At 42.6% G+C, this 288358-nt stretch overlaps 1 protein-coding gene, 1 non-coding gene and 1 pseudogene across 4 annotated transcripts; 2 read left to right on the forward strand and 1 right to left on the reverse strand.

Moving 5' to 3' along the window:
* Positions 1 to 14644: 14644 nt before the first annotated feature.
* Positions 14645 to 186284, reverse strand: USP6NL (USP6 N-terminal like). 3 transcript variants are annotated; one of them, XM_047740866.1, is made up of 15 exons: positions 186240 to 186284; positions 167117 to 167203; positions 86243 to 86310; positions 84092 to 84174; positions 74797 to 74836; positions 63546 to 63626; positions 56261 to 56368; positions 49841 to 49950; positions 47172 to 47220; positions 45525 to 45645; positions 42735 to 42829; positions 42002 to 42067; positions 41810 to 41909; positions 38956 to 39108; positions 14645 to 17844 (listed from the first exon to the last, which is right to left on the reverse strand). In XM_047740866.1, the coding sequence occupies exons 2-15, from the start codon at positions 167118 to 167120 to the stop codon at positions 16436 to 16438; spliced, it is 2487 nt and encodes an 828-aa protein (XP_047596822.1). In that variant the 5' UTR covers positions 167121 to 167203; positions 186240 to 186284; the 3' UTR covers positions 14645 to 16435. The 3 variants fall into 3 exon arrangements, with proteins under 3 accessions (XP_047596822.1, XP_047596821.1, XP_047596820.1); XM_047740865.1 differs by lacking the exons at positions 167117 to 167203; positions 186240 to 186284 and adding an exon at positions 93290 to 93311; XM_047740864.1 differs by lacking the exons at positions 167117 to 167203; positions 186240 to 186284 and adding an exon at positions 90053 to 90195.
* LOC125108105 (U6 spliceosomal RNA) lies at positions 97673 to 97778 on the forward strand. Its single transcript, XR_007129790.1, has one exon. It is a non-coding gene; the product is annotated as a U6 spliceosomal RNA (small nuclear RNA).
* On the forward strand, positions 186026 to 187110 carry LOC125106600 (uncharacterized; annotated as a pseudogene).
* Positions 187111 to 288358: the final 101248 nt, after the last annotated feature.

The following is a 288358-nucleotide window of genomic DNA, read 5'->3' on the forward strand; positions in this document are numbered from 1 at the left end:
TTTGTGGTTGTAGAGGCGCGAGTTCCTGTAAGGCTGCACATGGCCACCACGGCCAGTTTTGTCATCTCTAGAACACAGCTGGGAACAGCGCTGCCATAAGGAGGATGATATACATGGGGTGCTTCACCCCGTGCCTGGCATGTAGCAAGAGCTCAAGGAACGTAGGCTTTTCTTACCCTCAGGACAGCCTATCTCAAGTTTAACGTGCCCTGCGCTGAGCTCTTGGCACTTCCCTCATCTTCCCCATCCTGGCTAAGGCCACATCATCCTTCAGCTTACTCAGCTGAAAAACTCCAACACTGCTAGGGGGATGCCATCTCCTTTCCTTCTCTCCCATTCCATATGCGACCAAATGGCAGTGCATTTTGATTCTACCTTCAAAATGGATTCAGAACTGACCACTTCTCCCAGTGGCTGCTCTTACCCTGTCCAAGCTCTCATCACCTCCCCTCGGTTCCCGGCTGAGATGTGAGGACTCCCCTGCCTGCTGGGATCCCATCTCTCTACACCGCCCCGACCGGCTTTTCAGCCCACTGCCAGGAGGACTGTGGTTAAGCAGATGTCATATCAACCTTTTTTTCTCAAAATCCAGTGGTTTCTGACCATTCTCAGATGAAAGCCCATTCCTAATGACCTCAGGATCTAATGATCTGGTCCCTGTTCTGGACTTCTCTCTCCCATCGCTCTCTCACCACCACTCCCCCTCCCTTGACCCCCAACATGTTGCTGGATTCAGCTTCTCTGGCCTTCCTTCAGTTTCTCAAGCCCACCAGGCCCGCTCCTGCTTCAGGACATTTGCACTTGCTATCCCTTCTCTCTCAAAGACTCTCAACAAATATCTGAAGGGCTTGCTTCCTCGGCTTCTCCCAGTCACCTTCTTTGGGAGGTCTTTGCCAATCATCCTAATTACAAATGCAACCCCTCCCCACCCTCTCTATGCTTCCCCTATGCTTTCCTTTCTGCCATAGCCCTTCCCACGGTCTACCATACTATGTAGTGACTTTGCCTTGTTGCCCGTCCAGCCTGGAACGTGAGCTCAGGAGGGTGCAGGGCCTGTGGCACACTGCTCGATTGCCAGCACCTCGAAACTGTGCCCGGTATGTGGCAAAGGATCAATAAGCGTTCATGGGGGGTGGGGGAGGGAATACAGCATATTGTTTCTCTGCCTCAAATGATGTAGGAAAAATCCAAGCTGATCCTTGTGGATCCTTGCCTGGTCTCTAAACTGAGATGGCAAAAATGTCTGTGCGTCTTCAGTAGGTGAGGGAAAGACAGAGGCCCCTTGGGTACGTTTCCCTTCATCGTTCACGTGGTTGCAGGAGCAGCAGAATCACCACTGGCCTGCGGCTCCCCCTCCTGCTGGCCGTAGGCATCATCCCCAGCTGCATGTGGGGGCAGAGGTGGCCTCTTTGATAAAGACGCTCGCTCAAGGTGAAGAGCAGAGCAGAGTCAGAGGTCAAGTCTCCCTCTGGGATGCTAGTTCTTAGGGGAGCCTCTGACACAGTCCGTGGCCGGTCTCTGAGTCACTCAGGGCGGAGTGAGCATTTCCTGGATGTATTGACAGCTCGATCCATCAGAAAGCACGGGAGCTGCGGTCACGGTCCCATCAGCTCCGACGCGGATCCAGATCCACAGGCTCCCCGACCTGCAGGAGGCCCCTCTACATCCGAGGAACGTGCCATGACCCGTGAGCTGAGCTGCTCTCCACCTTCTCGGGAGGGTGACATCGCAGATGTCTCAGAGAGCCCAGCAGTTTCAGACAAGAGCCATATACGTGACTAGTGGGAAAACAGGAGGACAACTGAGACCTTTGGCGGGGACAACCATGCTTTGATACAAAAGCTTTTTCTTCTTGCTTTTCTTATTCTCACTCATTCATTCTTTCCACAAATGCTTATTTAACATCCACCTAGGTAACAGAAGTTTGCAACGGAGCTCACCTTCAGAGAAGCCTCGTTTCCCGTGTCCTGGATCCCGTTTTCTCTTTCGGAGCGGTCTACACCGCACCTCTTCCCTGCGGTGAAGCTCGGGACCTCCACCCGAGAAAGGCGACTGGCTCCTTGCCGGACGGTCAACAGAGAGGCTGCGGAAGTTACAGCCCTCGGAAGGCCCAGCTGAAATCCGCTGGCAGAGGCCGACATTCTGTAACCCCGTGTGCATGACAAATGGGGCTGGGCGGCCCATCTGCATGCGAACTTCAAAAAGTACTTTAGGAAAGAGCAGTTGGGGGCGGCAAGGAGAGGGATGACTAAAGAGTTACTGCAGGCAAACGTGTCAGAAGCTCCGGGTTCACAGGGATGGGTTTCTCAGAGTTGGCACCTACCACGTGGCACAAGGCCCAGGCATAGCAGGTGGCATGGACGTAGCTTTAATTGATAGCTTAATTAAGGAATTAGGTAGGTTATAACTTCCCAACTACAGCCTGCTGCAGCTAAATTTCATCATCTCCCCTTTCTGTAGAAACAACATATAGAAGTAAGCGGGAGGTGCTGGCTGCCACACACCCAGAAACTGTTGCTCGGATGATCTGGCCCATCTGTGTGGATGAAGGGAAGAAAAATTTATTTTAGGGAGGAAATGGCAACAGGTACTTCCTTCGCTTGCGGGAAACTACCGCGGGAACCCCTCAAGGGCAATGGTTTACCCTTTCTCCTCAAGAGCTTGCTGGGTCGCCTTCCAGAGAAGAGAAGCACCGTCTCCAACAGCCAGAGCAGAGCCTCCAAAGGGTGCAGGCCTGTAAGTGTGCAGAGACCTGGACGGAGAAGACACGCAGCCATCTCGCCGGTGTCTGTGAGCAGAGGCCAGCGGCCGTGTGCTTTACGAGCCACAGCAGTCATTGGCCTCAGGTCCCCGGCAAATGCGTGGGCCTCTGGCGTGAGCGGGATGGGGCTCGGGAACTTGAACTTCCTGTTTCTCAATGTGGTGTCCTGTCCAGCTGCATCAACGGCAGGTGGGAGCTCCTAAGGGATAGGGAGCCTCAGAGCAAAGTGCATTTCAGCAAGATCCCCAGGGCTTTTCTGTGCACATTAAAAGAAAAAACTTAAGAATCAATGACTTGGGGGCCCCTGGGTGGCTTGGTCGGTTGAATGTCTGACTTTGGCTCAGGTTATGATCCCGGGGTTCTGGGGCCCAACCCCACATCAGGTTTGCTGTTCAGCTGGGAGTCTGCTTGTCCTTCTCCCCCTTCCCCGACGTGTGCTCACTCATGCACGCTCTCTCTCTCAAATAAATAAATAAAATCTTTAAAAAAAAAAGTCAGTGAGTTGGACAATAGAGGGGCGGTCCAGCTTCCAACTTAAAGCTGACTCTTTCCTATAAACTTTCTACCCTGAAACTGTAAGATCAAGGTCTACGAAACACCTAAGCTGCTGGATTGAATATTAATGTCAAAGTCTGCAAGAGAAGTGACTCCAGAAGTGGTGAGAGTCTCGGATGCGGGAGGAGGTACGAAGCTTCACAGACTAGACAGGAGGGTGTGGGGAGCCCTGAAGGCAGACCAGGCTCTGTGATATTGCCGGTGGCCTGGGTGCCACGGACGGTGGCCTTCCCACTGTTGGGTGCTGTGGAGTTTGGGGCATTGGCCGAGTTTGGAAACCAGCAGTCCACGAAGCTAGGAGTCCCGGTCTTGCTGAACTCTTATGCCGCCGAAGCCCCTTACTTCTCACCCAAACCTCCAGCTTTGCCACGCCCACGTGCATCACTGTCTGAGTCATTTCCGGGGAGGCTGGGGCTCTGGATGGCTCGGACAGGAAGCTGACACCGTGTCAGGGGCTCCTCAAAAGCCAGGCTGAGCGAGGACGTTCAATCCGCCGGTCGTGGGGAGCCTCTGAAGGTGGGTAAAGCAGGAGACAGACATAATCCGAATGGGCTTGAAGAGTATGATTTGAAATTGTGCAGTTGAGTAGCAGGTTGTGCAATAATACGTCAGGGGTACCGAAGACTCCAAATTGGGTTGTTTGTCTTTTTTTTTTAATTGAGAGTGTACTGAGCAAAATGCCACTTTATTCTGATGGATACTCATTTATTCCAAGGGGCACATGGCAGGCATCCAGTAACACTGGGTTGAATGAATGAGTGTAGAGCGACTTAGCGACACCATTACACAGGCCAATCTACACGGAGCTGCACTTAAACCTTGAATGTTGTTAAGCGATTTTCACCCATATTAACTGGGCCAAAATACCGTTTCTTGAACATTGGCACCTGGGCTTGCTGGTTGGTTGGTTCTCCAAATGACTGGGTTTCCGTCAGGCAAGGGCTCTCTGGCCGCAGGGAGGGCACACCCAGTCCACCTTCCATATGCTGTGGGAAGGAGCCACGGTGGGGAAAGGTAAGTTCTGGTCCTTTGCTCAAGGTCAAGTCACTGGGCAATTATGGGCTTGTTTCTTCACCTGTGAACTGCCTACTGCAAAAATGGGAAGCGCGTGAGGGGTTGAGCCCACCACAGACAGACAGGCTTCCTGGGCTTGGCTGTGGTCGGGCACTGAGAGGTGCTCTGACAGGCAAACATGGGGGACATGTGCTTGTTCACGCAAGGTTTCTTTTGGCCTCATGTGTTCTGGTGAAGCTGCCTGGTGATGAGATTCTGGAGAGGTCCATTGTCTCTGCTTCTCACCAACATACTTCATGGTCAAAGTAACACCTGCTTTTCTTTGCATGAGTTAGGATTTCCTGTATCAGCTTCCATCAGGTTCTACTTCTCCACGCTCTCTCAGCATATCTCCGATTTAACTCACACAGCACAGATCCCTTCTCAGGATTCTGATTAAACTTGCACACTCCATCTGGTGTTCCAAAAGCTGTTTCAAGCCCGGATTCCTTCTCTGAGCTTATTTGCCAACAACCTATCCATAAATTAATAGTTATGGTGTGTTTATTAGTTTCCGAGACTTCTAATAGCATATTGATTCTGGGCAGAAGCTTAGCATCTGGTTTGGCTAAAGAATTTAATTTTCTACAAACCACACAATCTAATCGTATCATCTGGAATTGAAACAAACACTGATTCAGTGGCCTTTAAACGCTGATGTGTGCATCAGAGCTGAGCCATACAGTTTTCACCCTCTTGGAATGAGGTATTAAAAAGAAATCAATATATTACAAGGGTAAGTATATTCAATGTAAAGAACTTTTTTTTGAGTTTATGCTTTCTTCTTTCATGTGTGTTATAATATTAATGTATTTTTAACAAACCTATTGGAAAAATTAAAATGGACAGCCCTGTGACGGTGCCTCAGATCTTGGGGAATATTTTCTACTGATCCATAAAATCCAAAGGAATAGCATACCCTGGACTAATAGAGCATCCAGTCATATTTAAAGTATGGGACAAGTCCGGGCTCAAAACCTCCTCCATCCCTTTCTGGAACCAACAAACAGTGGCCATTGTTTCCCGTCAGGGCTGGCCAGGGAGGAAGAGATTGGCTTCCCAGATGGGCTTTTAAATAGAAGCCCTTAAATCCGACATGGACTCGTGCAGCAGGAAGACGGTATGAGGCACCTGACCTCTCCCATGTTTCCAGGTCTTCATATTTCTAAGATTTCTGCCTTTTGAAAAATTTATCACTGCTTTTCTAACATTCACTCATGGGCATCACTGACCTTCAGCCTCAAAGGCAGAAACAAGAGTGCCCTTTCACCCCTAGGCTACCCCAAGCTCCTGGCCAGTGACCACCTGCTGCCTGTCGGAGCTGTGGGCAGGAACTTCTGTGATTTTCTTGCCCGTCCCTTCCAAAGACCAGGAGCAAACGACACTGCTGAAGGGAAAGGAAAGAAGTCTGAGAGCCTCTCTGTTGAGGACCGGCATTTGCTGAGTTCCCCAGGAAGCCTTGTCATGTTCACTTTTGGTAAAAGCCTAAATGGTGGTCCCAGTTCTGCCCCACTTCCTAGTCCTGTCCACCTGGGACAAGCCCTGCCCCTTCTTAGGGGTGATGGCCCCTCCTCACCTCCTGTCTTGCTTCAAGTGATTCTTACATCTCACATTCTAAACCTTTCTTCCCTGCCTGTCCTCAAAGGCCCTAGAGCCTTCATGCAGACTGAACTTCCACGGCCCTCCTAGAGAGCCCACGGTTCCTAAACCAACGGTGAGCAGCAGCCATAGCCAGGGCACCCGTGACCTTCACCACCACAAGGCTGAGCTGAGCTGTAGCCAGAAGCTGGAAAGGCAGCCAAGGGCCAAGTGAATGCTGTTTGTAGCTGTTTTCACCGAGTGGTAAATCATGGACATCTCTCCATATCAATACATGTAAATCCACCTGCATATCCTTAAAGGGCGAACAGTATATCACGTGGTTATACCAAATTTAATGCATCCTTTATTGATGGGTATGCAAGTTATTTCCAATTTTTCTCAATTACAAATGCCAGTGCAAGAAATATCCTTTCACATGTATTTCCTCCACTTGTATTTTTGTTCATGGTAGTACAGCTGGACAGAAGATACAACATGTAAACGGAGACACTGGAAAGCGGGACGTTTGGGGGATACAATTTTCCTCACACCAGCGGGGCGTGGACATCCTTTCCGCTGTCTTTGCCAATCATTGTTTCAATTTCAATTTCCTTAATTAATGGGGGTGTAGAACACATTTAGTAGCTTTGGACTTCTTCATCTAACCTTGTTGTTTAATATTCTTTGCCCACATTCCTTTTGGGGGTACAGGTCTCAAAGAAAAAAAAAAAGCTCTTAAAATATGAATATCAGCCCTTTCCCCATACAGACACATTCATCACTGAAGACTTTGAAAACATCTCTGTTCTAGGCACTGTGACATGTGCATCATCTGAATTAATCTTCAGGACAACCTGGTAGGGAATGCCTCATTTTTCCCATTTTGTTCACGAGACAGGTCCAGCAAGGCTGGTGGGGACATGCTGAGACGTCTCCAAGTTTGTTTTCAGGTCCAAGTTTTTTCATCGCACCTCTCAAAATCTCTAAATAAAAATGCCTTAATATGATCCTCAGATGTTTTCCTGGTAGTAGTAGAATATGGGAGCTAGAAAACTACGTGGGGCCTGGAGGGAGTGGTATCTCCTTTCTTGCTCTGCGGCCCACTTTCCGCATGTTTTGTTCCAGTGTATTCTACACAATTGCCTTGTTGAGCTCTAGGTATGCAACCCTAAGGCCTGGGCCCACCCCGGGGGGATTGCAATGTAACTGGTCTGGGGTGGGCCCAGGCATGAACACTTTCGGCAGCTTCCAGGCGATGCTTACTTGCAGCCGTGGCCGGGATCCGCGGTCTTAGACCACCTCCATCGACTGTTCAAGCTCTAATGCCCACGCGTTATGATGGAAGAAAGCGAGGCCTGGAAAGGGAACAGGACTTGCCCAAGATCACACTGCTCGTCAGTGGCAAACTCAAACCACAGTGCAGATTTGATGAACCCCAAACTGCGAATGCACAGGGCCACCGATGTCCCCCTTTCTCCAAGGTGACTCCACTAAGGGCATGACTCGCAGGTGCAGATTGGCGGACAGTGTAGAACTGTCTGCAGGGTAGGAGCTGTTCGGGTCAGTACTGGTTACACAGCTCTCCTCACTCCTGGGCGGCACTGGGAGAACTGGGTCATCTTCCACGGTAACATGCTGGCATCCTCTGCCCATCACTGTGGCTGCTTCCCCCAAGTGTCCAACTCAGGCCACGCTGCATCCCGCGAGCCTCCTCTTCCTGCTTGCCACCATCATAGGCCCTCCGTGTGCTGGGCGTGCCTCCTCCCAGGTCCCTGCCACCCATGTAGGTCGCCTGTTGTGCTGGTAACCACGTAATTCACGTGAGCCTCCCCCACGACACTGTCTGCTCCCCGAGAGTGGGGACCTCTGGCCCTTGCTTACCACTGCTCTCCTAGCACTCGGCAGGACACCTGGCACAAAGCAGAGAAGCCTCAGGCATTCTCCTTTTAGTGTTTGGGGCAGAACCCTTGACACCTCCCCTTCCCCACCTCCAGAGATTACGGAGCAAAAATGGAGTCCCAGAGGGTCTCGCGATCTGCTCCAAGTCACGCCGTGGATTTGTGGCAGAGCTTAGGGACTCATTCAAGAGTGACTGGGCTTTTTGGTGAGCCGCAGCTCATCGCCGACTCCTAGCCAGCTGAGAGCAGCTCACCTCTCCATCGTCCACACGCCCGTTCCTTCTGAGCCATCCTCATCGGGAGACAGCAAGATACAAGCAAGTGCCCCACAACATCAAGGATGTCCACAGGCAGCACTCAAGGGCTTTCTTGATACACCGGGCTTTACACTGATTGTGCCAACTGGCCTCCAAGTTAGAGTGAAAACTCAGAATTACAGAAAGTTTCGTGATTGGTATTTTAATACGCATGAGTACATCAAGTAGCAAACTGGAATAAAACCGAGGGCTGCCTTGTACAAGAACTGGGGTGTTTGAACGGTCAAAACTCATTTCCAACTAGCATGACTTTTTTTCTGTGTCAATATCTCCTGATCCCCTGTCCCCACCTTTACCCATCAGGCCCTCTAGCTCCCATTCAGCCCGTCCTCCCATTCTCATGGAAGCCTCCGGAGAGAGCCGCATTGCCTCCCACTTGTGTCTACCAACCCTGCCATCTGAGGCAGGAGGACTGACAGCAGGTGTCAGATCCAAATTCTCTTCAGTCCCAGTCACGGGGCCATCCTGCTGCTGAATGTTTCCTTCTGGAAGTCTTGCTCCTCCAGCCATGGCCCTCTTCTGTGTCACGTTCACGTTCCTGCTGGTCTATGTCTGCACTCCTCACCAGACTCAGCTCCAGGACATCAAAGCCCATGCTCTCGTCACTAAACCTCGCATGGTCGTGGCACGTAATTATAGATCACGTTTGAAATTATTACTGTGTGACGAGGCTGCGCTGAACACTTCACACGAAGTAACTCATCCAACTCACAGCTCCATGAAATGAAGACCAGTCGTCATCTATAGATGAGGAGGTGGACCAGAGCACCAGCCCCCCGAGGACGGGGACGGTGTTGCTGTGTTACATCCCAAACACACCACCAATGCCAAGAGCAGGCTCGAGCCTGTCTGGCTCCAGAGCCCACGGGTCAGTCACTGGGCGCTGAGCTCTCGCAGAGCCTGTCCGTGAGTGCTCCCTCAGAGTCCTGCACACATTCCTTTCTCTCTGGCACCTCTTAAATGTCAGCGCCCTCCCCATCTCCCCATCCTTAGCTTGCTCATCCCCCCAGAGGAGCACTCTCACAGCTTTACCTCCTACGTGCTGGCAAGCAAGTACCATATCTCCCTGAACGGTCAGCTGTCTGTCAGACACCACCATCTGTCAATCTCCTATTCCTCACATTCTACATGTCAAAACATGTCATTTTCTCACTAAGTCTGAGCCTGCTCCTTCTTCTGAGCTCTATCAGACGGCAGGCCCCCGATCAGGCCCACCACCCAACCTGGGCACTGCAGAACTCGACCTTATCACTTGCTCTCCCCCCGCCAGTACAGAATGATGGGGAAGCACGTGGGTTCCACAGGAAACAATCCATGCACGAGAGCAAGAAAAATAAAATACTCAGGGACAAAGAAGTGCGAGACGTACTAAAGCCACAAAATGTTGCCAAGAGCAATTAAAGAAGATGAAAATAGATGTAGAGACTACGTCTATGGCTTGGAAGACTCAGAGTTGTTAAGACGGCATTTCTTCCCAGGCGGATCCATGGAGTCAAACTAACACCTACCAAAAAAATCCCAGTTTTTCCTTTTCTTCTTCTTTTTTTTTTTTTTTCAGACAATGGCAAGCTGATCTCAAAACATATATAGAAATGCAAAGGACCCATGGTAGCAAAAAACATTTGAAAAAGAACAAATTTGAAGTAGGTACACTTTTTGATTTCAAACCTTAAACTAAACACTTATAAATATGGTCAAATGAGTCTGACAGAAGTACCAAGGTACCCTGTTCAAATGGAGAAAGCACGGTCTTTCTGTAACACATGACATTCCCATGAATTTAGGTCCTTACCTCACACCATACACAAAAATTCATTCAAAATGGCTCATAAACCCACATGGAACAACTAAAATTATGAAACTTCTTAGGAGAATAAACAGGAGAAAATCCTTTGTGACCTTGGGTTAGGCAGAAAGATACAATACTAAAAGCATGATTCATATAGAAAAAAAATGAAAAAATTGGACTTCATTAAAATTAAAAACATTTGCGCCACAGAAGAGACCATAAGACAGACTTGGAGAAAATATTTACAAATCACGGCTTATAAAGGACATGTATCCAGAATATATTAAGAATCTTACTACTCAATAATAAGAAAATAACCCAATTCAAAAGTGAGCAAAGGATCTGAACAGACATTTCCCCAATGAAGATACAAGAATGGCCCATAAGTACATGAAAAGGTGTTCACCATCACTGGCTCTTAGAGAAATTCAAATCAAGGCCACAAGGAGACATCACTAGAATGGCTAGAATAAAAAAAAGAAAATAACACATGTGGGTCGATGTGGAGAAATTCGAACCCGCATACAATGCTGATGGTGATCTAAAATGGTGCAGACACTTTGGAAAAGAGTCTGGCACTTCCTTAAGAAGTCAAACATAAGCTGACCATAAAAGCCAGCAACAGGCCACGGGAAAGGAAACCAGGCCCCCACAAAGACTTGGACACAAACGGTCACAGCAGCATGCAAAGACAACCCACATGTCTACAACTGGCAGAGTGAACGAACAAAACGTGCTGTAGTCCCACGATGCCACACTACGCAGCAATAAAAAGGAATTCCTCACACCCCCTACGACATGCATAACCCTCAGAAGTGTCATGCTAAGTGTGAAGTCAGATGCAGAAAGGCACAGACTGCCTGATTCCATGTGTACGAAATGTCCAGAAAAGGCAAACCAGGGAGAGGGAGGAAGCGGCTTTGTGGTTGCCCGAGGCTGGAGGCAGGAATGGAGCCTGATCGCAGATGGGTGTAAGAGATCTTTTGCAGGTGACGGAGATGTTCTAAAATCGGTTTGCTGTAATGGCTGCACAGCTGTGTACATTTACTAAAAAGTCCTTGACGTGTACGCTAACATGGGTGAGTTGCATGGCAGGTAAACCAGAGCCTCTGAAAACTGCTGGGCTGGGGAAGAAGCAGAGGCTCTCGACGTGGACCATGTGGACTGAAGTCCCGGCTGACGCGGGCTGGCTGCGTCACAGGGCGCGAGTTGCCTCAACCACCTGTTGTCCCGGATGAACAGTGGCTTGGAGGGCCCAACCCTCACGGAGTTAGGCTGAGAATTCAATGAGTTAATGCGGGTTCAATGTTTCGGCACAGGGCCAGACACACAACGAGCACTCAGTAAGGTTCACTGTTTTTCTTATTATGATTATCATGATGACATTCAAACAATTATCAAGTCGGGCCAACTTTTCTTAGTAATTCTCAAGTTAATCCCCTTTTCTCTGAAACTGCTTCCCTCACACTCCGTACCACCTTGGGCACGAACGCTTGCTGCGGTCTTCCTAACTTCCCCCAGGCTCGTTCCCTCGTGCATAGCCTCCACAGATCCCCCAGCAAATGGGAACATACCACAGAACACCGGCTTCCGGTGTCTAGTTCAATGGCACGGAAGGCCCCTGCCAGACAGTCTCTCTGTGAAACACTCCACTCCATCGGCGCACACACATCACCGCGGCAAACATCCCCCTACGTACCATGCAAGTACTCACGCCATATGCCCTAGGCAGCCGTGTCCCGGCCCTCCCTTCCCTTCATCTGTCTGTTCTCCTAATCCTCAGGCTCAGCAATGGAAGCAACTCCCCAGCCAGCCTCCACTGCTCCTTCTGAGGTGCGGCCTTCCCACGCCTGTGATAATCACCTGCGCATGTCTCCAAAATCGAACCGAGGAGCACAGCTTAAAGAACGTGTCTCCCATCTTGAAGCGTGAGCCTAGCACAGTCCCTGAAACAGCTAGGCTACTGTAGGTGCTCAATAAAACGTCACCTGGCTGGCTGAATAAACAGACCACGCGCATTTTCTCAGCTGCTCAAATAGGGAAATGCACTTAGGTTTGCAAATAGCTCAGGCGTATTTTTAGCATGTCACTTAAGGAAAATGACAGAGGTTGTCCAAGAAAATGGAAACCTTAGTAAGGCTCTACCTCGTTTGAGGCACTGCTGTAAGCAGTAATGAGAGAAGATATAGAGTCATAACTCCCTCTATGTGAAGCCATTTATGCTTTCTAAAACTGTCGGTAGTTCATCAAAATTTACAGAAATGGCAGGTAACATGAATCTTTCCAGTGGAATTTTTTTCCTAACTTACTTGAAATCAGAGTTTCTAAATCTGAAATTGATCTGTTAAGAATTTTTGAGACAGTTCATAGTGGGAATGTAAGACAATCAAAATCAAATTTAGGGGGATTTTTTTTTTTAAGAGTTTTGCTGAATGAATGGGAAAAAATAATTACCTGATGTCTGGCTTTCATCCCAGAGATTCTGATATAAGTGGCCTAAAGAAGAAACCAAGAAGAACCCTTTTTAAGTTCCCCAGATAATACTAAAGAGTAGCAAGGGTTGAGATGCACTCCTATGAAATCTAAAACGTGTTCCTTTATGCCTCATTGTTCTTATGTATAAAACAGTGGCAGTTATGCTTGGATTTATGGATAACTGAAAAATCTTTTGGAAGTACAATTCCATAACTAAATGTTAATTGGAGTCCTTTCTTTTTATTCTCACTACCATGGGTCACTGAAAAAATAAAGTCTGATTTATTAAAACCATCTGATCGATAAGCATTAATATCCATATTACAGAGGGACATTTAAAATCCATTATAATCCATTACAGGATTAAAAAAAAAAAGAAGATCCCCAAACTGTAATCTTAATTAACCCACAAACAAATGCATACTAAAAATAAAAGTGTGAGTCGGAAAGATAACTGAGAGTAATAATATTTCCAGAAGACTGAGCTGTAGGTCCTCTGTGAATAAATCCCTATTTGTGGGCATGGCATGTGTTTCTCTAGTCATGGATATGAAAGGAGAGCTCAGCAAAGTATTGAAGAGGTACTATTTCCATGCTTGCATTTCAATGGGCCCTGGGGGAGAGATCTGAAATGACAAATACAAAACTTCACTTTAAGATTACACTGAGTATGACATAAAATTTAGTATTAGAATCTCCTTAAAATGAAAAAAGTTAAAGCAATCACACCACATCCTGTAAACATCTATTTTTCTTCTCCTGAAATGTCCTATTCAATCTTTTTTTCAATTCTTCCAGGAAACATTCTATCATTGCCACTGAGGGGATCAGGGCACATCACCCCAAAACACACCACTTTGGCATAAGAACGATTTTGAGCTGAAAGCATCTGAGTTCCTGAAATTGCTTATCTGCCCCAAAGCAGAGCCTCCCCACAAAATTCAACTGTCATAAATCCCCTCCACAGGCAACTGTGCTCTCTCCAGGCACCGTACCCAGACCCTGCCACACAGCAGCACACCGCCCATCACTTCTCCTAAGGGTCCACTGATCTTTCCAAATAGTCCTGGGCTCTCCCCTAAGTGCCCTTCTCCTCCTCCCTCTCCCTGCTAAGTTAGGTGCGCCGACCCCACGTCCGACCCTCCCTTGAGTTGCTGAGGCCTGGGCGCCATGTGAATGCAGGAGGCCCCCATTAATAAGCTGCTGTTTTTCTCTTGTTGATCTGCTTTCGTCAGACCGTTTCCAGGGCCTGGCTGGAGAACCCAGCAGGTGGAGGAAAAAATAATTTATTTTCTTCCTCTACCATACCTCGATATCTGACTTTACATTTATGTATATACATCTCTCTCAGCTTTAAACACCTTTTTTTTTTTAATTAAAAAAAAAAAATTAGTACCCAGAAGAGTCAAAGTTTTAAAACCCTTGGAGACTCTGGGTGTAGCCTCTCTAACGTTTCAAACTAAATATTAAAACAAAAACCATACCGGGGCGCTTGGGTGGCTCAGTGGGTTAAAGCCTCTGCTTCAGCTCAGGTCATGATCCCAGGGTCCTGGGACTGAGCCCCGCATCGGGCTCTCTGCTCCGTGGGGAGCCTGCTTCCTCCTCTCTCTCTGCCTGCCTCTCTGCCTGCTTGTGATCTGTCTGTCAAATAAATAAATAAAATCTTTAAACAAAAACCATACCAAAGTGCTTATTGCGCAAGCCAAGACCGCTGTGAAGAAGGGAGTGAATAAGGACAAAGTACTCACAGTGCCCACAGCTGTCAGTGACCAGCCTCCTCCACGGAGTCCTCACCAAATATAGGATGGTGATCCCAGTTAACCCACCTCGCCAATATGAGTTCATCTTTAATAACCATTCCGTTATTTATCTTTCACTAAAAGATAAGTGTGAAAGACTAAAATTGTACAGTGGCAGAATAAGGTCCATTTAAATTTTCCTACTTGGAAAACAAACAGCTACATTTTATAGTGGGGAAGACTGGAAATGCCCTATTGCTATTAATAATGGCAGGTAAAATAAAGGAAAGGTAATGTAGTTCTAAATACAGAGCTCCTAGAAATTAATAAAGCTTTTAACATACAACTGTGATGGATAAAGTCACGTAGGCAAACACTGAGCACATCGCCTCAATTAGAAGAAAATTAGAAGCGTCAGAGATGGAGAGCATTTCTACATATGAAAAAAAAGCACATGAAAGACACAAAACAAAATATACTTATTACTTTTGGCATGTTAAAAACAATCACATCCAAAAAAGTATACAGATAAAAATGTCATAGATGACATAAGAAAATAGTGTGTGTATATATATATTTTGCATATATATATATATATATATATGTATATATATAAATCTACAGTATTTACCACTGTTGACATATGTATTTTGGAGCAACTCAGATGCTGCTATCATATCCTAAATTATACAGCTTGGTTTATTACGAGTCACAGAATCATGGTTTAAAAACTGGAATTAACATCCTCAGCGATGCGTCTGATGTACAATTCTTTCTAAGCCTCCGCATGTTCTGAACGGAGGCCCAGGGAGAGCAGGCTTTGTGCCTGCTTCAGCAGAGAGCTAAGCTGCTAACAAATGGCCATTCGTTTTGCTGTTTAATAACATCATTACCAAGTTGATTAAAATTACATTAGACTCATTATATACATAAAAAATATTGTCACATTCACTAGCTAAACAAATGTTACTCTCATTGGAAAAGACATACTTCGGTACCTTGAAAGTTTAAAGCCCCAACTTACAACCAGAAGAGCCCGAGGTGTTGGGTTTTCTACTCTTGTCCTTGTTCAAACACGAGGAAAGCATGCTGAAAATAAGCTCTCCAATTAAACACAAGGTCAGACTTTCTGGGGATGCCTAAAACTGTCCCTGTGTTTTGGTAATTGTAGTGTAATAGACGTTTTGAAAGATGTTGCTAATTTTTTAACCATGAACCTGAATTTGTTCTCACTGCAAAAGGAAAAAAAAAAAAAGGAGATTTTTAGAAGTATGAAAGTCACACTATTTTTTTAAAGATTAAAACCTTAGACTCCTTACTAATAATTAGGATCATTTTTTGCAAGTTTACACAATGATAATTTAATGGCCTGAGTGTGGCAATGTCCCTTCATTACCACTTTTAAGGAAAGAGTGCCAGGAAAAGCTCATGTAAGTCAACAACCCGGGCCCTGCAGGAATTTACAGGGGAGAAGTAGGAAGCGACCACAGCATTAAGCCTGCTATCAAACGATGTCAAAGGAGCCTGTTCTGTGCCCCAGTGTTTAAGCACCATTCAGTGGTGAGCTTTTCTCTCCAGCCTCTTTAACTTTCAGAAGGAAGGAAAATGGCCACAACTGCAGAGAAGCTGAATGAAGTCGGGGCAAACCCTGACGGCACTCTAGGATCTGGGTGAAAAATATAAGGGATAAAAAGAGAAAAACAAAAAATAAAAAACTTGGCTCAAAGACACGTTAAGGAAAGGAAGAATAGTAAATTATTCCATGGACGTAGATTAAAATTAATTTTTTTTAACGTTACTTTAGTTCTGTGTTCAAATGTGTGTGCATGGAGGCTTTTTGGTATCTATTGAAAGACACGCACACTATATCTAGCCTTCAAAGTATCTATTCTACAGTTTCTCAGTGCTCTGTGACGTTACTCAGAACAGGATGGGCTAATGGCACAAAAACGCTCAGGTTCTGGAGGAAGATGTAATTGAAACTGGGTCCCAAATTATCATTATGTGTGCGTCCCTAAATGCTATTGCTATGTTTCTGTGCTGAATTCACTTCAGCAGGTTCAGTGATGCTGCAGTCTAAAAATGCTCGTCACAAACCACATCTACGTGGGGTTGAAAGGCTCCTATGTATTCCTAGTATCAGCAGCCACCGGAACCCTGCACGATGTTCACAATAGTATAAAATACTGCTTTGGCAATTACAAACATAGCAATGTAGGTCTCAAATGGTTTCTATTCTCCTGTCTTTACCAAGTATAGATAAATTCTCACAGCAATACTGATTCTTGAATAGAAAGTCCATCCCGATTTCTGTAGTGGTACACTGGAGGCGAGGGCCCTGAATACTGACAGCCAGAGGAGCCAGCGTCTTCTAAGCCTGGGGAAGTTCTGTATCGCACTGGACTATCCACTGAAACTGCCGGTAGGCTGTGGTCCTGGAAGGGAACGTGCTGGAAGGTGGAATATTTTGGTAAGTTGCTCAAGTGGCCCCGGTTAGTGTCTTGAGTCCACAATGGTCCATGAGTCTCGGGTCTGTAGGTGTAACTGACTTCTGACCACTTTCTGTTATCCGGCAGATAATCCACTGGAGGAATGATGAACTGTCCATTCTTTGGCGACTCTGGATTGCCTGCATATCCCCCGCAGCCAGGATCAATGGGAAGGACTTCTATGCGGCTGGAGGGCAGCACGACAGGGAGCGGGCGGCCGTGCGACTTCTCTGGAGAAATATTGACTGAAAGAGTCGAACCATAAGGTCTCCGGGAAGGATGCACTTGAGTCCCGTGGGTAGACGGCGGAGAGGCAAAGCTGCTGTTAGCAGCAGGGATGTGTCTGGGAGAATTGCCGTGGTAAACGGGGGGGTTACTGTAGGACGGCGGGAGCACTGTCCTGCGATCCTCTCCGTCCAACGGAGGTGGGTATTTTGCATAACCTGCAGGCTGCACTTTAAAAGTAAACTTGTTTGATACTCTCGATGGACTAGAACTTGGCTCCACATACTTCCTTGGGCTGTGAGAGTAGACCACGTTCCGTGGACTTTGGGAGTAGGCTCTTTCTAGTGCCTCTTCGATAGAAGTGCTGTTGTCATTTTCAGGTACGTTGTCGTACTGGGACGCGTTAGAGCCCCGCTTCCCTTCATCGGCATCCAAAACCTTCATCTTCTGCCTCACGTTTGACACCCGAGGGTCAGCAGAACTTGGGATGGAAACTGCGAGTGCCGGGTGTCCTGACCTACTTTTGCCTTCGATGGCGTACTTGGCAGTTTTTTCAATGGCTGAAGTCTCTGACGGTTTGTTCCACTTGGGCACAAATTCCTTCCTGGCATTGGACGTGGCATTGCTATTCTGGTTAGCAGCTGCATGATTGTACTGCCTGGAACTGTCCTGTGGACCTGATGGAAGTTTTCGTTGAAGATCTGCTTCATCTTGAAGCTTTTTACTGTCTTCATCTTCTGATTTCCGCCTCAGTGCCCGTACTCGTTCTGGTGTACCAATCCTACTCGCATGGAGAGGGGAAGGCTCGTGCTTTTTGTGAGGTGATGAGCCGCTTCCTCTTCTGCTGCTCATATGGGGACTCGGCCTGCCCACACTTCTCTGTCCATTGCTCAGGTAACTGATGCAAGCAGACTCAGGTGGCAGCTGACCCAAAGGTTTCTTCGGATACTCATCCTCTTTCCCTAAAGAGAAAGATAGATTTATAAGTAAAATAGATACAGGAATAAATGATATCAAATGTAAGAACCACAACAGAACAACTGCATGCTTTTCGTATGTGCACTCGCACACGTATCTACACGCCACAGGATTGTACGGGTTTAGAAGAAGCGCTATTTATTATTTTTTAAGATTTTATTTATTTATTTGACAGGGAGAGAGAGATCACAAGCAGGCAGAGAGGCAGGCAGAGCAGGAGGGGAAAGCAGGCTCCCTGCTGAGCAGAGAGCCCGATGCAGGGCTCGATCCCAAGACCCTGGACCATGACCTGAGCCGAAGGCAGAGGCTTTAACCCACTGAGCCACCCAGGCACCACTAGAAGCAGCATTATTTAGAGAAACTGATACTAAAACACAGCAAAACTCAAAATCTTTTTACATAGCAGGCAGGTGGAAATATTTTATGAACTAATGAGTAAGATTTATACAATGATGAAACACATGATTCTTAGGTTTTTTTAAGATCTACTGTTGCTGGGGCGCCTGGGTGGCTCAGTGGGTTAAAGCCTCTGCCTTCGGCTTGGGTCATGATCCCAGGGTGCTGGGATCAAGCCCAGGGTGCTGGGATCAAGCCCCGTGTCGGGCTCTCTGCTTGGCAGGGAGCCTGCTTCCCGCCCCACCCCACCCCCCGCCTGCCTCTCTGCCTACTTGTGATCTCTGTCAAATAAATGAATAAAATCTTAAAAAAAAAAATCTATTGTTACTTGCTTTTTCAAGAATGCAAAGCTGATATTCATTCTCTTTTTATTACCAAAACAATCGTGCAGGTCAGTAGTTCAATGTCTTACCATGGTATTACTTTTGCTTTAATCTATCTCCACTAAAATGGTTTTGAAATCAGTAAAACCTCTCCTATCAACTTTAGGCAGGTCTGAAAAATTGAAAAGGCAGGGGATAACCAACTGTAGTCTCAACGTTGTCCCAAAACAGCTTATTATTTACTATTATTATTATTATTATTCTCTCAAGTACCCACAAGAAGGAAAAAAAATTTAAAAAGAAAAAGAAAGAAAATCATACTGACTACTTTTAGTTTTACATTTTACATAACGAACATCAGAAAATTAATGAAGGGGGCGCCTGGGTGGCTCAGTGGGTTAAAGCCTCTGCCTTCAGCTTAGGTTATGATCCCAGGGTTCTGGGATCGAGCCCCGCATCGGGCTCTCTGCTCAGCAGGGAGCCTGCTTCCTCCTCTCTCTCAGCCTACTTGTGATGTCTGCCAAATAAATAAATAAAATCTTGAAAAAAATTAGCGAAAAACTAAAGGAAGGTACAATAAACTGGTCTTTCGGTAAACAGTTTTAGGATGTTCAGGCTCACGACTTTGATTCAACACAATACTTGAAGTCCTAGCCACAGTCACACAAGAAAAAGGAATAAATGGCATTCAAATTGGCAAGGAAGAAGTAAAACGGTGACTATTAGCAGAGGACAAACCAAGGCAGATTCTTCGCCGCACAGGACAAACTGCTAGCTCCCACCGGGGAGGCGGGTGGGGCACGAGTGCCAGGATTACGGTGTGCACGGAGTCATACACGGCCCTGCTGGAAACTGCACACCTCAAGCTAATATAGCACCGTACGGGAACTCTACTGGAAGTAAAATACAAAACTTCAAAGAGTCTAAAAAAATTTTTAAATGGAAAATAATTACAATGTAGATATTCAGTACATATCATCCTGAAGAAAGGACAGACTTCGTTTGTAAACATTCCATGGTTTAAAATACGTTTTTCACATATCACAGAACACGAGTCTCTATTAACAGTATGTTGCTGCTCTCTTCGTGCACGCGCCGCCCCCCGCCACTGGTAACACTGACCGGGTGAGCTCAGTTTAGGTCCTGTGCTACGTGATGCATCCACGAGACGTGAGCAAATAGAAACGGTCTTTATTTTCATGTAGCTCACGGTCTGGATGATGATAATTTTGTCATTTACCCGTATATCGTACTTCTAAGATATATTTTTAAAAATATTCAGTGAACTTTTCTTTGGGGGGATGGAGAACAGAGAGTGATGAAGAAATAATATCCTTTAAGGAATTTAGCTACGGGAATCAGAATTATTAAGCTAAAAATGACCTTTGTGCTCTTTGCCTTTTCCTTTTCCTTTTTTTCTAAGCAGGCTCCACGCTGGGCTGGCCATGGAGCCCAGTGCAGGGTTTGAGCCCACGACCCTGAGATCAAGACCTGAGGTGAGGACCAACAGTTGGGAGTCCCCCCTGGCGCCCCTACCTTTGTGCTCTTCTAATCCAGTAGTCTTTACGCTTTTAAAAAGCAGACCCTTTTCTTTTCACACTGAATTCCATACGAAGCCCCAATATATAGAGAAAATATAAACACAGCTACTCTGATCAAAGTGGAAAGTCACCCCTTTTTCCTCTTCCCTCAGCTGGGCAGCTGAGCAGAGTCCGAGGGCTGGAGAGCTAGTTCTGCCTGTAGTTTAGAGGTGGGAAGCAGAGTCTCAGAGCAGCCAGGAGATCTCTTTTTTTTTTTTTTTTTAACATTTTATTCACTTATTTGACAGAGAGAGCATAAGCAGAGAGAGAAGCAGGCAGAGGGAAAGGGAGAAGCAGGCTCCCCGTTGAGCAAGGGAGCCCGATGTGGGGCTTGATCCCAGGATCCCGGTACCATAACCTGAGCCGAAGGCAGATGCGCAATGACTGAGCCACCCAGGTGCCCCCTGTGTGATCTTTTGTGGCAGATACTGAATGAGAACCAGGACCCAGTAGTTTCATTCCAGCTCTGCCATTTATGTCACATTAATTAAACTCCAGAGATCCTTTTGATGATTTTAACTGAACCTAACTTTACTTTGGCAATATTTGTACAAGCCCTTTATTTTGCACATTTGAAAGCACGCCCAGAGAACTGGCAATTACAGGTTGTGTCGCTCATGTCTCTATTAATATGTATGTATCGAGCAAATACTACATGCCAGGCACTGCTTGGGGAGCTGGCCATCCAGAGGGGACACAAAGGATGAAGTCCCTGTCCTCCTGGAGCATATATGCTGCTCGTGCCGAGCTAGGAAGACAGTCAGCACCAGGAGAAGACAATTAAAGTGATCTGGGGTGGGTTGGGGCCGAGCAGGGCAGAGCTCTGGCAAGAGCAAGGGCGCCCTGTGCCTTGAGTGGGAGAGAACACTGGGGCGAGGCCGGAGGAACGAAGAGTCACATCACACAGGGCCTTGAAGACCACGGTCCGGACTCTGAATTTCTTCCTAAGTTAACCGCAATCTATGAAGGGCTTTTCGGCAGGAGAGTAACCTCATCTGATACCTATCTTACCAAGTTCACCTTGGTGGGACTTGGATTATGTAATAATTAGTGTTGATAACAGTAACAATAATGGCTAATATTCATCACACACTTACCATGTGTTAGCCACTGCTCAAAAAGCTGTCCATACAGCATTCAGCAATAGGCACGTAACTGCGGTCACCACTGTGACTCTCATTCTAGAGAGGAGGAGATGGAGGCAGAAGTGAACCCGCTCAGGGGCTCCCAGCTGGTAAGTGGCAGACGCACAGTTCAAACCCAGAGCTGACTGCAGAGTCCTCTGGATGGAAGGCAAGAGAAGGCGCTGCTTCTTGCGTTATACCGTAAGGTCAGGGCCACACCCTTGCTCCTGTGCTAGGTGTGGGCTAAGAGATGAATGGACCACAGGGGCCCTGGGGACTGAAGATACTGCTCAGTGACAGAGGGTGCGACCAATACTATTCTCCTATCTTTTTTTTTTTTTTAAGGTTTTGTCTATTTATTTGCCAGAGAGAGAGAGAGCACAAGCATAGGAGTGGTAGGCAGAGGGGAGAAGCAGGCTCCCCCGTCCCACCCCACCCTGAGCAGGGAGCCTAATGTAGGACTCAATCCCAGGACCCTGGGATCATGACCTGAGCTGAAGGCAGATGCTTAACCAACTGAGTCACCCAGGCATCCTTGTTCTTGTATCTTTTTATAAAAAAGACATTTTATGGTATGTGGACACAATATTTTAAGTGATAACCCAAACTTTAAAGATTGTCCATGTTGGAATGACTGGGGGGGGCTCAGTTGGTTAAGCATCTTCCTTGGGCTCAGGTCAGGATCCCAGAGTCCCTGCTCGGCAGGAAGCCTGCTTCTCCCTCTGCCTGCTGCTCTCCCTGCTCATGCTCTCTCTCTCTCTCTCTCTGACAAATGAAATGAAATGAAATGAAATGAAATGAAATGAAATAAGTTGTCCATGTCTGTCTGTGAAATAGTCTGAGGCCATTCCAGTTCAGTGTTTAACCAGCCTCAAAGGAAACAGCTAGAATCAAGGTAAAGAAGGGGACTCAAAAGCCAAAAGCACCCCGAGTCCAGAATATTGACAAGGAGTTATTTAGCCTACTGGGTTAAAAAACCAGCAACAAAAATAAAATCAGAATCCGTGTCCCCCAAAAAGCTTTCACCAGCTCTACAAATAGTTATCCACTGTGTCCCAGATAAACACAGGAATTCCTTCTTCCCTGTAGGCGGGTGATACCAACAAACAAATTATCAAGAAGATATAAAGACCTATATAAAAGAAAAACCGCACTTGGGAACCTCCTCGTGGTCCCCACTCAGACAATTTTCTCCGAGCACAACGCAGTAACCTGGGTGGCTAAGGCAATGGCCGGCCGGCGGTCCGTCAGACAGAAACATCAGCCAGTCACCACGACGCCCCTTCCAGGTGGGTGAGTGGAAGCCCGATGACAACCATAACCATTAAAAGGAAAAGGAAAGCAGCGGCGCCCAGAGAGTGGTTAATTCCTGCCTGCGAGATGTGCTGTTACAGGGACAAGACTGGATTAGCTGGAGAGACTCTCCCGCTGAGCCCTTTAAGCTGCTCCTCTCTGCGCCACTCCAGCCGCTCTGGGCAGCGTGGGCCGCCCGCCGCGCGGTTCACCCGCTCTCCGAGCGCTCGCACACCACCAGCACGCAGCCCCCCGGTGCTGCAACGCGCACGGGGCCTCCCCAGGACATCGTCAGTCCACGGGTCCGAGCCGCGAACGTTTCTCAGTCCGCACAGGACGTCTTCAGTGTTTCCATTTGCATCAGTTCACAACCCACGAAAGCCGGATTCACTTGTAATTAGGGTTTTCAAAGGTTCGCTCTCTGCTATGGACTGAAAGTTTATGACCTCCCCACCCCCCGCCAAAATTAATATACTAGAACCCCCCCCCCCATGGAATATGATATTTGGAGATGGGGTTTGGAAGACAATTAGGTCATTGGGGAGAGACCTCATGATGGGATCAGTGCCCTCACCTCTCTTCAGAGTGGGGCAGGGGACAAGGCCACAAAGAGGTCTGCTCTGCTCTGCTTTTACTGCCCCTCTGTGAAGGCTTCTAAGAGTTGCCAGACTTTACCACAAGGACTGCAGCTGATGGGGTCCTCCCAGTTGGGGTCAACAGTGGACTGAGGAGTGGCCCCTGGTAGAGCAGGGGGGACACCCTGTTGGAGGAACAGCAGTCAGACAGGGAGCTCTGGGCCAGAAGGGGGACAACCCTTCTCCTTCTGTCATCATAGCTTCCCAAATACCCCAGACAGGTGACACTCAGAGGGAGGGAGAGTCTGAGCCTGAGTCACGTGTGTGAGGCAGTGGGCAGTGGCTGGCACGTGTTTGCCCCAGAAAAGAGCTGTACGGTCTGCGTCCTCTGAGGCGGACTGGGCTCTGGAGCAGGTTTCATTCACCAGAGGACCGATTTGAGTTTTCCCTTCTTCAGCAAAGACTGTGCCTAGAAATTACCTCATTGTTCTGGGCTGAATTACGTCCCCTCAGAACTCATGTGTTGAAACCCTAATCCCTCAGTATACAACAGAATACAAGGCCTTGGAGATAAGGCCTTTACAGAGGTGATTAAGGTAAATGAGGTCATTGGGGCAGGCCTCTTATCCAATATGGCTGACGTCCTTCTCAGGAGAGGTGTACGGTCACAGACAGGTATGGAAGGAAGACCATGTAGGAAAACGCCCAGCTAACGCCAAGGATGGAAGAAACCAATCTTGCCAACACTTTGATTCTTGACTTCCCAAACTCCAGAATTATGAGAAAACATTCCTCTGTTGTTAAAGGCACTCAATCTGTGCTATTTCTATTAGAGCAATCGGAACAAAGATATTACCCTAGAGTCTATATCCTCAATCTCAAAACTGATTTGCTGTACCAAACAGATTTTATGGATTGCCTTTTCCTGCTAGTTAAAAATCACATTTCATCATTTATCATCATCGCTTTTATGGTCCCAGCATATTTTCTTTTCTTTTTTTTTTAAAGATTTTATTTATTTATTTGACAGAGAAAGAGAGAGAACACAAGCAGGGTTAGTGGGAGAGGGAGAAGCAGGCTCCCCACTGCGCAGAGAGCCCAAAGCAGGACTTGATCCCAGGACCCTGAGATCATGACCTGTGCCAAAGGCAGATGCTTTAACCGACTGAGTCACCCCGGTCCTAGCATATTTTCAATGTCAACAATGTAATGAAACCAACTATAGTAATGACAATTTATTTTACATGACCACGTCGAAAAGACAACTGAACTGAACAAATGGGGAAGGCAGACACAGGCAGAAACAGATCCACAGTGATGCGAGATCCATTACTTTGCAGGTTCCCATATGCCATTTTCTGTGTTGTGGCTACCATGGTATCGCTAGGGATGGGAACCTAGGATTGGCCTCCATAGCATTTTCCACAGACACAGAGCTAGACTGGCTTAGTGACAACGATGGCCAAGAGGGTATCTTTGTAAGTGTGTAACCCAGAATTTAAGCAAGATTCCAGGTTTGGACTAACTGAACCAGAGTAGAAAGGGGCTACTGAGGGACCAATCCATGGAAAGATTCAACAAAAAAGAAACAAAACACTTGGGGTAGGTGGAAGGAAGAAAGTGGGGAGAAGAAAGGGCCGTGAGAGAAAACAGAACATCTTCCGGGAAAATAGGGCCATGTCGCACACTGTTCCTCTACGCTAGTACCTATAGACTTGCGTCCTGAAATCCTGTAATTATATAAAAAGCACATATTGGTAAAGACTCACAGGACACAGAGTAAAAATGTAGGATTACAGATATAAGGCATATATTTCTCAAGAGAAGGAATGAGAAGATTGAGAAAAAGGTAATAGGGAGAATGAGGCGGTAATTCATGCACAAAACAAAACAGAAAGGTATGCATCATACGTACATGCATGCGAGAGTTAATTTTTCAATATAAAGGTAGGAAAAGTATTCACCTCACATTTATTTTTTTTTTTAAGATTTTATTTATTTATTTGACAGAGAGAGAGAGAGAGAGAGAGAGAGAGAGTGCGCACACACAGGGGAAGCAACAGGCAGAGGGAGAAGCAGGCTCCAGGGAGCCTGACATAGGGCCTGATCCCAAGATCCAGGGATCGTGACCTGAGCCAAAGGCAGGTGCTTAAGCGACTGAGCCTCCCAGGCGCCCCTTCCCCCTGCATTCAACACCACTTGATATTCAAGTCAATCGAGCAAGTTTTCTGAGGAAGGGACATTAATGTTCTGTGCAACTACATATTGCAGAATTAAAAGAAAACTTTAACATGTTCCATTTACCAAAAGGGCAAGAGGCCCAAATCCACACAGGGGAAAAAACTCTGTGACTGTTCGAAAATATCCAAAAAGTGGCATCTCTAAGCTCCTTCATGGGAGCCGGAAACACATGTCCCTTTCCCCTGGTAGACAAAACCTACTTCAAGTGACTTCCTCCGTATCCCAACCTCTGGTATCTAAGATAGTCATGGAATTACAAGTGAGGTGGTGACAAAATGTCCATTCATTCTCATGGTAGCCTAATGGCACACTGTCCCTATGCATGGCACAGAAACATAATGGTTATAAATACCCAAGATCTACCAGCCAAGAAACTAGATGTAGCAGGGTTTAAAGGAAAAAAAAAAATCCAATGCAGACAAAATGACACTGCATTTAGTTAATTTCTAAACGGTAATCCCTCATTAGGCACTAGGGCCTGTAGCAGGCACAGGGTAAGTACCGCAAATGTACAAAGACATTTAGAGGATATGGCCTCTCTGTCCTCAAAGAGATTTTCAACAAGCATGGAGGGAGGTAAAACAATTTGAAAGAGCCGTAGACAGAGATTTAAGAAAGAACCTTCCAAAATGCAGGGACTTGAAAAACCCAGTTCATCCCAATTTTAAAGATAGTAACACAAGTGAGACTATGGAGGGCCAGGATATTCACAGGCGCCAGGGCCAGACTGCAGACTGGGATTTGCTTAATTTACAGCAGTGTCTGGTCAGCCTCCTTCCCACAGTCATCTGTGACCCAGGGGCATGCTGAAGACCAACAGGAGGCACTAACATGTGGCTCGGGGTCCTGGCATCAGCACCTACTTTCCACAGATGCCTGCTGGCTGAGGACACTGTGGGATTAGGCTGCGTTCGAGTTATTCCCGTAACTGACCGCACATCTCTAACTGGCGTAGAATTCTCAGTAACCCGACAATGATGGAAGATACACATGCACGTTAGAAGGTGGCTGGGGTGATGGACACTGGGGAGGGCATGTGCTATGGTGAGTGCTGTGAAGTGAGTAAGCCTGACGATTCACAGACCTGTACCCCTGGGGCTAATGGTACATTACATGTCAATAAAAAATAAAAATTAAAACAAAAACATACACACGTTGTCTGTACCTCAGCGCAGGACCTTGGCCATCTGGGGCAACACAACTGGGGAGAAGGGCTGTGTCCCTCAAGGGGAGGGAACGAGAAGGGGTGGAAAGAAGTTCCCAGAGAGGAAAAGGGGGAAAGAGGAGGTGAGGAGAGAAATCAGGTGCAAGAGGAGAGGTGAATGACAGAGAGGACCAGAAAGAGAAGGAAGGGGAGCCGAAGGGCAGAAAGTGGAGGCGGCCACAAGGAAGAGAGGAGCAGAACAGCGTCTCCCTTCCCGAAGATGCTCAGGTCTGAGCGGGGACTTGCTGGGGTTTCACAGAAACCGGGCGGGGCAGAGGCGGCTCCATTCCAACGGCAGTCAGTACCCAAACTCGAGGACCCAGTGCCAGCGTAATCCGACCTCAGTAATTATGCAATCTGGAAGAAAACTCTACCTGACTTTGTGATAAAGGCAATGCTTTCCTGAAGATGAATTATTCAACCTTCATTGAGCTGAAGACAGACTGTGTAGACTGCTCAAGGAGGACAAATGCCATCGCCTGTAATACTTTCCTATGCTAGTAAATATTCCTCACCATTTTCCCATAAATGTGACCCAAATAAGCATTAAACATTCTTGTACTATCCTTAGACCCACCTTAACCTATCTGAACCCCTGCGTACCCATACACACGAACGCTGGTGAACTTGGCTTTGTCTGGTTTACCTTCTCCTTTCACCCCAAGCGGTCAAGGGTAATTGTAAGATTCGAGCCTGAGCCTAACTGATGTCAAAAGAGATGGCTCTACACAGGCCCTATGTATCAACCTTTATTCTCCGTACTTAAATTCTGAAGTCTTCAACAGCCACAATACTGTCTGCGCTCGTCCCACTATAAACTCTGTGCCTGTAATTTAATTTTCTTCTTCCCCTTGAAAACAGAGGTGTCTGAAAGAATTACTGCCCTACACTTAAAGGGTGGGAAAGCATCACAATTCTTATCATATACGACAGGGACACCTTTGTGAAAATACCACATTACTGATTCCGACAAAAGTATTTTATGCCACTGTCAACTTGACATATTTTAATAAAGGCAAAAGAGCTTGTCAGTTGGTTTTTTGGAACTTTTTTCTTTAAAAAAAAGGGGGGGGGGGGGCAAGAGAAAGAATAGTCTAACCATCCCTTAAACAAAACAAATAAAACAAAAAAAACCGAGAGAATCCTCAAACGCCCTCAGGTTTGGTCATCTTTGCTCTTACTCAGGTCTCTGCTGCCACCCTGTGGGCACTACACCAAATTACAAGCCTTGCAGGTCAGTGGTCTCAGGAGGCATTACCAGTTTCATTCTCCCAACAAGAGACACAGAATTACAGCAAAGTGCTCAAAGCGCTCTCTCTTCTAACACCCTACTCTTCAATTTCAACAATAGAATATATGTACTCTCACTCTTCTAACAGTTTTCAGTAAGAAATGGCAGGGGCTGTTATCAGGAAAATTATTCTGGGAGTCATCTTATTCCTTCCCAGATCAAATATTAAGTCTGAGTTTGAAAATATTATGACAAAATCAGTGGTTTCATGTTTACATCTGAAAAATCAAATGGCTTTATTTCTGTTTAATGTACCATTAGCCAGAAAAATATACAATTCAAGAATTATTATAGCCATCAACAATCATCCCTTCTTTCTTTTTTTTTTTTTTTTAAGATTTTATTTATTTATTTGACAGAGATCACAAGTAGGCAGAGAAGCAGGCAGAGAGAGAGGGGGAAGCAGGCTCCCCGCTGAGCAGAGAGCCCGATGTGGGGCTCGATCCCAGGACCCTGGGATCATGACCCGAGCCGAAGGCAGAGGCTTTAACCCCCTGAGCCACCCAGGCGCCCCATCCCTCCTTTCTATAGGGAAATAGTGTGCTGTATTTACAGCTATAATAGGGAAAAAAATATGTTCTTTAATCATTGTAGTTAGTTCATAGGCTTGACTTTTTTTCTCATCAGACAAAAGTTGAAAGACGGGAAACAGAAAGGAGAGAATTATTTAAACACATTTATAAATCTATTATAAAACCATTTAATGCCACAAAAATCAAGAGATGTTTGTGAAATAACTATTTTTCAGATTGACTTATTTAGAGAGAGCAAAAGCACAGGAGTGTGGGGGAGCAGAGGAGAGGGAGAGGAAGTCTCAAGCAGACTCCCCACTAAGGACAGAGCCCATGCAGGGCTCCATCTCGCGACCCTGACATTCGGTCCATAGTAGAGAGCCAAGCTGAGCCAAAACTAAGAGTCAGATACTCAAGTGACTGTGCCACTCGGGCGCCCCTTGCACTTTGTGATCCTAGTGTTTGAATTCACACGTATACATATGTAAAACAAAGCAAAACAAACAAACAAAAAAAACAAAAAAAAACCCCTGCTGAGCACATTTAATATCAATTTCTATTATATAAACAAAAGTGAAAACCCACCTAAACCCTTAAAAAGTGGGACAGTTTTGTTTTTTTTTTAACTAACAAACAACACATTGACTCCTTTGTATGTGTGTATGTGATCAGGATACGAACCAGTTCCATTACCTCAAAAAACTGCGTCATGCTAGCTAACCGTTTGTAGATGACAGCCTTTATTATTTAAAGAATAGATTAAAACCTCTCATTAGTTCATTAAAAAATACTGACTGAATGCCCATTTTACAGGCACTGAAGTCGGTGCTGGTGACACAGAGCACTGGGAGCAGGCACAGGGTGCGCATCAGGTACAAAACCCCAGGGCTTGGGGCGCCTGGGTGGCTCAGTGGGTTAAGCCGCTGCCTTCGGCTCAGGTCATGATCCCAGGTCCTGGGTTCGAGCCCCACATCAGGCTTTCTGCTCAGCGGGGAGCCTGCTTCCTCCTCTCTCTCTGCCTGCCTCTCTGCCTACTTGTGATTTCTCTCTGTCAAATAAATAAATAAAATCTTTAAAAAAAAAAAAAAAAAAAAAACAAACAAACCCCAGGGCTTGAGTTCTGTGGCTCGGGAGGCTGCAGCTGGCTGACAAGGCAGAAGGAGGAGATGATGCTTAAGCCAAGTCGTGAAAACTAAAACAGAATGGAGGGGGACAGAGGCACCTGGAGAATTGTTCAGGGTATCCTTGGGGGAGAAGCATATCCCAAGGCAAAGTAGTAGGAGCGCATGACACGGCAACGGGGCCCTGAGAGGGCAGGGGGTCTGCTGTTAGGTAGGGTGCTGGCTTGGCAATCAGGCCTGGTCACCGGGGTGGGACCGGTGTTCCAAGCCCCAGGTTCCTAATCTCTAAGCTGCTACTACTACTACTGATGGCAGAACAAGCATGAAAGCTATTCAAAATTAAATTAAAATGTCTCTTAATACAAGATTTAGGGTCCTTCATGGGTGCCTGGGTGGCTCAGTCAGTCTGCCTCCAGCTCAGGTCATGATCCCTGGGTCCTGGTTCCCAGGCATGCCTGCTTCTCCCTCTGCCCCTCCCCCACCCACTCGTGTGAGTGCGCAAACTCGCTTCCCCTCCCCCCCCCCACCTCCCCAACAGACCCATGCTAATATTTAAAAAAAAAAGAAAAAGATTTATGGTCCTTCCAGATAAAAAAAACAAAGGAACACAGGATTCCATCATGTTCAAAGATGTTGAAAGGTAAAAGGTGAAAGTAAAAGTCCAAAAAAAAAAAAAAAAAAAAAAAAAGCAAAGTCCAATCCTCCTGGGTGGAAAGCTGTGGAATTCCTCAAGGAGAAGAAAGAACTGGGTGGTATGCAAGCAGGATCCATGGTGTCTGACTATGTGGCTGAGCCATCTGAGGGGCATGGACCCAGTGATAATAAAAAGTGGTTCTGCCTATAAGTTCGTGACTGATGAGAATTCAGTTGGAGTCCTGGCTCGGATTTCAACTGACAAAGTACCTTCCAAATGTATTTGAAATTCATTTTTTTCATTCATAAAGATCTAGAATTAAGTATAGAAAAACTGAAGAGAATTAAATACAGGATTAATTCTGTATTTTTTGCATTAAGGAATCTGTCCATATTTAGTATTTTATACATTTACATTAAGAGAATTTGGCCAAGTTGTTTTTTCATGCCAAACGGATTTGAACTTAGGATATGAAATTTATAAATAGTAGTGTAACTAATTTTTAAGGGACTGGAGGTTCAGCAAATTCTTAAATTTATTACAGAAGTTCTTTAAGAACTAGGGAAGGTTTTGTTTTGAAATTTAAAAGTTATGTTTAAGGAACTGCATATATTAAATTTATAAATGCAATTTAAAATGTTTGTAGGACTTCATCTGTAAATGGAACCAAATGTTAACTACCATTAACATTAACCAAACATTAATGTGCCCTTTAAAAGAGAATGGTAAATTTTCCCAAATTTAAAAAAAGTCTACTGACTTTTATAAACTGGATTACCAGACTAAAAGAAGAACTAGGTTTCGGGATTTGTAACTTTAAGAAATCAAATACTAATTTTTAGAAACCTCAATAATTCTGTGCACCAAAAACTGTCCTCAAGGATATTAACAAACCTGAGTCAACAAAAAACCTTATTCCAAAGGGCTGTTGAAAAAAATTAAGTGACATGAATATGTAAAGAATGCATTTTGCGAGAAGACTATCATGTAAGACTCAAAAGTCTGCCATTATTGTTACTATGTTAAAAGTGTTTGAGGAGGTGGGAAGGACGGAAATAGGAAAATACGCAGACGGCAGACTGGGAGAGTATCTGAGGTCAAACGAGGGAGCCTTGTCTTCTCTGTTCGACACAGCAGAGCTCCCTGAAGACTCTGGCAAGAAAAGGGGCAGCACTGGAGTCAGTGATCTGGGTGTGGACGACTGATGCTGGAGAGGAGGCATCAAAAGAAACACAAGACCTGGTGTCTGAATGTCTGAATGGACTGTCACCGGGTGAAGTACTAGTAAGCGGAGGTGATGGGGAGATTCTGGAGACTACAAAGATGGGGTAAAGTTGAACATTTTACCATGATAGGAAATAAACAGGAAAAAAATGGGAAAATGAACATTTTCTTCCTCCATTCCTGTCAAAAATGTCTGGTGACCATTACAAAAAACCATACAAAAGGGAAAAGGCAATCTGAAGCTGGCAAAGTTTTGCTGTAGAGACAAAATTTAAAAAATCCAATTTCCCTAGGATGAAAAAGGACATTTCCCACAGCTAAAAGCAACAAAATGCTTTCCTTTCTGAACAAAGTTCCTTAAGTTTCATGTTTTCTGATACCTAAAATAAAAGATAAAAATTAAAATGGCTCTCTCAATTATTGTAAGAAAAAGCTGCTCTTGATTCTTCAAGGTCATATGGTCATAAGCTAGAGCTGGGCCAAACGGGCAGGCAGTCGCCATGGATCAACATGGGCTTTCTAACCAGAGTGACTTCCCTAACTGACAAGTCTTTGCCAGACAGTCTCTTGTGAATAGAAGATAGATAGCTGATGAGAACCAAGGGATAGTTCGACTTCAAGATCGTGAGCCAATGGGTATGTGGGAAACGAAGTGAGTCATCTTGATGCTTTACTTGTACACTTATTTAAACTGGGGTCTTCAGGATGAGTTACATTAAGAGATGGAAAGATGAAACTTTCTAACTACTTTATACATGGTTACTGCAGCACGGGTCAAAAAGAATGGCGTGATAGAATTAAAACGTAAAACAGAAACAACATAAGACAGAACACAAATGGCTGGAAATCAGATAAGCGACACACAGGAAAGGCTTGATACATTCCTAATAAACAAAGACTGACAACACAAACAAGAATATAAAGATAAACAGCAAATTAGGAAAAGAAGGAAACATTTGTTGACAAAAGACAGTTACGAAAAAGCTGTATACATTTATGTAAATATAAGTGCTTTCAATACAAGTTTATAGGTAAAAGCAAAGGAAAAGGACTCAAAGCATATTCACCAACCTGAACTAATGGAAAACCTTCATACTTAACATACTGCAAAGGTTATCTCCAGTTCTTATGAGGATATATTCATAAATTATTTCTGTAATAAAACTGAGGAATAGGGGATTTTTAGGGTAAGCCAGAACTATCCTGTTGCACATAAAAGCAAGGAAGTATTCAAGGACGAATAGTGTTGAGTTAGAAGAACACAGAAATCAGTTTAAGGGAGCTCCCACTGGCCAAACAGAGAATAATGTGGGCATTAAAACAGTAACAGCTGTATCTGATTGAAACATTAAGAATATAGCAAATTCCATGGATTCACAGTGAGAAAGCCAAAACAAAAGCTCACTTTCTGCCGCTGGAGATAATCAAGAACATCAACTTCTAACTTTGAAAATTGGTAAAAGAATACAATTAAGCATTTATTCTGCCCCTTCAGTAGGAAATACATCTTAGGGTAACTAAAGAGCCCCTGTTGGTAAAGAAGAGAAAACTCTTTTACAAAAGAAAATCTGTTGCTAAATGTAAAAGAAATAATAGAATTTGAAAAATTACTACTTTACAACCTATAATAAAATATTTGTTTTTGGCAAAGATTATTAATGGAATCTAAAACCATCGAGGGAAAAGATTAAAAACAAAGTCACTATCTATCAGAGAGGTGTGGACAAAGAGGTGGAGGCCACTTTTGTTCCACCTCCCCCATTGCTGCAAGCCCCTCTAGGAGACTTTCAGGGACTTTAAAGGGTCAGTGCCCTTTTTCTTCTTCTCTTTACTTTTCTCCCCTTCTGGGAGGCAGATATTAAAGACTAGGACATTTGAAAACTACTACATATGTGGGGAAATTTTCAAAGTGATGACTACACATGTTCAGGAAAAGTTTTAGAAAAGGTTCTGAGAAGAACTTAAGTTTACATTTGTGGCTCATCCTTGCCACAGACACAGCCTACAACAATAAAACAAACAAACAAAACAACAAAAAACAGCAAACTTGGGGAAAACGGAGAAAGCTCCAGACTTATAGCACTGGATACAAATGTCCAGTTTTCAACAACAAAAAAAATCACCAGTGACACAAAGAAACAGGAAAGCATGGCTCATTCAAAGGGGGGGAAAAAATCAAACTGAATTTTTTCCCTGAAAACTGTCCTGAAAAAGACTAGTAGCAGATAAACTAGACAAAAACTTTAAAATAAGTGTCTTAAGATCAAAGAACTAAAGGAAGATGTGGATAAGGCTAAGAAAATCATGTATGAATGAAATGATAATATGAATAAAGAGAACACATAAAAAATTATGGAACTGAAAAATACAATAAATGAAATTAAATAATCACTGGAGCATTCAAAGGCAGATTTAAGCAGCAGAAGAAAGAATCAGCCAACTTGAAGATAGGACAATGGAAATTATGAAGTCTGAGGAACAGAAAGAAGAAACATTGAAGAAAAGTAAACAGAACCTAAGGGACTGTGGAAAGCATCATGCAGATAGACAAATGCATTATGGGAGTCCCAGAAGGAGAGGGAGACTAGAAAGAGAAAATATTTGACAAAATAATGGCTGAAAACTTCCCAAATTTAATTAAGGACATGGATATAAATATCCAAGAAGCTTAAAGATTTCCAAGTAAAATGAACTCAAAGAAACCCACACTGAGACATATCACAGTTAAACTTTGAAAAGACAGAATCTTGAAAGCAGTAAGAGAGAAGCAACTTATCATATACAAGGTATCCTCATAAGGTTATAAGCAGATTTCCCATCAGAAACTTTGGGGGCCAGAAGGCAGTCAGCCAACATATTCAAAGCATTAAAAAGAAAAAACTATCAACTAAGAATTCTATATCTATTACAACTGTCTTTTTTTTTTTAAAGATTTTTATTTATTTGACAGGCAGATCACAAGTAGACAGAGAGGCAGGCAGAGAGAGAGAGGAGGAGGCTCCCCACTGAGCAGAGAGCCTGATGTGAGGCTCGATCCCAGGACCCTGGGATCATGACCTGAGCCGAAGGCTGACACTTAACTGACCACCCAGGTGCCCCTTACAACTGTCTTTTAATAGTGAGGGAAAAATTTAGACAATCCCAGATAAACAAAGGTGGAAGGAATCTGTTACCACTACACCTGCCTTGAAAGAAATGTTTAAGGGTGCAGTGTTAAATGAAAGAACATTACTCAGAAATTCAAAGGCATAAAAAGAAATAAAGATGTGATGAGCACTAGTTGTTATATGCAATTCATGAATTATTATTTTTTAAGATTTATTTATTTGACAGAGAAAGAGAGTTCACAAGTAGGCAGAGAGTCAGGCAGAGAGAGAGGAGGAAGCAGGCTCCCTGCAGAGCAGAGAGCCCCATGCGGGGCTCAATCTCAGGACCCTGAGATCATGACCTGAGCCAAAGGCAGCGGCTTAATCCACTGAGCCACCCAGGCGCCCCTAACTCATGAATTATTGAACATTACATCAAAAACTAATGATGTATTACATGTTGAATTTAAATTAAAAAAAGAAAGACAGCAATACAGGTAAAAACACGGGGAATTATAAAAGCTATTATTACTATACAATGATTTGTAACTCCACTTTGTTTGTCTACATGATTTAAGAGAATAATAGTTTTAAAAAAACAATTATTTGTAAAAGCTAGTATTGTTGTAACTTCAGTTTGTAACTCCACATTTTGTTTTCTCCATAATTTAAGAGACTAATGCATTTAAAAGAATTATTGCTGGAGTGGATGGGGCTGCGAGGGATGGGGTGGCTGGGTAATGGACACTGGGGAGGGTATGTGTTGTGGTGAGTGCTGTGTAAGACTGATAATCACAGACCTGTACCCCTGAAACAAATAATACATTATATGTTAATAATAAAAAAATAAAACTTAAAATTATAAAATTATTATTATTTTAAGGTTTTGGGCATAGAAGGTATAAAAATGTCATGTGGAAACATCAACAACTGAAAGGGTTGGGGAATGGAGCTGTAAAGGAGCAGAGTTCTTGTATGTTACTGAAGTTAATCCAAATTGAAATTAGAGAGTTATAACTTTAGGATGTTAACCATAACTCCTTTAACCTCCCCCCGCCACAAATAGCTATAGAATATACACAGAAGAAAATAAGTAATTTCAACATTTCACAATAAAGCAATCAACCAAAATGGAAAGTAAGATAGTAATCCAGGAAATAAGAGACAAAATTCTATAAAGTATATAGAAAATAAATACCAAAATGACAGAAGTCCTTCCCTGTAATTACTTTAAAAGTAAATGGTTTAAACTCTTAAATCAAAAGACAGAGATTGGCAGAATGGATAAAGACACATGATCCAACTCTATGTTACCTTCGGGAGACTCTCTTTAGATCAAAAGTCACCCACACACTGAAAGTGAAAGGATGGGAGAAAACATTCCAAGCAAAAAGTAACAAAAGGGAGTAGGGGTAGCTATACTACAGCAGACAAAAATAGGCAAAATACACTTAAAAAAGGTTACAAGAGACAAAAAAGGGACATTATATCTTAATAAAATGTTCAATACAGCAGGCAGATATAATAATGGCAAACATGTATGCACCTAATAATAGACTATCAAAATATATGCCACACAAACTGACAGAAGCGAAGGGAGAAATAGTTCTACAATAAGAGCTGATAACTTCAGTAACTGGCCCACAGCAAGGGACAGAACAACCAGGTGGAACATGAGGACACAGAGGATGTAAACAACACAATAAACCAACCAGATCTAACAGACAATTACAGAACTCCCTACCCAACAACTACAGCATACATACTCTCTCTCTCTCTCTCTCTTTTTTTTTAAGATTTTATTTATTTATTTATCAGAGAGAGAGAGAGGAGAGAGTACAAGCAGGGGGAGCAGTAGGCAGAGAGAGAAGCAGGCTGCCTGTTGAACAGGGAGCCCAGACCTGAGCCAAAGGCAGATGCTTAACCGACTGAGCCACCCAGGCGCCCCAGCATACACATTCTGCTCAAGTGCACGTGAAACATTTTCTGTTACATGTTACATCACAAACAGAGTTTCAACAGATTTTAAGAGACAGATTTTCTACAAAGTATCTTCTCTGGGCATGACAGGATAAAGTTAGAGGTCAGTCAACAGAAGTAAAACTGGAAAATTCATAAATTCCTGGAAATTAAAAACACACCCTTAAAACTCTTCCCTTAAACCAAAAGTAATTCGAGATGGGCTAAGGACTTAAGCATAAAAAAACAAAAACATAGAAGTTGCAAAAGAAAATGTGGGTAATCAAAAATCTTTCATTCAGCATGTGGAAAATTCTTTACCTAGGACACAGAAGTGAGATGTCATAAAGGGAAAGACTGATTAAATTTTTTAAAATTCTACATGAAAAGTATCTCTAACACATATAATAAACGAGCCAATTAATTTCCTTTACTTAGGAAGAATGTGCATGGATACAGCAGGAGAAAAATGGGCAGAAGATGAACAGTTTAGAGAGAAAGAAATAAAATGCCCAATAGAAATAAAAGAAAGACACTCAATCAAAATTGAAGAAATGCAAATCAAAACAATGGAAAACTTGATCCAACGGGAAAAAAAAATGAACAATTCAAAATACCATGTGCTGTGCAGGGCTGGGAAAACCAAGTGCAAACTGAGGCAGCCCATCAGGAGCCACAAAGACGTAAGATGCTTATGTGTGCTTTTAAGATGACGGGAGGTTAAAATGTCTTACTGCAATGACCATTTAATGACCTTTCTGTTCCACGGACAGCTTGCAATAATTTAAAGAGGATACCACTGGCCAGGCTGCAGAGCGCAAAGCCCAGACAGTCAACGTCGTAGAAGTAGAGATACAGAGGAGAGACAGATTATTGTCCCAGAAAAAGTGCAGAGCTGCCTCACCGCTTTGCCCTTTATCAGTAAGATCATGACAAGCTTTAGCCGATGGGCCTGGTGTTATTTATCTTTCCCTCTCCCTTTATCCGCACCTCCCCCTCAGTCTATCACCTCCTAGTAAAAAGATCTTACAAACTACGACTACTAAATTTGTGTAAAAGGTGGGTGAGTACTTTTTCAGAGCTATTTTTAGGGATTAAATGAGATAGTGCATGTAGCCTGTGGCCCAGGCTAAGCATTCAATAAGTAATATCTGCTACTTGGATGCTGAACTATCCTATTCTGCAATATTTTATTCTCATGCTTGAATAGTGCTACTATATATATTTTTTCTCTCTGTATGCCTTTTACTAAAACGTGTCTTGACTTTTTTAGAAAAAAAGGCAAAATATTTTGGACCAAATGTTAACACACTTAGTCCACTGCTATCCCACGGGTGTTCCCTGCTACAATAAAGAATCAGCGGGGAACGGACGTTATCGCACTGAGCACGAGAGCGGTGTCCTCACTTAGCAAACGTGATGCTTGCCAAGGCTCTGACCACCAGCAACCACTGCTGTGACGGTTTGTTTTCTAGTGGTTCTTGATGACCCAGAACGAACTTGGGAGAAACAATGATTAGAGAAGCAGAGCATCTTGGTTTTTACAAAAGGGAAAAAAATATGTGCTTTCCATGAACGTACGTCTGCTCGTTCTGCACAGATATCTCTAAGAAGACATCAAAATATGGGCCAGACTGACTGGAAAATGCTACCTCCAACTCTACCTGAGAACATAACAGCTGGATTGCCTTGGAACAAAGACAAGAAAAGAAATGGGCGAAAAAGGACTCTTTCTCACAAAACCATTTCTTGTCAAATAACATCTTGCCAAAACTTTTGAGTTATTCCTGCTGTGATCTTTCCACATTTTCTTTCTCTCCCCTTTCCTCTGACCCCTCCTTTGATCCCTCCCCATTTGTCCTGTTTACTTAGACTTCATTTGCTATCAGTCACAGAAATCGTCTCCCCTGTGTACACCTTGAGACAAGAAGCATGTCTTTCTCTTCAGTTGCTGAATTTCCTGCCCAGCACCTCACAGAAAATCTACTAGGAGGTGCTGGAAGAGGTTTTGAAATAAGCAAATAAAATATTATCTACATGGCAACATCCTGCCAAGAGCCCTGGGTCGCAGTCAGAAGGCTTGGATGCCAGTGTCAGCAACGCCATCTGCTGGGTCTGTAGCTTCAGACAGAAGCATGTCAGTATCCGGGTCCTCTTCTATAAAATGTTATCTTTTATTTTATTTATTTTATTTTCTCTGCTATTCCTTATGGTTTTACAGATTGAGAGGCTGAAAGTAAAGGTTGCTGTTTATGCTCATTTAGAGCACCACGATTACTTCTCTTGATCAGTATTATTTATCATCCAAACCTTCGAAATTTAAGCAGGGATAGTACAGTTATGCTATTAAGAGAGGCAGATTTCATTAATGCATTTATTTGCTTTTTCTTAAAATAAGCACAAAGCCATAAACAGCTTGCCATTACAAATACACATAATGCTTCTGTTCTGAAACAGAAATGACCTGGGTTCACTGCACTGTTTCCCAACTTTAATTACGACTTAGATAGAAAGTGTTTGAGCATTTCTTACCAGGTTCTGGAAGGTCTAATTTTGCACGCTTTAGTTCCACCATAGAAATCTGAAGTTGCTCTATTACAAAGTCATCTTCGAAGAAAAAATCCTTTGCCAGGGTCTCCTGAAGAAATTCTACAAGTTCTTCCATAGACAATTTCATTAGGTGTTCTAAGAACAAATCAGAGAAATACAAATGCTGGGTTAACAGTTACTCAGATTGAGAAGGTAACATATTCTATTCTGGTGCAGTATTTTTTTAAAAGGGGCACAGCATACAACTTACACATAGCACTGTGACCATCACTGACACTCAGTAAGATAAAGTATTTTATGATACTCAAGCAGTCACATCTATTCTTCGGGAAGACAGGGAGAAGTGATTACTGCTAAGTACCTTCTTATGGGTTTATTTAAGAACGTCACACCTTAGACATTAATATTAACTTAGAGCAAGTACTTCTTAGAGACACGGGCCACCCAGGTTGACATGAGGGCTTTCTGTTTTATTGTTATGGAGCTCTACCTCCCATAGGCACACCTATTTCAAGTCTTTCTAATTACAGTTTCAGAATTTCTAAAAAATCTGGATTACTAACCTTATTTGTATTTCTACTTATGAAATTAGTTTTATTTTTAAAAATTTAGATTATGGTGCCTTGCCTGAGTGGCTCAGTCAGTTAAGTGTCAGCCTTTGGCTCAGATCATGATCCCAGGGTCCTGGGATCCAGCCCCGCATCGGGCTCTCTGCTCAGGTGAGAGCCTGCTTCTCTCTCTCCCTCTGCCTGTCACTCTGCCTACTTGTGCTCTCTATCTCTCTGTCAAATAAATAAATAAAATCTTTAAAAAGTAAAAAAGAAAATTTAAAAAAATAAAAGAATAAAAAACCTCAGATTACAGATACAAAGTAGAAAGCAAAAATCAGCTATGACCCCACTAGCCACTGTCCTATAAGCAGATGTGTGTGGACACACATTAATTTAAAAAACTGACTATACTTTGAGTCCATCGGATATACTATAATGTACTATAATTCGCTTAATCAGTTTTCTAATACTGGACATTTAGGTTATTACTAATTTTTTTTTTACTATTTAAAACTAGTAGTGTGTGATAAACCTGCTATAACAATAGTTCTGTTTATCAACAATTGTTGATAAAACAATCAGGAAAAATAAAGAACAAAATCTTAGGAGCTTTAGCTAAACTCTTGGTTAAGGTGCCCAGAAAGTTTATGAAGCTTCATATAGTGGTGAAGAAAGTTCATGTAAGTAAGTCCTTGAGCTTTTATCTTCCTGAGAAAAAAAATAACATTATTTAGTCTGATGATATGATGGGATATAAAGTAGCTATTAGGCTTTAAGTTTATTTGCAAAGGGTGAAGAAACTTTCCAGTTGCCAAAATTAATCAAGACTCATAAATGAAACAGAATTTCAGATGGAGAACAGACCTATGGAGAAATACATCATGTTTCCACTTTCTCGCTGTTCAGTGAACATTAAACAAATATGCATATACCTTAATAAAAAAGTATACTTTTGTTCCACATCTTGGTCAGTTCGTAATCCAGAAGGAGAGGAAAGACAGGGAGAGAAGGAAAGGTAGGAGAGGGAAGAGAAGAGGAGGAGGTGCTGAGGTCAGGTGGGGGAGAGAGACAGAGGTTGACTGCAGTTTTCCGACAGACCATGAGCCTTGGGAGACAGCTGTCCCAGTGCTGTGGTTTGTGTGCTGGAGGAGTGAGGAGTGGGTGTAAGAGAAATGAACCACAGCACTTCTGAATCCTTATCTTTCCAAATAAGCAATACAAACTTGATTTTAAAGGGAGTTTTCATTTCTCTCTAAAGTTTGGATAATCCAAAGGGCTGCTTTTCAAGTAAGCAATCAAACAGTTATATATTAAGATACCAAACATGTACTTAGAACAACGTCAAGCACAGCAGGGAAAGAAAATACACACAAAAACGTGATCCCAAGTACTCAATTAGCTTATAATTTCAGTTGGGCAGCTGAACAGAAGAATCATTCAAGAATAACCTAAGGGAGGAGAATAATCAGTGAATGTGAAACCACATTGTAAGACCTGGACTCCAAGTGCTCCTTGAAGTTCTAAAGCTTTCGATGATTCTCTTCTCTGCAGAGTTATAAGAGGAGGTACTAGGAGGAGTTGTAATTTTAAAGACTGAACTGAGACTTTAAGATGAGTGAGGTTCTTCACATTCAAGAAGAAAACTCTCATTTCTTGATTTTTAAAGTAAGGCACTGCAGGCCCAATGTACAGGGCCCTTAAATGTTGCAATTGACCATTGCATTTAGGCAACAAGTGACTGTACTTGCCCCAGAGGCCACCGTGCAGTCATGCAGAGAGACAAGCAGGAGGTGTAGACCCGCTTTGGTCTATAGCTTGGAGCTGGGTGCTTTTTGCCTGGATGGAGGAAACAATGATGGGAAAATGTCTCCACTAGACTTTTTAACTAAGGGCCTGGTTCCTCTGGTCTCTCAGTTCTCTGATTACAAACCAGAGATTGAGACTGATGAAAAGCAGTATTAAGAGTATGGAAACAAATACTTAGTAGGAATAATATTATTAGTGAAACCAACACATTGCATTCTACTGCTGAAGTGGGAAAATTAAACTGAAATAGGAAAAAAAAAAACAAAACAAAGACCTCTGCAATATAATGAAAGAGCTTCTAGCCAGGAGAAAGGACCGATGGAAGCCGATTACCAACTGGACATGATTTCTTCACTTTCAAGAATTTTTTAAATTCACCACTAAAAGAAAATGAATCTGAAGTTGGGTGAGGAATGAGAAATCAGAGTTAAATCAAGCCTTGACCTTTGTGAAATCTTTATACTTAAACATTTTCTTACTTTTGTGTAATTTTAAGATTGTGTAAGACATAGCGGTAAGAACTCGTTCTCCTTCAAAGATGTAGATATCCCATATTCTGAGGTTTAGTGTAAAGGGAGTCTATAATTAAAAACAAAACAAGATAAGATTAACAGCTCACTCTTGTCTGGTATTTATAATTTTATGATTGGGTTTTGTAAAGAAATACTCACACGATCAAGGAAACATTGAAAAAACCATTTCATTGTGTAAAAACTTGTGTAGATTTCTTGAGAATCCTGAAAAAAACAAAGGCTTCAAATTTCTCGATTGCAGTAAACAAGATATGACAATCTAATACTAAAAGTTAGGAAAGCTGTTGGAGGCAGCTGTCAAAGCTAAGCACAAAACCGTTTCATCTCAAATCTTTTACATGCTGGAGTATTTCTAGTTTTTTCTCCTCCCTCCCTCTCTTTCTCCCTCAATCTCACTTTTGGAAATCACCTTAATAATAAATCCTTCTCCTGTACGATGGTAATACAGCATTTTGATTCTCTATAATATATTTTACAGTGAAGCATCTGTGCTTCACTAAATTATCATGTTTTATAGTAGAGCACATGTATGGTTCACTAAGGACGAGTCTGTATGACCCTTAAAGTATTTTTGGTGCAATAAAAAGGCCTCCAAAATTACTGAGAAATCATATGTCTTTAAAAGCTGCACCATTTGTATAAATCATCTGCAAAGAAATAGTTTGATTTTATGAGTGAGGGCTGTGATGGTTCATCAATACTAAATTCCACAAATCTCAAGCTCTTCAAACACCTGGGAATTACAACTGCATAGTAAATGAAATGGATAACACTGCAAATCAATAAAGTAATTGGGACCAAAGGCTGCACTCAATTCTTCTAGCTTTGTTCTTGATGTAAGTGGGTATAAGTCGATGTCCCATCTACCTACCAAGTGTTGCTTAAGCTTGGATAGAAATTTATTCAGTATTTTTTCATGATGTTCTTGAAACCTCAAGAGTTTAGGAAAACCTTGAACAAAAAAGCCTAGAATACAAACATAAAAACAGTATTTCATAAACAATAGTAACAAAAACCCCTCTTTCAAAACGCAACACATTTCTTTCATTTTTAACTGTTAGTAACAGCAAAAATCCAGTAGTTACTAAGATACTTGTCCTCCCCACCAAGGAAATGATTGTGTGTGAGCTCTGGGTAATAAAATTTGCAATCTAGTACTTATTTGCTAAAGATCTCCTTCAACCTTATAAAAATATAAAAGAGAACAGAGTATTTCTGAATCAAAAGGGAAACTTAGAAACCAAGAACAAAAATGAAAACTGAAGCCATTTATCAGGACTGTCTGTTCTCTTCAAGTATCTTAAAGCATATCTTAAATGTGCAAAATTTTTTATAGGTTATTCTAACCTTGAGGACTTATTTTGTTTTGTTGTCAATACGCTATGTAACAAATATTTTACTGCTTTTTTTCAGGTTTACTCTAAAAGCTTCATTAGTATCATGTCTCCAAAGTTTTTATCACTTTTTAATACCTTCTGTGATGTTCAGCTAAGACATAATGACACTAATGATCGATGTTATATCAGAAACTGGAGTTTATCCCATCTCCTTATACAACAGAATCTCTAAGATCGCTAGGAAGTAACTAATTGTAAATGGTTAAGTTAGTACCGATTTTGTGTTTCTAATTCACGGACCTTTACGCCTATTCTTTCTTATGAGTTTCCTTTCAGAGAGTCTACGCGATCCATTAAAAAGGTCATACACTCAACAGACTGATCATTTCTCCACATTAGTTATCTTCACCCTGGGCTTTATGTAGCTTTGACAGATGTTAAGAGCTGTCCTGTGTTTTTTAAAAAGCATCTAGGGAAGTGCTGTGTGTTCCACAGACCCTTCCGGTATGTTCATGACACGTGAGGGCTTCTCAATCTTTCTAACGTGCTTTCTAAAGAAACTGGGTTGGTTTGCTTGATTCATTCCTTCTGCCAGATTGATTTGATCTGGGAATCCCATTTTTTCTCCCCACAGAACATCTGCTTCCTAAACAGTGAAACTGTGTTCCTCCAAGAACCCAAGAAACATCCTTTATGTGTAAAAATTTCCAGAGAGAGATTCTATTTCTCCCATAGTAACATTTTCTGATGTCATAAAAAAATATGCACGTACGTATCTATCTGTGCCACGTTCATGGTCAGTTTGATAGGAAAGGGAATTAGAAGGATTTCAAGAAAAAGTCTCATTGTGAAACAGGCAATGCCCTCAGTAATAAATACTAGCTCAAGGAGAGCTAACATTACTTCACTTGTTAGCAATAGCCCAGGCTTGATATTTTAAAATCTCAGTTTCTTCAGCCCTCACTTTATTCTGTACATTTATAAGTGACATCACTCTCATGTAAAGGATGCAAAGAACTGAGGAGAGCCTCGGTGAGAAAACTCCACGGGCAGACCTACAAACAAATATCTCTAAACACAAACATCACCAAAATCGCGACCCAAGCTGCACCGTGAATGCAAATATTAGGATAGTAAAATCACTATCAATTTCTAGATTAGACTGGTGGCCAATGCCGAACATAAGCTATCAGGTGTGTTCAAAAGAAATGACGTTCCTAGACTTGGGCAGTTTCCCCGTCATTACACACTACTGAAACTACAACATCCCTCTGCACTTCGCACACAGACCACAGCACCATTCATTCCATGGTAAAGCAAAATAAAGGTGGATGAGGGGGAGTTATTCTTCTTCAAGATGCCTTTTCAAATGATACCGTCGGATGGCAGTTCGATACCATGCGTCTTACCTTTGGAGTCTCTTGATGGGATGCAAAGTGTCCAGAAACAGTTATCAGTAGTGGTATTCATTTAAAAAATATTCACAAGGAAAAGTGAGGGAGATGGCGAAATGCGTGTGTGAGCACGCGCACACACACACAAGCACACACACACAATACCACCACAAAAACCACATGGTAAGAATGTGGAAATTAATAAACTACAGTCATAATTTTGAAAATGTTAAAATATCACTATAAACACGTGGCAGGCTCCTCGCGACCTAAGGCTCACTTACAAATGGAACTTAGATGATCCATTCTTCAAGTGATTCGTGTTAAAAGTTTGTTTTTAACTTGGTATTATCACATGGATGGCACCGGGAAAATAACTTTGCACTAAATGGACAAATGCCACTTTTATTTCCCGAGGAAGATGCAATCCAAACTTTAAAGCTTCTGGTATAAGCTTGGCAGATGGAAGGGAAAGGTTCTTAAAAACCATCTAACTTGAAAACCAAAAACTCATGCAAAATAGTGAAGAACCCACGACATGTTAGCAGCAGCATTTTATCGTAAAATGGAATCAATTTTATGGCTAGAAGAACCCAAACATGCATTTCACTGAAATGATCACTGCATGACAGTCTAAAAGTCTTAGTCAACAGCATCTTTTATTTCTCCAGGTAACAGAGCTTTCCTAAATTCCTCCAAACCTACATTAGTTTCTTTTGACTGGGGGCAAGGAAGGAAGGATTTCAAAATGCCAACAGTGTGCCCTGAGGTAAGCACAAAGGAATATAAACACTGACTGACTGAACGGCCCCAGACATCACGTTTCTGTGCTTTACCCGACCACGCATCTTCCAAAGTTTGATTCTGCTTTAATAACCTTTTTCTCCCTTCCTTGTTTACTGCTTTTGGTAAACTCCAGGGCTTTCTTACCATGCATGGCATGTTTGGGGCCCGAGAATAGTTTGACCAGGGCCCAGAAGGCATCTTCTTCGTTCATATACATAAGGAGCAAAGCTGTGATCTGGCTCATCCCCTGACAGTATCCAACTTCCTGAAGATAAATGAGAACAAAGAAACTGGGGATTTTAAGATCCAATCACATGCATACACACATGAAAAACCTGCCCACCCAAACAGCCAGAAAATGCCTGAACAATTAAATAACGGACCAGTCTATGGATAAAGACTACAGTTTCTACAACATTGAGCTACATCTCGTTGAGCTATACATCAAAAATAAATGTAGAACTGTGGACCAAGTGTCAAGCTACATGTATTTTTGTTGTCCCCTATTCAATACCATTATACCTTCTGTAAAGAGGACGAATAGCTTATTTTTCCTTTGTATATATTATTCTCAGTTCAGTATTCCCCCTCTTTGTTCAAATGCTGCCAAGTTTCTCTCCTGCTGCAGCTCCCAAGTTGCTGTTTTGTCACCTCTGATTTCCTAGCCCTTAGAGAGACACATTTTGGGATACCCAGCCAGTCCATGTCCCTTCTCTGAGAACTGCCTACTCTCCCCAAAGTCCCTGCTTGTAATGTGGCCTCAGAGTTTCTTGTTTGTGCCCTATGAACCGAAGCTGATGGAGCAGAAGAGGTCACTTGACCCCAGGAGAACAGTTAATTGGGCACTGCTAACCACATACTCTCTCCAGGACAGCTGTAATCAGATGGTGAGATGGCATTTAAACAGAATGGTCATGTTGAGTCTGTGGGTGCAATTTCAGCCATGGGAAAACCGAAAAGTAGGCAAAGAAAGCAATCTGGTGAGAGAAACAGTGGAACAAGCAGTTTACGGAGATAATCAGTTACCACGTGGCCCCAGAATAGAAGAGCTACAGAGTGTGTAGTATTACTTTCTCAGCGAAGGCTTCTCACTTTCCAGCTCCATGTCCCATGAGGCCCAACTATTGCTTCTTTTCTATGAAAAGGCCTTTAATAACTCTTTTTTAACTTGCCCTAATTTGAAATTTCTTGTAACTTAGAGGTTTTAATAGAAATTACACACTCAAGGTTCAAGGTTGTCCTGCATAGAACCTACTCAATAAGCATTTAACATCTGCATTAGGTTCAACACTAACTGGTCTCTCCCCAAATTATCATCTCCCCCTGAATGATAGGTATGTTAAGGATAATATGTTCTATTATCAGAACGTTTACTTTTAGCCTACTCTGAGGGTTAGCAAGTAGCTACACAAGGTCTCCTCTTTAGCCCTCGCTGAGTAAACAAAACGTGACCTTGAAACGTAAACTCCCAGCGGGTGATGAAGAGTGAGCAAGGGTCAAGCAAAAATTTATCTGCCCACTGACTTCTTAAAACTTCTAGCCCTCCTCACTCTCCTCACAACTGTGTAAAATAAAAACAAGGTAACAAATAACACCACAACAGAATAATTCAGACAAAGGAGGAAAATGAGAGCTTCACTGGTATACAGTGGTTTTTCCCGCTTCTAAATCAGCTCTGTTCTGAGATCCCAAGATCACCAGAGAAGCCTTGAAAAGATCCACAGGGGCAGGGGTGCCCAGAGAGTTCCCCCAGCTCCTCAAAAAGACCTGAGTGGCTGTGCTCTGACTTACCGTGTTATAAATAGAGTATGCAGCGAGAACATGGAACAGTGACTGTTGCCTAGAGAAAACAAAGTTCATGTTGAATACATTTTAGTTATTTCACATAGTTTTAAAATTACAAACTTAAAAAAATGAAGTCTGCCGGAAAACAGATAATCCAGACAAAAGTACTACTGTAATAAAGAAATGATCCCAAGCTCAAATGTACACAACACTCTGTACAGTCTAAATTTAAGATTTATTTAGATTTATATGAGATTTAGATGACATTCTTTTTTTTTTTTTTAAAGGGGGTGGAGGAGCAGAGGGAGAAAAAGAATCTCAAGCAGGTTCCATGCCCAGCACGGAGCCCTGTGAGGGGCTCGACCTCATGACCCTGAGATCATGATCTGAGCCAAAATCAAGAGTCAGAGTGAAGCCTAACCAACTGAGCCACCCAGGTACCCCCGACATTCATTCTGATACAATTTATACCAAAAAACCATAAACGGCTTCACAGTCTCTTCAATTTGTTATCCTCCTTCCAGTGAAGGAGGGCAACCACCCTCACTGAAATCCTCCCCATGGGAGCAGGCAGCCCGACAAAACTGCGGAGGCCCTGGGAAGCCTCAGTGACAGTGGCGGCTAGGCACGAGGGCTGCGGCATCCTCTGGGAGGCAATGTATGCTCTCCATCAGCCACAGTATCTAGTGCTCTCTTCCACAGCCAGGATGCTGGGGTCCAGGATTCAAGGGGCAGAAACGGGGATGACTCTATCCACTATTATCCCTAGTGGTCCACTAGCAAAATGTTCACTTCCCATCCCATCAGCCTTAAGCTCTGCTGGTCCAGGACTCCTAGTTCCAAAGGGAGAAATACTTCCATCAGGAGACACAATGATTCCACTGAACTGGAAGCCAAGACTGCCACCCGGCCACTTGGAGTTCCTTGTGCCTCCAAATCAACAAGCAAAGAAGGAGGTGACCGTACCAGCTGGAGCAAATGAGCCTGATAACGAAGGAGAAACTGAGTTGCTACTACACACGGAATTTAAGGAAGAGTAGGCCTAGAACGCAGGAGAATACTTGGGGTGTCTCTTAGCACAGTGTGATTAAAGTCCATGGAAAACCATAGCAATCTAATTCAGGCAGGACTGCGATGGTCCAGAATGAAAATGTAGGTCACCCCACCAGGTACAGTATCATGACCAGGTGCCTGTGGAGGACAAAGGGAATATGAAATGGGTGGTGGAAATCAGTCATAACTACATACCCAGCCACAGAAATGATTATAGGGGCACCCGGGTGGCTCAGCTCATTAAGCGTCCCAACTTTGGCTCAGGTCATGATCCCAGGGTCTTGGGATCAAGCCCCACACCAGGCTCCCTGCTCAGCAGGAAGCCTGCTTCTCCTTCTCCCTCTACTCCTCCCCCCTGCTCGCTCTCTCTCCTGCCCTCTTTCTCTCTCTCTCAAATAAGTAAAATCTTGTTAAAAAAATTTAAAAAAGAGAGATGATGATTATAATTTTTGTGAGCATTTCTTCCTTATTTTGGTGTAAGTTTATACATATGTATTTTAAAATATTTGTTTTCCTCCTTCCTTTTCCCTTTTCATCTAACATATTAGCTATATTAGACAGACGTATTATTAACAGTTAATTTTATATTGCAGTGTTTAAGTTTTAGAGCGTCAAAGCAAAAGAGTAAATATCACCAAGGACTTTGTATCCTCTTGTGGGGATAGGGTTAGACTAGTTTCAGTCCAAGGCTAAAGAGTTATTTCATGTTAGGTGAAGTATGACCTTGTATTAACCTGTATTTGGAAACTGAGTTGATAAGGATGTACTATAATGGTCAGTACACCATTGGTGTCACCCTGGCTAGGCTACAGCCCCCAATTATTCAAAAGCTAACCTACATGTGGCTGTAAAAAAGGCATTTTGTAGATGTGATTAAAATCCATAAGCAGGATTTGACTTTAAGTAGCAGAGATGATCCTAGTTCCTAGATCGTCTTGGTGGGTCTGATCCAATCAGGTGAAAGGTTGTAAGAGCAGATGTGAAGCAGCTCTTCCTGTGGACAACAGCTTGGCTTATGCTCAGGAGTTGCAGGCTGTCCCTGCTGGTGGCGTGTTCTCCAGATACGGGACTTGCCTAGTCAACTCCTGCTACCAAGCCAGTTCCTCTCAATAAATCTCTGAATACACATCTCTTACTGGTTTCTGTTTCTCATGTTGAACTCGACCAATAAAGAGGTCAGCAAAACTACACTGCTCATGCATAAACTGTAATACTCATTGCAGACATTCACTCCTCATCTGTTTTAGTTTCAGCTGTGCATTGGGGTCAAGTTCATAGGGATCTATTTGTCTCTGACCTGGTCCTCAAACACAACTTCCCATTTCTTCACTAAGATTTTAATAAAAGTAGCTACTACATTTTTAAGAATTCCCAGATCATAAAATGACTCTTTGCCAACCAAATACCATCTACTATGTCAAAGGCTAAAAAAATTAAGTGAACCTAGACACTAGGTTTCACACAACACGGACCAAACAATCTGCAAAAGCTTAAACCTTTAGGACCTACATCAAAATTATAGTTCACACAAGACATTCTACTCATTCATGTTTTAAGTGAACAAAGACTTTGATACTCTTTATAAATGCCATTTACATTTCATCACATGAAAGTTTACTTACTTAACACCGTATCTGTCTCTAAACATAATATGGTCCCTAAACGTGCGGTTGACATCAAGGTCTATCTGTCTGATATCAGGTGAACAACCCCGGGCTCTGTGTTTTAATTTCTGAAGAGAAAAAAGAGGGGAAGAAAGCACATTTTTAAGGAAGTCAGTTATTGAAAATAATTTTCATTAAAATATGAAATCATAAAATAATTCTTATTAAAAAGCAGTCTTGGTTTAGGAAAGCCACGCCTGTGGTTCACCAACGAACGTGGAAAGGCACACAATGAAGATCTTCCCTCCCAGCCATGTCCCCATCTCTCCCACATCCATCCCTTTCCCTCTTCCCACTACCTTTCCCTTCCCATCTTAACAATACAATTCAATTTTAATTAGGAATGAAGTACTTTTCGGAGTCTGCCTTGATAAGACTACGTAAAAGCTCTTCACAGCTAAGCCACAGACTCTACTAGGATTTCTTTTTTCTTTCCAGCACAGTATTTTTGTTTTCCTTTGAGCTAATCATTGCCTTGTTTCTTTTTTTTTTTAGGTTTTTTTTTTTTTTTTTAGATTTTATTTATTAGAGAGAGAGCAAGCACAGGCAGACAGAATGGCAGGCAGAGGCAGAGGGAGAAGCAGGCTCCCTGCCGAGCAAGGAGCCCGATGTGGGACTCGATCCCAGGACGCTAGGATCATGACCTGAGCCGAAGGCAGCTGCTTAACCAACTGAGCCACCCAGGCATCCCCATTGCCTTGTTTCTTGATCTGCTTCATTGTCTACAGGCTTGTTGCTAATCCGATCCCAAACTCACTCCTCGGGCGCTGGAAAATTGCAATGGAAAAGGTACTCTCTGATTTCAACTTCGTGCAGATGTCTCTCCAGAGCGTTCAGACCCGCTCCAGCCTTGGGCTCCTGGACCTCTGGGCCTGCTGCACAGCTGGGGTCTTGGGGTCCCCCTTCACCCTCTGCTAGGCCTTCCTTTGCTTGGGTCCCCTGTCCCCTGGGTCTCACGTCATCTTCTTTCTTGGTTTATTCCCTTGTCCCGGAGAAGCACATCCTCTAGTAGCCCCTGTGGAAGGGTGTATGGAAGATAAATTGTTTTGAAACTTCAAATGTCTGATACTACTACCTCCTTCTTACTCAACTGTTGGGCTGTTTTAGAATTCTAAATTGGAAGATATTTTTGCTCAAAAGGCACTGCCTTTACTGTCTTCTAGTTTCTAGTGTCACCACTCTAATTCTGGTTTCCTTGTACGAAATCTGCTTTTTCTCTAGACGCTCGTAGGCATTTTTCTCTCCATGTCCTGAAACTTCACACTTTTGTGCTTGATTTGTATCTATTTTTATCCACAGGGCTGGCACCTGATGGATCTTTTCAATCTTATAAACGGAGACTCACGTCTCTCAGTTCTGAGATTTCCTCAGTAATTCCTTTGTCGATTTCTTCATCCCTCCTGCCTGCACTACCACTTCCTCTTTCTGGAACTCTTATTATTACAGTGTGGAATCTCTAGCTGTCATTTAACTTTCTTGTATTTTCTCTATTATTTTCCATTTCTTTGAATTTATCATCTGCTTTCTAGGAAATTCCTTCAATTGTTACTCTCAAACATCCTCTCAAATCTTTCAGTTCTATTATAATTTTTTATAACTAAAAAGCTCTTTGTTTTTCTCAAAGGTTCCTTTTTATAGCTTCTATACTTGCTTTATGGATGTAATACCTAGTTTGATCCCTCTGAAGATGCTTGTGATCATTCTTCTAAGTTTTCTTCTTGCTCTATAGTCTGTTTCTTACACGTTTCTTTTTTCCATTTGTTCTCGTGTGTCTTTCTGTTAGCTCCTTTCCTCAAGTGAACAGCGGTATTTCGCTGTCTGCTTCTATTTAAAAGTAGAATGCCAGAAAGCTGATGGTGAGCTCTGTGTGCGGAGGTGGGGCTTCACGACTGTGTCTCCACTGCAGAGTGATCCGACGGGGCGGTGTCGCTGGGGTTCCCCTGGAGTCAATGTCTCTGGGTTTATGTCCCGCGGCTGGGCAGATTCCTCAGAGACGTTTCTTCTGGTCTCTGGTCAGGAAGACAAGCACCTGGCCACCAATGTGCTGGGAAGGAGGCCAGCACGCCCGCAGCTCAGGATACGCAGTTCCTCTGCGCCCTCCCCCCGGGGAACATCTGGGTCCTCTCCAGCCCAGAGGCCCTCTCATTCATTCTCTCCAAATGGTAAACCTTGGACTTGCGCCGGTGCGGGGGTGACGTCAAGGCTCTAATTCCTCCTGCGACAGACTCTGGGCCACTTCCACGGTTCTGAGCTTCACCTCAGCTCCCTGAGGCACTTGCAGTTGACAATTACCAAGGCTCCTGGAGATTCTGAAATCAAAATCAGGCAGCCAGGGTTTCCATTTTCTTGGGTTTGCTGAGTACAGTAAGTGTCTGTCTGGTTTCCAGATACTGGCAGCCATCCTCTCTTCTGTTTCTTACTCCTCATGGGCTTTGCCTTTACAGAAACTCCCTGCTGTCAGTTTCATGGCATTTCAGGGGACGGGAGCTGAATGAGGATATTTAATCTCCCAAGCTGAACTAGTTATAAGAGATTAAAATGTATACTAATCTATATTTAACCACGCTAATGTATAATTACGCATCCATATACATATATTATACTGACTTGTGTTACCATGTGCTGGTGATACAGATCTCTGCCTGAATCAACTCCAATAAATACATATGAAAACATAACTGGCTAATTCCTGACTTTAGCTGAAAGCAGGAAGCAGCAGGCTATCTGGAATATGGGTGTCTGTGTCAAGGGTTTTGTAACTATGTGTACTTTCTGTGTCTTGAGGTGGGAGCTCAGACAAGGGCAACTTCTGTAGCTTTTAAAACCATGAAGAGTAATCACAGTATAATTCAGAGTGCTAAATACACAGGAAAATATTTATAATATTATACAAGAATCACACGACCACTAAAATATTACTGTATACTATCGCTGATAAAAGTCGGTCCAGAAGATATTACCAAAATTTAGTTTAAAAATGGTAATCTGTTCATATTTGTTCTTTTTTATTTTTTTTTAAAAGGTAACGGGCAAGTAAAGAGGTTTCAGTTATTGTTCTACAAGCCTCCTGTTAATAAATGAGATGTCAAAACATAGAAAGAAAATATCTGACAGGACATGATAAAATGTTCTTTACAATAAAATTTAGTTCAAAGGCAGAAAATCACCCAAACACACCTACAGTATCAGTTTCTCTAGAGGACAAGATAATCCAACATTAAAAGGCCTCAAGACAGAAGCAAATTTCAGTTAGCAGATAAAAAATAGTAGGTCAGAAAGATTATGTCCTAGAATATTTACCAATGAATGTACAGAATACAGGAAATCGAGCCTATTTCTTATCTTAGTGCAAGGAGGTAAAGTAGCTTCTAGTTATCTCTGAGATTGGGTGGGCTGAGACCCATGAGCATCATAATAATACAAGAATATACATTTTATTTAAAAAGAAATAGGATCTAGGGAATCTATAAACCTGAAGTGGAAGGAGAGTGGAAACCATTCACATGAAAGCTCCACGGTATTGTGGTTCCTTTGGCCAAAAAGATTATGAAGCCCCAGGAAGGCCATAGGTGAGACTGTTAACCACAATGGACAGAACTGCCACCTGTGGGCTCTACCACGACACACACAAGTGACACTGAGGGACACCTGAAAGAACAGGAGGAAGTGGCGGATGAGAGTGCCAGCTCAGGACCAGCGACAGTCTCACCCACCCGAGAAAAATCTTAGTAGTTCTCTTCCTCCTCAAGCTCCCACCTGAAGAGAGCAACTCTGACCATCTTTGGAGAGACAGAGTAAGAAAGGAAGACCACCAAATAAGGGTGCCAGGAAAACTCAAAGAATACAAATTTAAAAATTTTTTTATCAAAGTGTTAGAAAAAATAACCCTTAAAAAAGTATTGGAAGGCAAGTCCTTTCTTTTGCTATTGTTACTGTATGTCCGGCATTCACTAAATAGATCCCTCATGTCAACCAGTGCTGGCATCATTTTATTCCACGTAGAAAAGGTCTAAAAGATTGCTGAAAGCGGAGTTCTGCTATAGAATGTGTGCTGGACCTGATTTGAAAACAGGGTCTCCGCAGATGTCTGAGTGAAGATGACATATGCTGGATGAGGGTGGCCCCACGTCCGAGAACTGGCGTCCGTATCAGGTCAGACACCACAGACATACAGACACACACACGGAGAAGGCCATGTGGGGAGGGAGGCAGAGAGCAGACTGAGGCAGCTGAGAGCCCAGGAGTGGTGCCAGCAATGCCAGAATTTAGGAAGAGGTGAGGAAGGATTCTCCCCCAGCCTTGAGACCATCTAGGGACCTGCTGACACCCTGGTGTCTGACCTCCAGCCTCCAGACGTGTGAGAGAAGACGGTGCTGCTGTTGGGAGCCACTCAGTTTGTGGCACTTTACAGAGCCCAAGGAAACAAAAACAGCATGCGAAAGAAGAGTAACTGTCTTCTCTCATTAATTAAACAAGAATTTAATGAGCACCTACCATTTACGACACTCTGTGCTAGGTGCTAGGGTTAGATTTTTTTTTTTAAGAGACTTTATTTATTTATTTGACAGAGAGATACTCAGCAAGAGAGGGAACACAAGCAGGGGGAGAGGGAGAGGGAGAAGCAGGCTTCTGCTGAGCAGGGAGCTGGATGCAGGGCTCGATCCCAGAACTCTGGGATCATGACCTGAGCCGAAGGCAGACGTTTAACAACTGAGCCACCCAGGCACCCTGGGGTTAGATTTTATATGTTCTCTCAGACACCATTTTCAATACTGGCTTTAAGACTATGATACTAAAAATGGGCGCCCGGGTGGCTCAGTGGGTTAAGCCGCTGCCTTCGGCTCAGGTCATGATCTCAGGGTCCTGGGATTGAGTCCCGCATCGGGCTCTCTGCTCGGCAGGGAGCCTGCTTCCCTCCCTCTCTCTGCCTGCCTCTCTGTCTACTTGTGATCTCTGTCAAATAAGTAAATAAAATCTTAAAAAAAAAAAAAGACTATGATACTAAAAGCAAGTACCTAATCAATAGACTAAAATAACTTGAAACTCTAAAACTCTAAGACATAAACTCATAGTCTGTGTAGGGCCCAAACAGCTAATTTAAAAAACCTTTTAGACACACAAAATAAGTGACTCTTTAAATTAGCCAGTATTTATTATCTTTCATCTTGATTAAATATTACACGCACAAACACATTACATGAAAAAGGAAAGAAAATATCCAAAGTTCCTTTTATAATTAGTTTTGAGTTTAAATTATAAGCAATTTTTCTTTCATCCATTTTATTCTATTTATATTCACTTTCTGAGGGACACATATCAAAAAGATTTTCAGATAATCATTCCTTTCAAAGGTTACTATAAATTTCAGATTTAGAAAGGAGAATACCTGAGATGACAAGGAGGTAAAGATAATGTATTACCTAATTTAAGGAAAGCATTACTGATCATTGAGTTAAAAGTTTGACCTTTGATTAACAAACAACAATACCTAGAGATACCTACTGGTCTTGGAGAAAAATTCTTTTCTCACACCCAGAAGCAAACAGTCAACCACATATAGGCAGCTGTTGGATAAACTGAATCCCACGCTGTTTTCCCACAAAGTCTAGAAGCAACACTGTAGATCGTAGATCTCTTTTTTTTTTTTTTTTAAGATTTTTATTTATTTATTTGACAGAGAGAGATCACAAGCAGGCAGAGAGGCAGGCAGAGAGAGAGGAGGAAGCAGGCTCCCTGCTGAGCAGAGAGCCCGATGCGGGGCTTGATCCCAGGACCCTGAGATCATGACCTGAGCCGAAGGCAGCGGCTTAACCCACTGAGCCACCCAGGCGCCCCATGTAGATCTCTTTATTAACACTACATGGGGGGCACCTGGGTGGCTCAGTAGGTTACGCATCTGCCTTTAGCTCAGGTCATGATCCCAGCGTCCTGGGATTGAGCCCCACATTGGGCTCTCTGCTTGGCAGGGAGCTTGCTTCCCCCTTAACCCCCTGCCTACTTGTGATCTCTCTGTCAAATAAATAAATAAAATCTTAAAACAGAACACTACATGGTACACATGCAGCTACGGTCAGGAGTTAGTTAGTCCATTTTCCTCATGAATATGTCCCAACACTGGTCATTTCAAGTATTTGAAAAGCACTGGACACTTACTGACTGATACAGAAAGTATCATTTTTCCCTGAAGTATTTGTTCACAAGTCAGGAAGTACAGGGCACTAAACCAAACAAACAAGAAAATAATAGGCTTCTACAAATCAATGTAATATCATTTTACTGTAACTTCAAATGACATGATATCTTACATCACCTTGAAAGTGAAGAGAGATGGGTTTTACTTTTCAATTTCAAAATAACAAGTTAGCTTTAAATACTCACACTATAGAGGTCTCTTGTTTCTTCTTTCATTTTAGGGATCTCCAGAAGCAGAGCCCAGACCTCACCTCTGAGCTGGAGTGGGATTCCTTTGTAAATTCTCCTATGAAACTTATTGAAATAAATAAATTGATGGTTATAAATGACAAAAATCTTAGACTGAGCCCTCAAATCAACTAATTAATACCTGTTAGTCCTTTCTTTTCAAAGCATCCATGATAACTGATACATTTTGACATGGGACACTTGGATCCCATCATCTCGATGGGGGGGAGGCACACACACAGGCCGGCAGAGTACACAACAAGGAAAACATTAAGTACGCCGAGTACATGAGTATTTTCATATGGTTACAAAGGTGCTCCTCACCCAGCATGACAGCATGATCAGTGCTCTTTTTTAAGGTGTGAACATCTGACTTACACACTCCCTGTTGATATAATTAACTAGTTACATACTTTCTTCCTTTTCCCCCACACATCTAAAAGGCTTCAAATAGCAAAAAGATTTCCTTGTCCCCGAAGTGTTTTCATGAGAGTGTAGAGAATAGTGTAGCCCTAATATCCTTTCCAGCGGCATCTTCTCTCTGGGGCTTTCCAGAGCCTATCAACGTAACATAACCTGTCTAGCTCACGACTCGGCTAAGGTCCCCCCACAATCTTTAGTTCTCTCCCCACTCCCGAACTCCCTGTCCCTCCTCTTCCCTCCACACCTCTACCCCATACTCCCATCTTCCTCTCCTCTTTTTGATTTTGGCAGTTCTCCAGGAATAACCTGCCATCGCTTTTGAATGAGATAAGGAATAAATCATCAGTTTTGTCAACTCTTTGGATCCTTGTACACTGTCACTCTATGAATCCTAAGACTCCATCTGCTTCTCCATCTTCCTATAATTGTATCCTTTCTCCTCAAAGCTATATATTCAAATAACATACAAATCTATTATGGTTATTACAAAGTTGTGCACAATAAAACTTTGAAATTTAAAAGAACATGTCTAAACAAAGAAATGACTAAACAAATTATGGCAGAAACCTTGGGGACTGAGGTAAGAATAGGTACATAATTACCTTCATGATCAAAATAATATATTTGAATAGAATGGCTAAGAAAACAGGATGTAAGTTCTAGTAATTGAAATGCTGAAAAGTTATGAGTTAAGAAGCAGAGTTTCAACTACTACTACTCTATACTACCTCACTTTTAAAATTTTTTTAATTTAAAGCTTCAGAACCTAAGTCATGGTGTAGTTTTATAAACTGATGCTGTGATTTAGAATGAGTAACAATGTAGAACAACTCTTGAATTAGGTAATTCCATATGAATGACCTTGAATTAGGTAATTCCATATGGAGTTCTGGCTTTGTTCTTTTGGTATAAACGCACTATGCCTCAAATTTGAAATTTCAGTAGATACTGATTAGAATCCTGGAAGTTTTTTAAACCCATGCAGTAGCTCTGACTGGAAGAATACATACAGAAAAGTTCTGTGTAAACCAGACTCTGCTATGTGCAACATTTCCCACATAGAAAAACAGCTACCACCTTTAATTGCAAACTGAGTGTCATTTAAAAAAAAAATGAATTTAAGATTTATGTTCCTAAAGAAAGTCTGTCATCTACATTCATTCCAAAGTCGTAACATTTACCATTATACTAGAAGTATTTTCAACTTATTTCCTGAACTTCTAAAGAAGATACTCTACTTCAAGCATCCAATATGAGTATCAGAAGGTGTGGAAACTACTACAAAAGTGAAAAGTGAAAGTTTAATAACCAAGTAGAATACGATGATGGTGAACAGATTAACTTCGATGGACTTGAATCTCCATCAGGCTGATGTTTTCAATGAGTAAAACAAGAGTTCTGACATGTCTTTCTCATACTATATTACTTGAAAAGACTTCAGACATTATTTTATTGCTTTTAAACCAATTCTGTATTCACCAACTATATATGTCTATTTTTCATCTTAAAGTATGTACATTTTTTTAAAAAAATAAATTATGATTATATCAATAAGAAATAGTAGGGGCACTTGGGTGGCTCAGGCTGCCTTCAGCTCAGGTCATGATCCAAGGGATCAAGTCCTACACTGGGCTCCCTGCTCAGCAAGGCACCTATCCCTCTGCTTGCCACCCTCCCTACTTTTTGTGTTCTCTGTTGAATAAATACACAAAATCTTAAAAAAAAAAAAAAAAGAGAGAGAGAGAAATTTCAGGTAGAAAGAAAAAATTAATGGTCCCAGTGCTACTCCAGGGCTAGAAAAATGAGGCACAACTTTTACTGGGCATTTACTATATGTAGGAAACTATTTTAAACTATATATAGATGTTTCTCTTATTTAATCACATCAACAATTCCATATTTTATTATCCCAATTTTACGGATGGTGAAAGTGAATCACAAAAAAGTTATGTAATGCACCCCCAAGGCACACACACGATATCACCATCTTTTAGCAAAAGGTATTTATTTTACATTTTATAAAAAACAAAGACCATCTTTCCAAGACCATTTTGCATGTAGCTAGTACCCACTGTTCCGCTCAAGTGAACTTACTAAAATACACAGATCAGAAAAGCATTAAAATAATGATAATGAAACTGTATTTAAAAGGTAAGCATAACACAGAGTTGTCAAATCATTATGCTGCACACCTGAAATTCATGTGAGTGAATCATGTGAGTGAGTCAACTCTACTTCAATTTTAAAAAAAGGAATATAAAAAGGGATGTATCTGGAATCCAGCTTTAGGAGGCAGTGAAATAAAAAACATGCATACAAAGTCACATATACCAGAACAAGGATTAAATTATGAGACCTTAAAATAAGAATTTTAAATTATGAAAAAAATATAAATTATGCCTACTGTTTTTCTAATGCAACTCTTACAGGACAGGAAGACATTATAGAAACATAATTTTCAACCATCATAGAAATTTTGGAAATTTTGTAAAACAAAGCAGGAATTATAACAAGTGTGACATACACAAATAAAATTGCTTCTTCTCCAGAACAGTGTCCAGTTTACATTTGCCGAGAATCCTTCAACTGACTGAGTAATACCTCATATTTTCTATGATAGCCTGTAATGTAGGCAAAGTGAGTTCTTTCAATGCTGGGAGACCATGGCACTGAGAAGTGGCTCGCCTCGGTCAAAGAATTTCTCCTCTTAGTCCTATTTCAGGGCACTTCTGCCAAATCCCACAGCCTCTTAAGAGATCACAGCTTTAAGTAGACTTCAGCAGCAGCAGGTGATAGGTGTTTATCCCAACTCATAAATGAACATCGCTCATTCATTCTAAAAAGGAACTTGGTAATGACTGCCTGATTTGTGGCCAACACTTACTAGGTAGGTGCTCTGGCTAGAACATGAAGAAATTCTGTGGAGCTCACAGTAGTGGGGGGAAAATTGGTATGTAGGCAGATAAACTGATATCATAAACTGATAGCCCTTTATTATAAAATACTCCCTGCTACAGAGCTGGGCGTCACACCCTGATGGGAAAAGTCGGGACAGAGACAGACTCCCCAGAGGGGGCCAGAGTGGGAAGAGGAGAACAGTAGGCACTGCACTGCCTAAATGTGCACGAGCCGTTAGCCCTTCTGTCACAGGACACAAGAGACTGGAGGAGAAAACCGGAAAAAGTTGAGGAATTAAGCTGTTGGGGTGAGGGCAGTGAACGCGGTGGTTACCTTGAGGCTGTACGAGAAATACTGTATCCAAGGAAGGGAGGGATGAATCTACATGACAGAGTTGGGGAGGATCAATACCGAAGGACCCACAGGGATTTGGCAGGAAGGGGCAATGCGAAGATGAGGGTGAGGAAAATAATGAATCCAGTAAAAATGACTTTAATAATAAATGTTACGCTAACACTTTGTGATTATTTATTAGAAGCCTGCATATATGTTTCTATATCAATTTATTCCTTGCCATACTATCGCATTTTCCTTTTTTAATATTTTCTTTGTTTATTTGCCAGAGAGAGCGAGGGCGCACAAGCAGTGGGAGCAGCATGGGGAGCAGGGAGCCTGTACCATCGCACCCCTGGAGAGGAACAAGCTATTGTTAACATCCCCATGTTATGGATGAGAAAATGAAGATGTGGAACAGTAACGCCAAATCATACAACAAACAAACTATAGAAGAACTGAAATTCAGTTAGTCTGATTTCAAGGACCACAGTTTCTGGTTTTGTTGTTTTGTTTGTTTGTTGTTTTTTTTTTTTTTAATTAACATAGAATGTATTATTTGCCCCAGGGGTACAGGTCTGTGAATCATCAGGCTTACACAATTCACAGCACTCACCATAGCACATACCCTCCCCAATGTCCATAACCCAGCCACCCTATCCCTACACCTCCAACCCCCAGCAACCCTAGGTTTGTTTCCTGAGATTAAGAGTCTCTTATGGTCTGGTTTTGTTTTTAAGATTTGTTTATTTATATGTGAAAGAGAGAGAGAGCATGAGGGGGAGAGGGAGAGAGAGAATCTCCAGGAGACCCCCATGCTGCTCATGAAGGCTGACACACAGGACTCGGTTTCACAACCTGACCTGAAACCAAGAGTTGGGCTCTTTACTGACTTTGCCACCCAGCACCCCCAGACAGCAGTTTTAACAACCATGATACAGAATTTCTGTATGTTGGATTTAAACAGCATTTTAATATTCTAAGTTTAAAAGTAGTACCTTTAAAATCCTGTTATAAATTTTTTTAGGGGTATGATACATAAAATCTTGAAGAAAAAATAAAGTAAGGTTCCCTGAAATCTACCTTTTGCTTTTAGTATCTCTGTTCCCTCGCCAACAGAAACAAGTAATTTATTTCAGTCACCCAGATATATTTAAGCATCCATCAACTAAAAAAAATTCCACTGACTGACCTAACGTTTCCAATAACTCTTTCTAACGTTAGTGATTTCACAGTAGTGACGAATGTGCCAGTCCACATCACATGCCGGCCCGCGAGCCAACTTTGCAGCCAACCCAGAAGGGTTCCATCTGGGGGACTTTCAACACCCCAAGTGTATTACCAGGAAACAAGAGCTCGTGCTGAGCTGCTGATCTCTTTACCGCCTCTCCGTTTTCTTTGCACACCCCTGTTCCATTAGCGTCTCCACCTCGGCCTCCAGACAGGCACGAGCCCCTCAAGGCCAGATGTGAAAAAAGTTTTAAACCATACACAAGGCCCTATTGGCTCTTATAACCATATTCTATTTCCTTCTGACTTTTTATTGACAAACACCAAAGGGAAAGCAAACATGAAAGATGGTACAGTTAACGAGCCTTCGAGTGTGGACGTGGGACCTCCTGCTGCGACCAACAATCTGTGTGACCTTAAGAAATTTATTTATAAATTTGGTGCCTCCATTCTCCCATCAGTAAAATAAAATGCAAACTAATATAAGGTCCCTTCAATTACTTGACTTAAAAAAAGGGAACAAACTTTATCTGTCATAGGTACTCTGCTGTGACATAGCTTAGACACAATTATACCACGACTAATTAAATCATAATGTCTCCACTTAACAGAGATGACTTCATTTAATAGACTGTATTTTTTAAACCCAGTACTATTAAACCAGGGGCCATGAGAACTGTGAGACACAGGCAACACAAACAACCTTAATGGAAACTGTCTTTCATTAAAGTTTAGATTCTAAAGATTCAAATATTCTTTATCACAGCTATATTTTAATTTCAAGACACTTTTAGAAATTCCTTTGTATTACCATTATATAAGTAAGGAATCTGTGGACAGAAAACTTTCACCTCCTCTTGGAAGAGAAGAAAAACACACGCTCCTTTTTTGTTTTCCTCAGTGCAATTTAAAACGAGGTATGAATTGAAAGCAGCAATTCTTTTAGAAGGTACATTCTGTTGCTCACCAAATTGGACCATATATTATCAAATAATTCCAGCATTATAGTTGTGAGAAAGTGCTTTAAAATTATACATCAAGGAAACTGTTCTGTTAAAAATCTCTCTTACTGGGAACTACATTAGCCAGAGTCATTGTCAGAATAATGGCAGAATTGCTCATTTTTATACCGGCTTATATACTTTCACAGATATATGTATACTCGAGGAGAACATAAAGCCATATAAATCTACAGATCTCTTCTTAGAAGAAATATTGAGATGAAAGTGGAGGTGCCGCACATCAACATTTACCCTGTAATTACCAGTGGAGCAATCTTCCCACAGACATGGAGTAAAGTAGGCGCCAACTTTAGGCCACTCTGGGAGACAGCATGATAATGAACAAGGGCACAGATGTTGTAACTAACATTCTACTTTGAACGGATTCCTCTCAAAAAAACATCTTGAGTTCCAACCTAATGCTCAAACACACTTAATAAAACCAACAACCTCAAAACGAGCTTACTCCTGATGAAAATAAAATAATAAAAGAGTCTAACAGACGTTAAGTAAGGATATTTTGGAATGCTCAAAAAGAAAAGGGGCACTAGTCCTGTGAGATGCCCTCTGACAAAAAGATTTCCATGGTTGAGTAAGTTCCACTCAGCTTAAGGTCTGTCTTGAAGGTGTGATCTCCCTGCCACATGTTACAATAGTAAAGACTCTGAGGAGTCCTGTTGTAAAGGACTTGACTTTGCTTCACTTGGGTTAGCTCTGGCATTCCCAACTTTATTGAACTAGAGACCTTTCCTCTTTTAAGAAAAACTTCCACCACCATGAACTCCACAGCTTCCCAATATTTAAAGACTTTTGTGATGAGTGGCAGTGACGGTAATAGATGTGTGTGTTACGTTTTCACTGGTTTAAAACTCAGCACCAACTCTGCAGGGCAAAAAGATTTTGGAAAGACTACTCCTGCTTCAGGGAAAGCTTTCGAGGCCAGCCTTCTTCCTGAGCAGTGTGACCTGTGGGTATAAAGCCCGGAACTGCTGCAAGGATTCTGATCCCAGGGGGAAGCCAACCTCAAGGTAAAGCTGGCACTGGAGAAGGCAGAGAAGAGAGAGGGAGCGACACTACGTCACAGGCAACATGATGGAACGTCTGAAGCGAATCACTCCTGAAACCATCCACCTCCGGACTAGCCGGACATCCTCTAAAGTGCTGAAACCGATCTGACCTGGATATTCTGTTATAACGTAATGACTCCTAATTTGAGTCATCCCACTAAATTAAATTCTACTGAAAGTTTTAGAAGGAATATGAACACGAATACTTCTATAATTTAAAAGAAACTTTTATTGGGACAATCCACATTGAATTTGTGCAGTTTCAGAGAGAAGTAACATTATTTTAATTACCTTTTCGGTGTTCTTGTATTTTTCCCATCCTTTTAGCATTTTCAACCACTTAGTAGTTCTTTCAATTTCCAGTTGCTTTTGCTAAAATAAAATTGAGATTCATTGTTACTGTTTGAGGCTTCATACTTACAAAGTACAAAAAAAGGTCAAAGAAAATGCTGCTTAAAAAAACCTTCTAAAACAGTTAAGCACTTGGATTGCAAATACACTATCTAACTTTAAAAAGACAGATAAGTGATTATAGTTGTAGCAATAGTATTCCACAGCTGAAGTTAAGATATATGGGAGATGCTCCAATGGGACAGGTAAAGAGAAAGGAATTGTTTAAATTTTCTAATGCTTTTAAACTAATCACTGAAAACCCCATGTATTCTACAAAATCAAACCAAAAGGAAGTTCTAAAATATTGTGCAATATTTTTTATGCAGCAACAACAAAAAAAAACAGCTTAAAATTCCATTCTCTGACATTTTCCTGAATTCTACCATCTTAATGTTTTCAGTGATGGAGATGATTCTTTAAAGGAGAGCTGGGTGTTTGTTTTGTGGAGCAAGTGATATCTACCTAGCAAAATGTTGTGAAAAATTTATCCAAAGTAAGTAAGAGTTGCTGTCCCAAATAAAGTTCAGGGCAACTGTCTTTGACATTGATGGTACTGTGACAGGTATGACAACACACAGTCAGAAAAGGTGACCACAAGGTCACAATGCAAGAAGTAGTCAAATCCAGCGAGGGATGTTAAAGAAGATAAGCCCTAAATGAAGAACTGTGGTTTGCTGAAAGAGTATTAGAATTAGTATTAGAATTTTTATCACGTGCAACGCGGGACCGAATATTCCATGAAGCATGGATAAATGTTCTGAGACAGTACGGCACCATGGGTGGCCTACAGTAGTTCTAAAGGGCTAAAAAAGGAAGCATCAGAAGATGGAGCTGGAAATGTAGGCAGGGGTCTTGGATGTCACACCAGACTGGAACTGGAGCAAAGCTGGGGAATAGGGATGGTGGTACAGAAAATGCTTCTTCCTTCCTTCTTTGCCTTCCAGGAGAAGGAATTTTTTTTCCTAATTATTTGGACCTGCTATCCAATCTCTTATTCACTCTTAAGGTGGTAAAGTGACTTGTTTAATTAGTAAGTTTAGAAAAAGGTCTGGGCATATACAGCTCCTCTGTCCCTATGAAAGCCTGAATGCTCAGAAGGCACATTTGTACTCCATCCTTTCAGACCAGGGAAAACACCCTCCTCAGCCAAGAAGTTGGCGGTGACCTGTCTGTGACCAGGTGGAAGGACTGTCTCCTACCAGGCTTCCGAGTTAGGGTGCCCACATCTGCCACACACAAACCTGCATTCTCCCGTAAGGCCTGGGTGCCCCATGAAGACAGACACGTGAGCGTTTTCCCCAGTCCCTGGAACACTGCCAGGCACAGAGCAGCGTCAAACTATTTCATTTTCACGAAATGAGACCAATGTGATCGTTTCTTATGAGTGAGCTGAGATTTCGCTATTTTGTTAATTCCTAATGCCCACATTTTCTTTTCTGGAGGACTCTGTAAGTCTAAATAGGTCTATGAATCAAAAACAAAGGAAATGAAAGACTAGACAGCACAGAAAACAGTTCTGAAGATCTACTTTATGCTCAAAACGGTGTGCTCGTTACAACCCTATGAAGTACGTACAATCATCTCTATTTTACAAATAAGGAAACAGAAGCACAAGGTGGCTTATTGGCTTTCAGAGTCCCCTATGTAGTAAATTCAAGTGCGAAGAGTGGGTCACAGCCAGGCAGTTTGGCTTCAGGACCTGCCCTCTGAGCCACCACAGCGAGGTCTCCTGTTTCCACGTGGCCGCTGAGCAGGTCACGTGACTGAGGTTTCCAATGAAAGCAATGGCTCCTTATCAATGGTCTTCAACACAGCCCCACACAGGCAGATGACATTTGCCCACCAACAGTGTTTTTAGATTTAGAAGAAGCATAAAATCCCAAAGAAAATCCTGATTTTAGGAAAAGATCCTCATTTTCCAAAAATGAAAATATTTTTAGAGAATTTTACTTCTAGGCATATTTTTTAAACTCTTTAATTACTTAACTCTTTCTAAAAATTGTGATGGGTTTTTCATAATAAAAGATGATCACTCGTGAGCAAAACATATTGCTATAATTCCCATATTTCAAAAGACTAAGCATATTCTTCATTATATTATTAGTGATAAAATGTTGCAGATGGTTCCAGAAATATGTTTAATTGTAAAGCTCGGTGAGGCACTGAAATCTAATTAATGTTTCTGCTAAATGTGACTTTAGAGAAGGCCAAGCTGTGAAAAATTAAGATTGATCTAAGTTAAGTATTTTTTTTTTCGCTCTTCTGTACTTCCTCCCCTGACTTCTTCAAAGCACAATCCCTTTCTCCTCCAACAGGAAAACACCAAATAATTCAAGCCAACCCAAGAGTATAATAACACACACTTGCCAGGAACAGCCCTGCTGAGACCTCGCAGGTCTCCTGTTGTCTTTCATTTTTGTGACTATGAGTTATCAATGAATCACTTTAAGAAATAGTTATTCTTTTTTTTAAAGACATATTCTGTATTCCAACTCTTACCATATACATAATGTTAAATGCTACACACTAACATGCAAGGGCAAAACACACACACAAACACACACAATTTTAAAAGCCATTAATAAAGTATGCTTTTCTTTCCCCTACAGGTAAGGGGAAAAAAAAAAAAAAAGACACATCTTGGAAAAGCTCCGAGCTGCAGGACTTAAAAATTATGTATCAGCAGTTCCATCAGGTTTAAATGTTAATTCCTTAATGCCATCAACTCAACCACACCTGACTTGAATGCAAGTGTCTGTCCCCCCACCCCCGTCATGAATCTCTAACTGGAGGATAAAATATACTTTATCACCAAACATGCTAAAACTAACTGTTCCAGAACTTATTCTGAAGTAAGAAGTAACTAAAATCACAAGTAACAAATGGGAACTTGAATGCTCTAGAAATTCTAAACAGGCTAAGGAACCCCATCTTGCCGTGGACTCAGTAACATCAAGACAAACTAGAATATAAGAGAGCAAGTGAGAATCTTGACGTACAAGCTCAGCAGACACTCCATCTCAACATATCCAAAACTATTTCCCTGACCATGCTGCTGTCACCCTGCTCTTCCCAACATGAAGTAACAGCATCACTACCTACTAAGGCCATCAAACGTTCTAGTTTTTCTTGGTTTTCATCATCCCTTCCCTTCCATCCCATTCCCCAAACCACACTCTGCTGGTCCCATCCCCGTCTCTTGCTTTCAACACGCCCCCTACCCTAGTTCAGCATCCTAACTCCTAGATGAAGGCACTAACTCCTTACTCACAGCCCTGATAGTCTTCAATCCTGTCTACCAAAACTTTTAGAATGTGTCACAATTAAAAACCCTTCAATGGCTACTCACTATCTACAAATGAAGTTCAAACTTCTACATGGACAGCCCTTCACAATATGGTCCCATTCGCCTTCCAGTTTTACTTCTTGCTACTTGTATGACCTGGCCACTCTGAAATACCTGTCACTCCCAGCACATGATCTCATGTCATGCCTCTTTAACCAAAGTTGGCTATTTGTCTGCCAGTGATGCTCTTCCCCACCATCATTTAGGTAAAATGTATCCTCTCAAGACCCAGTCAGATGTCAAAAGTCTGGAACCTTTCTCAAATGCTTCCATCCTCCAACCAGAATTAACTGTTCCTCAGCATTTCATGACATGGACTAAGGTCCCAGCTGGCCTGGATTCAAATCTTAATTCTGCCCCTTCCTATCTTTCATTTGGGGCAAGTTACTTAATCTCTATATATCCTAGTTGTCTTGTCTACAAAATAAAAATTATTATGATTATTGTTCTAACACCTAACAGCTGTGCTTTAGTTGCCCTAAATGCCCAAATCTTATTGTTATTATTATTCAAGTATAAACTCCTTGAGAACAGGAATCATATCATATACTCCTATTTTAATTTCATCACCTAAAATAATGGCACTTTTACTTTAAAAGTCAAATAAATATAAACATAATTTATCAACCACCGTGATAGAGAAATAACCAGAAATGAACTATAATAGTCTCTCTTATGTAGCATTTATGTAGCATAACGGTAAAAATCGTATCGGTCCTTCATACTGGCAACACTTTCCAAAGTACTGCCAAAAGGCAGAACTACTAATGTTAGAAGTCCGTACAAAATTGATAGTAGATAACTCTGTTGACTTCAACTACAGACATCTTACTTCTCCTAACTTTTACTTTGAAATACTTTAAACCCACAGAAGGTCAGAAGAACAGCACACCACAGACTTCTATAGTTCCCCCTTGAACAACACGGGTCTGAACTGCATGGGTCCGCTTATATGCTGACAACAGCATGGGACTGTAAATGTACTTTTTTCTTCCTTACGATTTTCTTAAAACATTTTCTTGTCTCTAGCTTACTTTGTTGTAAGAATACAGTATTTAACACATAGAGCATATAAAATACATTAATATATATTAATATATTAAATACATTAATTAAGTTAATTGACTGTTCATGTTACCCATGATCAGATCTGGGGGAGTCTAAAGTTGTATGTGGACTTCCAACTTCATGAGGGGTCACTCCGCTGTATGGTCAACAGTCAACTGTAATCTGTGTAGCACACTTTGAGGGACTGTGAACATCCTGGTCCTTAACAAGTCTGTGGTCTTATCATCCACTGATAATCTCTGCCTAAATAGATTCTGATTCTGATGGTGCTAAAATGATGTGGGTTTTTTTTTTTTTTCCGATGATTCCTTCTATATTATTAACTGATACTTTTCTATTTCAAAGTTTTTCCCTTCTAGCTTCTCCTCCCTTTCAAATAGCACTATGGTATAAAAGAACTATTTCATTCAGTGTGTTAAAACTCACTATCGTCATTATTCTTTTAGAAGCTCAAATTGTCCCAAATTTGGCAGGACTTCCTCTTTCCTGGTTGGAGATTTCCTCCTTTAATTCAAGTGGATCCTTTAGACAAGCCCTACGTGGCACAAAATAATCAGGTTCACTTTACTTTTTACTTTTTCTACGCTAAACCTAGATCAGCCACTTCTTTGAGAAATAGTGGTTCAGTGTGCCTGGGTGGTTCAGTGAGTTAAGTGTCTGCCTTCAGCTCAGGTCATGATTCCGGGGTCCTGGGACAGAGCCCCACATTGGGCTCCTTGCTCAGCAAGGAGTCTACTTCTCCCTCTCCCTTCGCCCCTCGCCCTGCTGGTACGCTCTCTCACGCTCAAATAAATAAAAGTCTTATTTAAAAAAAAGAAGAAGAAAGAAAAGAAACAGTCGTTCTTTTTAATGGGGAATGGTTTTTAAAAACTAAGATCTGGGTACTAGGTGAGTTCATCATTACAACTGTTAAAAGCAGATAGAAGACACATAGTATAGGAAAATTCTATTCTCCCAAGAATGTAAAAACAACATATATCAAGAGGAAAATAATGCCGAGGTCTTTGTGTCTATCCTATATTCCCTTTGCTACCTCTCTGTCACCTCCACTGACTATGGAAACGGTATATTGTTGTGCACTTTTCCTCCCATGAGCTGTTTTCAGAAAAGGACGAAACTTCCATTTGAAGTTTGCAATCTGATACCCGATTGTCCTAAGTGATTCCCCTCTGAATTGGACTGGCCCCTCCTGCTCAGGCAAGAAAGGTATAAGGACTAAATCTGACTGCGACCAATGTCTCCTTTGCTGCTTCTCAATCTCCAGTTTTTTCCCACCCTAGGCAGGACCAATTGAACAGTAAGTGCGTAGAAACTGCTGAATCCACGTGGTACTAACATATCCCCTGCGTAGCCACAGGCTTTCCTACCACTGACAACATTAATAACCCTGAGAGTAATGGCTACACACATACACATGTACACATACGCACCACAAATGGATGGATAGTAAATGGCCTTCTCTTCTAGAATAAGAAATCTTGGAACGTTACCAAAGTTCAAGTCTTCAGATCGTTTCCTGTCTCTCTGTTTGAGTATTAGGACGAGTGACTGAGGACAGCGGACTGGAGTCACATACAACTAGACCTCACCAGCAGAGGTCAGGAGAGGACAAGAAGTACTAGAAGGAGAGTCCCATTTTGATAGAATAACGACACTGAAACGTCTACTGGTCCTGTATTTTGAGTAAGATTTCACACCACATAAAATTAAGATACAGTTTTTAAAGATATCCAATATTCCATAAGCTATGCAAAATACTGCATTAGAGGAATAGCTGAATTCATGAAAATTCATAGCCTTACATACCCTTTCCTCTTTATTAAAAACATCAATAAGCTCAAAGAAACAATATAATCCATTATTAATATTGTTCTCTGCTGAGTAAATATAATAAGTGTAATTGTTTATTTGTTTAAATGCCTGTTTGGGGGACTCCAAAGCACTGTGCAAACATCAACACGAATCCTCTTATGAGGGGCTGCCCACTACCACCCCTATTTTAAACGGAGAACAGCCTTAGGCAAAATAATGCATGATGAAGCTGGAACTAAAACCATGATGACTTGACCAGGCGTTAGTGTACAAATCTTCCCAAGTGGCAGTAAGCGCATGCTTCAAGGCTATGCTTTGTAAAGGTTAATAAACACGTGTAGGATTCAGCAAGGTACTATTTCCACTGATGTTATTCAATGAAGTAATACATGCAGAATTTTTTATTAGCCTCCTGGAAACTGTAGACTTGGCTATTAGGGCTAGGCAGTCACTGAAAAACAATGAACTAAACTTAACCCAGAAAAACTGGGGGAAATTCTGATAAACTCAAAAGTTTACAGTCTTAGACTGCTTTGCATATGTCTAAAGTTCTCATTCCACTCTAAAGAGACCAAAAGTATATAAGGCAGGTCATGTAACAGGAGCAGTTTTAGACAAAACTTATACCAAAGGCATAAATGGAATCTCAATGAGCAGCCTCAGCATCCTGCATCTTTCTCAGTAAAAGAATGGCAAATGCATATAAAATTACATCTTAATGTTAAATTATTAGGGCATGCACAGGTTTTTTAGTGACTTCCTATTACACTCTTTAAACAAACCACCAATTAATTATAAGCATAATTGCGCCGGGTGGGTCTTTTATTCTACAGGCAAGTCTCTTAAAAAACAAAAATGTAGGGCGCCTGGGTGGCTCAGTGGGTTAAAGCCTCTGCCTTCGGCTCAGGTCATGATCTCAGGGTCCTGGGATGGAGTCCCGCATCGGGCTCTCTGCTAGGCAGGGAGCCTGCTTCCTCCTCTCTCTCTCTCTCTCTGCCTGCCTCTCTGCCTACTTGTGATCTCTCTCTGTCAAATGAATAAATAAATTAAAAAAAAAAATGTAGGGGGCGCCTGGGTGGCTCAGTGGGTTAAAGCCTCTGCCTTCAGCTCAGGTCATGATCCCAGGGTCCTGGGATCGAGCCCCACATCCAGCTCTCTGCTCAGCAGGGAGCCTGCTTCCCACTCTCTCTCTGCCTGCCTCTCTGCCTACTTGTGATCTCTATCTGATAAAAAATAAAATCTTTAAAAAAAAACAAAAAAAAAAAGTAAAGACAACCTCCCTCAGGCATGGATCCTCCACTAGTTTTTGTCTTCTATTTCTTCTTTCCCTCACTGTCACCCTTCTTGAATCATCTGTATCACCAGTTCCCAGACTTCTGAACTTTCTGCACCAGAAAACTATGCAAAAGAAAAAGAGAAGCAGAGGCACCGAAGGGAGAAGTCTACACTGAGTTGCCAGATTTCGTTTTGTCAAACATGAATATTATTTTGTTAAAAGATACCTTCTAATTCTACTCTCCCTAATTTCTCAAATAAATGCCATTGTGATATTCAAAAGTGTTTAGGTCACCATATTTAGTGTTAAAAAGCAGCCAATATGTTCACTGAATTATGCATTCGGCCATCACTTACTGAGCATATATACTATATGCAGGGCTCTGTGTTCTGGGGGTACAGCAGTGAACAGAGTAGATAACCCCCACAAAGAGATGACCTCTTATTGAGCAAACAGACAAATTAAAGATGTAAGGAACATATTTAAAATGTGAAATAGTGTTAAGTGCTAAAAAGAAAAACAGGGGAAAAATAAGCATGTGTGGGGGGAGGGAGTTCCCAATTTTAGATATGATGGTCACAGAAGAGAGTCTTATTCTGAAGGTGACATGTGAGAAAATAGCAAAGGAAATGGAATGTATCTCATAGCTACTGGGCAGTGAGGCAGGGAAGCGCCCCAGAAGAGGAAGCAGCCAAAGAAACAATATGGCAGGCATGCTCTGGAACCACTACGGAGGCCAGTGAATAAGGAAGAGAAGGCAGTGAGGAGGAAATGAGAGCTTTAACAAAGACCACGTCATAAAGAACTTTGAAGGCCACTCTAAGGCCTTCCTGTTTTACTGTGGATATGACTGAGAGGCAACACAATGTTCCAATCAGAGTGTCATGATCTTACGTATTTTAACAGGCTCATACTGTCTCTGTTGGTGAAGAGGAAGATCACGGTGGACAAAGGGGGACAACAGCAGAAGCAGGAAGACAGAAAACTCCAGAAGAGAGGTTATAGTGAACAGGGTGGCAGAAGTGGTGATTGTAAGTCATCACATTCTGAATGCATCTTGAAGGAAGAGCTCACAGCGTTGATGAAATGCAGACTATGAGAGAGAGAAAGTCAAAGGTAACTTAGAAGTTTTAGACTGAACAAGCAAAAAAGTGGAGCTCCCATTTATTGACACAGGGAAGTGTGTTAACAGAATGGATTTAAAGAAAATACCAGACTTCTGTTTGGACATTTGTTAGACATCTAAGTGCACAGATTAAGTCAGACATTTAAGTGTAGACATTTAAATGTATACGCAAGGATATACAAGTATGGGATTCAGGGAGCCACAGATATGGTCAGCATTTTAAAACCAAAAGACGAGATGAGACCAAAAGGAAAAAATACAGACAGAAAAGAGAAGTTCCAAGGCCTGGGCCCTGGGGTACCTTAAAGTACAGAGATCTAGGAGATGAGAAGGAACAAGCAGAGGAAACTGAGAACAAGCGGAGAGCCTGAGGGTCTGAGGGCTGGGAAGAAAGAATGTGTAAGAATGAGACCGTAGCCAACCACATCAAACGCTGCTGGCAGGTCAAGAGGAAGACTGAAAACTGCCTACTTGGTGACACAGTATGTTGGTAATTCGAGACCCTAATACCAGGCTAGGAGGGGGCTGGGGAAAGGGTGGGAGTTAAAAATCTGATAGGAATGGATGCAAGAAGGAAAAGCAGGAATGAAATGGAATAGAAAGGGTATAGACACCTCTTTCAAGGAGTTTTGCTGTAAGACCAACAGAGAATCTGGGTAGTTCTGAGGAGGAAATGGGACAAAAGAAGACTGGTACTGGGGTGTCCTTTACAGGAGAAATAAGAAATTTTACTCTGCCAGGAACATCAAGCAGAAAGAGAAAGACCTCGGGAGAGGGGAGAAGAACAGCGCAAGTGACATCAGCGAACAAGTCTAATCACTCCCAGTGACAAGAGCCTCTATGCAGAGGAAGACAGGTGGGTAGGTGTGGCTGTGGAACTCTGTGGAAGCTCTCTGATTGCTTCTATTTTCTTATAAGATACAAGAAGAAGATGAGCAGGGGGTACAAAGGAAGTACTGGAAGTTTGGGGAGGAAAGAGAATGGTCCAGTAGCTGAAATGGAGCAAAACCTGACTAGGAATAGCATGCTTTCCTAATGTGCAAGTTGGCTGGAATCAGGCCTGGACTTTAGTCCAGGGGAAGCAATAGAGACGAGGGAGTAAAGGTTTGGGGAGTGATTACACGGACCTACAGCAGAAGTTCAGCTGGGGAGAGAGGGAATGAAGACATGAGCTGGGTGAGGGATAACCTAACAGTGGTCGTATCAGTGAGGTTCAAGGATAAGTGAAGTCAGGACACGGACAAGAGAGAAAACGGTCACAGAGTGGGGAGAGATCCTCAGATTCCCATTTCAAACAGGACTGATACTGGCCACCAAGAATCTCCCGCCCAGTGTCTCACTTGACCTTCCTCTAGTCATCGGATGACAGTGAGTGGCTCCACGGCAGAAACTACCTCTTCTTTGGCCCCAGTATTCTAGGCGGCACCTAGTCCACTGCTTGATGCGCAGCTGCTACTCGATGTACCTACTGTAAGAAACTCATCTGCCAGAACATCAAGGTTATGATACAGGGAGAAGACGAGGCAGACACAAGAGAATTCATCCGCAGGAAGTACCTGTAAGGATCTTTATATATTTCAAAGGACAATTCTATCTGCATCTTAAAGGTACGCTTCATTTTCTTATTTTCAGAAATTTTTGACTTCAGAAAGATTTTTCTAAAGTGTTTTCTGAATTCTCATTCTAATTCTTTACCTCCATTATCTGAAACTCAGCCTGTTTCCCCGATCAAATATAAGCAAACCAAAGATAATCTCAATCAGTAGCCTGCCTTTCATTCTGCAATTCATTTTTAGTACAGAAAAAAAAAAAAAAAAAGAAGAAAAGAAAGAAAGAGAGAGAGAGAGAGAGAGAGGGAAGGAGATTCTGACCAACCTTAAAATATTCAATCCCTAGTTCTCATGCACACACAGCTATGGGACAAGCTCCCTCGCCAAGTAAAATGAACACAGGGGACACTGAGTTTAAAAAAAAAAAAGAGTGACAAGTTTACTATACATAAGATTTTTTAAAGTCCTTAAAAGCTAATGGACTTATCTGACTAAAGCAAACTTCTGTTGTTTATAGGAAATTTGGTTACAAGCTCATGGAATAGCTCTATTACAAACAGCTGCAGGTCTAGAATCCTGCTTTACTAGCTACAGAGCACATGAGAATCACTTGCAAAGCTTTCCGCAAATGACCTACCTGGGCTCCTGCCCAGAGAGTCTGACCTAACAGACGGAGGAGGGTCCCCAAGCACCTGCGCTCTACATTCAAAGCACTCCTAGACTGAGACTGTCTAGCAAACAAGTCTCTGAGAACTGCTACTTTTCTTTCTTTCAAGTATCTACCAGAAATTCCAAAAAATCTCCTAAAATTGATTCACTGTTAATTACTTTCTTAGAGATACACTCTGGGTCAAATTTAAATGGCCACACCATTTACATAACATGGCACTCAAAGTCACAAAGGTGGAGATTTAAATCCTCTGATAACATAATTCACCAGTGATGATAAAAACATGCAGAGCTGGACTCACGCGTTCCACAGCTGCGTTGTGATTCGGGAGCTCCTCCTCACTGCAAAGGAAGAACAGTAGATGTGAAACAGTTAAAATCATAGTGAACTTTTTAAATATTATATACGTATAGATACAGATGATATACATGACCGTCATCACAAGAACGGATCACACTACATAAGCTTCCATGCTACCAAATTCAATATAAAACAATTAGTGACCCTGAACCCACAAGGTCCCCTATCCCCCAATCTCTAGATATACACTGTCCAAGATAGTCTTCTCCAGCCACATGTGGCTATTTAATCTTAAATGTTAAGTTCAAATTAAATAAAAATAACAATTCAGTTTTTTAGTCTCACCCCAGCCACAGTTCAAGTGCAAGACAGTTATGCAGATAGAAGCTATCATTTTGAACACTGTGTATATAGAAAGAATATTCCCACCACTGCAGGAAAAGTCCTACTGGACAACACTCCTACAGACCAGGAATCAGCAACCTTCTTCTGGGAAGGTAAATATTTAAACAGTAAATACAATGGGCTTTGCACACCGTGTAGTCTTTGTCATTAACTATTCAACAGTTACGTTGTATTGCACATACAGGTAACAGTATACTAAGTGCGGTTTTATTCTCACAAAACATTTTCAAAAACAGGTGGTGAGCTGACTGTGATGTGGTCATAGTTTGCCAACCTCTACTTGACAACATCACCTCCACTCCGTGGCTCAAACTATGGCCTATAACAAATGATTGCTTTTCACAAAATGATAAAAGGATCGGGGCACCTGCGTGGCTCAGTCAGTTTAAGTGTCTGCCTCCAGCTCAGGTCATGATCCCAGGGTCCTAGGATCAAGCCCTGCATTGGGCTCTCTGCTCAAGGGGGAGAGTCTGTTTCTCCCTCTCTTCCCCACTCCTGCTCTCTCTGTGTCTCAAATAAATAAATTAAAAATCTTAAATAAATAAATAAATAAATAAATATTTTTGAATGGTGTAAGAAAATAAAACAGCCTCCAACAGATTAATGAATGAAAAAGGAAAATCTAATTCTATACATCAGGAAAGCTACATTTGTCAAAACTCCAATGGGGATGAGATTTTTAAATATGCAACAAAAGATCAAATTCATTTCCTCATACAGTAATACTGTGATATCAGCTCTAACCTGAAACATCTTGAGCCTCTTGTATTAACAGAAAAACAATGCACTATCTGTAACAAAGTTCTGAGCGTTGAACTGTGACCACAGTCATACTGATGGTTGGGCAATGATACAGATTATCCTCGTAGTTTCTCTTAAACCACATAATACCACGCACATTAGTATTCAAGAATCCAGTATGTTCGAAGGCTCTCTTCTGCTACGTTGAAGAGTCCGCAGGTGAACCACAAACCAACCTACAGCAATGGAACCGACAGAAATCCAACAGCCGAAGGAGATCTTAGAGAGATAGTCCAAACCCTTCACTTCAGAGATAAGAAGCTAACATTTCACTTAGTTACAGTCATTTAGCCTAATACAGAGATGCGCAATCCTATCTCTCTAGTCCTGTGGGTTCAAACAAAGATGAACAAGATCTTCGGTTTGTGGAGCGGCATATGGAGAAAAGGCTAAGAAACCAATTCTCAAAAAGAAAAAAAAATTTGAGGATTTAATATAAAAGTTTTTTTTTAAATGTAAAATGTCCACTCTCACCTTACTGAAGGTGACACCTGGGTTTTTTGTTGTTGTTGTTTTTTTTTAATTTTCATTATACTCATAGTCTACATTTCCCTGCTAATAAATCTGTACTCCTGATTACTAGAGCCAACGATGTATGAATGGTAAAGTACATCTATCCCTTCTTCACTTATTGGCAGAAAAAGGGCTTATTGGCACCACTGGAATTTGTTTCTTAGGTGAACAGGGTCAGCAGGGACATCTTGAACAACTAGGAACATCTGACACCCTTTGCGCACACTGAGACCAGTATTTCTGGGGTGAGCAGGCCGCCCTGGGCAAGAGCAGCTTTTTGTGCGGCTGATTTGAGCAGCTCCTGATAACTGTTTGAACTTTCCCAACTGCAAATGAAGCGCCGACCCCGGCGGCTGACTGCAAGACTAGCTCTTTGAAGGCGCTGGGTACAGCTCTTTGGCCATCCTCCTACTGACCTGACGAGACTAACAGACCTCACTGTGCCTGTTCTCAGCACTGAATCAGAACCAACTTCTGCACTTGTCTGTGGAGTGGGGCTGATCATCTATCTGCTCGGGCCACATGGCCTGTGGTGCTCACGTCCTACAGACGTGAATTTCACCCGTGAAATTCAACATGAGACAGCACTGCTCTCAGCATCCCGCCCCACCTTAACATCAAGCCATACTCCTGAAAGCCCTGGGAGAGAGAGATGCAGGACCAAACGCACAACTGAAGTCAGCCGGAGGCGACATCCAGAAGTAGACAGACCAGGTGTTGGATTTCTCTCCATCTTGATATATTACGTGATTTCCTTCTGCCCTGTCACAACCCCCACCCCAGGACCTGCTTGCCTGCGCAGGAACATCATCATATCCCCAGACAGTTACTGAACTCCTACTAACCAAACCTTTTTTCATATGCATTTTTTAAATTTATTTTTTAAATTTTTGATTGAGATATAACTGACATATAACATTGTATGAGTTTTAGATGTACTACACAATGATTTATATATATATATGTATATATATATCACAAAATGATTATTATTTTAAGTTTAGTTAGCATCTATTTCCACACACAGCTACACGTTTTGGGTTTTCCCTTGAGATAAAAACTTTTAAGATCTACTCCCTTAGCAACTGTGAAATATACAACACAGTATTATTAACTATAGCCGCCATGCTGTACACTCCATTTCCAGGACTTATTTACCTTATTACTAGAAACTTGTACCTTTTGACCACTTTATCCCATTTTGCCTACCTCCCAGCACCACCGCCACTCCCCATCCCATCTCTGGCAACCAGCAACCTGTTCTCTGTATCTATGAGTTCATTTTTTTTGTTTGGTTGCTTTAGATTCCACATATAAATGATAACATACAATATTTGTTTTTCTCTGATTTATTTCACTTAGCATAATGTCCTCAAGGTCCATCCATGTTGTGAAAACGGTAAAATTTCAGAGGCTGAATAATATGCCTCTGTGCGTGTGAGTGTGTGTGTGTGTGTGTGTGTGTGTACACATTTTCCTTATCCACTTATCCATCAACAGACAACTTAGGTTATTTCCATGTTTTGGCTACTGTAAACAATGAAGCAATTAACAGCAGGGGGCGGGGTACAAAAATCTTTCTGAGATAGTAATTTCCCTTTGGATAAATACCCAGAAGTAGAATAGCTGGATCATAAGTAGTTCTATTTTGGGGGAGGGGGTGAAGGTTTTATTTATTTGTGAGAGAGCACAAGAAGGGGGATCAGCAGGCAGAGGGAAAGCAGGCTCCCCACTGAGCAGAGAGCCCAATGCCAGACTCAATCCCAGGACCCTGGGATCATGACCTGAGCCAAAGGCAGATGCTTAACTGACTGAGCCACCCAGGCTTCCCTAAATAGTTCTAGTTTTAATTTTTTAAGAAGCTTCCAAACTGTCTTCTTTCATAATAACTGCACCATTTTCACTCCTACCGGCAGTGCACGGGGGCTCCCTTTTCTCCACATCCTTGCCAAAAGCTGTTATTTCTTGTCTTTTTGATTATAGCTATTCTAACAGGTATGAGGTGATATCTCACTGTGATTTTCATTTGGATTTCCCGATAATAGGGGATGGTAAGTGTATCTTCATGTGTCTGGCAGTCATTTGTATGTCTTCTTTGGGAAAATGTCTATTCAGGTTCTTTACCCATTATTTAATCGGATTTTTTTTTACTTATTTGCATGAATTCTTTATATATTTCGGATATTAATCTCTTATCAGATACCTAATTTGAAAATACTTTCTCTCATTTGGTAGGTTGCCCTTTTTATATGCTGTGCAGAAGCTTTTTGGTTTGATGTAGTTCCACTTGTTTATTTTTGCTTTTGTTGTCTCTGTTCTTGGTATCAGATCCAAAAAATCAGAGCCAAGACCAAAGTCAAGGAGCTTACAGCCTATGTTTTCTTCTAGGAGTTTTATGGTTTCTGGTCTTATGTTTAAGCCTTTAATCCACTTGCTCTTCTGCATGTAGCTGTCCAGTTTTCCTACCACCACTTAATGAAGAGTGATCTTTGTGATCCCCATTGTATACTCTTGGCTGCTTTGTTGTAAATTAACTGACCATAAATGCATAGGTTTATTTCTGGACTCTCAATAATGTTCCATCAATCTATGTCTCTATTTTTACACCAATACCATAATGCTTTGACTACTCAAAATCTGTAACAGAGTTTGAAATCATGAAGCATGATGTTCTTTTTTCTCAAGACTGCTTTAGCTATTTTGGTCTTGTGTGGTTCCATACAATTTTAAGACTGTACACACTGTATTTCTGTGAAACAGGTCATTGGCATTTTGCAGGTATTATACTGAATCTGTATATAGCATTGGGTAGTATGGACATTTTAACAAAACAATTCTTCCAATCCATGAGTATGGGACTTCTTTCCATTTATTTGTATCATCTTACATTTCTTTCATCAATGTCTTAGAGTTTGCATAGTATGTCTTTTTCTCCTTGGTTAAATTGATTCCTAGCTATTTTATTCTCTTTGATGTAATTATAAACAGAATTATTTTCTTCATTTCTTTTTGATAGTTTTTACGATGTATACAAATGCAACTGATTTTTATATATTGATTTTGTATGCCACAACCTTACTGAATTCATTTATCAGTTCTAACAATTTTCTGGTGGAGTCTTTACAGTTTTCTATATATAAAATCATTTCATTTGCAAATAGAGACAGTTTTACTTCTTCTGTTTCAATCTGGATTTTTATTTCTTTTTCTTGCCTAACTGTTCTGGCTAGAACTTCCAGCACTATGTGAATAAAAGTGGGAAGAGTGGGCATCTTTGTCCTGTTCCTGATCTTGGAGGAAAAGCTTCAGCTTCTTACCACTGGGTATGATGTTAGCTGTGGGTGTGTCTTATGTGGCCTTATTCCTTACGAGGTCCATTCCCTCCACAATCGAAGGATGCTGAATTGTGAAAACAGTCTTGAGACTGCTTAGACGGATGAAAGAGCAACAAGGTGGTCAAGTTTTCCCATATGGATTTTCTTGCATTATTGCTTCATATCTAAAACCTTTTATACAAAATCTGCTGTGTGCACAACACTGAATGCCACAGAATTTTCCCTCCTCAAACTTCTGTGATGGCGTGCATTAATCTTCACAGCCTTAAGGGGAAAGCAGAGGACTGCTGCCTTCCCAGAAGCTACACACGATGTCTAAAATATGCATGTAAAGCGCGGCACCAACCTCAAACACAGCGGCCGGCAGACTGCAGGAGGCACTAAATGCCGCTGAGTGAACATATGAAAAAAAGAGGGTGAACACTTGCCGGCATGCATATATGCACCTTCCCCTTGCCACTTAAGTATTCTCCAAGCAGACGAAGGAAAGACCGAAGTCTGGATGAGTGCAGAGTATTCCTTTAGGTCAGCAAACTACAGCGCCATGGGTCAAATCTGGCCCACGGACTGCATTTGGCAATAAAGTTTCGATGAACACTGCCACGCTCATGGATGGTCTGTGGTTGTCTACATGCGACACCAGTAGAGCTGAGTCATTAAGTTTGAATCACAAAGATCACAAGGTCCACAAAGCCAAAAATATTTCACATCCAACTCTTTAAAGAAAATGTTTGCCTAACTCCACTTTAAAAAACGAAGGTTTGTCCTCTGAAGGAAAGAGGTCCATATAAGTTGCTAAAAGAAAATGCCAAGCGGAGAGCAAGACGCCATGCCTCGTGGAAACACATGAAGTAAAAACAACAACATGGTCATCCCTGGAAAGAGAGGGGCCTTAACTCAATCTGTTTGCATCTGCTTTAAACTTAAAAGAATTATTAACTAGAGTACATGTGCCTGTTATTTTTCAATACCTCAGGTGGCATATTTCTGTAAGACAAACTTTCAGTGGGAAACTAAAACTTAATTTGTTAAAATCAGTAAACTGAATATGTTGACTAAATTTTGTTTCTGCAGTTAAGTATGTCTAAGTTAAGATTTACTCTAATCACAAGGATTAGACAAATAGAAAGAGTTCTCAAGCTCTTGTCATCAAAACAGAGGTTCTTCAAAAACAAAAACACCTTTATTTTGGCTTTCAAATATTTACGTAGTCATAGTAAATTACAAACAATCTGCTAATTTTTGTAAATATACATGTTTTGATTAGTTGAAAATCTGAAGCTTGATATTAATTTTATCTTTATTTTTGATACAATTTCCTTCTAATCTATTAATAACTTCTGACCTAAAAAGCTCTATCATTATCCAAATTCCAAGCATTCCAAGCTGAACAGACTAGCAGTGACTATTTTTTATAACAATGCTGAAAGTTCAAATTTCGAAATTTCTCTAACTCTTAAATGTGCTTGGTTTCTCCATTCTCCAGATGTAACTCTGTCACAGGCATCCAGACCAGGGATAACTCCCCATTTCTGAATCCTAAACAAAGACCTTCCTGTTGCAGCATCAAGCCAAGCTGGTTTGGCAACAATTTTTATATTTATTGTGAAATATCCTAAAAAGCCAAGTTAGGCACTAACAACTGCAGTTGTCAGTACTGTCACGTATCATAACAAGCAATTTAAGTTACTAAAACTATAATCAGATAGGAAGTCAGAAGCCTTCGGAGAAGATCACAAAGTTACTTTTGGCCACTGTATTGTATTGACAGTGACACTTAAAACCCAATTTCACTGCAGAACCAATGAAAAATTGCACACAACTGAAAGAGCAGAAAGAAATGCTCTTTGATCAAGGTGTGATAGAAAGCAGTATCTAAATGGCTAGGCCAAGTTTATTTACTTATTCAACAATGCAAAAAAACTTTAGGCTACAGTGGCAAGCAATGGAAGGCACCAGCACCAACCTCCCGAGGAAAGTGTTTTACTTACATTAGGCATTGTAACAAAAATCAATTAGTTTGGTGAAACTTAACAAAGCCTAACATTATATTAAAATCCATTTCTCTGCTTCCTTATTTTCATTTGTGCTGGATACCGCAGGACTGCACCATGGTATAAATTTAAAAATTAGTGTGATCGTATGAGAACTGGTACCAACTGGTTTCATTTTCAAAGAAGTGGTGAGCTTAGCTATCTGACTTTACCTTCATACAAGTGACTGCCTTCAAATTTCTTTCTAGGTGTGTCAAAGCACTTCTGTGTTTTTCTTATTTAAAATACAGGACAGCAGTAACAGGCAGTATACTGCAGAAGTTCAAAACACCGGCCCTGCTGTAAGACTGCCAAGGTCTACATCCCACATCTAACACGGTCAACACAACTTGGGCCAGGTGGTTGACCTCTTTCTGCTTCAGTTTCATCTGAAAAAAAGATAAAAAGAGTACCTATCCCATAGAGGTTTTGAGAGAAATAAATGAGCTACCTGTGTAAAGGGTTTAGAACGGTGCCTGGTACAGTAAGTGCTCAATAAATACTACCTAATATCATTAAGATAAATAATGGACTGACTAAACATGTTTCAAGCAATGAGCAAAAGAGATTTTTAGGTAATTACTAGATCCTTATGGAATACACAGGTTTTTCACATGTAGTTTGTATTATATTAGACCATTTTATGGTATAAACATCTCTTTTGGTGGCTCGCTCCCAATACACAGTCACTTGAGAAGGTCAAAATCAGGTAAGTTATAGTGCACCCTCTGAATCGAAATCTGGGACAGAGCCCAGAAATTTATTTTTAAGAAAAATTTCTCAGATGACTCTAGTGTGCAGAAAAGTTTGGGACCCAATGATCCTGACAGGGCTAAAAGCTCAAACTGTCCTTTAAAACTCCATCACATACCTCAGATCTGCACACTAACCCACACAAATATGTAACCATTTCCTGCCACATTTGTGGTCAAGCTTGATTTATTTTAAAAAAAAAGTGGAAGTGGGGGTTTAATTTAAGAATAGTCTTTCATCATAGTTAAATACTGCTCTGCTAATCTGTTATGTTCAAAGTCTTCTAATTTTAACTACTCAAGGGAGCACTGTGGTTATGTCAGTAAGTATAATAATAATACCTTATATTTGTCCAGACCTTTATATGGCATTACTTATATGGCATTCTATCACTTTATTTCTTCAAAGATCCCACCATATTCTAAAGTATGCAGAGCAGTGTTGATTCCATTTTACAAACGAGGCGTGAAAGGGTTAATGCAACAAGTGAAGGCACTAGAAGGGCACACATTCTCTCACTCCCAGAACTGTTTCTCTTCACTTTGTTCACTTGCTCTATCCAAAGAAAAACAAGATACCGAAAAATACTTTCCAAATGCAAGAAAACTCAACAGAAGGAGAAAACAAAGTCTGAGTACTACAAGTTACTGCTATGAACTATCCAAAAAAATTGTACTTTTTCCTTCAAAATATAATCATATATCCTAACATTAAAAAAAAAAAAAAAACTCTAGCTTTTTCCTATTTATAATTAATGAGACTGGAAAAGAATAAATTTGAATGAGAAATTACTCACTACATTGGATGGAAGCAAGCAAACTATAGAATTGAAGTCAAGATCTAGCCTGTAGGGATCTGCCCAAACACCACCGGAACCAGAACAGGCAGAATTCACATCATTAGCGGGATGTTCTCAAGAGTCAAAATCATGTTAGCCCCTTTACAGTAGTCCAGACCTCTCTCAACTCTTTATATAACATACTCAGGATAAATGGAATTAATTATGAGAAGCAATAACACAAAGACATTTATAACTATGGGAAAGATCAACAGCATTTCCTATCATAGCTAATTTTTAGGCTGCGTAACACTGAAGTTCTAACTGCTAATTATTTTTAAAATGCATTTACATAAAATGAAATATCTTGCAATTATTTTTGAAATGCAAATTATTATTCATTTCCATTTAATTCTGCTAAATTATTAATACAACTCACTTATTACACTTTATGTTCTTACTAAAACACAATAATATTAAAGACTGTATTCTTAACAATATAATTCAATGTTAATCATAGAGGTTAACAATGCCAGGAATGTAGTAACAAAAGCACATGCAGGACTACTCCTGGAACCTTATTCATAGCCGTGCGATTAAAAATGAAGAAAATCAATATAACAGGTCACCATAGAAACATTATAATAAAAAAATTAGCTTTCAATCGATGCAACTTACTGTAAAAAGCCAAATCTATCCGTGACTTTGTAAACAAGGTAATCGGCATCCTCCCAAGGTTCAATCTCTGCACCTTCTCGTCCCTGTAATTGGGGACAAAGAAGGGTATTATTGGGAATTTATAAAACTGAACAATACTTAAAAGAAAAAGTCCCCCAAACAGGAGCTTTGTTTATGAATTAATAATAAGAGCTAGAAATAAGGCACTATCAGCCTAAATTAACTTAAAAAAAAAAAAAACAACCATTTTTGGCAATTAAATCACTATTCCCCCGTGACAAGCTTCAGAAGATCCTGTGTGCCAGCAACAGCTGACATGCAGCTAAGCCCTGATCGGACTTGGGTTTATGTGAGAAGTCAACTGGGAAAGATAGAGCAATGAAGGGTAAGAAAGCCACTCTGACTAAAACATGTGTTGTAGAAAAAAACTACTTCTTACTTCTCATCCAAACTTCCCAGAAGAGTAAGCTATCCACCTTGTCTCTCTACTTCTTTACTTCACAGCTACATCAGCCTTGACATTACTCTTGCCAACATCAAAAATTATCTGCCATTGTTCAATCCAGTGGATGCTGCTCAGTTCCTATCTAGTAGATTCCGTTCAGTGCATTTGTCCATGTTGCTTGCCCCCATTCCTCAAATTTCATCACACCAGCCTCTCTTGGCTCTCCTCATACCATCTAACTCTTCTTTTCATGGGTCTTCATGGGTCCCCCTTAACCGTCAGTGTGCCCACAGCTCTGCCCTCAGCCCATTTCTCTTCTCGTTCTACTTTTGAAGCCATTAATTAGCATGGATTAGAGAAGGAACATCAAATGTCTACACTGGTCCATCAAATTTCAGACTCAATACCCAATTGTCTTATGGACCCCTCCATGTGCACATATTTTATCAATGACTGCACAATGGCTAGTCTAGTTCCTAATTGTGATTTAACTGCATGGGGGGGGGAAAGTGCATGCAAACATGAATGAATGATAGTCCTATTGGTTTTAAATTAGTTAAGCAGTTAAATAAATTAATTAGACTTAATTAATTAAATTAATTAATTAGTTAAATAAATTAACAGACTCCACTAAAACCTATTCACAATAATGGGAAATTGTGTCTGATGCTCCAAACAACCAATTCAAAAACAAAGTCTAGGAATGTAACTATTAAGTAGAGCAGTGCCTGCCTGTATGCCTCTCCAGGAGAAGGGCACAGTCCAGATGGCTTTCTGTAATTTCATGTTCCTGTTACTCTCCCAAATAATCAAAAATAACAGATATGTAATTACATGCAACTGAGATAAATATAAAACATGACATTTATAAATCATTGCCTCCAACCCATTATAGACCTCAAGGGGTAAAGTAATAATAAGAAGACATGTAAATTGTCAACAACTGTGATATTCTAGGGCACCAAAAACCAGATTCCATAACTAACTTAGAGATAAAATGCTAATGGAGAGTATACATAATGTATAAGATCAAATTTTCAGATGTGTGTTAAAATTTTAAGAGCATATATAAATTATAAATAAAATGGGTATTTAATTCTATATGGTGCTATGGTCAAAAATTTACTGAATACCTAGCATGTGCTAGAACTATTCCAGATATTTAGGATATAAGAGTAAGTCAAACAAAAGAAATCCTTACCCTCAGAGTGTACATTCTAGGAGTGAGAGCAGACAACAAACAAAATAAGTGTAATATGAAGTATGCTGATATAGTGTAAGTGCTATAGTGAGAAATAAAGAAGAGAACAGAGATCCAGAGAGCTGACGAGTTATTAAACAGTGTGGTCAGAGAAGATCTCACTAAGATAGCAGCATCTGGGTAAAGATCTGAAAAAGGTGAGGCAATGAGCCATGAGAATATCCAGGATAAAGTGTTCTAGGCAGAAGAAACAGCCAGTGCAAAGGTCCAGAGGCAGGAGCAAGCCTGTTGTGTTGGAAGAACTGCAGAGACCAGAGTGGCCACAGCACAGGGAAAGTGGGAGAGAAAATCTGGAGATGAAGTGAGAGAAAGAAAGATGACTTCAACTGCCACATGAAGTAAACAAACTGCTTCTGAATTTAAGCTCTCCAAACACGAAATCCATTTCTATTTATATGTCTTTTCCTAATAAATGCTTACTCAAAGAGTAAATATGAATACTTACTCTGTCATATTTAGCAACTATTTCAGCTCGCTCCTGGGCAAGTTTGAGTGCTACATCCTGGTCCGAATCTGTGGAGATCAAATTTAGATGATCCGTTATTTAAAGAACCAAAAGTTAATTATTATAAAAACTAAGACAAAAGAGAAATAAAACAATAAATTGGTATTGCCTAAAAGGACAAACTAGCAAAAATCAAATAAACTTAAAAGGCTGAGTTAAGTATCTGTAACTACAACTATGAAATATCGACGCATCTGCCATTTCAATAGTACAGATATTTTAAAAAAGCAAATTTGTTAACATAGCTTTAACTTAGGGGAGATGATAAATTTTATCACTTAAGAATCAATGTTGGATCTAATTTCAGAGAAATAAGTATTACAGTAGAAACAAATGGAAAGCTCTAAGTTTTCAGATGAAATCCATCTGGGTATATGATGAGAACATTCAAGAAGGCTTTTACAAACTGAGGTAATTTGTTCACAGAACAAACCAGCATACTATATACTTCAGGAGTTAAAAAAAAATTATTTCTCCTACATGATGAAAATAATCACTTCTTCATTTGGCCTCTGAGGTCCCCCTCATCAGCTGTCCCAAGTACTATGATAATCTCCAATCTTTCCACACAAACATACCCTTCTGTCTTACTACCACCCTGTATCTTTGTGAGAATCACAAACCTGACAACAGCAGTGGAGATCATAACATGAAATAGTATGCATATGGTTACATCCCAAGTACCATAAGGAAAAACAAAAGACCAATAATAACAGGCTATATCAAAGGCACCTCTTATCAAGGAGAAAAAAAACAAGCATTTCACTGGAAATTTGGGCAAAGGCCATGAGCAAGAAATTCCCAAGAGTTAACGATAGCAGCCGCAAGCATGTCTGTGTTCTCGGGAACTCTCTGGCAGATAGTGAGAGGTCTCCAGGCTTCAGATACAGTGAAAAGCACTTTACATGTCTTGTCGCATTTATTTCTCACGACGACACTCTAAGATAGGTATCACATGAATTCTATCACTCAGACAGAAAAACATGAAGCCTAGCGATTTTAGCGAACTTGTCCAAGGTCACAGAACTAATGAAGAGCAAAACTGGGATTCACATCCAGCTACAATTGACTTCATAGCCAGTATTTTTAAGGGTTACTTTCTAAAAATGATTACTAAAGACACAAGAAAGGACTTCCAGGGAGAGATGGCCGATGGAACATACATTTTATATCCATCCTTCTTGAAACTCACTAAAATGACAACAGAGGGATTCTTTAAATCCCCTCCCTCAAAGGCCCAGCAAATGGTGGCTCCTAAGGAGGGGAAGGATGGGGTTGAACACAGAACGCGGACGAAAGGGGTCAAGTCCCTGAGACTGAAGGGATGTGTGAAAGAGGTTGGGTGCAGGGAAGAGAACCCCATGTTGGCCCTCCAGATCAGGAGACCAGCGGACCCGGCTTGACTGCGGAAGCAGGAAGGGCAACACAGGCATGCCATCTAGCACCATGGAAGAAAACAGAAAACGAAGCAGTCCGGGGAGTGGAAGGTGGTTACTTCTGTGCGGCGGACTGTGAGGAGGGAGGAGTATGGCAGTCAGCTATTTTTCAAAATAAGCCATACAGACTGCTGAATCTTTAAACCAAATATAGCTCTGGTAAAAATAAAATCTAAATATAAAAGCCAAGGCATGGGGAAAAGAAATCAAACTTATTAGAAACTAAAGAAATACAAGCTTTAAAATATCTTTGTACTTATCTCTGACTGACCAAACACCGCACTGATGTTACTCACTGTTGACAAGAGCATGGGGAAATCAGCGGCAGCTTACTCTGAGGGGACATTTATCAGTGTATAAAAATCTTTGTGGAAAGCAATTTGATAACATGTCTGCAGAATCTTAAAAACAGGTACGCCCCAACAATTCCAAGTCTAGGGAGTTAGGCCAATGAGATCATCGATATAACAATAAAAATTGGAAAAGGGGGAAATGTGTAAATTTTTAAACGTTTATTGGGGGGGGGGGAAATGCTTATTCACTGCTTTTCTCAGACTACAAAGTGTCAATACGCTATCCTTTGGGAGAAACGTGAATAAGTAATAGAATGGTTCAATAAAATAACAAAAATTCAGACTAGTTTAGATTTTCACAGTGAACTAATGTAGTCAGAAGTCTGGGATAATCAACTCAATTATATATTCATAATCCTAGTCCAGACTTACAGACCCCTGTCAATACCTTTTCTCTCTTCTATTGCCCAGCTTGACAACATTACACCCCTGCTTCCACAAAGGCGTAGGGATAGCAAATTAATAGAAATTAAACTCAAACTAGGAAAGTTGACTACTTATTAAATTCCACTTCCATTATAAGAACAACTAAGCGTGAAGATCTATGGGGGTCAGGCCGAAGTCAGCGGATGAGTGTGTTCTTTGAATATAGTCAATACCACCTTCATTCCTGCTACCAGTCCTAGAATCTGAACCCTATTTCCTACTTAACAATGACAGGTTTAAAAGTATAAAGACAAGAACTGGAAACAGTATGGAGCTGACAAGATGCAAAGTATCCAGAGAAAGCATCATTGTGGTGAACTGAAAGACAGCAAGCTTTCCACAGATGATCTCTAGTCTAGAGATTTCAGGAAAGGAAAACCTAAGCATGTAACAGAGGCCATACTGGAACTGAATGAAATTCTATCTTAATTTTATGAGAGAAAAATCACATACTTTCATATGATTAGAGTAGTTGACATGGCTCTAAACCAAAGAAAGTAAGCTCTAAATGTTTAAATTCCTTTAGAAATTTCTTATCATTGCATTTCCCTGTGGAGAGAAAATTCTATAATGTTGACAAATGTGTTCTAAAAAAAAAAAGCATGAATCTGAAGTCAAACTCATTTTATAAAATACAGCCAAACCTGATTCTTTGAAGAGACTATGTCTAAATGCCAATTCTTTCCAAGAGGGAGTAGTAGAGACATAATTTAATAATCCACATTGTGAGGCAATAATCTTTAGAGTAAGCAGTAATATCCGTACACAGACTTCACTGTGGTTATATTGTTTCATAATGTCTGATCTGTAGTTGAGAAGTTTATTAAGAATTATACCAGAATCCTCCCTTTGGTTTCATTTTGAGTGCTTATTTAGAAATTCCACTGCAAAAACAAAGAGTGCCCTAGAACATTGATTACAAAGGGTTATCAGCAGCTGTCTTGTGTCTGGGCGCAAGTGTGCACAAAGTTCCAGGAACCTATTTAACAAAGACAGTTGTGTTACTCAGTACTTAAATCACATGCCATTATTAAATTTAAGAAATCTCTATTACATTACTCAAGCCAAATTAAATCAAATTATTTTTATTGACTTCCCATCTAACGTAACAATGTTCCAAAGTAAAAGAGGCATATCTGAAGCAGTAAAAATCAAAAGACATTGGACTAAATACTCAAGTATACGGGAAAACATACCTGGGTACAAATTTATGGAAGATAATGACAGCTACTGAGTCTTATGACACATTTAAAAAACTGACAACTACAACATTTTACGAAGACGTCTAATTCCCTTTAAACACAAGAACTTTTAAGAAGCAAGCATCCTCCTGAATGGCATTTTTTAAAAAGCAGGCATTGTAACTTAGTATCACTCAATTAATCCCAAATTGTAATGAACAAGTCAGTCAAAGTTATTAAATTTCAAATTCAATCCACTAAAACAAAATTGACAACAGACATTTTTCCTCCCGTCCAGTCTGACAGATAATTATTATGTATAAATCAACTATTCCAATGTAAGAAGTACTTTACCCTTTTTTAGACAATTGGTCTGGCCTTGGGAATGACCGGCAGCTTCAGTCCTCATAGAGTAGACTTATCTACTCCAAGATCTCATTATTATTTTACAGTTCTCAAGCACACCAGGAGTGTTAGGTGGTGCCTCACACATTCTTGCAACAAACTGAAACCGAAAAGTGGAAGGCAGCTCTGCTTTAAACACTTTGTGAAACAAGTACAAGAAAGAAAACGTTTCTAGGGGAGAAGAAAAGACCTTTCTGTGGTTACACGGACTACAGATATCCAAACAAAGATGATGTTTGTTGCGGGTAAAAACATGTCTTTCAGGCTAGATCCCGAGCATGAACCATACCAGCCCACACCCAGCATTCCATCCGACGACAAACGGGAGCTTGAAACAAACAACTTTACAACATGTCACCTCGTACTGCAGAATCAGCCCCATGCTGACCACTTTGCATAAAACTCGTCATGAAGCAACAAAGACAATTTTAATTGAAAACATTAAACTAAAGCTAAGTAGGAATGTTCCCCTCAAACAGATGTTACATCTTAACATAATTTTTAACATGAAGACTGCAACCTCTGTTTCAGACACTAAGTAGAATACATGCTAAATTTTGGAAGGTTTTGGAAAGTTTGGGGAAGTTTTAAGACACCACACATATACAAGTGAAACACATGTTTTGTGAAACAATGTGTATAATTACTGTAGGATGGCACTGTGAAATGTTCTCTTCCATTCTATTTATTCTGTCTTCCCTTCAATGCTTCCTTCTTTCAGATGGTCAAGGGCCTACACTTTGGAAACCACTGCTCAAACGCAACAGCCTTGTTAGAGGCATGCTTGTGAATGTTAATTACACGTAACTGGACACTTAATGCATTAAGTTTACACTCAGCTGAACTCATCTGTAACATTTAATATAAGCAAAAGATCTCAGAAGCTTAGAGAGAGGGAAAAATTTCAAGTCATATACCAAGGAATGAGAATCAAACTGGTATCAAAACTTCTTCCCAGCTAAAAGATAATGAAACTCCGCTTCCAAAGTTTTAAGAAAAAATTATCATTTACTTAGAATTCTATACCAAGCCCAACTATCAATGAAGCATGAAGAAAAAATAAAAACATTTCTAGATATTATGAGTTGTGCTGAGCTCAAGAATGACACCTCCTCCCCAGAAGATGTCCACATCCCAACCCCTGGAACCTATGAGTGTACCTTATAAGGCAAAAGGGATTTGCAGAGATTGGCAGACGTCATTACGTAAGGCTCCTCCGATGGGGAGAATATTCTGGATCATGCAGCCAGGTCCGACGTAGTCATAAGGCACCATATACAAGGGAGACAAGAAAATGTGACAATGGAAGAGGCCAGAGTGCTGTGAGAAAGGAAGGAGTCACTAGCCAAAGAAAGCAGGTGGTCTCTAGAAGTTAGAACAGATTAGGAAACAGACTCTCCCCTGGTGGCTCCAGAAGGAACCAGCCAGCCAGACACCTTGTCTATGGCGCAGTAAAACTGATTTCAGCCTCTGGCCTCCAGAACTGTAACAGAGTCAATCTGTGTTGTTTTAAGCCACCACATTTGCGGTCATTTGTTATTGCAGTGATAGGAGACCAATATAATGGTTCAAAGTTCACTGCCTATGCAATGTTTCTTTTAAAAAGAATTTCAGGATACACGACAGAAAAACAAGACAACAGAAAGAGCTGACAGAGACTCTCTCCTTTTTCAAACTTCAGTCAGGCCCCTCCTAACCCTCTTCCTGACCAGGCCTCAGCCTGTGTCCAGCCCGCCTAGCCCAGCTGTAGCACAAGTCTGTAGCTGGTCATCCTGGCATTGCCTCCACCCAGGATCCTGTTCAGTCAATGTAGCAAGGACCCCCGTACCCTCGATTTCACCTCTACCTGCAGACTCCTTTGCTTTGCCTGTTGACTATAATCCCCCCGCTGTCCTTACTGTGTCTGGAGGGGAGCCTGATCTCTCTACAATACTGACAACAGTCTGGACACTAACTGTAATCGTCCTGAACAAAGTCTTCTTTGTTGTTTTAACAAGTGCCAGAATTTTTTCTTTAACAGAATCAAAAAGAGGGGCAGACACAGGAGGCTAAAATTAGACATTTCCAGATGCCAACTGTGTAGTTGCCTAGAGAGCAGCCAGCCTACATTTGAACAGGGAATACAAGGTGTCTTCAGGAAGAAAGTGGGTATTATTAGTGATACAGTAAAAGCTTATACATAAAAGACTCCAAAAAGAGGGTAAAAGGACTTGGAAATCTCAGAACAAGCAAAGCATAAAGTGATAAAAGTCACAGTCAAATGTAAAGAAATATATACAAGGCATTTTTACATTTGAATTGGATGCACATAAGAGAAATGAATTCAAGTGACCTTGACACTTTCAACAGTAGGATTTTACTTCCTTCCTAGGTACATCCTAACATTTGAGACTGAGGTAAATGATACTGACATTATTGTGATCATATGATACTGACATTATTCTGATCACGTAAGAATTTTATCAACTTTTCAGGCTCACAATCAACTTCAGACCAAGTGTCCAAAACCAAACTCTGATCTGCAAACACAGACCCCACTCCAAACCTAAGTCCCCTTCCCAAAAGCAGCTGCTGTGACCTATGAAAAACATTCTCCGCACTATACAGGACCCTGCCCGTATCCATGCGTACACACAGACCTCAATTTCCCTTTTCTAGTCAAAAAGTAGAATCATTCTACAAATAATTCTACACCTTACTCTTTTTCATTTTTAACAGTTCATCTCGGAGATTGTGCATATCAACGTCTACAGATCTACCCAGCGGTGTGCCAATACCACTAAGAAGCAACCGATTCTTAGGGGGAAGAAGTAAGGGCTCAGGGACCTAGTTTGCAGCATCTCCCAACTTCCAGACGGCCACTCGCAGCACCGTGGTGGCTGATCAGCAAGCGACAGAGCTCCAGCACAGAAGACAGAGTTCAGCCGGCTCAAACGCTTCCACAGTATCTACCGCAACCTTTCCACAGGTGCAAAGCCTCCTGATGCCTTAATTTCTTCCACCAGTCTTCTCTAAGGGATGTGAACGAGGATAAAATGGGAGTCCATTTTTAGTGGGAGTTAAAGACAAAACATCAGGAGGTGAAGGGCTTACTAGGCAGTGGTGACCAAAGGCTAGGGGGAAAACAGGAAGCAAAAACGGCCAGGAAACTGAGAAAAGCAGCTGCTGCAGAGAAGAAAACAGTACCTGGCATGCAGAGCAAAGCGAGTCACCACGACTAAAAAAAGAGACAGAAGGACGTCTCCCCAAGCTGCTTCATGCTTCAGCTCCCAGTGGCTTTCACTTCCGGCTCAATACAAATAATGCTCTTTTATCTTGAAATAATTTGAGTAAGTTATTCTTGTCTGTGATCTGAGTTCCTTCATTCCACCCCATCTTTCAGCCCAAAGAGGCCCTCGGCACCGACGGGGCCTACGCAGGCTTCGGGTGTTTGTGATCACTTGCTTAGCATGCCCCGACTAAGACGGACCAAAAGTGAGGCTCTTTCGATGGTAAAATCTTAACAGGCACCACTCCTAAAGACGTCAGCATTGATTTTTGTCATGTGCGAGATCCAAGGCTGGAAGGAATACTGGAAGGAGGAATAGGCAGAGTTAAGAAATTAACACGAAAACATAACTAAAAACAAATTAAACAAAAGCAGGTGCACTAGTCACAAGAGAACCTGAAATGCCACTTACTGTGACTGGTCACTGTGTGAGATGACATGAAGTGCGGGCACCTACAAGTTCCATATACCCGAGCGCCAGCCCCCCACCCCTGAAAGCGTATTCTGAAACGGCATGGCAGGATACCAGGGGATACCGACCCCCTGCCAGTCCTGTGCCAACTAACCCAGTGTCTCTGCCCATTCCCTCCACTGGGAGGTCATCTGTAATCCAACATGCCTTGGCACTCCAGTCCAGCCCCACTTTCATCTCTCATAACTCAATTCCATATTAAATAACGTCTTATCAAAAACTGTACAACCCCCAAAACCTACTTCTCTCCTTCTTCCTCCCTCCACTGGAGTTAATAATCTTGGAAAAGTCATTGGCTTCCTTCTCTCTTTCTCATGTTCACTGGGAATAAGACAACAAAAGATTCGGATCATAGCTAAAATTATAAGACTACTATAAATAATCGTGATCAAGGAAGGGACAGCCAAAGGCAGGAAGCTAAATATATGAAAGAACCAATGCCATAACCCAGTGTTCAGAAATGCCCAGATTTGCTCTCAAAACAGCCACACAAGTGTCTGTACAATAGCTTCATATTTCTCTGGTTTAATATGCATTGTCTGATACCATAAAAAAATTCAAAATATATAAGCTTAAATACTCTTCAATTTTAGCTTTTATTTTAATTATCAGTGTGAAGAGGATTTATATCTTTCCACTCAAAATATTTCTATTACAGCACTATCAGCATGGTATCAATATTTTCTACTATATCATGCTTTAAACGAATAGTTTTTAAATTTTTCATTAAATTTGCAGAACACATTACTTCAAACAAATTCTTACACAGAAGCCCAATTGCCCAGCAAAGCGGGTAGGTAAGGTTAAGGAGAAAGGGAGCAAAGTTCCCCTGACTTGATCTCCCTCTTTCTTCCACAGTGATCCAGGGGACCTACACAGACCTACAGTGCTATACAGGCCAGAGCAAGCTGTACCCACCGGCCTTCTTTTTTGCATACCTTGGTAAATAAAACTACTGCTCATATGACTTCTCTTCCAATCAGCTTCGCAACTACATCTCAAGCTCCCTTTCACAGAGTCTCCCCCATAATTCTCAAGGTCTGAGTTTTCCTTATACAAATAAAAAGATCAACATTTTATAATTGATAGGTTGGCTGTTTGTTTTATTTTGTTTGCAAGCATATACTTTTAACACCCTTCAGAACACAGATATTTTAAACAGAGTACCTAGTATCAGCAAAGGTATTTAATATTTCCATAACTAAGAAGATACTTAAACTTAGAGGCTTAACAATAATTCCTGGGTAGGCTTCTATTACTTGCTTCCTAATTTTTAGAAAGATGAGAAACAAAATAATTTTTTAAATAAAAAAAATTACTGACAAAGATTTATTATAATTGAGAAGATCATTTTTTCTCAAATTCAATCTTGAATTATAGTGGACCTACCTTACTAGTTCCCACTGGTATAAGGGAAAACTGGCCACTGCTTCATTTGTTCTAGCGTACTTCCAAACGGATACCCATAATATCTCATTGAATACATTTGTTGACATGTCTATTTAACTGTAAGCGTCATGAACAAAAGATAGTTATCTCATTCACCTTGGTATCACTATCACAGTGCCTAACACAGGGTAGCTGCTCACCAAATATATCTTAAAAAGATAAAAATATCTCCTCAAAATGTATCACTATTGTGAACTATTCAACCAACTAAACACTAAGATATCTATTCATTTTTAACAATTAGATTTTTATTTTATTTTATTTTATTTAGTTGAGAGAGAGCATGAGCCTGGGGAGGACCTGAACGGGAGGGAGAGGGAGAGAGAGAACCTCTTAAGCAGACTTCATGCTAAGCACCGAGCCTAAAGGCAGCAGAGCTCCATCCCATGACTTTGATCACAACCTGAGCCAAAACCAAGAGTTGGACGCTCAACTGATTGACCAGTTGCCTGAACAATTAGATTTTAAACTATTTTCCAGACACACTTTCACTGCAGAAAGCATACCTTTACTAAAGATTATCAGCTTTGTTTTTATTCTATTTCAAGGTAACATTAAAAATTTTTTATTAAAGCTCATGGGTGGCTCAGTTGGTTAAGTGTCTGCCTTCAGCTCTGGTCATGATCTCAGGGGCCTGGGATCAAGTTCCGCATCGGGGTCCTTGCTCAGTGGGGAGCCTACTTTTCTCTCTGCCTGCCTCTCTGCCTACTTGTGTGCTGTCTGTCTCTCTTTCTCTGTGTGTCAAATAAATAAATAAAATCTTTAAAAAAATTTTTTATTAAGACTGTAAAATTCAGATACAAGAAATCACAACCTATTTCTGATTAGCACTTCTAATTAATTATAAGTCCTTCATATCCATTAAGGAAGAAGGAAGGAAGGAAGAAAAGAAGGGAGGTAGGGAGGGAATGAGAGAGAAAGAGAGAAAGAGAAAGATAGGGGAGCCTCTTGAAAGATGAAGAAAACCACAGACTTGTGTGTGATGTTTGTCCCTTCCTCACGTCGTCCTTGAGCCAGCTCCCCAATCTACTCATAGAATCTTGCAGTCTCACTTTCTTGACAGGGAGTCCTGTTCACTTGGCTGAGTGTGCTACCATCGTGCTTCAAGTCTATGTGGAGACACTTCAGCTAAAGGAACACTCCAGAACTCTCCCGCCACTTCTCCCTCACTCCTCTCATGGGGTCAGAAGGACTTTGGAGGTTGGCGTGGTTGAACTCCTCCCTCTCTCTCTCAGTCCCCCTGGGGGCATGCCCGGGGGCATGGTCTACTGGTCTACTCTTCACGCATGAAGGCACCCATCTTGAGGGGAGGCCTGCAGTTGCCCGGCCATGCTAGTCACAGCGTAAGTCTAAGTCACGATGGGCTACTAAGCCCTTTTCACTTCCGCTCTAATGTCATGTCCTCAGATCAGCCAACAAGAGTAGACATTTTGACCTCTGTCAGTCTCTTGTGTTGTATTTCTTAAAGAAAAGAAACAGTATCACTCTCGGTTCCCTAGAACTCCCCAAATCAGACTAGAACCTCCTACGCCTATGCGTAAGGTGATTCATAGAGGAAAAGGATATGGAGTGATGTAACAATATTTAAATACCATTACTACTGATGAGAAGCATAATTACTAGCTGTTGAATATGAGTCTAACTCCCACATTTGGGGGCAGGGTTGAATGACAAAATTGTCAACAACAGATACTTAGCACCAAGACAAGCTTATGAGTCATTTTACTCACTTCGATCCGCCTACAGGTTGCCGGCAAACTCAGGATCATCCCTTAGCTGCTCTTCCAGCAGCATGATTGCTTTAGAAGACGACACAAGACTCATTGGTGACAACTCCCTGTTCGTGGGTACTTTACAGTCTATCTAGTGAGAGTTCACGAGGTGCCGGACACTGTGCTGAGCATTTACCACGCATAACCTCACATACACAAGCTACTCTCGTAGTTGTATGTCTATCCCCAGTTTACACATGGGAAGCCTGAGGTGTGGAGAGGTTAAATCACTCTGATCCTAGTGGAAGTAAGTAGCAGAACAGGACTTAAAAGTCAAAGCTGTCTGACATCAAAGCCCTGTTTTTAACCACCAAGCTATTTTGATGAAGTACAAATGGTTGATCTTTTTATATTTCTTCTCACCTCCGCTGGTTCTTACAACTTTTTTCTTAGAAACAAATCTAATTGTGATTCTAACGGTTGTTTTCTTTCCAGCAGCCTTCTAAACTGACCACGCTGAACTGTCTACTATTTGTGCAAAATAGACTTCAATGATGCAGAGTCCAAGAACACCTTTTTGAAATATTCTTTGTGATCCTAAGCAATTGTACCTCCTATATTGTAAGCTGTATGTTTTAGGATAATAGGAAATGTTCAAGAAACATGTGGTGCTCGCTTCAGCAGCACACGTTCTAAAAACTGGAACAATACATAGGATTAGCGTGGCCCCTACACAAGGATGACATGCACATACATGAAGCATTCCAAAAAACACACAAATACAACAAAAATACCTGCAAAAATAGTTGAGTGACCAGTCACCACATGGATACTAAATTTAACTCTGCTAAAATACTTTGCGCATTTAGTAGATACAAACTCAAATGCCCTCACAATTAATTTCTATGACTATGGAAAGAATTCTGTTGAATCTACTTCATTTACTTGACTTCCACAACTTTCAGCTCATTCAGAACTGAAAGCATGTACAGTTATATTCACTATAAGTTCATGTTGAATTCAGCCCTTTGGATACCAACAAGAAACAAAGCAATTATAGTGGATTCCTGTAGACCACACATAAGGCAAAGGGAATGGAAGAGGATTCATAGAATGCCCACCTCAGTAGTACAGAATTAACTCCACAGATAATTTGGCAAACCCTATTTTCTTTTTTTTTTTTTTTTCAGCATAACAGTATTCATTATTTTTGCACCACACCCAGTGCTCCATGCAATCCGTGCCCTCTACAATACCCACCACCTGGTGCCCCCAACCTCCCACCCCCCACCCCTTCAAAATTCTCAGATCGTTTTTCAGAGTCCATAGTCTCTCATGGTTCACCTCCCCTTCCAATTTCCCTCAACTCCCTTCTCCTCTCCAGCTCCCCATGTCCTCTGTGTTATTCCTTATGCTCCACAAGTAAGTGAAACCATATGATAATTGACTCTCTCTGCTTGACTTATTTCACTCAGCATAATCTCTTCCAGTCCCGTCCATGGGCAAACTCTATTTTCAACCTGATGGTAACTTTTCGACTCTTTAAATAAAAAAATGATAAGCAAATAGTAAACTGTGCCTAAAATGGCATACAAAAACAAGAACTCAGTATCACCTAGTACAACAAAGTAGCACACAAAAAAAATTGGATTAACACATTTTTTTAAAGTATGACTATTCAAGTATTATTTGGTTCCTGAATGGCTCTTAGGTTCAAATCAGAATATAAGGCCATTGAAGAGTGCCTAGGTGGCTCAGTCAGTTAAGCATCCAACTCTTAATCTCAGTTTAGGTCCTGATCTCAAGGTTGTGAGTTCAAGCCCTGCACTGGGCTCGTGCTGGGCATGGACACTACTTTAAAAAAAAGAAAAAAGCTATCAAAAGCCAGCAACTTGGGAAATAATAAATCTAAGTGTTCATATCACACTGAAGCTGTCATCCATTCAAATAATTTTTTTACAAAAGTGCCCTAAGCTCCAAGCACAGCACCACATAACTCTCATAACATAGAATTACAGTCATCACCTCCTGTAATAAACCCTAAGAACATCATATATGCACATCTCACATTTGTATGTATGTTTAATATAACATGTATTCTCTCCATTGTTACTGTTACTGTTACTGTACCAATAATTTTGTGTTGGCCTGCCTCGTATAAGTGAGATTTATTTTACAGAACAAACATCAAATGTGTTATACACATATGAAAGTCACTGATCAGGAGACTAGATATAATAAATACCAAGTAAGAGTCTGGCTCATAATAACAGCTAGCATTTCTTTTGCACAATCTAAACATCTTATGCATGTTATTTCACGTAATGACCTCACGTCCAAACTGAGGTAGGTATCATTATTGTTCATTTCACAGCCAAGAAAATTGTTGGGTTAATTAACTTGCAAGATCACACCGCTCTGCAGTGGCACTGGGCCTATGCAATAAGGCCCCAGAGTGCTCTTAATCACTCCACGTAATCTTTGAATAAATGAAATGGCAAGCAAATATACCAAGGTTTGTCAAGAGAATCTGTCAAAAGGGATCCTCAAAGTAGCATTAAATCAGGGCAAGAGGCCAAGGAAATGCCCTCCAATCAACAGGAAGCCAAGGAGGTGTTTTTGAAGGGAAAACTGGCCAGAAGCTGCAGCTACACTGAAGGCTGCTGGGGAAGGAAGAAGAATGTGCTTATTAACAGCTCATGTTATTGAGCTGCTGTTACTCAGCAGGCACTGTGCTAGGTACATACAATAGCTCACTGAATGCTCAAACAGTCTATTAGCATTTATATTTTACAGATGAGAAAATGAAACTTGAGAGGTTAAGCAACTCGTCTAAAGCTACATTATGGGTCAAAGTCTCAATACAAACCCATTATCTGGAGGGCTACAAAGCCCATCCTCTGGCCAATAACGCCATAAAAGTGAAGCGAGAAAGAGAATGTCTGCATATCTGTAAATTGATAAGGTATAAGCTACCAAGAAACTAATGAACCGTAACCAGGAAGTGGTCTGGCTGAGTCAGTGTGCTCAAACCTACCAGTGCTGACTGTGTTTCCGCAAATGAATATCCTCCTCCAATAAAAAGAAAAATCTTCCTAGATCTGAAAATGACTTCCCCAAATTCCTTATTCCTGTGCACTTTCAGATAACCAAGTTCTCAAAGTTTCCTTCCACTGATATCAGAAAGCTGCCATAGAGTTTTACACACACAAAAAATGCATTTTCCTAGTTTGTGATTATTATAAACAAGCAAGCAAAATTTTCCAAATGTTACACTGGAGCAGCTCAATACTGATACAATCAAACCTTTTTTTTTTTTTTTTTTTTTTTTTAATGCTTTACCGGCTGCTAATCACCAGACCCTGGGAAGGGAGCAGGGAAACATAGGTTTCCTGTCCATGGTTTTTAGTTGTATTTGATTTATACCCTCTATTTAATATTCAGTCTTGTATTATTTTTTTTAAACCCTTTTAACTGCATCTTTTTTCCCCCTAAGCACAACACATAGGTTCTTCAGCATAAAGATTCATTAATTTTAAATTCTACCAAACTTTAAAATACAACATTTCCAACACACTACTACTGGCAATTTGTAGTATATAAATATTGCACAAAACACTCCAGCTTTCATCATTGGCATGTGAAGATTTTAATGTTTCACCAGTTTCAACACTCCTAAAGGTCATCATATGTAACAACTGGTAATTTTCCTTAGGCATGAATCTGAATCATGGACTGTGTGTACAAAAGCGGGTCACCTAGCTGACGAGGGAGCCTAGATGCCTAGTTTAGTGCCTATCAAAGTAGCTTTGTTTTTCTCCACTCATTTCACAAACACCAAATCCCATGGTGAGAGTGAAATAAAACCAAAGCAAAACACAAAATTTAGGGGCCTCAAAAAGAAAGCAGGTAGTATTTTGGAAGTACCTCTGATTTGCTATGGTAACACAGAATAAACCCCCCGAGATGTGACCTACAGAGATCATGCAATGTAAACGATAAATTTCTCCAGCCCTGTGCCATATGAAGACTAAAGTTACTTCAATACCAAACAATAAAACAAAAATCAACTAGCATGGAAACAAAACAAAAAAAGGACATGAACAGAAAAGAGACAAGTCACGTGCAACTCTTGTTCTCAGGGCTGTGAGTCTGAGCCCCTGGTAGGGTAAAGAGATTACTTAAAAATAAATTCTTTTAAAAAAAAAAAAAACACCAAAAAAAGAATGACATGCATCATAATGCTAACAATCATTTTAACTCTCTAAATTCCTCTGAGAGGATGAATTACAGACAATTTTATTTTCTTCTTACCCTTGTGTATTTTTTTTCTGCATGGTCATTAGTAAGTATATGTTACTTTTATTATAAAGTGTATTTTTAATATAAAGACAGATCACATTAATACCATAAGTCAAAAAATTAAAAACCATTTTTCCCAAATACATTTTAAGTTTTTTAATAAAACGGTATGCTGCCTGGGAAACAAACTTGCTCCCCAGTTCTCTAATGAGGTTTTAGATGGAAATCTATAAAACATTTTTTGAAGAAAGTTATCTATAGTCATCAAAATAATTCTCCCCTATCTCTATGGACACCTAAAATTCTACTTGGAATACCAAGTAATAAGCCATGTAAGTGAGTGAAGATCAGATTAAGAATATAAAGACCAGCTTTCCCCTAGAAAAGTGGTAGATGAGATTTTCTGATACTCATTAAATCAATGAATATGCCACTGTACTAAGTTACTATGAAAATAAATACGGATAAAGCGTAGTTTTTCATAAAGATCACAATCTCCTGAGGGGCTCAAACACATAAAGAATCACTGTAAATAATGTGATAAATCCCCCTTCATCGAGGTCTTTTTAAAAATGCTACAGACAAATTAACAGGGAAAAAAACGAAGACAGAAAAAGATTTTCACTACAAGGCAACATCTGAGCCACGCCTTCTAAGAAAGGTAGCTACTTAACCATGTGGACAAGGACGGAAAGTCACAATGTGTTAGTAAAGAGGTAGGGTCCATAGAAGGAAACAGAATAGCGCATGTAACACCTGCTGGGGGTTAGGGATATGCATAAATACAGAGGTTCATCTATTCATCTATTTCCACAGCAATGTCCACTGCTGGGGTAAAAAAGGGAGGTCTCCTAACTTTTATCATTTCTCCTTTAATGATATTCTACCCAGTACAACTGGACAGAAGGCAATACCTTGGGGCAAAAGTTAAGTGTATGCAGGAAAAGAACAAAAGACAACAATTCAGGATCAGAAATTAGTTTGAGGCCGTGAAGAAAGCAAAATAAACATAGTAAAAATTTCATAACTCTGGTTCTGATACTACCAACATATCATCACTACTTGGGTATTCATTCATTACGACCTGAGTCATTAAAAATTAAACGACTGAGATAATGGCAAATGGAAACCTATTTTAATGATGCAAATTCTGTTCCAAAAGCCAATTCAAATACCAATCTAAGCACATTCAAATAAATATTCCTTCAATATTATGCCAACATAATCCACCATATACATTATTTTCCTTGAGAAAAATAGCAGTGGTAGAATGTAGATTTCCACAGAAAGCAGCACCACTGTACTCAGGAATTTTTAAAGGACAATAATCTTAGATGCAACTTACCCATGAAAGAAGAGCAAAGGGCTACCACTGGGCTCCAGATGACATCTTGTCTGGATATCCTGAAATTCCAACTTAGGTTTCTTTACTGTTCAGCTATATATCTCATCCCCATACCAATGTCTCACTCTCAATTACCTGGCCAAAACTATATACAGGTTACATGAAACTCTAAGTGAATTTTTTATTATATCAGTTAAAGAGTAAACTCAAAGACACAATTAAAGTAGGGGGAAAAAGTCTCTTTGAGAATGCTACACCTGATGAGTTATACCAAATCCCACATGAAATATCACCACACGCCAGGGAGACTGATTGTAAAAACACATTTTACATAAAAGACCTGCCATCCTTCTCATTGAGGAAAACATTTCTTAGAAAGCACTGTATCCTTCCTACTCACTGAGTATACCATCTAAAGTTACAGAATACATTTATAACAACCTCCCCAATTCCTCTTTTACAAGAAAATAAGCATGACCAACCTCACAAGCCATCAAAAAAGACTGGAAACAACATAAGTGTCCCTCAATTCAGCTATTAAAAAATCATGATGTAAAATTACATACTGATTTGGATTCATTTCCAAAATATACTGGAAATAGGGAGAAAAAAAGGGCAGGGTTCAGAATAGTGCATATTAACACCCTGCTGGGGATTAGGAATGCACAAAAATACACAAAACTAACAGTGGTTGTCCTGGGGAGATTAAAACCAGGAGAGTGAATGGAAAGAACACTTAGTTTCCAATGGCTAACCTTGCGTACACCTTGAGTTGTTTATCAGGTACATGTACCAACTTATCAAAATATAAAAAAAATATATATTAACAATTATAAACATAATTAATGTTAGGAGAAAAATCCCTCCTCAGGAAAAGGTTAAGGTTTCATACTACTCCAGCGTAGCTCCCTCTACACAAGCAAATGTTCCCTTCTCTACCAACCCTTCTTCTAGCCTGCAGGGACCTGAAACAGGAGGAGGGTCAAGCACGGGGCCACGTCAGCTTTTATGATAGAAAGCCTTCATCTTCCAGTTTTCCTTACTGTTCTAAAGGAAGGGAAGGAAGAATGTAAATTCAGAGAGAAAAACTATGTCAAGTGCGTAACTATTTCCTTCCCATAACCATGAGAAAACCCATTAGTACTTTATCCTCTAGCAGGCCATCCACACACAGGGGCTGTAATGGTGCAGAAAGAGGAAAATTAAGACTCTAAATCCCACCTTCCCGATATATGAATAGAAAACCAGGCCCAGGGAAACAGGTCTTTATCCAACACGATGATTTGTGAAACAGTAAATATTTTACTGAGAACGGCAAAAACTACAAAAAGGATAATACAAATGCTGAAGTCATTAAATTTTAGGCTATCACGGGCTAGATCAAACACCTTAAAAATAAATATACAAGCCTGGGGGCCTCTGGCTGCCTCGGTAAGTACAACATACAAGTTTTGATCTTGGGTCGTGAGTTCGAACCCCATGTTAAGGCACAGAGCTTACTTAAAAAAAAAAAAGTACAACCAAATAACAAGATTTATAGGAAAACCTGCTTTAGCAGATCACACTACAACTTTCCTAACCAATTCACTTACTTATTCAATGGGATTTTTATTGCTGACACATCTAGGTTATTTTTGAAATCCATGTCTCCTAGAACTTTCATTTATAGTGTTCTTGAAATGCCTTTAAAGCATTTTAGAGGGTTTTTTTTTCCCCTTAAACTTTTTTTCATACAACACTGATCTTGTCAAATGCAGTTTTGCCAACAGCCATTCTTTTCAAGAGCATAACTTTAATAAACTCGCTGACAAATAGACTACATCACTATCATTGTGAATGGTAAGTTACTCTAAATGACCATTTTTAATACAGCCAATCTAATGAGTCCCTTGGCTTCCAATAAAACCACCAATGCTTTGACAATTTCACAAACTCAGTGTGGACAAAGGCTCTTTGCAAGTACTGAGAAACATAGACTATTAAGACCCCCTATCTGCCCTCAAGATGTTCACAACCTTGTAAATGAATAAAAGAATCTTTACCTTAAGGGATGTGTTCCCCACAGGACCTTACCAGCAAGGAGAAAAAGACAAAAGTAACAATCTTTCTTAAAGCACATCACACAATCTGCTGGGGACAAGTATGTTACTATACCATGCAAACTATTTCTAACACGACTAGAAAACCAGAGAGCATCTAATGAATGAATTATTAAAGGGGATTATCTAAAGATAGAACAGAATTTTAGTGAGATCGTTTTTGTTCATTTCAACACTACAAATGAGAGCCAATTTGGACTTCTAGGAGATGCCTTCAGATTGACTTATATCCCTCTAGAGACCTAATGACAAATCTAGCAATCAGAAGCTCAAATTGCTTGGCAAGTATATTGAAATGCCAACACAAACCAAAGTTAATTGCCTACTTCCTTTTTCATGCTATCAAGCACCATAAATCTTTTGGAAAGTATGGTTATCTTTATTTACAACATGCTTTAGAACGTATTTTCCTACAGAATTATGCCTGGAATGTGTGTGTATATATATAACCCTATGCAAAACAAAGCTTTCCCCAAAATCTGTAATAATAGTTTCACAAGAGTCTGATGGATACCTAGAAGAAATCAAAATGAAATTAATACTCTTATACAAATTAATACAAAAGTAGTCCATATACCAGCAATATCACTCCCATTTCTGATTTTGGTTTTGTTCAATTCAATAGAATTCGTAATAACTGATCTACCACTCATTACTGATAGAAACTTGGGCAAGTTACACACTGCATGAGCATCAGTGTTTTCACCTGTAGACGAGAAATTATGACAATAAGAGCACTAGCTAACATTAACTAAACATCTGCTATGTGTCAGATACTACTCTAAGCATATCATGTTCTAAGCATATATTCTCAAGCATGTGATCATTAACACAAACAAACCTAATGTATAGACACCATACTGAGAGAATAATACATCGCCACACTCCAGATGAGGAAAGAGAGGCACATGTTTCCAAAGGTCTCACGGTAGGTGGCAGAGCCCAAATGGTCTGGGATCCAGAAGCCACACTCTCAATCATTAAGGTACAGCTGCTTAAAAACCATTAAAACATCTCCTGCCCAACTTGTAGAATTCTTGTGAACATCACATTTAACTGGGCTCATAAAATATTTTATAACTTTTGGTGTCATGTAAGCTAGGGTATTTATTATTAATAAAGTTTTAAGGACAAGACTGGTGAAAATTGACTGTGGAGGTATCAAAGCAAAAATTTAAGTTAAAAAAAAAAAAGTTAAAGGAATTGTAAAGGACCTTCAAGTGTATCTAGTTCAACTTTCCACAAATGTTAATATCTGCTAGATGACACTCTTAATAAGCTGTCACAGAATTTCTCCATTAATGCCTCCAGAGATGAAAATTTCCCCAACTCACAAGTCAGCCCATTCCATCTTGAAATGTTCTAATTATTATTAGAAATGTCATCCTTTCAGCTCTAAACAAAATTGGGCTTTTCCACATGATAAGCCTATAAATACAAATCACTAAGATAGTCACACTCTTCAACACATGACATTTTATTAAAGTCCCCTTTAAAATGTGACACCCAAATTCAACATAAAATCCCTGAACAGGTCTAATGTTGGGAAAACAACAGCTCTATCACCTTTCTTGATCTGCACCTAAATTCACTTTTCTTTCCGGGCTGGTAGTCTATTTACTGAGCTCGTATTTGGCATATGCTTAATTGAAATATCTCAGTCCTCTCTTGGGGGCTATCTCAATCACAGTGTAGAACATGACATTTTATCATCTTTAATCTTGTTTTCACTCTGGTCTATTATTCTAGCCTGAAAAGATCTTGGCAAATCTCAGTTTTATAATCTTACTTTAGCTATCTCTATCAACACTGTACTCTATCTCTTCCTTCACAAACCCACTGATTGCAGTGAAATTTTCTCCCTGGCCACTGAAAAACTGCTAAATAAGATCCTAGGACATATTACAAAGATCTTGACTCTGACAGAATAAATTAATTTAAATATGATTCATCAATCAAATGTAAAATCCTTACAAGACCTATTACTTCTTGTAGTCTGTGGCGGCATTGCAGAAGCCTTTATCAAATATGTTTCTAACACCCACATAAAACTTATCTCTTGGTGGGTTGGGATCAAGACAGCAGCATAATAAGATCCTGAACTCACTTCCTCCTATGGATACAACAAATACACAACTACAGATAGAATAATTTGCTCTGAAAAAGACCAGAAAAACAAATGAACAGAGTCTCCACAACAGAGGACAGCATCAAGGAGAGGAAAGGCAAAGACAGCAAGAGAGAGAAAAGGGAGGAAAGTGGGAAGGGAGAGAAGGAGAAAAGGGAGGAGGGAAGAGAGAAAAGGGAAGAAAGGGAAAGGAAAGGAGAAAAGAGAAAGAAGAGAAGGAAGAGAAGGAAGGATGGGGAAAAGGAAGAAAGAAAGAAAGAAAGAGGCAAAAGCACACCCCAGGCACAATCAGGAAGGATCTTGAGAACAAAGAACTTTTCGCTCACAAGTGAGGGGTTTGTGCTCTTTATCAGGCACCCAACACTAAGACCCTGAATCCCAGAAGACCCTCCTAAACACTGGGCTTTGAAAACCAATAGGGATTACATCCAGGAAAGCCATTAAACTGTAGGGAATGGAGAACCCACTCATAAGGAACTGTCACATAGACTTCACTCACCCCAGGACCCAGAGCAAACACCACCAGTCTGAAAAGTACTTAGATTTTATGCGGAGACCCACTTATTAAAAACACCTGCCATACAGGCAGGAAACCATTGAGGATTTCTCTGCGGATGGAGACTCTTTTTCTCCGGGGTGGTGCCATTTGTACCACCTCATCCTACCTTGCTAAACTCAGCACCAGTAGGCTCCTTTTGGAACTATCTCCCTAACCTGTTAGACCCAGGGTGCCCAACTGAAAGCCCACTCATTTGCACAGCACAGCCAGCAAGTCACAGCTGGGCCAGGTGCCAGCTTTCCTCCCTCCCAAACCTATGCCACATGAGATGAGTGCATGCAGCCCACGCAGGGAACACCCCTTGGGTGTCAAGATCTGCTGGTGAGACGGGATTGCACCACTGGGCTCCACAAATCTCCTACACAATGCCACTCCTTCAAGATTAGGAAAGGGATGGGGAGCCTGGGTGGCTCAGTGGGTTAGGCCTCTGTCTTCGGCTCAGGTCATGATCTTGGGGTCCTGGGATCAAGCCCCGCATTGACTCTCTGCTCAGAGGAGAGTCTGCTTCTCTCTTTCTCTCTCTGTCTGCCTCTCTGCCTACTGGTGATCTCTGTCAAATAAATAAATAAAATCTTTTTAAAAAAAGACTGGGAAAGGGAGTTGATTTATCTAATACACAAAAACAAACACAAAGAGGCAAAATGAACAGATAAAGGAATGTGCTCCAAAGAAAGGACAAGAAAAAAAAAAAATCAGGCAAAGACTTTAATGAAACGGAGAAAAAAAGCAAACTACCTAATAAAGAGTTCAGAGTAATGGTCATAAAGATGCTTACTGTACTCAGAGAAGAATGAAGACAGTGAGATCCTCAACAAAGAGACAGAAAATATGTCAGTTTGAAACAAAAGTTATAGAGCTAAAGAATAACTGAACTGAAAAATACAAAAGGAGTTCAACAGCAAAGTAGGTGGGTCAATGACTGAGTCAGTGAACTATAAAACAAAGCAACAGAACTCACCCAGACAGAGCAGCAAGAAGAAAACAGAATTTTTAAAAAACAAAGAAAACTTAAAGGATCTTTGGGATAGCATCAAGGAGAATAACCATCACAATATAAGGGTCCCAGAAGGAAAGGAGCAAGAGAAGGGGCCAGAAAACTTATTTGAAGAAATAACAGCTGAAAACTTCCTAATCTGAAAAATGAAACAAATGTACAGGACCAGGAAGCCCAGACAGTTCCCAAAAACGATGAACCCAAAGTGATCCATATTAAGATACATTATAATTAAAGTGATAAAAGTTAAAAAGATAAAATCTTAATTACACACAAGGGAAATCCCATAACGCTATGTAGCAGATTTTTCAGGAAAAACTCTGGAGGCCAAAAGACAGTGTCAGGACATATTCAAGATGCTAAAATGGAAAAACTTCCAAACAAGAATTCTCTACCTGGCAAGATTATCATTCAGAAATGAAGTAAGCATTTTCCAGATAAACAAAAGCTTAAAAAGTTCATCACCATCAAACTGGCCTTATAAGAAATGTTAAAGGGAAGTAAGTCCCTAAACCAAAAAGAAATGGCACTACTTAAGAAAACATCCAAAAGTAAAATCTTACTAGAATATAGGTAAAATATAGTAAAGGTATATAAAGTATATAAAGCAAGCATGAAGGTTAAAAGACAATAGGAGTAAAAATAAATAAAATTATAGAAATTAGGTGAGGCACATAAAAAGATCTAAAATATGACCAAAAATACAAAATGTGGGAGGCACTGAGAAAAAAGTGTAGTTTTGGAATGTACTAAAATTTAAGTTGTTATCAACTAACCAGACTATATATATTTGATAAGATATATACAAACCTTACAGTAACCACAACCCAAAAACTTAGAGCAAACACACAAAAAAAATATAAGAAAGAAATCTAACATAAAACTAAAGAAAGCCATCAAACCACCGAGGAAAGAGAAAGAGAAAAGAACAGAGAGGAGCTATGAAATCAGCCAGAAAACAACAAATAAAATGGCAATAAGTACACCTCTATCAATAATTATTTTAAATGTAAATGGACTAAACTATTCAATCAAAAGACACGGAGTAGTTGAATGGATTAGAAAACAAGACGCACCTATATGCTGCCTGCAAGAGACTCACATCAGAAGGACACACACAGACTGAAAGTGAAGGGATAGAGAAAGATACTCCATGAAAATGGAAATGAAAAGAAAACTATAGGGATTACAGGAGTAGCTATACCCAGAGCAGACAGAACAAATTTTAAACAAAGACTGTAATAGTAGATAAAGAAGGCCATTACATAATGATAAAGTAATCAATCCAATAAGAAGACATAACATTTATAAGTACATATGCATGCAACATACCAGCACACAACCAAGATACATTAACCAAATATCAACAGACCTAAAAGGAGAAATTGACATCTGACAATGTAGCATACTTTAACACCTCATTTATATTAATGGATAGATCCAAACAAAAAATTAAAAAGAAACATCAGCCTTAAGTGACACATTAGACCAGATGGACTTAGTAGACATATATAGAACACCATATCCCAAAGCAAGAAAATACACAGCTTTTTCAAGTGCCCATGTAATATTCTCCAAAACAGACCACATGCTAGGCTACAAAACAAGTCTCAGTAAATTCAAGAAGACTGAAATCATATCAAGCATCTTCTCCAACCACAATAGACTAAAACTAGAAATCAACTACAAAAAGGAAACTGGAAAAAAGACACCAAAAAAATGTGGAAATTAAACACGCTGTGAACAAATGGGTCATCAAAGACATAAAAAATATACCTAGAGACAAATTAAAACAGAAATACAATATATCAAGATCTTTGGAATGCAGCAAAAATGGTTCTAAGAGGGTATATTGTAACAATACAGGCCTACCTCAAGTGACAAGAAAGATCTCATATAACCCATCTAACTTAACACCTAAAGGAGCTAGGGAGAAAAAAAGGGGGAGGGGGGCAAAGTCAGTTAAAGGAATAAAGTAAGGATTGAAGCAGAAATAAACAAAATAGAAATTAAGAAAAGAAGGAAGAAATTAATGAAACTAAAAGTTGGTTCTTGGAAAAAACAAACAAGGGCTCCTGGGTGGCTCAGTGGGTTAAAGCCTCTGCCTTTGGCTCAGGTCATGATCCAAGAGTCCTGGGATCAAGGCCCGAATCGGGGCTCTCTGCTCAGCAGGGAGCCTGCTTCCCTTCCTCTCTCTCTGCCTGCCTCGCTGCCTACCTGTGATCTCTCTCTGTCAAATAAATTAATAAAATCTTAAAAAAAAAAAAAGACAAACAAAATTAACAAATGTTTAGCTAGACTAACTGAGAAAAAAGAGAGGGCCCTAACGAACAAAATAAAAAACAAAAAAGGAGAACTTACAATTGACACCACAAAAACTCATAGGATCCATAAGACACTACTGAAATAAGTATACATCAACAAATCGAACAACCTAGAAGAAAGTTTCTGCTTTAACAAACAAACAAACAAAGGCAAAAACCAAAAACCAAAACAAGCAGATGGAAGAAAAAGAGTCTGAGACCTATTCTTTCTTTCTCTTTCATGTTTACATTACATGACCTGCTCTGAATAGCAGGCCTGTGTGGTCAGTACAGATTTCCAGGAATCAAACTATGCTTTTTCATTTGTTTTTCTCATACCCCAAAATGTTCACAGATATCAATTCACTTGCTCTTGATTCCTCCTGACACTATTTTTTAAAGCACTTACTACTCTCGTTCATTCAGTATAGGTTACAAGCCTTTTCTTCCATCTTTCATTCAAATCCTTAAACTCAGAGGGTACCTTCAACAGCTTTTATGTGTATTTTTACTTATTCAGTGTAAATTCCTTTATCATTTCTTTCTTCTTAGAATCGGTAACCGCTGCAGTATTTTTTTCCCTTTTTTGTTTTTTTAATTGGCCCAGGTCTCCTTTTAAAGTCTGCAAATGTATGGAAGACCACCTTTACTCTTTCATTTTTCTAATTCACTTTTCTAAAGATAATCATATATCACTAACTTGGCACAGAATTTCATTCCTTAGCATTTTACAAATTCTCAGAAGTTATCAGCACTTGAACCTCACCAACAAGCACTTTCTTATTAACTTGAATTAGCCCTGAAAAGCAGTAGCTTTCATTATTCCCACAGGCTCCTAAAATATACACTTATCAGTAAGATTACAAGATGGATTTATTTATATTTGATAAGCTCTATTGTCAGGGTCAAATTCTTGTTGAAAGAAAATGGTTACAGATGATAACAAGATCTCATAGTTTCAAGGTTTCATAATAATTCATGGAGAAAATATCTTTTCAACAAATGATGCTGGAATAACTAGATATCTATACAGGAAAAAAACAAACTTTGGCTCTTAACCTCACACAGTACACAAAAGTAACTTGAAAAAATTCAGTATTTGTCAGATGAAATGGGGAGACCCTGGGCCCTGCGGTCTTGAGTTGGCCCATCGCAAAGGAGTCACCAAATGTTCCCGGTCTTGTTACAAGAAAGAATTCAAGGACAGACATGCAACACAGTGGACGAGCGACACAAGCGGGGAAGTTTCTTAAAGTGAGAAGTATATAGTCTTGAGATGTGAGAGTGGGTAAGTTCAAGAGAGGGAACTGCACGCCCTGGGGGTTTCTGTCTTTTACTGACAGTTGTTAACTAGGGATCAGAACATTCATTACTTGGGATAGGGATTTCTTGGAAGCAGGGTTTCTTGCCCTTTCTTCCTTATAAGGTCAGGGGTTTCCTGTCATGTGGGAACCACCATCTTGGGCCTGTCTGGATCCACCTGGCTTCTTGTGGAATGCTGCCAGGACAGGCTTTCCCTATAGCTGGCCAAGACCTCCTCCATGCTGGCCTCCAGGTATCATACCTGTTAGAAACTAACGCCCTACTCTAATAAGAGATTTACATGTATGAGCAAAAACTATCAAACTTCTAGAAGAAAACACAGGAGAAAATCTTACTACACTGGGTGCCCAAAATGAAAACATGTTCATAAAGAATTTTATGTGAATACCTTATTCATAATAGGCAAGAAACTAACCCAAAGGTCCATAAACTGTCAAACAGATAAATTACGGTTAATCTGTACTTGGAACACCACCCATCAGAACAAAGGTAATATATGCAGCCTCATAATATAAAATTCCACTCATCTCTAAGCCTAGAAAATACAAAATTATAGCGACAGAAAACACATTAGGGGCTGTCTGAGTGAGGCTGGTGGTAGGGCAAAGAGACGGAAGAAAACAAGAACTTTCAGGATTCTTTTTTTTTTTTTTAAGGTTTTATTTATTTATTTTACAGAGAGATCACAAGTAGGCAGAGATGCAGGCAGAGAGAGAGGAGGAAGCAGGCTCCCTGCTGAGCGAAGAGCCTGATGCTGGGCTCGATCCCAGGACCCTGAGATCATGACCTGAGCCGAAGGCAGAGGCTTTAACCCACTGAGCCACCCAGGCGCCCCTACTTTCAGGATTCTTGATGGAACTTTTCTATATCGAGATGTGGTGGTGGTGCCCTGACTTCATAAAATTACCAAAATTCATCAAAGCTCCATGCTTTAAATAGAGGAATTTCATTGTCTGCAAACCGTACCTCAATAAATCTTTTTTTAAAAGGTTTCGTAACCTACTTTTTTTTTTTTAAGATTTTATTTATTTGACAGACAGAGATCACAAGTAGGCAGAGAGAGAGGAGGAAGCAGGCTCCCCACTGAGCAGAGAGCCGGATGCGGGGCTCGATCCCAGGACCCCGAGATCATGACCTGAGCTGAAGGCAGAGGCTTAACGCACTGAGCCACCCAGGCGCCCCCATAACCTCACATTTTTAACAATCACTTATCACTTTGAGTTTTTATTATTGCAATGTCTTGCTGTTAGTGGATAATCTCTAAATTTACACCCAATTTGCCATTTCTAGGCTGTAAGAAAAATCAAATAAGCAAACTTACATGAACAACGTAAAAAATAATCAACAGGCCCCGAGTGAGGGACTAATGGTCTCTACACACAAACACAAGTTTCAAAGCGTTGACTTTGCTGAATCTGCTTTGGAAGCTATTTGCTTCCTTTAAGTTTTTAAGTGACCTCTAAATAAGGAAATGATTGTAACTGTAACACTGATAGCAACTAACACCCATGAGGGGCCACGGCTAGGCACTGCAGGGATCACGAACAGCTCCCTATCCCACTTTTCACTGTCTCCGAACAAGAACTCCCACCACACAGGCCTTATTTTAGTTCTTACTAGCACAGCCAGCACCCCCTTCTTCATTTTGCCACAGGGCCATCCCACATTCTCCTATTCCGTCTGTCTGGAATACTCTCTCCTCTTTATACGGCTCACAGCTACCACGCTCCCCATGTCAACCTAAGAGCTACCTCTTCAGGGATTTCCTCCTCAGCTGTTCTCTTTCGTGGCACCTTGATGCCTTCTTCACAGCAAATACCACAAGTTGTAATTATTTTCTTTGTTTACTTGTTTGTTTTCAGTCTTCCCCACTGAACCCACACAGCAGTCCGTACCATTTTATCTACCACTCTAAACCAGTGCCTAGCACTGCAGCTGACACATAACAGAGCTTCAGTAATCTTCCCGAATGACTAAATGAAGGAACAAGAATTTTCTAATTTAATCCCAATCACAACTCTAGTGTCACAGGAACCATCGTAGAGAAGACTGAGCCTTGGACAGGTTAATACTGGACGGTGATTATAGAGCCATTAAGCAGTGGTACCACAAACAGGCCTCTATGTCTCAAAATCTTGTGCAAGTAACCCAATGTTAATGTCTATATGCAGGGTAGCAAAACTCGCTGAATTTCTATAATGGATTGTTGAGGTGTGCTCACCGAGTGTTAAGTTATTGGTGGGATCCTATCATAAGCTCTAAGAACTATTCAGGTTATTTGCCTAGAATTTTGTTTGAGCAAATACTCTTTCACACAGTTGGGCCGGCTCAATGATGAAGCCCGATGACAGCTCCTGGAGTAGGCTCTAACTGGGTACAACTAAATTGGGTAAAAACTAAATTTATAGTACCTTCCTAAGCAAAAGACGCATATGTTCACTAACATAAATTATATAGTATTTGTACATTAATTCTATTAACAAGTGAACTCGTCTCGCTATTCTTACACACTGTAGCTGTCACTCTGCTATACTCCCTGCCAAGACTGAGCAGCAAAATGCCAGCCATCAAAAGTAAAAGCTTTGAATATGCCCAGAGGCATGGCATATACGCACCAATTAAGAAAAAACAAAGGTTATATTCAGCAATGTGAGACTTACTACAATAATCCTATTCATTGGGGAAAAAAAAAGGAAAGCCAGAAAAAGAAAAGCAGAATGAAAGAGCTTTTGAATGACAGTGAACTTAAACAAGTGAGTCAAGATGGTGAGTCACTCTTAAGTGTATACCTCAAAAATGGGAAGAGATACTACCGTAAGTGCTAAGATGCTAAGCATAGTCTTTGTCAAAACACAGACATAATGCTGCTTTATGGTGAATTCCTGTTTTCAATGGAATCATAGTTCTATCACATACATTCAACTGTAAATGGTTTTAAAACTAGTTTCTAAAATACTGTCTATGAAAATAAAATAAAATAAAATAAAATACTGTCTATGGATAGAAGCAGCTTTTGAATATGTGAAAGAGCAGCTGCAACCTGAGGGTACGTAAAGTCCTGCAGGATCTTTCAGGGTGAGAGCAAGTTAAAGAAAACTCTTTTATGTTGGTGTCATACAACTCGCATTATACAAAGAATTCATATGGGGGCGCCCGGGTGGCTCAGTTGGTTGAGCGGCCGCCTTCGGCTCGGGTCATGATTCCAGGGTCCTGGGATCGAGCCCCGCATCGGGCTCCCTGCTCAGCAGAGAGCCAGCTTCTCTCTCTCGCCCCTCCCCGCCGCTCTGCTTACTTGTGCTCTCTCTCTAGCTCTCTGTCAAATAAACAAATAAAATAAAACAAAATAAAATTAAAAAAAAAAGAGAATTCATATGTACCAAGAGGAAGAATTATTTCTTAAATTGAACATATTCTTAATTTCCAGTAGTGAAACATTTATTTCCTTGCAAGGAACCTTGCTACTTCCTTGCAAGGAATAGCATTACTATGCCAGATTTTATGTTCAAAAGCTTAGCATCATCTTTAAATTTTTCCTTTGATCTCTCCAGATGTATGTGTCACTAATTTCTGGATATTTGTTTCAATCACCCCTTGCTTTTCTCATTCCCCCCACTACCATGTTAGTCTACAGCCATATTTTATCCACAGAATGGCACTGTTGAATGAAAGGGAAACACCGTTTCAAGATAGTGCACTATAATCCCCCTGAATGTTCTACTGGGGTAGTGTGGTAGGTACAAGTAACTTGCCAATAACAATAAATGACTACACTAGAATCTGTCAAGTCTTTCCTTATAGGAACATTCCTCTCACTAACTTGAATTTTCATGTTCCCTTCTCGGGGAATTAAAGGAATAGCCTTTGGGCAAGTATACCAGCTATATTAAGAGGACCTGACCTGTCCATAAGATTATGCACTCAGGTGCATGACACTTGTTTTGTATGTCACAACTAAATAAAAGATTGAGTAGTAATTCTTAGTAAGTTATGTGAATATATACTTATATTGATTCCAGGAACCCTCATTTTATTAATCGGTATTAAATTCATCTGGGTATATCACAAAACTTACAATCACAAGGCAAAAACAAGAGAAGATGTTGATTTCTTTCCTAATGTCTAGGGAATCTAGAACTAAGTCATCCAGGTCTCATATGAGGACTCTATTTAGTCAAAAGGAATTCAGGCTTCTCAATCTTTCTATCTTTCTTCTCCACACCCTCTTTAAGGCTTATATCCTCACAGTCACCTCATGGTACCAAGATGGTTGCCAGATCTCCAGCCATCGTATTTGTAATACAGATAGTAAAAATGAAGGAAAATGTGTAGTGGGCGGGGGGGGGGGGGGGGATGCAGGGGAACAGTCTGCACCAAAGAAAAGGAGTAAAAATACTGCCTGACCCAGATAAAAACTGCTAAGAGACAGAAAATCAGCATTTCTCAGTCTCACACTAGAGTTCAGGGTAGCCAGGACCTGAGGGCCAAGATCCTACAGAGCAAGAAAACAAAGAGAGGTTAACCTAATATCTCAGCTGCTTAACTCCTCAACACATTTGCCCTGTCATAAGCATCACAGACTGCCAAGCAGACAGTATCAACAGCACTTAAAAAGCTAAACAGAGTTGGTGTCAATCTCAAAGTCCTAAGAAGACAAAAATTGGAGTTTAGGACCTGTCAATGAGGCAGTAATCTAATAGGCACCCTAGACTTCCAGCTCAGGTCCCTGAATGACTGTACCTTAAGATTCATGGAGAGCTAGAAATAAACAGCCCTTATAAATCCTAAAATTCAGACAGCTCAGGTATGATGGACTAAGTTACTCTGCCTCTTCTCTAACTGCCTGCCAAGAGCTACAAGTTTATCCAAAATCTCTACAAACTTTTGATATATAATAACTACCATTTAATAAAAACTTAGTAGGCATATAAAGGAATAATTTCCCAAAAAAAGGCAAGGGGGACACCTACAAGGTAAGACACATAATGCATTATCAAATTTTTTTTAACCTGTAATTAATATGTTCAGGAAAAGTGATAACAAGATGAATATTTTCACTAAAGATTTGTAATCTTCTTCTTCTTCTTTATTTTTTTAAGAATCATAAGAATATTCTAGGACTGAAAAATACAATCACGGAATAAAAAATTCAGCAGACAGGCTTAACAGATTAGACACAGCTAAAGAGAGGACTAATAATCTAGAATACAAATCAAAAGAAAATATATAGACTGAAACAAGAAGAGATAAAAGGATGGAAAATATATGAAAGAGCATAGGATACATATACATACTAGGAAATGGTCTAACACACATGTAATCAGAGTCCTAAAAGAGAAGATAGAGAAAATAGGGCAGAAACAGTTTTAAAGAACTAATATGCAAAAATGGCAATCCAGGGGCGCCTGGGTGGCTCAGTCGGTTAAGTGTCTGCCTTCAGCTCAGGCCATGATCTCAGGGTCCTGGGAGTCCCACATTGGGCTCTCTAATCAGTGGGGAGCCTGCTTCTCCCTCTCCTTCTGCCTGCCGTCTCCTGCTTGTTCTCTCTCTCTCTCTTTTTCTGTCAAATAAACAAACAAATAAATCTTTAAAAAGGCGGGGGGAGGGAATGGCAATCCACAGATTCAAAAGGCAACACAAACTCCAAGCAAAATGCAAACAAAGGAAAAAACACCTGGACACATCAGAGTAAAAGCTGTGAAATCTAAAGACAAAGAAGCCTTAAAAGCATCAAAAACCGGGACGCCTGGGTGGTTCAGTGGGTTAAAGCCACTGCCTTCAGCTCGGGTCATGATCTCAGGGTCCTGGGATCGAGCCCCGCATCAGGCTCTCTGCTCAGCAGGGAGCCTGCTTCCTCCTTTCTCTCTGCCTGCCTCTCTGCCTGCTTGAGATCTCTGTCTGTCCAAAAAAAAAAAAAAAAAAAAAAAAAGCATCAAAACCAGCAACAACAAAAAGAGATAACCTTCAAAGGCACAGCAATAAGACTTACAGCAAATTTCTAAACCAAAACTCTGAAAAGTCAGAAGACCCTGATATAACATCTTTAAAGTTCTGAAAGAAAATAGCGAGCAACTTAGAATTTCAAGAAATTTTTAAAAATCCTTCAAAATTGAATAAAAAAATAAGACATTTCCAGACAAACAACATCTGACATACTTAACGGTCAGCATACATGCACTAAAATAATAAAAAGGACTCGTTCAGGTGGAAGAGTATAAGCCCTGACAGAAGAACAGACGTGAAGGAAGAAATAAAGAAAATAAAAAGAAATAAAATAAAAATAAAGAAAATAAAGAAATAAAAGGTAAATGCATGGATATTAAGAACATGGGACTTAAAATATATATAGAATTAAAGCATACATGAATAATGCCTAATGGCAGGTGAGACATAAGTGCAGTTAAAGTATTTTAAGGTTCCTAGATTTTTCTGGGAAGTGAGGAACAGCACTGATTTATTATATATTCAAATAAGTCAAGATGAATAATGCAATCTAGGGTAACACCAAAGAATAGCAAAAGAATTTATAATTAAACTAATAGGTTTGAAAATGGATAATAATTATTTGAATAATGTAAAAGATGGTAAGAAATGACAGAAAAAGAATTTAAAATAGGTGGGAAGATAGAAAGTCAGATTTAGACCCAAACATGATAGTAATATATATAAACAGACTGAGCCATTCCAATTAAAAGATTAAAATAATCAGTTTTTATTTTTAAAAGGTTTTTATTCATTTATTTGAGAGTGAGAGAGAGAGCACAAGTTAGGTGAGGGGTAGAGGAAGAGGGAGAAGTAAACTCTCCACCGAGCAAGGAGCCTGATGCAGTGCTTGATTCCGGAACCCCAGGATCATGACCTGAGCCAAAGGCAGATGCCCAACTGACTGAGCCACCCAGGTGCCCCTAAAATAATCAGTTTTTTAAAAACCATATAGATATATACTACTTAGAAAAGACCCATCTTGGGGTACCTGGGTGGCTCAGTCAGTTAAGCAGTTGGCCTTTGACTCAGGTCATGATCTTAGGGTCCTAGAATCAAGCCCTGCATCAGGCTCCCTGCTCAGCAGGGAGTCTGCTTCTACCTCTGCCCCCCACTCATGCTCTCTCTCTCTCTCTCAAATAAATTGTTTTTAAAAAGAAGAAGGAGGAGGAGAAGGTATAGAAGGTGTAGAAGACAAAGAGGAAGAAGAAGAGACCCATCTTAAATATAAGGACAGAAAGTTTGAAAGTAACAAGAATGGGGAAAGCTATACGATGCAAATGTGAATTTAAAGTTGTTAACACTATGGGGCGCCTGGGTGGCTCAGTGGGTTAAGCCGCTGCCTTCGGCTCAGGTCATGATCTCAGGGTCCTGGGATCGAGCCCCGCATCGGGCTCTCTGCTCAGCAAGGAGCCTGCTTCCTCCTCTCTCTCTGCCTGCCTCTCTGCCTGCTTGTGATCTCTGTCTGTCAAATAAATAAATAAAATCTTTAAAAAAAAATAAATAAAATAAAGTTGTTAACACTGTATGCTTGCTAGACAAAGCAGACTGAGGCAAGAATCATCACCAGAGATAAAAAGGAACATTTCACAGCAACAACAGAATCAATCCAGGAGGAAGACATAAAGATGAACCTAATAACACAGCTTCAAAATATATAAAGCCCAAAAATGGCAGCATTAAATGGAAAAATAGACTGATTCACAGAGTGGGAGATTTTAACATACAGAAAGGTCAGAAAGAACCAGACCTCTATAAATCTCTCTTTAACAACAAATTAATTAGACTCAATACTTTTGAGCCAATTAATCTTCCTCCGAACTTTAGGGGTACCAACAACTGAGGAATGGGATTCTTTATATTCTTTTTGTGAAAGGAAAAAGCCCACTGACTATTTCCTTTGGGGTTGTAACCAGAGGATTTTCAAATAATTCTAAAACAATTCCATATTCTGAAAAGAATTTTTAACAGATTACTAAAAGCTAAACCATACAGCTCTGTATCAATTATGGATATAATTAATTATGCATCAGATTAACTTTGCTGAATATTCTGTTTTCTTTCGGTACTAAACCTCCTGCACATGAATTACTTTCATGCTCACTCAGCTCAGTTATTCATTCAAAACATCATTCAACATATTAGAGGGAAACCTGACACCATCTGTTTGGTCAAAGCTAAACAACTTCTTAGTAGTAGGAAGGATTAAGGAACAGTCACAAAAAGGACATATGGGGCCCAATATTACAAAGCCAACAAGTGTGGTACCCAATATGACAGAACAGCAATTAAAATTTGTTTCCATTTTAAGTTCATTTTTATGATACAACCATAGCAACTACAGATGAATGGTAAAGTCTACACATTTCCCTAAACTTAACACACACTTAACACAGGAATATAAAGTGGCACGAATAACATATTCTAATTCAAATAAGGCTTATGATTTTAAGAGCAAATTTTAAATTGGATTATCATCAATGTTAAGTTGGAGACATGGGCCTGAAAGTCTGGCTAAGGCAGATTTAAAAGAACATAGAAGAGCAGACATTGAAGACAGCGAGTACGGACAACTCCTTGGAGGAGCTTCACTGCGAAAGGAAACAAAGAAATGGAACAGCTGTTGGCAAGAAAGGAAAATTAAAATGAAGAAATTCTTCATTCTCTCGTTTATTTGAGAGAAGTAACAACCTATGGTGTAATGATGGGAAGGATCCATTAGAGGAGGGACACTGATGACACAGAGAAAGAAGAGAGAGTTGAGGGAGCTCTGTGCGGCAGTGGAGCATGGAAGAGAGGCCGGAGGAAGTGTGCAAGGAGAGGGGCCGCACCGCACAGGGACAGGGACATCCACCTGCGGGAACAACAGGCGCAGTACTGGGGTTCAGCTGATGGGATGTTACCTAATTCTGACAGGGCTAGGCGGGTAGTCCACTGAAGCAATCAGCTTCACGTTTCTTAGTAAAGAAGGACAATAACCAGATGAGAAGTGGGTATGGGGAAGAGGTTTGAGAAGACGGGAGACACAGAGATCGTAGCTGACAGGAAGACACTAAGAATACAGTGTGACAGGCAGCATGAGAAGCCGCCTAACGTTCATGACAATGAATTTAAAGCACAACTAGTCAGAATGTAGTGCTGGATTCTCCAGCCACATGCAGATGCACAGGTACAAACACAGTGGACGCAGGGCTGCCAAGAGCTCTGCTGGAAAGTACCGAAAAGACTCAGAGCTCCGGCCTCTTGCTCCCCTGCTCCCGACTAAATTCCACCTGCACAGGCATATGCACTCATGTCCTCGTACAGGAGAAGATCGTCATCTCAGGGGTCTGTTTCCCTTACTAACAGGGTTTCCTTAGGTTTTCTCTCCTCATCCTCTCTCCCATGAGTGACCACATACTTCCCAAAACGATGAATCCTCCTTCTCTGTCCCTCCACCCTATGCCACCTGAATGCTAACTTCATATCCTGCTGCTTTCGGGGTATCTACACCTGGATCTCTACCGGATAAATCTCAGTATGTCAGAAATAATCCTTCAAAGTCTGGTCCCAATTTATGCTGTGGAATTTCTAACACATCCCCTACACTCCCCATCCACGGACCCCATAATCAAGACACACTACACTTCTTCCCCAAACTCAGTCAGCCCTTTAACAACCTCACACTTCTACAGATGATCACATCTAATTCGCTACGTTAACTTTATATAAACCGTACTCACTTAATCCTAATCCTACTGAAAGTCACATTACACTGAAGTGTCTAAAGAAGTCAGACCCAGCCCTCCTCTGCTACAAATACAGAACAAATGCAGTACTTTTTCTCTGGAGTTTTTGTGAGTTCAAAGTATAATTGTACATTCAAAGCATAATTTCTACAACTAAGCATAGCTTATTCTGCTTAATATTAGTTCATATTTTCTAACTGTCTAGATGAACACATTCCAATCAACTACATTATTTAAAAACAAAACAAAAGGGGTACCTGGCTGGCTCAGTAGTTGAAGTGTCTGCCTTCGGATCAGATAGGTCAGGATCCCAAGGTCTCCTTGGGCTCCCTGCTCAGCCAGGAATCTGCTTCTGCATTTCCCTCTGCCTCTGCCTGTGCTCCCCTCCCTCTCCCTGCTTGTGCTCCCTCAAATAAACAAAATCTTTAAAAAATTAAAAAAAAAAAAACCCTGCTTGTGAACAAAAAATCATTTGAAAAGCAATGAAAGCCACTAAGTCAAGATTGGTTACATACTTCTATAATAATGACAGTACAATCCTCAAAATACTAGAAATAACAGATTGCCAAATTTTCTAAGTAAAGGTCCAAGTGTAGCAATGAAGGTTAAGTCCCGGTAAGGAAAAAGATTTGTGTGTATGTGTGTGTGTGTGTGTGTGTGTGTGTGTGTATACCTAAAGTATCATGTAAGCAAAATATACAATATAATATACAAACTAACTGGGCTTCTAAATATTATAAACAAATATGTAAATGTTTTAAGTTGTTCAAATTAAAGGCAGTATTTATTAGCCCAAATAACAATTTCTCCTTCTTACCGTGAACAGGAAAACCAGAAATTCAAAAACGTTATAAAAATAAGAATATAACTTACTTCATTATTTTTTGAGTACAATAAAATATTAACTTTAAATCATTTTAAATCATCAACTTCAAAATCATTTTAAAATTTTAAACTTTAAAATCATTTTCCAGGGGCGCCTGGGTAGCTCAGTTGCTAACTATCTGCCTTTGGCTCAGGTCATGATCCCAGGGTGCTGGGATCCAACCCCGCATCAGGCTCCCTGCTCAGTGGGAAGCCTGCTTCTCCTCCTGCCACTCCCCCTGCTTGTGTTCCCTCTCTCGTTATTTAAATAAAATCTAAATAAATAAATAAAATCATTTTCTAAACCATTCAGTAATTCAACATCTTAGGTGTATACACAGTGCTTTCCAAGCACCAAAGTAATAAGACTTCCCATAGCTCCAAACACACATATCATCTAAGTAACATTATATTATATATAACAATAATATATGGGAAAACAATGCATTAAACCCAAAGCTTCTTTGCTTTCTGCACCAATCATAAAGTAAACCTAAACATCTCATAAAGACAAACTGCTATAAAAATGATCACAGAGCGAGAGGACTACTTTCAGCTAGATGGGGAGGGGAGCCCTGCATCGCTCCAGTGCTGCATTAGTCTTGATGATGAACGCAACCAGCAACAATATCTTAACCTCTCTCGTCTCATTTTCCTTATTTGTAAAACTGAGATACCACCACACCATGCAAGGCTGTTTTAAGGATTCAGGATCTAGTCTATAAAGCAAGTAGTAGTTGCACATGGAAAAAAGGCCGGAATGATACACAATAAAATATTAACAAAGATCTTTCCTGTGAGGAAATTTAAGGATCTCCAACAAAATCCTTCCCTGTGTGTTCTGTGTTCTCCAGGTTTTCTGCATTAAGGATAATAATTCTCTTAAAAATAAAATGAAAAAAAAAAAGAGAGAGTTTTGTTCTATTCCCAAAAAGCACAATACATTACACAAATCTCAAATTTCGTATTATCCCATACAAGAACAGTCAACTATGTGGGTCTCAGTGTGTACCAGATACATCCCATAAACTATGTCCACTTCATGTTCACAGCAATCTCTGAAAGTGTCATTTAGGCAATTACAGAGTATGTACTGACAGTAAGTAAAATAGGCTTTAAAACTGAAGATCAGAAAAGTCACTCAGCTAGTATATAACAGAGCCAAGATTCAAACCCCAGTTGACCTATAGGCTCTAGACACATTATAGTGGTTAATTACGAACTTGGCAATGAAGGAAAGAATCATCTTATCATGAAGGAACAAAAAGAAAATGCAAATATTTGAAGGTTTAGGGTTTGGTTTTTTTTTTTTTCCTTACACAACCCTGCCCTAAAACACCCTGTGTCCTTTCCTTACTACCACAGTATGTTTCTCTAGGAGAGGACACTGTTGGGTTATCTGTTTGTAAGAGATCCCCAGAGATGTAGCAACCTTCACATCAAATCCCCACAAATAACTAAAACACAGATAGCCAAAGAACAAAAGGCCTCCAAAAAACAGGTGTTCAAACAATAAAATCTGTGTACATTCTTAGAACATCCCTCAAAACTCTCATTCAGAACTAATTTATCCGCTTTTATTCAGAACTATTTTTAGAAATAGTTAAAACCAGGTTGATAGTTGCTTCATTCCCAAGTCAAAGAAGATTAAAGCAGAAAATTAGAATAGGAAGGACTCTTAGAGGCAGATACACTGATAATGTACAAGTAACTGCCCGCCTAAAGTTCAGAAAGTTAAAAAATTTATAAGGATGATTTTAAAAAGCATTTAATCTAAATCTATTTGGAGTAAATTCAGCAACCCTAAATATCTCATTAGATCCTGAGTTACTCAGAAAAAATATTTAGTATTCTCTATGGCATAAAATGGCAAAATAAAAATTTAAGTAGTTTCATCCAGAAAGTTAAAATAAAAGTTTGCACTTCAAGCATCCAAAAAAAATTACATTATAGAACACTTCATTTCCTAACCGAACAGTTATTACATACTTATAAAATAGTCAGACAATACAGATGGGTATAAAGAAAGTAAAATCTCTCTCCCACATACTGCCTTCCCAAACCCACTTCCCAGTGTTAACTGTTTTTGGTGTGTATCTATAAAATCTTTTTCTTCTGCATATTCCAAAACAGATATAATCATACCACACACACACACACAAACACACAAGCACGCGCACACGCGTGCGCGCACACGTGCAGAAGAACACATACATAAACACATCCATACATACCAGTGGGCAGGCAACAAAATCAAACTATGCACACTGTTCCGTGATTTGTTTCTACTCACTATATCTCATGGCTATTTTCCAGATCCATTCATACAAATCAAACTTTTTTTTTTTTAAGATTTCTTTATTTTAGAGGTAGTACACGCACACGTAAGCATGAGCAAGGAGAGAGGCAGAGGGAGAAAGAGAATCCTAAGCAGACTCCCCACTGAGAAGGGAGCCCAAGGCAGGGCTTGATCTCACAACCCTGAGATCACAACCTGAGCCGAAACCAAGGGTCGGTTGTTCACTCAACCAACTGCACCACCCAGGCACCCCTCGAGCTCATTATTTTTAATGGCTGGCTGTACTGTACTCCACTGAATGGATATATCGTTTTGTACTAATCTTTCTCCTGATAGTTATTCAGATAATTTCAGGTGGTTTCATATTATATAAACAATGCCACAGATCTTTATGTACATATGCAAGAACAGTGTGTTCTACAAAACAGAGTAACAGGTTTGAAATGATGGGCCAGATGAAGCACTATTTTTTTTTTTTTAAGATTTTTATTTATCTAGTTGACAGAGAGAGATCACAAGTAGGCAGAGAGGCAGGTAGAGAGAGAGGAGGAAGCAGGCTCCCTGTCGAGCAGAGAGCCCGATGCGGGGCTCGATCCCAGGACCCTGGGACCACGACCTGAGCCGAAGGCAGCGGCTTAACCCACTGAGCCACCCAGGCGCCCCTGAAGCACTATTTTTAATTCTGATGAAGAATACCACAATTGCCACCAAAAAGGTACACCAAACAGTATGCTAGTACCTTTCATCACCCTGAAGATTATTCATATTTTTTAAGTTTAGCCAGTCTTAGGCACACATGATATTTCATTGCTTTTTATTTTTTTTTCATTGCTTTTTAAACCTGCATTCCCCCAATGAACACTGCTAGTTGCCTATCCAATATTCCTACATTGCCCTTACCAACAGAACCCCAAATCTTTTCAGTAAGAATCTTTCAAGTTAAAAAATACTTGCTACTTAGGCCGCCTTGCAGCCTTGTGATACAGTTCTGGCTGGCGGTTTAAGGAAACACTTATGCTTTCTTTATACAGGTGATATCCATTCTGGGTTTCCCCTTTTCCTTTTTCTTCTGGTCTGGCTCTTGGACCTAAGGATGGAGATGCAGCATCTATCTTGCAAACATCAGGACAAAGACTGAGTGTGATGGAAGAGAAAATGAAAAGAGCTGAGTTACTCAAGGCATCACTCTACCCCTGTAAGTACCCTGCAGAGTGTACCCTCCCTGGACTTTCAGCCATTCTGCCTGATTGCAGGCGTGGTGGTCACACAAATCCATACATAAACTACACAATACACACACAATGCAAGCAGAACTATTAAGCTGCAACAATGTCAATATCCTGGTTTTCATATATACCTACAGATCTGTAACATGTTCTCATGGCGGGGGAATGGGTAAAGGGTACATGGGACCTCTCAGTACGATGTTTTGCTACTTGCTGTGCTCTATAATTATTTCAATTGTAGTATATGCCAATTGTAGCACTGTAATTGTTTCAAAATTTAAAAAATACTTGGTCCTATTTTTGAAAACCCCATAATCAATATACCATCTCTCACTCTTCAACCTTCTCCCAGCAGAGTCTGGATGAACTTTTCTTTTCTTTCAACTCCACTCCAAACCCCACATTTCCAGTCAAGATTTCAGAGGATAAGCAGAATGCATGAGAAAGTCACTGCTTCCCCCCACCCAATTCTGCACAAAAAATTCCTAGACACTGAGAATTCAGCCCAAAGAATGCCAGGCTTACCAAGTATAACCATTCTAAAAGCGTTTCACTGACATTTTTGATTGTTCACTTTACAGAAAGATAAGAGCTTTCCCTTAATTATTTAAAATTTAAAGAATTTTAAAATGTTCTTACATAGTAATTTAGATTAGCCCAAGTCAGATTTCCAAAGTACAGCATCTATACTGTGTTGGATGTTTTTGGTAAATGCAATGATGAAACCAGCATATGTTCAGGTAATAGTCATTAAAGGCTCTCCACGACTAAGTAGCATAATGACCTTTATTAATTACTGCATCTGGTGACTGCCAAATGTAAGAGAAACAATCGTGGAGCAGCTCATTTTTAAAGGGTAACAAGTTATCTGAACGAAGACACTGCAGTGTTTTTAAATTACACTTAGAGTACAGCAAGATGGTGGTACAAATAAACATTTAATTCCAACCAGCATTCTAAGTAAAATAACTCATTGGAAACCTAATTGTTCTCTAGAGAATGTTTATAATATCGATTGGGCAGTCTGTTTCAGTAATAAAATAATACAAAGTAAGAATCAAATCCTCTCAGTCATTAGGTAACTGATTAAACATCCCAATTATCTATTATCCATATGTGCATTCATCACTTTGCTAATAAGCTATAGAGAAACAAATACCAGGCAAGTTCATGAGCCACTGCATTCCTCAGAATTAACTTTTCTCTAACATAATGAATGAATTGTGGTCCTTGCCTTCATGAAGCTCACAGCTTAATAAAGGCACAGCACTTTAGGAAGCAAGCATGAGTACATATGTTATAGGAGAATAAGCAGAGATACATGCAAAGGGTTACTCTAAATCATTGTCTGGTAGAACTTAGAACTTCTATCCTACCAGTTCCCAGCTACGCCGCCATGCCATCCCTAAAGACCCCAACGAAGCAACAGAGGATATTGAATCGGTGTCTTAGAAGAGATGTCTGAGAACTTCCAATGACACTGCAAGACCACATACAAATCTGACTCACGTCACTGGTTTTATAACAACCGCTCTTTTCTCCATGATATAATGTACAACACACGGAAACTTGCACATGCGGTTGTGACAGCACACGCACTTGAAAATGCACCAATCCAGAGATGATCACGGATTGCCTCTGCTATTCTCTCACACGAAGCAACTTGTAGTAAGAGACATTGCGCACGACCTTACACTGCAGGCATACACCATTCCACAGCAGAAGTTTACATTCAAGTTTTTACACTTTTTTCCTCTTATGCAGATAATAACCTGTTTAAAGGGAAAAATAAATTATACCTAGATGTCATTATTATAAAAAAATAAAAACTAAAAAAAAAAAAACCACAAAGTTTTCCTTGTTATATGAGATGGTATTTTCTCCTTTTGATTTGACTTTTCCCCCACTTTGTTATATCCCTCTGATAGGCACTTGAATCCAATCAGGAAAAACACAGAAACAAATAGCAGACCGAAGAGTGTGGAAGATCACTTAAAGAAGTGAGGAAACCAAGATAAAATCTGCATCCTTTAAAAATGTATCATCCAGAAAATCACCAAATGTGTCACCAAAGGGTGCTTTTCATGTCACCACACTGTAACGTAGAGACCTACAGCGACAAGAACTACTACCCGGGCCCCTCCCCACTGAGACAAACACAGACAAGTGGCAGAGTCCTGTGCGATGGAGCACATTCCGGATACTGACATCACAGATGGTGGAAGGGGTTTTGAATTCCCTTTACTTCAGAGATTACTTGAACAAATGTGCTTTGATATTAATAGCAATACTGATTGCATTTCAAAAATCTGAAGATTCTTTTATTCAACAAGCATACTCTGAGCATTTACTGAACGCACAGATCCTAACACTACATACACATTCTGGGAGAGCTTCTATACCTTTTCAAGAGTGAAACCATCGCCATTAAGTATTTTTAACAACTAAGGCAGCGATTAACTTAAAAAATGGAACAAAGGGCTAGAATTGACGGTAGTGAAAAATGAGTTGGGACAGGTAGATGGAACTCCCAAAATGCCTAACAAAGGACACAACACTTCACCCTGAGAGCAATGAACACTCACAACGAATTTTTAAGCTAAAATGCATGACAGAAACATTACTTGACACGGTGGTCCAATATAAAAATGAAGAATGCACCCAAACGGGTTGGTATATATAAATTTTGTTCTCAAACAGGCAATGAAAAAAATACAGTAAGGACAAAAATATAATCACTACACATTACTAACTACAAAGCGTGATAAATCTAACACACCTTGCACATTTGTTTATTTAACAAACACACAGCTACTATGTGCCAGGGGCTGTTCTAAGCACTTTACAAATGTTGATTCATCTATTCCTCATTAAAAACCTTCTGAAAACTTTTATCTGCTGTTACTGATCCAAGTTTACATGTGAGGAGACTGAGGCACAGGAAAATTAAGAAACTTGCCCAAAGTCACATGACTAGAAGGTAGCAGATTCAAGATATAAGCCCAGGCAGTCTGACTATACAATCTATCCAGTGGTGTCCAACAGAACTTTCTGCAAGTGGCTACTGGGCACTTACGATGTGGCTAGCATGACTGAGGAGCTGAATTTTTTTATTTTCCTTAACTTCAATTATGTAAGTTATTAAGCTGTTGAAGTGTAAATAACCATGCACTAGTGGCTAGTGTACATGTTGGATAGAGTTCAGATGACGCTCTTAATTATTACAGAGGACAACCTTACTGACAAGCAAGAAAGGACAGGTACTCGGGATGTCCACTGCACTCAATTTTAAGTTTAAACAACCTACAGAAAACTTCTCAAATAATTTAGAGTTTTAAGCAATGAGTGATTGCAAAATTCACTCTATTAATAACTTCTGAAATTCTTTACCATAGTTAAGACAGTGACACACTGGACCAATGAACAATAAAATGAACCCGTGTTTCTTTAAAACGGTATCTTTTAAAACAGGTAATAATAATTAAGATCTGTACATAGAAATATACTTCCCTGATACAAAGTTTTGATAAAACTTGTATCAATTAACTTTGCCCACAGCACACACACACACAACTTTGACTTCAAATAATACTATCTAAATTTAAGGAATTTAAGGAATTTAAGTGAACTATTTAAAGTTGTCCAAGTATAAAATTTAAGGAATTTCTAAATTTAAGGAATCTAAATTTAAGGAATATCTAAATTTAAGGAATAAGTGAACTATTTAAAGTTGTCCAAGTATAAAAAAAAAAGAAACTGTTATAAAGATACTGAGTCTGTCCACTATGCACAAAGAACCCTGTGTTCTATCCTGGACACAAACACCTGTAAGCAAGTTAGTAGCCAAATAACATATGAAGAGCGCAGCATCAATGGCAATAAGAATGACAATAAAACAAAAAAAAAGAGAGAGAGAGAGAGAGAACTAACGAAAACACTAATGGCAGCTTACATGCAGTTCTCACTACATGCCAGCCACTACGCAGGTCCTTTATATCAATCCTCATCTCAGTCCTCACAACTCTTATGAAGTACATCCTATCATCATCCCTACTTCAGATAAAGAATCTGATGCACAGTGACATTAAGTAACTTGCCAAACGTCACACAGCTAGTAGGTGCAAACCAACTGCAGGGTCGGAACCCCAATCTCCTCAAATATAGTCCATGACCTCAATTAGCCTGTTCTGTGCTGCCTTTCTCTTCGTTAAATCACTCACATTATAGTATATCAACACAGCAGTAAGTTGGGAAAAACTTCTGAAGGCTTTTTATACTTAAGCCAATTACATAACCTTCTAAGATTTCTGCAACCCAATTTACTATGTGGGTATAGAAAAAGTGAAGATAGCCAGGTAGGCATTATGAATCTGTTATTTTAACCTAAAAGGTTACCAGAAAGGGGAAAAATGGCTTTAAGAAAAGTAACTGAATATGAATGTCAGTGCTCTCTGAGATCTTAGGGGACACCTCATAATAGAATAGATGGAAAACTCCGTGATATACAGACATTCATTGACTTGCCTAAGGTCACATGATGGTAGAACTAGATCATAGGTCTTCTGATTCCCTCCCATTCTACTATAATGACCACATCTGTGTTTTAACTTAGGATAAATGCTACTCTTCATTAAGACTACCCAACCCCAACAAAAAAAAAAAACAAAACAAAAACAAAAACAAAAAAACAGACTGTAACAGGGCTTGAGTTGCATTTAAGAAATTCTGCTATTTAAAAGATACACTTTTGCCTCTTATTTTTTATCAGATTGGACAAATACTTGTGAAGATTGCTTTGACTACAAGTAATAAACTAAGAAGTCTAGAGGTAAGTCAAGGTGATACAAAACCAGGTGGCTCACTGGTCCCATTGGTTTCATAAAAGACCAGACTTCTACATTTCTTTTCCACCATACTGCTTTTGTCCTCATGGTCACATTATGGTTGCTACAACTCCAGGAATTCCATTCACGTTCCAGGTAGGAAACAAACAAACAAACAAAAGATGTAAGAGGAAGCAGAGATGACAACCATCTCAAAAAGCAAAGCTTTCCCAGAATCTCCAGCAGCCTTTTCTTTCCACCTCAGAAAATATAGTTTAATTGGTTCGTTTTGTAACTGAACACAATATCACGCCAAACAAAATCACCATCTTGTCATTAGTAAAGATTTGAGTGGATACGGGGTAGGCAATGAACAGTGTTTGCCACAAGTACTCATTTCTCAACTTTCCATTAAGCAATTTTTTTTTTTTTTGCCAACAGCTTGAGATTCTTTGTAAATCATAAAAAAACTTCAAACAAACAACTAAATCAAGAATACTAGATGCTGGGGCACCTGGCTGGCTCAGTCAGTGAAGCGGCCAACTCCTGATTTTGGCTCAGGTCCTGATGGCAGGATCCTGGGATGGAGCCCCGGGGTTCAACTCTGAGTCGGGCAGGGAGTCTGCTTGAGATTCTTTCTCTCCCTCTCCCTCGGCCCCTCCCCCCAACACTTGCACATGCATGTTCTCTCTCTCTCTCTTTCTCTAAAATATATAAAATCTTTAAAAACAAAAAAGAATACCAGATGCTCTGACTTCAGTTTTTTAAGCTTAGTCAACATGTACAGCAAAATATGTGTATTTTAAATATAAGCAGAAAATCATTACCTATCAGCTCAAAACCATTATCTATCAGATACTACAAAATACCTCAAAAGGAATTAAACCTTTCCCTGCCCACGGCTAAGTCATTAGCTAGGATATTTCATTTATCTAAAGATCAGCTGCCGAAAATCTTAACTCTTCTCTAAAACACAGCTAAAAGAATGGAAGCAAAAACGTTCCGATCTGTAACATTTACAGTTGACCCTTGGACAATATGGGTTTGAGCTATACAGTCCTACACAGGTTTTCTTCAATAAACACACGGGAAAACTTTTTGGAGATCTGATACAATCTGAAAAAATTCACAGATGAACAGCATAGCCTAGAAATACAGAAAAAAATTTTTTAAAAAGTGTCCTATGGACGTATGAAATATATGTAGATACTAGTCTATTTTATCATTTACTACCATAAAATATATACAAATCTATAATTAAAAAAAAGTTAACATTTATCGAAACATCTGCACACACTTACGGACCATAAAGGGCACCACACTCACAACGTAATGTAAACAAATGTAAAGATGCAGTATTAAAAAAAAAAAAAGATGCAGTATTAAACATAATTGCATAAAATTAACTGTAACACTGTAATAATTTCATAGCCACCCCCTGCTGCTACTGTGGTGAGTTCAAGTGTTCCAAGTGTCCACGTAAGATGCCAACCACGTGATGCTCATCACTTCCGCATGAGGAGTCTGTCTCGCCTATGAGTTGCATACAGCAGTAAAACGTAATCTCGGGTGGTTCTCACGTATTTTTCATCACGTTTAGTCCCATACCATGAACTCTGAGTAACAACATGGGACCTACACAAAGTGCCAGTAGTGGTGCTGGAAGTGCACCCACCAAGCAGGGAACAGTCATGACATCACAAGTCATGAAATCACATGTCAACTGCTTGACACATACCCTAGACTGAGGCCTGCAAGTGCAGCTCCACGCCACTGCAAGAGAAATGAATCCGGCATAACGACCATTGTAAAAAAAAAAAAAAAGGAAAGGAAAGGAAATCTGTTAAGCCATTGCCTCAGCTATGCGACCAGATGTGAAAACTGTGCACTTTTTATGAAATACCTTTCATCTCAGATTGAAAATGCAGCATTTATGTGGGTGCAGAATTGCTGTAAGAAAGGCATACCTATAGAGAGCCTAATACGATTGGGGAAAAGCAAAGTCATTATGTAATAACTTAAAGAAAAAAAAGAGGATGAAGGAACTAAAGTCAGATGATTTAATGCCAGCAAAGGATGGTTTGGTAATTTTAGAAAAAGGTTTGGCTTAATAAATGTCAAGATAACAGGAGAAGCAGCTTCTACTCTCCAACAGGCAGCAGACCACGAGTTTCCCGATACCATTAAGAAAATCACTGAGGAGACAGGAGATCTGCCTGAACAGGTAGGTTTTAAATGCAAGTCGCCTCCCCCACCTCCCAGGAAGAAAAAAAGAGAGAGTGCCACAAAGGACATTTATTAGTAAGGAAGAGAAATGAGCATCAGGATTTCAGGAAGGAAGGGACAGGCTAACTTGTACTGTTTTGTGCAAATGGAGTCAGGTTTATGATCCGATGAAGCCTGAGCCTTGAAGGGAAAAGATAAACACCGGCCTCCAGTTTCTGCGTGGTACAACAAGAAGGCCTGGACAATGAGAACCCTTTTTCTGGATTGGTTCCATCGAAGGTTTGTCTCTGGAGTGAGGAAGTACCTTGCCACTAAAAGACTGCCTTTTGAAGTTCTTCTGAACAATGACCCTGGCCACCCAGCACCCCATGAGTTCAACGCCAGAGGTGTCAAAGTGATCTACTTGCCTCCAAACACAACATCTCTAATTCAGCCTCTAGACGGGTGGTCATAGGGACCTTGAAGGCTCATTACACAGCACTCTAAAGGAAAGATTGTTATCACTATGGAAAAGAGATAGAGAGAAGAACATTATGAAAGTCTGGAAATATTCCACTATTGAAGATGCCATCGTCATTATAGGAAAAAGCCATAAAAGCCGTCAAGACCAAAACAATAAATTCTTACAGGAGAAAACTGCATCCAGATGTTGTGCATGATTCACAGGATTTACGACAGAGCTGATCAAGGAAACCCCTGCTTTCTCTTCCTCCTCAGCCTACTTGGTGTGAGGACAATGGGGATGAAGACCTCCTATGATGACCCACTTCCACTTCATAAACAGTAAATAATCATCATGTCATATAGTTAATAAACGTATCTGTTGTGTATGTGTGTCTTCGTGTGACCGTCTAGTCGCTGTAGGCAAGAGCTGTGGGCGAGAACTGTCGCCATCGTCACCTAAGTACTCGTCACGTAGAACATCGTGCACAAGAACCATATGGGAGAGGATAGCCTAGCCTAAGACAAGCGTAAGGGGAGTGATATTTCATATGAAATCAGTCATGTGTTAGTTTCCTTACTGTTTACAAGTTTCTTCTCAAAGACTTACATTACAGTATAGTATGCTTGAAGGAAGTGCGTTATCAGCCTAGCACCACAGGTAAGTGCTTTTTCTTAAAAAACCTAAAATGTTGCCTATACTGTATTAGGAATATGACCATAACACTGTATGCCATAAGAATTTTAGATGACTTATTCTTAGCGTACTAGGTTCCCATGAAGCAATCATATTGATTACACTAGGCTACCATAAAGCAATCATACTGCTGCTTTCTTATTATCAATGCATGAATCATTACACCTGATAGGAGTTTCTTTTCCACTTTATCTTTCCATTTCTGACATCTAGTGTTAGTAAGACAAGCTACAATGCTCCGTATCACATAAGACAATAACGATGTAGGTACTCACGGACGATTCATCTTATAAACAGATGATGTACACTTACAGTATCAATACAGAACAGTACTGTAAGTATATTTTCCTTATGATTTTCTTGATAACATTTTCTTTTCTTTAGCTTTATTGTAAGAATACAGTGTATAATATCTGTAACACACACAATATGTATTAATCGACAGTTTATGTTATTGGTAAGGTTTCCTTCCGGTCAACAGTAGGCTGTTAGTACTCAAGTTTCAAAGAGTCAGAAGTAATATGTAGATTGTCAACTGTGTGGGGGTTGGGACCCCTAACCCCCACACTGTTCAAGGTCAACTATTTCAATTAACATTGATCAACTTAACAAATATAACCATAATGTAGAGAATGTTAAAGGTATAATAAGAGGCCAAAGTAAAATGCTAAGAGAATACAAAGGAATGATTAATTCCGACCTAGAAGGGTGAGGGGAGAAAGTTAGGGAATGCTTCCTGGAGGGGTGGCTGACTCTTACCAGGTCGTCAGCTGACCTGGTAAGAGAGCTACTTGTTGGAGGAGGGAAGACCCGCCATCCTCCTGGAGCAGCGCGTCAGAAACAACAAGCATTCTGCAGAGCTGACACAGAGGCTGCACGGAGAGATCCGGTAAGACAGCTAGAAATACACAGTAAGTTCAAATTCCAGGTTCCGAGAAAACTTTCAGAAAGCCATTTCACATAGCAAGGGAAGGATGGAATACAGGGTTAAATGACCAAATACCACATGACCACTCTTCTTCTCACCTTCTCCCACTATCATCTAAAAGTTTTCAAACTTCTTCCCCTGGAATGTAAGCCTCCCGTGCTTGGCTACCTGAGCTCCCCTCTACTGCGTATTTTGCTCAGGGTGCTTGTACGCACTCTCCGCCACTCCACGCCCCAGCTCGCGAGCTTTCTATGCATCCTCGGATACTTGGCTCAAATGAAAACATCGGTCACTTCACTAAGAGTTTAATTCCTCTGCTCTAATTACCAAACAAGGGCCAGTTCCCTGTGGGGTTCCCACGACACTCTGTCTACCATAACACCTATCATACCATTGTAATTACTGACTTCGTCTCTTGCTATTGCACATGCATTTCTTGAGGCTACTGGATCCTTCCATCTAAGAAGTCATAAGTGTTCAGTGAATGTTTATGAAATAAAATGAGTGAGGAGGCTAGTTTAATAATCTAGAGGAGAGGTATTAAGGCATGAAAGTAGGAATAGAAGGATACCAAAGCTCGTATGTTTTACTAACAGGAGGGATCTTCAGGGTGTCACTCTAAATCTACTCTTCCTTTAAGAATAATTTTTTTATTAACATATAATGTATTATTTGCCCCAGGGGTACAAGTCTGTGAATCGTCAGGTTTACACACTTCACAGCACTCACCATAGCACATACCCTCCCCAATGTCCATCACCCAGCCACCCTCTCCCTACCCCCCACCCCCCAGCTACACTCAGTTTGTTCTGTGAGATTAAGAGTCTCTTAAGGTTTGTCTCCCTCCTGATCCCATCTTGTTTCATTTTTTCCTTCCCTATCCCCCAAGCCCCTGCCCTGACTCTCAAAATTCCTCGTATCAGAGAGATCATATAATTGTATTTCTCTGATTGACTTATTTCACTCAGCATAATACCCTCTATCTAGTTCCATTCACGTAATCGCAAATGGCAAGATTTCATTTCTTTTGACGGCTGCATAGTATTCCATTGTATAAGAATAATTTTAATAAACATGGTCATCAGCTTTTGCACCCTACAAAAAAATATTTTAAATAAAGAACCTGAATCATACTTATATTTAGCAGACTTTCGTTTTACAAGATAGGAAAACATGTTATTATTTAAATATTTTTATCCAAACAGACATGAAGCTTTTAAAGGCGAAAACCAGGCCTCTGACTACTACACAGCCACAACGCTTGCATGTGTGCCTCATGTACATTTGAACAGACTGTACAGTTTTAGTTGACTCATTCCATGGTACTGAGCCTTCCCAATCCACTCAAGCGTGGCCCTGAAGATGGAGCCTCACCAGGACATTCAAGAGGAAAACTGTGACAGTTTGTGCTTCCACTGAGCATAAATCGCTCACTCCACCCCTTTCTTTGGTCTACAAGAACACATTGCTTTAACTCTCAGACTAGTTTATCTTAACAAGTGTATATTCTTCCATTCACTGACTGACTCATTTATTCAACAAACAGCTGAGAGTGTACTATGCCCCAGGCATGGGCATAGTACACTCTCAGCTGTTTGTTGAATAAATGAGTCAGTCAGTGAATGGAAGAATATCTTTTCTTGTGTCCCCAGTGAACAACACAGTGACCTGCAAATAGTGGACACCTGATAAGGGCTTTAAGAATAAATACATCAGAGATTGATGAATGGACAAACCAGTGAGCATGTGCATGTATATGGGACCCTCTCTCCAATAAGGCAAGAATACTTTTCTAAAGACCCCTTATTCTTTGCTTAGTCTTCCTTTATTTTGCCCAAGGTTGTATTACCAAACACCTATGCCTATCCATTTCAACCATCTTACAAATGTCAATCATTTCCATCGCCTCCCCAATGCATTATTGGAAAAAAGAATGTAGATCCACTAAAATTACCCTTCAAATAACATTACTAGTCCTCTCCTTCCTTTTAACGCTAACTGCTGCAAAATTCTAAGTCTCCTAAAGAACATTAATATGAACTCTTAGCATGTATTTCACTAAGTGCTGGGTAGGTTAGGATACTTCAACTATATGACAGAACAGTCATTTGGCAGATATTTTGAAAATTTTAAAGAAAATATTCATGAATATTGCATAATTCCCCTCCTTCCTCAAGATAATCCTTCACCAAACTGTTGAATCCTATTTATAGTCAAGGAAAACTGATTTATGAAAATTTTCAAACCACTTATCATAACATAAATATTTCATCCCCAACTTTGATACTTTCCTTCACACAGCAATTTTTCCATACTATTTGCTCACATGAATGTGACCAAATACTTTGAAATGTTGCTCTCTCTAATTCATCCAAATCCATACTGTATTTTAAAGAATTTAGTTTAAAAACTCTTTTTATAGGTCATTGTTTCATATTTGTTTATAGAACTTTGTTTTTCTCAGTTCATCAATATTGAAAATTGGTAAAATGTAACAATATTTTACAAAAGGATAAAACTAACAGTAAATACACTAGCTAAATGATTAAAAAACTGTCAGAATAGGTTTGAAAAAAAGAAGTGTCTATGAAAAAAAATCCATATACAATTTCCCTCTGTTTTTCCTGGTCATAGAAAATTCTGACTGAAAAAAAATAAGAAAAAGAATCTAAGAACCGAAGCTGTTCTACTACTTTAGTATATAGCATCTTTTAGTACTATTTTTTCTATATTCATATGGCATTTCCTATCAAATATGATTATGTTGTGAATGTATATGCATTCTGAAAAACAAGAATATTACTACTTTTTTTCCCTGGGTGTATTCCAAGTAATTATGATTATGACCAAAAACTTATAAACTAGAAGAAACATTCCAATAAAAAAAAAAAAATCCATCTGTAAAGGTTAAGCCATATGAATCTGACATTTTCAAACAGATTGCAGTTAAATTAACTAATTTATATTCCCTTGAATTAGTAAAAGCAGTCGGCTTTTTTTAATGCCTAATTGTTAGAATCCTGCTATTCAGAGATAGGAAGACAGTACTTTTTATTATAGAACAAAAAGAAAAAATAAAGTAGAAAACAGGGGGTAATTATAAAGTATCCTAAATATTATTTTTTCAAAGGTAAATGACAACAGTTTCTCTGCCTTTTGACATGCATTTTTGTCCATTTAAATACCATGTCCTTCCATAAAATGAGGAAAGACATGATGGGCTAGGGTTTCTTTCAGCTGTAGTACTCTACATGTGGCTAATTATAGTATATGTCACAATATCATTTCATACCTTCACCCCAAATAATGTTGCACAAGACTTAAGGAATCTCATAAGATCTACTTCAAACACAGATCATCTCAAGTTTTTTTAAAAATCCAAAATAATCTGTATTTTATATTATCTGAGGTATATTTATGCTATTTGAATCATATGAAGACAGAATGCTACATCTTTTACATGTGAAAAAGCTGATATACAAATTTATCAACAGACTGATTTTAAATCATAGATTAAATTCATGAAACTGACAGCATTATAAACTAAGTTTATAAACTTATATTTGTTAAATCAATTCCTAATTGTCATTTTGGAGAGTTACTATTTCGAATGTTTAAAAAAGCAAAAGCACAACTACTTCTTCAAAAGTATATCTGCATTAGTTCATTTTAAGATCTGTAAGTCAGACGTGCAACTTAGGTTCTGAAAATGGATTTCAACATATCCCAAACTGACACAGACAGGCTAAAATATAAAACTATCTTAAATATAAGCAGCATTGATTAAGCATATAATCCTAAACAGAAAAAAGTAACTATTCACTGAAAAAGGCAAAAAAAAACCCTACCATTCAGTGGCTGAATTAATATTTGTAACTATTATTTCATCAGCTGGCCACACAAACAAGAACCATCTAGTTCTTTTACCCTGCTACAGGCAGAATCCTAGCTTGTTCCTTTCTGATTTCTGCCATGAACATTTGTATTTTAAAATTAAGAAGAGGATTATATAAATTGTTCTCCCTCCTCCAAAATACATAATAAAAGAGGATTTTTCCAGTGTGAAAAATACAACTGCAGTAGATATGTCATAACCTCTCCTTACTCTTCATCCCTTTTAATAAGAAGATATGCTTCTAATTTGCCATTTAAAAATCGGAATAATAAGACGGGTTTACAGTTATGCCATTACCTGATCCTTTTCAGTACCATTATATAAGAAGAGCAAAAAAACCTCAAAACTCCTTTTTTGTAAAGCTGTTCTTTAGGTCAATATTTGTAACAACCCCTGAGTGCTCCGGCTGTTCATTCTGACGATGTTCCTACCTTCCTTCACTCGGGCTGCCTTTTGCCTCAATGGTGTCACCAGCTCCTTCACAATCTGCAAGACTTGAATCATTGCTAGTTAACAAGCCAAAGACTCCACTGCTTCTTCCAGAAATCCAACAGGTTTCATCACCACGAGCTCACGGCTGTCTCTGCTTTCAGGAAGCTCGGGCAGGAGCACAGTTGAACTTCAGAGAAACACATTACATGCTTTGCTTAGCTACCCGTGCAGGCTCGGAAGCAGTTAATAAGAACCAAACGGAAGGATAGGCTGTATCTTCTTGAAATGGATTCAAAGTGATTTCAGCACATATGAAAACCACCATCCTCAAAGTCCAAATGTATCATTTTACAAAGCATTAACTGGTTATAAACAAAACAAAATGTGGGTGATCTGCTGCAAATCACCAAGCACAGTGAATGAAAACATTTTCCCACAAAAGTCATGACAGGAGAAACAAAGTGCTATGCTATAAATTCTCATAGAGCCGATCACAGATGCTATGTGCAAGTTTTTAAAAGCACTCAGTAGTCAACCAAAATACCCTGCACTGCAAAGCCTTAATACTTTTTTCCCATTTCTCAAAAATCTCATATTTGAAATGCAGAAAGTAAAATGCGGATAAAAATAAAGCACTATCTGGCTAACTCCAAGCTCCCAGGTCTGCCTAACAGATATGAAACTTCAAGAACTATCCTATGAATTCCTTGCCCTCCTCCTCACACAGACACCTCTGACTGACATCCTAGTCCCTGAGGAGAAGTCTACATTCATGCTTCACTCTAGAAATTCCTAAAGGGTTTGTAAATTCGTTGGCCTCACCAGAAGCGGCATGGGCGAGATTTTTCAAATCGAGCATAACCACCATTCTCACCACTCGGTTTTCAACAACCAAGTTGCACCAATGCTGTTAATACTGAATACCTTCAATACATATTCTGTTTACCACACAGTCAAAGTCAACCTAGAGGCTTAACTAAGAGAGAACTGACATCGGGTTCATGTCATTAAATGTTCTGTTTATTAAAGTGAATCTCCACCAGCAATTTGTTCCCCTTACTATACTGCCAACTGTCCTCCTAGTTCTCCTTCCTTCCCGTTCATCATTTTGATATTCTTAATGTATCATTACATAATGGATCCCGGAGGAAACCAAAGGCAGTACCTTTGCCTACACACTTAAAGCTTATTTGTTATTTTCCCATTTTCCAATTGGACAACCGAGGTACACAGTCAACCAGGGTTGGAAGTAAAACACAGAATCCAAAACTCAAAGACTTCTGCTTTCTCTGGTATCACGCCTTTCCTGTCAAAATGGATAGCTTTAAAATTCAGGGTGAAGTTTTCAGCTCTTCAAAAAAGAGGTGCTATAACATGTACATATATATCCGCCCATAATGTATTCTCCATATGGGTGGTAATTTAAGACATCAGATTACAGATCCATGGCAGTGAGAAACTGTTTGCAAATGGAGGACAAAACTGGGCAATTGTCCTAACTACCTGTTATCTTTAAAGAGGAAATCTGTACTTGCAAACTAAATCAGAAAGTTCAGAGGAGTCAATGACCAAGTTTCAAACCTCAAATCAAAACTGTGCTCTTTGGACTCCCTCTGCAGACCCACTACAAACAAATCAACATTTAAATCAAGTTCCCCCAGGTCTTTCTACCCTTGGCCCCATCTCCCAGGACAGTTCAGAATATGAAATAGATGTTAGGTATACACTGACTTTATTTTCATGTCTTTGCATTTCCAGCTCCAGAAAAATCACTTCCACTTTTCTAGAAAAACATAATGTTTTTGAAAGTTACTTTCTGTTAGCTTTGCTCTCTCCCACTGTATCTCTCCTTCCATGCAGGGAGGGGGATCTATAGGGCATTATCTTCGGTCAACTCTCTCCTCCAGATCTCTGACCAATAAAGAGAAGACCATCTATATTCATGTTTCCACAAATTTCAATTATCATCACCCCCATCTCCCTGATAACAGTATTAGTTTCAAAAATGAAAATCGCAATCAGTTTGACTCACTACTATCAGTCCTTAACTTCTGCTAAGCAACCAATAGCTTTTCTTGTTTCTCTCATTCTCTTCTCATTTTTTTTTTTTATCACATGTTGCAACAGTAAATGTATCTGACTACATATAATAGAGTAGATTTAACCAAGTTGTAGTCTAAACTGTCAAGATCAGGGCACCTGGGTGGCCTCAGTTAAGCTTCTGCCTTCGGCTCAGGTCATAATCCCAGGGTCCTGGGATCGAGTCCCGTATCGGCCTCCCTGCCTAAAGGAGTCTGCTTCTCCTTCTACCCCTCCTCCCTGCTCCTGATCTCTATCTCTCACCACACTCTCTCTCTCAAATTAATTAATTAAATCTTTTAAAAAATGAATAAATAAAAATAAAATGTCAAGATCGGGGCAGCTGGATGGCTCAGTCAGTTAAGCATCTGCCTTTAGCTCAGGTCATGATCCCAGGGTTCTGGGACCGAGTCCCGCATCGGGCTCCTACTCAGCGGGGAGCCTGCTTCTTCCTCAGCCTGCTGCTCCCCCTACTTGTGCACTCTCACTCTCTCTCTCTGACAAATAAATAGTTTTTTTAAATGCCAAGATTATGAAAGGCAAAGAAAAACAAAGGAACTATTATAATTCAAAGGAAATTCAAGAGTCAGGTTAACTAGAATGAACACGTGATGCCAGGTTAGATACTGGGCCAGGGACAAGGGAAAAATGTGTGACATTTGGGGACAACTCGTAAAGTGTGAACACCATCTACAGCTTATCAGTGTTAATTTCCTGATTATGACCATTGCACTGTAACAGAACATCCTGGATTTTAGGAATACACCCTGAAGCATTTAGGGGTAAATATTTCAATTTACCCCCTACGGGTCCAGAAAAAAAATTATATTAATACAAAATGAGAAAATAAATGTGGTAAAATCTTAGCATTTGGCAAATCCAGGTAAAGGAATAAGAGAATTGTTGTGTCACTCTTACAACACTTTCCTAAGTCTGAAATTATTTCAAAATAAACTTAAATTCTGAGTACTTTGCCCAATCTATGTATATGTATTTGTTTATAAAGGGTATATATTCATATTTATGTATACTGAAATCATACAAAGCAGAAGATTTTTAAAGGCTCAGATAATATAAAAGAGAATTCCACATTTGTAAAAACGCTCTGTTAAGTCTGTGTATGTGTATCTACACATACACACATTTATATGCATTCTCATATGCTTCCTTTGCCCCAAAGATCATTCTGCATCCTCCTGGAATGCAAACTGTGAAAACACACATACCTCTGGGCTTACTCTGGCATGGGCACTCTTCAAAGAATTAATTTCCAGATCTTTAACTTGTACATGTACTCATCACTACAGCTGAGCTGCTTGAAGAGACGCAGGCAGCAGGGGGCCGTCTCCATCTCCCTTGATGCAATCACCTTTGACCCACTTCACAAGAAAAAGGCCAACCCTCAGGCACCTCATTGTGGCACAGTGCTCCAAGAGGAGAAACATGGGAGATGAGGAACAAAAATAACCCAACGATTCCTTTAATCAAACACAGTAAGTAACATTAGCTAAAAATTCATTTAAAGTAAATAATTATTCATCAAAATTCATCATATACTTGTTTTGACAAAGTACATTAGGAAAGACCTCTGTGAGGAAAGTAGAACGGATACAGAATTTCAGAGAGAAGTATATAAAATCTCTGGCTACTAAGGCATAGCTTGTTTATTTCTTTTCTTTCCTTTCCTTTTCTTTTTTTTTTTTTAAAGAGAGAGAAAACATCCACAATGGGAAGAATCTTAAACAGATTCCACACCCAGCACAGAACCAGACACCAGGCTTGATCTCACAACCCTGGAATCATGACCTAAGCTGAAATCAAAATCAGACACTTAACCAACTGAGCCACCCAGGCACCCCTTCCTTCTTCACTTTTCAACTGGGTGGCCCTGGGTATCAAACCACTGTGAAAATCAAACCCTACTAGATACACTTATAAGAGGAATGTGATAGTTTTGCTAATCTATTATTTTTCCTTACTGGCCCTCTGGCACAAAGAATTGGTTTAATCACATTCCTTGGATCTTATCATGGGTCTGTGCATGGCCTGGTTTTATTTATGCATTCAATTATTTATTTTTAATAATACACCACAATGCAACCACTCAAAAACAAAACAAAGCAAAACAAACAAAAAACTAGGACATTAACAATAATCTGCATTTAATCTACAGTCCCCCCAACCACTAACCCACCCTCCTGCTTCAACCCAAAGTAACAAGCATTCTAAATCCAGGGAAAAAAAAGAGTTTCTAATAAAACTCCCTTGATTCCCTTGATTTCCCTTGTATCAATCGATCTAATATTATCTCCTTCCCCATCTTACACACAAAAACACCCCTGTGATGCTGTCTGGTTGTTCCAAACTTTATAAAAAGGCTATCACAGTTCATGTTATCTTTGAGGAGTTATATTTTTTCTTAAATATTGAGACCAGTGGTTTTCAATTTTTACTACACATTGAAAACCCCTGGGAAGTTTTAAAAAGTATGATGCCTTGGTCCATCTACAGGGATCTGGACTTCACTGTCCCAGGTACAGCCCAAACATCATAAACTTTAAAGGTTCCCTCAAATGATCCTAACATTGAGCCAAGGACCACTGTTCTAGAAGAATGACATAAGGAAAGTTAATGTGTACAACTAAACATGAAAGGTCCAAATATTATGATTCCACTATTACTGTTCCACTATTACAGAATTATACACACGTGCACGTGTGCACGCACGCACACACACAGAGAAAGATGTATGCACAAAGAAAAAATACCAAAATGTTACCAACCACTTTTCCTCTGAACAGTGGTATTATAGATCAATTTTCACTGTCTTCATTTTACTATACTTTTCTACACAGAACACATTTTACTATTTAAAAAAATGAATTATATTTTGGTTTTTAAATGTTCCATATCATCTCACCAAAAAGGATACACAGATGGCAAGTTAGCGTATGAAGAGAGTTGGTTCAACATCACATGTCATTAGGAAATTTCAAATTAAGACACTGCCATAGCCCTACACATCTATTAGAATGACTATAATATAAAACAACTGACAACACAAATGCTACCAAAGATGTGGAGGAATAGGAATTCTCATTCACTGCTGGCAGGAATACAAAATGATACAGATACTGTGGAAAACAGCTTGGTGGTTTCTTACAAAACTAAACAAACACCATTTTATGCAACAATCGTATTCTTTGTTATTGACCCAAATCAGTTAAAAACGTAAATCCACACAAAAACCTGTAGACAAATGTTTATAGCAGTTTTTTATCTGTAATTGCTAGAATTTGGAAGCAATCACATATTCTTCAGAGCATGAATGGACAGACAAACTCCTACATCCAGGTTATGGAATACTGTTCAGCAGTAAAAGGAAATGAGCTATTGACACACACACACACACACCCATGGAGGAACTTTAAATGTTAAGTAAAGAAAGCCCATCTGAAATGGCTACATAGTGTATGATTCTAATTATATGACATTCTGGAAAAGGCAAACCTATGGAGACAGTAAAATGATTAATAGTTGCCAGGGAGAGGAAGAGAAGGATGAATGGGGTGGGGGGGGGGGCACCGGGAATTTTTATGGTAGAGAAACTACTCTGTATGCTACTGTAATGGTAGATACATGTCATTATACATTTGTCAAAACCCATAAAACGTACAACACCAATAGTGACCCTTCATTTAATCTATGGACTTTAACAAGAATGCACTGATACTGGCTCATCAACTGCCATAAATGAATCTTACAAATGCAAGATGTTAGTAACAGAGGAAACCGGGAAGGTGGGAGTATTCTTAGGGGATATGAGAGAACACCTATCAGTTTCCACTCCTTTTCTGTAAACCTAAAAGTGTTCTAAAACATAGTCTCTGAAAATCTTATTTAATATGTACTTCATAATCTATATCTGAAACAATGCAACGATAAACCCAAAAAAGTACAGAGTTTAACTGAAGTGCTTAAGACAAAAACATTGCTACACATGAGAGCTCCAATGTGGCTCCGCAGACGAGAAATAGAATACGTGCTCTCCCAATGGACTGCCTGCAACCAGCTGTGAGCTAGTTCTTTTTTGCCAAGAAACATTCTTTCTTCAATCTTGTTTCCTATGTTTGTATTTTTGTTAAAAATGGCCACCCTCAAAACCACAAACTTTAGACAACCCCCGAAAGCTTCCTCCCCATCACTTCCCAATCCAGCATTCCCAGAGTGGGGCAAAGGGAAGAAGCCGGGGAGGGCCCAGAATGAGACAAGAAGAGCACAGAGAGAAGTGCCAGAGGCGGTAGGGTAGGAGTGTTCCCCACACACCTAGAGGGACGCTGCAGATTATGTCACTTTCCTTTCTCCCAATGAAAATACAAAGCCAAAGTCAACTTCTTTCTGCTCATTAGGGATCAAAAATAGGAATTATGTGTCAAATGATATAAAGAAAAATCAACTAGGCAGAGGAAAGAAATCTTTTTCTACCATTCCTCACTCACCAACAAAACAAAACAAAACACCAGGAAAAGAAAGAAAACAAGATTGACTTTGATCTCATTTCTTTTCTTTCTCTCATTCATTTAATAAAACCATAAACAAATTCACTGGACCATCTTTCTTGGCCCCACGTGAAAAGAAATTTGGAGAATCAGTATATCTTAAAACAAAATTATATTATTATTCCCCACAAATAACGCTGTAGATAATTCAGACCAACACCCTAGAATCTTAAAGAATTACAAACTAATTTAAAAGGTTTCTATCAGGGCGCCTGGGTGGCTCAGTGGGTTAAAGCCACTGCCTTCGGCTCGGGTCATGATCTTAGGGTCCTGGTATCGAGCCCCGCTTCGGCTCTCTGCTCAGCAGGGAGCCTGCTTCCTCCTCTCTCTCTGCCTGCCTCTGCCCGCTTGCGGTCTCTATCAAATAAATAAATAAAAATCTTTAAAAAAAATAAATAAAAGGTCCCTATCTTCTTTCTGTAAATATACATCTCTAATAGTTATTCTTATTACTAAAATAATGCAGGTTCACAGTAGAAAATAAGTATATGAAAACAAACCCAAAGAAAATAAAATCTCTCAGGTACCTGGGTAGCTCAGTTGGTTAAGCAGCTGCCTTCCGCTTAGGTCATGATCCTGGAGTCCCAGTAATGGTCACCATCAGGCTCCCTGCTCAGCAGGGAGTCTGTCTCTCCCTCTGACCCTCTCCCCTCTCAAGCTCTCTCTCACTTATTCTCTCTCTCTTTCAATAAATAATCTCTTTAAAAAAATTTTTTAAATAAATAAATAAAATAAAATCTCTCTTAGACCTATACCATACAGAGACTACCTTTTAGACTTACCCATATATTTTTTGGTTGCTTTTACAAAAATGAGGTAACATTATATATACTGGTTTGGAATCGGTATGTTTTCACACTTCAGAACACTTCATCAACATCTTTTTTCTAAAATAAACACAGACAATGATATTTGTACTGTGTTTTGTCCAAAAAATTTTTTGATCATATGAATAACAACCCAGCATCTTTTCATTCTTGGCAATGATTTAGGGTTTTTTCTACACACTTTTCAGAAAACTGTTTTGGCTTTCCTGGAAATATATTTTAGAATTAAACTACTGTCAGTTTTTCCAGAACATGTAGATAAATGAGCGGGAAAAAATGTGAGAGGCCACACTTGTTGTGACAAAAACGATCTGTAAATAGGACGTCAAATGACCAGCAAATGGAAAAAGGCTTTTGAATATCAAACCATAAACCCATTTCTGACCAGTCTCCTCTTGGGTTAATAAATCAGCTTAATATACTTCATTCCTTTGTCATTCTACTTAGCTTTTACAGGTGGGATATAAACACTTTGTTCTACAATTTTGAAAACCAATCACTATAAACTCATCAATATGGAATAAAATGTATGTTGATTATAAAAATAAACGTTGTTGACTTTTGTCCATATCCCTTTTTCCATACCAAGTATCTACAATATTTTCTGTCTAAATAGTGCTGAGGTGCTCTTACAGTAATTCCTAATAATTTATATGGGGTATTTAAAAATTAATACTGTCAAAGAGAAGCAACTATCTTTGCAGGTTTTTTCACAGAGAAAAAGGTAAGATAAAATTTAAAAAGATAGGAAGGTAAAATGTCCTGAAGTTGGGACGCCTGGGTGGCTCAGTTGGTTGGACAACTGCCTTCAGCTCAGGTCATGATCCCGGAGTCCCGGGATCGAGTCCCGCATTGGGTTCCCAGCTCCACGGGGAGTCTGCTTCTCCCTCTGACCTTCTCCTCGCTCATGCTCTCTCTCGCTTTCTCTCTCTCAAATAAATAAATAAATCTTTAAAAATAAAATAAAATAAAAATGTCCTGAAGTTGCAGTATGTGGAAAGAGCCACAGAATATGTGTTACGGATGACATTATCCCTCTTTCACATAATCTCAAAGCATATTAGACGGCAGTAACTGTTTATGAACGAAAGTAATTGTATTAATGTGATTAAGTTAGAAGTTCTTTCAAACCCAGTTTTTAAAGGTATTTTATAAAAGGGCAATTCATTCTGCTTATAACAAGCAGCCAAGAAACCTCAGTAGCTAGGTAGAAGCTTCTGTACTGGGGGCGCCTGGGTGGCTCAGTGGGTTAAGCCTCTGCCTTCGGCTCAGGTCATGATCTCAGGGTCCTGGGATCGAGCCCCGCATCGGGCTCTCTGCTCAGCAAGGAGCCTGCTTCCCTCTCTCTCTCTGCCTGCCTCTCTGCCTGCTTGTGATCTCTCTCCGTCAAATAAATAAATAAAATCTTTAAAAAAAAAAAAAAAAGAAGCTTCTGTACTTTCTGTGGCTCAGCGGAAACTGCCATAAATACGCTCAAAGTACACTTCAAAAACGTGGAGAATGAAAATATATTATCCCAATTTATCCTCATAACACCTAGAAATTCTTCATGTACTGCCATATCGCAAGTTCATTTTAAAGGCAATAAAATTTTGCTCATCCATACAAAAACTATTAAGCACGGACCAGGTACAATGCTAGTTGCTGGTATTACAAGGGTGATCAACCTCCTTCCACTCTACCAAAAGAAACGGACACTAAACACATTTACACAATTAGCCACTGAATTACAATTGAAATAACTCCTGCAAGTAAGAACAGAATGACAGGAGAGTGTTCTTAAGTAGAAAAATAGCAGGAATTAAAGGATACACACAGCACATTGTAACTGAACATATTCCAATTCCTGAATTAGCACATTTTGAATTTTTAAAGAAAGCTTCCCTTTATGTAGAAATTGACTCTTCTGACTTTCCAAAGCCACATGCAGATGGACAAAAAAGTTACAAAGTAAAGAGGCTTTCTAGGCATAATGAAGAAATTTAAATATGACTTTATTTCAAAATCAAGAACTCAAACACACCAAACAATCTGACCTACCCCAGATTCTAACAAAGCTGTCAAATAACATTATTAGCTCTTAAAAATTCATTACCATAAAAAACACATACTGAAAAGCAGTCGTCTTAGAATAAATCATAATTCAATCTAGATGAATAATTCAATATAACATCAAAGATCAAATGTCCATATGCATACACACATATGTATAAAAAAATATAAAGACATAGGAATTTCCACAGAATTTACCAAAGTGTTTTGTGTATTTAAACACAGAAGTCCCTCTAACATTCAAAAAGATCTTTCTGGAGTTTCCACTATACAGAATCTAAAATTCGCCATAATACATTAATTTTAACAGGAAGTAAGACCACCAACAGAGTCCCTGACAGAACAATAGATCAGGCAAAACTGATCTTTGGTACTTATTACTCTCTACTCTTCCTTCCTTGATGAAACCTTTTTCCTCTCTGACTTTTCTGTATACTATGCATTGTGTCTCTCTGCTAACCATCACAAAATGACCCATGTCCCCAAAGAAACATATAAAGTTCCAATGCACGTATTAAAAAACTATATTGCTTCATAATACATTTTTGGAGATACAAAAGCATCATCCAGAGTTAAAAATCTGATTTTCCCATAAGCATCTGGTAGAAAGGTCTATTTTAAAAGGATATGATACAAGAAAAAAATGTAAACAGTGAACACGTGAAAAAAGTTATCCTAAGAATGAGATAGCACCTCAACACCCATTAGGATGGCGGCTATCAAAAAAACAGAAAACAACAGAGTTGGCCAGGATGTGGAGAAATTGGAACACTTGTGCAATGTCAAATGGCGCCGCCACTATGGAAAACCATATGCAGTTCCTCAAAACATTAAACACAGAATTACCAGATGATTCAGCAATTCCACTTCTGGGTATACACTCAAATGAACTGGGTATATACTCAAAAGAAAGGTGAGCCTCAAAGAGACATTTGTACACCTATGCTCATAGGAGCATTGCTCGTAATAGCCAAAAGGTGGAAGCAGACCAACTTGTCCATTACCAAAATGGGGTAATCCAAACAACGAAATAGTTATTCAGTCTTTAAAAGGGAGGAAATTTTGGCGCCTGCTACAACATGGGTGAACTATGCGGACATTACACTGTGTGAAATGAGACAGTCACAGAAGGACAAATACTGTCTGATCCCATTTACATGAGGTATCTCGAGTAATCAAATTCATGGAGACAGAAAGTAGGATGAATGGTGGGTGCCAAGGGATGGAAGAAGGGAAATCGGAAGTTGCTTAGTAAGTTCTTTAATAAGCACAGAGTGTCAGGTTTTCACGATAAAAAGGGTTCTGGACACTGGCTGCACAACGATGTAAATATACTTAACACTACTGAACCGTACACTTAAAAACAGTTAGGATGGTAAATTTTATGTTATATGTATTTTACAATTTAGACAAAAAAGTTATCCTGTCTAAAAATCAAATATATGCAACTAAAAGCAACTTTTAATGCCATTTTGAGCCTACTAAACTAGTCATAGTGAAATATATCCTTGGATACCAATTACCACAGTAACTGTAAATTAGCACAGTCTTTTAAGAGAGACAGGCAAACATAGGCAAAAACATGTCAGTACTGTAAATCTAGCCTAAGGAATTCGCTCTAGTTTGTTTTATTAAGAAAAGGGGCAAATTCACCAGTGATACTCATTGTGCAAAATTTTTTAAAAACTGAAGCATCCTAAATAACCAAACAATAGGGAAACAGTTAAGTAAGTTACCATGCATCATTATGTTTAATGAATATGATAATTAGGAATTTGAATAATGAAAAACAATTATAGAAATAGGAGAACTGTCTAAATACAACTCAATGTCAGAAATCCAAATATAAAATTGTATATACATTATGAATCCAATTATATAAAAATATATAGTATTGGGGGCACCTGGGTGGCTCCGTCAGTTGAGCATCTGACTCTCAGTTTCGCTCAGGCCATGATCTTGAGGTCATGAGATCCAGTCACATTTCAGGTTCCATGCTCGGGGGGGCGGGGGGGGTCCTGCTTAAGGATTCTTTATCTCTGCCCCTCCCTCCACTCTCTTCCTAATAAATCAATCAATCTTAAAAATACACACACGCACGCGCACACACACACACACACATATTATCTGGATAAGACCACAGGGTCATATGCAAAAAAGCAAAAGGCTGCTTTCATGTACGGGGCGGGGGTTACAATATTTTTTTCTCCCTATCTCCAAAATGCATTTACTTTATTGTCGTGATTATACTTTAAAAACAACAGGAAAAGGGGACTGTAAAGATGAAGGAAACAGATTAGTTTCAGTGACATCAGGTGAATGGAGGCAACATTGTGGTGTTTATCTAAACTAAAATTACAAACTTAATCTCCTCCCACTACTTAATTCTACCAATTCTAAATTCTCCTTCATTTCCTAAACTTAATCTCAACCTCTCAACTCCAGGTCTTCACGCACTCTGTTCCCTCTATTCAGAACCCTCTCCCAGGGCACCTGGGTGGCTCAGTAGGATAAGCATGGACTCTTGGTTTCAGCTCAGGTCAAGATCTCATAGGTCCCTGAAAATAGAGCTACCCTATGACCCAGCAATTGCACTACTGGGTATTTACCCTAAAGATACAAACGTAGTGATCCGAAGGGGCACGTGCACCCGAATGTTTATAGCAGCAATGTCCACAATAGCCAAACTATGGAAAGAACCTAGATGTCCATCAACAGAAAAATGGATAAAGACGACGTGGTATACACACACACACACACACACACACACACACACACACACACACACTGGAATACTACACAGCCATCAAAAGAAATGAAATCTTGCCCTTTGCGACAACGTGGATGGAACTAGAGGGTATTATGCTGAGTGAAATAAGTCAATCGGAGAAAGACAACTATCATATGATCTCCCTGATATGAGGAAGTGGAGATGCAACATGGGGGGTTTGGGGGGTAGGAAAAGAATAAATGAAACAAGTGGGATCGGGAGGGAGACAAACCATAAGAGACTCTTAATCTCACAAAACAAACTGAGGGTTGCTGGGGGAAGTGGGGAAGGAAGAGGGGGGTGGGGTTATGGAAGATCAAGCTCCACATAGGCTCTGTGCTCAGCTCGGAGTCTGCTTGAAAGAGTCTCTCCCTCTGCCCCTCCCCCAATGCATGCAGGATCATGCTCTTTCTCTCAAATAAATAAATACATAAATCTTTAAAAAACAAGACAAAACAGGGGCGCCTGGGTGGCTCAGTGGGTTAAGCCGCTGCCTTCGGCTCAGGTCCTGGGATCGAGTCCCACATCGGGCTCTCTGCTCAGCAGGAAGCCTGCTTCCCTCTCTCTCTCTCTCTGCCTGCCTCTCCGTCTACTTGTGATCTCTCTCTGTCAAATAAATAAATAAAAAATCTTTAAAAAAAAAAAACAAAAAAAAACAAGACAAAACAAAATCTCTCCCTCCTCCTCTTCATTTAGCCAGACCTCGGCTGGAATGTGATTTCCTAACAGTGGTCTTCCGGCCCTTCCTGCAGATAGGTTCCCTTGCAGTCCCAGATTCCTGCATTCCTCTTTTCATACTAATCATACCATGCTACTTGTGCATTACTCGTCTTCCCCACCAGTTCTGTGCTCTAGAGGCCACCAACCACGTTTGTCTTGTTCTCGTCTGTATCCCCAAAGACCAACCCTGCAGCAGTACACCTGGAGATGCTCATTCGTATCTGTTAATACTAAAAGATATTATTTATTCAAAATCATATATTCCCTTCCTTAAAATTTGTCTTAAAAATCAGATTTAAACACCATGACTCTTCTTTTAAGAAATCAATTTACAGCATCATGTGTCTCCAAGTTGTCGAAAAAGCAAGATTTAAATCTCTTATACTCTGCAATATTCCAAATTTTCCAACTTTCACTATTCCCTGCAATTATTAAACTTTTAAGAGTCGTAACTATAGATGGTAACTATCCTGACATTTCACATTAAAATCTAATATAACCCATAAATCTCTAAAACCTAATGAGAATCAGTCTTGATATGTTCATTTATTCTATTTTTAGCTGAGGAAAATTTATTAGGACAAAGACAAAGAGGCACCAAGTTATAAGAAAAGCTAATCCTTAGAGAAGTGATCTCAAGTGATAAAGAGCTTCTGCTGTTTATTGCTACAAAGCAAATTCAATATTACTACACCTTTTACCTTCAAAGTATTTGTTCGACAGCATCTTGAGATTTTGTCAACATAATTCAAAATGGGAATTGTACAGAAAGAAACTTCTCTCAATAAAAGTTGAATGTTGTCCCCTTTCTGGGTCAATCTCATATTCTAGAAAATATCTCACCACCTTTTTCTCAAGCCTTCATAATAAAAGCAAAACAAACTAGTAAAGCAGACAATAAATCCCATTCTTATGCAACATTATGAATCCTATTTCAACTAAGGAAGAAATGGGAAATTTTTCTGTTAAAGAGCTAAATGGAAAAAAGCGGAGAGATCACCATGCCATCTTCCTTTCTCTTCCAGACAAGCTTCCTGAAGGAATGCCTCCAAACCATCACACACGTTAGGAAAGACCCCATTCATTAGAGGAACCCCACCACCCCAGACAACCCTCACCTGAGGGCTACTCTAAACACCAGTATTGTGAAAGATTAAGAATTCCTGAGGGACTGTCCCAGGTTCAAGGAGACTACAGAGGGCCGACAAGGGAATGAAGCTGGTGGGTAACACCCAGATGGGCCCTGCACTGGCAGCAAATCTGCTCTCCAGGACACTGTTGGGAAATTGAACAACAACAGGACTATAGACTAGATAAACATAATTCACCTATGTAGTCATTTTACTGTGGTTACGGAAAAGAACGTCCTTGTTCTTCAAAGCTACACACTGAAGGACAAATGCGTAGAGGAGTGTGATACATACAACCTACTTCAAATAGTTACAAAATAATTTTTTGTATATATGAAATTTTTTTAATATATTTTCAGAAATACAAAAAAATAAAGAATTAATCCTATTAAAAAAAATTAAGCTGCACTGGTTGGGAAAGAGAGGCAGAATTTCACATGCTAAAAAGATACACACTAATCAAAGGAAGAAATAAGAAGGAAAACTTTGCAGATCTCAACATTGTCATTTTCCATCAGAATGCAGTTCAGCACTGAGTTAGAAAAGCACATCTCTCCAGTTAGATGAAAACCTCTGATGGCTAACAATTTTTACAGCACATTTTAGGGGGAAAGACAATAATGACTTCACCTTTGTAATACAAATCAAACATTTTATTTTATTATTTTTTAAAGATTTTTTTTTTTTTAATTTGACAGAGAGGCAGGTGGATGGGGGCGGGAAGCAGGCTCCCCGCCGAGCAGAGAGCCCAATGCGGGGCTCAATCCCAGGACCCTGAGACAATGACCCAAGCCAAAGGCAGAGAGAGGCTCAACCCACCGAGCCACCCAGGCGCCCCACATATCAAACATTTTAAAGTAATTTTTTTATAAAGATTTTTATTTATTTATTTGACAGAGAGAGATCACAAGCAGGCAGAGAGGCAGGCAGAGAGAGAGGAAGGGAAGCAGGCTCCCTGCTGAACAGAGAGCCCGATGCGGGGCTCGATCCCAGGACCCCGGGACCATGACCCAAGCCGAAGACAGCGGCTTAACCCACTGAGCCACCCAGGTGCCCCTAAAGTAATATTTTTAACTACAGAGTTACCTCTACTAAGAAATGATCTGAGACCCAAGTTCCTCTTAACAGTCAGTTTGGGTACCTAAAAAGTTGGAGTGGGGTGATTCTCCTGTTCTGGGCAATGTTCCCCATATGTATCAGTACATACACCCATAGGTACATGTAAGTACAAAGTTCCCATAAAAGGTCTAAGGCTGATTTGAGTAAAAACAAGAAAATCAAAATGGCCCTGCTGACTCTATACGAGGTAACCTGGACCAAGACCATGACACTGAAGAAGCATCTTTCCTCAGGAGATTCTGTGACAAGGAAGACTTCCCCTTACTTAGCAGTAAAGAAACCTTCTTTTAAATAGCATCTAGGTAATTTCTACCATCAGAAACATTTTTTATAACAAAGCGTGCCTACGAAATACATTTTAGTGATCATATTTTAATAGTATCAATCAATCATTTGGCATATAAAGTTATGTTGATAAAAGTTAAAACAACAAATTCAAGCTGGTTTGAAAATCAAATTCAAATTCTGTGGTACCAAAATTGTCATGAGTAAACAAATTTGCAATGTTCTTCCCACACTGGTAAGACCCAGCCCCTCCTTTCCTAATCTAGAACACATCCCACCTCATTAGATCTACACAATACATAAAGAAAATGACAAAAAGTTATTATCTAAAGAAAATACACAAGACCAACTACTATGAATTTATATAAAAACTTAAAGTGTGTATACATGTGTGCATTCTCAAATTTCTTTTAGATTAGAATCAATCGACCATATTCTACTTTACTTTGCATTAGAACATAACAAGGTTAACCAGTGAAGACATCAAACACAGCACTTCACTGGAGACTGATTGTCAAAACCCTTACTAACATGTCCTGTAACTTCCATTTCTATCCCATTCTTCTAGAATCTTCAATAGGCAACTGTATTTTTTTAAAAGACATTGTGACTCCAAATGCTCTACAATTCAATACAAATGAAACATGAGTGTACATCAGTGTCTTACTGAAATCTTTCCATGTTTCACTGTTTGAAGTTGAACACCTGAATGCTCTGAACGAGTGAGTGGGAAAGAAAACTAGTTCGACTCCAGGGTACCTAGGTAATGCCAGCAGAAGTCAGCTTCTGAATTCAGGGCAAAAAATAGCACTCTACAATCAACTGCCTACACATGACCACTATCTCTGAACACGAATTTAATAACTAACCTATGACTCAGTGCTCAAAGTAGGAGAAGGAAACTGGGCTAGGGGAAGAATAGGGAAGATGTTTTCATTCTATTCCTGACCCCTTCTAACCAACAGCTTTAATGAGAAGCTAGAAAGAATTATTTTCATAGTCACCTTGTCCATCTCCAAAAAAGAAAAAAAGAATAGAATATCAAAACACTATTTTAGATCAGTTTTGAGGGAGAAAGATACAGGCTTGGAAATATCAATTCCACACTTCTGGGAAAGGAGGAAAAAATTATATAATGACATCCATCATACAAGCTGACAGGTTCAAATTCCCTTACCAGAAAACATCTACTTATGTTTAAGGCAAAAAAGTGTAATATATAGCTGTCCAGATTCTATTTAAAAAAAAAAAAACACTGAATATTAATATATGTAGATTTATTAGCCAGACCATATAATACGTATCACTTACTTATGTTAGTTATAGTTGAAGTAAGACACTTTGCCAAGTCTCCTCTGCATAAAATTCACTTATGTCTCAAAATTTTTCAATTCAGACTTCAGCCTTTGCACTCAGGAGAGTTCTGCACCAGCATGAGCTCTTGTCCTCTACACAAATCTAATTTATACAGTGAGTCAAAAAGTAGAAGAAATGATCCAACACAGCCTTTCTTTTCTTTTTTCCTCTCCTTTGAAGTGAGTGGAGTTCTCATTTAAGGTTTGTAACACAGCTATTTCCTAGCGTAAAGTTATGCCTTCCTCAGTGCCATTGTTGTAATGTGTTTTTCCCTAGACCTTCCCTTATGTGCTTTTACCTTTGTTGAATTTGTATAAACTATACAAAAAAAAACAAAAAATCACTTACTAAGTTGTGCTTTCCACTATGTCTTTCAATAAATGAGAAATACCAAAGTCATTAGATAATATTTTCATACAGAAATTCATTTTTAGAGAAGTTAATGTAAAAGAGAAATGGAAAATTTTAAGCCAGTACATCAGTTCTAATTACACATTCAAGTATAAGCCGTATAAATCAAAATATTTTCTGAAATTAATGAAAGAGATAACATGATGAATATTTAAGAGCATTAATTTTAAATAAATATTCTGCTCCATCTCTACTTGCCTAGAGAATAAGCAGGAAGAACAGAGAACATGTGCAGGAAGAACAGTTGGAACAAGGTGCCTCTGAAAGTCACTAGGACAACAAGGAGCAACAGATGTAGGCCCCCAAACCCTGAAAACTGCATGTTTAAGTTTTCTTAATTTAGTCTAACAGAGGCATTTCTCGTTTCATTCAATAGCCTGTGTTCTACGAGGCAAAATTAGAAATGAAAATTATCTCACAGACATTATCATAAATTTTTTTTTAATTTTATTTTTAATAAACATATATTTTTATCCCCAGGGGTACAGGTCTGCGAATCGCCAGGTTTACACACTTCACAGCACTCACCATAGCACATACCCTCCCCAATATCCATACCCCCACTCCCCCTCCCAACCCCCCTCCCCCCATCAACCCTCAGTTTGTTTTGTGAGATTAAGAGTCACTTATGGTTTGTCTCCCTCCCAATCCCATCTTGTTACATTTATTCTTCTCCTACCCCCTCAACCCCCCATGTTGCATCTCCTCTCCCTCATATCAGGGAGATCATATGATAGTTGTCTTTCTCCGATTGACTTATTTCGCTAAGCATGATACCCTCTAGTTCCATCCACGTCGTCGCAAATGGCAAGATTTCATTTCTTTTGATGGCTGCATAGTATTCCATTGTGTATATATACCACTCTTCTTTATCCATTCGTCTGTTGATGGACATCTAGGTTCTTTCCATAGTTTGGCTATTGTAGACATTGCTGCTATAAACATTCGGGTGCACGTGCCCCTTCGGATCACTACGTTTGTATCTTTAGGGTAAATACCCAGCAGTGCAATTGCTGGGTCATAGGGTAGTTCTATTTTCAACATTTTGAGGAACCTCCATGCTGTTTTCCAGAGTGGTTGCACCAGCTTGCATTCCCACCAACAGTGTAGGAGGGTTCCCCTTTCTCCGCATCCTCGCCAGCATCTGTCATTTCCTGACTTGTTCATTTTAGCCATTCTGACTGGTGTGAGGTGATATCTCATGGTGGTTTTGATTTGTATTTCCCTGATGCCGAGTGATATGGAGCACTTTGTCATGTGTCTGTTGGCCATCTGGATGTCTTCTTTGCAGAAATGTCTGTTCATGTCCCCTGCCCATTCTTGATTGGATTATTTGTTCTTTGGGTGTTGAGTTTGCTAAGTTCTTTATAGATTTTGGACACTAGCCTTTATCTGATATGTCATTTGCAAATATCTTCTCCCATTCTGTCAGTTGTCTTTTGGTTTTGTTCACTGTTTCCTTTGCTGTGCAAAAGCTTTTGATCTTGATAAAATCCCAAAAGTTCATTTTTGCCCTTGCTTCCCTTGCCTTTGGGGATGTTCCTAGGAAGATGTTGCTGCGGCTGACGTCGAAGAGGTTGCTGCCTGTGTTCTCCTCGAGGATTTTGATGGATTCCTTTCTCACATGAGATCCTTCATCCATTTTGAGTCTATTTTTGTGTGTGGTGTAAGGAAATGATCCAATTTCATTTTTCTGCATGTGGCTGTCCAATTTTCCCAACACCATTTATTGAAGAGGCTGTCTTTTTTCCATTGGACATTCTTTCCTGCTTTGTCGAAGATGAGTTGACCATAGAGTTGAGGGTCCATTTCTGGGCTCTCTATTCTGTTCCATTGATCTATGTGTCTGTTTTTGTGCCAGTACCATGCTGTCTTGATGATGACAGCTTTGTAATAGAGCTTGAAGTCCAGAATTGTGATGCCACCAACTTTGGCTTTCTTTTTCAATATTCCTTTGGCTATTCGAGGTCTTTTCTGGTTCCATATACATTTTAGGATTATTTGTTCCATTTCTTTGAAAAAAATGGATGATACTTTGATAGGAATTGCATTAAATGTGTAGATTGCTTTAGGTAGCATAGACATTTTCACAATATTTATTCTTCCAATCCAGGAGCATGGAACATTTTTCCATTTCTTTGTGTCTTCCTCAATTTCTTTCATGAGTACTTTATAGTTTTCTGTGTATAGATTCTTAGTCTCTTTGGTTAGGTTTATTCCTAGGTATCTTATAGTTTTGGGTGCAATTGTAAATGGGATGGACTCCTTAATTTCTCTTTCTTCTGTCTTGTTGTTGGTGTTAGAGAATGCAACTGATTTCTGTGCATTGATTTTATATCCTGACACTTTACTGAATTCCTGTACAAGTTCTAGCAGTTTTGGAGTGGAGTCTTTTGGTTTTCCACATATAGTCTCATATCATCTGCGAAGAGTGATAGTTTGACTTCTTCTTTGCGATTTGGATGCCTTAATTTCCTTTTGTTGTCTGATTGCTGAGGCTAGGACTTCTAGTACTATGTTGAATAGCAGTGGTGATAACGGACATCCCTGCCGTGTGTTCCGATATTATCCTAATTTTAGAACTAGAAGGCTTCCAGACAATGTAGGCCAGTCCCCATATTTAAAACAAGAAAATGGGTAAGGGTGCAGCAGGAGGTGTGGGGGGAGTGGGGCGGAGAGTGGAGGCACATTAAAGAGGTCAAGCCAATGACCATACCTAACATGGCTAGTTAACAGCAAAGCCAATCCAGGTCTCTGGGACCCTTAAAGAAGACTGTTACTGGAAAACTTACTCTCTCAAAATGGGATTTTAAAGAATTTCTCTTAAGAACAGAGTATCTTGGGGTGCCGGAGTGGCTCAGTTGTTAAGCATCTGCCTTCGGCTCAGGGCATGATCCCAGCATCCTGGGATTGGGCCCCGCACTGGGATCCCTATTCCGAGGGAAGCCTGCTTCTCCCTCTCCCACTCCCTCTGCTTGTGTTCTCTCTAGCACCATGTCTCTGTCAAAAAAAAAAAAAAAAAAAAAAAAAAGAACAGAGTATCTTAAAACTATTATAAAGAGGCTGGAGTGCACTAGTTTGTATTATACTAAAGAATTTTAATTAAAGTTAATTTAGATACCAAGTCTATCTATATTATGTAATATATTGCAGCTTAAAACAAAAATGTTAATGACAGACTTACAAAACCTATGTAAATAATGTCATTTTTAAACAACAGCAGGTCAATGATTTGAAATTTTAAGATTTAGCTAGGAAAAGTAATTTAGAAGCTTTACTGAGATTATATTGTAATAGTACAGTAAGTGACATTTATGCTACAAATTTAAATGACTTTTGATAAAAAGAAAACTAAATTTTCATAGAAAATGTTCTGTAAACTACAAACCAATTTGTTTTATATATATGTAAATGTGTGAGTGTGTGTGACACAGAGAGGAAGAAAAAGGGAGACCAGGAAAGAATTAAAGGGACATGGGGCGCCTGGGTGGCTCAGTGAGTTAAGCCTCCGCCTTCGGCTCAAGTCATGATCTCAGGGTCCTGGGATAGAGTCCCGCATTGGGCTCTCTACTTGGCAGGGAGCCTGCTTCCTCCTCTCTCTCTCTGCCTGCCTCTCTGCCTACTTGTGATCTCTCTCTGTCAAATAAATAAAACCTTAAAAAAAAAAAAAAAGAATTAAATGGACAAAGTGTGAACAATCGGTACACTGGATAAAAGATATATGAAGAATTTGGGTTCTAAAATTTTACAACTTTTCTTGTTACAGTTTGAAAACATATCAAAACAAGAAGACACAAGATGATGCAAATCATCTCACAATAAAAACTTAATACTATACTTATATTTGAATGCTATTATTGAATACACTCTATAAGAAATACTACATTAAAATCATGTTAAATTTCCCACAGTTATCAAACTAAGAATTACTCATTTTTTTGCAGCAAGTGGTCAAAAAGATGATAAATTAGCTAAAAGTAAAGTTTATTTGATTTTCTTTTTTTTTTAAAGATTTTAATTATTTATTTGACAGAGAGAGATCACAAGTAGATGGAGAGGAAGGCAGAGAGAGAGAGAGAGAGGGAAGCAGGCTTCTTGCTGAGCAGAGAGCCCAATGTGGGACTCGATCCCAGGACCCTGAGATCATGACCCGAGCCGAAGGCAGCGGCTTAACCCACTGAGCCACCCAGGCGCCCCTGATTTTCAATAGTCAGTACTAACACAGTGAAGTGCCTTAAACTAAGAAACTGATCAAATAAATTATCTGAGAAGCAATTTTTGTTGGCATTCTTCACCACCGCACCTACAGTGTACCGCGCCACGGCTCTGATGGGTTAGACACAGGCTGTTTCTCAACACAGACTGGTATACACTGTACCTGGCCCTGCCGACTAAATGCCAGCAGGTCTCCCCAGTAACTATGACAACCAGAAAGTCTCCATACACTTCCAAATCCCCACCCCCACCATGAAAATTCTGATTATACACTTGACCCTTGAACAAGGCGGGAGTTAAGGGCACCGAACCCTGACACAGTTTGAAAATCTGCCTTTAACTTCTGAGTCCCCCAAAACTTAACTACTAATAGTTAAGTACTCTGGAGGAGAAGCCTTACAGATACAGAATTGATTAACATATACTTCCTCAGAGGTCCCGCATGCTGTATTCCTGCAATAAAGTAGGCTAGAGAGATGAAACTATTATGAAAATCAGGAGGAAAAGACATTTAGAGTACTATGCTGTATTTCTTTAAGTAGAGTCACCACACACTGTTACATTAGTTTCAAGTGTACCATACAAGGGTCAGACAGCTCTAACTCCGTGTGCTATGCTCTCCACAGGCCTACCTACCATACGTCACCATACCATCCTATATCGTACTCATCCAAAACTTCCATGATACAAGAGGACTGGCACTGTTCAAAACTGTGTTATTCAAGGATCAAGTATATATTCACTTTAGTTAACATTTAAAATTTTATCTTCCAAAATTCAAACTTATCAAGCATAAATGTCTTAATATAACAAACAGATATGTACACTTTACAAAGGGATTTCTTTCAAGAGTCTGTTAAATGCAAATGCCCCAGTATTCAAAACATAATTCAACGTAAGTTTTCTTTTCTGTAACCTCTACCCAACTTGTAAGGTACACAGCTCTTCCATAAAACAAGATATATATCTACATAATTATCCTACACAGAAATTTTAGCCAGTACTTAGGGAAAGCCTTATATTATTCGTTCCATTAGTAAGACTCAGAAGAATCCTTATGCCACCACCGAAGGACTTAGTAATCTATCACTTACTTATAACATTATCTATTCTAACAAATATTAAATTGTTCTCACTTCAGCATGAACTTTCAGTGTACTGCTCTGCAGAATGAAGGTATTTGTTCCTACTCTATTAGAAAGCCACAAATAGATTACAGCCCAAATTATTCACCGCCATTACTTTTTCCTCACTTAAATGAGAAATGTTTCATATTCAGAAGTGACCTCAAAAAACTGACTCCTTTATTTAGACCAAAGGGCGGATCAAACACTCCAGTGCAAGATTCACTCCTGGATTGCCAAGTCAGAAGAAACTTGACACAGAAGTCCTCTCTTAGAAAATATGTCCTTATTACTTACAGAACCAAAGTTTCCTGAAGGAAATGAAATACAGTATGTAAGATAAAATTTACAAATAGTAGAGCAGATAAACTTTATTTTTTCAAGTTAAAAGATGTTAAAATAAAATTAAATAGTACCCTAAATAACCATTTTTGGGTTTTGGTGTGTTTTTTTGGCTTGTTTTTGTTTAACCTGTTCCACCAAAATAATCATCTGGAAACTGTTGTACAATGCTATGTAACAACTCCTGTTGTTACAATTTCCATTAAAGATCTAAGAGGTCCATTTCAAATTATAGCGCAGTTTAAATATAACAACTTTCAGATAAATACTTCATCTTGGGCACCACCTGATAAAACAAAATTTTGAAGAAAAAAAAAACATTGACAAGTGTTTAACATTGCAACATATGCAAATACAGAAAAACAAAAACAATTTAATCACTAAAAATCAAAAGGCTTTTTGTGGATTGTAATAGTCAACAATCCACAATGAAATGCACAACTCATAGCACACACATAATACATTTTTCCACCAGATAAATATCTTGCCTCAAAATAGGGCAGAATATATAAAAATCTAGAGCAAAAGCTGAAAAACATTTTAAAACATTTAAGCAGTTCTCTAGGGTTTAGCTGGGGCATCCCAACCAGGGTGCCCAGGTGTGCCCAGGTGTGCCCAGGGTGCCCAGGTGTGCAGAGAAGGGATCCCTGCCGCTTATAGGACAGTTGGGCACAAGCAGCAGCCTGGTCTGAGCGGGCAGAGCCCACGGCCTCGGAGCCCCGCACAGCTCCATCAGCTTACCCGCATGCAGGACAACTTCCACCACACAGTTCATGACACAGAAAGAGCTAGGAAATGCTTCTGAGAAAAACCCACCCAGACATAACAAGTATTAACCTTTCTTTTAATCTCTAAAGAAATACTGAAGAAAACAAACAAACAAACAAACAAACAAACAAAAAAACCCCCAAACTTTAGTTATCCATCATTCTCACCCAGATGCAGGTTTGGAAATCCTATCTAGACTTGAAAGATGTATCTTCCTATTTTTTAACCTGTACTATGATTCTTCACTATTTTTTTTTCAAAAACCAAAACTCTGGTATATTCAGTTTCTACCTTTTTGAAAACTTACAACCCCCTAAAAACTACATCTTAACACAGACACTGTAACACTCCCTAACCTATGGTCACAGTGGTCTACTCAAGAATGACTTCTGTCAGTACAGAAAGCCATCACATTGGCAAGAATAAGAAACTCACAGCCTACTTCAAAGAAAGTCTAAAATGGGCTGAAAACTAAGAAAAAAGCTAGAAGGCAAATAGGGCCTATGACCAATCTTTTTAACTTATATCTAACAAAAATGTCTATTTCTCAGAGTAATTTTGCCATAATGAAATCTTCAGTTGCTCCCCTAACTGAAATCCTTCAACAGCTCCTTAAGCCCTGCAGGGTGAAGTGCGAACTTCTGGAACGTCCCTGCCCCAGACCCTGACTGCACCTCCTCCAGCTTTCTCTCTTCCTGTCTCTACGTCATTCTCATTTCTATGCTCCCAAATGCTCAACCACGCATAGTTATGCCTTCATGCCTTTCTCACACTGTCCCACTTCCTCACAACACTCTATCCTATGCCACACTCCACACACACAAGCACGCACACACACACACACACATACACTCTCTCTCTCTCTCTCTCTCTCCCTCTCTCTCTCTCCCCTCACCCCAGCCCTCAATCTCCCTTCACATGGGATCACCTTAAATTTCACCTAAAGATAATAACACATGGAATAGCTACCCCATACTAAAGGATGTTACTTAGGAACACCCAAAGCCATGCATTATTTATTGAGCACCTATTAAGTGCCAGGAAAAGTGTTTCACGCTAGTAATAAAAATCTTTGGCCTCAAGGATCTTACATTACATGAAAATAAGAATGAACAACCGTGTGATTTTAAAGAGCAGGACAGGAACTAGAGTGAGGCAAGCAGGGTGCTACAGGGAGGAAGCATGATGGGGCTCGACTAGCAAGGAAATGTGACGCAAGGATAACAAAGAGGAACCCTAGGAGCTAGGGAACTAAGCAGAAACTGGCTGGGGGTTTTTAATCTTCAACGCAAAGTAAGAAGTTTGAACTTTATGGTTATAAACTTCCAATTATATGTTCATTCTTTATGACTCTCCGGTCTTCACAACAAGCAGAGAAGTAACCAGATAAAACATAAAAAACAAGTCACTAAAATGACCTACCTATGCCCCTAAACATGTTCAACATCTCTCGATCAGAAATCTAACAGGAACACCAAGTGTGAGGCCCCAAAGCAGGAAAAGGCAGCAGGAAGTAAATCCCATGGGGTAACTGTACATTAAGGAGTTCCGTGTGAAGCAGGGTCAGTAACCAGGCTCCTTGCCTAAAACCAGGGGCAGGGGTGGCACTCGTCCTGGATTACGAAACTGGACTGGAGGCTTTTTTGCTAAGCGTGCTGAAGCCACCGCTGAGGAAGCTGCTGACCTAATGCCAGCTGACTCGGTGAGAGAATCTGTGATATCACCAGCATCACCACGGGGCTGGTGCTCTGATCCACTAACACAAGACCTGATTCTGATCTGGGAACTCCAAAGGCAGGCAGAGACAACTGCAAAGCTGCCAGACCAGCAGGGAAAATCACAAAAAGACAAAGACGTAGGAGAAAGAGAAAGAATTTTCATCAGAATGAGCCTGCAAAATTGCAGAACATGATGAAAACTCCAACTGCATCAACAACCACAATATAAATTCACTGGAGACAAAACAAAAAATAATCAAGTGATCTGAAAAAGACTTCAAAATAAGCACATAAAGATCCACAAAGAGATAAAAGACTAATAAAAGAACCAAATTTTTTAAATAAAAACAAGCAGAAACGAGAAAAGAACTAATGGATACAAAAAAAGACAAAAATCTTACAAATGAAATACAGCCATTGTGTTTACAAGTAAAAACTTGCACAAGGTTCAGACAATTTATTATTATTCACCTAACGAACTATCCCTCACCTCTGCCCTTGTCCACACAGGGCTTTGAATTTTTAGGGGCAGTGGCGTACAGGACACTGTTAGACTCTGAGATTCAAAAATGAAAGACAGAGTGTACCTGGCCTCAAAGAACTCTGTAATGGTGATGCTAACTGAACACTAAGATTACAAAGTAAAATGAAAAGTTCCCAAAATGCAGTAAGCATTTTTAAGTTAAAATGCCTGACATTTCTTAGTTTTCATAAACTCCTATTTCCATCTTTACTATGAGCTGGCACTCTGGTAGACAAACGTTCTGACAAAATTTCGTATGAATGGAGTGGAAATATCAAAAGCTGCTTCTCCTCTAATCTGTATTTGAACTCATCTAGCAACTATCCTGGTTTATTCAAAGCACACCACTGACAAAGTAGCCCACTGAAAAGTCTCAAAAATCAGAGCTCACTTCTTGCAATATTATTCTTAGCAGAAAGCACTCAAAGGGGGCGCCTGGGTGGCTCAGTTGGTTAAGCAACTGCCTTCAGCTCAGGTCATGATCCTGGAGTCCCGGGATCGAGTCCCGCATCGGGCTCCCAGCTCCACGGGGAGTCTGCTTCTCCCTCTGACCTTCTCCTCGCTCATGCTCTCTCTCACTGTCTCTCTCTCTCTCTCTCTCAAATAAATAAATAAAATGTTTAAAAAAAGAAAGAAAGCACTCAAAGATTTCACAATAACAACAGCCTCATTTTCATTTGTCAAAAACAGCCTAATTATTTCAATCGATGTTAAGAATAACTATTCATATTAAGATAAATATAATCATTATGAATTACATGTGAAAATTTTTGAACTCTCCAACATTATATTCTCCAGTAGGAAATGCTCACTCTATTCCGAAGTTCTCGTAACCAGAAACTCTGTACTTTTTTAAAAGTACATCAAAACTATCATATGATCACAGTTAGGATAAAAATCTTAATTCTTTCCTCACTCTCTAAAAATAAACAGTTAATACAAAAGAGTAAAATCCAGCTCTCCTCTTCATGGAAATAGTGGATCGGAATGGCAGAAAATATTACATAGAGTACAATCCCCTTACAACTGAGAACATAAAATCTGTATCAAATTTGCGAAGTCTTTTAGGATATACTTTGTTCTCATTCCACCAAAGACATTATCAAAGACATCTTTTTTTTTTTTTTCTTAAATACAATACTGACCCATGTTATCCAATGATTAAGCTTCACACAATTAAACCTCTGCTAATTAGGTCAACTTAAACTTAAATTTTCCCTCTTCATATTTCTAACAAGTCCCTTTCCAATTACTAGTCAACAGAATATTTTGGGGAACAGAACTAAATCAGCCAAGAAACTAACGACACAGATTTCCTCAGCACATCTAACTTCTCCAAATAAATGAAACATCAGAAAGGATCTCCTTGCTCTAATAGAGACAGGTGCACAACTGGCTGAACCAGATTATCCAATCTCTGTTGAAGTGACATAATTCCAGTCTGTCCCATAACAAACTTTTTCTTCTGAGTACTCCACAAATGCTCCTGAGGCCCCTGAAATTAAACAAAGATGGACACTTACTCATGACTGGAAATGTCCCTGTAGGCTGTCCCGATCGGAGAGTAAACCAGAATCTGCTGCCCAAAGCTTCTCAGAAGAATACATGTCCTGGTCAGAAAACAAAGAGAAAGAAATCATCTTTTCTAAAGGTCAGCATTTAAAATAAAATCTTCTAAAAGGAAATGAAAATAATCATTTCGACAATTTTCTATTTCTAAAAGAACCCTCTGGTGTCATCTAAATATTAAAAAAAGACCTATCAATCTTTAACATTCATCTTTTCCATTGTAAGAAGTTATCTCAAAAGCAAATAGTGTGTATAAAGTAATTATCACACAGAAACTTATTAACAGGTGTCCTTGGTCTTCACTTACTAAAATCTTATTCCTTCCCCCTTTCCCAGATAAGTGAGTCCTAGAAAGGAAGCACTCCATCTCGGGTAGATCTAGCACATCACAGCTGCTAGATCTATTTTGATTATACATAAATAATTCATATATTCTATCAAAATAAAACGACCAAAGTTATTCCTATAAGCCTTCTCTAATAGTGGGCATTTTCCTCATTATAAAATATGGTTTCATTGTTTTAAAAAATTGGAAACAGCAGCAAAATAGAAAAATTCTCTCACCACACAACGCCATTACATCTATGCAACTATGTGGGGCACGTTTCCTTTCAAGGGATTTTCTATAAGTATTCTTAAAATACACTTCAAAAATACTACATAAAACATTTCATATTTGGTTCTTTTCACTTCAAGGTAAGATAAAGCATCACCGTGTATTAGTATAAATACGAACTATATCTTCCTTATTTCATTAACATATTAAAGAAAATGAGGCATAAAGAATAATGCTGTATTTCAATGTATCCATGGATAAGTGCCTCCCCAGATCTAATAATAAGATTCCACAGATAAATAAAAATTCAGTACAAAATTTGCACTGTGCTTCCTCATGTATAGCTTTCTTCACTAACTGATAAACTACTTTTTGCAACTACAAGAAGTGATGATTATCTTCTAAATCGATTAAGAAAATAGCCTAGTACTAAGGACCTCTGATTCTGAAATCGATTAAAGTTCAGGTAACATTTTTTGAAGAAATATTGCTTGTCCCATCTATATACTTCTTTACTCATGCCATGTAACATATATGAGAAATACAAATTTACAAAATGAAAATCTGTATGCGCAGCATGACTCGCAGACTGTAATTAGCAATGGCATATAATCATGGCGCTGCTGCGTAATCACCTGACCCCCACCCCACAAGCTTTCTTCTTTATCTATGCAGTAAATACTATGATTTTCATTTCCAGATAACCCACTTATCCCAAAGGAAATGAGAAGTTGTATAGAAAATCTAAAACAACATATAATCTACATGTTAGTTTTAGAATACGGGATGTAAGCTTCTCACTATAAATACACTCTCTTGATGGTGCCTCACAGAGTGCATCAGACCTGTTTTCCCTCCCAGGGCACTATGAGGTCAGACATGCTGACCCCCCGAGCATGCTGAATGATGACGACATGGGCAATCCCACGTCACAGATACACAAAGGAGGTTAACGTTGGTAGATGATCCAGGAGTTCCCTTCCTCTCTAAGAGTCTCTTTAGCTGGGGATGTTTTTTCCTGTTTATGTTGAAGTTTTCGATCTTAAATTTAAAATTCCTAAAGGGCAACATCAAAGCACAATGCACTAAGAAGTGTGCCCCTCCTACCCATAATCATAAAATGCTGAACAAATATGTATTCAAGACTTGAAGTTCCTAAGATATCAAGAATTTTCTTAGCACTGAAATTAGTAACTTCAAAAATGCCAGGATAATAAAACTCATAAACAGTGCATTGATAACCTTACCATCTAAAGTGATGAATATACTTTACAAATGTGCAACAATGCATGTATTGGAATGACTGCGCAATGTCATGGAGTAGTTCTTATTTAGAAATATACTTTGAAATTACTTATAACTGAACACACTGGTTCAAGATTCTTTACCCTAATCACAGCTTTGAAATGCAGGTCTTCGTATCTACTCTCAAAGCAGGTAGTCTGGGAACTCTTTAAGCAACAAGGCAGCTGAGAAGAACATGGCATAAAATGTGCGCATTCTCTTTCTCCTTCTCTAAATGCTATCCCCTCCCACTGGACATACAAAAAAGAAAAAAAATCTAACTTTGTTTTTCACACCATCCAAGAGGGGGGGTAAAAAGTAATTTTTCTGAATTCCACAGCTTCACATAAAAGGTATATTGGCGTATTTCCATAAAATCTGGCCTTTAAACTCATTTTCTAGGAACTTGAGCCAAGCTGTTCATTCTCAGCATGAGAATTTATAATCATGCTAACCTAATCCTGGTTCTTTCAAGTGACTCCTCTAACTTTTCTGACAAAACTTGATAGACATGAATGGCCAGCCGGCCTTAGGATACCCAACCCATCCTGACAGGGCACTCAGGGTCTACTTAAAAGTAAAGCAAACTCACTACATGACCTAAAAATAATTTCTGATACTTTTAGACAGTTAAAACCTCCCAAAGGATCTGAAAGGACTTTTGCTTTTTATAACACCAGATAATCTATTCTAGAACTAGCTCAGCAGTCCCTATGTTAATTATGTTAAAACTTAAATTGAACGGAATTACGAACCACAACATATGGTATCACATTCTATTGTTTCTAATAATATTCTTTCAGGAGACCAAACTCACAGTAACTTATTTGATTGTTGACGAACTTCTCCTACTGAAAGAAATACACAAGAATGTCAATGTCCACTACAAGCTGATGGACTCTCCATTCTTTCACTCTCATCACAAATTATAATTTTAGAAAATCCAATTTAATCTTGAGAACAATTATGCTAAGTGAAATAAGCCATTCACATGTAAGACGAACATCCTATTATTCCACTTACATGAGGCACCTCAAAAAGTCAAATTCAGGGACAGGAAGTGCAATGGTGACTGCCAGAAGCTGGGGGTGGGGAAAATGGGAGTTGGTGTTTAATGGGGACCGAATTTCAGTTTGGGAAGAGGAGAAAAGTTCTGGAAATGGATAGTGATGGTTGTACATCAATGTAAATGTGCTTAATACCACTGAACTGGGCACTTAAAAAAGGTTAAAATGTTAAATCTTATGTATATTTTACCACAATAAAAAAATACAAATAAAAAAAATCAAACATACCTATGGCCCCAAAAGCACAAAGCAAATCCTAAAATAACAGAAATTTATTACAAAGAATCTAGGTGTTTTTTTAGAGATGCCTGGGCAGCTCAGTCGGCTAAAGCGTCTGCCTTTGGCTCAGGTCATGATCCTAGGGTCCTAGGATCAGTCCCACATCAGGCTCTCTGCTCAGCAGGGAACCTGCTTCTCTGCTTGTGCATGCGAGTTCCCTCTCTCTCCCTCTCTGTCTCTCTAACAAATAAATTTTTAAAAAGACTTAAAAAAAAATCTAGGCATTTTTTATTAATAAACATCAAAACCAACCACACAGTTATAAAGTACTGGACTGTCTACCTAAGAAATAGCTAGGATTCATTATTTTGATTTTTTTTAAAATCCCCCCAATTAAATACCTAACAGGCCCTGTTAGAGCCAGAAGTGAAACAAATACTTTCAGCAATGAATGAATGTCAAAGTCCTTTCTTATCCCTTAACCACTACCACTCCCTACAATCTGTCAAGTTCATTTGGGTTTTTCCGTCCATCTGCAAAATAATTCCAAATTAAATATATATACCACTTCATCCAAGTGCTCTTGTATAAGTAAAATACTTACTCACACCAAGAAGGTAAAGATTATATGTAAGACTTTAAAAACTTTAGCCACAGCTCCACTTTTATCTTTCAGCATCTTTAAATTTTGGGTAGAATAAGGACAGCAAAGAAGTATTTATTTAATCCTTCCTCACAATTGTTAACTTCATGGTCAGTTTCCATTTGAAGAACTTCCACTACTCTACTGTGAACGTTCCAATTTTTATCATTCAAGGTAAGTACCTCTCCAACTAAAAATACAGTTGTCAGGTATTTGTGTCCGAGATTCTCGTGTCCAAATGGACTGGGAACCAACCCTCTTGCGACATGACATCAAACATATTTTATAAAATACAAGGTTTATTCTTTTAAGTGCATAGCAAAGCTCATAAGCAACTAAGAGAAATCCTTAGAGACCAAAAAAATGAACAGGAGCACAAAAGAGAATGGTCAGTAGGCAAGGTTGCCAGCAACGGCCTTAGAGGCATTTGACAATCTCCAATAACCAAGCTGCACTGGCCAATACTGTAGCCACTAGCCACACATAACTTTTGAAATTTAAATTCATTAACACCATGTAAAATTTCAAATTCAATTCCTTTGTCATACTACAGGATTTCTAATGTGGCTACTGGTTGCTGTATTAGCAGAGATGTGTAACATTTCCATTATCACAGAAAATTCTATGGACAATGCTGAAGGGCTTTCAGTGTTGACAGTCATGCATGGGACAAAGTCAAAGCTTCACACTGTACAACATGGGAAGTCAGACTACAGTTAAGCATATAAAGCCTGCCCCTGAAGAACTACATCTTCAATAAAAAGAATAAACTATGAAAAAAAGAAATCTGCCCCAAAGGAAGGCTGAAGGAGAATTTTCTCCTGAGTCTAGGTTTATTTGTATTTGGGGAAGGGGAAGGGAGAATTCACTGTAGATCTGTAACCAAAATCAAACTTCATACAAATTTCAAGTTCAAATCCATACACTTCCATGTTATAAAAGTCTCAAGCCTAGAAATCAAGTCACCCTGGTTTAACAGTGTCCTCAACCACAAATTCTTTCTGGGAGAAAGCACTCTTAAGCCAGGTCTCACAAGCATTTCCACAGATAGAGTTACAGTAAAAATTAGCTCTAACTTTTAAAAACAGGCATAAGCAAGATTCAAGAGAATTAAGTAATCACAAATAGTTAAAAAGGAAAGGACAGTAATGTTTCAAAATACAATAGGAAATGGAAAATACGAGCAAAAAAGAAGGCAACAGATTAGGAAAAGAATCAGGTGAAAAACAGGATAACTAAAATTAAACCTCAATAGACAAGTTCAGCAAAGTAGGTTCTGCTAAACAGAGAATTAATGAACTAGATGATAGATCTGATAACTATTTTTTTTTAAGTTTATTTATTTTTGTTGGAATCTCCATACCCAACACAGGGCTCAAATTCACAATCCACAGGTCAAGAGTCACATGGTCTCCCAACTAAGCCTGCCAGATGCCCCTGAACCGGAAGACAGATCTAAAATTACCCAAAATCCAACAAAGAAAGATAAAAAACATAAAGGAAGATCAAGGGACATGAAAAATAAATTAAAACATCTAATATGTATATCTAAGTGGAGTTTTAGAAAGAGAACATTAAGAATGAGGGAGTAATAATCTGCAAACAGAGAACAGCTAAGAATTTTCCTGAATTGATGAAAGATGCTAATGTACAGACTCAAGTTCAGCAAATTCCAGAAAGTATAAATAAAATGGAAACTGACCCTGAGAGATATCATTGCGAAACTGTGAAACATCAAATACAAAGAGTTCTTTTTTTTTTTTTTTAATATTTATTTATTTGACAGAGAGACACAGCGAGAGAGGGAACACAAGCAGGGGGAGTGAGAGAGGGAGAAGCAGGCTTCCCACCAAGCCAGGAGCCCGATGAGGGGCTTGATCCCAGAACCCCGGGATCATGACCTGAGCTGAAGGCAGACGCTTAACGACTGAGCCACCCAGGTGCCCCAAATACAAAGAGTTCTTAAAAGCAACCAGAAACAAAAGACAGATTGCTTACAAAGCAACAGACTTACACCTGATTTATTAACTGCAACAGGAGCCAGAAGACACTAGAATAATATCTTCAAAGTTCTAAGAGGAAGAAATATTAACTATAATTATATACTCAGCTAAACTATCTTTTCAAGAAAAATGACAAAATAATGAAAATTTCAGATACCAACCGAGGGAATATACAGTAAACAGATCCTCGGTAAGGATGCTTCCAAAACTATAGTCACAAAGTAGGAAAATGAGGCCAAAGAGGAGTGAAATACAGGAAAGAATGGTGTGAAAAAAACTGTAAACATGACTAAATGCAAACAAATATTAGAGGTATGATTTCTAAATTAGGAGTTACCAAAAAAACAAAACAAAACAAAAACAAAAACAAAGGAGTTAAAGTACTGACCAACAGCATGTAATCTAGAAGGGAGGTAATAAGAATGGAAATAACCCAAGTTTCTAATGTTGTTATTCAGGAGGAAGATATGGCAGACATTGTCTATTATTCCTTTGTCTTCCTTCCCCCACCGCTCTTGCTGTGGCTTCCCCAGGAGGGGCATATACTCCCCACCTCATGGATTTGGGGACCTGACCATACACATGTTGGACTGACACTGCACCAGTCCTAACTGGAGATTCTAAGAGCACTGTGCTTGTCTGAGTTCTCTTGCTCTCCGACCATGCACCCCAGATAGCCACTGGTCCTAGAATGAGTAGACACCTAGCACATAACCAAACCCACCCCACAGCTTATAGACAAACCCAGCCACACCTAGCAGAGACTGCCAAACCCATGAGCTAAAAAAAAAAATGTGTGGGGACACCTGGGTGGCTCAGTTGGTTAAGCAGCTGCCTTCGGCTCAGGTCATGATCCCAGCGTCCTGGGATCGAGTCCCACATCGGGCTCCTTGCTCATCGGGGAGCCTGCTTCTCCCTCTGCCTCTGCCTGCCATTCTGTCTGCCTGTGCTCGCTCTCTCTCCCTCTCTCTCTCTGACAAATAAATAAATAAAAAATCTTTAAAAAAAAAAATGTGTGTCATTTTACACTACTGGAATTTTGCAGTGGTTTGTTACAGAGCATTATTCTGCAAAAGATGACTAATACAAAGAATAAGGACACTAACTTTAAATGTAAATTCAATTTGTGAATTTTAGTTTTACTAGAAACCTTTACTCACTAAATTTATGAACATATACACACACACATAGTGATACCATTTACATGAATTTCCAAAATACATAAAATTAACAATAAGTAGTTTAGGGACATACATACATATACTTTAACAGAAAAGCAAGAGAATGTTAGATCTGAATTTTGAGGCTGCTGGTTTCCTCAGGACAAATAGTGGGATAGAGGAGAAGCAGAGATGCGATCCTAGAGGGTACTGATCATGTTCTCCTATCACTTAAGTTGAAGGACCAGATAGTACAGACACCATTATGCAACACACCTTACACATAGTTTTTTGTATAAACATAATATTTTATGACATTTCCATATAAAAAAGCAAAAAATTTCCAATAAAATTCATAAGTGAAATAATTATAAATAAAAGTAACACAACATGGGGTGCCTGGGTGGCTCAATCCATTAAGTGCCTGCCTTCAGCTCAGGTCATGACCAGGGTCCTGGGATCACGCCCTGCATCAGGCTCCCTGCTCAGTGGGAAGCCTTCTCTCTCTGCCTCTGCCCCTCCCCTGCTCATTCTCTCTCTCTCTCTCACTCTCTCTCTCTCAAAGAAAGGAAGAAAAGGTCAAATAACACGTGTACTCACCTATATAAAGGAGTTAAATGCATTTATGATCTTTAAACTATAATTAAGAGGTAGAAAGAGTTGTAGTGACTCATTCATTCTCTAAAAGCTAAGACAATACCAAGTGGTAGGCAGCTCTACTACTAATTGCAAGAGAGCTTTCCTGTGCAAAGACTAATGATTATACATTATTCACACTTAAAAGCAGAAAAGAATTGTTACCATTTGTGCTGGCTGAACTCAGCTGTCTGATCACTAAAGCTTCTGATCTCACCTTCAGAGTTATACAATCCAAGTTCATTTTCTAGTAGAAATTCCTAGATCCTGTTTTGCAACATTGCTATGTGTTGAACTGCCATCCCAAGAAAGAGCTTAAGAAAATTTCCTTCATTGAGCCATTATTTGTAACAGCAAAAAAAAAAATAATAAATAAATACAAACAACTTAAATGTCCAATAATAAGGGATGGACTAAATGAACCACTGTTAATTTATATATAAATATAATATATAATAATAATAATATAATATATTATAAAATAATAGACTCGCATGTATCCATTTTATTTATTTTTTTTCAGATATCCATTTTTAAATGTTACAAGAAAATTTAATGACAGGGAGTGAATGAGTGCTCAGCATTGTACTTTATGCAACTTTCTCACAGCAAGAATTATCAGAAATGATGCCTCAACCAATTTAAATTTATTTCCCAAAGGCCTATAACCTTAAATGATTTATGTCAGGTTTTTAAATTTAAAACACATAAATAATACATAAGTTTACTATTCCTTCAATAAATATTTACTGAGCAGCTATTATGAGCCAGGCAGTGTTCTAGGCTCTGGAGACACAGCCAAGAGCAGAACAAAGATCCTATCCCTGTGGCACTTACAACACAGTAATTCCACTACCTTTCTTTCTTAATTCAGATTCACAGTTTATTAGTTCAAATGTATGTCGAGGCAAAATTCCCAGGTAATGCCTTCTCACTTGGATAAAGTAAGAACTTCAGTTAGTATTAAACTCATCATTTACTGACGCAGAAAGTCTCCCCACTGTACTTAGCCAATTCTTGGTCATTCTATAAAAAGTGTTCTTTCTACAATTTATATCCCCTGAAACACAAAGCTAAATTTGAAGAGCTTTAAATAGATTTCCCAGCTCAAGAGAAGTAAAGGGAATCTTCCATCATCACTAGAGTGAAAGGAGGTTTGTTTATCCTACTCACTAAATCAACAACATATTTCCTGCTAATACGATCGAGAATGAGATAGGCAAAATGTGAAATCATTTGATTTCCTTGGTTTGTTTACACATGTATGTTAATGAAGCATCAGATAAGAAGGAGGTCTAATTTCCCCTTCTGCAGGTAGAATTCCAGTTAGGTTTCCAGAAGGACTTATCAAATTCTAGTAGCTATACACTGGTAAACAGGTCAATCTCTAGGTATTTAGAAAAAGAAAGGTCTTTTCCCAAACTTCCTTACTTATAGTTACAGAGGGAGAACCTTTCAAAAGAAGCTTATAATTTGTTCACATATTATATTTGCTTAATGCAGTTGATACATACTAGCAGAACTGCACATAATGCCTGAGCTCTGCAGATAAAAGCTAAAATGAAGGATACAATATATCTGATTTTCAGAGGCCCGGCACCATTTTAAAAAGTCAGCTAAAAATTCCAAACTATCTCCAGTTAGATTCTAAATACAAGAATCCATCCATCCATTCAATAAATACTTACTCAGCTAGACAATATGCAAAAACTTCTCAAGGGGCTTGAGATAAAAAAAATCAAGACAAACCCGGTCCCAGCCATCCTGCCACTAACAAAACATAACCAGGACAAAAGTACTGTGGGGGAAACTGGAGTGAAGAGCTTCAGGTCATGCAAAGACCCTGTGCTGAATGAAAATGAGTAAATTTATAAGCCATAAAATGTAAATACTGAAAGTTGAAGAGAGGAAAATTCATGTAGTCAATAAAATCGGAATTCAACAGATTGTGAGCCTTGCAAGAAAAATCACTCAACATGTAAGAAGTCCTAGATACAAGAGGCACAGCTCTACCGTTAACCAGCTCTAGGACTTTAGATCAAGTCACTTCATTGCTCCGAGAATGTCTTCATCTGTGAAACAGGAGTTAAAATTTCTAACCCACCTACCACTCAAGATTGTCAAGGGATTATGCGTTAAAGAATGATTTGGTAAACTAAATATTTTTTATAAACTACTACTGACTCAGCTTAATTCAGGTCTTATTATTAAGTAAATAAGTTGAAATGATATTTTTTAAGATTTCATTTATGTAGGGGCGCCTGGGTGGCGTCAGTTAAGCATCTGCCTTTGGCTCAGGTCATGATCCCAGAGTTCAGGGATGGAGCTCCACACGGCGTCCCCCCCTCGGCAGGGAGTCCGCTTCTCTCTGCCCCTCCCCCTGCTCATGCTCTCTCTCTCTCTCTCTCTCTCTCTCTTTTATTTACTTATTTGAGAGAGCACACACAAGTGTAGGGAAGGGTGGCAGGGGGCGGGGGTGGGGGGATAAGAGGGAGGAAAGAAACTCAAGCAGACTCCATGCTGAGCAGGCAACAGGACTCAGGGCTCCATCTCACAACTCAGTATCATGCCCCAAGCCAAAATTAAGAGATGCTTAACCACCTAAGCCACCCAGGCACCCCAAGTTGAAATGATTTTTAAGTTCTCATTCTTTTTTTTTTTAATTTAAAGATTTTATTTATTTATTTGACAGAGAGAGATCACACGTAGGCAGAGAGGCAGGCAGACAGCAAGGGGCAAGCAGGCTCCCTGCTGAGGAGGAGCCCGATGCGGGGCTCGATCCCAGGACCCTGAGACCATGACCTGAGCCGAAGGCAGAGGCTTAACCCACTGAGCCACCCAAGCACCCCAAGTTCTCTAACACTGTAAGATTTATGACCTAAAAACTAATCTTGATTCAATGAATAACTAGGAGAATTCTAACTTCCTAAACATTATTATTAGTAGGATCAATCAATAAATTATTGCAGAAAACCAGGTATGAGCTGAAACAAACTGGTCTAAAATGTTGGTTGAAAGAAAGAGCGAGCAAGCAAATCAGATTCAAAGATTCAAATGACACTTGGAACAAAGTTAAAATGACTATTAATAGTGAAGCAGTCAGAAGTAACCCTGAGTTTGAGGGAAGAACCTGGATGGCATTCTTCTGGCAATCCTTTGTGATGGCAGATTATAAATTTTGCAGGAAAAATTTTGTGCAATTGAAAAATATTTCCCAAGCAAGTCTGGTGAATGAGTTTAGAATTTGAACTCATGATATAGCATTGGATCCAAAACAAAATGTGATATAAATAGTCCCAGAAAGCAAATTGTAAAAAGAAATTTCAGAAATTTCTCTTCAGCAATTAATGCAGATGGCCCACTAATGCTAGCTATAAATAGCACTAATTTGAATACATATTCTAAAATGCTTCTTTAAAAATTACTGCTACTGTTACTTCGCAATCAGACTATTCTACCTAGTCCCCATTTCCTAATAATTAAGCATTTGGCTGGGAAAGCAAAAGATAAGATAAGGGACCTACATTTCCAACAAAGCTAGACCACATATTACACACCAATCTTCTTGCTTTAAAGACAAATTAAAAAGCTAGACAAAGGGACACCTGCGTGGCTCAGTCGGTTAAGTGTCTGCCTTCCGCTCAGGTCATGATCCCAGGGTCCTGGGATCGAGTCCCGTATTGGGCTCCCTGCTCAGCAGGAAGCCTGCTTCTCCCTCCATCTGCTGCTCCCCCGCTTGTGCTCCCTCTCTCTGACAAATCAATAAATAAAATCTTAAAAAAAAAAAGCTAGACAAATATATATATATATATATATATATTCTTTAAAATATCAGAGGATATTAAATGGCGTAACCACTTCGAAAAACTGATAACTACAGAAGCTAAATTATATCTACTCATTACTCAACAGTGCCATAGCCAAGGATACTTCCAAAAGAAGGACGTGCATAAATCAAACAAAATACACATAGAAGAGTACTCACAACTGCCTTACTGTAATGGCCCCAAACTGGAAATAATGGCAATGCCTACTGAAAGCAGAACGGATAAACTGTGACAGATTTGCATATGAGGCTACTCCCATGGCTCACCATATTTTCCAATAATGGTGACTACAGTGTTTCTGGTCTCCCATGCTCTTCCAGAATCTCAACTCTCCCCATCAAGAGGGACAGTCGGCTTCACCTCTCTTTAAACCTAGGCAGGCTCCTAACTGCCTCAAAGCATAGACCGCAATGGAAGGAGAACTGCATTAGGCTTCAAAGCCACGTTATAAGAGGCAATCTAGCGTCTGTCTGGCTCATGGGCCCTCCGCCCCTCTCCTCACCGCCCGCGGGTGCAGGACGGGCCCTTGGAACGCTGCCACCGAGCTGTGAGCACATTCAGGCCACATTTAGGTGTTGTGTCATCAACCAGCAGACATGTGAGCAAACCTTCAAACACTATTAGGCCCAGCCTTCGAGCAGCCCAACTTGAAACCAAACGAGGCTAAGACAAGCACTGCCCAAATTACAGCGCTGGGCAGAACATAAATGTTGTCTCTGCTTACATCACTGAGTTTGGGGCAATTTTTTAGGTGCCACAGTAACTAGAGCAAGTACAGGGCAACCAAAGAGAAACACTACCGCTATGTGCAACAACATAGCTAAATTTCATTGATACTATACAATGCTGAATGACAAAAGCTAGATCAGACACAAGAGAATAGAACATACCGTGTGATACTATTTTGACTGGAAAACCAAAAATGCAAAACTAGTCTATGGTGATAGAAAACGGAGTAATTGTTACCTGAGGCAGGGAAGGAAGGTGCTATGGATGGGGAAGGAGTGTGACAGGGCCTTCTGGGGTGGCGAAAAATGTTCTACATACTGAGCAACTGGGTACGATTATACATTTCATTACATTTATAAAAATCCTTTAGGGTATACATTTAAGATTAGTGCACATTATAATATGTATATGATACCTTAATTTAAAAAGTGGGGTGGGGGGCACCTGGGTGGCTCAGTCGGTTAAGTGACTGCCTTCAGCTCAGGTCATGATCTCGGGGTCCTGGAACTGAGCCCCATGTTGGGCTCTCTGCTCAGCGGGAAGCCTCTTCTCCCTCTCCCCCTGCCTGCTGCTCTGCCTCCCTCTGTGCTCTTTCTGTCTGCCAAATAAATAAATAAATAAATAAAACCTTTAAAAAAAAAAAAAAAGTGGGGTAGGATGGTAATCAAAGAACTGACGTGGTAATAAGGAATTACCAGGCACAGTCCAAGAGAATAGAGAGGAGCACGGCACCCTGGGGTTTCTTCGCTCCTGGAAATGTTTGCCTAATCAAAAAACTGGAAAGAAGACAAAATGTCAGAGTACAAGATCCACCAAGGGAGCCATCCCCTGCTTTGGAATAAGACCCCAAAAAGCTGAATCCCAGAAGAGATAACACAGAAGTAAACTAAACCAGTCCTTCCACAGACACAAAAAGACCTCAGTTTGAATAAAGGTAATCCCAAGTGCCAGGCAAAAGCAACAGAAAAATCTTTACCTAAATCTGTAATTACTTCTGGAAATATCTCTTCAAATAGAATAAACAGTATGCAATCAAAGATAAGCAGGCACGTAGGGAGATAAGACCCTCAAGAAAATAAAAGATCACAGACAAAACTTATGGGATAGCTTACTCTGTTCAAAGAGATATGAGCAAAGCCTGAAAATTTTGAAAAGGGAATTAGAAATTATGAAAGCGGCATGGCATATTTTAAAAGGAACCAAACTGGAATTCTACAAAATTCTGCAAAATACAATTAACCAAAATTAAGAACCCGGAGAGTAACATTTAGAGCAGCTTAGACTGAGGTAAAGATGACCTTAGTAAATGGAAGAGAGACCACAAGAAAATATCCATTACAGAAAAGAAACAGAAAAGTGAAAAATACAGAAGACAAGTGAAATACACAGAGGAGTCGGTAAGCTCTGACACCACGGAGCTGAAGTCCCAGCAAGACTAAGCAAGAGAACGGGGAAGAAGCAGTATTTGAAGAGATAGCCAGGAACCATCCAAAACTGATGAAAGAGGGCGCCTGGGTGGCTCAGTGGTTAAGCCTCTGCCTTCAGCTTGGGTCATGATCTCAGGGTCCTGGGATCGAGTCCCACATCCGGCTCTCTGCTCAGCAGGGAGCCTGCTTCTTCCTCTCTCTCTCTCTCTCTCTGCCTGCCTCTCTGCCTACTTGTGATCTCTCTCTGTCAAATAAACAAATAAAATCTAAAAAAAAAAAAAAAACAAAACTGATGAAAGACATCCAGACGTACCACCAAAAGGTATACACCCCAAGCAAGATAAGATTACTTGAAATCCAGAGACAAAAAGAAAATCTCAAAAATAGCCTGAGAAAGAAACATATTACCAATAAAGAAGTGATAAACTATAACTGACCTGTCAATAGAAATAAGGCCAAATATTAGAGAATAATCTATTCTCCAAAGGACTAATACATAACTACATGTATGTATGTATCTCTAGTCTAGAATTCTTTTTTTTTTTTTGAAAGAATTTTATTTATTTATTTCACAGAGATCACAAGTAGGCGCGGGGGGGGGGGGGGGGGGCAGCAGGCTCCCTGCTGAGCAAAGAACCCGATATAGGGCTCAATCCCAGGACCCTGAGATTATGATCTGAGCCAAAGGCCAAAGCCAGAGGCTTAACCCACCGAGCCACCCAGGCGCCCCTCTACTCTAGAATTCTATACCTAGCAAAATGTATCTCTCAAGAATGAAGGTGAAATAAAAACATTCTCAAATAAAAAGTTTGAAAATTTGTCAATACAATACCTACTTTAAAGAAAACACTAAAGGGTATTCTTCAGGCAGAAGGAAAATTATTTCAATTGGAAGGTTGGTAACACGAGAAGGAATGAAGGAAAAGAAAATGAAGTAAGTCTAACTGAATAATGACAGTGTAAAAAACACATCTTTGGGGTTTAAAATATATATGCATTTTAAAACATGGTAACAATGAAATAGGTTAAAAGAAAGAAGAAAGAAAATTAAATGTTTTAAAATGGTTCGTTCACCGGAAAAAGGGGGAAGTCTCAATTAATACTACACTCTGATAAGCTGAGAAAACATATTAGAATTTCTTAGTCAAACACTTAAGGAACAGCAAAGGAATACAAAATCCCAAGCTAATAAAAAAGAGGTAAATGAAATAATCATTTTTAAAAAGACAATCGAGAGGCGCCCGAGTGGCTCAGTCAGGTAAGTGTCTGACTCTTGATTTCGGCTCAGGTCACGATCTGAGTCATGAGACTGAGCCCCACATCTGGTTCCACAGTGACTGTGGAGCCTGCTTGGGATTCTTTCTGTCCCTCTCCCTCAGCCCCCCCCACTTGTACCCATGCACTCTCCTCTCAAACCAAAAACAAAGCTAAAATGAGAAAAAAGAAACACAAAAAACAGGAAAGACAAATAGATTTTTAAAAATTTTTAAACATTAATGTCAACAGTTATTGTATGCCAATTCATTTTTATAAGTCATAAGCAAAAGACACAGAACTACCTGGCCAATGTATATATACCTAACTCTTATAAATTTTAACCACATCTATTCAATTTCTTCCCACTGTGACTGACTTCTCAAAATCTTACTTCGCCTTCTCTTTTCTGATCTTACTACAGATATGCTAACAAGCATTAAAATGTCCAAACTGAATAAAAAGGAAGGGGAACAAAAACCCCAGGAAGCCAACTAGCTTATAAATACTGCATTAATTCCATAATAAAATATTAATTTGCCACTACTGATCTATATAAAATTACTGAAATTAATATATTAAGAAACTTAAAAACAATGTTCTTTCACTTATTTCATGAAAAATAGTACTCTAATATTTTTTAATTCACCTGTAATTTAGTGAGAGGAAAATACCAGGATACAATTACAACTTTTTCTACACACCCCCAAATGTCAGCAAGACACAGGTGCAACAGGTACCTCTACCAGAGAATAACTAAACATCTACTTAGTGCCAAAAACACGAAAGCAAACAAGATATGAAATTCTAGTCACTCCGGATCTTCCTATAGGCAAATGAAACTACCTGCCACTTAATAAATGTATTTCATTCTAGGATGGATTACTACTATCATTTTGGGAGAAGTAGATATTTTAAGTAAGGTATCCTAAGCTCTTCCAAAAAAACAATGCTAGCAAATTTAAATCAAAATGCTATATTCCTATCATAGAGCATCTCTGTAAAGAAATCAAAGAATCTTATTCAACATTTAATTTCCGTCTTTCAGATACAGAAACTCACAAGTGAATGGTGCCAAAGTTTAAAAAACTAGACACCTAAGTGTACAGAGTCTCATTTGCAGGTCTACTGTGGCTAGAGTCAACTGGGCTGACTCCCTTTCCATAATGGCTGCGGACAAGACTGAGGCCTTCGTTCAAATGGCTGGAGTACGGTGCCAAGAGCCTCTCTACACGAGGAACAGGGGTTGCTGCCAAGCCGTGTGGGGAGCTGACTTACACACGCACATCCTTATCTAACCTCCACACAGTCTCTTCAGGCACTGTGTTCGTGCTCTTCTCTTATCCTGGGTGTCCCACCCACTCCCCTCCCCTTTTCAGCTATGAACTCCTCCATATCCTTCAGCTCTTACAAGTCACGCCCTCAGGAAGGCTTGCCCCAGCACCCCCAAGTCAGGCTAGGTTCCCGAGTCACAGGTTTTACAGCTCCCTGTGCTTTACTTCAAAGGACTTATCCCCCTGTGGTTGAAAACAAGGTACCTAACAGGGGTTGTGAGGTACACAGCAGGCACTGGAGAAATCCTTGCTGAATGAACAAATCCAAATTTATGATTCCCCCTCGATTTTACAAAGAAACAAGCCCTTAAAAATGAAGCTATTTACCTGAAAAATTAAGTTATTTACATGGAAATGGCATAGAAGTCAAGAATCTAAGTGTTTGCAACTCTAATTCCCACACTGTGACACCCATGCACTATAAGGAAATGTGGTAGAAGACAGATTTCTTTCAAATTCGTATTCCTTTTTATTGACTTCAACTGTAAAAAGTGAGATACTTTTTAATGGGGGAAAAAGATTCTAAATACAAGTGAATTGTATCTAAATGGAATATGCCTTTCAAAAATCACCCTGAAGGGACAAACGATAACATTCTGGTAATAAGTGGTTAGAATATTGTTGATAACAATACCACTGCACTAAAACGAACCAAGAATGGTTAAAGTTAAATTGCACACATAACCTGCCTCTTTCTCTCTAACTGCAGTAGCAATTCCCAAACTTTTAAGGTTGTGGCAAAGAATTCTGCCAGCTTCAGACCATCTTAACATGCCTAGCCCATTTTAACCAAAATCATTTTGTTTTCAGTTTGCCACTAACTAATTTATTGGCCTCTTTTTCAACCTTCACAGGCTACAACACAGAACAGGAATTCGAGATAGATGGGCACACGGTGACCAAGACTGACAGTACAAACCCTGCTTGGCACCGGAGGCCCAGACTGAATCTGCCCTGCCAGGAAGTTGTCCTGGTTCCCCCAAAACGCTAGGGATGACCCGTCAATTAACAGATGGCTGACACTTGCACTTACTGGCTTGTTTGAACCAGTGGCAGTTGTCCTCACTAGGAGACATTCCACATCAAAACACTGTTAAAACTGATAATGGACTATCCTTTTCAGAAACAAGTACACCAGGGAGTCTGACAGGCTCAATCAAAACAGTAAGTAGACACAAACACCAAGACTCAGGGCCCAAATTCTTAATGTTTGGCAAAAGATGCTCCTTCAAATGCCTGGGGGACGACTTGCTAATTTTTTATATAATCAGCAAAGGAATGTCTGTTAACTGAGGATACCTACTTTCTTTTAAAAATTTATATATATATATATTTTTTTTAAAGATTTTATTTATTTATTTGACAGACAGAGATCACAAGTAGGCAGAGAGGCAGGTAGAGAGAGAGAAAGAGGAGGAAGCAGGCTCCGCGCTGAGCAGAGAGCCCAATCCGGGGCTTGATCCCAGAACCCTGGGATCATGACCTGAGCAGAAGGCAGAGGCTTTAACCCACTGAGCCACCCAGGCGCCCCAAAATTTATACTTTTATTAGCATATTTTCTTTTATATGTTGACATATTTCAATTCCCTAGGTAGACTATAATATAGGGTCAATATTCGTTTTAAGTAAAAACATGAACTAAATAAACTATGCTTACAAACTTTATTATCAAAAACAGCAAACTCAGAAATGTTTTTAATTTTAGGGTCTGACAGAGTGAGAAAAGCAAATAAACCACTGTTCATTTGATGCTGGCTAGCTTAATTCTTATTAAAATGACTTCACAAAAGAAAAAAGTACCCTGACTTCCCTCTGATAGAACTTCCCAGAGATTCAACGTGTGAGGGGACTGGCCACGATGATCTCTGAAGTTGCTGTGCAGCTTTTCTGAGCTACAAAATACTAAGTATGTATCCCAGAGACTTAATTCCATTAATAAACGGATTAATACAAGATTAAAATCGCTTTCTCCCAGCAAGCAAAATATTTAGGATCGTGTCCCCACTTTTTCCCCCCATTTGTGTCACATTATTCCCCACGACTGGGTATTGCCCCCAATTCAAACATCCCTCCCAGTCCCAGAAGGGACTCATTTCACTCCTGTTCAAGTCTACTCACTAAAAAGCAACTGTGGATTTAAAATGGGGGAGAAGAAGGGGACATAAAGAGCTTAATATCCAATTTATAGAAATATCTTTCAATTTATAGAAACGTGGATTCACGGACTCCTCGAATTTCCTGGCATTAAAATACCCGCGAGTTCGATTTGCCGCACCATCACGCGGCTGTTAGCTCAAAACTACTTTGCAAACTTCGCAAAGGCGCACAGATTTCCAGGCTCTCCAGATCCCTCATTCACCCCATCCTCCTCCAGCGCAGTCGAAACAAAGTTCCGCGGCTCGAAGGCAGTAATTTAAAAGAACGAAGTTTGCCTCAGTCCTGCCTACTTGGACTCAGCAGGACGCAAGTGAAACTTGCGAGGGAGACACGTCTCCCGGGGACCCGGGCTTGCTCCGCGGGGGAGGGGGAGGCAGCGGGGCTCCCCTCCCCCAGGACCTGGTAGACCCCGGCCCCTTTCCCCCCCCCGCCCCCTTCACCGGCAATCAGGTCCCCCTGCGCACGGTCCCCCACAGACCCTCCCCACACGCCCCCCACGCCCCCCGCGCCCCCCACCCGGCGCCCGCCAGCCTGCCAATCATTCCCGCAGAGCCCCACGATCGAGGTTCCAGGGGGCACCAGCACCGCCCCGCACACGTTTCCGGAGCCTCACCCTCGAGGGCTGAGGCAGGCAGCCGTAGCTCCGTCCACCTCCCCGGGGCCGGGAATGGCGGCGTCCGGCTCCCCGGGGCCAACCCTAGTCCCTGCCCGGAGGAAACCCCGGAGACCGCCGCCGCCGCCGGCCGACCCCCTGCGGTGGGAGATGAGGAAATGAAGTTACCTCCGGCCGGTCCCGTCGGCGGAGGCTGTGGGAGGGGACAGAGCGGGGAGTCGGGACAGCCGACCAGGTCCCGGCGCGGCGGCGGCTACCGCAGTGCCCTCCGCCCCATTGTTTCCCTTCCAAGAGGATCCCGGCGAAGCCGAGCCCGGGAACCAGGAAGTTCCCCGGCGCGACACCTCCTGCCGCCGCTATGGAAACGGCCCCCGCCTCCCAGGGCGGCTCGCCCGGGACCCCGCCTCCGCGCCGCCGGCCCCGCCCGCCTCACGGGCCGCCGCCAACCGTCGCCGCTGCGGCCGCGGCCGCCGCCATCTTGGCGCGGCCGGGCGGCCTCTTCCCGGCGGCACGTGCGCGCCGCTCCCGCGTTCCCGCCGTCCGCGGGGACGCGCTTCCAGGGCAGCGGGATGCGGGCGCAGCTCCCGGGGATCCTGGGGCGTCTGACCCTCGGCGGCCGAGGAGAGAAGGACCCGCTCTGCATTGCAGACCCTGAACCTGGAACGGGGCTTCGAGGCAGCGCGGGGAAACGACCCACTTAGGCTGTCCAATCGAAAAGGTCAAGGGATGGGTGAGAGCAGGGGTGAGACCAGTGGAGCAGTGGCCAGATTAACGCGTGTTTCATTTCTGGGTCATCTTACTAGCTGTCAGAGCTTGCACACTCTAATTTTCTCTGTGCCTCGGTTTCTTCCTCTGTAAAGTGACATAATAATAGTGATTTCCTCATCAGGTTATCTCCTGGAACAGGGAAGTGCCAGGTCGTTAGTAGGTGCAAAATGATCGTTCCTTCAGTAAAATGGTATTGCTTCTTACGGAAATCACATTCCTGTCATTTTTCAGGACTTCACGTGTTCAAATTACACGACTTTAAATAGGCTACTGTTTCAGATCCCACTGCTGCAGAAAATTTCCCGAATGTTCATCTTTTGTCCCATCTTTCTCTAGGTCAGCTTTCCTTTTTTATGTCATGGAAATTGTCAAGAGTTTTAATCTCCAGAGTCTTCCATTAAGAGGTGCCATAAAAAGATGAATGATGTAAACTTTCCGACACTGTAATTAGCTGACAGTTAAGTGATTTATTCAATAGAAGCTAGAAAAGTTAGGGTGTGCAAATAACAAAGGCTTCCTGTCCTTGATTCCAGGAACTGGAATTACCAAAGCTGGCAACTCTGCACTGTTGTCATTATCTTTTTCCAGCTGGTGAAAACTGACACCAAAAAACTGGGTGCTGTGTGCAATATGGAAACAGAGGATGGAGAGAAGAAGTAGGGTCACAGCCTCTGTTGGAGGACAAAGCTTCACCATCTGTGCATAAGACTGGGTCTTAGATGGATTCCAAGGCTCCTTGTAGCTCACAAGTGTTGATCTTACTTGCACATATACTCCTTAAATTAATACTTCCCTTTGGCTATTCATTTAAACCAGATTTGTGAAGACTAATGTTTAATAAGTCTGATCCAAAACTGGATATAGGTATTGGGGTAAAAAGAGATCAAGAGCTGGCAGGACATGGGAAACTTCTTCAACACCCAAACACTTCTCCAAAAGTTCTGGAGTGCTCTGATTAGCGATTACCCAGATTGAGATAACTTGAATTTCTAAAAGGCAGGAGCCCCCCACTCATACAGCTTTGTAGCCCTGCTGGACCAGCAGTTTGCTTTGCACACTATAGGCCTTCAGTGTTTATTGAATTAAATGGCCCTGTCTATGGCTGAGTGTAATCATCTAAGGAGACCTTGGGAACCACAGAGACAAGAAATATTACTTAAGGGACATCACTGCAAACATCATTAAACAGGAACCCCAAGTCACTAGTTAATGAGTTAATGGGATTCTGGTATGAACAACCCTGGCCAGAGGCTTATTTGGCATAATAAAGTGGAAATTTCAGATGTTTTTTCCATAACTTACATGGGTAATTTTTTAAAACTTTATTTTGGACCTAATTATGAGCACCACTGATTCAATTTTATGCTTCAATAATCGCCCTCTGATGCTATAGTACAGTTCAAGTTCAGAAATCCCCACCTTTCCCCCCAAATCAAAGTGTCATTTCAATATAAAACTATTATTTGTTCGTAGGTGTAACTTCAGGGGCTTGTCAAAATTTTTGTGTATTTAAGCATCTTGGAGGTACTATTAAATGGCAAACAGATTTTTGTCTTTATATAGCTAGTGTTCACTACTCTGTGACATACAGTAAACATAGAATTGATGTCAATGATTATCAAGGAAATAAAGATAAAATCATTTTTCCTCCAAATCAGGGATGGGCAAACTTTTTCTTAAAGGGGAAACATAGTAAACATGAGGGCAACTGTAGATAGTATCTAACAGGATGAGTGGACTTTATTCTACTAAAACCTTACTCATGAAAATAAATGGGTATTTATTTTGCTGACCCCTAAGTCATTGTATTTATATTAGATTCATTCCATTTTTATAGTCACTCCAATGTGAAATGACAGATATTAAAATACAAAGGGTAAAAGCGGGATATCAACAAAGCACCAAAAATTCAAAAGACCTACAGAGTAAGTTTGTGTTACCAGTTAAAATATTTTACAAATACCAAAGGCTGAGAACTACATCTCATGTACTACAATGGAATAAGATAGACGGATATTTGCATTTCATTTTTGCAAAAGTTATGTTAGGATAATGGAAATACTCAAAATGTTGACAAGGTAAGAGTGCATGTTAAACCCCACCCTACAGGATGCTGTAATTCACTGAAGCCAGAAGTACAATTAGAGGTGAGAACATAAGAACATAGAGAAAAAAAACCCTCCAAATCATCCATTCTTCCCTGTCATCTTCAGAATGTGGATGACAGTACAGGTCCCTTGAGTCTCCTGTAAACTGAGAATTCGAAACGTGAATCCGTGGCTGTGTGGAAAATTCTGCTGTGCACGTTTTCATCCTCACTAGAAGCAGTATGGTCTGAAATTTCATAAGGAACCGATGCCGTTCCCGTTAGTTAAGAAAGTCACCTACAATGACACTGCATATAATTGTTCTTCGCTGTTGGGAAAAAGACAGACTGGTCAGTATCTGTGCACCCGGTGTAAGTGAAAAAGCAACGGAGAGCCAACAGCCACATCCACCCTGCTCAGAGGAAAAAGTTCTCCTTTGGTTCAAAAGAGAAGTTATTGATGCAGAGAGAGGAAAAAGTCTGTGGATGAAACGTGAGCTCCATAAAATTGTATGCAAGATTGTGTTCGGAGCTCTTTACTTACAACTATCTGGAGTTGTCTTATTTATTGGTGTACTTGGGTTTGTTTTTTGTTTTTTGTTTTAAGATTTTATTTATACGTGAGAGAGAGAGAGACAGCACGAGCGGGAGGGGCAGAGGGGGAAAGAATCCCAAGCAGACCCCATGCTGAGCTTGGAACCCAATGCTGGATCCCCCGACCTGAGCCAGACACTTAACCATCTGCACCACCCAGGCGCCCCTAGGGTGGGGGGTGGGGTTCTATCTTAAGAATGTGCATGACCTGAGATTGGGTAACTTATCTGTCTTCTTCCCTATTTTATCCTTTGGTCCAGATCAATGTCTGGTACAAAAACAGCTCTCTATGAATAACTGTAGAAGGAATGAAGAGAAGGAGGAGGAGGGAGTAACAAAGGTATACAAATATCCATGTTCTCTGGGTAAACATTTCCTAACTCCATAAGCTCGAAAGGGTCTGATGTTCTCTGGGTAAACATTTCCTAACTCCATAAGCTCGAAAGGGTCTGTGACTCAAAAAAACAAAACAAAACAAAAACATAAACAAAAACCAAAACAAGCCAACAACAACCCAAATAAGAATGACTGGTTTCCAACTACAAAGGCTGCCCTCATTATCTCCTCTGCCCTTTTGCTCACCCGCCACCCCGCTCACATAACGAAATGGTTATCACGGTTTGCCAGAAATCTACAATGATGCCCTATCTTTTGGAAAGGGTCTCATTATGTTTTTGTAGCTCTAGAGAATTGCTCTCCCTTCTCAACTTAAAGTTGTCGTGCTTGAAGTCACCATTTGACCACCTCCTCAATGCCATGCCCTTTATTTTTTTAAAATCTCCTCAAACAGAGTTGTATTTTGGGGTGCCTGGGTGGCTCAGTGGGTTAAAGCCTCTGCCTTCAGCTCAGGTCATGGTCTCAGGGTCTCTGGGATCGAGTCCTGCATCGGGCTCTCTGCTCAGCAGTGAGCCTGCTTCCTCCTCTCTCTCTGCCTACTTGTGATCTTTGTCTGTCAAATAAATAAATAAAATCTTAAAAAAAAAAAGTTGTATTTAAAAAGTACGATATTGAAATAAATATGCAGTACTATTTCAAGGCATTTTTGTCCCCAGTTTACAGTGATAAAACTTTTGCCTCTGTGTGTATGATTTTTTAATTAACGTTTAAACCCTTGTGTACCTGCATCCATGTGAAATGTGTGGCAGCTAATTTTCAAAGACGGTCCCCCCCCACCACCACGTGACCCATGCCTCCAGTGTTCACATCTTCATATACCGTCCTCCTCTGGAATCTGGGCTGGCTCTGTGACTCACTTCTGACCAAAAGAATACGGCAGAAGTGATGCTGAATGTTTTCTAAAGTCAGAATGATAAGAAGTCTTAGAGCTTTTGCCTGGGTCTCTGAGAGACCCGTAGTAGTGGCCTCCCTCCCTGAACTCAGCTTCCACGTCGTGGCCAGGTGACAACCCTTGCTGAGCCCCCACCCGACAGCCAGCACCAAACTTCGAGGCATGTGCGTGAGCCATCCTGGGCATTCATCACAGCTGAGCCTTCAAATGCCTTGAGCAACTGGGTCCCCACTGGGACCTCATCTCAGGTGAGCCTCGTTAACCCATGAATAATGGAAGCAACAAGTAATTGTTGTTTTAAGCCATTGAGTGTAGGGTGGCTTGCTACCCACATACTGATAACTGGAATAAGTTAAATAAATATAAAGTGCTAAAGCTACACTTAGCTATATTTAAGATAAACCCTTAATAAATAACGTCACCCAAATTAACAGAAATGTGGTGTAAGAAGGTCAAGTTATGCACGAACAAGGTGAACCGTAAAAGATCCTAAGGCACTCCAGGGCGTCTTTCTGCTGGTTTCATAGGCTCTTGTCCTGTGAGGTGGGGTGCCACTCTGGACAAGTGAAAAACGTCACAATGACCTTAACCGTCTGGTGTCTACAAAGTAAATGTACTCGCAATTCACTGTGACTTAGACAGACATGAACCAAGTTCCTGCCCACATGCTTTGGCTAAAAAAAGAAAAGAGTGGTCACAAGTAGCCAGTACTACAGATTCAATGAAAATGAGACAATAGATGGGGGAAATTTTTTTTTTTTATCTACCTAACTTCTCTTTTCTATCTGCTAACACTTCATGAAGATTGCAGGTCCATAATTCCTAATCAGCAATTTTGAAACCTAAAAAGCTTTGAAAACCAGAAGTGTTTTTCTCCCTAAGTGTGGTACCTAAACTCCTTTGGTAGCAACTGCACTTTCCTTTGGCTATGTATGGCCTCTATTTTATTCCATATGAACCCTCATCCCATTACACAGCTAGCAGTGTGTTTGATTACAAGGTCCTGTCATCCTTCTAAAAATCAAAAGTTCTGAATTCCAAAACAGTTCTGGTTTCAGACCTACAGTAGACTTTATTGGAGACCTGAAGTAACATTTTTTGTGTGTGCAGGGGTGAGACGATATAATGTGGAGTCATTGAACACTCGATTCAGACAGCCTGAGTTCAAATCCCTCCTCTACTGTTTGTCACCTCTGAGCCTAGGTCAGGGAGTAACCCTCTGCCTCAGTTTCCCCCTCTGCAAAATGAAGACAGTTATAGAAATTACCTCATAGGGTTCTTAAAAGAACTGAATGAGTTTATACATGTACACAGCTTATCCCAATGACTAGGAGTTAGTAAACACTCAACAAATGTTAACTCTTATTGTATTATGATTCAACAGAAGCTTCTTTATTTTTTTTTTTTTAAAGATTTTATTTATTTATTTGACAGACAGAGATCACAAGTAGGCAGAGAGGCAGGCAGAGAGAGAGGAAGGGAAGCAGGCTCCCTGCCGAGCAGAGAGCCCGATGCGGGGCTCGATCCCAGGACCCTGGGATCATGACCTGAGCCGAAGGCAGCGGCTTTAACCCACTGAGCCACCCAGGCGCCCCAACAGAAGCTTCTTTAAAAACTCAGTAAAACTAATCATATCTCCATTAGGGTTCCGGAAATGACTCAAGGTATCACCAGCAGGAAAATATTTAAAGATTTTATTTATTTATTCGATAGAGAGAGAGAGAGATCATAAGTAGGCAGAGGCAGGCAGAGAGAGGTGGGGGGGAGGCAGGCTCCCTGCTGAGCAAAGAGCCCGATGCGGGGCTCGATTCCAGGACCCTGAGAATCATGACCTGAGCCACAGGCAGAGGCTCAACCCACTGAGCCACCCAGGAGCCTTAGCAGGAAGATATTTAACACAGGGAGTCAGAGACACAAAATCTTTGAAGGATTGAATGGGGGAAGGGGACAAGCACCAACTCCCGGGTCAGTCCACCGCTCAATGTGGACCCGATCGATGTCAGGAAACTGCTGCACCCATAGTCAGAAATCACAGGAAATGACATGGAATCACTGCCAATGTCACGGCTGCCTTGCAGCTTGGAAGCTGGTAACTGTCAGGGGTGCTCTTTGTAGTCTCGCCTCCCTGCAAAATTACGTGTCTTCCAAAGCCTTATGTCAGCCCCGGCTGCCAGAGGAAGAAGGGCACACTCCTTGTGCCTTTCCCATCCCAGGAGAACATCTCCCTGGAAGAACGACACCTTACCAGAATAGTGCTGGCAAGGGACCCTGGGAAATGCAGCCCTTGAAATACAGACGCTATCCAACACAAATCATTTAACAATAATGATTTACATTTGTAAAGTATCCTCCGTAAAGGTTCCACGAGGTACGCAGAAACCGAGAGCACAGAGGGGCTGAGTGGCAGGTCCACAGCTGGCCGCGTAGCGAGACACTCAGGTGCGCATATTCCAAATCTAAAATGTATCTTTATGTTGGTGCTCATCGGAGTCCCAGGTTTTTCCCCAAGTCCTCACACCATTTATATTATCATTTACACATTGTTGTTGACTCACATTTCTCCTGAAATTAATTTAAACAGGAAATTTTGCATTACTGTCGAAGTCTAATGCAAAGCACTGAAGTAGAAAACAGGTGTCACGTAACATAAATGCAAGATAAAAGTAAAAATAAACGTACAGAAAACAACCATGATATTAAGATCACTTAGCACTGCCCACAGAGGGCACTGAGCCTGAAGCCTGTTCTCTCCTTGTTGAAAACTGGGCTTAGCATGTGCTGGAGAGGCTAGACATACTAAAAGCAAACATCCCAACACAAAACTGAGCCTCTCTCAGTGACACGCTCACAGGACTAAACGTTGACTAAAATCCTTGAAAAGAAATTAAATTTCTCACTGTATGAGGCAAAGTTATTTAAAGCCTTGCTTGCCCATGTTACCTTCCAAGTACATCCTTGTACTTCCAAGTACATCCCACACTTCAGGTAACCCAGATTTCCATCCTATCAATTTTGGAAAGTTGAGCTCAGAATCAGAGGATCAATTAATTCAATTTTGAAAAGTACTTGTTAACCAGGTATTAAACATATGTGAGCATGTTTTGCTCCTACTGACTCATTCATAGAAGACATTTTTCACGTGGAGGTAAAATCTCCATCACAGAAACCATTTCAAAGCGAACAGTTCAGGGGCTGAGTGGCTCAGTTGGTGGGGCGTCTGCCTTCAGCTCAGGTCATAATCCCAGGGTTCTGGGATCGAGCCCCACATCGGGCCCCCTGGTTGGTAGGGGACCTGCCCCTCCCTCTCCCTCTGCTACTCCCTCTGCTTGTGCTCTCTCTGTCAAATTAATAAATTAAAAATATTTTAATAGGGCACCTGGGTGGCTCAGTTGGTTAAGCCACTGACTTTGGCTCTGGTCATGATCCTGGAGTCCTGGGATAGGGTCCCATATCCGGCTTCCCCTGCTCTGCAGGGAGCCTGCTTCTCCCTCTCCCACTGCCTGCCCCTCCCCCTGCTTGTGCTCGCTTGCTCGCTCTCTCTCTCTCTCTAATAAATAAATAAAATCTTTTTAAAAATAAAAGATATTTTTAAAAAAACAAAGTGAACAATTCAGTAGCATTTAATACATTTGCAATGTTGTACAACCACCACCTGTATGCAGTTCCAAAACATATGCATCACCCCAAAAAGAAACTATACCCAGTAACCAGTTACTTTCCCTTTTCTCTCTCCCCAGGCTCCGGCAACCACTAACCTGCTTTCTGTCTCTACGGGATTACCCCGGATGTTACGTGTGAATGGAATGATACAATATATGACCTTCTGTGTCCGTCTTCTCTCACTAAGCATAATGTTTCCGCAGTTCATACACACTGTAGCGTGTACCAGTCCATCATAACCAGTCCTTGTTATGGCTGAAAAACACCGCATTGATGGATAGACCACATTTACTTACTGATTCATCCACGGATGAACACTTGGGTTGTCTCCAACCTTGGGCTACTGTGAACGGGGCAGCTAGGAACATGCAGGTAGATGTATCTCGTTTGGTATCTGTTCCACAGTTACTTTGGATGTACACTGAGGACTGAAGTGTGGGATAGTATGGTGAGTCTATGTTCACCTTTCTGAGGAACTACCCAACTGTTTCCCATAGTGGCAGAACCCTTTTACGTTCCCGCCAGCAGGGACATATCCCACCAGCAGGGACATTCCATATCCTTGCCAATGCTATTTACTCTCTGCTTTCGTGATCATAGCCCTCACAAGTGTGTGACCGTAAAGTGATGTCTTTCTGTTTCACTAATTACTAATGGCGCTCAGCATCTTTTCACATGTTTACTGGCCTTTTGTGTATCTTCCTTGGAGAAATGCCTTTTCAAGTCCTATGCCCATTTAAAAAATTGGATTATCTTGTGATAAGTTGTGAAAGTTTTGTCTGTATTCTGACCCTTCTCAGATAGGAGATTTGCAAATACCTTCTCCCGTTCTGTAGGTTTCCTTTTTACTTTGTTGGTAATGTTCTCTGATGGGCAGAGGTTTTCGATTTTGATGAAGTCCGATTTACCTATTTCTTTCTCTTTCTTTGCTTTTACTTCATATCTATGAATCAACTGCCAAATCTAAGGTTATGGGTATTTACCCTCGTGTTTTCTCCTAAGAGGTTTATGTCTTAGCTTTTATATTTATATATAATTTAAACTTTACCATAAAATTTTCAGAGAAATAAGGTAAATCCACTGACCTAGATTAACTCTATAACCACTGAAATTCACTCACCCTTGAGTCATTTGTTTAATAAATGGGTTTAGCCATGGCTGTGAACAAATCACTATACTAGATAGTACATATATCTGTAGACTATACACACATATGTGTATTAGTGCATATACTATATATTAGTAGAGTATATTATTCTTATAGACTAACAGGAAGATTGTAGAAGTGCTAACAAGAAAGATGAAATTGCCAGTTTATGAGAAGAGGAGCATTATGTTCAAATTAAAAAAAAAGAAAAACAGGGGCGCCTGGGTGGCTCAGTGGGTTAAGCCACTGCCTTTGGCTCAGGTCATGATCTCAGGGTCCTGGGATCGAGTCCCACATCGGGCTGTCTGCTCAGCAAGAAGTCTGCTTCCCTCTCTCTCTCTCTCTGCCTGCCTCTCTGTCTACTTGTGATCTCTCTCTGTCAAATAAATAAATAAAATCTTTAAAAAAAAAAAAAAAGAAAAACAAAGCCAACTCAAACTGGATCATATATACAATAATACAGATGAGTTATTGGCTCATTTCACTGAAAGCCGACAGAAGATGGGCTCTATGGTGTTCGATGATATTGTCAAGGACCAGCTTCTTTTTCTACCTCCCATCATGTCAGCTCCATCCAACCAAGATGGCTGCCAGCAATTTCCAGAGCTACGTGCATCCTCATCTCAGTCAGGGAAAGGCAGCAACCCCCAGCTAACACTCGTCTCTGCCTTTTGCTGGTATGACCTGATTCACATGCCCATTGCTGCGTACCCACAAATGTTGATTTATGGCCAGGATGTATGATTATGTATGTATGATTATGTATGTATTATGTATGATTATGTATGATTATGTCAATTGCTTTCACTGCTGTTTACATCAGAATGGATTGGACTTCTTCCTACATGGGGAAGATATGGTTCTCAAATGGAGTTTGGGCAAGTGACAAAGAAAACAGGAATGGATATGGGGGCGCCATCACAATGTTCATCACAGGTAATCTCAGAGAAGTCTTAACAGAAGAGAAGGGATCTGACCTAGTCAGAGGGAATCAAATAGAATAACAGTGTGACAATGGAATATTACTCAGCCATCAGAAAGGATGAATACCCAACTTTTGTACCAGCTTAGATGGGACTGGAGGGGACTATGCTGAGTGACATAAGTCAAACAGAGAAAGTCAAACATCATATGGTTTCACTTATTTGTGGAACGTAAAGAATAGCACGGAGGACATGAGGAGAAGGAAAAATGAAGGGGAAGAAATCAGAGTGGGAGACGGACCATGAGAGACCATGGACTCTGGGAAACAGTTTTAGAAGGGAGGGGTTGGGGGAATGGGTGAGCCTGGTGATGGATATTAAGGAGGGCATGTACTGCATGGAGTATTGGGCATTGTACATAAGCAATGAATCTTAGAACACTGCATCAAAAACTAATGATGTACTGTGTGGTAACTAATATTTAATATAATTAATTATATTATATTAATTTTATTATTAATAAATTTTATATTTTATTTATTATAAATATTATAATAATTAATTAATATTTAATTATATTATATTAAATATTTAAATAAATATTTATTTATTAAATATGTATTTATTTAAATAAATGAATGAATGAATAAAATAAACTTGTATTCAACAAAAAGAAGAACAGTGTGAGGGCTCATTTATAAAAATAGGGAATAATCATCCATTTTAGTTGGACCACGGGTGTCAGTTGAAGGTTAGTAAGCCTAGCAGAGTAACTTGAGAGCATATCATAATGGAGGACTTCAAACACCTGACTAAGCAGTGTAGATTTAATTCTTCAAGCAACAAAAAGAAAAATAAAATGACCTTATTCTCAGAAAAAAAAAGGTATTTCTCTAAATAAAACTGTATGAAATGAAAGAACTTTAGAAGAATTCATGTTAATGCTAGGTCTTGCTATTTGATAAGCTACATTCCCTGGTAGAGACCTGTTCATTCAGTTGGCAAATACTGAGCATCTAATGTGTGCCTGGCACTGTTCTGGCAGTAGCTGGTCGCTCAATGGTGAGAAATAGTAATGTCATTGCCCGGGTCAAGGCTAAAGGCCTATGGAGAGCCTATCATCTATGCCATCATGGAATCAGATTCTAATTTCTCATCTACCTTTGGAAAGCATTACATTCTGGGTCAGAACTGTCACTCACAGTCGATGGAAAACAAGGTAAGAAAGCATTCAAACCAGAGTTCAGAAACCTGACTGAAATCTCCATGTGCCTTGTCAAGCTAATCCATCCCTCTTCTAAGTCCTCCAAGGCCAGTTGATACCTCACTACAGAGAGGTCACTCTTTAGCCCTACTTGGACAAAGGGACACGGGCGTTGCCTAAAAGATTTTACTTAACCTCAAACATAATGTACTCATCTTACAAATGGATGACTTTTGCTTTACCTCAATTGTAGACCTAAATATTGTCAAGTTAAAATCAAAGCAGAGACTAGATAATTAAGTTAAGTTACCCCTAATGTACTTGGAAAATCCTTCTTTCCTCTCCCCACCCCTCCCCCATCCCTTTCTTTTAGCAAACCTCTCCTGTGTACATTCGAGGGGGCAGGACTGGAGAAGAGCAACACAGCCCTTCACCTGCCCAACTCCCTAACTTCTGTTATGAGTCACTCCTTTCTTCCCTATGTTCCCTGAGCAGTGAATGTTGCATTTGAGATGAAAACAATTCTCTTCCCCAACCCAGAAAATGTAGCTTTACATGGGTCTGGGAAATGAAACAGCCTGACTTAAAGCTGGCAATAAGAAGGCAAGTTTAGGGGCGCCTGGGTGGCTCAGTGGGTTAGGGCCTCTGCCTTCGGCTCAGGTCATGATTCCAGGGTCCTGGGATCGAGCCCTGCATCGGGCTCTCTGCTCAGCGGGGAGCCTGCTTCCTCCTCTCTCTCTGCCTGCCTCTGCCTACTTGTGATCTCTGTCTGTCAAATAAATAAATAAAACCTTAAAAAAAAAAAAAAGAAGAAGGCAAGTTTATACTTACAGGACAACTTCTTCAAAAACAAACGAACAATGAAAAACCACATAATGTATGATTCCTGCTCTATGACATTCTGGAAAAGGCAAAACTATGGAGACAGTAAAGGGTCACTAGTTACCAGGGTTTGGGGAGTGGGAGGGAGGAGTAGGTAGACCATGCAAGATTTTTAGGGATTTTAAGGATTTGTACTATAGCGTGGATACCTGTAACTATACATTTGTTCAAGCCCATGGAAGGTCTGAGACCAAAGTGCACACTAAATAGCAGACTTTGGATGATGCTGATGGTAATGTCCCCGCACGGGTTCGTCAGCTGTGAACCCCATGAGGTTCTGGTGGGGATGTTATTAATGAAGGAGGTTATGCATATGTGGGGCAGGAGTATATGGGAAATGCCGGTACTGTCCACTCAGTTTTGCCATGGATTTAAACCTATATAAAATCCATTAAAAAAAAAAAAAAGCATTGGGGTCAGGGGCCTGGGTGGCTCAGTTGGTTAAGCATCTACCTTTAGCTCGGATCATGATACTAGGATCCCAGGATCCAGCCCCATGTCAGGCTCTCTGCTCGGCGAAGAGCCTGCTTCTCCCTCACCCTCCTCCTGCTCTCTCTCTCTCAAATAAATAAATAAAATCTTAAAAAATAAAAAGCAATGAAAAAAGGGGAATTTCCAACCAATACTCACTAAGTCCCTGGATAGACCAATAGGATTAAGTGTGAACAAGATGTTTTTGGGTCCCAGAACTTCCATTGATGTGTTAATCTGATAAAGTCATTGTGCTTACTGAGTTGCCCTTCCCAGATAGTATAAGATAATTCTCTATCCCAGCTGAGAGCCCCAGGCCTCCTATAACAGGTTGTTAATAGGTAATTCCAACTGGTGAAAGGGGGCCAGACCTTGCACCTCTGAAAGAAGATGCCCCCAAGGGGCGCCTGGGTGGCTCAGTGGGTTAAGCCACTGCCTTCAGCTCAGGTCATGATCTCAGGGTCCTGGGATCGAGCCCCACATCGGGCTCCTTGCTCAGTGGGGAGCCTGCTTCTCTCTCTGCCTCTGCCTGCCTCTCTGCCTGCTTGTGCTCTCTCTCTCTCTCTCTGTCAAATAAATAAATAAATAAAATCTTAAAAAAAAAAAAAAAGAAGATGCCCCCGATTCCAGTAATTCTCACCTGGAGTTTTTGAAAAATGCTGTTTCTGGGGTATCATCCCCCAGAGACCTCAATTCAGTAGGATTAAGGGTTTACCCAAATGCCACACTTTGCCAGGCACTCCACATGGCTCTGAATCAGGAGACCCGATGACCAGTCATTTTGCCGTTCATTTTACTCGAAGTAATAACAATAATCACTGTTGTCCTGTTCTGACATATTGATTCTTTTTTTTTTTTTAGATTGATTGATTTATTCAAGAGAGCACGAGCATGAGCAGGCTAGGGGCAGAGGGATGGGGAGAGAGAGTCTTCAGCAGACTCTAAGCTGAGCATGGAGCCCAAAGCGGGGCTTGATCTCAGGACCCTGAGATCACAACCTGGGCCAAAACCAAGGGTCCAATGCTTAACCAACTGCACCACCCAGACACCAAAATATATCAAAACTATGATGATCCGGGCACTCCCATACATTATTGGCAGGAGCGTAAATTGGTAGAATTTAAGTGAAGGGCATCTTAGCAATTTAGTTTAGGTTTTATAGTATAAATAGTTTGATGTAGTAACTTACCTTCTAGGAGTATTTCCTAAGAAAGTAACTCACACACATATACACAAATAAAGCCCACAGAGATCTATGTATGGGGCCATTCAGCATAGTCTTGTTTACAATATTAAAAAACTGGAACCGGGCGCCTAGGTGGCTCAGTTGGTTAAGTGACTGCCTTCAGCTCAGGTCATGATCCTGGAGTCCAGGGATCGAGTCCCACGTCAGGCTTCCTGCTTGGCAGGGAGTCTGCTTCTCCCTCTGACCCTCCCTCTTCTCATACTCTCTCTCTCAAATAAATAAATAAAATCTTAAAAAAAAAAAGTTGGAACCTACCTATCAATAAAGGATTGATCAAAAGAGAGTAACATCCAACAAAGTGCAATTCCATTAAAAATCATGTCATCTGGGGCGCCTGGGTGGCTCAGTGGGTTAAGCCGCTGCCTTCAGCTCAGGTCATGATCTCAGGGTCCTGGGATCGAGCCCCACATCGGGCTCTCTGCTCAGCAAGGAGCCTGCTTCCTCCTCTCTCTCTGCCTGCCTCTCTGTCTGCTTGTGATCTCTGTCTGTCAAATAAATAAACAAAAATCTTTAAAAAAAAAAAATCATGTCATCTATATTTGTTAACAACAGAAATACACATTTAACTGACTTTCAGAAAACTGACTTTCAGAAAAATACTACATGTATAGTATAATCTTATTTTTAAATATAATAAATGTGAGGTACATCATGGGGAGGAAATTACTGAAAATGTGAAGAGTGGTGATTTCTGGGTAATTATACTAGAAATTTTTATTTATACATTTTTACATTTTCTGAATGATTTCTGCAACAAGCATTTGTTCCTTTAAAAGCTCCTCCCCTCTCAAACTCATTCTATTGTATATTTGCAAGGGAATTTTCATGGAAGAACTAGCCCCTAGGGCAGTTTGTATGTCACTCTATGAGGGTGGGCAGGGAGCGAGGGTGGGGGAGGATAGGAGGTCATGGAAGGATCTGGAAGGAGGAGGAAGGGGATAATCAGGATCCAACCTACAGTCCAGGCCTCAGACTAGGTCTGAACCTAATGGCAAGATAGGCCTCAAGCAAGGACTCACGAGATGTTTTCCCTGGGGACATGTGAGACAGAGAGGTATAAACAGTGTCCCTACAGTGCTCAGACAGGGTGTCCGGCAGGTGACACAGAGAAGGACAGAGAGCAGCATGAAGGAGCAGTGAAGGCCTCTGGGAATGCTGCCCCATCCGGGCATTTCGAGGCCAGAACACTGGCATTTTCCTCAGATGCAGCAACACAGACAGAAAACCTGGCTGCCTTAGCCAGAGCAGGCTGGGCATAATGGCTAAGCCACGTGGGAGAGGGTTGGATGGGGGATAGGTAATGGGCGGGGGGGGGGGGGGGGGTGAGAGGTACAGAGAGGGTTTCTAAGGCAGGAAACAATGACAGCTGAGAGAAGCATCCAGTAGGGGGACAGAGGAGGAGGAGCTCTTCTCAGTCCACCCATGGTCTTGATCTGATCTCATCTACACCATGGTTTTAACTACCACTTGTGTGGAATCGCCACACTCTATAGCCAGAGCCCAGGCATAAAAGGAAAGTGTATTACACAGATGAAACTTTCTGCTGGCTTCCGGTTCCAAATAATTAACTCCTCATGTCTCTCTCAACAGCTCCTCTGCTACTAACTCGATACCACACACACACACACACACACACACACACACACACACACACTCTTCCTTGGGTGTTCACTTCAATGAATGGCGCCACCATGCACCTAGTTGTCAGGCTAACCACTAAGCCACCTCCTTCATGCTCTGTCCCATCTCTACCCATAGCCAACAAGACAACAAGTGTAGATCCTCCCTTTGGAGAGTTCCCGAACCCATTCCCTCCTCATTATTCCCACCACCACCGTTCTAATTCAGTCTCTCATCACTTAGTGTTTGGGTCACTACAGCTCTCATTTCCAGCCTATGCCTCACACTGCTAATAGCACAATTTTACTAAAATTTAAACCTGACCACAGCATTCACTCACCCATTCTGAGCTTCAGAATGAAATGCCGGGTAAATATTCAATAAATGACTAACTGATTTACCAAAGAAAGGGAGGACTCTCCTTGGAACAAGATTGCCAGCCCTTCCCAATCTGAGATAACTTTGGGTTAATCATCTTTTATTAAAATAATCAAATGCCAGCTGGTCTCCAGGCAATGTGTCAAAACAGGTGTTCTTAGGTTCTGTTACATGTTACTTGTTCGTATTTTTCACTATCCCACAAGAAGAAGTTCAAGGGGGGCACTGGTATGTCTTACAAGGTCACAACAATATTTTGTGGCTGTAAGAGAGGACCCAGCATGCCTAGAATTGGAAAAAGGCATTTTTAAAGTGGAAAAATAGGGGCGTCTGGGTGGCTCAGTGGGTTAAGCCTCTGCCTTCGGCTCAGATCATGGTGTCAGGTCCTGGGATCAAGTCCAGCATCAGGCTCTCTGCTCAGAGGGGAGGCTGCTTCCCCCCACTCTCTCTGCCCACTTGTGATCTCTGTCTGCCAAATAAATAAATAAAATCTTTAAAAAAATAAAGTGGAAAAATAAAAGATCACTTTGGTAATTACATATCATGCATTTAGCTTTCGCTACCTGGAAGATACTAAGATAAACTATGAAATAATTCATTTCCAAATAAAAGGAGGAGGAAATAAAGCATAAAGAGCAGCCAACCGAGGTTGGGAAAGTGTAAGCCATGTAACAATAATTAACAAGAATTTCATTTCTTTCCAGGATGAACTGGCGAGCTGTGCTGATACGGAGGAAGCCACAGCTATAATGGATACAGTCTACTCTGCAATAATCTGCCTTCGGCTCTGGTCATGGTCCCAGGATCCTGGGATCGAGCCCCACATCGGGCTCCCTGCTCAGTGGGGAGCCTGCTTCCCCCTCTCTCTCTGCCTGCTTCTCTGCCTACTTGTGATCTCTATCTGTCAAATAAATAAATAAATAAAAATCTTAAAAAAAAAAAAAAAGATTCTGATGGGATGTTGTCCGACGAAGCTGGGACAATGCACCTCAGCTGAAGATAGCTAACTTCAGTTTCATATGGGATGCCAACACCAAGACATTTCTCAAAGAACAGCAAATATACTCTTTTTGACAAAGGAAACGTTAAGATCCACCTTTTCTGGGACACCTGGGTGGCTCCGTCAGTTTAGTGTCCACCTTCAGCTCAGGTCATGATCCCAGAGTCCTGGGATCGTGCCCGAATCAGCCTCCTTGCTCAGCGGGGAGCCTGCTTCTCCCTCTGCCTGCCACTCCCCCTGCTTGTGTACTCTCTCCCTCTGACCAATAAATAAATAAAACCTTTAAAAAAAAACAAACACCTTTTCCAATGTTTCAAAATCTAGAACAAAGAATCAGATCGATATAGGAACCCTCTCTCATTTTCCTTATATCAAGAAACTGAATAACAAAATCTGCACTTAGATAGGCTCAAAATGGTGGCTGATGTTATAGATAATAGCTAGTGATAAGCCTTCTGCATCGTGTACTTACTTGGGCAATGTATAACCTGTGAGTGTCATTGAGTAAATAGGGCATATACAAATAAAACAATAAATAAAACATAACCATGTTGAAGTTAAAAGGAATGTCATCATTTATTCCAGCAATATTGATGCCTGTGGAGATTTGGAGAAACTGCTATCCTTCCTTAAAATATTAATAATAAAAATCAACTGAAAAGGCATTTTAAGCTAAGCACTAGGCATTTTAAGCTAAGCACTTAGAAAATAATTTTTTAAAAAAGCAGGATATCCCTTTCTGAGGTTTATTTATTTTAGAGAGAGCATACACAGGAATGGAGGGGTATGGGGAAAGAGGGGCAGAGACAGAAGGAGGGAGAGACCTAAGCTGACTCCATGCTGAGCCCATAGCCTGGCTCAGGGCTCAGTCCTATGACCCCGACATCACAACCTCAGCCAACACCAAGAGTCTGACACTTAATGGTCTCTGTCACCCAGGCCTCCTTACTTTCATTGTTTAAGCAAGCCCTGTGCCCAACGTGGGGCTTGAACTCACCACTCAGAGACCAAGAGTCACCTGTTCTACCGACTAGCCAGCCCCACACTCCCAGGACATATAGTGCCGTCTCCCTCATCTCAGAGAGAAGATGCTCTCTATAAGAGATACATAGATATATAGAGATAACCTCTATAAGAGGATAAGATGATAACAGTGGAGAACCTGCCTCTATTACTGAGTTTCCTTTCCCCTTGGAGCTTTCTCAGTGGGTGTGACACAGTCATTAACGTTTTTCAACAAATATTTCTGTACATAGAGTAGGACTGCTTCCTGGCCCCAGTGGGTTGGGTACAGTCATCCTGGCTAATGAACTGTGAACAGATGTGGCGTATGTAACTTCCGTACAGAATACTTAATTGCTGGTGTGAGACCCTCCAGGGCACCCTTTGCCTCCTCTAGAGCAACCAGCAATGCTCTAGCTGGTGGCTGCTCCATTAGCCTGGATTACAAAACAATGCAGAGTGGAAACCCCTGCTTGTCCTGCCATAGAAATATAACATGAACAAAAATGAGATCTTATTTTCAGCCACTGAAATTTTGGAGTTTTTGTTAGTGCAGCAAAGTCTAACCTATCCTAACTAACACAGTAAGATGATGATGATGAATGATGATGATGATGATGATTATTACTAGCACCTGGATCCTCATTATAAATTTTCCTTTAAGTGAGATCCTGACATGAAAATAACTCTTTCTTACGTTCCTGTTGACTTCACTGGTAAAACTGGAACTTTCAAAATGGCAGTAATAAATGCAAAGGGGAAAAAAGAGGGGGCAGAATGAGAGTGAGCCAGGAGATAGACTAGCTGGGTTCCATGTCTTCTTCTACACTGTGTGACTCTGGGGCAGCTGCATCATCCCCCCCAAACCCCAGTTTCCTTAACAATGAATTAAGAGATGATAGTAATAGAACCAAGATCACTGAACCATTTTAAATGCTCAATGAATTCCCATTTAAGAAGGCATCTTCTCAATGGGCCCTTTCCTCCTATGACCTTGGCTTAGATTCCACCAAAAGAACCAGAATCTGAGAAAGATGCTTCTGTGTACTTTATTGGAGATTGTGACTTTGGGGATCAGAAGACAGAGGGAAGGGGCAAAGCAGGGAGAATGAGCCAAAACAAGGATGAAATTGGTGACTGGTAACTCAGTCCTTTAGGACCAAGGGAGAAGTCTTTCAACAGGTCCCTCAGAAGCCTTCATTTATGGGGGCAGGTAGAAAAGAAAGGAGGAAGCTGTCAGCTCCAAGGTTAGCCCCTGTGGGTGTTGGAGAAAGTAATCTAGAGGACATGACCACTGGTTGAACCTCAAGCTGGACCTGCGCAGTCAGAGGTGCTCACCCCCACCCCTGTCCTTAAGAAGTACACTCTGCCTACAGTCCTCAGAGTTGGAGCTCTTCCAAAGACCCAGCCTTGAGAAGGTAAGTTGTTATTGCTATATCTAGATGATATTTGTGACTGAACCCAGTTAAGGCCTCTGTAGGCTTTTAAAACTTGGCAGGCAGGTGTGGAGTTCTACTCATCTTGCCTCCATCTACAAAAGTCACATATATAAGTCCCCTTTCTTACGAAACCAGCCACCTACCAATCTGGAATAGCCTGCCTCTTTCTTTGGTCTCTTCTTGCCCTGCATGTATGGGGGTGAGTTTGCAAACCAACAAGGGACATTAAGTAACCCGCAATCTGGGTCAGGCATGCACAGGACCGGGCACTGGGAGGTGTGTCCCACACCTTGTCAACAACAGAGCAGCCCTAGACTGGGAGACAAGAGGAAGGTGGTGGCTACCAGGTTGTACCTGTATCAGGCTGATCAGAGACTGCAGTCAAGAGATTTGAAGACAGAAGAGGTGTCTAACCCACTGTCTATTTAAAATTTTAAATATCTCACTCTGAAATTTATCCCTCTCACCTGCTTATTTGTCTTCATTTCACTTATCACCATCCAAAAGACAATATCATTTTACTTCTTTAGTTCATTCTGTCTCCTGCATTAGGATGTAAATGACCTGATGGCCAGAATTTTCTTTTGTAAACTGCTGTGTCTCAATAATTAGAATGTCTGGCATAACCTAAGTCTGTAAAAATTATTTTTTACATTTTGGTTTTGATAAAATCTCAAATGTATAGAAAATCTACCCCAAAAAAGTACAGAGAACTTCCATATATGCTTTAACCAAATTCATTATTAACATTTTACATTTGTGCTCATGCGCACTCTCTCTCTCACACACACACACACACACACATTCTGAACCATTTGAAAATAATATGTAAGCATCATGCTCCTTTACTTTCAAATATTTAAACACATGCCTTCCAAGAATAAGGACATGCTATAACATAACCACAGCACAATGATCAAAAATAAGAAACTTAACAAGCTGATGAATATACATTTCATATTCAAATCTTATCAATGATCCCAATAATGTCTTTTATGGCAAAATTTTTTCCTAACAGGAGATTCAGTCCATCATCACAGACTATGCTTAGTAGATATATCTCCTTAGTCTTTTTAACTCGGAATAGTCACTTGGCCTTCTTTGCCTTTTGTAACAGTGACATTTTTGAAGACTATAGGCTTGTTATTTTGCAGAAAGATCCCTCAATTTTGATTTGTTTGATGCCTTGTCATTAGATTTCAGATGATAAAGAATGCACGAATAAATTATTATCAAACATGGTGGTTTTCAAAGCATCTTATCTATTCCCACCCATTTGATATTTCAACTATACTAAATTGGGAATTCAGTTGCTGTGAATTCTCACATTCCTATCTTACCTTCTCACATTCTAACCTTACCTCACAAAGAAAAACCAGATAGAAGTTCTGGAATTGAATGTGCAATAATGGAAATAAAACAATTCACTCTAAAGAGGCTCAAAAGCAGTTTGGATCAGATGGAAGAAACAGAAAACTTGAAGATAGATCAACTGAGAATATCAAGTCTGAGAAAAAGAAAAAAAGAATGAAGAAAACTGAATCTATATACAACTTCAGAAACCTGTAGAACACCATCAAGCATACCAACAGACTATAATGACAATCACAGAAAAGGAACAAAAAGAAGAAAGAATATTTGAAGAACTAATGACCCCAAACTTCCCAAATGTGAAGCAAAACATTAATCTACACATCCAAGAAATTGTTATCCAAGAAGTAGGGTAAATTCAAAGAGATCCACATCTAGACACAATATAAACTGTCGAAAATACAAAGACTCTTGAAAGCAGCAAGAGAGAAGTAACTCATCACATACAAGCGATCTTCAACAAGATAAGCAGCCAAATTTCATTAGAACCACGGAGGCCAGAAGGTAATGGGATGATGTACTCAAAGTTGATGAGTGAGAAAACCATCAAGGATTCTATAACCAGAAAATTATTTTTCAAAAATAAAGGAGAAATCAGGTCATTACTCGATAAACAAAAACAGAGAGAATTTGTTATTAGCATACCTGAAATACAAGACATTCTAAAGGAAGGCTGAAATGGAAGGACACAAGATAGTAACACATATTCACATGAATAAAGAGCATCAATAAAAATCACTAAAGGTGTGGAACATACAGACAGCATAACTGTATATTTTGTTTATAACTTTTTCCTCCCACCTGATCTAAGGGGCAACTATAAACACCAATAATCCTGGGGTGGGAATGTAAAATATAAAGATATAATTGGTACAAAAATAATAACACAAAGGAGGGGGAAGGAAGAGAGATACATAAGAGTAAAGGTTTGATCTACTACTGAAATTAATTTGGTATTAATTTGAATCTAGTTTGTTATAAACTAAAAGTTTAATTAAAATCCACTGGTCAAGCATTAAGAAAGTAACTCAGAAAAGAAAATAAATGACAATTTAAGTAGAATTTAAATTCTACTCTAGAAAATATCTTTAAAAAGAAGACAGTAACAGAGGAATAGAGGAACACAAAAGGCAAAAGACATAGAGAAAGCAAATAGTGAAATGACAGAATCAAATCTTACCTTACCAATAATTACATTAAACATAAATGGATTAAACATTCCAATTAAAAGGTGGCAAAGACTGGAGGGATGGAAAAAACCACATGATCCACCTATACACAGTCTACAAGAGACAAACCTTTTAGATACAAAGATACTGATAGGTTTCAAGTAAAAGAATGGAAAAGCATACCATGCAAATAGTAACCAAAAGAAAGCTGTAGTGACTATACTAATATCTGAAAAAAATAGATTTTAAGTAAAAAATCGCTACTTGCAGCAAAGAAGGACATTTTATGATGATAAAAGTGTCAATCCATTAAGAAAGTATAATAATTATGAAAACAGTGCACTGAATAATGGAGCCCTAAAATACATGAAACAAAAACTGTCAGAAATCAGAGGAGAAACAGACAACTCAACAATGATAGTTGGAGACTTCAGTATTCCATTTTTAATAGTGACAACCAGGGATGCGTGGGTGGCTCAGATGGTTAAGTGTCTGCCTTTGGCTTTCTCTGGTCCTGGGATTGAGTCCTGCATCAGGCGGCCTGCTCAGTGGAGAGTCTGGTTCTCCCTCTGGCTCTCCTCCTGCTTATGCTCCTTCTCTTTCTTCTCAAATGAATAAATTTTTAAAAAATATTTTAAAAATAGTGACAACTAGACAGAAGATGAACAAGGAAATAGAAAACTTAATACTTTAAAATATATGTATATAAATAACTCCTTTTTTAAAAAAGATTTTATTTATTTATTTGAGAGAGAGAAAGAGCGAGCAGAAATGGGAGGCAGAGAGAGAAGCAGACTCCCTGCTGAGCAGAGAGCCTGACTCAGGCCTCAATCCCAGAACCCTGAGATCATGATTGGAGCCAAAGGCAGATGCTTAACCAACTGAGCCACCCAGGTGCCCCTATATAAAGAACTCTTACAACTACAATTAAAAAAAAATTTTTTTTAGAAGACAATTAAAAATGGGCAAAATACAAAAAAAGAAAAAAATGGGCAGAATACTTGAATAGACATTTGTCCTGTGGCCAAAAAGCACAGGAAAAGATGCTTAAAATCCTTATCCATTTGGGAAATACACATTAAAGCCATAAACAAAACAACAAAAATAACAAATGTTGGCAAGGCTGAGGAGAAACTGAAACCTTTGTGTACTGCTGGTGGAAATGAGAAATGATGCAGCTGCTTTGGAAAACATTTTGACAGTTCCTCAAAAAGCAAAACACAGATTGATTATATGACCCAGCAGTTCTACTCAGAGATCTATACCCAAGAGGGTTGAGAACAAGTGTTCAGATCAAAATTTGTCTGTGAATGTTCATAGCAGCATAATTCATAATAGTCTAAAAGTCAAAACTGCGCAATGTCCATCAAATGATGAATTAATAATCCAAACACGGCCTATCCATATAATGAAATCTGATCCAGCCACAAAAAGGAATGAAGTAATGATACGTGATACACGCTACAACATAGATAAACCGAAACCATTATGCTAATTGAAAGAAGCGAAATGTAAAAGGCCACCTGTTAATATGATTCCATTTATCCGAAATACACAGGTTAAGCAAATCCATACAGACAGAAAATAAGTAGTTGCGAGGGGTTGGGGGACAAGGGAATGTAGAGTGACTTCTAATTGAATGTGGTTTCTTTTTTAAGTTGATGAAAATGTTCTGGAATTAGCAGCAATGGTTACACAGCCTTATGAATATACTAAAAAAAAAAAAACTCTGTTCACTTTAAAAGGGGGGATTTTATTTTTTGTCAATTAGGGCTCAATAAAACTAAAAAGAAAAATTCAAAATGAGATTAGCTATCTGGAGATATTAATAACTTGCCCAAAGCACTACTGTGAAATTTAAACTATGTCCTAATCCTCAATTTGATTAAATAGATGATTCCAAAGTTAACTAACTTAACATTGAATAGAAAACAAGTCCTCAAATGTAAAGGTAGACATCTAGGGACGCCTGGGCAGGCTCAGTCCTTTAAACATTTGACTCTTGATCTCAGCTCAGGACTTGATCTCAGGGTCGTGAGTTTAAGCTCTGCATTGGGCTCCATGCTGGGAGGCTACTTTAAAAAATACACACACACACACACACACACACACACACTAATTCTTGGGGAAAAAAAGAATCAAATGGCAAGAATTTGAGCTTATTCAACCTTCCCCATCAAGGGGAAATGCTACAACTATGGGGATATTTCCGCAAGAAACTTATACCACATAGTCTTATGGAGATGATTTTCCAAATCCTATCATGGCCTGGATGAACTATCATTAAAAGCCCTTAACACCCTTTACTCAGGTTCTATTCTCCCCAAACCATTTTCTCATTGCTGTTAGGCTCCTCAGGCAAATTCTTACCAAAAGAATAAAAGAACATTTTGAATGAAAGACAAAAGAATTTGAACTATTAAAAATTTTATCTTTTCATTTCAAATTCATCCCGGACACCAAAACGAACACGATGATTCCTCAGTAAGCCAACCCAATACAACGGTGTACAAGAGTCAGGCAGCAAAGACTAGCAGAATGTCTAGAGTCAGACCAAACCCAGCAGTCCACACTGAGAAGTCTGCTGGCCATGAGGGGCAGCACTTCCTAAAGAGGGGGGACAGTAATTCTGCAGCTGTGCATGAACAGCGACCTATGGTTTACCCACAACACCTATATTTATTTCCATTTGTTCTCCCTTTAAATTTGGCAAAGTCTCTCTGGAAATGCCATCTTATCCCAGCTGTGTGAGGCTGGGTCTTGTTTTTACCAGGTGTGGGATGCTTGTGGAGAAAGTTCCTGTGGCCCTGGTGCCAACAATGGTCATCACAGCAGAGAACCGCAAGGAAAAAGTAAAATGCCCATGTTTCACAGGAAGTTGTTTGGTCCTGCTGCCTATCACACCCAACTCCATAAGCCTTTCCCTCTGGTACATCCCAAGCCAAGATCTTAGGGGTTTTGTGACTTGACTTACAAGCAGAGATGATCCCCTTACAGTTTCTATAAGAAACTCTGAGGGGCACCTGGATGGCTCAGTTGGTTAAGCATCTGAATCTTTTTTCTTTTTTTAAGATTCTATTTATTTATTTGACAGACAGAGATCACAAGTAGGCAGAGAGGCAGGCAGAGAGAGAGAGGAGGAAGCAGGCTCCCTGCTGAGCAGAAAGCCCGATGAGGGACTCGATCCCAGGACTCTGAGATCATGACCTGAGCTGAAGGCAGAGCTTAAACCACTGAGCCACCCAGGCACCCAAGCATCTGAATCTTGATTTTAGCTCAGGTCATGATCTCAGAGTTCTGGAATTGAACCCCAAGTCAGGCTCCACATTCAGCAGGGAGTCTGCTTGCCTCGTTCCCTCTGCCCCTCTCTAAAATAAATAAATATATCCTAAAAGGAAAAAAGAAAAGAAAAAAGAAACTCTGAGACTTGAAAGTGTCAGGCTGGAAACAGGTTGGCACAGGAGTCTGAGCGGTAGCTACCCCAGTCAAGATACCAGCCCAAACCGAGGGTGAGGTCCTAAGAGGCTAAGATGTGGGCTAAGGGGGTCACAGTAATGAAGGGGCAGAATAATGTGGCGGAGACTAGTGCATGTTCATCAGACCCATATCCTGAGGTAGTACACAGCCACATGGCAGTTTCCAGCCCACTGCAGTGACGCATGGTCACACAACTGTTCTGCTCAAAGTGGGCAGAAATGATGTCCACCATTTCCAGTCCTGGCCCATGTAAGCCTCCCACAGGCAATTCCCTATGCTACTTTCCTTCCTGGGGCAGCTCTGGAAGCTGAGTGTGCAAGACCAGATGGACAGAGTGAGCCTGAGCCCCTGCCTCTCTGCAGGAGAACATGACCACCCAGTAGGAAGCCCCAACTGGGCTTTGCCTTCATGAGAAAGAATACCTCACTAGGTTAAGCGACTGAGCTGTGGGGGTTCCTCAACAGCAGCTCACTTACCCTTACAGTCACTTTTATAAATGCCAGGGAAATGAAAGTTGCCCAGAGAAGCTGGACAAGAGAGCAATAGTGGGCAAGAGAGCATACTAGAACACTGCTGGCCATGGCCTCCCAGCTGAATCCTCTACCCAGCGTCCTCCTCAAGCTTCCATCCCATCCCTCACCTTTCAGTCATAGCCAGCTTTCTTGGAAGAGCTGTCTACATGCGTTTTCCCCATGTCCTCACCTCTCGCTCATCCCATAATTTTATACAATGTAGATCTTGTCCCCCACTCTGCCAAAGCTGCACTGTGACCTCCTCACTGTCACATCCAACCCAACATGAGTCAGTCCTTACAGAGTGGCTTTCAGTAAACAACAACAAGCAGACCTCAAGAAGTGTTTGTGTTTCCGCCTCTAAAACTCAATATTGCTAAGCTTCCCTTTCCCACTGGGCAGGGAAGACATCCGATCGTAGCCATGAGTACGGTTCCCAGGTCTTGGGTCACTCAAGAGTCAAGAGGGGTTTAGACAGCCCAGAACACTGGGGATGGGGTATTTGGTTCATAAGAGTCCAAGTCTACTTCCCTTGGGGACGAGTGTCACCCCTCCTTCTAGTCATAGCTGGGCACAGCAGGTGCTGTCTAAACTGACCACTGGGTGTTCTTAGGTCCACATTGTACCTGGCACCTGCCCTGGGGTCCTAAGCAGGAAGGCCTTGGACCCCACTGCTCTCAGAGTCCTTGGGCCTGGGTTCGTTCCCCAACCCTTTAGGACATTTTGGCTGACTGAGGCACCCCAATCACCCTCAATTTTGCAAACTCCTTGGAGCCCCTCTTCTGCTCTCAAACAGTTCAACTTTTCCTCAGTCCCTAGAGGGGCTAAGGAATGCTTGATCTCCAAACTCAATATCCCTGCTTGGACAATCAAAAGGCAAAGATATCTCCCACCGACACACACTCATGAGTCAAAGCCTCAGGAGGTGATGCTGTGGTGCTTACTTGCCTGAGTCTGAGGTATAGAACAATTCTCCTTCCTCAAAAGTCTCTCCTCCTCTGAATTCTCTGCACATTCTGAGTTTCCCTTCTTTCTCTGTGGTTATTCTTTCTCGGTCCTCTTTGCTCTGCCAATTTATTATTATTATTATTCTTAAAAGTACCTTGAGGGGCACCTGGGTGTCTCAGTCAGTCGTGTCCAGCTCTTGGTCTTGGCTTAAGTCCTGAGATCGAGCCCTGCATTGGGGTCCATGCCCAGTGAAGACAGGGAGTCTACTTGTCTTCCTCTGTCTGCCTCTCTCCCCTCCCCCCTCATGCTTTTTTTCTCTCTCTCAGTCTCAAATCAATCAATCTTTAAAAAAATAAAAATAAAAATACCTGGAAAGATTATATACTGTTCCTGTACATTTGTAAGTTGATATTTTTAAAGTGATATCCTAAGTCCAAATAGTTATAAAGAATGAATTTTCCAGTATACTGTAAATCTCATTATCTGAAAATGAAACTGTGGTATCATTCTTTTTTTAAAAGATTTTATTTATTTATCTGTTAGAGAAAGAGACAGAGGCAGCACAAGCGGGGGGGAGGGGGGGCAGTGGTGGCAGGCAGAGGAAGAAGCAGGCTCCCCGCTGAGCAAGGAGCCTGATGCAGGACTCGATCCTAGGATGCCAGCATGACATCATGACCTGAGCTGAAGGCAGACACTTAACCAACTGAGCCTTCCAGGCATCCCATGTTATACCATTCATTTAAATAAATCTAATGGAATCTATGAAACATGGTGTTTGTTTATAATCCACTATCATTCATATTTTAAACCATTGAAGCAACCTCTATTTTAACATTTGGCATTTTATAAGGCTTCTTTTCCCTTTTGATATCATATTTCCCTTCCCACAGAATTTAATCTTAATATATTTTATATTTTACAGCTCTGGGAAAAAAGTATAAATTAAAATCTGCTGTGTTTCTTGTAGCCACAAGCCTCTAAGTGTTAAAAATTTCTTCTGTGTTGAGTTGCCATTACATTGATTACTGGTACATAATTGAGCAAAACAACAAAAATACCATAAATTTGATAAATAAAAACTAAACAGAAAAGAAAACCTTTTCCACAGCTTTAATGAGATCATTAAATAAATTAGCTACATCCAATGAGATACATCTAAAAAAACTTCACCTACTTTAGGTGGACATACTGATAAATTTGGACAATTGTGTTCACTTCCATAACCAACACCACAATCAAAATCAAGATATAAAACTTTACTCTAAAACCTCCCTCTCGGGGCGCCTGGGTGGCTCAGTGGGCTAAAGCCTCGGCCTTCTGCTCAGGTCATGATTCCAGGGTCCTGGGATGGAGCCCCGCACCGGGCTCCCTGCTCAGCAGCGAGCCTGCTCCACCCCCGCCCCCCACCGCCTGCCTCTCTGCCTACTGTGATCTCTGTCAAATAAATAAATAAAATCTTAAAAAATAAATAAATAAAACCTCCCTCTTGCCTCTTTGCAGACAATCCTTAACTCTTATTCCTGACTCTAGGCAACCACTCACTGATCTGACTTCTAGAAGTCACCACAGTTTTGCCCTAAACAAATGTTTATTGGAAATTGTGGTCTGGATGTTGGTGTCTCCCCCAAATTCACATGTTAAAATCCTAATCCCCCATGTGATGGTATTAGGAGGTAGGAGCCTTTCGGGGCGATTAGGTCCAAGGGATTAGTAGCTTTATAAAGAGACACCACAGAGCTCCCTTGCCCCTCCCCCCAGGTGAAGACCCAGGGAAACTATGTCATGTATGAACCAGGAAGAAGGTTATTACCATACTAGCGTCTGCCGGCATCTTGATCTTGGACTTCCCAATGCCCCTTGGGAAATAAATCCCTGTTGTTTATAGGCCACCAGTGTGGTTTTTTTTTTTTTTTTTTTTTTGTTACAACAGCCTGAACTAAGACAGAAATGTATCTCTTAATTTCTGGGATTGGAGAGATATATATATTCCCCCCGCCAAGTTTAGTCATCTGCTAGTATTACTGGTCTCTAGAATAAGACAAGGTTCACCATCCATTCTATTCCTATTTTTTATTTTTACAGATGGAAGCTTTGAGAAACCTTACTCACAAATAAATGGATAGAAAAGGAAGAAGTTTTCTTTTAGAGCAATAGCTCTCAAATCTTTGAGCTCCTTTTGAGTTTTGCCCCCAAGTCAGAGCAATCTATAATCACAAACGACTTGTGATGGCTTACCAGGAGACTGGCCAGTAAGGTCTGATTCCAATTCTGTTGCGCGCAGAGCTGGAGACCGACAGCGGGGAGGGTCCGCTACTAGGCTACCAGAGTCATGTGCTTTCTCAGAACCAGCACCAATATTTCAAGTTGTCCCTTTGTTTGCTGCCCTAGAGGTTTTCCCCATCCAGGATAATGCAACATGGCGCTATGAATGGTGGGCCTTTCTTTGGGAAAAGGGAAGAAAGGCGAGCAGGATTAGAGAGGAGACGCTGTTCCCCGTTCCCCATCCCCTATCCCCCATCCCATCACAGGTCAGCTCTGAAACAGAGCAAGTGAGAAAAGGTTAGAAATAGCAGCTAAGGATCCAGAAACGGACTCCCTTAAAACACCGGAGTACAGGGGCGCTTGGGTGGCTCAGTGGGTTAAGCCTCTGCCTTCAGCTCAGGTCATGATCCCGGGGTCCTGGGATCGAGCCTCATGTCGGGGTCTCTGCTCAGCGGGGAGCCTGCTTCCTCCTCTCTCTCTCTCTGCCTGCCTCTCTGCCTACTTGTGGTATTTCTCTCTCTGTCAAATAAATAAATAAAATCTTAAAAAAAAAAAAAAAAAAACCAACACCGGAGTACACGTACCCCATCACAAGTCTTCACAAGGAGTGCTCTATCCTGGTTAAAGACCTCTACCTCAAACAGCTGGTGTTAGTTTGGGTTCAGTCCCTGGTCATCCTCACCGCTTTTGGTTCTATACACTCTCCTTATGGGACCTAATCTGCATCTCTGACTTACTCAGCTTAGACCCCTGGCCCAACTCTAAGAACCATGTATCCAGAGACATCTGGGGGGCTCAGTCAGTTAAGTGTCTACTTTCAGCTCAGGTCATGATCCCAGGATCTTGGGATGGAGTCCTGCTCAGTGGGGACCCTGCTTCTCCCTCTCCCTCTGCCTCTCCCCCGGTTCACATCCTCTATCTCTCTGACAAATAATTAAATTTATTAAAAAATCTTTAAAAAAAAAAAAGCCATGTATCCAACTGGCTCTTTTCACTTTCTACTCTCCTGACTTAGGCTTGACATGCTTTCTCATATATAAAAACTTATCCTGTCCTAGATTTAGGGAAAAAATAGTCAACTCCCATACACTGAATTGGAAACAAAGTCGTTAGCATTTTTCTATCACTTACTATTCACAAGTACTTTCATCTCTATACACGTGTTTACAGTATAAAGTGTATAAGGTATGTATGTGGCTCTTTACAGTAAATGCTTACATTTTACAGATGAGGACGCTAGGACTATTGACAGGGAGTGAAAAGTCAATTACACTCAGAAAAACATGGCAGAAATAGGATTTATTTTCTGCCTTGACTAAGTCAGAGAGAAGATACTTAAAAAAATCTGAAAAATCAACACTAGCCTGCCCAAGGTAGGAGCCAAACTCCTGTTCAAGCAAAGGATATTTTCCCCCTAGTTTTAATAAAAGGTAGAATAGATTTACAATAGACATAAAGGTACTGTATCTCATCTCCTTATGGAAATATGAGAAAATTAAAATTTGTTGACTGGGAAATAAATTCATTAACCTACAGTACCTAAGACCCAAAATGATTTGATGAACCACTACTGTGGGCTTAAGGATTGTTCGTTCAACCAGAAACAGGAGGTGAAATGTATCACTTCCTTGGCTTCCTTCCAATAATTTAATTCCACACAAAAGAAGTACTTTGTCCATTCTCTTATGGGTTGTGTTTTTGACATAGTCCTTCACTGAATGTACGTTTCCTCTCCTGAGTGAGGTGTTTGAGTGTTGTAGGGAGAAAAAACACAAGGTCTCACTCTCTGGAATAAGTGTTGTTGATAATGAACCCCAGGCCAACAGGGCACCTTGGGAGTCTTGGTTCTCAAACAACCCAAAACACACACATTTTATATTTTCTTAAGATGATGGTCTTCTTGATGAAGCAAACAACCAAATCTTTTTAGAAATTTTCTTCCTTCATCTTTTTCTTTTCTTTGTTTCCATATCTCTCATCTTTAGGTCCTATTTATCATTTGTACTCTTGATCTCTGTTGCCTTATCTTTACACAGAAATCAAAACTTTCAGCTTCCCTTAGTCACACGTATTACTCTCATCTTCATCTCCATTGTTTGTACACATTTGGACTTTGGAGACAGAACTCCAAGCTTTGTTGGTTGATAATGAATGAGGCCTCCTCAATTATCCTATGTTTTATCTGGCAAAAGCCTGCAAAGATAAAAATGCAGCCAGCCAATGACCAAGGGAGCTGTGCTTTGAGTAAAGGAATGGATACAATCCTACACATTTCAAACCCAGAGGGATCATGCCAGGGTGAGCAAAGGCCTGAATTCCACATTGGGGTGTGTCTTAGTCCATTTGGATGGCTACAATAAAAATACCATGGACTCTGTGACTTCAACAGCAAACATCTCTTTCTCACAGTTCTGGAGGCTGCAAAGTCCAAGGTCAAGGTAGTGACAGATTTCCGGTCTGGTGAAGGTTCACTTCCTGATTCACAGCTGTCTTCTTGCTGTGCCCTCATATGGCAGAAGGGGCAAGCGAGCTCTCCAGGTCCTTTTATAAGGGCACTAACCCCATTCCTGAGGGCTCCCCCACCTCCTCATCCAGTCTCTTCACAAAGTCCTCATTTCCAAATACCATCACCTTGGGGATTAGGTTTCAACATAGGAGTTTTGTGGGGGACACAAACGTTCAGTCTATGGGAAGGTAGGACAAGAACTGTTCACTGAACAGGATTGTTCCACAGACTTCAGGACACCTAGCATCCTTGACTCTTTACAACAAGTCTCTTTAAACTTAGCATCTTAAAAAAATGACCTTTTATTATCTCGGTTTCTCTAGGTCAGAGCACCTTGGCTGGGTGGTTCAAGCTTGGGGTCTTCACAAACCTGCACTCAGCTGGGGCTGCTGTCATCTGAGACCTGATTGGGTCTGGAGGGCCTGCTTCCAAGGTCACTCACATGGCTGCTTTGCAGCAGGTTTCAGTTCCTCACCACACGGTCAACTCCATAGAGCTGCTCACAAGGAGGCTTTTGATAGAGCAATTGGTGAGAGAGAGTCCAAAAGGGGAGCTGCAACACCTCTTCTAATCTTTGGAAGTGGCTGATCTTCCTTCACTTCTGTGGCATCCTACTGGTCACATAGACCAACTCTGCTGCACCATGGGAGGTACCACAAAGCAGTGTGACCATCAGAAGCAGAGGTCACTGGAGGCCATCTTGGAAAATGGCTGCCATATACAGAATACATCCAGAGGCTACCAATAACAGAAACGTCCTACACATATTCCCAACCACCCTCCCCTTCCCAGCTAAAGGATAACCACCTTACTGGATGGCAAGGAAATAAGAAGAAAGGCAGAGGCCGTGACTTGCTTAGATTGTATGACTCATTAGAGACTCTCCTGCACCCTACTGCCTCTCAGTAAATGTGTTTGTGGATAATCTCTGGGAATCATTTATGTTTTAGCTGTACTCCTCAGGAAAAAGGAAATTCTGATGATTATCACATATTTAGGTTAACAGCAGATTTTTTTTTCCCCTTGCCCAGGAATTCTAGTATCTCTTCATCTTGGACAAAGTAAGCTTATAATTAAAAATTCCTCTCTGATTTTCTCATATGTGGTTAAGACTCAGCCTGGTACTATAGTTTTTAATATTTTCTCAATGTGAATTAAATGTTTGGTGGGGGGAGGGTGTCTGGCTGGTGCAGTTAGTAGAGCGTGTGACTCTTGATCTTGGGGTTGTGAGTTCAAACCTCACATTGGGTGCAGAGATTACTTACTTACAAAAATAAAATTAAATATAAAGAAATATATATATTACGTATATGTAAATATATGTAATATTCTATATTTATGCCAAAGAACTGCTCATCTTGCAAAGAGCTCTCTAGTTGGGATGGGAGGAGTTGGGAGGATATAAATAATGGCACTAAGGTTATTTATTGATACTGCTGCTGATCAGCCCAGAGCTTTCAAGACATCATTTCATTTAATCCTCATACCAATCCAGAGGAGGTGGGCATTATTACTCCTAATCTGCCAGATTAGGAAACCAGTGCTCAAAAACATCAGACAGTGAGGATGAAAGCCAGGTCTGCTTGAATTGAACCTCAGCTCCTACATGATTAGGACTGAATTCTTTACAATAATGACAACAACAAAGAATACAAATTCATTCCTTAAGAAAAGCTCCAAAGAAGACCAGAAGCATTATAATCCTCAAAGACAAAAGAAATAATTATTTTAATCCCCAGGAATGGACACTGTACCAAAGATTTTCCCAATATGACAATAACTTCATGTAAAATACTGTGGTTAATCCTGGGTTTTTGGACAGTTTGGAACAGGAGCAACTATCTTGACACAAATACAGTGGGGCATTACAATGCGGGTCAAACATCAGAATGGGCAATAATGTGGATTTATAGTCGGTAGCCCTAGGTGCCAACACCCACCCTTTGCTCAGTGGGTCTGATTGGACAGAGCCCTCTCTATGGTCAAACCCATCATACCTTTGAGCCTTACTTACCTAATCTACCACCATTTTGAGTTCCACATTTATTCTAGTCCTTCTTGATGTCTAAAACTGATAATAACTACTATTAGTAGACATTAATAGAACTCTGTAGCAGACACAGCTTTACACATATCAGCTACAAGACCTCATTTATTTTGTTAATTTTTATTTTTAAAGATTTATTTATTTATTTTAGAGGGAGAGAGAGAGAGCACACATGTGTAAGCACAGGAAAGGGCAGAAGGAGAGGGAGAGAGAGAGCCAAGCAGACTCCAAGCTAAGTCCAGAACCTGACACAGGACTCAATCCCATGACCCCGAGATCATGACCAGAGCTGAAACCAAGGTCGGTCATGGAACCAACCAAGCCACCCAGGGGCTCCTATAAGATCTCATTTAATCATTGTAACACTACTCTACAGACAAGAAAACCAAGTAATTTAAAAAACCTCCCAGTGCTGGGGTGCTCAGTCATTAAATATCTGCCTTTGGCTCAGGTCATGATCCCAGGGTCCTGGGATCGAGCCCTGTATTGGGCTCCTTGCTCGGCAGTGGGAAGCCTGCTTCTCCCTCTCGTGCTCCCCCTGCTTGTGTTCCCTCTCTTGCTGTGTCTCTCTCTGACAAATAAATAAATAAAATCCAAAAAAATAAAAAATAAAAATAAATAAATAAATAAATAACTTCCCAGTGTCAAAGTCAGTGAGAGCATCAGTCAAAATCAGAGTTGTCTCACTCCCAAACCTATGCTCCTTGTTACCACATCACGCTGCCTCCCAAAAAGCCTTTGACATGGGAAGGTTAGCATATACATCCTTTTGACAGTATGGACACCTTTTTCGAGCAATGGCGAATTAGTAGGTCTCTCCTTTCTTCTCCCTTCTGTGCTTCTCTCCATCCCCAATTTTAGCTGACTATGCATCTTTTGTTCTTTTCTTTATATAGTTAAGTATTTGCAGGCCCTTTGAAGCCAAACTATCAAGATGAAGGTACTGTAGTAGTTTGATGGGAGAAGAATGGTGGGAGAACTGAGTCATCGAAATACATATGATGATATAAGCACATGGACCTCAGAAGTGGGCATCCAGTGGCGAGTTCCACATTCACACCATGAGCCATGAGGAATAAAGATCGTATGGTAAGAACACATACCAACTTACCACACATCATTAAGGGGCAGAGTGAATAATCAATGAATAAATTTTGTCATCACATTTGAGATACACTATTAGACTACCTTCTAAATAACAGATAAGGGATGTAAAACAAACTTTGTTAAAGAGAAAATAAAAATAATAAATTTTAAAAAGAGAAGAAATGTCAACACAGATCATGACAATTACTCAAAGGATGGGCAGTACGTTCAAAATCAAAACAGCCAAACCAACAAGTGAAATCTTGACCATATGAATAGATATTTCTACTATTACCACCAAGAGCAGTGATTTTATTTCAACAAAACAATTCCATCTGTCATACTGAATGCTAATTTTCACTTTATGAGTTTCATAGTTTTGCTAGCATCTCGTATGTTTTGATTTTATAATCACGTAAGAGCTATAAACATGGGTTTACATCCAGTTTTCAATATTTAAATGTGTGTATTATCAAAACCTTTCCACTATAAGTGACAAAAACCCAAATCAACTTGGTTGTGCTCATCCCGTCCAACCCTCTTATCTTGGCTAGGATCAGCATTCTGGCCCAAGACTTCGCAGCAGTCTCCTCTCTCACATCTCGCAACGGAATCCAGGCATCACCCACCATCATGCCCTTCGTTCGCCTCTCTTCTTCCACACCCTTTCTTTTGGGGGAGCTCATCCACTCGTGCAGCCACAATGATTGTGAAAAGACTTCCTCATCTCTCCATTGCCATCCATCATCCCTTCAAACCCACATTTCTGACTGCCCGACGGATGCCTCTACCGTGACATTTCATGTCACGAATGCTGAGAAACTCTCTCCGTTGTCTTGGTCTTTCACTCTCTTTCTTTTTTTTTTTTTTTTTTTTGAGTAAGATTTTTTTTTTAACTTTTTTTTTTAAATTTAATTGACAGAGATCACAAGTAGGCAGAGAGGCAGGCAGAGAGAGAGGAGGAAGCAGGCTCCCTGCTGAGCAGAGAGCCCGATGTGGGGCTCGATCCCAGGACCCTGAGATCATGACCTGAGCTGAAGGCAGAGGCTTTAACCCACTGAGCCACCCATGCGCCCCTTAATTAAGATATTTTAACTATAATTGGTTAATACCATTATCTCTGTCCTCTTGGATTTTCTCTCCATCATACTTCCCCCAGTACAGATACCACTGGAATGGCTGTGACATTTTGGACTCCAGCTAAGGAGAAGTTGAGTCAGGGGGTGCCCAGTTGGCTTAGTCAGTTAAGTGTCTGCCTTTGGCTCAGGTCACCATCTCAGAGTCCTGGGACAGAGTCCTGCATCGTGCTCCCTGTTCAGTGGGAAGTCGGCTTCTCCTTCTCCCTCCGCCCCTCCCCCTGCTCATACGCATGCGCTCTATCTAACAAATAAATAAACAAGACCTTTAAAAAAATAAAAAGGGGAAGTTGAGGCAGAGATGCCAGGGGTTGGTGGGGTAGAGCTCCGTGATTCACAATCAGCTGGGTGTATGGTGATTAGTAGCCATCCTTGTGTGGGGGCGGATTCCAGGGATATCCCTATTGTTCATTAGGCTGATTCAAGCAGAAGGTATGTCATGACATGAACGTGTCCCACTATCCCCAGCCCTGAAACGATACAGGCAGTAAAGAGGAAAAACAAATTTGAAATGTGCAGCTAAGACGATTTTACCATTTTAGATGCACCACTTTTTTTTCTTTTTGATGGAAATTGTGTAAAATAGAATGATCATAAATTCCGTATTTATAGGACACAAATTATAACAAGACTACAAACAGCAAGAACATTTATAAGAGCTCACATATATTTTAAAAATCTCTTACTGCCAGAATTAAAATCCATAAAATAAAATATAATGAGATAATCCACAACATAAATCTACAAAATAAGAATGTTTTGTCTCATACATTATCTTATTCAATCTCTGTGGCATAAGTAGAGCAGGCTTATTTTCTCCAATTTTCAAGTAAGACCCAAAGAAGTTGTCCAAGCCTGCACTGGCAGCTGAACACAGAAGGAACCTCAGCCCCGGCCAGCTGGTCGACCAACACCAGTCTCAGCTCTCTTCTCGTTAGTCCACACTGGGGACAGGTCCCCATTGAACACTGCTGTCTGCTGTCAGCTCTTCTCTGCTCACCATGACTGATGGTGCTGGGCACACAGATCGGAGACACACGTGACTTATGTTAAGGTGCCTGGTAGCATTCCTGCCCCTTCAAGGGTCCTGTCAATCAAGCTAGAGAGCCTTTCTGCCCTTGATGGGCTAGGAACTGTGTTCCTCCTTGATATGCAACTTTAGCTAGGAAAACTTTTCTCCTTAGTTTATTTTTAAAAAGTCTGTCCTACAGAAAAGTGGGGGGGGAGAAATAGTATAATAGCTATATACTCTTGGCCGACATTCAAACAACTGCTAGCATTTTGCTACATTTGCTCTCTCTATCCCTCTCCCCACTGCACCCTCTTTCTCCCCCTCTGAATCTCTCCCTCTATGCCTCCCTCTCTCTTTCCTTTCCCCCCTTCCCTTTCATCTGAAACCAAGCTGCAGACATCAGGGCATTTCACTTTAAAATTGTTGGCATGTATCTTCAAAAAACAAAGACATTCTGGGGCGCCTGGGTGGCTCAGTGGGTTAAAGCCTCCTGCCTTGGGCTCGGGTCATGATCCCAGGGTGCTGGGATCGAGCCCCACATCGGGATCTCCTTGGCAGGGAGCCTGCTTTCCCCCTCTTTCTCTGCCTGCCTCTCTGGCTACTTGTGATCTCTGTCTGTCAAATAAAATAAATAAAATCTAAAAAAAAAAAAAACAAAGAAAAAAAAAAAAACAAAGAAAAAAAAAAAAACAAAGACATTCTCCTACACGATCGTTACACCCAAGAAATTTAACACTGATGCATAGGGTTATCTGTGGTCCCAAATCCCAGTTTCCTGAGTCGTCCCCTGAAAGTCCTCCATAGGTCCTTTTCAATCTAGGTCATTAAAAGTCATGTAATTGACTTGGTTCCCATGTTTCTTTATCCTCCTTTTATCCAGAACAGCCCTGGGGTGTTTTTCTCTTCTTTTTTTCTTTTTTCTCTTTTCTTTCATTTTGTAAGGGTTCAGGCCTTGTTTGGTTGATGGCTTTCTCATGATCCGATTCACAGTCAGTGTCTCGGGCCAAACACTACATGGTATTCCTATCACGAGACACATGATGGACATATTGTCTCATTGTCAGCCACACAGAATTGTTCACTTGGTAAAGGTGGATTCTGCCAGATCTCTTTATTGTGAAAGCATCTTTCCCCATTTGTAATTAACAAGTAACCTCTGGGGCAATAAAGGCAGACATCAATTGTGTGCATATTCTTCTCCTCAACAATCTTTAATCCAATGGTTTTATAGCATCACTGTTACATTGGTTACTGCAAAAAATGGTAATTTCCCTAATTCTTTATCATTCTGTCTACATTTATCAGCAGACATTCTTCCTAAAATTTTCTATCCCTTCCATACACATCGTTTGAGTATCATTATAAACTCATGGCTTCCTTTCTGATTTTGGGCTTTGAAACCCACTGCCATTATTATTGTTTTTTGGTGCTCAAATTGTCCCAAAATTAACCAGCAGGAGCCCGTTCAATCTGGCTCCTCTGAACTTCTAACACATCTTCCATTATCAGGGTCAGCATCGAGGCATGTGACCTGGATGGTTGCACAAGATCTTGCCCTTAGGAAAGCCACCTGCTTGCTCTGCTATTACTATTCTGACATTCCCGGTCATTTTTCAAAAAGGGGCCTGCATTTTCATTGTACTGGGTCCTCAAATTACACAGCTGGTCCCACCTACTGGTCTTTGAGACTTTCTTTCTGGACAAGATGTTCCAAACACATTGTACTTTCCCTGTCCCTAATCTGGAATCAACCAATTTATCCAAGGAGACTTGTTCCTTTTAAAGGGAAAGGTATTTAGAAACCAAGATCTGAGGACTAATGCATCCTTTGGTCTGGGAGTGACACTGCTTCAAGTCACTTTCAGCAGTAAGAACTGAACACAACCATCCCTTCCAAACCTCTAGGCTAAGGGACACCAAACTCCAGCATGACTTCAAGCAGGTAAGACTATGTCCCTAGGAGGCCCCCGGCCCCTCCCTCATAAGCCTGTCTGGAAAGTTCAGCACTGCCAGGAGAATTCTGTTCATTCCAGCTAACAGCTGAGATAGGCTACTGACTCCTATGTCTTAAAGCATTCACTAAAAAGGGCTTAGAATTGTGAACCCTTCCCCTGACCCTTTGAGATGTATGTTCCTCTCCTACAACTCAGGAATGCCTTTCCTGGGGCTCTGAAAGTCATGCCTGTGGAAGGCAATCAGCAGCCAGGATGGGGCCTCTATCTCCCAGTCTCTGTGGGAGGAAGAATCCTGACTCCTTTTACTGCCAGCCTACCAGCACAGCTGGCCTAAGTCACACTGACACTGACGGATCCTTTGTCATTTTTCACTGAGCACCCCTCTGTCCCCCTCTCCATGGCCTCGTTCTCACTTTAAAACACCAAGTTACCCTGTACAAATCAGTATGGGACTCAGATCTTGTCCCTATGGTCAGTAGTTTTTGCATAAAATCTACTTTTACAGCTGAACTAATGTCCTGGTTTATCTTGGATTATCTTGGACAGCAGATAGAGCTGGGAAATTATGAACTCATACCAATGCCTACAATTCTAATCCAGGAGCACAGCATTTCTCCATTCCATGTAACACCCCCTCCTCTGACCTTGACAGTCTGAGGTCGCCCCACACAGTCAGTGTATTTATGCATTTGCCAGGTCTTATAACACAGAGAGAAGAGTTTCATCGTGATGACACTGGTGTTACTACCAACTACAACCCAAACGCATAAGCCTCCTGCAAGTCTGTTTTCCCTTCGACCGTACCCCATTAGCCAGAGCATGGAGTTCAAGAGTTACTGACATCCTCCTCATGCCATCAATTTTCTAACCACTTAGACTCCTTTGTTTCTGTGCATGTTCAACATTTTTCTTAATTATCTTTAATTTTTTAAATATTTAAAACAGCTACATGGTTCAGTGTCCTTTCGGCCTTAACTGCCATCTTCCAGTAACTCATCAAAACGACCAACACAAAACAAAAGAAAAGAGGTACCTGCTCTATGTTCTTTAGAAACATAGTTTTTTCTAAAAAAAAAAAAAAAAACAAAAACAAAAAAAAAACAAGACAAAACATTTTTTTAAGATTTTATTTATTGGGCCTCTGGGTGGCTCAGTGGGTTAAGCCTCCATCTCTTGGTTTTGGTTTTGTCTCAGGTCATGATCTCATGGTGGGGAGATCGAGCCCCACGTCAGGCTCTGCCCTCAGCCTGGAGTCTGCTGGAGATTCTCTCTTTCTCCGCCCATTCCCTGGCTCACTCACACACACACTCTCTCTGTCTTGCTTACTCTCTCTCAAATACATAAAATCTTAAAAAATGATTTTATGTATTTGAGAGAAAGCACAGAGGGAGGTGAGAGGGAGAAGCAGACTCCCTGCTGAGCAGGGAGCCTGATGGGAGGCTGGAGCTTGATGGCGGGGGGCGGGGAGGGGGGCTTGATCCCAGGACTCTGAGGTCATGACCTCAGTGCAAGGCAGACGTCCAACTGACGAGCCAGCCCAGGCGCCCGTTCTCTAGGCCTTTTAGAAAACATAGAATTGTTTCTTTGGCCACTTACATGAGACTCTGTAAGGAAAAAAGTGATGGCGTGGACATCAAGGGAATGGCACTGTTCATGAAGGGACGTCCCACAATATTGCTATGTTCAAAACTGGAAGAGTCCACAGTGTTACCCGGCATGCTGTTGGCGTTGTTACAAACAAACAAGTTAAAGGCAAGATTCTTACCAAGAGAATTAGTGTACGTATTGAGCATATTAAGTGCTCAAAGAGCAGAGACAACTTCTTGAAACAGGCGAAGGAAAATGATCGGATGCAAGCCAAAGAGAAAGGTACTTGGGTTCAGCAGAAACACCAGCCAGCCCCACCCAGAGATGCCTGCTTTGTGAGAGCTGATGGAAGGAGCCAGAGCTGCCTAAGCCCATCCCTTGTGAATGCAAGGCATGATAAGCGTAAAAAAAAAATAAAAGACCTCAAGACTATAAAAATGGAGTAGAAGTATGGTGCCCTCTCCTCCAAAGAAATATTTAAAGCAAACTTTCTGTCCTAAATAAAATAAATAAATAAATAAAATAATAAATAATAAATAAAATAAAGTAAAGTAAAAAAGTAAAATAAAATAAAACATTTACATGGTTCAAAATTCAGAACTGCATGAAAAGATCCTCAGAGAAGTTCACGGTCCCTCTCATCCTTCTTCATTCCGTGCTGTTCACACCTATGCCCTCCAGGTAGTCATCTTCCTTTGTTTCTGGTTTACCTTTCCTGTGATTCTGATGAGAACAGGAAACACACACACACGAACAATCCCTACCCGACCTTTTTGTATATAACTGGCAACATATTTTACATATTCTTTTCCACATTACATTCTTCACTTAGCAGTATGGCTTCGAAATCCTTTCCTATCAGTTCCCAGAGTCTTCTAGTCTTTTCTCCTGGCTGTGTGAAACTCTAGTCTGGGGCTGTTCCATGACTGATTCAACCAGTCTCTGACGGGCAGGAGCTTTGATTGTGTTTTCAGTATTTGTGATTGTAACGTAATTCCACAATCAATAACCTTTCTTCTGTATGTTGTTTTGCATCCTGTGGAGCATTTCTTCAGAATAAAATGATCTAAGCTTGTTTGCTTGACCCCAGGGAATGCAGCCCTTCTGTCACCTTGATTCCAGCCCAATAAGAAGACCCATTTGATTTTGTTTTATTAAATATTTCTAACTCTCCTCATTCGTTGTTTAACTGCTCTGTACTCTTGCCAGCCATGCCTGAAAATGCCTCTATCAGCATGGAAATGCTGATGTGGAGAAGCATAACTGTTTCAGAAACCGAGATCAGAGGGTTTACTCCGTGGGTATTGTCTACTGCCAGAGCGCCAATCTCTTAATCCTTTCCACCATGAGTTTGCTATATGTTTATGTCCAACAGATTGAAATGAGAGTTTATGCAGGCAAAAAAGAGGCTCCCCAAAACCAGCAAGACGTTTGCATGATGGATTGGTCATGAAGCTGCTCCCCAGGGAGGGCTCTAAAAACAGAGTGTGGGGCTCAGAATGGGGCGACAGCCCCGGTATCTCAAAGGGGACAGATGAAGATGCAAAGTGAAAACCACGTTGATCAAGGAATCAGGGTGACAGCAGCTGAATGAGAATCCGGGTGCCAAGAACAATGGGTCTCCTACAGCCCCGGGAGCAAGAGGGAGGCCTGGCCTGCCTGAGCTGGGAAGCTTCTTAGTGAGGAGTCTAATAGTTAATCAAAGCCTTCATTGGTCAAGTTTACAAGTTTTGCTGTAAATATAGTACCTACGGTAATTATAAACAGCTCCATATTTTTATTCTAAATTTAGCTAACTTCGCCCCAAACTCAAAAAACCCAAGTGTATTAGTCTCTTATTGCTGCTGTAACAAGTTACCACACATTCAGTGGCTTTATTAAACAGCACAAATATATTATCTTATAGTTCCGGAGGTTGGAACTCTGAAGTGGGTCCTACTGGGCTAAAATCAGGGTGTTCTGAAGGCTTTTCCAATTCCCAGAGGCTGTGCCTCACTGCCTTGTGTCTTGCTTCCATCTTATAAGCCAACAACCATCAACTGAGTCATTCGCACATCACATGGCTGTGACACTGACTCTTCAGCCTCCCTCCTCCCCATGAAGAGCCCTTGTGATTCCATTGGGCCCACCCAGACAACCAGGATAACCTTCCTACTTCAAGGTCAGCTGATTAGCAGCCTTAATTCCATCTGCAAACTTAACTCCCCTTTTCCACATAAACTGACAATATTCACAGGTTCCAGGATTGGGATGTGGACACGTTTGGGGGTAGCTATTCTGTCTTGGACTTTCTTGTTCCCAGGTATACTCCGACATGGTGTTACACTCACAAGTCTACAAGAGCCCTGACCATAAAGTGTGTCTTTACTGAAGATCCCTTGAGGACACTGAGAAGGGAGTTCTAGGTCTTCACACAGAAAATTCTCTTTAACTGTCTCTTCTTCCTGAACTTTCTACCCAGCATTCCCAATGGGAACTCGTAACTTGACTTTCTCTTCATTCTCCCCATCTCCCCTCTCCCTCCCAACCTATTTTCCTTCTGAGTATCTTCCACTCTTTCCCTCTTTAAGGAACTCAGCCCATTTCTGTTCTCAGCTTCCCTGTCTTGCATCCCTGTTCACCCGTCACTCAACTCCTTGTGGAAGGTGGGTGTGTTGGATACATCATTTGCTCCTCCAGATCCCATTTCCACCCTTCTGCACACTGCCTGTGCCCAGGAAGGCCAGTCCTGCCCTCTGGCTCCTGGTTGGGTTGGGTACCACAAAGCATGGTGGGTGAAGAAGGAGGGAGGTGGGGGTCTCTGCTCCCCTAGCCCCAAGGCTTCAGCTCCTGTCCGGTGGCCTTACCTCCAGCTACAATTCTCCCTCCAGGTTCTAGTAATCATCACCCCCCTACCTCTCCAGGCAGTACCCCTGCAGGTAATCATCACCCCCCACCCCTGTTGCCTTCCTTAAACCCACAGCCTTATAAATGATCCCTTCGTTAAATTCTGTTCAATGTCCATGTCAATATCTAAAACCATGTATTTCCTGCAGGGACCCTGACAACAGAGTGGGGAAGGGGCCTTGGAAATACTTAGAATTTAACACACACACACACACACACACACACACACACAAATCTTCGACATCTGCTACAACACAGATGAACTTTGAAGACATCAGGCCAAGTGAAACAAGCCAGACATAAAATCTGTTATGATGCCACTTACATGAGGCACCTAGAATAGTCAAATAGCAAGAAAAATGGTGTTGCCAGGGGCTGAGGGGAGGGTGACAGTTTCAGTTTGGAAAGGTGGAAAGAAAGGTTGGGAGAGGGCTGGTGGTGATGGTTGCATGAAGGTGCGAACATAGTTGATGCTGTGCCCTTAGCAATAGTTACCATGGCAACTTTTATGTTATATCTATATTTTTTGTCACAATAAAGACAAAAGAGAAAGCGTTTCAAATACCTGTCACCTACATAGTAGGGATCTCAGCTTGAGCTCCAACTATGACCATGTCCTATGATGGCATCTATGTGGGCAGGTCTGGAAATATAGCAGGGTAGCCGAGAGATGGGCAAGGGGGCTGAGAACTTATTTTAAATGTGGAAAGATCCAGGCCCCGGGCACCTGACCCAGAAACAGAGCCTGACTCATCAGGAGGCAAGAGCAAATTTCCAACTCTGGTAGGTCCCACATAATACAGTCTCACCGCTAGTCTTCATAGCATTTCCTGCAATTACCTCTAAACGTGTGTAATGCCTCTCTTCCTGCACTGACAACTGCTGGAGTGGGTCTGTCTCTGTTCTCCCAGGCTTCTTACAGAAGGAGAGAAATCTAAGAGAACCACAGGCCAGGGGGCTTACAGACAACAAGCACTTCTGTCTTATAGTTCTAGAGGCTGGAAGTCCAAGATCAAGGTGCCCACAGATCCAGCATCTGGAGAAGACCTGCTTCCTGGCTCACAGATGGCATCATCTACATCATGGCGAGGAGGTGAGGGAGGTCTCTGGCTTCTTTTTTTGTGAGGGCACTAATCCCATTTGCAGGGCTTCCCTCTCATGACCTAGTCATTCCCAGAGTCCTGGCCTCCATCACTGGGGGGTTAGGACTTCAGCATAGGGATTTGGGGGTGTATGGGGGGGCACACATTCAGTCTGTGGCCAGGGCTATGAATATTTATGTATGGCTTTGTCCCTAGCACCCAGTTTAAGGACCCTGGTGGACGTACATGCTCATGCCATATTTGAGTAAATGAATGAGTTCTGAATACAGTACAGTGATTGTGAGCAGAATCTCTCACTTCCCCACTCTGGGGGTACTTGTCTGGGTCTTGGAGCTACGCCAGACTGTCAATGACGCAGAAGCTGTTGCCCAAAGTCTATGATACTTCGGGAACCTCAGCACCACCACATGGGACCTTCAGGGAACAGGACAGACAGAGGAGAGCTTCCCAGGATGAGTCTCAGATTTTCAGGCTTCACAGCAGCAGTTTCCCTGCCAGGGAGGCGGGGTCAATGACACTGTCTTCTCTTTCTCTCCAATCCAAACTCAAAAGATCTCAGATTTCAGCCACCAAAGAGCTTGAAAACCGGCCCTTTCTCTCTTTTCCTCTACGAATGTTTTGGAGCCACATTCATCAAGTTAATTATATTTAATTGTAATGGATTTTGTAACTATTAATATAATTTTAGAGATACTCTGGCAAGAGGAGAACTTTCCCGTCCCTCTCACAGAGTCCCTTCTTAGCCTAGGGTGCCAAGTCACACCAACGGGCTGTCATTCTTGACTTTAAACACGTCAGTCGTTTTGTTTCTGAAGGCTACACGGGAGGCTCTGGGAAGGTGTCTGACCTCTGCCAGGAAAACAAAGGAAATCCAAGACATTGTGTCTTCAACTCCCTCTCCACACACAGCGACCCAAGTTCCCTCGCAGGTGCCCTGCCAGACATTAGGTCTCCCGGCTCTCTCCTTTCAATGTCTTGGGTCTTTTTTCATCTCCTCTTGACTTGAGAACATACTTCTTTTTCAGTCTAGCTCCATGTCTTCATTTGGGCCCCTTCAAATTCCAGTAAAGGAATCGTTTCCCTCCTCCACCAAGACCAGAACGGAAACACTCTCACATGGGCACAACCTCATGGGCACGTGGTCCCAAGCAGACGGCTGCTGCTCCTGTCCACAGAAAGACCAGAGGGAAGAAGGGAGATAGGGACAAGGGAAGGGAGTTGGGAGCATTGAGATTGGCAGGAAAGAACTTTCTAGACCGAGCCCCTTCTCTATTCTGGAGATGACGTCCTATCTTCTGCCAGGGTGCATTTAATGGTCCTCTACACGCTTCCAGGATGGTAGGTTTGTCAGCGCCTTGGCAAAGGCTCTTCCTCGTATTTTAATAAACTATCTCTTTGCAATCCTTTCCATGGGATTCATGTTCCTCCTCACCCCATCGGACTCTTGGCCCTACCCTTGTCCATGCCATGAGGACACAGGATGTCTCTGGGCGTTGACAATAAAAACAAGGCACTGAGGCGTACTAAGGCGCCGAGGAACCTTGAAAACACAGGCAAAGTGAAAGAAACCAGTCACAACAGACAAACGCTACATAATGATTCCATTTATGTGAAACGTCTAGAGGAGGCAAGTCCAGAGAGACAGAAAATAGAACATGGGTGCCAGGGACCGGGAGGAGGGTGAATGCCGATGGGTGCAGGATTTCTTTTGGGGGGGAATGAAAGTGATTTCAAGTTGCTTGTGGGGATGGATACACAGTTCTGTGAATATACCCAAAACCACTGAATGGTGCGCTTGAAATAGATGAATGGTGTGGTACATGAATTACATCTCAATAAAGCCACTACAGAGAAACCTCACGGTGAGGGTAAGGGGGTAAAGGATGAAGTCGAGGTAGGTGGAAATGAACAATGAGACTTTGGAAATCAGAGGGAGATAAAGAGAAGTTTTTCTTTTTTTTTTTTTTTTTTTTTTTTTTTTAAGAGAAAGGGGAAAATATGCTCTTGTAAAAAACAGAGCTTTTCGCCCAATGCCTGAGACGAGTGCTGTCTGTAAAGTATGTTCTGGAAACTGCAGGAACCAGCAGGAGGGGGGGAAAAAAGGCTGGATCAATGCAGCAAAAGTGGAAACCAGACAAAGGGCCAGGAGAGCAATGGAATCAGGTGCCCCAAAGCGAATTGTCAGAACATCAGGAAATGGAGTAAAAGAGACAGCTGGGAACAAAGCATCAGGAAAAAAATTTTGTAAGAATTTTGAATTTTGAAATAAAAATTAAGTTAAATGGGACAAGAGAGCTTGCTTTCTTTCTCCTGGCTTTTTTTTTTTTTTTTTAATACCACTCTCCCACTCCCGCCCACCAACATGCACATACTTCATCTCTGTCTCTCTCTCCCATCCAGAATCTGACCACCTGACCCTCCCTGTCCCCTAGGGAGCCTATGGACATGCCAATGGACCAGCCCAGGGAGCAAAGGCTTTGGGACCACCCTGTGGGTCGGCAGTGGTGAAGGCCTGCGTGATCTTTCCCTAACACCTGGCTCCCGAGCAATGGTGTCCCCAGTCCTCACCCCAGGGTCATTCACGGATCCAGGAGGAACCACGTTCACAAAGTGGCCAGGGATGGTCCCTTGATGCCAGGCTAGTTGGCCGCTTGTGAGAGCTCATGTTCTTAAAGCTCTTTCCCTCCACTTCCCGTCCCATCAAACATCTGGCCCCGGGCACTAGACCACCCATCAGGAAGTCGTGGGCTCTTTTTTGTTTGTTTAAAGCTATGCCACACCGTCCAGGGGGCAAACCCTTTAAACACGGGCTCCCTTTCTATTCTGCATTCACTCAGCAATTTTTTTCCTGGGTTGCCCAGGGTGATGGACATCCACCTGCTGTTACGATTTCCATCTTATAACTCCAACTTACACGGCAAAATCAACAGTCTCACACCCGAAAGTGAGGCTCTGGGTTGGATCAAGATGAGAACACCCGGGTTGCCAGACCTAAGTCTTATCCTTGTCGGCCTGGCACGCTGCTAGTGCCTCATGCGGAAGGACATAAAGCTGTAAGATGTCATAGATTAGTCTACTCACACCTTTTCAAATGTTACTACACGTGTTCTGTTGTGACACAGGAGAAGCTGGGAAGGGTTAAGTTCCTTTTTTTAAAATTTTATAGATTTAATTTATTTCTTTGTGCATGAGCAAGCATGAGCGGGGGAGGGGCTGCCTGGGGAGAGGGACCTCAAACTCCCTACTGAGCAGTGAGCCCGATGTGGGACTCGATCCCACGACGCTGGGATCGTGACCTGAGCCAAAAGAAGACACTTAACTGACTGAGCCACCCAGGCACCATAAGAAGGGTTAAGTTTCATAAACGAAAACAAACAACCCAAAACAAAAACCCACAGCTTTTTCTGATTCCAAATACTATATACCTCCTCTAAAACATTCCGTCTTCAAATAAAACACATACGCCCACAGCCCTCTCCAAAAAAATGTCATACTTTTCAAAAAATTCTTTAAGTTGTGTAAATTTAAATAAGTCCTTCAGTTGTAGACATTTACTGTTAAAAAAGAAGAATCTGACAGAAAGCAGAGTCCTCTGGCCATGGAAGACTTTCTCAAGAGAGTTTTGGGAGGCACAGGGATGGGGAAAGTTGCCTTCCCCTGCGATTTGGTTCAGTCTCCAAAGCAGAACTGGAGTGACTTCATGCCAAGGATGGGGAGAGCCTCGTTCATGTGTGTTCAGATCTGGGCATGGCAGCTCCTTCGGGGACTAAATGTGACCCTGACTTTGGAAAGACAATTTACATCTCCAGACATGCACGAGATCAGACCCTCCAAGGAATAGATGAAAAGTAGACATTCGACCTCTGGGAAAAAAGTCTTCAAAAATAATTACCAGCATTCCACCCCTCTTCCACCCACCTTCCAACCAGCCAAGCGGTAAGTCCAAGAAAGTCCAAGAACGACATAATTAAAGAAATAATTTTTTGTAGATTTCATATTCTACCACCAGAAAGCATTTCCCCTGTACCTAATTGCTTATAGCCTGAGGCTAAGCCCTGTTTGAAGAGAACTGCATTGAACCAGTCTGTCTGACCATCCCCTTTTTGAAGACTTTATCAGGGAAAGGTAGTTTGCACTCACCTGGGCCAACAGGTTCAGGACACAACGAGAGCAGATGGGGAACTGAGAGCACGCCAGGGCCCGGACGCCGGTGAGTCCATCCACATGGTCAATGTCAGCGCATTTTCAGGGCAGGGAGCCAGGAAAGAGAGCGTCCAGGGGCGAGTAGCTGTTGGGTTGCTAGGGATGCCTACGTCCAGTGGCAGACACTGCCCACACCTCTCAGAAGATACCAGGTCAGTCTCCTGATGGGCAGGGGGGGCTGCAGGATGGCGTTGCAGGCAGGCAGGACGCAGTTGGGGTACACGGCTGGGCTGGACGAGGAGGCGCAGAGGGCACGCCGCAAGGGTGTGGCTAGCAGAGGAGCAGAGATGGCTGTTGGGGGTGGGGTGGAAGGGAAACAAAACTGAGCGGCTGTTGCTGGCAGCCCCATCCACACCTCCAGCCCCGGGAGCTCTCCAGCCTTCAGCTGTGCTCAAGACCCAAGGTGATTTCTTAGAACGCTCGTTGGTGGAAATGGAGAAGAGTGTGTAGGTCAAGCTTAAAACATGTGATTGGAAATCAAAGAGGGAACGGGATGAAAACATGTCCTGCTCAGAGGAAATGCTGGTAAGTGACAGGATCAACCACAGCCTGGTTAGCCAGGAGGACAACATCCTTGGATCTGCTGTTGATGACGAGAAGCTCCCAGCAAAGGCCCAGGTATTTCTGCAGGTGAGTGAAAGACACAGAGCAGAGGATGAACAGGAGACGTAAGGTTTCCATTGACCAGCTGACCGGAGTGAGCATCAGACCCTGTGAAAGCAATATGGAGAATTAGCAAAAGCTGACTTGGCATCAACAGCCTCGAAAGTACAAGAGAATTCTGTCATTTTTTAAAAATTTTTTTTAAAATTGTATTTATTTATTTGACAGACAGAGATCACAAGTAGGCAGAGAGAGAGGCAGGCAGAGAGAGAGGAGGAAGCAGGCTCCCTGCTGTGCAGAAAGCCCAATGTGGGGCTCGATCCCAGGACTCCAAGACCATGACCCGAGCCGGAGGCAGGGGCTTAACCCACTGAGCCACCCAGGTACCCCAAGAATTCTGTCACTAAAAGCTGTCATGCTGGGGTGCCTGGGTGGCTCAGTGGGTTAAGCCGCTGCCTTCGGCTCAGGTCATGATCTCAGGGTCCTGGGATCGAGTCCCGCATCAGGCTCTCTGCTCAGCAGGGAGCCTGCTTCCCTCCCTCTCTCTCTCTGCCTGCCTCTCCGTCTACTTGTGATCTCTCTCTGTCAAATAAATAAATAAATAATCTTTAAAAAAAAAAAAAAAGGCTGTCATGCTGGGGCACTTGGATGGCTCAGTCATTTAAGCATATGCGTTTGGCTCAGGGCATAATCCCAAGAGTCCTGGGTTCGAGCCCCGTCTCAGGCTCCTTGCTCATCGGGAAGCCTGCTTCTCCTTCTCCCTCTGTGGCTCCCCCTGCTTGTGCTCTCCCGCTCTCTCTCTCTCTCTCCCTGTCAAATAAATAAATAAAATCTTTGAAAAATAAAAAAAAATTAATAAAAGCCATCATATTTACTAATTAGTAACTGTAAGCCTTCAAAACTATTCTAGGTCAGGCGCCTGGGTGGCTCAGTGGGTTAAGGCCTCTGCCTTTGGCTTGGGTCATGTCCCAGGGTCCTGGGATCAAGCCCTGCATTGGGCTCTCTCTCTCTGCCTGTCTCTCTGCCTACTTGTGATCTCTGTCTCTCAAATTAAAAAAACAAACAAACAAACAAACAAAACCCTATTCTAGGTCAACTGCAGGACCCCTGGTCCCACCACAGTCCAGACCCCAAACATAAGTACTGTAGCTGGTGGCCGGGGGGAGCGGGGGCAGGTCCAAGATGACTGAATCTCCGTTTCAACCCCCTCAGATCATGCACATCTTTCTGTAATTATGCACGCACACATTTGTGGAAAGAAACATCTAAGGCATCTTAATGAGGAAAAAAAAAAAAAAAGATTGGGCATGTGGGTAATAAGTTTGCTCAACCCCTACCAGTTCTCATGGAAATACAGATTATGATAGGCCCCGAGATACTACATTTTGGCAAAACAGAGCAGTAAACATTCAAAATTATCCACAGCCACAGTGGAGAAATAGATTCTGTCTTACGTGCTGGTGGTATACTCATAACACTTTTTGGGGATGGCAGTTTGGAGGTGTCTATCCTTATGAAATGGCCATGCCTTTCATCCAACAATTCATTTCCCCGTGTCTCCCAGTTTCTATCTGTTCTAGAGCATCAGTCAAGTGTATGCACAAAAAAAGCAAAGAATGTTTCTTATAGCAGTGTTTAAAATGTTTTTAAAAAGGAAACAAACTTAAATAGCCATCGCTAGGCAGATTGGTTACAGTTTGGAATATCCATGGAATATAATGTAGCAGTAAAAAGAGAATGAAGTGAATTTACATGGAAAAGACCACACAAATGATCTCATGGAAAGACCTCAGAGACATACGGTTCCCTGAAAGCCACAGGTGGGAGAGTGTACAGAAAGCATGACATCATCTATGCAAATGCATACAGAAGACTATACATTTCTCTATGTAAATACAGTCATGCAAATGCAAACAAGAAAATCTGGACTGATCATAGTGATGACTTCTGAGCAAAGAATAGGTTGGGAATTGGGGAGTTAAGAGGGTTGTTTTTTTTTTTTTTAATCTGTATAGAGGTTTCCTTTACAATGAGAATATATTTATGTGTTACTTGTGCAAGTAAAAATGAATTTTATTTTTTAGAGGTTTTATTTATCCATTTGTCAGAGAGAGAGAGAGAGAGAGAGAGAAAGCACAAGCAGGGGGAGCAGCAGGCAGAGGGAGAAGCAGGCTCCCCCCCGAGCAAGGAGCCCAAAGCAGCACTCGATCCCAGGACCCCGGGATCATGACCCGAGCTGAACGCAGATGCTTAAACAACTGAGCCATCCAGGCATCCCTACTTGTGCAAGTAAAAATGAATTTTAAAAGAATGGGAAAGAAACAAGCGCATCTGTCTTCATGAGGCAAATAAATAGAGTTGACCACTGAGAAGGATGACCCTTCTTCCCAAGCAACTAACCAAGAGTGTCTCCATTTTCTCCCTCATGCCCTCTATCTCCAGAGTGGACCGGATGTTTGACACACAGGTCCCACCTATCTCCATGAGCTGGGCAGCCCCAGTGATTTATTCTGAAGCACTGTAATCCCACAGATGGCACTCCCACTCCCTCAGAATGAGGCATACACAGGCCTAAGGATGGCTGTGGGAACCTCACTGGGAGGAGCCTCACTTTGATAGAACTATCTATAGCTCCCAACTGAATGTCAGATCATTTTTCTTGATCCTCCTCTAGGGGAGTCTTATCACATAAGGAATCCAAAGGACCTCTCCTCACCTTACTCAAGCTTCGGGAGTCCAAGGCGTCTGTGATTTTAAAATAGAGACGCTGGAACGGTTTGCATTTACGGAATTGGCATTTTAATGGATGGTGCACATCTCTCTCACCTAAGAACTGATAGGAAGCAGAAAAGCAACAGAAAGCAACGCTGGGTCAGACTGAAAAACAAACAAAAAAGCAGCAATAAAAACAACTTAAAACAAATAATAATAATAAAAAAAAACTAAAACAAGGAAGGAACCTGGAAATTAAAAAAATACTACAGATAGTCCCCAGCTCAACGATGGTCCAACTTATGATTTTTCTACTGTATGATGTTGCAAAACTGCAACCATTCAGTAGAAACTGTACTTGGGATTTTGACGTTGGACCTTGTCCCTGGCCAGCGATGTGTGGTCGGTCCTCTCTCTCGGATGCCGGGCAGTGAGCCGCAGCAGCCCAGGCAGCCAGCGATCACGAGGACGGATGATCCGTCCTGACAACCTTCTCTACCCATCACTATTCTGTCACTTTCAGGGCCATCCTGAACACATGATGCGAGACAGTTGACCCCTGATGATCAAATAGGCTTCGTGCGGGGTGACTGACCCACCTTCCGGCGGATGGGAGTGTTGTGGGCACGGCTATGGCAGGCCAGGCTACGTACGTAAGCTGTGATGCCTGGTGGACCAGATGTGGGAAATGCATTGTCCACGGACACTGGTTTTGACCTCTGATGGGTTTTTCGGGACTCAGCCTCATCGTAAGTTGAGGAAGACCGGCACAAGGCAGGCCAGTGAGTACATTCTCCCCAGTAATTTCACCTTTATTCTTCACGCTTTTACTTTTCTTTTTTTCACATGAGCGGTTCAATTGATAAAGCATGAACGAACCCTTCGTCCTCAGAAAACATTTGGCAAAAAATCTTAACCACGCAAGCTTTTATTTTCTTTAGAGAGGAACAAAACAATATTTTTCATCTCGACCCACCTAATGTGAACATTTAAAAAATATTTTGCTGGCAAAAGATTACAAACACAGATGCACTAGGCCAAAGAGCCTCACATTGCCTTCCTCCCTGATTTCGTGAAATGTGACTTCATCTGGAGGTTCATAGTAAAGGACTAAGTATACTACAAATGGTATTAGAGTCTTCCCTATTAAAACTCTAATGAGGTGGCTCAGTGGGTTAAGCCTCTGCCTTTAGGTTCAGGTCATGATTTCAGGGTCCTGGGATCGAACCCCGCATCGGGCTCTCTGCTCAGCAGGGAGCCTGCTTCCCCCTCTCTCTCTGCCTGCCTCTCTGCCTACTTGTGATCTCTCTGTCAAATAAATAAATAAAATCTTGTTTAAAAAAGAATTTAAAAGTCTAATGAGAAAATATAATCACATGTTGAATCTGAAGTCCTGCTATAACAACTGGGAAAAATCTTCTGTATCTATAACCTATTTACTGTAACCCACCATTTTTTGGGTCTCAGTAAGCTAAATAAGATCCAATTAAAATTGTTGTTTCAGTGGTTAAATCGAGGCTGTGTGTCTATATACATATGTATGTATAATGATAAACAACATCTTACATATTTGTTTGAAATTTTTCATAATAAAAATTTAGAAAAACTTCGCTTGTTTCTTTCAAAATCTCTTTCAGATCACCCTTGACCAGCACTTTGCTCAGACCCTCACTTGCTTATGGGGGACGACCATGCAGCTGGTTTCTCGGACTTTCTCTGACCCCACTTTCCAGGCCGGCCTCTACAGAGCAGCCTCGTGACTTTTCTCCCACGAGCTTTCATCCCTGTCTTCTCTCTTTGCCACTCGCCACAAAGAGCCAGAACTCTTCTGCTCGGTTTTCTAGGTTCTCGGCCTCCACGCCCCCCAACCCTGCCCCCATCAGTAATGAGGCTGCTTTTCTGGCCAGCTCCGTGTCTTCCCCCCTGCACCTCTGCCTGAGGGGCCCTGCTCCCATGACCTTCCTCCAGCTCAACTTGAGCCGAGCAAGTCCCGTCCTTGGCCTTCCTCCTCACTCCTCCCCTGTCATTAGCACTTGAGGTCTGAACTGTAAACATCCAGAAAGAGTACACACTGGCTGCTTGGAGGCAAATTTAGCATTTCCATTAGCAATAAAATTACCACCTGAGTAATTGCCTCTCAGCCACTTAAAAACCAGGAGACGAAATGAACGAGCACAGACTAACAGATGCTGGTAGGTAAATTATTCATCAATTTTAGTGACACGATGACTCTAAAAGTAAACAAAAGTAGGGGTGCCTGGGTGGCTTAGGCCCTTAGGCCTCCGACTCTTGATTTCAGCTCAGGTCATGACTCCAGGGTCGTGAGATCGAGCCCCACCTCAAGCCCCACAGTGGGGCCCATGTAGGGCTCCACGCTCAGGGAAAAGCCTGCCTGAGATTCTCTCGTCCTCTGCCCCACCCCCCACTCTTTCTCTAAAATAAATAGATCTTTTTTTAAAAAAGTATACAAAAGTAAATTCACTAAAATTATGTGACCATGTGTGTGTTCAACACAGATTCGGTGACCATCTACCATATGCAGACACCTTTCTACGCACTTTGGATATGCCAACCAAGAAAGCATACGAGCCCTCATAGAGCACAGGTTCTGGAAGTAAACATAACTAAGGTACAAAATAAATAAGCGTGTTAGATAGTATATTGGAAGATGACAAATGCTATAAAAAGAAAACACTGGGAAGGTTACAGGGGATTTGAGAGTGCAAGGCAAGGAATGTTCTAGAGGGGCGAAGTGTTGCCATTTGAAATAGCATTAAGAGCATGGAGAGTGTCTTTGTCTGTTTAAGCTGCTATGACAGAATGTTGCAGACTGGGTGGCTTCTAAGTAACAGAAGTTTCTCACAGGTCTGGAGGCTGGGAAGTCCAGGATGAAGTCACTGGCAGATTCCATGTCTGGTGAGAGCACACTTTCATGTTCCTGGATGGCCATCTTCTCTCTGTGTCCCCACATGGTGGAAGCCGTGGGAGGACCTCTCTGGGGTCTCTAAGGGCACTAATCCCACTCCTGAGGACGTCGCCCTCATGATCTGATCACCTCTCAAAGGCCCCACCTCCACATACCATTCTAGGGATCCAACACACTGATTCTGGGGGAGACACAAAATGCAGAATGTCACAGACAAGGAGGCTTTGTTGACAAAATGACATTTGCAGAGAGACTTGAAGAAGGCGAGGCAGCTGGCTGTGCAGGTATCTGGGCAAACAGCATTCCAGGCAGGTTGCAGAGGGAAGCTACACAGGACTGAGTCTTGTGAGTCTCATCTCTCAGCGTGGGCACTCAGTACCCCACACACAACACCACATTCCCTAACCAACCTTCTTTCCTTCCTTTTCTCTTTAGTGCTGATCGTCCAGTTCCAACACTACCTTCTGCACTGCGTGTGACAAATTTTCAAAGCACATTAAGTCGGGAACACACAGATAATCCTAAACTCTCCAATTCCCATTCAATTATGATAGCACAGACCTCAGAGAAGGCTCTCAGAACACATCTGCTAGCCAGTCATGAGTTGAAGGCCTCCTACGTCACCAGCATCTTCACTACTATTTTGAAACCCTTCTCTTCAGCTGATTTCATGTTGTGTCCTTTGGCAAACTGTAACTAGAACACAGGACACGATAAAGGAATAGAAGAAAGAGCCAACTCCAAACCACCGACAGAAACAGGCCAAGGCCATACATGAGAGGACGGAGGGAGGCAGGAGGCAGAAGAGATGGAAGAAGGAGGGAAAGTGCAGGACCTTTCAGAGCAGTGGTGTGGCTGGACCACCCACAGGAACCGGGAACCCAGCACCAGCGAGTTGGGCCTCACTCTTCCCTGTATCCAGGAGGCCTCAGAGCCTAGGGACAACATGGCTTAACAGGAAGTCTCCACTAAGAGAAAGGAATGAGGCATACCAAGGAGCTACAGTCCCTACATTTCCACTTAAAAGCACAAGTTATGAATGGTGTATATCCTCACATGGAAGTCATTATGGAAAGTGGGAGATGAATACAGTGAAGACATGACAATTAGGATTTCATCCTAGCCATTGACTATCATCCAGCTAGACACACACTTAACTGACTGAGCCACCCAGGCGCCCCAAGCTAGACATACACTTAAAAAAACAAAACAAAACAACAACAACAACAAAACTACAAGAAAAATCACCAAACTGGAAAACACCTTGTTGCCTTAATTCGATGGAGTTTTTTCTTAGCCGGGACAGAAGGAAATAGTGATTTTCCTAACTAGTAGAAGAATAAACACCTTTCTCTTCAGGATTGACAGTTCTTAACACAGACTAAGGCAGGCAGGCAATTTATTTTTTCACCTTGCCCTGACATTTTTGTCATCTTCTGCAGAACATAATCATTTCTGGTCAACACCAGCCAGAAACACAGGGGCTCCTCCCACCCCCTGCGTGGCCCTGTGCCACATGCTGGGACCACAGTGGTAAAAAGACAGCTGTGATCTCTGCCCTCAGGAAGCATATTGTCCTGGAAGGGACACAGGTATTAAATAAGTACATAAGTCAATTCACCAATAAACATTTAAATTACAGTTATAGTAAGTATTCAGAGTGAAGTTAAGAGGGACTTAGTCCAGATAGTGGGGATAGAGGGGGCCCAGTGGGGGCAGGCTTGCTTAAGAAGGGGATGATTAGGCTGAGACTTGAGGTGGAGCAGCCTTTAGCCAGGACATAAGGGACTTAGTGCTTTCAAGGAACTGAAAGGTATTTGTGGCTGCAGATAATTAGAATGAAAAAGGATTACATTAGTCATGTTTCTCCAGAGAAACAGAACCAATAGGATGTATATGTATATATACACAGGCTGTGTATAACCTATAAGAAATAGGTTCATGTGTTTACAAAGGCAGGCAAGTCCCAAGATGTGCCCATGAGTTGGCAGGTTGGAGACCCAAGGGAGCCAAAGGCATACCCCAGTCTCACCTCTATCAGACTCGACACCCAGGGTGAGCTGACGTAGTTTGAGTCCAAAGGCAAGAGAAAAGCCGATGTCCCATTCTAAAAGCTGTCAGGCAGGAGGAAGTCTCCCTGCTCTAGGGAGGTCAGCATGTTGTTCTATTCAGACTGTGAACTGATTAGATGAGGCCTACCACACCAGGGAGGGCGAGCAATCTGTCTTACTGAGTTGAACAATTCAGTGTTAATCTCATCCAAAACAGTCTCACAGAAACACCCAGAATAATGCTTCACCAAATATCTGGACACCCGGCGGCCCGGTTGACACATTAAACTAAGCATCCTAGGCATGGTGAGAAATGAGGTTCCAATATTAGATGTAGAGCAGATGCATGGAAGATATGCAGGAGCCTTGTCAACAATGTCAAGAATTCAACTTTGTGAAACATAACGGTCTACAGTTACCAGCACTTCACAAAAGGCCAGAAATTGTAATTCCACAAAACATAAAAGCCATCCTCTCAGAATAAAGAAGGCTCCTTTAAAATAGATAGATTTAGGCTTCTGAAAACCTCCCCCAAGCATCCTCTTTTCCCCCATTTGGTGACAAACCTAAGACACTTGTGTCATTGTCTGTCCAGTCTGCATGTGCCCAGACTAAGACATGAGGGAAGCCCAAACTGTGAGATGTGGGAAGAGGATTTAGAAAGCACATCAGAGAAGGCAAAATGGGAGAGGATAAAACCTTAACTGGGGTGGGCAGAATGGCAGAGCAAGGAGGAGAAACAACAGTAGAAAATGAGAATTAAAAAAAATAGAGGGGCACCTGGGTGGCTCAGTTGGTTAAGTGACAGGACCCTTGGTTTGGCTCAGGTCATGATCTCAGGGTTGTGAGATCCAGCCCCCCATCAGGGTCCGTGCTCACCGTGGAGCCTGCTTGAGACCATCTCTCTTCCTCTTCCCCGGCTCGTCCCCCTAAAATAAATAAGTAAATCTTAAAAAAAAAAAAAAAAGAAAGAAAGAAAGTAAGAAAGAAAGAAGAATGATCCTTCCACCTTTCCACTGCAATCAGTTAGTAACTCTTACTCTCATCCCTGCCTTTGTAGAGAAGGGATTTTCATCAGAGTGGAAGGAGGAAGTTGTGCACCCCTAGTGGCCAGGAGGAAGATTAGCATGAAAGCCGCAAACCAGAGCAGGGTCAGCTAACTATGGCCCATGGGGTAAATCTGTTCTACTACTACCTTTTTTTGTACAACACATGGACCCTCTTACTTTTTTTTTTTTTACATTTAAAAAAAATTTTTAATCAAAAGAAGTCTACTATTTTGTGACATGTGAAAATTACTTGAAATTCAAATTTCGATGTCCATAAATAGTTTTGCTGGATTACAGTCACCCTGCGTCCTTTACATGCTGCCTGTGGCCGCTTTCATGTGACGTGATGGAGTTGAATAGTTGTAAAAGAGATCGTGTGTTCCACGGGGCCTAACGTATTTACCATCCTGCCTGCAATTGGTCGGAATATTTCTGTGCCTCCAAAATTTACATGTTGAAACCTAACGTCCAATCAGATGATATGAGGAAGCAGGGTCTTTGCCAGGTGATGAGGTCATGAGGGCAGGGCCTTCATGCATGGGGTTCCCGTCCATATAAAGGAAGCCCCACAGAGCTCCCTCCCCCACTTCTGCCATGTGAGGTTATATCTAGAAGGCACTGTCTAGGAACTGAGTCCCCGCCAAACACTGAATCTGCCATACCTTGACTTTGGACTTCCCAGTCACCTGTAGGAAATAAACGTCGTGGGGCGCCCGGGTGACTCAGTTAACTGTCCAACGCTTGATTTCGGCTCAGGTCATGATCTCATGGGTTGTGGGATCGAGCCCCATGTCAGGCTCTCTGCTGAATGCAGAGTCTGCTTGAGATTTTTCTCTCTCTCTCCGCTCCCTCTGCCCCTCCCCCTGCTTTCTCTCTCTCTCTCTCTCTTTCTCTCTAAAAATAAATAAATAAATCTTAAGAAAGAAAGAAATGTCCGTTGTTTATAAGCCACCCAGTCTGTGGCATTTTGTTCTAACAGCCTGAACAGGTAAGACATAGCACTTTACAGAAAAAAAATTGCCAGCCCTGGAACCGGAAGCTAGAGGGAAGGGGATGGGCAAAGTGGGAACCAGGCAGGGCTGTAGGAGGTGATCCCTTCCCACCTACATTTCGGAGGGAGATCCTCTCAGGAACTTCTTGGCCCAGTACGTATGTAGCCTGAAGGATGCCTGGTGTCACTCAGAGGCCCATGGAGAGACAAAGACTAGTGGACACTCGGGAGCATGTCAGCCGGTTACAGACAGATCTGCATTTAGCTTCTTGTTGTTCTCTCTCTCTCTTTTTTAAAAGATTTTATTTATTTATTTGACAGACAGAGATCACAAGTAGGCAGAGAGGCAGGCAGAGAGTGGGGGGGAAGCAGGCTCCCTGCCAAGCAGAGAGCCCAATGTGGGCCTCGATCCCAGGACCCTGAGATCATGACCTGAGCCCAAGGCAGAGGCTTAACCCACTGAGCCACCCAGGTGCCCCCTTGTTGTTCTCTTTAGAACCTGTGTGTTTTTATATTAACTTGGAAAATTGTTCCTTTAAATGAAAATGGACTCTCCTTCAGAGCCTGACTTCCCTCCCAGCCCTCGGTCCTGATTGCTGGGGCAGAGTGACATTTTCCTCCAAAGCGGACTCATTCTGTTGCTTCTGGAATGGCAAGCACAAGGCTCACATGGCGCAGTCTGAGTACATCGAGGAGGGGAGGTGATCCCACCAGAGGTGCCCTGGAACAAAGGAAACAAATAACTTCAAAACCACATCAGGCAATCTGGACCTGTTACAGGGCAGATGGAGCTCTGAATTGTTTGATTCTATCAGCAGAACAGAGGAAGGAAATGTTTTAAAAGGAGATTATGTGATTTTCCCCAGGTCTCATTATGCAACCTTCCTGCGCCGAACTTTAAATATCAGCAGCCCCTTTCATGTCGATGAATGGGATCCAGCCGGCAGGAGCTATGCGGGGAAGTGGCTCCATTAAGACGACCATTGAGAGGCAGAGGCTGAGATGAATAGTGGATCCCTGTGGGAACCTTTAGCTGGATGAAAAATCAGGCTCTGAAACACAGCTGCGTGTCTCAAGAAGGGATGGGTGTCTTCGAAAAAGCTATGCGCCCCATATAAACATTAATTATGGGGACCTTTTCGAAAGACAGCTATTGTAATGAATAAAAGTCTTCTGCGTTCTTTGCCCTCGACGGGAAAATGATTGGCAACTAGTTATGGTACGAAGAAGAAAAAAATATCCTGGAAGTTGGGAAATCTCCAAAGAAAATCTGGCAATCATTCTTTATAATGCGAGGCTCTCAATGCAAAGGCTCTCCTTCCAAAGGAGGTTGTATCACTTAGCCCCAAACCCTGCTAAATGATAATAATTTAAAAAATTTTTTTTAAAAAGTGCTTTGCTCTTGTTCTCTAGTCAATGAGCGTCCGGGTAGGATGATACGGACGAGCGAGAGGTCCGTTGTTTTGTCTTCTTTGCATGGATGTCCTCCCACATGCATCCTGAAGTGTTGGGGTTCACAAGACTCTCAGAGCACCAGAGGCCACATCCAACCAGCAGCTGACTGAGCAGTCTGGGAACATCTGAGATTTAATGACCTCCCCCTTCGCCCGCCAGCCTTGATGACTCTGTGAATCGCACCCACATCCGTCTACACACCCAGACAGAGCTTAGGGTTTGTCCCCAGATCTTCTATTCTCATTGTCCGGCCCCCAGACCATTCTTGGCAAGACTTAAAAAGAATGACATAGAGAGGCATAAGGAAGACCGTATCGTTGCCCTGCATAAATCTTTCATGGACTTCACATCACCCTTAGAATAAAATTCAAACTCTGTTCCTAAGCCTACAAAGCCTGCGTGATCTGACCTGGTGATTTTTCAAGACTTTTCTCCACCATTCTGTCCTCAGTCATGATGCTCCAGCAACTTCAGTGTTGATCAGTCTCTGAATACTTTTGCTTCTACTCACTCTGAGCGTCTGTGTTTTCTCTTGTCCGTGCACTCACCCCACACACCTCAGGGACTGCCACTTTGGATAGAGAACCTACTCCCGGTCTCCTTCTTCCTTTTCATTATCAGGGCATGGGGCTGAGCTGACTGTCTCTATTGGAGTTCCATAAAGCCCCAAAATAGCACCCTTCCTTTCTGTCCAAGTTCTGAGCCCTTGAGAAATCCAATGAGGAAGCTAGCAGATGGAGAGAAAAAAATACCCCATGCATCAGTGACAAGATCGGTCTCAGAGAACATGGCTGACAGTATCTGCAAACAAGTGGCTTCCTCGTACTAGCCCTGGGTTTCAGTCCAGTGTCCACCCAGTCACAGCCTGCGCTGTGTCCCGGCAGACCTCCCCCTGGGGAGGAGGTTGGGGGGGCCGCTGTGCCGTCTGCAGGCAGGCTGGCCCTCCGAGGAGAGAGGAGGACATCTGGACTCTGCAATCCCAGTTTCTCTTTCCAAATCTAAGTAATCCTGCTTCCTTTAGGAGCAGATATGGCAGACAGAGACCAGAAGTATTATGCTGGCAGAGCTCTCTACATGGAAGGAAACACCAGGAATTAAGAAACGTTCCCCACTGTGCTCCCCACCCCCTAAATTCTCCTCCTCTAAAATGCCCGAGCTCCCCTCCTGTGGGCTGGGCCAGGGGACTTCACCTGGCTGTCCTGGTGCCCTCAACTTCCCTTCATTGACCTGGCCTTTTGCCCTGTAACAATCTATTTACTTGCCCACCTTCCCCATCCATCCGTGACCTTCCCTAGGGCAGAGACCAGGCAGAAGAAAGAACAGAGGGGAGAAGTGGGAGAAATGACTGGGAGGTGTTTTCCCTGTGCTACTCCACAGGTTAGGGAATGATGCACGTTGGGGATGGACTCCCTGTTAGGACAGAACTTGGAACGAAGCGAGAGCCCGCCTGGGGGACCACAGCAGGCTGGCTGGTGCAAGGAGGCCCATTCCCAGGGAGCTCCGTCCCCCTCTCTCCTGGCCTTAGCTAGCAGGTATGAAAGGAAAGGAAAGCCTGTGCTCCTCACACAGGGCTTTGGGAGACTATTTTTATTTAACATTCGGAAGACAGAAAAATTGTCCGCCAGACACAGACTGCCTGTGACCCTGAGGTCAAACGGTTCAATCTATGTCACAATGGCTTGGGCTTCCCCATCGACAGAACAGACCCTCAAACGTTAGACTGATCTTGGTTTAAAGCCAAGGCAGCTGCGTTCAGAGCCCCTCTCCTCCGAGGATTTTAAAGCAGCCCCCAGATACGGGGTCGAGCACAGACGCGGGACTGATTGCGAAGCTGGCGTGACAGAGAGAGGTGAAGTCCCTGCTGCTGAAATCAACCATCTGACTCTCACCGCCTCACCCCGGCGATCCCCTTCCTTGCAAAGGGCAGTGGTTAAGCATGAAATACTGCAGAGAACAAGGGAGAATGAGCTCGCATGTAGGGCAAGCAGTCCGCAGGGGAGGTCTAACCCACCAGATTGAGGACACCGAGAAATGGAGTCCTTGATATGTAAGTGTCACAACCCAGATGGCAGAGGCACTGTTTCTGGGATGAGCCACCCTGCTTTGGCTCCCACTCCAGGCCACCCTGGGGGCTGGGGGACTCGTCAGGGAGCCGGAGCTGCTCATGGCTCCCCGAGAAAGCCCAAAGACTCCTGTGGAACGAGGTCTATGCACAGAGATCCGCGTACAGAGCCACGCCTGTAGATTTCCACAGCGATGCCTTCAAGGGCCATCGCCACCCCACTAGATCCCAAGGCCAGCTTCTGATCACGCAGCATCCTTTACTGGCTTCTCCGTGTTTCTGTTAACCTCTTCCAAGGATATGGAACTGTCCACCTGAGGAAGGATGGCTGCCCAGCGGGACTCACCCGAGCCCACGCCCTTCACAGGCACGACAGCCTCTAAGACAGTCCTAAGATGGTGAGTGCATTTCGCCGGGAAAGACAGCGCGGGTGATGCTGTTCGTCTGAGGTCTCTGTGTGTCCAGCCACAAAATGAAGCTTTCTAGAGGAGCATGTTCTCCACCTGAGTCTCAGAGGAGAGATCGGTGAACTTGGAGGCATGGGTTTGGGGGTGGCGGGTGGATGGCGTTCGGAAGGGACAGCAGAGAAGCCACAGACGCGGTGAAACTATGAGTAACCATGGTGTGAATGGCGAGAGGCGGGGAGGCGCAGTGGGGCCCCGCTACCGAGCTCAGCCTGTGCCCTGCAGGCAGTGGGAAGTGATGGGGTCCCACGGCATCGTAGCCGGGTGAGTCTGGGGCTGATTGGAAAGGCGGATCTGCAGGAACCAGGACAGGTGGCCAGGACGCAGACCGGAAGGAAGGCCGCCGCTGTGGCCCCTGCACGGGGGAAGCCTGGCCAGGTGAGGGGTTTAGGCTGATCCATAAATGTTCCAGTGGCCGAGGAAGATGAAAGGTGTCTTTGGGGGCGAGTGAGGACCCGCGCAGGAACCAGACCCCAATGGGCAGATGGCTACTTCCATCATGTCCGTTAACGTTCTTGAAAGTCAAATGTGCTGCAGGTGAATTTCAAGAGAGAGAGGACTGATTGCGTATAGACACAAAAGCGTGGTATAGACACAAAAGCGTGGAAAACAGGGACTGGAGAGGATCATTTTTTTGTCCGCGCAGGTTCATAGCAGTGCTGTTCACAACAGCCACAGGTGGAAACAGCCCGGTTGCCCGCTGAGGGATGCATGGAGAAACCAAACTCGATCCCTATGTAGGAAGGAACACGCCACAGCCTTACGGAGGCAGGACAGGCTGACACGCGCTAGAGCACGGATGCGCACGGAGGAGTACTCGGTAGTAACTGGAAGAAGCCAGTCCCAAAAGGGACTGTGTGATTCCACTTACAAGAGGCACCTAGAGTAGCCGAAACCACAGAGGCAGAAAGGACAGCGAAGGCTGGCAGGGCTGGGGATGGGAAATGGGGAGTTACCGCTTAACAGGGCCAGAGTTTCAATTTAGGAACATTCCAGAGAGGGTTGGTGGTGACAGCTCTTCATCAGCGTGAACGTCCTTAAGGCCATTGGACTATATTCTTAAAAATGGTTAAAATGGTCAGTTTCATGTTATATATATTTTACCACATTCTTAAAAAAAAAAGAGAAAGAGAGAGGGGCGCCTGGGTGGCTCAGTGGGTTAAAGCCTCTGCCTTAGGTTCAGGTCATGATCCCATGGTCCTGGGATCAAGCCCCACATCGGGCTCTCTGCTCAGCAGGGGGCCTGCTTCTCCCTCTCACTCTCTGCCTGCCTCTCTGCCTACTTGTGATCTCTGTCAAATAAATAAATAAAATCTTAAAAAAAAGAGAGAGAGAGAGAGAGAGAGAGAAGGCAAGGTACCTGGGTGGCTCAGTTGGTTAAGTGTCTGCCTTCGGCTCAGTCATGATTCTGGGGTCCCGGGACGGAGCCCTGCACCAGGCTCCCTGCTCACCAGGGAATCTGCTTCTCCCTCTCCCTCCCCCCACTCATGCTCTTTCTTGCGCTCTCTCTCTCTCTCAAATAAAAATAAATAAAACCCTTAAAAATAAATAAATAAAAAGTAATAAAATAAAAAAGAGAAATCAAAAATGATTTAACATTCACTGAGCACTTAATACATATCAGCCCTGCCCTGAGTGCTATAAAGGCTTCAGTTTATTTAATCCCAAACAGTATCCCGTGGGTTCTGTGTAAGGTCGCTGGCAGCCACACCTGGTCACACGCCAGAGTCGTCACCCACCACCTCCCCACCCCCTCACCCCGCCATGCTGGGCTTCAGCCCCGGCTCTCTCCGGGAAGAGAGAACACAGCATTCTCTATGCTCCTGTCCCCTGCCAATGAATCCGCTGCCCCAACCGGCCAGTACTTCATGAGAGGAGGGCCCCATCTCACTGCCGGCTCAGCCTGCCAGTCTCTGCCCGCCCCTGCCTCCCGGCCCAGATGTCGCCGTGCTCTTGGAGAAAGGGGACCTGAGGGCCCCCGAAACAGCACTCTTGTGACTGGCATCACGTGCGTGGTGGGGATGAGGAAAGATGAACACAGCCTCCTCATGAGCCTCCTCACGTCCTCATGAGACAGCCCGCCGTCTGAGGACCTCCTGGGCCTCCTGACAGCCTTGGCGAAACCTGGTAGTTAAGACAGAGACTCAGAGCTCTTCTCAACACAGCATCCTGGGAGCTGTGGTCAGATCCTTGGCTTTTGTTTTAGCTTTTCCCAAAAAGGTCCCATCCAGGCAACTGAGACGCTATACCCAGCCAGCTTCCCAGGCAGGGCACTGAGCAAATATACCTCTGCGTCCTAAGAAGGCACAAAGCTGCAAGTTGAACTCAGCCCTCATCACGCCAGCCCGCCTCTCTCCAGAGCCTGTCCCCCAGTGTGCATCTCCTCTTCCTCTCTGCCCACCAACACTAAGCCAAGCAGAACAGAAGGACTTGTATATGCTGTTCCCTTCCCAATCTCTGCCTCCCGGCACAGAGGCCTACATGGGTCTGCGTCACCATCTGGTCTGTGCTTCTTTCTTCACTGGTGGGGTGACATGGACCTAAGCCTCTGGCACTGCCCTGCTCCCATGGGTGTTAAACAGAGGGGGCTGGGGGACAAGGGATGGTGGACTATTGTTGAATGGGAACAGAGTTTCGGTTTAGGAAGATTCTGGAGAAGGCTTGGCTGGGAGACCTGTTCTGCCCCCTGTGGACACCAACCCTTCTTGTTCCCATGCACACACGTGCGCGCGCCCTTATGTGTATAACAAAGAGGAAGACCCACTTTTAGATTCCAGGCCTCCTGGATCGTGGAGAAAAGCAGCCCCTTGACAGCCACCTGCCTCACGCCAGAGCGCAGGCCACTGGGGACTGCGAGGCTGCAGGAGGGCTGGGCCAAGAGTCGGGGCGGGGGGGCAGCCCTACCCTGGGGGCTTGCACAAGCAGCCTCTAAACCAGGTCTGCGGGCTGAGTGTCCTGTGTTCCTAGGGGCCTCTGGGGTCCCTGTTAAGCCAGTGCTCTGACCGCTCCCTCTTAGAGAAGACAGAAGGTGACTACATTACATCTAAATGAGCCAGCTGCCTTGCGCCTTAAAACCGTCATTGACGCTATGAGTCACTGCTTCTTCCCTTGTCAAGTCCTTCAGGACCCCAGCTCCCATGGGCCTCCCCTCCTATAGGATCTAGAATCCCAAGAACCCCAGGCTTGGGAAGAACCTGGAGCCAAGTGCAAAGACCCTGCCCCATGCTCCTGCCTCCAGGCAGTGGGAGCTTGCGTTCAAGGCCAAGTTGCAAAGATGTGCTGGGAAGTAGTTTCCACCAGTGCTGTGAGATGGGGCTGGGGACGGGAGTTGTTTCATTCGTCATGGGCTGGAAACAAAGGGGCAGCCCGACCTGTTCTCATTGCACCAGTGGTTTTAACAAGCATCTCGGACTGTAACCACCCTTTGCCAGTTGGACCGGTCCAGGAAACAGATGACTTCCCCTAGAGCTGTGGGGACTGCCAGCCAGGGTTCTTGGGACTATCCCTGAACGTCTTGGTCTGGGTTCGAATGCACTTGACTTGTTATGTGAGTCACAGTGCAATTAGAACAAAAGTGGCTAAGGCAGAAGGATGGAGAGAAAAGCCAGAACTACGTAGGGAGCACAAGGCAAGGAAACATTGATGTCAGTGGCCCGACTCTGAAAACACCAACCCAACCCAGACCTCAGCTGACAACACTTTGGCTATCTAGTAGAGAGGCGATTACACACCTTACAGAATGTGATTATTTCATTTTGCCAAAAAAAAAAAAAAGAAAGCACCCAAGCTTCCCTTAGGTCGCTTCTCTAGTGAATTTCAAATATTACCAAATTGTCTGAAATCCGATTTATATACATACTTTTTTGGACGCCTCTATGCAAGATATTCTTGGATTCTGAAGCTAGCTGCCTACGCTTGGAAAACACCAAATGCTTTTGTAATTCTAGATAATAATAAGTACTCACTTGGCAAGAAAGAACATGAAATATAAACACCAGCTCATCAAAGGACTTCAAACGTCTTAAAAATACAATCCAGGAGCCAAACGTGATAACAAACCCGACTCATAAGACTGGTCTTCAGAGGCGAGGCGGGGTCCCCGGGGCAGGAAGCCACGGGGGCCGTGCTCCTGGTGCTTCCTCCTTTGTAACTGGACAGGCTGGAGAGGTGGGGTTGGCTTCCTGACTGCCCCCAGAGTTCACCAGGGCTCCCCATGGTGGCAGAGAAGCCAGGTTAAGGTGTGGTGCATGCCCAGGAGGAGATGCATAGGGGCAGGCTTCTCACGGGCTTGTCTTCCCGCTGGCCCTCTCTCCCGCATCCGGCCCACCGCTGGACGTGCCCAGAGCCAAAGTGCAAAGCATGTAAAATGCATCTTCAGCCTGACCACCTGGGGGTCTATCCTTCCTTTCCTTCGCCAGGCAGTGCCTGGCCCAGGCCTGTGTTCTCCTCCAGCTTAGGCTTTAAGCAAACTACCATAGCCCTTCACCAAAACAAGTGGCTGAATTTTGGCTGCTGGAACTTTCTGAGCAGCATCTGTATTCTCGAGAAAACCTCCAGGAAGGGGCGATGGCTAACTTTATGTACCAATTTGACTGGGCCAAGGGATGCCCAGGTAGCTGGAAAACATGATTTCTGGGTGGTCTGGGAGGGTGCTTCCAGAAGAGATTAGCATTTGAATCAGTAGACTGAGGAAAGAAGACGGCCCTCCTGAGGGTGAGTGGGTGTCCTCTGCTCCTCTGAGGGCTTGAGGAGAATAAAAAGGCAGAGGGAACGTGATTTGCTCAGTGCTTGAACTGGACGTCCATCTTCTTCTGCCCGTGGACACTGACACTCCTGGTTCTTAGTTCCTTAGCCTTGGGCCGGGACATGCCTCCTGCCCCCGCTGGTTCTTGGGCCTCTCGGCTTGGACTGAAACTTTCACCATTGGCTGTCCTGGTTCTCAGGCCTTTGGGTTTGAGCCTGCAGCTCAAAGACAGCAGCTGATAAGACTTCCTAGCCTCCATCGTTGCCAACAAATCTCCTTGTGTCTGTCTGTCTATCTACCTATCTCCTATTGTTTCTCTGGAGAAGTCTAAAACAGAAAGGAATAGGGTCTACCTGGAATCTCAGATGGCAGGAGGAAAGGAGTTTCCGCCAAGTGTGAGGCAGGGTGAGGCGCGCTGCAGAGAAACCCCCACACCCCTAAGGCTCACTGAGGTGGTGTCACCTGTGAGCCACACACAAGAGCAGGCCAAGTACCAGGGGGTAGACCAGTTGTCCAGGAGAAACCACTGCACAGTGTCGCAGACCTTTCTCCTTAACTACCTCAGATGATCTCCTTAGCCAGGGAACAGGGGTGACCCAGCTGCCATGGGCTGTGTCTGGGGTGGCCCCAGTAGTGCTCTGTGCTGGGGGATGGGGGCTCTGACTCCCAGAAGAGAAGACCTTTCCGACAAAGGAGCTTCACACACAGGGCTGAGGGAAGTATCTGGAAACAGAAAACGGCATTGCCGAGAGTCAGACCGGCCCCAGGTGTGTTCCCTACTCATCACCCCAGGAGAAAAGCATGCAGGTATTCTGGGCTTGTGCCATTTAAACACACAGGAAGGACGGCTTGCTGGTGACCTCATTCCTGTTGTTGCCCGGAGAACCAGTTACACCTGCTCACCGCCCACAGCCTGCTGACGCTGGGCTCAGATGCCAGACCCAGGAAAAGCCTCCAGGAGACCCAGTGCCTGGGCAGAAATGCCTCCCTTCCCAGCTGCATCAGAGGCTTCGAAATATTTCTTCTTGGGTAGAGAAATAATGCAGAAAGAATAAGACTTTCTGTGCTCATCAAAAAATAGATGACCCATGACTCCCAACCGGTATGAACAGTCGCTTTCCTACGTTCCTCTAGCATCGCCCAACAAAGTCATTCGCAAAGTTGTGGGCCCCACAGGTTAGCACGCTGGAGCCCGGACCACACCACAAGAGTAGTCCCACCTCACAACAGCCTTTGGTCACCAGACAGTCGTTGGCTTCCAGCTGCCCTGTCCGTCGCGGAGGCTGCGTACCGTCCTGGGCAAGGAGGCAGCTAGACGCCGTTAGCAGCCAACACGGCCTGTCTGAGCGGCGCTGGAGAAGCCACCTGTGTCTGTCACAACATGGAACATTAAGGGAATCTGAATTTAGTCTGTTCCTTTGGTTCATTTTTTGCTGTTGTTGTTGTTTTCTCCAGACAGGTTTCTTCTTCCATCATCAGTACTGATGTTTCTACGTCCCTTTGTTCCTTTTCTTATTTCTGCATGTCTGCTGTTCCAACCTTCTGTTCCTCTCTCTCTCCGAGTCTCAGAGTGTGGTGAATCCTGCAGGACATCCTTACTCTTTATCTGATTGCTTTTATGTCTCCCCTTCTGAGATACGGTTTCGGGTTGGGGGTGGGGTGGGGGCGGGGAGGGCGTGAGGCCACAGCCACTTTCCAGTGCCTGGTGACTTGGCAAGGACAACACAGCAGAGAGCTGCTGTGGGCTTCTGCGTGGACGTTGTCGGCAAAGCTGCAGCCTGCTTTCTCTTTGTGTGAGTATCCCGGTCCGGTTTTCATCCCACTTTGTTAAGAACATTTCTAGGGACGCCCGGGTAGCTCAGTCAGTGAAGCATCTGCCCTCAGCTCGCTCATGATCTCAAGGTCCTGGGATGGAGCCTTGCATGAGGGAGGGAGGGCCCCACCTTCCCTGCTCAGCCAGGAATCTACTTCTTCCTCTCCCTCTGCCCCCACCCACCCCGACTGCTTGTGCACTCACTCTCTCTTAAATAAATAAATAAAATCTTAAAAAATTTGGTCATGCCTCCAAATTTTGCGGAGCTCTGGAAAAGGGTAACCTCCCTAGAGCCTTGGGGGTGAGTGAGAGATTTTACCCTCAGGCGATTTCCCTGTTGGCGTTCTTTAGCGGGCTCCGTTTACTTGAGAGTGTTCCTGAGAATTCTCCAGATCTTACTGATCAACCTTCCTTTTCACATCCAGTTTAGGGGTGTTGGGGAGGGGCAGGTGGCGTCAGGAGCTCCTCCAGGTATCAAGCTTCCTTTCTTGGTGCCCACCTGTCAAAGCTGACGTTGTGGGACCGTATTCCTTTCCGTATCTGATCATCAGCAGTGGGTTTTGTTTTTGTTTTGTTTTGTTTCTGTAGGCAGGACCATGTTCTCTTGATCTCCTTAGGCTTCGGGGAGAGAAAGAGAGCTGTGGTCTGACTTTGGTTATCCTCAGGAAAATGCAGGTCCGTGGAGTTAGAAACCAGCGTCCCACCAAGCAGGGTATGGGCAGCAAAGAGCAGGATACGAGGCTGCGGGGTCACCTCGTGGTTCTGAACAGTGGGTCCCAGGGCCACCAGACAACACCTTCGCCATCCTTCAGTCCTGGAGATGAACTTCCTCTTGGCCTCAACCACAGCCAGGGAAACAGAGACCTGCTTTCAACTCCGCTGACATCTGAGAGAAAGAAATCCTTTCATTTCTGTCAGAAGCCTCCACCCCCAAAACTCGTCGGCCTTCTCACACTCAGCCCACAAAGATGACTTCACTGGCTGTCACCTCAGCAAGACCTTGTAAAGGTCCCACACTCTCTGTTCCTTCAACAGGTGTGCGGGAGGGACTCTATCTTCCCCCACCAAAGAATCTTCCCAAGGCAGGAACTAGCAATTTCAGCATTTCGGGCTAGGAATATGAAAAATGTCCTTTTCAAAGTGAAAAGTGAGGGGAGAGTGTAGTTTGCAAAGCCGCCTCCATGTGCCCTGACGTCCTCGGTACCTGACATAGACACCAGGGTCACCTTGCCTTTCCAGCCAGAGAGCTGCCCTCAGGGTGGGGATGGGAGAGGGGAGAAGCATGCTAGAGCATTTCCTCAGGAATTATCAGCTGATAACTTTGTACAGTCTTTTAAAACCATTATTTGGGGGCACCTGGGTGGTTCAGTTGGTTAAGGTCGGTCAGCCATGACTGCAGTTCAGGTCCTGATCTCAGGGTCAGGAGATCGAGCCCCGCAGGCAGGTCCCACGATGGGTGCGGAATCTGCTTGTGATTCTCTCTCTCCCTCTCCCGCTGCCTCTCCCCCTGCTCACACACCCGCTCTCTCTCCCAAACAAGAACAAAAGCAAAAGCCCATTATTGCAAACAGTCTACAGTTCGGGGTTCTGCAGCAAAGGACAAGTTTCCTGTCCTGATCTGGGCTTCACATCATCCAAGAAGGGCTTCTGGTGGACAGTGTGCCCTGGGGTCGGTTCCAGCCTCTCCCGGCATCAGGTTCCCCGTCTTGGGGCACGATCGCATATTCCCTCACATTCACACAGTCTATGACGCGGTCATGGGTGCAGAGAAACCAAGAAAGATTCTGTCAAATGGAGCAAGAAATCAGGGCACCGGAGCCAAGCACTGCCGTAAGCCTAGAGCGGGAGAAGGAACACGGCGGGAGTCGGAGCCATACTTGGCAGATCCAGCACTCGTCTGCCAGGGATGTTAGGAAATCCTCACCCGAGCCTGGGGCACAGCCGCTCCTGTGACAATAGGACTTCCTCCTCCTGGCAGGGCCAGGAGGCGTGTGGCTCTGCACGCGTGGTGTGCGGGGCCCTGGAGCTGGCACGGAGGGAGCTGGGGCTGGGCGTCGGCTTGGCCCGGGCACAGGGCACCCCACTGCACTCCGCCGCCCCATCTCTGGCTTAGGGAGTAAGTTGCATGGTAAACGTCGGAGCACCTGTGTTGTAAGAATGTTGGTTTCGAGAAATGGTCACAGGTCTGGAGACACGGAGAGTCTCCACTTTCAAAAGCAGCTCCCGGAACAGACTTACCAGAGCAGGTCCCGCCCCGCATGATGGGTAGAAACAGCTCCAATCAGTGTGTCCATATGGTCCCATCCCCCACCACCAACCGGTTTCAGACCCTGAAGACTCAGACCCTGTCTAATTCACAGGAATTCCATTTATCTCCTTCAGGGGACTCTCCCTTTCCCTCCTCACCCCAAGAAGCCAACACCGTCTGAGCAGAGAAAATTCAGAGGTCTAAAATGTGTTTGCTTCTGGGGGCCCCCAGGGGGCCAGATCAGTAAAGCATCCGCCTTCGGCTCTGGTGTTCCTGGGATCGAGCCCCACATTGGGTTCCCCGGTCAATGTGGAGCCTGCTTCTCCCTCCTGCTTTGCTCCTCTCCCTGCTCACTCTCTCTCCTGCTCTTTCTCTCTCCCAGGTAAGTAAATAAAATCTTAAAAAAAATAAAAAGTCTGGGACACCTGGGTGGCTCAGTTGGTTAAGTGGCTGCCTTGGGCTCAGGTCATGATCCCAGCGTCCTGGGATCGAGACCCACATCGGGCTCCCTGCTAAGCAGGGAGCCCGCTTCTCCCTCTGCCTCTGCCTGCCACTCTGTCTGCCTGTGCTCACTCTCTCTGACAAATAAATAAATAAAATCTTTTTAAAAAATTAAAAAATAAAAAAAAAATAAAAAGTCTTCGCTTCTGACTGGCACACAGCATTACTGCTGGAGATGGGTTGTACTTGTCCCACCACCCAGCCAGAGCTGCGCACAAGTTGCTTGAGTTCCCAGAGGTCGGGTAAGCCACTCCCTAGGGACTCTGTCTAGTCCCGAGTGCCCCAGACATGTGTTCTCAGGGGTACTGTTGCACAGGTCTGCCATCTGTCATTATAAGAGACCACAAACCGGTGGCTGAAAACAGCAGAAATGTATTCTCTCAGTTTCAGAAGACAAAAATGCACCCGCAAAGTGTGGGCAGAGCTGGTGTTTGTGGGTGCTCAGAGGGAGAATCGGTCCAGGCCTCTCTTCTTCGCTGGCGCTGGTGGCCAATACTCCCGTAGCTGTGCCGTTCCAATCCCTGCCTCCCTCTTCACACAGCCTTCTATGTTTCTCCTTCTCTTCTCTCTAAGGACACGTGTCATTGGATTTAGGGCCCACCTGCTCATTCCAGAATGTTCTCATCTTGAGATCCTTGACTTAATGACGTCTGCAAAGACACTTTTTCCAAATAAGGTGATATTCTCAGGTCTGGTGGACATATCTTTAGGGGAACACCATTGGACTCAGGTGTCTTTGCTCAGGCGGCCATAAGGAGGTACCACAGACTGGAGGCTGGAAAGACAGACTTTTATTTCTCACAGTTCTGGAAGCCTAAAATCAAGGTGTTGGCAGGTTTGGTTTCTCCTGAGACAAGGCAGAAGGCAGCTTTTTCCATATGTCCTCATATGGCCTTTTTCTGTCTGTGCCTCCCTGATGTCTCTGTGTCCAAACTTCCTCCTCTGAAAAGGACACCAGTCAGGTTAGGGGCGTCTGGGTGGCTCAGCTGGTTAAGCATCTGCATTTGGCTCCGGTCATGATCTCAGGGTCCTAGGAATGGGCCCACATCGGGCTCCCTGCTCTGCGGGGAGTCTGTTTCTCCCTCTGCCTACACTACCCCTCCCCTGCTTGTGTGTGCTCTTGCTCTCTCTCTCTCTAATAAATAAATAAATAAAAACTTAAAAGGGGGGGGATGGGACACCAGTCAGGTAGATTAGGGCCCACTCTAATAGCCTCATTTTAGTTTAACCACCTCTTTAAAGACCCTAAGTCCAAATTCACTCACATTCTGAGGCACCAGGGTGAGAGTTTCTACCTATGAATTACGGAAGGATTCAAATCAGGCCTCAACACCACGTAAGCATCTCTCAGATCCCACTCAGCCCTCGGCCAGGGACCTCGGCCAGCTCAGGAGGCCTGAGCCACTTGAGTGAGGTTCCTGTCCACTCCAGAACTTGGAACGGGGCCCCGGAGTGAGACAGCTTTTCCTTTCAAATCCTCTGAAACAAAGTGTCTAATCATACCCCCTTTTCCTGTACAAACTCAGCTGAGAAATGCTGCTCTGCCTCCTCCAGAGGGAGCCGCCTTTAGGGACTCAAGGGTGCCCACGTCTGCCTTTCTTAGGGCCCTTTATGGACGCCGACATGCCGCCCTCTCTTCTAAGGGGCCCGCTCTCACAGAGACCCATGCCAAGCGCCCGAGCAGCACACTGGGTCCAAAGTAGCTCCCTCAACCTCCCATCCCATCCTCCTCTTATCCTCATAGGGAGTCCCACGCCCCGACTTCTCCCTTATTCACGTTCTAAATTCACTTCAGCAACTCCCATTTTCCCAATGAGAGCATGACCTTGTACTTGATATCCAGAAAGCACTCAATACATTTTTAAAAAGATTTTATTTATTTATTTGACAGAGAGAGACACCGCGCAGGGAGAGAACATAAGCAGCGGGAGTGGGAGAGGGAGAAGCAGGTTTCCCGACAAGCAGGAATGCGGGGCTCGATCCCAGGGCGCCTGGGATCATGGTCTGAGCCCAAGGCAGACGCTTAGCAACTGAGCCACCCAGGCACCCCAGTGCTCAATAAATATTTGCTAAATATTTAAATAAGTGTATTAGTTTGGAGGACTGCTTTAAAAAAATACCACAAATTGAGGAGCTTAACCGAAATTTATCTTCTCACGGTTCTGGAGGCTAAAGGTCCAAGATCAAGGTGTCGGTAGGGTTGGTTTCTTGGCTTTAGATGAACACTCCTTGAGTGTTCCCATAGTCTGTCTGCCCCATGCGGATCTCTGCCTACTGCCTCTTCTTACGAGGACACAAGACAGATTGGACTAAGACCTGCCCCATTTCATTGATCCTTAATTCATTGGACCTTAATCACCTCTGAAGAGAAGCTGTCTCTAAATTCACCACCTCGGTCCTGGGAGTAAGGACTGCAACACATGAATTCTGAGGGGACATAATTCAGCCCAGAACAGTGAGGTAATTTTTAGGCACAGACTTTGCTGAAGAAGGGAAAACTCAAATCTGTCCTCTGGTGAATTAAACCTGCTCTAGCGTCCAGTCTCCCTCAGAGGATGCAGACCGTACAGCTCTTTCCTGGGGCAAACACATGCCAGCCACTGCCCACTGCCTCACACGGGTGACTCAGGCTCAGACTCTCCCTCCCCCTGAGTGTCACCTGTCTGGGGTATTTGGGAAGCTATGATGACGGAAGGAGAAGGGTTGTCCCCATCTGGTCCAGAACTCCACGTCTGACTGCAGTTCCTCCAACAGGGTGTCCCCCCTGCTCTGCCAGGGGCCACTCCTCACTCCACTGTTGACTCCAACTGGGAGGACCCCATTGCTCCACTCTGTAAAATCATTGTAGTCTTAAATACATTCTGTCTGTTGGGATGCTTCCAATGGCAAGTAAGAGCAAACCTAACTCCAAGTGGCTTCACCAATAGGGGGAGCTTCTTGGTTTACATAAATGAAAAGCCCAAAGGTAGAGTAGGCTTTAGGTGAGGCTGGATCCAGCAGTTCACAATGCCACCAAGAGCCCATCTTGCTTTTCATCTCTTGTCCTTGTTTGTTTTCCTGGGATTGGCTCCATCCAAGGGCCTTCTCCTCTCTAGTTATAAGGTAACTAGATAAGCTGCTTCGGCCCCACAGAGTAGGAAGAAAATATCCTTCCCCCAAATGGATCAGAAGTCCTGGGGATCCCCCTGATGGACACTGTTAGTCACGTGCCCATCTCTGAACCAATCTGCATGTGGGGGGTGGGGGTCGCTTAGAAAAACCAGGACCCGTTCTCAGAGCTGGAGGGCGGCAGAGTATGCTCCCGCCCCCAAACCAGGGCAGGTCCGGGGGCTGAGAAAAGAAACACAATTTAAAGGCAGCTCTGACTAAGAAAGAAACACAGAAACGCACATGGAAGCTCCCGAAGATAACTCCCACCTATTTTGAAATTGGATGACATTGTATTATATAAAAAGAACAGCAGCGAACCTTCTCCTGAGCTCCCCAAGCGCACGTCACCACCGCACGCACACCCGCATGTGGATCACTCGGCACCAAAATAGCGAACGTTTCTGTCGAGCTTGTCACGCGCCACGCCAAGCGCCGCACGTCCCTTCGCTCTTGGGGCGAAGACGCCGAGACACAGCCCTGAGCGCCATGTTCCAGGTCCCACCGCGTCCCCGCAAGCAGCGGGCGGTTCGCCCTGGGCCCCGCGGCCCCCCACCCTCCAGCGCACCTGCGGGGCACAGAGCCCGGGGGCAGGGGCTCCTAACGCGGCCCTCTAGGTACCCCGCTGGACCCGCAGCCACAACACCGAAGCTGGTGAGGGAACAGAAGGCAAGCTGAGGACAAGCCGCACGCTGACACCCCCCAACTCCTGGGGGGCTGCGTGTGACATTCCTCCAGCTGAGGGAAGGAGAAACACACGGTGAACTGGTGATGTCACCGTCCAGCAAGATCCGCGGCTCCCTGGGCTTACAAATGCCTTCGTGATTTCCAGGAAAAAAAGCGTTCTTAGGGCTAACCTACCTTCCAGAAGGAGACTCCCAACAGTCCTGACGGCTTTGCTGGAGGGAGAAACCACCTGTACCTGGTAATGGCAAGGCCTCCGATAGCGGGTAAGTCCTCTTCAGCGCCCAAAGTTCTTTTGAAAACCTCCGCTTTCCTTCTGCATCCCCAACGCCCAAGTACATAACCAGCCAGGCCTGACCCCGGCAGCAGCTCTTCGTGCCCACGCTCCGCCCCGCCCTCCCGTCCCCACGCTCCTCTCCCCGTGCTCCAGTAAAACCAACATTTTGCACCAAAGATGTGGCAAGAGTTTTCTTGGCCATTGGCTCCAGACCTCACCCCGCCTCCAAACCTCACCTCCATCCCTCCCCTCCACTCCTCACTCCCCCTCCAAACCTCACCCCCTCCACTCCTTAGCCTTCTTCCACTCCTCACCCCCCCCAAACCTCACCTCCACTCCACTCCTCACCTCCACTCCTCACCCCCCTCCAAACCTATGTCAACCCAACATCCAGGGTGAGGCCCGGGCAGCAGTGTTTTGTCTTTAAGCTTCTGAGGTGATTCCGAGGAGCAACAGAGGCTGAAAACCAGGCTTTTGCACAAAAACACTCCCCCAGGGACAAGCATTAATTCTCATAAAGAGCATGTTATAAACACACAGCGAGGATTGTAGACGCCGATTTCGGACTTGAGCTATGGAAACTTGACTAAGGCACAAGGCCACTGTGGCCCCCGGGGGCTGAACTCAGGCAGGCCCATCAGGCCACCCACCTCAGAATACCCACCAGCCCTACCTAACCTTCATGGGCTACTGACAAGCAGTGACCAAAAAAGGGAGAATTCCCTCCATCCCCATTCGTCCTCACCTCCGCTCTTCTGCTGTCTTGCATGCTGCTCCCGTGTGGTGTAGGAAGTAAACTTCTAGCTCCCTTGTTCTGCCTTAGGTGAATCCTTTCGCTGACCATGCCCCTAGCCCCCCCAACCTGATTGGGTCACCCCACATTTGGGGACCCCCCCATCCATTGGAGTGACACAACCAGAGTGACATTTTCCTATTGGCCTCACAACTGGCAAAAATGCCTCTTTCACAACAGGGTAAGACTTCACGCTCTGACCTTTCAGAGCCAAGAAATTCCCCTCATCCCTGCTCCATTTCAGTCAGGCTCCTCGTAGCCGGCCAGAGATACAGAACGGGGCGCGTGGTCACTGGGCTAATTGTTAGCAAGATTGGGATATGTTGCTAAAGGCTTAAAAGTTCTTCTTCGTAAAGTTCAGATGAACTTGGGAGTCAGTGACCCTCTTCCGTCCAGGCCCCCGTCTGGAAGGGAAGATGTAGGGAGGAGTTTCATCCTCCCCTGACTTAATCCAGTCCTTCGGGCGCCTCCACAGAGTGGGTGCGAGCTGATGGGCGCAGAAGCGGGGCGAGGTAAGCTTAGCCGGGGCCTATGGCCGGGAAGTGCTGGGAGCAGAGGTGCTAACTCGGCCTGGAGAGTTCCAGAAGTTGCCTTCTGCTCCTCTCTGCCCCTAGCCTAGGCTCTGGGCCCCTGGACATCTGGCAGCAGGTGACCTGGGGCTGAGCTCCCAGGAGCCAAAGCTGAGCTGCATAAATGTTCCCCGCGGCCAGAAGCAGGATGAACTACACGACTTAATCCTGGTTTAAAAAACAAACAACAAAAAAAAAAACAGCGCAGGCCCAAAATGGCAGCACGGGTCGAGTCCCCAAACCGCGGCTCGATAGCTAATCTAGATGCAGTTTCAACCTCCCCCAGAAATGCAGTCTTAACCGGTCGGTCAGGAATTTTCGGATCGGCTCCAGTGAAGTCATCCGCCACGTGGGCCTCGTCTGCCCGGAGAGGAAGACGAGATGAGAGGATCTGCAGGATAAGACCGCCCGCCACCCCCAGCTCCTCCCACCCAGGGCCAGCAGCAGCCTGGCCTAGGACAATCCTTTTCTTCTGCTAATAACGTCCTTGCCTCACCCTCCTTCCTATGAAAACCTTCCATTTTGTACACTTCCTCAGAGCGCCCCTCCACTCACAAGTCGCTTAATAAAGTCAATGAGATCTTCAGATTAACTTCAGATTAACGTTCTAGAACTCTGCTTGCAGACAAGTCTCCCTGTCCCAGAGGGTGCACAGAGCCAACCCGGGGGATGCAGGATTTCATCTGCAAACCTAAGCTGCAAGGAGCTGCGATCCAAAGTGTCCAGAAGCTGGGGCGCCTGGGCGGCTCAATCGGTTAAGCGTCTCCCTTCGGCTCGGTCCTGGGATCAAGTTCCGAGTCGGGCTCCTTGCAGAGTGGGGAGCCTGCTTCTGCCTCTGCGGCTCCCCCTGCTTGTACGCTCTCTCTCTCTCTGTCAAATAAATAAAATCTTAAAAAAAAAAAAAAAAAAAAAAGCAGCCAGAAGCCATGTGGATGCATCCAAGGAGGGGAGGGGCAGGACCAAAGTGGGAGGGGCTGTTGTGGGTGACCCACATGCTGAATCACGCAGAATGTGGCTATGTTTGGAGACAGGCCTTTAAATGGGTGACTAAGTTAAAACGAGGCCATCCGGTGGGCCCTCCTCCAGTCTGACTGGTGTAAGCAGAGGAAATTTGGACACACGACAGAGGATGCACGCGTATAGGGGAAAAGAAGGTGAGGACCCAGGACACCTGCAGGCCAAGGAGAATAACCAAAGGGGAAACCACACTTGCCCACACCTTAATCTCCAACGTCCAGGCCCTGAACTGTGAGGAATAAATGGCACTAGTCTCATCCCCGAGGCCTGTTGTTAGGGCCACCTCGGCTGACACGGACAGCCTGAGAAGGCAGCCCCCAGGGCCTGCAGCTTCAGCGAGGACCCTGGGAGACGTGGATAGGCCCGCTGCAGTTGAAGAGCCAGGTCGGGTGGCTTCGTCTGGAGGAAACAGAGAGGTTGGGTGCTGCTTCCTGAGAGCAGTTTTTTCTGCCGCTGTGACCAACAGGAGACAAAGCGCAAGTGTCCTCTTCCCGGGATGGAAGCCCTGCATCTGGGGCTCTGTCTCCTTTCATGTCGACACAGCCTGGTGCTCCAAAGTGCCCACGGGGCAGCTGTGCGGCCCTGCAGGCATGGGGTACCTGGGTCTCGGGGTGCAGGCTGGTGAATGTCATAGACAAGGCCAAGGACTACCCCGTGACTCATGCCATGTCCAGCCCCAGAAGCAAGCCCTTTCGGGGACCCCCCCGGCCCTGTTTATTCCCCTTTCATTTCTTGGGGAACTGCCCCTTCTCAGTTCCAAGAGCCTGTGCCCCCAAGGGGAGGCAGTCTTTTTCTTTTCCTTCCTCTTGGTCACTGGAGGAATAAAGCCCTGTTTGGTCCACACAGTGGCTCTCTCCTCTTACAGCTTTCAGTACAAACTATCCCCTTCCCCGGGCACCTGCGTGGTTCAGTTGGTTGAACGTCCGGCTCTTGGTTTTGGCTCAGGTCATGATCTCGGGGTGGTGAGATGGAGCCCCGAGCAGGGCTCTGCACTCAGTGGGAGTCTGCTCGAGATTCCCCTTTCTTCTATTCCTCCCCTCACCAGTCCCCGCACTCTCTCACTCTCTCAAATAATAAATAAATCTTTAAACTATTCCCTTCTCAACAGCTGACTCTGTGCTATTGGGAAACAACATCCTACCCAGCATGCCTAGTTCAGGTTTCCGACTTCAATTTGAAACTCTTGTTTCCTTAGAGACCCCCTACTCTCCTAGACCACGGAAGGTCTAGAAAGCCCCCAGTTTCCTAATTCTCCTGCCTCCCATCGCAAGTAAAGTTTCTGGTCCCCAATTCTAACGAGCGTGGGGAGGAGATTCCCCACACTGCCGAGCAACACTCAGACACCAACTGCGTATCCTACGATTCAACTCGGTTCTGACACTATCTACCCAGGGATACCACCAGATCCCATAGGTGAAGGGCTCGATCCTACACAACTGCCCCACGCACGTGCAAACACTTCCGGTGTCATCACAAGCCCACGTTGTCCCCTTGGCTCTCACCAAGCTACCAGCTATAGATTGGCGGTTCCAATGACTCTTACCTTGGGTTCACTTCGTTTGCTAGAACAGCTCACAGAACTCAGGGAAACGTTTCACTTACTAGATCACTAGTTTATAAAAGCGTAGGGGCTCAGGAACGTCCAGAGGGAAGATGTGTAGGGCAAGGCATGGGGACGGGGTGAACTCCCAGGCCGAGCGCACTACTCTACCCAATCCCTGCAGGGCACAGATCTGGAAGCTCTAGGAAACTGCCTTTTTTGTTTTTTAATGGAGGCTTTATTACAGAGGCATGATTGATAAAATTGATGACTGATTCAACTGCCAGTCCTTCTCCTCTCCTCAGAAGTTAGGGGGTTGGGATTAGAAACTCTTACCCTCTGGGGGCACCTGGGTGGCTCAGTGGGTTAAGGCCTCTGCCTTCGGCTCGGGTTGTGGTCCCGGGGTCCTGGGATCGAGCCCCGTGTCGGGCTCTCTGCTGAGCGGGGAGCCTGCTTCCTCCTCTCTCTCTCTCTGCCTGCCTCTCTGCCTACTTGTGATCTCTGTCTGTCAAATAAATAAATAAAATCTTAAAGAAACTCTTACCCTCTAGTCACATGGCCGGTTCTCCTGGCAACTGCCCCCTGTTTTAGGTGTGGTCCAGAAAGTTCCATTAACATAACAAAAGACACCTCTGTCACTCTCAACTCTTGGGAAATTGCAGGAGTCCTAGAAGCTCTGTATTTACCATACAGTGAAGTAGGAAATTGTACTAGTAAAGGTTCCCCAAAGAGAACCAGCGCATATACAGTTGGACCTTAAACAACAAGGGGTTGAACTGTACAGGTCTATTTATACGTGAATTTTTTTTTTTTAAGATTTTATTTATTTATTTGACAGAGAGAAATCACAAGTAGGCAGAGAGGCAGGCAGAGAGAGAGGAGGAAGCAGGCTCCCCGCCAAGCAGAAAGCCCGATGTGGGGCTCGAACCCAGGACCTGGGATCATGACCTGAGCCGAAGGCAGCGGCTTAACCCACTGAGCCACCCAGGCGCCCCGGGAGAAGCAGGCTCCCTGCCAAGCAAGGAGCCCGATGTGGGACTCGATCCCAGGACGCTGGGATCATGACCTGAGCCGAAGGCAGCTGCTTAACCAACTGAGCCACCCAGGCATCCCAATACGTGAATTTTTTAATAACACAATACTATACATGCGTTTTTCTTCCTTATAATTTTCTATCTCTCTTTAAAGATTTTATTTTTGTGACAGAGAGAGAGGGAATACACACGAGCCAGGGGGAGGGCAGAGGGAGAGGGAGAAGCAGGCTCCCTGTTGAGCAGGGAGCCCAGTGGTGGACTCAATCCCGGGTCCCCAGGATCACGACCTAAGCTGAAGGCAGACGCTTAACCAACTGTGCCACCCAGGCGCCCTCTTCCTCCTCTTCCTTGTGATTTTCTTAATAACATTATGTTTTCTCTAGCTTACATTTTCAGAATTCAGTATATAATATAGATAACATACAAAATATGTATTAACGATAAGTTATGTTTTCGGTAAGGCTTCTTCTGGTCAACAGCGGGTAGGCTGTTAGTAAAGTTAGTTAGTAAAGTTTTGGGGAAGTCAGCAGTTACACTTGGATTTTTGACTACACAGAAGTGGGAGGGCAGCAGTCCTAACCCCCATGTTGTTCAAGAGTCAGCTGTATATTGATATATAGAAAGAGATTTATCATGAGGAATTAGCTCACATGACTGTGGAAGCTGAGAAGTCCCCCGGCTGGTGTCCGCAGGCTGGGGTCCAGGAGAGCCGGTGGTTTTGTTCCCGAACTCCGGAATCCCAGAGGGCCGATGGTGAAAGTCCTGGTCTCAGGCCAAAGGCCCAAGAACCAGGAGCACCAGTGTCTGCGGGCAGGAGAAGATGGACATGTGAACCAACCAAGAGCAAATTCGCGTTTCTTCTGCCTGTTTGCTGTGTTCAGACCCTCCGTGGACTGGACGAGGTTAACCCACACTGGTGGGGGCCGTCGGTCCTGAGTCTACTGCCTCAATTGTTCATCTCTTCTAGAAACACCCTCCCAGACACACCCAGAAGTAATGTTTTACCAGCCATCTGGACATCCCTTGGCCCAGACAGGTTGACGCATAAAATGAACCATCATGGTGCTATTACTTTCCTGTTTTACACATGAAGAAACCAAGGCACTGAGAAGTTAAGTGACTTTAAAAGGTGGCACGGCCAGAAGGCGCCGGTCCTGAGCTCTCGAGGCCGGCAGTGTGGCTCCAGGCCCTGTGCTGTCACCGTTACACCAATCCCGAGAGAGACGCGCGCCTTCAGCAGCACACTTATTTTTCAACTTCGTAGGCAGCCGGGGCGGGCTCCTATGATGGGAGAAGTCACCAGGGCAGGGGACACGCAGCCAAGGGTTTGCAGAGTGAACCTTGTGGACCTCACTCGGCAACACCGAAGACGCCACATTCAGAGGTGAGGCTCTCGCCGCGTTTTCAAAAGCATTTTCTGACGCCTTGGTGACAATTGCCCCGTGTTGTCCTTCTGCAGGATTCGGTTGCAGGAAGGAATGACATCGGGTTTTGCTCTCTGATGTCAGGGCGGGATGACAGTCTAACTCGTCCCTACTTGGCTCTCCCTATGCCAGGTGCTGGGCTGGGCACCTTAACACCCTCGCCTCCAGGCCTCACGCCAGCTTCTGAGGCGATCGGGAAGCTTCTCTGGGCAGAGCTGCACAACCTCGGGCTCTGAGAGGCTCCGCCACCTGTCGAAGGTCGACCCGCCAGGAGGCAGTGACCTGAGCCCCAAACCCCTGAGCCTGAGCCCCTCCACCTGCCAGCGGGAGAGGACAGGGACAGGCGACGTGGGCCTGGCAGCCTCTGGGTGGGACAGGGTCCCGACAGGAAAATTAAACGGTGTGTGGCAGCTTCTGAGTGGGGCCTGACTCTGCAGTGGGGACCAAGAAAAAGCTACGTGTAAATGAACATCTTTTCTTTACAGCGAGAGATGGTTGGTGCTAGAACGTGCTGTCACTGGCCTTCAGCAAGCAAAGTGCTAGGTCCACGGTAGGAAGTCAGAGGACGAGCTTCTGCGGGGCGTACCACGCTTCTGCCAGGTGCTGGCCAAAACGGTCCCAGGCTCCCCCCAGATCTCTCCAATCAGAATCTGTGGGGGGGGTCTTAGATTTATTTATGTATTTCAGCAAGAGAAGGAGAGTGTGCAGCGGGAGGGGCAGAGGACCAGGGACAGAGAAACTCAAGCAGACTCTCCGCTGAGCCCAGAGCCCGACACAGGGCTTCACACACAGCTTGATCCCATGACCCCGAGAGCAGACCTGAGCCGAGACCAAGAGTCAGACACTCTACCAACTGCGTTCCCCAGGCACCCCTGGTCCCTCCATTTTTAACAAACTCCTAGGTAACCTGTAGGTACTCTGAAACTTAAGACTTACTGACTTGTTATAGGTTGAATTGCATCTCCCCAAAATTCCTATGTTGGGGCCCTAACTCCCAGGACCTCAGAATGGGACCTTCTTCAGAGACACGGTCTTTAAAGAGGCAGTCAAGTTAGAATGATGTCACCGGCGGGGCTCTAATGCACTATGACTTGTGTCCTTCTAAGAAGGGGAGATTTGGACACAAAGGTGAGCCCAGAGGGAGGACCCCGTGAAGACCCAGGGAGAAGAGGAGCCATCTACAAGCCAAAGGGCAACAGATCCCGGAGGTTCAGGTTCAGGGGGATCCAGCCGTGCCCATGCCTTGATCTCAGACTGGCTACTTCCAGAACCATGAGATGCTGTTTAAGGACTGGGTCTGTGGTACTTCGTTAGGAAACTCCAGCAAACGAACACACTGGGTCCCTCAAAAAAGGGATCATCACAGCACCCTCATACGGTCCCTGCAGGGTGGGAGTCAGGGCACATAGAATGTTCTGAGCCCCATCGGGGAGACAGGGAGAGCACTTCCCCCACACAGGGAAGAGCCTTTCACACAAAGTTCTTCAAGGGAAGTCACCCGGGAGCAGCAGAAAAACCAGGGACTATCTTCTGGCACAGGCAGGGAGAGATGGAACCAAAAGATCTGGAGCCCTCCAAAATATGGACAGGAGAGAGGAAGATTCAGAGCTGAAAAAGTGAGAAATAGGATCCTGAGAAAGAAAGGTTTTCGCTGGTTATTTGCTCTTACCTTCTGGGCTGAAGCTGTAGGGGACCGTCTCCCCTGGACCTGCAGGGGGTTCAGCAGGGCTCTGCTGGCCTCCTGAGCAAGGCTGCTCCTCTCTGAATTAAATGCTGCCCTGAAAGTCTCCTGGGTTGGAGGGAGGAGCACCGGGTTCTCCAGGATCCTGGCCTCCATTCTGCTCCAGGATCTCTGCACCGGGGGCAGGCTGGCAGCCCTCTGGTCTCCCCGGTGTCCAACAGAGTTCCTGGGCCCCAACAGAGTGCTACAGGTCTCATGCTTGTCTGGAAATCTTGCTCTTGAAAGGAGAGAGGGGTTCCTGGGAGCCTCAGTTGGTTAAGCAGCTGAGTCCTGATTTTGGCTCAGGTCATGATCTCAGGGTCCTGAGATCGAGCCCCACGTTGGGCTCTGAGCTCAGCAGGGAGTCTGCTTGAGGTTCTCTCCCTCTGCCCCTCCTCCCTGCTCTCACTCTAAAAATAAATAAATAAAATAGATCCTTTAAAAAGTATATTTTCTCTGTCTTCCTCTGCCCCCTCCCTCCCTCCAAAAAAAGGAAAGAACGAACGAAGAGAACACATGGGCACATCTTAAGAATCCTGATGTCCGCCACTAACTTTACTGATACAAAATATAAGGCTCAAAGAAGTTAGGGGCGTTGTCTCTTGGACAATTACAGGCAGTGTGACATCCGCAGCCTGAGTCTTCTGGATCCTGGCCAGGGGTCTCTCTACACCAGCAAAGCCCAATTCTAGTCCCACAACCTACTGGAGGGTGGGAAGGGGTGCAGAGAGAGTTCCCTGATCAGAGTTGTTTTCAAACCCCGACAGAGACTCCCAGCCCTTTCCCACTCAGGACCTTTCCATAAACTGGCCTCGCACCTAAAACGGTTGCAGCCACACCCCTTCCACTCAGCCCACTTTCCTCGTCTCCCTCATCCCTACCTTCCCTGCACCTGGCACGATACAAGGCACACAGTGGACCGTCTACAGAAAGGTGCTGAAATTAGCAGTTTAAGGACTCTGAGAAGTCCTGCAAGAAAGCAGCCTGTACAACCTTACCTTCACTCAGCACTTCCCAGCCCTGTTGGACCATGGCATGCTTCTTGTGAGAAACAGGAATCTGAAGAACTCACTTATCCATATCACGGGCTCACCCTTGGGGAAATACTATCCTGCGCTACACACGGACCCCCCTCCCTGCAAATAAAAAGGTTCTGATGTTCCTTGCACCCCTACCCCAGAGAGAACTGTGCATGGCTTCTTTTTTAGATAGAAGCAAGTTTGAGTCACTGTCCCCGCCATCAGAGAAAATAAATACCGGCCCCCACGCCCAGATTTCATTCTCAGGTCATACAGGTCTTCAGAATCCAAGACTCTTTAAAGTCGGAAGGGCCATCCTTTGGTTCTGACAGGAGCGACGAAAGAGATCTTAAGGGGCCCTTCAGCTCCAGCTCTTGTAAAGAAGTTGGAATTCTCTTCAGAAGCCAGTGAAATTAGAGTCAACGGTGAGTTCTAGACAGGGCAGGGCCTGACTCCCAAGGACCATGGAGGAGAAGGGCAGATATTCCAAGTGCGATGGTTAATTTTACATATCGGCTTGATGGGGCCACAGGAGGCTCAGTTCTCCCAATTAGGTATGTCTGCGAGGGGGTTTCTGGAAGAGGTCAGCATTCGGCTTGGTAGACCGGGTAAAGAGGAGTTCTCCTCACCAGTGTGGGTGGGCCTCATCCAACGCGTGGGGAGTCGGAATAGAACAAAAAGTCAGAAGAAAAGGCAAATTCGCGCTCTGCCTGATTGTTGAGCTGGGGGATGGGTCTTCTTGGGCTTTTGGACGTCAGTGCTCCTGGTTCTCTGAGTCTTCAAACTTGGGCAAGAATCACAGCACCGGCTTTCCTGGACCTCCTGCTGCCGGAGAGCCGCTCGTGGGACCTTCTCAGACTCCATAATTGTGTGAGCCAATTCTTTTTTTTTTTTTTTTTTTTTAAAGATTTTTTTTTTTTTTTTTTTTTTTTATTTGTCAGAGAGAGAGGGAGAGAGAGCGAGCACAGGCAGACAGAATGGCAGGCAGAGGCAGAGGGAGAAGCAGGCTCCCCGCCAAGCAAGGAGCCTGATGTGGGACTCGATCCCAGGACGCTGGGATCATGACCTGAGCCGAAGGCAGCTGCTTAACCAACTGAGCCACCCAGGCGTCCCAAGCCAATTCTTCATAAGTCTCTAATGGATAGATGGACAGATGGATAGATAGACAGATCCTATTGGTTCGGTTTCTCAGGAAAACCCTGACTAACACACCAAGTGATAACTATTGCATGAGGAATCCAAGTGCCCGTCAAGGAACAATATCAGGGTTACCAGCCCCTCGGGCCCGGGAACTGTATCCAGGACAAAGCAGAGGGAGCAGGCCTCAGCGGTGGGGCCAGCCCACAGCAGCATGAAACCGGGAGGAACAAGGGCAGAGCCCAGGGGAAGGGAGCCGGGCCCGAACAAACGACTATCTCCTGGGCATCTCCTGGAAGGTCGGAGCCAGCTGGAGGACCGTGGGCACGCAGGGCAACACCAGCTGCTCTCGGCCCGTGGTGGCCTCCATCTGGGTCCAGGAGACAAGGACTTCATGTCCAGCAGCTGCAGCAGCAGCTGGGGGAGGGGCAGCAATGAAGGAGAGCAAAGGACCACAACAGATAGTGGAGGAAGCTGGCAAAGGAGAGCCATCCGAGGAGTGGTGAGTAGGTCAAGGGTGACCCAAAGCTCAGAGGGAGGGACATGGAGAGAGACCTCTGGCCCCTTAAAGATGTTGTCAGTGACCTCTGGAAAGAGAAGCCTTCCTGCCGAGCCGAGACAGGAGGGACATGGGAGGCAATAGGAGGGAACGACGGAGCCGAGACAAACATGGCTGACATCAGCCACTCCATCTACCGGAGAGAGCTTCCAGGGAAAACAACTATGGAAGCCAGAGAGGCAGAAGTTTGGGTTCAGGGTGTTTTAATATGGGGGCAAGTTCAATGTTCTCCACCCACATGACCATGGACCTATCAGGTTTCTGCGGGTCCCGCTACCCTAACCAAATGGCATGTGGAGGGAAGCCTATAAAGGAACCCTAAGATTTATTAACCACAATACTTACATAATATTCTTTCCACGGTATTTTAAATCGGAGGCTGCCTGACGGTGTTCTCTCCATAAAGGGGGAAGTAAGTACCAGGAGCTGATCACGCAGATGCGCCCACAGCCCTCCTGACCACAGCATACTCAGTTCATGCAACAAACACTTCCCGTCCAAACACTTGCCAGGAACTACGCTAGGCACCTGCGACACAGCACAAAAACAGCTGTCCCCACGAAGCTCACGTTCCAGCGGTTTCTGTTACCAGCGGCTCCAAGAGGAAACAGCTCTCCTGTGGCCCAGAAGGTGCATGGAGCCCGGTCTGTTCTCTAGAGGACCAGGAGCAAAGGTTCGGGTGAAGCCCTGGGACAAGAGCCATAGCAGTGACCAGACGGGCGAGGGGAGGGGCAGCAGTCCCCCTCCAGGAGGAGACAGAGGGGCAGCGACCTCTGGCTGAGGGGCCAGCCAGGGCAACCAGCTGCCTGACCTCACCCTCCTTGCCCACCCTCGCCTGGAAGCCAGGGACAGGAGAGCCCAGGGACCGCTCCTAGGGGGCAGCATGCTGTCCGGACAGCGGGGGCAGAAGGCAGAAGAGCGATCTGCCGGGCAGACAGCGGCCAGCTGCGATGGGTCATTTCAGTCCCTCTTCGGAACACCTAAGTCCTGCGACCTCTGCAAGTTTGGGAAGCAGGGGGAGGGAGGAGGCTCCCGATGTGGGGAAGGGGCATTCTCACCAAATCACCCTTTTCTCTCCGTACAAACTCAGTCCCACAGAGAGCCGTCTCCCCTCGCTGCAGATGTCTCTCCTGACCGTTCTCGTGGGAAGAGCGCAGGGCAAGATGTCCCAACGCCAGGATCATGCCCCTTCCAGCTTCCCAGCCGTATTCCGCAGCTAAGGCTGACACAGCAAATCCCCACACACTGCGGGGCTCAAAGCCACAGAAATGGATTCCTCCCGGTTCTGGACACCAGAAGCCTGAAGTCACCCGGTCCCCCAAAGGCTCTCGGGGAGCGGTCTGCCCTGCCCGTTCCGTGTCAGGCGGCTCACGGCATTGTGTGGCTTTGGTGCCTTGCCTCTCTGTTCACATGGCCTTCTCCGTGCTTCTCCGTGTCTCAAGGCTCCCTGTCCTTTCTCTTCTGGGCACATCCCTGAAAGACAGAATGATCTCATCTTGAGACCCACAGCTAGATCACATCTGCAAGGACCCTGTTTCCAAATAAGGTCACCTTTACAGGGACCCGGAGTTAGAACTTGGACATATCTCTCTGGGGTCACAGTTGAGCTCACGAGCTGTGTGGCCCTGAGCAATTATTTAATCTTTCTGAGCCTCAGTTTCCTCACATGCCAAACACGGAAACCCAATGTGAACAGTTGTTGTAGAGGTTTACAAAGGAGGTGGGTGAAACCGGGGCGCCTGGGTGGTTCAGTAGGTTAAAGCCTCTGCCTTCAGCTCAGGTCATGATCTCAGGGTCCTGGGATAGAGCCCCGCATTGGGCTCTCTGCTCAGAGGAGAGCCTGCTTCTCCCTCTCTTTCCCTGCCTCTCTGCCTATTTGTGATCTCTCTCTCTCTGTCAAATAAATAAATTAAAAAAAAAAATGTGGGTGAAACCGGAGGACATAATACTAAGTGAAAGAAAAGGCAAGTCATTAAAATGAAAAATACTGCACAATCCCACTTATACCAGGTTCACAGAGACAGAAGGAGAATGACGGTTGCCAGCGGCTGGGGACGGAAAAGAGGACTCACTGTTTAATGGGAATGAGTTTCAGTTTTGTAAGATGAAAAAGGTATGGGAACGTGTCTCACACCCATGTAAGGGTACCAAACACCACTGAACTATACACTTCAAAACAGCTAAGATGGGCTAACCTGGGGGGTCTCAGTTGCTTAAGCGTCCGACTCTTGGTTTTGACTCAGGTGATGATCTCAGGGTCGTGAGATGGGACCTCGCCTCGGGCTTTGCGCTCAGCAGGGAGTCTGCTCCAGAGTCTCTCCCTCTCCCTCTCCATCAGCCCCTTTCCCCTTTCATGCTCTCTCTCTCAAATAAACAAATCTTAGGGGAAAAAAAGAATAGTTAAGATGGTACATTTTATGCTGTGTGTCCTTTAGCACAATAACAAAAGTGCACAAAGAAAACAGAAAGATCAGGCGATTGAACCAAAAAGCTCTTCACAAACAGTAAAGCACTGCGTACATGGAAGGCTTTACATCAGGCATATCCGCTGTCACAGAGCACGGCCTAGTGTGTAGTAGGTGCTCAATAAATATTCACTGGGCAAATGATCTTAATAACCATTCTTATTAGTCACAGTGGGAGAGAAGAGGACATGAGGTGGGGGGGGGGGGGGAAGCGGCAGCCGAGACTCACTCTGGTGAACACACAGAAGATTTTCAGAAATGGAAGAGCTGTTCTCCATGGAGTAAGTCTCAGGAGATGGCCTGCTTCTAACGGACACGGGGTTCTGCAGTCGACTGCCCCCTTTCCTGCAGGGACAAGGACTGGTAAGTGGGAGGGATTCTGAAACCCCAAGACAGAAAGGCAGGTGCTGGCTGGGAGGGGCTGCTCCTACAACCTCACACCTGCTCCTGATCTCCAGGCTGCCTTTCATCGGCAGCTGGAGAGACCCCAGGGAGCATCTTCGGGAGATCTCTGAACAGGGAACGAGACTCCAGAATGCACTGTGTTCTCACAGCCAGCAGCCAGCAGAACCCCAGGCACCGGCAGGCAGAACTGGCTCACCAGGCTCTCCTCTGCCCCTCTCCCCAGCAGCCCCCCTTGGCATCCCTCCAGGGCTGTGGGGGCCCCAGCCATGCCTGCCCCCCGACCTTCAGTGTGCAAGCAGACATTCTGGCCAGGAGCCACTCTCAGCAACTGATGTTCTACAAGGCCCCGTAAAAGTCCCAAAATCCTTGCTCTATTTGTTTACTTCCAGACTATCTGCTATTTCAGGTGTCCCGAGGCTCCCAGCTGCCCTCGGGGACGCTGACTGCTGCGATGGTGTCAGAACACCAGGTCCGGGACAGAGCCGGGGGTACACACCATGCTCGTGCAGCATCCCAAGGAACAGGCGTGGGATCCGCACCCGCGAGGGAGTTGGTTTGCACTCCTACCCCTCTGAGTGTGCAAACACTCGTGGAGGAAAGCAGGCTAGGCGGGGCGATCCAGGAGAAAGGCCGCCCGCGCGTCCACACACACGCTGCGAGGAAGCCGGTGACAGCCAGCCAGGATGATCTTCGGGGTGGGGGGCCGGTCAGCTCGGACTAAGGTGCAGGCACCGCACACCTGCCCCTCACCCTTCCAGACCTTCTGTACCCTCCGCTGGAACTTTCTCCCTGCTCCCCAACCCAAGCTCTACACCCAGCGTGGGGCTTGAACTCACAACCCCGAGACCAAGAGTTGCATCACCGACTGAGCCAGCCAGGAGCCCCTCCCGCATCTGAAACTTCTGTGAGAGTCACAGAATGTACCGAGACCGACTATGGGAGGTGGTGGGAAACCAGTATGACCATCTCTGAAAGACTAAGATCTTGGAAAACATTCCCGTGGGGGCGTAAGGTGGGCAGTTTGGGAGGAGCTGCTTGAGAAGTGGGGAGACTTCAGTGTCGCTCCAGCGGTGGCCTGTGTCCCCGCGTCTGACTGGAATGGCCTTCCATTTGCCTCTGACATTGCCTGACAGCCTGGGAAGTCTGCGAAGCCTCCTTGGGGGTCCCACCCTGGTCAACACAGAGCTCCAGGCCCCTGGGAGGAATGTTAGCCCAAAGGCGGCCCCAAGCAGAGACCCATGCTCCATCCCCCATCTCCTCCCCTGCGAATATGCCTGAAAATTCACCCCAAACCACAGAGATGATTCCTTTGCACCACAGACAGGCGGGGGACCCAGAAGCACCTCTGAGGACGGGGGGAGGGGGAGCCACGTTGGCCCCACAGAAAGAACCTTCCTTTCATGAACGGAGCTGGCAGGGCGGGCAGGGAGAGGGCGAAGGCCTGGCTGGCGCTGGGGAACAAGGAGGGAGTGTCTGTGCTCCCAGCACCTCTTGCAAGGAGCCTGAGGGACCGCCTTTGTGTCTGGCCTCCCCACGGGGCCCCTCCAGCCCCAGTCTGAGCGGGGCTGACTGAGCGCCAGACCACAGCGGAGCCAGAAGGAAAAGACCGCTCAGGCCCTTGACCCAACCAACCACACAACAGAAACGCCCTCTCTGTTGACACAAAGATAAATCAAATCCTTGGCCTGACAGGCGTGTCCGATCTCAAAGAGAAAGGAGGCAGGAACGAATGGACAGAGAAGGGAACACAGACTGAGTCGCTTTTTTCCTCCGACTGGTTTAGAAAGGGGGTGCTTGGAACCAACAAACAATGACGAGAGGGGGAGGAGTGCTAATGGGTGTCTTCCAACTCAGAGCCTGGACAGGACCCACCCCCTGATACTAAGGTGGCTATCCCTGCAGGTGACACAGTCTGTAGGTCCCACAGAGTGGACAGAAGGACAGGAGGAGCCAGCTGGAGGGGCGGAGGGTCAAGGTCCAAACCTGGCAGGGCAGCCGGCCCAGAGAGCTCTGACCTGGGGGCCCAGCAGGAGCCTGGAGGAGGAGGCCGCCAGCCAAGAACAAACAGCGGGATCCAGGATGGGGCTGGGCTTCCCGGCAGGGGCAGCGTGGCTGGGGCCCACCCCACAGAAACAAGGAAAGGGCCTTTGGGGTTGGGCAGGGGAGGGGGGGCAGGGGGAGCTCAGCTGCCACCACCAGCAGCCGGTACCAGACACCGGAATTCACCTACGGGACAGATTTTCCTGTCCAGGGAAAGCCACCCCGGCCCCCCAGAGTGAGCAGCACTAATATGTGTTGCTTCGTTCTTGGCGATGCTGTGAAATCACCTGAATGGGATGTTGTCTACTGAGAAGCTGACTTTTCAGTTCAGTGGTAGAAAACGTGTGCTCGCACGGTCCGCGGTGCGGCCAAGGGCAGGACTCCCTTCTGAGGCTGAATCATTCGCTCAGTGAAGTCAGCCAGACACGGAAGGACAGATCCAGCTGGATGACACTCACACGAGGACCCTAAACTAGTTGGGCTCAGAAGCAGAAGGTGGGGGGAGGGGAGGGGGTTAATGAGGCCAGAAGGGTCGGAGTTTCAGTGCACACAAGGTGGTCCGGTCCTGGAGAGCCGCAGGACACCGAGGCTAGCAAGATTGTATTTCCTACTTACAATTTTGCAATGAGGGTAGATCTTATGTTAAGTGTTTTTATCACCAAAAAGAAAAAAAAAAAAAGAAAGAATGAGAGTGGGAGAGAACTTCTAGAGATATGTTTAGGCAGGGACTGTGGTGACGGGGTCACGGGTGTCCACGTATCTCCAAACCCAGCAAGTTCTCAACACTGAAAATGTTTGCATCTGTGTGTACGAATGCAGCTTTCTGAATGTCAATCATGCCTCAAGAAAGTGATTTTTTTTTTTTTTTGAGACATACGTGTGTGTACACTTCAGGGGAGGCCCTCAAGACCCTGAAGACGCGGCCCTTTTTTGAGAGATGAGCTTCTTTTCTCTGCCTGGGTTTAGAGGACACTTTGTGGGAATTCTTGCTTATTCTTTGATTCGAACATGGGGTGTCCTGTTGCTGTCGTGTTCTGTGAGGTCGTTTCTTGGTACAGCTGCTCACCCCCTACCCAAGGAGGGGTTGTGAAAGCCACCAGGTTGTCTGAGATCGAAGGACTTGGAAAGGGCTGGTTCAGACCACTGAATCCTGTTGGAGGCCGCTGGGCCAGAGCTCGGCTCCCGAGTGAGGGGGCGGGCATTCCCACCATCCCCCTCCCTGGAAGAGGTCCATCCTGGAGTGAGGAAGTAAGGAGCGAGAAGGGTCTGGAGGAATGGCTTGGTCCTTTCAAGGCTAAAGTTGGGCCCAGCATGCAAGGTTGGGACTGGTTCAAGGGGAAGCTGGTTCCCACCTCATGATACCTCACAGGCAAGAAGTCCTAGAGTGTAGGCCTGCAGGCTGTGGGTGAGGTTCGTCAATTCAGCAAATATCTACTCAGCCCTACTCTGTGCTGGTCGCCGGTGTTACTCTCTGTGTTACACTCTCCTAGAAAGAAAGTCTCGCCGAATTCACAACCTGACCCGAGTGGTCACACTGGGGGAGGGGAGCAAGAGAAGGGTCTGTGCCCACCCTGGGCAGAAGTTCCAGAAAAGACGGGAGGTACTCCCCCATAAAGGGGAAGGAGGGAGATGGGAGTGGCAGTGGCTGAGACACACCTCAGAGTCCTGGTCAAGGCCCAGGGGAGGGTGGCCACAGCCATCATGCGTTGCTGGGACAGCCAGGGATCCCTGGAAAGCTCAGGAGGAGCCTCTAGAAAAGAAGCTGTTCTAGGAAAGCAAGACGAAAACGTAGCCATATTGCCGGGGAAGTAGCAAGACCTCCCCCGCTGGTGATGTTTGGGGTGGATCGGCTACAACAGGGACAAGGAGAGTGGGTTTCAAAGGAGGAGAACAGTACACCCAAACACACACACACACACACACACACAATCTAGTTCCCAAAATCTAAAACCTCCTACCAGGACCAATCACAGACACACCGACGACCCTTGAACCCCATAACATGGAAGAGGGTTCTTGACACGTGGGGGATGCAGAACCTACTTTGCATCGGCTGCTTTCCACCCGTCACCTCTGCTGAGGAAGTGAGTCTGGGACTGACCACGTGAGGAAGGGGAAGTGACAGCCCCGTCGCAGCTGCACCGGATGGCCGAGTGCCCGGGGGCGACCCAGCAGCCATCCTATTTTGGTCTGGCCTGTGTTCCGCTCTTTTCTGCTGAAGCGGGAGCGCAGGGCCACAGCCTCCAATGTGCAGGCGTGAGTTTGCTCTATTTTCCTATAACATCATTTCTGTCTTGATAAGTCACTTCCAAACAACCCACGTCTGTTCACTGGTTTCCTGGTCCTTCTGAGTCAGTTAGATGGGCTTTTCTTTCCCTTGCGTCTCTCCAAGAGGGGAGGTCCTGCTGGCTTTGCAATGATGTCACTTACCCTAGCAGAGGTGACCTCTCCCCCAGGCTTGCTGACTCCGTGGGCTTTTCCAGAAAACCAAGGCACAAATCATTTCCGAGAACCTTCCAAACCTACCTTACAGTTTGTCATATCCTACCGAGTGTTTAAAACTGTCATGAAATACACATGGCGTAAAGACACTGTCTTGTCATGAAATACACATGGCATAAAGACGCGGTCTTGACCATGTTGAAAGGCACAGCTCGGCATCTCGAAGTACATTCACAGGGTTGTGAAACCTTCGCCACCATCCCTGGCCAGAACTCTCTTCCTCTTGCAAAAATGAAACTCTGTTGCCATGACACAACAATTCTCCACCCCCCTCCCCGAACCCCGGCACCCCACCTGCCGTTCTACTTTCAATTGTAACGACTCTTGATGACCTCACAGAAGTGGAGTCCTGTGGTATGTGTCCTCTTGTGACTGGCATGTTTCACTGAACGTAATGTCCTGAAGTCACCCATGTGGTAGCTGCGGCCCAGAGCTTGCTTCCTTTTTAAGGCTGAACAATATTCCGCTGCATGGACGGACTGCGTTTTGTCCGTCCATTCCTCTGTCGATGGACACTTGGCTGGTGACCACCTTCCAGATGCTGTACATCAGGCTGCTGGGAACTGTGATTCTCTGGGCGCATACCCAGAAGTGTGATTGCTGGGGGACCTGGTGATTCTCTGTCTACCTGCTGAGGGCCCGCCACGTGGTTTTCTGTACAGGCCGCCCCTATTTGTAGAGTCCCGTGGGCAGGGCATGGCGTTTCCGGTATATCCAGCCATCTCCTGCGCTGGCTATTTTCTGGGTTTTTGATAAAGCCATCCTGTGGGTGTTGCATGGTGTTCTATGGTGATATTCTCTTGAATTTTTTAAAAAGTCTGTCTAATCCGCTCCAGACTCCAGCAGGGAAAGCCCTGCTCAGGGTATCGCCTTCAGCATCTCACTCCATTCTCCGCTGTCTCGACATTATTTTTGTCTCTTCTTTATGGGAAACCTCGCTCGGGCATCGCCGGGATCCCTCCCAGCTGCCCGATGGTTGGGCAGCGACCAGAAGGAGGGGGTAAGACGTCAATCTCTTCACCACTTAGGGGGCCGGGTGGGACCTGAGGTGGACAGTCACCCGGGGTTGGTGGCAGGGGTGTTGCAGGTTTACTCCACAAATACGGTATTACCACTTTCGGGGTGGGGGACACAAGATGGAGGGGATTGGGGAGTTCTGCCCTGGAGTATAATCTTTGCGCTTTGCCCCCGTCATCCAGTGTTAGACTTTGGGAACTCTAAAACCCTTCCCCTTTCAAAAAAAATCTCGGTTCCTGTAGACAAAGTGAGGCTGGGCTTTAAGTCAGGAACTATGACCAGGAGTTTAAGTATTCTCTGAGGGGCCTGGGTGGCACAGTCGGTTAGGCTTCCAACTCTTGGTTTCTGCTCAGGTCATGATCTCAGGGTCATGAGATCGAGCCCCACCTCAGGCTCTGTGTTTAGCGCACAGTCTGCCAGAGAGATTCCTCTCCCTCCGCATCTGCCCCTTCTTGCTCCCTCCCGCTCTCTCCCTAAAATAAACAAATAAATCTTAAATGTGATCTGAAACCCATTCACTGCTTGGTGGTCTCTGGGTTATTCTGAGGTCTCTTTTGAATGAACGGCTGTAGGCTCGGGGGAGGGGTTATTAAGGCGGCTCTCACTGACCGGCAGGAGCTGGAAAGGTGTCCTCACCCTCCTCCCTCCCAGGAGCCCCCAAAGGTGTGTCTTTTGACTGTGGCTCCACCTTTCCTAGCCCAGAGGCTCCCTGGTTGGGCACTGCCTCCGATCTGTGCTGGCTGGTTTCCCAGAAAGAGATAAAAAGAGAGAAGCACTCCGGGTGCCATCAGGAGATCAGAAAAGAGAAATGAGTCTCCTCCCAGCAGGGTAGCGTTTAGCAAGAAGGGAACTGTTTTTCGGTGGTTCTGGTCCTCATTCACTCCCTCGGATACACAGCGGAGCTATTTGAGGTCAGTTGCTTATCCGTCGTGTGTCCCAGTTTTCTCTTCTGCAGAAAGACACTAATCATACTCCTGCATGGGTTGTGGAAACGGATGAATAATCAGGGCCTCCCACAGAGGACGAGCCCTCAAATGCAAAGTCAGGAGTGGGGATGAATACTTATGGCTGGGAAGTGGGAGAGACACGCTCAAATTCCGAATTTCAGCGTTGGCTGCGGAAATGGCGCCTCAAGGAAGGGTCTGTCTTTGAAGGGAACACTTCTCACCAAAGGCAGACTGAGCATAGCAAGTTTCTATAATTCATAAAAAGCCTCTCTCCCTCCTGCGGAGTTCCCTGGGACATCTGTCAGGAAGAAAATTAAGCCCTTAGCTTGCGGGAGGCTGACTTGAAACCCTAAAATGGTGTGTCTGGATGTGTCTTCACACATCTTCTGGTTTAACGGTCCTCAAAGTTTGGAGAAAGGGTTCTGCTGCTTTAAAACAAATGGGCAGAAAAAAAAAATGTATTTAAACCCTTATTTAAAGAAAACTTGTTTTCAAAAAAAAAAAGTGTACTTAAACTCTTATTTAAATAAAACTTGTTTTCAGAAAAAAAAGTATTTAAATCCTTATTTAAATAAAACTTGTTTTCAGAAAAAAAAAATAAGACAAACTGGCAGATTTTGGATAGAAACCAATACACCAGACAGGTAAGAGTGGAACCGTTGGGTTGACTGTGAGGTTGGGGCCTCTGAACACCCCACCCGCTCCGGCAATCCATAGTCCTAAGGCCCTCCTGGGAACCCCAAGGGCTTCGCATGACGCAATGTGGGGACATCCTGACAAAGATTCTCTCCACAACCAAACTTTCCCACCTGGCTTCAACTTCCGGACTCCCCTGTTTGTCTTTGCATGGTCCGGTTTGAGCAAGAAAGCTGCTAAGTTGCTCTAGCTAGAACCCCACCCTTCATACTTACTCCCCTCAGTATCAGATCGGGTACTTTACCCTCCAGCATGCCCCACATGACGTGGTGTTTGATCACCCCGGGCCTGCCTTCAGCAAGAATCCTGCTAGGTCAGTTCATCCCTGATGTTTCTTTCTGGTAATTTTCCACCTACTGACCCCCTCCCACTCCCCATGGCTATAAACCCCCACTTGCCCATGCCATATTCAGATGGAGTCTGCCTCTATAATGAGGTCTCTCTTCCCCGACTGTGACAGCCCCGAATAAACTGTGTTCTTACTGCTGTAACTACTAACCAGCTCTGGCTTTTCTTGAACAACCTCAATTAACTCACCTCTCCCATTTGATGGATGAGCAGACAAGTCTACAGAGGCTAGGTTTCTAAAACCTGAATGTCTTGATTCCAGGCCCAGGTCGTGTCCCTTTCTGTGATGCTGAGCATGGCGGAAACCATCGATAATGGTGTAATGGGAGTGGTGACAGCGGGTGGCATAGCAGAGAGGCAAGGGGGAGAGGGACAGGATGCGAAAGATGGATATGAGCAACATTTCTGCACCAATGACAAAAATCAAGAGGGCGGGGCGCCTGGGTGGCTCAGTGGGTTAAGCCTCTGCCTTCGGCTCAGGTCATGATCTCAGGGTCCTGGGATGGAGCCCCGCATTGGGCTCTCTGCTCAGCCAGGAGCCTGCTTCCTCCTCTCTCTCTGCCTGCTGCTCTGCCTACTTGTGATCTCTGTGTCAAATAAATAAACCCTTAAAAAAAAAATCAAGAGGGCATGTCTGACTGGAGGAGGTTGGAGGCAGTTTCTTCAGACATAAAAGATCACGTAAAAAAGAAGAAACCCTTTTCCCATGAGCTGGGGAGAGCAGAGATGATGCTGTGCTGTTTCTATCCTTTGGGCAAGAAGACCACATCTCTCGGGTTTACGTAGCAGCATAGATTACTGAGACCGCCAGTAACTGAAATAAGCATTTTTTGTAAATCTGTTTCTATTTTTTTTTCTTTTTTGAGAGACAGAGAGAAAGTGAGCACATGCAAGTAGGGGGAGGGGCAGGGGGAGGAGAGAAAGAATCTTAAGCGGGCTCCACGCTGAGACCCCAAGATCATGACCTGAGTCAAAATCGAGACTCGGACGCTTAACCAACTGAGCCACCCAGGTGCCCCTCAAAACTTTTTCTTTAATCAGTGATAATCTAACCTCAAGTTTACAACATTTGGGTCTTTGTCTGGAGTTTTTGCTCATCGATCTGTGAATTCTCTGGAAGGGGAAAACAAGGCAGCAAAGTTGGAGGGATTCTTGGCTTACCCATTCACCCTCCACCCATCCCATCACGCCTGCCCACTGAGCCCCCATTTTCTTAATTGTTAAAAATGGCGAGGAAGTCTTTGAAATACCTAGGAAACTACTCATTCTGCAAAGCTCTATGTACATGTCAGCATAGAGGCATCTAGTGTGTATTTTAATCTTTGTGGAGCCAGTTCAGCTACATCAATAGGCAATTTCTAAGCCTAACCCAAGATCATATTCCTTCCTTTAAAAACACCCGAGAGGGGCGTGCCTGGGTGGCACATTTGGTTCTGATATTTATTTATTTATTATTTTATTTTATTTATTTGAGAGAGAGAGAGAATGAGCAGGGGGAAGGGCAGAGGAAGAGGGAGGAGCAGACTCCCGGCTGAGCTCGATCCCAGGACCTTGAGATCATGACCTGAGCTGAAGGCAGAGGCTTAACCAACTGAGACCCCCAGGCACCTCAATAAATAAATCTTAAAAGCAACAACAAAACTGGAGAGAAGAGGAACAATGCTTCTGGAGGACAGTTTGGCAACAAATACTAGAGGCCTTCAAATAAGTTCATATCCTTTGATCCAACAAGTATGTTTCTAGGAATTCAACTCGAGAAATATCAGAGCTGTGCACCGAGCATATGCAAAACGTTCACTGTGGTCTTACTAATAATATTAAAAATTAGGGGTGCTTGAGTGACTCAGTCGGTTAAGCGGCTACCTTCGGTTCAGGTCATGATCCTAGGGTCCTGGGATCAAACCCAGCAGCAGGCTCCCCACTGAGCGGGGAGTCTGCTTCGTCCTCTCCCTCTGCCTGGTGCTCTGCCTACTTGTGCTCTCTCTCTTTCTCTCTCAAATAAAGAAGTTAAAAAAAATCTTTAAAAAAAGTTGGGAACAGGGCACCTGGGGCAGCTCAGACGGTAGAGTGTGCGATTTTTGATCTCAGGGTCATGAGTTTGAGTCCCATGTTGGGGAGAGATCCCTTAAAAATAAAATATTTTAAAAAATTAGGAACAATTTAAATGTTGGTCAAGACAGATTGGTTAAGTAAATTATGGTAAAGCTATATGATAAAGTAGCATGATGTTATTTAAGCCACTTGTAGGGGAATAGTGTGTCATGGAAGTATTTATAAATTATTTTACAAAAAAGTGGTGAAACATCATGCTGTATTATTCCAAGTTTACGTTTTATGTTACAGGATATACGCATTTAGAAAATATGGGTACCCTAGACATAAGCTGGGACTTCTCTACATCTCAAGATGTAGTATAATTGGTTTGGTTCTGCCTCGTGAATTCCATGGATTGTGGAAGTTCAAAGCCTTCTCTGAGATTCCTGCTGTTTTCAAGTAGGAGGGGAGGGAGAAGACACGTTTTCATGGCTACATCAAGTTGACCCAGATGTGGAACTCAGCCCTGACTTTAATTTATATACACCTATGATTCCGCACAGATGCCCCCCACGTGGAGATAAAGCACACAATAGCATGAAGCACCTGGTGCGGGGAGGGGGGATGAAGGACAGGAAAGGAGGGACTTGTGTGTCAGCTCGTAAACCACTTTAAATTGCACCCGAAGCTTTCGTTCACTACATGCCTCTGAATTCTGCCAGTGTGTTCAGCTTATTCAAATTCAGTCTATCCAAATAAATAAACAGATGAAGGCAAAAATGTAAAGGTCTCTCTTACAGTAGAGGATCGTGATGAGAAATCCAGAAAACAATGGTTTGACACCTGTAAATCCAGGCATGGCAAAGTGCCCAGGCGGCACTGACATCCCTGGATTAATTACCCTTGACCCTTGATCGATATCAGAGTTAGGGGCACGGACCCACCACGCAGTGGAAAATCCACATGTAACTTTGGACTCCCCCAAAACCTTTACTACCGACGGCATAAAAGACCGATGAACATATTTTGTATGCCGTATGTATTCCATACTGTATTCTCGTAACAAAGCAAGCTAGAGAGAAGAAAATGGTACTAAGAAAATCACAAGGGAAAGTACATTTACGTGCTGTGCTGTAAAAATCTACCCCTCCAGGGCGCCTGGGTGGCTCAGTGGGTTAAAGCCTCTGCCTTCAGCTCAGGTCATGATCTCAAGGTCCTGGGATGGAGCCCCGCATCAGGCTCTCTGCTCAGCAGGGAGTCTGCTTCCCACCTCCCCTCCTTCTCTCTGCCTACTTGTGATCTGTCTGTCAAATAAATAAATAAAATCTTAAAAAAAAAAAAAAAACTTACAAAAATCTATCCCTCGGTGGACCCACACGATTCAGACTCGCACTGTTCAGGGGTCACCTGCATAAGTCACGCTTCGCATATTTAGACCAACAGTGCCCGGTAGGAGGGGGGATGTCGGTGTACCCTTGGTCGTGACTTTGAGCCTTGACTTGGGCTCCATGCTGGATGTGGAGGCTACTTAAAAAAAAAAGAAAAGATTACATTCAACAATGGAAGTAAAAGTCTGGTCCAAACTAACAAAAGAGATCCGCACTGACATGCGGTTATGAAACAAGAAAATAGTGGTGTTTCTTTATTACATGTAAGTGAAGTTCTCAAAACACCACATACACAGTAAGAAAACAAAATCGGAGGCTCATGGGGGGTTGAAAGCCCCTTGTGTGTTTCTGACAAATGTTTCAGCATTTTCTTTCTTTCTTTCTTTCTTTTTTTTTTTTAAGATTTTATTTATTCGGCAGAGAAAGAGAGATCACAAGTAGGCAGAGAGGCCGGGAGAGGGGGGAGCCTGATGTGGGGCTTAATCCCAGGACCTGAGATCATGACCTGAGCTGAAGGCAGAGGCTTAACCCACTGAGCCACCCAGGCGCCCCTGTTTCAGCATTTTCTTATCTGAATGTCAATCTCTCCGTGGAAAGGTGAAGGGCACGGAAGACAGCCTGTTTCTGCGCGGGGCCTGCGGTAACCGCATGCCTCGGACTGGGTGGTTTCAACCGCAGAGATGTATTTTGTACGATCCAGAGGCTGGATGTTGGAGATGAGGGGGCAGCAGGGCTGGGTTCTTGGCGAGGGCCTTCTCCCTGGTTTGCTGATGGCCACCTTCCCGCTGTACTGCCCACAGCACAGACCACATTCTGGGCTCTTCTTCTTGTGAGGACACTAATTCCACGTTGGGCTCCACCCCCATGACCTCATCTAAACCTAGTATCTCCCAAAGTCCTCTCTCCAAATACCACCACGCTGGGGGCTTGGGGCTTCA

This window comes from Lutra lutra, chromosome 8, assembly GCF_902655055.1.
Source record: "Lutra lutra chromosome 8, mLutLut1.2, whole genome shotgun sequence".
NCBI lineage: Eukaryota > Metazoa > Chordata > Mammalia > Carnivora > Mustelidae > Lutra > Lutra lutra.

What these genes read in the sequence shown, in the direction of transcription:
- USP6NL (XM_047740864.1), bottom strand. Translation starts at nt 90,107, where the DNA reads ATGAGGACTGAAGCTGCCGGTCATTCCCAAGGCCAGACCAATTGTCTA. An exon ending in TAGTTGCTAAATATGACAGA is followed by an intron (nt 84,175 to 86,242) that starts GTAAGTATTCAT and finishes CCCCAATTACAG; the next exon opens with GGACGAGAAGGTGCAGAGAT. An exon ending in CATACTCTATTTATAACACG is followed by an intron (nt 45,646 to 47,171) that starts GTAAGTCAGAGC and finishes ATTTATCTTCAG; the next exon opens with GAAGTTGGATACTGTCAGGG.